Source organism: Hypanus sabinus, chromosome 13 (assembly GCF_030144855.1).
Source record: "Hypanus sabinus isolate sHypSab1 chromosome 13, sHypSab1.hap1, whole genome shotgun sequence".
NCBI lineage: Eukaryota > Metazoa > Chordata > Chondrichthyes > Myliobatiformes > Dasyatidae > Hypanus > Hypanus sabinus.
In genome coordinates, this window is record NC_082718.1 from 76509123 (window position 1) to 76797480 (window position 288358).

Consider the following 288358-nt stretch of genomic DNA (forward strand, 5'->3'; position numbering starts at 1 on the left):
GTCAGTAATCCCTCATGCATGTGTGGCGCCCGGTATGGGAGTGTCGTGAGGAGTCTGTGTAGGGCTTGGCGTGCACAGTGTCTCATAGGTATATACATCAGTGGGTACGGGGTTCATAGTCACCGTGGAGTGTTTGGGGTAGGGGTCTGGTGCTCCTGCGGGCACCAGGTCGCAGACGGAGACCGTGTCCTCCTGCCCATCAGGTAACACCATGTAGGCATACTGGGGGTTCACATGAAGTAGGTGAATCCTCTCGACCATCGGGGAGTATTTATTGCTCCTCGCATGTTTCCGGAGCAGCACTGGCCCTGGGGACATCAGCCAAGCCAGTAGGGTGGTCCCAGTGACAGACTTCCTGGGAAAAGAAAAGAGGTGCTCATGAGGGGTGGCATTGGTGGACGTGCATAACAGGAGTTGAGTGCCTCGGGGAGGACCTCCTGCCAGCGAGAGATCGGCAATCCCTTTGACCTAAGGGCTAAGAGTGTGGCCTTCCACACTGTGGCATTCTCCCTCTCCACCTGTCCATTCCCCCAGGGATTAGAGCTCGTGGTCCTACTAGTTGCAATACCCCTAGCCAGCAGGTATTGGCGCAGCTCGTCACTCATAAACAAGGACCCTATATCACTGTGATATAGCAGGGATATCCAAACAGAGTGAAGAGCTGGCGCAGGGCTTTTATGATAGATGTGGCAGTGGTATCGGGGCAGGGGATGGCAAAGGGAAACCGCAAGTACTCATTGATTATGTTAAGAAAGTACACATTGCGGTCGGTGGAGGGAAGGGGGCCCTTAAAGTCGACACTCAGTCGCTCAAAGAGGCGGGTGGCCTTGATAAGTTGTGCCTGTTCAGGACGGTAGAAGTGCGGTTTGCACTCAGCGCAGACTTGGCAGTCCCTGGTCATCGTCCTGATGTCCTCAGGGGAGTAAGGCAGGTTCTGAGCTTTCACGAAATGGTAAAGCCGGGTGACGCCCGGGTGGCAAAGATCTGCATGGAGGGTGTATAGCTGGTCGAGCTGCACACTGGCACATGCTCCCCGGGATAGGGCATCAGGGGGCTCATTGAGCCTTCCAGGCCGGTACAGGATGTCATAGTTGTAGGTGGAGAGTTCGATTCACCACCTCAAAATTTTATCATTTTTGATTTTGCCCCGCTGTTGGTTGCTAAACATGAACGCAACTGAGCGCTGGTCGGTCAGCAAGGTGAACCTTTTGCCGGCGAGATAGTGCCTCCAGTGCCTAATAGCTTCCACTGTGGCCTGGGCTTCTTTCTCCACCGCGGAGTGTCGAATTTCAGGGCCTTGAAGGGTACGAGAGAAGAATGCTACTGGCCTTCCTGCCTGATTGAGTGTAGCAGCCAGCGCAAAGTCGGAGGCATCACTCTCTACTTGGAAGGGAATGGTCTCGTCCGCTGCATGCATCACTGCTTTGGCAATGTCCCCTTTAATGCGGCTGTAGGCCGCGCGGGCCTCGGCTGAGAGGGGAAATGCGGTGGACTTGACCAGGGGGCGGGCCTTGTCTGCGTAGTGAGGGACTCATTGGGCGTAATAGGAAAAGAAGCCCAGGCACCGTTTGAGGGCTCTGAGTGTGTTGGAAGAGGGAGTTCTAACGGTCGGGGTCAGGGCCAATGACTCCGTTCTCCATGACATACCCAAGGATAGTGAGTCGGGTGGTTCCGAACACACACTTGTCCCTGTTATAGGTGAGGTTAAGAGTTTTGGCCGCTTGGAAAAATTGTTGGAGGTTGGTGTTGTGATCCTGCCAGTCGTGACCGCAGATGGTGATGTTATCCAGATACGGGAATGTGGCCTTCAGTTGGCACTGGTCCACCATCCAGTCCATTTCCCTCTGGAAGACAGAGACACCATTCGTGACACTGAAGGGGACGCGCAGGAAGTGATAGAGCCTGCTGCCTGCCTCAAAGGCGGTGTAGGGGCAGTCCTCCGAGCTGATGGGGAGCTGATGGTAAGCGGATTTTAAGTCTATGGTTGAGTACGCCTTGTACTGAGCTATCTGATTGACCATATCCGCGATGCGGGGTAGGGGGTATGCGTCAAGCTGCGTGAACCTATTGATGGTCTGGCTATAGTCCACGACCATCCTATTTTTCTGCCTGGTCCGAACAACGATCACCTGGGCCCTCCAAGGACTTGTGCTTGGCTCAATGATTCCCTCCCTGAGCAGCCGCTGCACCTCTGACTTAATGAAGGCCCTGTCCCCCACGCTGTACCGCCTGCTTTTAGTTGCCACAGGTTTACAGTCGGGGGTCAGGTTGGCAAACAGCGGTGGGGGAGGGATCTTGAGGGTGGAGAGGCTGCAAGTGGTGTCCGTAGCGCAGCTGTTGGCATGGTGTTGGATGGGATGTGCGGGTCGGGGTGTGTGTGTGTGGTCAGTAGCGGGGTATATGGCGAAGTCCCACAGAACTGAGGATTTCTGAGTGATTGGTGGGAGGGGCCCGTCATACTCCATTGTCACAGTTTTCAGGTGGCTCTGGAAGTCGAACCCCAATAGCACAGGGGCACACAGTTGAGGCATGACCAGTAAGACAAAGTCCCGATACTCTGTGCCCTGCACCAATGTCACTACACAACCCCCCCCCACACCCCCGGATGTCTGTGAAATGCAACCCAGAAGCCATGGTGACCCTCTGGCTTACCGGCCTTCTCACAAGTCTGCAGCGTTGCACTGTGTCTGGGTGAATAAAACTCAGTGCTGCCCATGTCAAACAGGCAGCTAGTCCTGCGCCCCTCCACCAGGATGTCCATCATTGACCTTGCGAGCTGGTGTGGAACGCTTTGGTTGAGGGTCACTGAGGCCAGAGTTGAATCGCCGTCTTGGTCCGGCGCAGAGGGGTGCCCGATAAGCAACCATGGGTCGGAGGGGCGAGGTGGTGCTGACAAAGATGGCCAGCCCCATGCCTCGCACGTGGTGGGCAGGCAAGATGGTGGTGACCAAGATAACCGCCTCATGCCTTGCACGCAGCAGGGAGGCAAGATGGTGACCCCCATGCCTCACACGCGGCGCTGCTCAACCCCGCTCGTGGTTTGGACCTACAAGCCTTGGTGAAGTGGCCTTTCTTCCTGCAGCTGGAGCAGGTAGCTTCTCAGTGTTTTCGGGGGTGCTTTTCGAGTCTGCAGAAGTAACACTGTGCGGACTTGCGACTGGCAGCAGCCGTGGTTGATAGGTCGATACGCTGGCGGGTTGCAGGGTCTGCAGTGTCCATGAGGCCGTTGGGAGATCACGCGCCTGAACAGTGTCAGTGTTGTGCAGAGCAGCCTCCAGTGTGTCGGCCAGCTCAATCGCCAAATGTAAGGTAAGATCAATGTGTTCCAGTAGCCGCTGGCGCACATACACTGACCTGATCCCTGTAACGAAGGCATCTCTTACTAGAAGCTCCGCATGCTGTTCTGCCGTCAGCCCCCTGCAATTGCAAGCCTGCACGAGTGTCTGTAGGGTCCGGACAAACTCAGCACTCGACTCTCCGGCCCGCTGCCGCCATTTCACTAAGCGATGTCTTGCGTAGATGGTGTTCATCGGCCAAAGGTATTGTCTTTTGAGGGCATCCATCGCACCCCGGTAGTCCATTCGGTCCCTGATCGTGGAGTAGACCTTTGGACTGACCCTGGAGAGGAGAACTCTGTGCAACGTGGCAGGCTTGGTCACCAGGTACGATTCAAAGCATGCTGGCCAGAGTTCAAAGGCGTCGCCGGCTTCCTGGGATTGAGGGTCGAGATCCAATCTGTCGGGTCGTAAAACGCTCTCCATGTTTTAAAATTGCTGTTAATAAAATTGATGCACCATCAATAACTCTCGGAGACTGGAAGTGAACGATAGGCTTTTATTAACAGCAAAAGGGAGCACAACATCTCGGAGACTGAGGGAGGAGCAGTGCCCCAATTGCCTTTATACAGGGGTTTGTGGGAGGAGCCACAGGAGCAGTCAGCAGAGGGGCATGTCCAGACAGGTATACATGGTTTACCACACCAATGCCTTGTACAATTTTAACATTGCATCCCAACTCCTATACTCAATGCTCTGATTTATAAAGGCCAACATACCAAAAGCTTTCTTCACCACCCTATCCACATGAGATTCCACCTTCAGGGAACTATGCACCATTATTCCTAGATCACTCTGTTCTACTGCATTCTTCAGTGCCCTACCATTTACCATGTATGTCCTATTTGGATTAGTCGTACCAAAATGTAGCACCTCACACTTATCAGCATTAAACTCCATCTGCCATCTTTCAGCCCACTCTTCTAACTGGCCTAAATCTCTCTGCAAGCTTTGAAAACCTACTTCATTATCCACAACACCACCTATCTTAGTATCATCTGCATACTTACTAATCCAATTTACCACCCCATCATCCAGATCATTGACGTATATGACAAACAACATTGGACCCAGTACAGATCCTCAAGGCACACCACCAGTCACCAGCCTCCAACCTGACAAACAGTTATCCACCACTACTCTCTGGCATTTCCCATCCACGCACTGTTGAATCCATTTTACTACTTCAATATTAATAGCTAACAATTGAACTTTCCTAACTAACCTTCTGTGTGGAACCTTGTCAGAGGCCTTACAGAAGTCCTTATAGACAACATCCATGGCTTTACCTTTGTCAACTTTCCTTGTAACCTCTTCAAAAAATTCAATAAGATTTGTCAAACATGACCTTCCACACACAAATCCATGTTGACTGTTCCTAATCAGACCCTGGCTATCCAGATAATTATATATACTATCTCTAAGAATACTTTACATTTATTTACCCACCACTGCCGTCAGACTTACAGGCCTATAATTGCGAGGTTTACTCTTGGAACCCTTTTTAAACAATGGAACCACATGAGCAATACGCCAATCCTCCAGCACCATCCCCGTTTCTAATGACACTTGAAATATTTCTGTCAGAGCCCCTGCTATTTCTGTACTAACTTCCCTCAAGGTCTGAGGGAACATCCTGTCAGGACCTGAAGATGTATCCACTTTTATATTCCTTAAAATTACCTGTACTTCCTCCTCTTTAATCATCATAGTTCCATAACTTCCCTACTTGTTTACACAATTTAATATCCTTCTCCTTAGTGAATACCAAAGAAAAGAAATTGTTCAAAATCTTCTCCATCTATTTTGGCTCCACATATAGTTGTCCACTCTGATACTCTAAGGGACCAATTTTATCCCTCGCTATCCTTTTGCTGTTAATATAACTGTAGAAACCCTTTGGATTTATTTTCACCTTACTCGTCAAAGCAACCTCGTATCTTCTTTTAGCTTTTCTAATTTCTTTAAGATTCTTTTTACATTCTTTATATTCCTCGAGCACCTCACTTACTCCATGCTGCTTATATTTATTGTAGATCTCTCTCTTTTTCCGAACCAATTTTCCAATATCCCTTGAAAACCATGGCTCTCTCAAACTTTTAACCTTTCCTTTCAACCTAACAGGAACATAAAGAATCTGTACCCTCAAAATCTCACCTTTAAATGACCTCCATTTCTCTATTACATACGTCCCATAAAACAAATTGTCCCAATCCACTCTTTCTAAATCCTTTCACATCTCCTCAAAGTTAGCCTTTCTCCAATCAAAAGTTTCAACCCTGGGTCCGGTCCTATCCTTCTCCATAATTATATCGAAACTAATGGCGTTGTGATCACTGGACCCGAAGTGCTCCCGAACACATACCTTCATCACACAACCTATCTCATTCCCTAACAGGAGATCCAACACTGCCCCTTCTCTAGTTGGTACCTCTATGTATTGCTGCAAAAAACTATCCTGCACACATTTTACAAACTCCAAACCATCCAGCCCTTTTACAGTATGGGCTTCCCAGTCTATGTGTGGAAATCATCACAATCACAACCCTGTGCTTACTACAAATATCTGCTATCTCCTTACAAATCTGCTCCTCCAATTCTCGCTCCCCATTAAGTGGTCTATAATACACCCCTATAAGTGTTACTACACCTTTCCCATTCCTCAATTCCACTCAAATAGCCCCCCTAGACAACCCTTCTAATCTATCCTGCCAAAGCACCGCTGGAATATTTTCTCTGACAAGCTATGCAACACCTTCCCCTCTTGTTTCTCCGATTCTATCACACCTGAAGCAACAAAATCCAGGAATATTTAGTTGCCAATCACACCCTCCTGCAACCATGTTTCACTAATAGCTACACCATTATATTTCCAGGTATCAATCCCATACTCTAAGCTCATCCACCTTTCTTACAATGCTCCTAGCATTAAAATAAATGCATTTAAGAAATTCTCCACATCTTACTCTGTTTATCTCTAACGGTGCAAACAACTTTACTATCTTCTTTTACTTCCTTCTCCCATACATCTGTTCCTACACTCTGGTTCCCCTCCCCCCTTCTATCTAGTTTAAATCCACTGGAGCCTCTCTAGCAAACCTACCTGCAAGAATATTTGATGAAAGTCATTGGCATAGGCATGGAATAAAATCTTTTCAGCACTAGTTAAAAAATATTTATTAACAATGAGCACCATGGTATCTAGTGGTTAACATTACACTATTACAGCTCGGAGCATCAAGAGTTCAGAGTTCAATTCTGGCATCTTCTTTAAAGATTTGGTACATCCTCCCTGTGGATGCTCCAGTTTCCACCCACAGTCCAAAGATGTACTGGGTAGGTTAATTGGTCATTGTAAATTGTCCCATGATTAGGCTGTGGTTAAATCGGTGTTGTCGGTGGTTGCTGGGGTGGTGCAGCTTGAAAGGCCTATAGGGCCTACTCCACATTGTGTCGCTGAAATAAATAACATGAAATAATTAGAATTTGCTGTATTCAATCTTTGGAAATTACCGTGTGCTACACCTGTAATTTACAAATCTGTGATAAGGTTTTTTTTGCCCATCACCCAAGTAATAATCTGGCAGGTGAGCTTCCTGCTTTGTGGAAATTATTATTAATCAAATTTGAAGGAAGAATACAGCATTAATGGCAGTATTCTTAGCTGTGTAGAGGAACAGAGAATCTTGACTTTACATTCACAGAGTTGCCTGTTGAAAGGGTGGTAAAGGTGATGTATGGTGCATTGGTCTTCATTAGTCGGGGGATTGCGTTCAAGAGCCATAAAATAATGTTGCAGCTCTATAAGCCTCCGGTTAGACCACACTTGGGGTAGTGTGTCAGTTCTGGTCACCTCATTATAGGAAGGACGTGGAAGCTTTAGAGAGGATGCAGAGGACATATACCAGGATGCTGGCTGGCTGAAACAGGTAATATGGGACAGGTTGAACAAGCTAGGGCTTATACATCCTTCTCAAGCTTCCAGCTGCATAAAAAGGGCCTGAAGGATCATTGGGCACCCAAGTCACCCCATCCATAAACTGTTCCAGCTGCTATCATCCGGAAAACAGTACTGCAGCGTTAAAGCCGGGACCAACAGGCTCCAGGACAACTTCTTCCACCAGGCCATCAGACTGATTAATTCATGCTGATACAATTGTATTTCCTATCTATGTTGACTGTCTAGTCTTACTGTAATACTATTTATTACAAATTACTATAATTTGCACATTCAGACCAAGACATAACAAAGACTTTTATTCCTAGTATGTGAAGGATGTAAGAAATAAAGTCATTCAATTCCAGTATTGATTATAACTAATGTTTTGCTGACAAAATCTGCCATCTTCATCAGAAATGATGCCTGAGCATGTATAAATGGTGCAAGTCTGGTGGTACTTATACCACCATAGTCCACCCCACAGTCCTCATCCAATCAGGTTTACGCTCTCCCAGCTTGTTTACAATCGAATTCCAGTTCTTAGAATGAGACCTTCATCTTTGTTAAAATTATTTTCTTCTAGTTTTATTTCAATGGCTTCCTTAAGCAGGTGGGCCCAAAAACTATTAGCATGGCACAATATCTTTTTTTCCTGACGAAGGGTCTTGGCCCGAAACGTTGACAGTGCTTCTCCCTATAGATGCTGCCTGGCCTGCTGTGTTCCACCAGCATTTTGTGTGTGTAGCATGGCACAGTAGTTTTGGCCATTGAGAATGCAATGTTCTGCCACCGCTGATTTCTCTGGGTAACCCAAATGGATATACCTCCTACGCTCCTTGATGCGGGTTTCCACTGTGCATTTCATCTGGCCGATATAACCCAGATGGTAGAAACCAAGCAACCAACTGGTGGGTGTATTCAAAAGACATTTTCAACCTATCACTGCTATGGTCAGAAGTTCCCACCTGTTTCAAAAGATGAACAATTATATCAATGCCCAAGAAGAGTAGTGTGAGCTGCTTTAATGACTATTGCCCAGTAGCACTCACCTCTACTGTGATGAAACGCTTTGAAATGTTAGTCATGGCTAGAATCAACTCCTACCTCTGCAAGGACCTGGACCACTGCAATTTGCCTATCGCCACAAAAGGTCTATGCAAGAAGCAATCTCAATGGTTTTTAATGCGGCCTTAGATCACCTGGACAATATGAACACCTATGTCAAGATGTGTTCATAGACTATAGCTCAGCATTTAATACCATCATTCCTACAAGACTGATAGAAAAGCTATAGAATCTGGGTCTATGTACTTCCTCTACAATTGGATCCTCTAACTGGAAAAGCTCAATCTGTGCCAATTGGTAATAACATCTCCTTCTCCTCAATGATGATTAACACTGGTGCACTTCAGGAGTGTGTACTTAGCCTACTGCTCTAATCTCTCTATACCCATGATTGTGTGGTTAGACATAGCTCAAAAACCATCTATAAATTTAGTAATGATACAACCATTGTTGGCAAAATCTTAGATGGCGACAAGAGGGCATACAGGAGTGAGATATACTGGCTAGTTGAATGGCGTGGCAGCAACAACCTTACACTCAACATTCACAAGACCAAAGAGCTGATTGTGGAGTTCGGAAAGAATAAGGTGAGAAAACACACACCAGTCCTCAGAGAGATCAGAAGTGGAGAGTGTGAGCAATTTCAAGTTCCTGGGCATCAATATCTCTGAGGACCTAACCTGGTCCCAACATATCAATGCAGTTATAAAAAAGGCAAGACAGTGATATATTTCATTAGGAGTTTAAAGAGATTTGGTTTGTCACCTAAAGTACTCAAAAAAACTTTACAGAAATACCATGGAGAGCATTCTGACAGGCTGCATCACCGTCAAGTATGGGCGGGGGTGGGGGGGGGGGGTTGCTTCTGCAAAGGATCAAAAGAAGCTACAGAAAATCGTAAAATTAGTGAGCTCTGTCATGGGTACTAGCCTCTGTAGTATCCAAGACATCTTCAAGGAGCGGTACCTCAGAAAGGTGACATCCACTCATCACCCAGGACGTTTGCTCTTCTCATTGTTACCATCAGGAAGGAGGCACAGATGTCTGACAGCACACACACAGGGATTCAGGAACAGCTTCTTCCCCTCTGCCATCTGATTTCTAAATGGGCATTGAACCCATGAACACTACCTCATTTTTTTTTCTGTTTATGCACTGTTTTTAATGTAACTATTTCATATACATACATACTTACTGTAATTGATTTATTTTTTTTCTATATTATCATGCATTGCATTGTACTGCTCGTGCAAAAACAACAAATTTCATGACATCTGCAGGTGATAATAAACCTGATTCTGATTCTGAAATGTACTTTAAATGAAAACCTACCCAAGGATGTCCCTTGATTTGCTAAAATTGCAGATAATCTGCTTTTATTAATGAAGTAAAGGAAACTGAGGAGATTCCAGAGGGCTACAAAGAACTAAAGTTTAGTCAAACAATATACAGTATGTTAAAGTTCCTGTTCTCCCATTGTGGACTCCTCTACATCAGTGAGACCCAATTCAGACTGGGGACTGGTTTGTCAGGTACCTTTGTTCTGTCTACTGCAAAAGGCAGGATCTCCTGGTGGCCACTCATTTCAAACCAACTTCCCGTTCCCATACCAACTTGACTGTCCATGGCTTCTGCTACTGCCATAATGAGGCCAAACTCAGGCTGGAGGAGGAACCCTCATATTCAGTCTGCGTAGCCACCATTATGATGGTATGAACATCGATCTCTCTAACTTTCAGTAATTTCTCCCCCCTCCCTCCTTATCTCTTTTTACATTGCCCGTTCTGATTACCTCTCCCCTTCTCTTCTCTACCCATCACTCCCCTCCCTCCTTTCCTCCATTGTCCACTCTCCTCTCCTATCAAATTCCTTCTTCTTCAGCCCCTTATCTCTTCCATGTCAATTTTCTTAATTAATCACCCCCTTCCCAACCACCTAACTTCTCCTTCACCTGGTCTCACCTCTCACCTGCCAGCTTGTACTTCTCCCCCTCCCCCACCTTCTTATTCTGGCTTCTGTCCTATTCCTTTCCAGTCCTGATGAAGGGTCTCTGCTCAAACTATTGACTGTTAATTCCTCTCCATGGATGCTTCCTGACTTGCTGAATAGAATCATCAGCAAATCATTGAAATAGAATTCTCTCCAAATTTACTACATAGTTTAAAGAGTTCAACTGAAGGAGTTAATCAATATCCCAAAACTGGCGACAGATTGCAGCATCTGCAGATTCTCTTGTGTTTTACATTGAAGTTTACCTTTACCAGTTAGACTGTTAATTTCCAAATTATCTTTCAGATATATTAGCAGGCCAGAAAGGATTGTGCTGCTGAAAGATGAAAGCAGCACATCTATGATTACAATCGGCATCCCACCAATGCTATGTGGAAGCAAAGATCCTCTTGGTGCTTGACAACATTATACATTGGCATGTGGTGACAGCAAGCCTCCAAGATTAAACTAGTGAAACATAACCCAAGGTCAAGGGATAAAAATACAAATAAGTATAATTTGTAAAGCATTCTGTCAAATCATCCTGCCTGTGAGTTCCTAATTATTAAAACATTTCAATTGTTTATTCTGCTAATTAAATCATCACGCATTCTGCTGTCTCAGGTCACAGATTCATGGATACAAACCCTCTAGCCAATGAGGCTGATTGAGACACACCCAGCCAATCCCAATTTCCTGCATTTGGGCCTTATCCCTCCAAGACCTGGCTCTCTCAGTCCTACCCTTCTAAGTTTAGGGAAGAAGCATTTGTCACCTATTTGTGAATATTAATCAACTCTTTCAGTTGAATTTAAACTATGCACTAAACTTGAAGGAAATTTTATTTCAATGATTTGCTGAAGATTATACAACTAAACACATAATGTAAAGATTTTTACTCCTCACTTATGTGAAGGTTGTAAAAAAATTAAGTCAATTCAATTCAATTTCTACCAAAGCAGTTTTTTTTTAAACATACACACAAAATACTGGAGGAACTCATCTGGTCAGGTAGCATCTGGGGGCATGAATATTTCAGGCCGAGACTTAGTCCTGAAGTAGAGTCTTGGCCCAAAATGTCAACTGTTTATTCATTTCCATAGATACTGCCTGACCTGCTGAGTTTCTCCAGCATTTTGTGTGTTCATGTTGCTTTGGATTTCCAGCATCGTGTTTACTTATTTTTTTTAAGACTCATTTCTCATTGCTTCTTGAAATGAGATGTTTTCTTCATTAATTTTAGAGGCACTATAATTACTTTACAGCAAGTCCTCACTATCTAAAAGTGATAGTTTCATAGACTTCCTGTGGATAGCGAGAAAGCGATACTACTAAGGCTTCTGGTAAGGACACGAGAATCAATCCCTCTATAGATACAACAATTTCTCAGTACGTTTCAGTTTGTCAAAATAAGCACAGGTTTTGCTTTATTTTAGCCTTACATAGCAGAGATTGATTAACTTCGGACCTTCCTCATCATCCATGGCAGCCACTGAAGCAGCTAATAGCAGGATTATTGGCACAACTACATTCGTAAACCTGACTCCAGCTGTTAACCGCCAGAGAACCCAAGTCTCGTCTGAAGATAATGGATGGTGTCTCCATGGACTTTCATAAAACATTTGTCAAGGTTCCTCGCCGTAGGCTTTTTCAGAAGGTTAAGTCACATGGGATCCACGGTGAATTAGACAATTGGATGTAAACAACACAGACAAAATGCTGGTGGAACACAACAGGCCAGGCAGCATCTATAGGGAGAAGCGCTGTCAACGTTTCGAGCCGAGACCCTTCTCCAGAACTAACTGAAAGGAAAGATACTGTGCCATGCTAATAGTTTTTGGTAACACCTGCTTAAGGAAGCCTTTGAAATAAAACTAGAAGAAAATAACTTTAACAAAGATGAAGGTCTCATTCTAAGAATTGGAATTCGATTGTAAACATGCTGGGAGAGCGTAAACCTGATTGGATGACTCCCTTGTTCATTCGTTCCCCCCCCCATCCCTTCCCACCGACCTCCCTCCTGGCACTTATCCTTGTAAACGGAACAAGTGCTACACCTGCCCTTACACTTCCTCCCTCACCACCATTCAGGGCCCCAGACAGTCCTTCCAGGTGAGGCGACACATCGCCTGTGAGTCGGCTGGTGTGGTATACTGTGTCCGGTGTTCCCGGTGTGGCCTTTTATATATTGGTGAGACCCGATGCAAACTGGGAGACCGTTTCGCTGAACACCTATGCTCTGTCCACCAGAGAAAGCAGGATCTCCCAGTGGCCACACATTTTATTTCCACGTCCCATTCCCATTCTGATATGTCTATCCATGGCCTCCTCTACTGTCAAGATGAATCCACACTCAGGTTGGAGGAACAACACCTTATATACCAGCTGGGTAGCCTCCAACCTGATGGCATGAACATTGACTTCTCTAACTTCCGTTAATGCCCCTCCTCCCCCCCCATCCCTGATATATTTAGTTCCCCCCCCCCCTTTTTTCCCCTCTCTTTCTGCCCATCACTCTGCCTGCTCTCCATCTCCCTCTGGTGCTCCCCTCCCCCTTTCTTTCTCCCTAGGCCTCCCGTCCCATGATCCTTTCCCTTCTCTAGCTCTAACGAAGGGTTTTGGCCCGAAACATCAACAGTGCTTCTCCCTATATTTGCTGCCTGGCCTGCTGTGTTCCACCAGCATTTTGTGTGTGTTGTTCGAATTTCCAGCATCTGCAAATTTCCTTGTGTTTACTCTTTAATTGGATGTAAAATTGGCTTGGTCACAGAAGATAGAGGGTAATGGTGAAGCGGTGTTTTTCTAATTGGAAAATGATGGTATTCCATAGGGTCAGTGCTGGAATTGCATTTATTTATTTATTAAGTATCAATTCACATGTAGGCGAGGGGTGGTTTGCAAGATTAGCAAATTGTCAGATTAGCAAGTTTGCAGATAATTCTCTGAAAATCAAAACTTCCTGGAATTCTGAAAATTGGGGAGAGGGTATTCTCATTGAAAGCTATCGAATGTTGAAAGGCATCTTTCAAGTGGATGTAAAGATTATGTTTCTATTGCTGGGATAATCTAGGACCATAAGGCATAGACTCAGAATAGAGGGACGTCTATTTAGAAAGGAGATGAGGAGGAATTTCTTTAGCCAGAGAATGGTGAATCTGTGGAATTCGTTGCCACAAACAGCTGCAGAGGCCAAGTCATTGGGCGTATTTAAGGCAGAAGTTGATAGATTCTTGATTGAAGTTGATAGAAATTGACAGCTTTTGCTCATATCATTGTTCGTGTTATAAAATCATTGGATGTTTGACTTCCAAGTATTAATATTTGCTGTCCCAACCTGGAAAGGGTGAACAGGAGGTGATTAATCCAGGCCATTCTGAAATTGTCCACACAACTACACATGTTCCTAACCCTAAATCCAGCTGTAAACCACCAGGGAGCCTGAGCCCCAAATGAAGATAATGGATGACTCAGAGAGCAGAGCAAAAATACAATATCCCAGTCTAACAGATGGGTTATCTAATGAGAAATTGGACAGGCTTGGTTTGTAAGACCATAAGGTATAGGAGCAGAATTAGGCCATTTGATCCATTGACTCTGCTCCACCGTTTCATCATGGCTGATCCATTTCCCTCTCAGTCCCAATTTCTTGTCTTCTCCCTGGAACCCGCGTGCCCTGATTAATCAAGAATCTATCAACTTGCACCTTAAATACACCCAATGACCTGGCCTCCACAGATTCACTACTCTCTGGCTAAAGAAATTCCTCCTCATCTCCAGTCTAAGTGGACGTATCTCTAACCTGTGGCTGTGCCCTTTGGCCTTAGAGTGCCTGGTCACAAGAAACATCCTCTCCATGTCCAATCTGTCAAGGCCTTTCAACATTCGACAGGTTTTATAAGATCAGAATGGAGAAGGGGTTGTAGAGATGTTCTTGTGTAATGTAATGTTGTGAGCTGTTCAAACAAAAACGTAGTGGGAGGGATTGGTTCAACCTCCTGCATCCTGGTGCCCAGACAGTCACAGAAAAAAGAGAACATGAGTAATGTGTAACTTTGTTACAGGACACTATTACCTTAACTAACCAACCCTCATAAATCTGACCTTAATTATTACAATTACATTACTTTCGTGCTTTACATTCATGTTGATGGTAGTTTCCACTTGTGAAATTTAGCATATTCCTCTCCTTTTTGGTCAAACTGACAAAAAAAAATTTCAGCTGAACAGCTAAAGCAGGATAAATCTAATGCTCAAATTCACTTGCAATTGGAAGACAGACAAACATTTAAAGAAAATCTATTTGTTACAGAAGGAAATAGAGAGTAATTTCCAAACCAGCTCTGCTACTGTACACAAACTTGTACTGTTTTAGGAAAGGCAGTCTATGAGCCTAGTAAATCCTGGTACAAACTTTCCAAGTTAAACTAGTCTAGCAAATTTGCCAACTGTAGCACATGATGTATAAAAAATGTGATTTTTTTATGCTGATGTCAACATTACCCAGCACCTCACCAGTTCAGTATGTTTTGGTCCTTTTCCCAACTGTGCTGTACTTTTTAAACAGCTGATACCATGGAGACAGAGCAAAATAATCAAATTATATTGCCGCTGTAGATTGTTAACCCATGGGATACTCTTGGCAACGAGGAATAAGAGAGAATTTCAGTTCCGATAAATTTAGACCAAATCGACCTTGTATAGCAGCCTGTGTCATCAGAGAGCAATGAAACCTCTGATCTTCTGCCAAGCAGGCAAAGATCTGGAACCAGCTACTAATTTACACAGTGCTTGGTGCCTTACGGTTACACAGTCTGTGGAAGGAGACTTTTACAGAAAGAAACCTAGTTGGTATTTGAGGTACAGGGTGACTTGCAGCTAGCATCTATGTAAAATTAAAAATAAAAATTGGAAGTTTACTTGTGATATATAAGCATGAGGAAGTCTGCAGATACTGGAAATCCAGAGCAGCACACGCAAGATGCTGGAGGAACTCAGCAGGTCAGACAGCAACTACAGAAAGGAATAAACTGTTGGCATATTGGGCTGAGGCCCTTCTACATGACCGAGAAGGAAGGGGGAAGATGCTAGAATAGAAAGACAGGGAGAGGGGAAGGAGACTAGCTGGAAGGTGATAGGTGCAGCTAGGTGGGTGGGAAAAGTCACAGGCTGGAGAGGAAGGAATCTGATAGGAGAGGTGAGTGGACCACAGGAGAAAGGGGAGGAGAGGACCCAGGGGTAACTAATAGCTAGGTGAGAAGAGGTAAAATGTCAGAGTGGTGAATAGAGGAAGAGGGGAAGGGTGGGGGAGGTGTTGTGATGGAAAATAACTGAGTCTCAACAGTAGAGGCCTGGACACACACAGTTTTAATAATAAGGAATTTATTTACAAGGGGAAGTCGGGTCAACACAAGCAACTACAATACACAGGAAGCGGTGTGGGGACAGGGTACGGTTACACAAACAAAGAACAAGGGAAAAGCACTTCGACAGCTATCCCCCTTGACCTTGGATAGCTGCAGCTCCCTTACCAGGACAAACGATAGACCTTCCCAAACATAAATCAATGCACTTACCTTCAATGAGGTGGTCTGTAAGAGAGACCGAGCCAGGCACAAGTCTCACCTTTTATAGCATGGGGCTGGGTGAGATAATCCAATTAAGGTGACCAATAATTTAGGTGTGCATTGATTAGTTGGGAGGAACCAAATGTTGATTGGCATGTGGTGTGTCCTCCGACCAGCCAGGTGGCAGTGCATCTGTCACGTGGCCGGTATCTCTGGATACAGGAAGTAAGATGTTTTACTAGAAGAAATTGATATTCATGCCATCAGGTTGGTTACCCAGACAGAATATAAGGGCTCAGGGTGGAGGAGCAACATCTTACTTGTGAGTTTTCAGTTAAAATGGAAGAGGATGAAGTATCTTGGAATCCTGAGAATTTGAGTAAGCTCCACCATTTGTAACATGTGACTCCTGTAAGAGGGATCTGAATTGGTGTAGAGCTGCCTTAATTATTTATATGCAGATGGCAGATTCAAACAAGCTGGCAATGTATTCAGACCATCTGGCCAGTATACACACTTTTTCCATGAGTATTGATCCATCTTTTTCCTTCAAGCACCCAGTAGATGCACAAGAATTAGCACCCATGAGTGTCCTCACCTTCTCTGCATATTGCCAGAAAGTTCCAGTTTCTCTACCTCTTCACATTCTCCATTTATCATGCTCTTGTTGCAGTCCTATGAATTACATCAAGGGATGGACAGGCAAAAGTTTTGAAGAGCTTATCAAAATGTCTCAGATGAAAGACAGATGGAAGACCATGATTGCCCACGTCATATGACACGGCACATAATGATGATGATGATGACAGATACAAAAATTAAAGTAGAAATGCAGATTTCCATGCTTAGAAAAGTCTGATAGCTCATCTTATAGAGTCATAACATCATACAGCAATACAGTGCCAAGCAACTGCTGTAAGTGAAGGAAGTGTTCAAATCATTATCCCACTTCCTTAACAGTCTAACGCCTTATCTTCTCTTGTCCATGCCTTGTTACTTCTGGACTTGACTATTCCTCTGACCATCTTCCCATTCAAACTCCAAATTAAACTTTATAATCAAAGTACATATATGTCACCATATACAATCCTGAGATTCATTTTCCTCTGGGCATACTCAGTGTATCTATAGAATAGTAACTATAACAGAATCAATGAAAGATCAACCAGAGTACAGAAGAGACAAACTGTGCAAAAGTAAATATAAATAAACAGCAATAAATAATGAGAACATGAGATAATGAGATAAAGAGTCCTTAAAGTGAGATCATTGGTTGTGGGAACATCTCAATAGAATCTGTAGACACTTAAAATTATAATCATCTCCCAAATTGTTCATCGTTATATTATCACTGCCTGTGTAATTTTTGGTTGGTGGGTTCCATGTCTGAATTACTAAGTGATCATGTCAGTACTTTTGCAAACACTAGAATTCACTAGTAAGGCATGACTGCTGTACACAGACATTAAGTGACCGATATTTATGTTGGAACAGAAACTGCAATACTAGTCTTGAGATGCAATATCTTGGCTGGCTTACAAATGAACAAAAGGAGCAAAGTACCACTTCAGCTTCAGATTCAGATTTATTTTTCACATGTACATTGAAACATACAGTGAATTGCTTTGTTTGCATTAACAACCTAAGGATGTGCTGGGGATAGCTGGCAAGTGTCGTCATAAACTCTGACGCCATCTCAGCATGTTCACAATGTTCAGCAGAACAACACAAGCAGCAACAACAACAAAGATCAAAACAAGACAACAACCAAGCCTAGAACACCACACTGCCAAACCGTGCGCGTGCACGCACGCACACACACACACCCCTGCAACACCAGGGCAGGACACCTTCAGTCACTGGCCCTAGACTCCAACCTCCTGTCCCTGGCATAGACTCACAGACTCAACTTTTGGGCCTCTACCTCTGGACCCACTGACTTCAGTCTTCTACATTTTCCACTTCCTACTTTGGAAAGTTTGAACTTCAAGTTCTATGCACATACAACAAGCTGGAGGAACGCAGCAGGTCGGGCCGCATCCGTGGAAATGAGCAGTCAATGTTTCGGGCTGAGACCTTTTGTCAGTTCTATGCAATTTGACGCTACATCTAGGTTCTCAGCTCAGACCTCTGAAGCATCCAGGAATGAAATTAGTGTTTCCCTTTGTCAAGTACCTTTTTGCTACATCTTGTAACAAACAATTAACTCATGGTGGATCAATCCTAAGTGTGCTTCGACCAGCACCACACAAGAGCCAAAGATGGCTTTGAAAAAAAAGTCACATAGTCACTCCTTTATACTCATGTACAACTACTGCACATCAGTTCTAGGATGGGAGCATTCTGTTCATCTGCTTAATTAGTGCATATGGCATTCTTCCATCTGTAGGTCTACAATTTGTCAAGGACTCAAGTCCATCAGCATAATGTGGCTCAAACACTATTAGCAAAATACTCTGGTACAATACAGGTTCCATTTTGTTACTACTAGTAAAATACATTTCCACACCCTGCCTACTTGAGCTTATACTGGGAGGCATTCAGATTAAAATGTAGTGTTTGGCCACAGTAATGACAAATGCAAATACTTCCTCTTCCTTCTCTGAAAGTGCTTTACAAAGGAAGAGCAAAACACTGTTCTTCCCACAAATCTGTATTCTTTGCATTTTACAGCTAAAAACTGTCTGGTCAATAGTATTCCTTACCAGAGTTGATGAAGAGATATTATAAAGGAGTTTAGTTGAGTTTTTTCCCCTGATATAGTTTTATCTTTCTGACAGGCTGCTTTATCAAAAATTCCCATTGAACCTTGTATGATTCTGCTTTGTATGTTCTGTCATGCAAATATTAGCATATTTACCAACCGAGGCATCAGTTTCTAAATGTGAAAATCTATTCTTCACAAATTGGTCTCACCGTGAAAGTAAGTGAGAGCAGAAGTTTGTTTATATGCAAGCTAAATTCAAGTCTTTCTGGGACTGAAAGCAAATACACTGTATCAGTCAACTATATTACAACATTCAACACATTTTATTCAGGAGCCATTGTAAAATCCTATCTGTTCGAAGAACACAAATACTGTTTTAACCAATGAACAGACGCAGAGCTTACGATGCAAATTATTTTCCATGTTGCTATGTGAGCCAAAGGTCAGTGATCAAGGTAAGAGATCATCAGTTTGCCTGAGCTTTCACCTTGGCTACTGTTAGTGTGTGGTCTCTGAAAACCTGTTACCGGATCACCGATAAAAACAACTGGTAAGATTCTACGGGGCAGAAATACTAAACAAACTGAGTTGAGAACATGAAAAACGTGTGAGGGGATTTTCTTGCCTGTTTGTCTTTACTGCAGCAGATTTTCTTTGCACAAGTCATTCTGTGTTACCCAATTAAACTCAGCCAATCAGCTGCCTCTTGTTTAATCCTGTCCACAGCATCACCCTAGTAGGAAAGGGATGAGCACTATGGCTAGGCATCCAACTACGTAGCTTTAAAAGGACAGTGTCTGCTGTATATTCATTGGGGCTTGGTTGATCTTAAACAAGCTCTAATTTTGTTGAGTTGAAGGTTTCTATTTTTTGCTTTTAAATCCCTGTGTGTTTCTTTTTCTTTATCAAGTGTTTGAAATGGAACAAGCAGAAAAATTTCATGACATCGAAGATAGCTGGCAAAGTACGGATGACAGCCTCTCCCAAGCAAGAAGTTCTGACACCAGTGTGGAGCCTGCCCCATTCTGCAGCAGTGATACAGAAACAGCATTCCTTCAGCAATATGTGAATCAGCATGAACAGGCAGCAAAGGAACTACCACAGAATGAAAAAGTCAATGAAGGCAGCTCTGTGCAGAAATTAGACTCTTGTGTCGTGAAAAGTGAGAAGGATATTGAATATGCTAACTCCAAAAAGAAGGCTGTCTGGATTTGTGGCATGGAAGCAGAAATTAAAGGTAATGTCTGGGTTACTTCAGCAGGCCAGAGTGTTGTTGTAAATACATCTGCTGGGCAGCAACGGGAAGATAAATATCAAACAGCCTCTCCATTACCCACAGAGCAAAAAGAAAAGGTTTTAAAAACTGTGAGCAGCAGTGACATGAAGAAAGCCGAAGAAGGCAGCAGTGCATTTCTTGAGTCCAATGGACAACCATTGAGAGAGAAGTGGTTTGTGAATGACACTGAATGCCAAACAGCAGGCTGCAAGACAGAGCTGTCACAAGGCCAGATTGTTTCAAGTTGTGTTGCAAGTGAGCCAAAAAAGACTGGAGAGACCAGAAGTGTGAGGGATGGATCTGCACCTGTGCTGGCTGAGGACCAGGTTGTGCCTGTGGAAAAATACAATCAGAAAGAAGAAAAACCAAATACTGAAGGAGAAGGAGTTAAAAATACAACAACAGATTCATGGAAGAATACCTTGGTTAAAAATCAAGAGGATGATCAGGATGCTGATGAGGAGGTAAAGATTTGTGGGCATGAGCTAAAGCGTTTTCTCTCTCAGACTGAACTCTATCTTGCCAAACCTGATCAACAAGCAAATCAGATTAATGAAACAAGTCTCTCATCAGATCTGAATGCAATTCCTTGTGGAGATGTTGGTGTATACAGCCCGATCCCACAAAGTGACCAATATACTCTATTCGACAACACAGAAACTGAACCTTTGGTGGAGGTGGCCACGTCTGCTGATGAGAATGGATCTGTTGTAGAAGACCAAAGTCCTGATGGACAGCCCAATTCATCAGTCTCTGGGGTGGAGTCACAAATAGATAATAACAAGTCCAGTTGTGCCACCATCTCTGCACAGGTCAGCCAGTTAAACCAAGCTTCAAGTGCTAAGGAAAGCAGGCCTGGCAGCAGTGAATTGGTTGAAAGCATATTAGACAAAGAGATAGACAAGGTTAATCCTAAAGAACAGGCTGACACATCTTGCCTCATTGACTGGGTTTCAAGTAGTCATCTGGCAGACACTGTGTACTGTGAAAATTCCAGCTGGTTTGATCAGAATGGAGAAGGTGCTTCAGGTCATCAAGTTCTGAAACATGTGTATGGGTCTAAACTGGACCATGCTGCACCAGTTATGCAGCCTTCAAGCACAAATGCAACTCTCTGCAGTGACAAGGCCACTTACGAACAGCTCAGTCTGCAAATTCACACTGACAACAGTGAACAGAACAATTTGTTGCAGCAGGCAGACCAGATGACCAAGTCTGATCAAACAATGCAAAGTGTACAGAGCAAGATGCTCAACATGAAATACATGTGCTCTTATGGTTCTGAAGAGAGCCAGCTTGATCACAAGGACTGTGTTGTACAAGATCAGCAGCCCAGCAAAGTTGATCAGACTCCACAGAAAGGATATGTTAAAGAAGAGAGTGAATTGTGCAAAATTACACCCAGCATTGGTGCTGATGGACATCACCAAGCTGATTTTGGTGGGCCACCTTCACAAAATGCTAGCATAGAGGTTGGCCGTGGTGAAGACCTGAAGGGTGAGCTGAGTGACGAATCTGAGAAAGGCAACAGTCCGATTGACCTCACTGACGTGATGAGTGGACAGGGAAAAGAACAAAACCACCAGCCACCTGATACAAGCTCAACCATAGAGATTAAACCAGCCATTACCGCAGCAGCGTTGAACAGGCCTCTGGAGCCCCCCGTGGAATCATCAAAGGTGATGCCTGACAAGGCAGACAACTTGAGTGAGAGAAAGCCTGATTCCGAAGAGATGGTTAATATTTCCGATATTAAAAAAGTGTTTGAGAAAAAAGACCAGAAAAAGCTGGTGCCAGTTGCTAAGAAGAAAACAGGTAATTTTCTTAAATAAGTTTAATGTCTTGCAATGTTCCAAGGGGAAAGAATAAGGAGATGTTCTTCCATTATGTTGCTAATTGCTTTCAGTATCAGGAGTGGGAAAGGGTTAAGCAATGATTCCCAACCTGGGGTCCATAGACCCCTTGCTTAATTGTGTTGGTCCATGGCATATAAAAAGGTTGTGAGTCCCTGGTTTGGAGTAATGTTATATTGGACAGGTGGGAGCTTACCTGGCTAATCTTTCCACTACAGCCATTGAACAGCATGATGCGAAGAATGAAGGAAGAAAGGGCATTTACAAATATAATAAAGTAGGTCAGACCAGAAGATAAGTGTCCAGATTCCCTGGGTGGGTGGCAACAGGACATGAAATGCAACCTTCAAATGTTCACTTAAATTGAACGAGCTGATGGGGGGGGGGGGGGGGAGGGGTGAACACAGCACATAATGATGATGGCGGTGGGGTAGATGCATCAAAGCCAAATCCAGTTCTGCGGTTGGTGAGGGGATAGAGTGATTGAGCATTAGGGAAATAGGCAAATAAGGAATAAAATATTTTTAAGATAAAGAAGGTTAATTTTGTAGACAGGTTTGAGTTAAATAATGGTGTAGAGCAAAGGTGACTGATAAAATACTTTATGTTGATGAGAATAAGGACTTCATGCAGACTAAACAGAACCCATATCTCTCAAAATCTGAGCAACAAGTTGCATCAGGGTGCTGCCTATTCCCATAAATGGGGAAAGGAACATATGACTGCCAATGTACTGAATTTTACACTGAAACATTTCTCTTCTGGCTTCTGTAGTCTTTCTGACTTTCATGATGTTCCACTTTATTACTGTTATTAATTTATGGAATTGGCTGATGTGACTTCTATACATTCGGTCACTTTGTCAAGAAACAACAGATAGGATTACTACCAGCGGAAAAGGTAACAAACTACAGAACTAATGTGTTCCAAAGGAATGGTAAACACACACAAAATTTTATAATGTCAGATTATAAAGCAAATAAGGGTTATAATAGACTGAAAACTGAAAAGTTGCAGACACCGGAAATTTGAAATTAAAAATAGAAATGCTAGAATCACTCAGCAGATCAGGCAGCCTCTGGGAAAACAATATGCTGATCCTCCCAGCAGCCCTAGCCTCGCCCTATTAGAGATTTCTATTGGTCCTATTTATCACCCCTCCCCCACTCTCTCCAAAATATAAAACTGACTTGTTTCCTGTTTCCCAGTACTGATGAAGGCTCCGTGACCTGAAACATTGATTCTTTCTTGGGATGTGACCTGACCTGATAAACATTTGAAGCTTTTCTGCTATGAACATGATAAGCCTGTATTGGTTTGATTGGCTCGAAGAGAGGTGTCAAAATTCTTAAAGGCAAAGTCACAATTCCCAAGTTTCATTGCTTGGGATGGAAGCCTATAAAATAGGAGGGCTCTGGCAGGACATTCTTGTCCTGTTTAAACAACACACCATGTTGTTGAGGCCTTGATGTGCCCAGATGTCTGCTGAACACAAGCAGAAATCTCATGACAAGTGCTTATGATGCCATTAATGTGTGAGTACTGGTCAGAAGCTCTTGACCAATCTCTTGTGTTTTTGACCAATTAGATGTAGCACAGAAACACAGAAAACCTATAGCACAATACAGGCCCTTCGGCCCACAAAGTTGTGCCAAACATGTCCCTACCATAGAAATTACTAGACTTCCCCATAGCCCTCTATTTTCCTAAACTCTATGTACCTATCCAAAAGTCTCTTAAAAGACCCTATTGTATCCACCTCCACCACCGTTGCCGGCAGCCCATTCCACACACTCACCACTCTCTGAGTAAAAAAACTTACCCTTCACATCTCCTCTGTATTTACTCCCCAGCACCTTAAACCTGTGTCCTCTTGTGGCAACTATTTCAGCCCTGGGAAAAAGCCTCTGACTATCCACACGATCAATGCCTCTCATCATCTTAAACACATCAATCAGGTCACCTCTCATCCTCCGTTGCTCCAAGGAGAAAAGGCCAAGTTCACTCAACCTGCTTTCATAAAGCATGCTCCCCAATCCAGGCAACATCCTTGTAAATCTCCTCTGTACCCTTTCTATGGCTTCCACATCCTTCCTGACCAGAACTGAGCACGGTACTCCAAGTGGAGTCTGACCGGAGTCCTATATAGCTGCAACATTACCTCTCGGCTCCTAAATTAAATTCCATGATTAATGAAGGCCAACATACTGTATCCCTTCTTAACCACAGAGTCAACCTGCGCAGCTGCTTTGAGCGTCATAGAACAGCATACAGAAGCTGTTAAAAACCATGTGCAAGACAATGAAATGAGTCACTCAGAGATTGAAGCTGGTTCACATGAATCAGTAAGGTCTCACTGAACTCACAGTTATGTTAAGATTGTTAGGAACAAAGATAACAGCAAGTGATTTAATATAATATCAACAACTACAACGGTATTGTTTACCTCAACATTTTGAGGCTGCCAAGTGGCTCTGCCGATTTACATATTTACTATGCAAGGTAGTTTTAACCAACAAGACTCCTTTCAATCTGCAAACACAAAGTAATTCACATAGATAGTGCAAATGCTTCTAAAGACAGAAACAAGACATTCAAAATTGTGGGGCTAAGTGTGTACACAAATATCCCAATAATTAAAGAACAGAGTAAATCTGCTTACGGCCATGTTTGATGTGCGGGGTGGAAGTTCCCTTGATCTCAATCGCAATGATGCAAAGTTCAGCTGAAGGTTTTTGATGCTTGGTTTGATGGAGGCGAGTTGGCCGACCTTGGCTAATGTCTCAGGATCGTGTTGGTCTGAGTAGCCTGCAAACTACTAAGAAGTAGTTTGCAGATTGTTTATGAAGCTAACTTAATTTAATTTCAAACTGATTAATGCGTGCAATTTATACAAGAACTGAGAATTTGTGAGACGGAGGTTGTGAGGCCTCCGTCTGTCAGGGTCGGCAATGGATGTTGCATCCTAGCTGTGTGATATGGAGAGCAAGCTCAAACAAGAGAAAATTTGCAGATGCTGGAAATCCAAGCAACACGCACCAAAATGCCAGAGGAACTCAGCAGGCCAGGCAGCGTCAATGGAAAAGAGTACAGTCCCTGTTTCAGGCTGAAACACCTTCTGCAGTACTTGGAGGAAAAAAAGAATCAAAAGATGGGAGGGGAAGGGGGGAGAGAACACAAGGTGATTGGTGAAACCAGGAGAGGGGAGGGGTGAAGTAAAGAGCTGGGAAGTTGATTGTTGAAAGAGATACAGGGCTGGAGAAGGGGACATCTGACAGGAGAAGACAGAAGCCCATGGAAGAAAGAACATGGGGGAGGAGCACCTGAGGGAGGTGATAAGGTGAGAGAGGGAAAAGGGGATGGGGAATGGTGAAGGGGGGAGCATTACTGAAGTTTGAGAAACTGATGTTCATGCCATCAGGTTGGAAGCTACCCGGGGTGAATATAAAGTGTTGTTCCTCCAACCTGTGTGGCCTCATCATGACAGTGGAGGAGGCAATGGATAGACATACTGGAATGGGAATGGGAGGTGGAATTACAATGGGTGGCCAACGGGGACCCTTCTTTTTCTGGCGGATGGAGCATGGGTGCTTGGCGAAGCAGACACAGTATATGGCCCCAACAGACACATGTGTGAAGTGTCACCTCACTGGGAAGGACTGTTTGGGGCCCTGAATGCACTGGACACAGTATACGATCCCAACAGGCTCACAGGTGAAATTCACCTCACCTGGAAGGGAGATTCCCCCACCAGGGAAACAAAAACTGGATTTTTTCAATGATTTCAAGTTCCCTGGCCCCCATCATCTATTTTTACTATGGATATCCAGTCCCTTTACACCTCCAACCCCCACCAGGAAAAAAATGTCTCCAGACCGCGATCTCTACTTCCAACTTCAATCCAGAGCAGATTCAAAACCCAGACTCCACCCCCATCAACGCGGGTTCCAGCGACCTCGGACACCTCCAAAGTGCTGATTGTGCAACCTCCAACTCTGACTCCAGTCTTGACTTCCAGGCTGAGTCTTCACATGCTGCCGTTGGTACCCTGTCTCCTCTTCCTCCCATCTGCAATCCTGCCTCTTGGGTCCTCAGAGACTCCATATTCCTCTGACCCCACCAACCTTAAATACCCCAAACCTTCCTTCCTCTCAGACACTACCAACCCCCTTCCACCCTCCAATCCAGCTTTCATCCATGCTGGGTCTTCACTATTCCATCGGACCTTCCCCCCTCTGAGGCAAAATGTTCTGCCCTCAGTAAGGGCCTCACCTTTGTCCCCCTGCACCCACCATGACACTGATCTTTTCTTCCACTGTCTCCATCTCCATGTCCACTTCTTTAGCAAGGACTTCACCCTACACTGATGACCCCTTCTCTCGTCTTCGACCCTCCTCCTCTTCCTGGACACCCTGCCCTGGTCTTTTGCCGACTCTGGACCTTTTCTTTGCCAATTGCCGATGGGACATCAACTCTCAACTTCAACACTCCTCTCTCCAATTCCAGCCTCACTCCTTCTGAATGCTCTGCTCTCCACTTCCTCTGCACCAATCCTAATCTCACCATTAAACCTGCAGATAAGGGGGGTGCTGTAGTAGTCTAGCATACTGAGCTCTACCTTGCTGAGGTCCAGTGACAACTCTCAGATACCTCCTCTTACTTACCCCGGAACAAGACCCCACTAAGGGGCACCAGGCCATTGTCTCCCATACCATCACCAACCTTATTAACTCTGGGGATCTCCCATCCACTGCCATTAACTCATGGTTCGTACCCCGCACTTCCCGTTTCTACCTCCTACCCAAGATCCACAAACCCACTTGTCCAGGTTGACCCATTGTTTCAGCTTGGCCCTACCCCACTGAACTTGTATCTGCATACATCAACTCTGTTTTATCTCCCCTAGTGTAGTGTCTTCCTACCTACATCCATGATGCTTTACATGCCTTGGATCTTTTCCATAATTTCAAGTTCCCTGGCTCCTATCATCCAACCCCTATACACCTCCATCCCCCACCAGGAAGGACTCAAAACTGTCTGGTTCTTTCTGGATATCAGACCCAACACCAGTTCCCCTCCACCACCACTCTTCCCCATCTAGCAGAACTTGTACACACTCTTAATAATTTCTCCCTGGGCTCTTCCCATTTCTTTTAAACAAAAGGGGTAGCCATGGGCACTTGCATGGGTCCCAGCTATGCTTGTTAAGTTTGTTGGCTACATTGAACAGCCTATGTACCAAGCCTACAGTACTGGCTGTCCCACACTTTCCCTATGACTGCATTGGTGCTGCTTCCTACACCCATGTGGAACTCGTTGACTTCATCCACTTTGCCTCCAGCTTCCACCCTACCCTCTAATTTATCTGGTCCATTTCTGACACCTCCCTCATCTTTCCTGATCTCTCTGTCTCTGGAGACAAGCTATCTACTGGTGTCCATTACAAACCCATAGACTCTCACAGCTACCTGGACTATATGTCCCAGCCTGTTACTTGTAAAAACGCCATCCCCTTCTCTCAATTGCTCCGTCTCTGCCGCATCTGCTCTCAGGAAGAGGCTTTTCTTTCTAAAACGAAGGAGGTGCCCTTCTTTTTCAAAGAAAAGGTCTTTCCTTCCTCCACCATCAACACTGCTCTCAACTGCATCTCTTCCATTTCACGCACATCTGCTCTCACCCCATCCTCCCACCACTCTACCAGGGATAGGGTCACTCTTGCCCTCACTTACCACCCCATCAGCCTCCGTGTCCATCACGTAATTCTCCCCAATTTCTGCCATTTCCAACAGGATTCCACCAAAGGCACATCTTCTCCCCCCCCACTTTCTCCTTTCCACAGGGACCACTCCCTACCTGAAACTAATGTCCATTCCCACTGATCTCCCTCCTGCCACTTATCCTGCAAGTGGAGCAAGTGCTACACCTGCCCCTATACCTACTCCCTCACTACCATTCAGGGCCCCAAACAGTCCTCCAGGTATGGCAACACTTCACCTGCGAGTCTGTTGGGGTCATATACTGTGTCCGGTGTGGCCTCCTGTATACTGGTGAGACCCAACGTAGCTTGGGATACTGCTTTGCTGTCTGCCACAAGAAGCCAGATCTCCCAGTGTCCACCCATGTTAATTCCACTTCCCATTCCCATTCCAATATGCATCCATGACCTCCTCCACTGTCGTGATGAGGCCACACTCAGGTTGGAGGAACAACATCTTATATTGCCTCCAACCTGATATTGAACATCAAGTTCTCAAGCTTCCGGTAATGGCCCCCACCCCTACCTTCATCATTCCCCATTCCCTTTTTCACCTTATCTCCTTGCCCATCCACTGCCTCCCTCCGGTGCTCCTCCCCCTTTTCTTTCTTCCATGGCCTTCTGTCTTCTCCTATCAGACTTCCCCTTCTTCAGACCTGTATCTTTTTCACCAATCAACTTCCCATCTGTTTATTTCATCCCTCCCTCTCCTGGTTTCACCTGTCAACTTGTGTTTCTCTCTCCCCTCCCCCCACCTTTTAACCCTAGCCTTCATCTTCTTTCCCTCCAGTCCTGCTGAAAGTTCTTGGCCCAAACAGTCGACTATACTCGTTTCCATAGATACTGTCTGGCCTTCTGAGTTCCTCCAGCATTTTGTGTGTGTTGCATGGAGCGCAAGCTGGTGCCTTGTATCAGGCTCCCTCTCTCCATGCATCTGATGAATCCAAAGGAGCAGCAGAGACTAACAAGCAAACACGAGGAAATCTGCAGATGCTGGAAATTCAAGCAACACACACAAAATGCTGGTGGAATGCAGCCGGCCAGGCAGCATCTATAGGGAGAAGCACTGTCGACGTTTTGGGCCGAGACCCTTCGTCAGGACTAACTGAAAGGAAAGATACTAAGAGATTTGAAAGTAGTGGGGTGAGGGGGAAATGCAAAATGACAGGAGAAGACCAGAGAGGGTGGGGTGAAGTTGAGAGCAGAAAGGTGACTGGCAAAAGGGATACAGAGCTAGAGAAGGGAAAGGGTCATGGGACGGGAGGCCTAGGGAGAAAGAAAGGGGGAGGGGAGCACCAGAGGGAGATGGAGAACAGGCAGAGTGATAGGCAGAGAGAGAAAAAAAAAGAGGAGGGGGAAAAAAACTGAATATTTCAGGGATGGGGTAAGAAGGGGAGGAGGGGCATTAACAGAAGCTAGTGAAGTCAATGTTCATGCCATTCAATTAGTCCTGACGAAGGGTCTCGGCCTGAAACATCGACAGTGCTTCTTCCTATAGATGCTGCCTGGCCTGCTGTGTTCCACCAGCATTTTGTGTGTGTAACGGAGACTAACAGTTTGGCACCAGCAGTGTGTGGGAGTTGTCAGTCAGTGTTGAACTCCCTTAGGGACTCCAGCTCCGGATATTTACTTCAGGGTCTTCCCGTGAGTGGGTGTAGCCGCGAAGCAGTGAAGGTTTGAGATCAGAGATTTCCTCCTCCTAGGTGAGCTGCCGACCACGGCTGATGAGCCCCATTTGCCTGAGGTCCGGTCATTGTTTGAATTAATGCCTGCTATATTCACATAGTTCCACAAGTCCTACATCGGTAACAGTAAGCAAAAAGGAAAAATTCCTCTGTCTAAGGAGCCTGTAGATCTTAGACCGCTCAACAATAACAATAACTACCCTTTTCTGAGAAATCATTGGCAATTGCTTCTCTGTAGAATGTAATTTACAATGTAAACCTCTCCTCCTGCTCTATTTAATACCCCTCCTGCCCCAACACCATCCCATTACTCCGGGCAGCAATCACTGTGAAGAAGATGACCAGTCTCTAGGCTTGCACCTGTTTTTATCAGAATCTCCAGCATTGCTAAATTAATTTATACACTTCCTAGATCAGAATCAGAATCAGGTTTAATATCGCCAGCATATGTTTTGAAATCTGTTGTCTTTGCGACAGCAGTAAGATGAAATACATAATAATAGAAAAAAATCTGAATTACAGTAAATATATAAAATATTTAAATTAAATAAGTAATCCAAAAATAGAAATAAAAAGTAGTGAGGTACTTGGTTCAACATGGGTTCAACGTTCATTCAGAAATCGGATGGCAGAGGGGAAGAAGCTGTTCCTGAATTATTGAGTTGTGCTTTCAGGCTCCTGTGCCTCCTCCTCGATGTGAACAAGGCATGACCTAGGCCAGGGGTCAGCAACCTTTACCACTGAAAGAGCCACTTGGACCCGTTTCCCACAGAAAAGAAAACACTGGGAGCCGCAAAACCCGTTTGACATTTAAAATGAAATAACACTGCATACAACGTTTTGTTTTGCCTTTATGCTATGTATAAACAAACTATAATGTGTTGCATTTATGAAATTGATGAACTCCTGCAGAGAAAACGAAATTACATTTCTGCATGCCACAAAAACATTTTGAACTCCGAAAAAAAGACGTTGGGTTGAAGGTTACTTTTAAGTAAAATACTCAACGTCTATTTGAGTCCTTCTTGTATTTATGAAAAACGCCAAACTTAAATTTGCCGCCAGCAGCAAACCAAAAATAACGTCAGCCAGCTGTCAACCTGAAAAATAAAAGGACTATTTCACTGAACAATGAAAACATATGAATATACATAAAATAATAGGCAATTAAAATATTTATCATACTTGGTCAGGTTGACTCACACCTGACAATGCAGTCGTATTCAGTAGGGATGGATCGATGCTTAGGGGAGTGACCGGGAAGGATAATGTGTTTTTTTCCTCTCTGAACTCACAGAAGCGTTTCCCAAACGATGTTTGCATTGCGATGATTGCAGAATGTAAATACTCCGAATTTATCATGTCGTGACCTTGTTTGAACTCTCTCAAATTGTGGAAGTGAGACAATGTGCCTTTCTGTAAATCTCTGGCAAGCAATGTCAACTTGCGCTCGAATGCCAAAACATCCTCCAACATGTGCAGGGCTGTACGTCCTTACCCCTGAAGAGCTGTGTCCAGCGTGTTCAGGTGCGCTGTCATGTCTACCATGAAGTGTAGCTTTTCCAGCCACTCTGGCTGTTCCAGCTCAGGAAAGGTGAGCCCTTTGCTGCCCAGGAAAGTTTTCACTTCTTCCAGACACGCAACAAAGCGTTTCAGCACCTCCCCTCTGGATAGCCAGCGATAAGAACACGTTGTAGCGGTGCGCTACACACAGTCAGTAAACTGCAGTCAAAGATAGCTTTATTCGAACTAAACAGCCTTGCTTTTAAGCCTCCCTCATCCCGCCACCCATGGGCGCAGATGCTGCAAAAGACACGTACTCACAAACCCCCGTAGGCTATCTCCCTTAGCCTGAACGCTGGCTAATTGTGAGCCGGTTCGGATGTGTCAGGAAATGGGTCGCCACAATGTCTTATTTAGATTGTACAAGATCACCATAATCTTCAAATTTAGAATTACATTTCAAAAACTAACAAACTAACATAAAATACATTTTAATTAAATACTGACCAATTATTTCCCAAAGCAACAGGGAGCCGCAGCACAGACGTAAAAGAGCCACATGTGGCTCCGGAGCCGCGGGTTGCCGACCCCCGACCTAGGCAATGGGGTCCTTAATAATAGGTCAGTTCGGTTCTGATCCGCAACCCACCTATGGGTCATTAAGACACCTTGCCTCGAGGGAAGTCTCATCTACAAGGAAAAACTCCTCGAAGATGAGACTTTCAGCCTCAAATGTGAAATCGTGGCAACAATTTGAACAGAGTTAAATAACATTCCACCTTTAAGTATAGAGACATGATTTATATCAGCACAGGGCCTCTGGAATTTCTGGTCTCAACCAGTGAGCTGCCCATCAGTGCTGGAATTCAACAGCTGTGGATTAAAGACCGATATATAATTTGGATTGTGTGTGGACACTGAACACCATTACTATTTATATACCCACAGTAATTCTTGTTGTTTTTGATTTATAAATCTATAACAATCATATTGTCTGCTCTTTCTCGGGACAACATTCTGTAAAACGTTCATCTGGCAACTGCACATGTCGGCCACAAGATGGAACTGGAAAACACATTATCAGTCGTGTTCACTTGCTCTACCAAAATTATTCAATCTCTGTAAATAACAGGGCACACAACCATTCACTATGAGCAGCAGGAACATGGGCTGAAGCTGGAAGTTAAAGCACAGATGGAAAGTAGGGGAGGTGTGCAGTTGAATGTGTATGTTACTGGAAGTGGCCAGGTGTGCAACCAGGTGCAAAGCCAAGAGTGGCCAAAGCACAGCCAGGAACATGTGCCTATGTTGCAGCCTAGCTGAGTGGTTCTGCAGTCTAGAGAAGGAGTTGTTGTGTAGCCAAACATATGGGCACATGTGTGACTGGGAGCTGGCCAGGCGTGTGAGCTGAATGTAGCAGGGACCAGGAATGGAGGGAGGGAATGTGGTTGGGAGTGAGGAGGGATATGCACAGATGCCCCATGGGTATCTTGTGACTGTCTTATGACCATGATGTAATTGAGTATCTTGTGAGCATGATGTAATTGTCTTGTGATGGTGGGGTGATATAATTTTCCCGCTGGTGTGAGGCCATGTGATGGCATGTTCCAATAGGTATATAAGGGGAAACCTCTGTTGTCATGCGGTTAGTTTGTTAGTTAGTTTTGCTGTGTATTCATTTCATGACGCAGTTTGTTTTAAAGTGGAGTTTTTACTTTCTATTGTAAGGTGCAAAAACCGTTGTGCCAGCAGTTTCGCCAGAAAGTTCTTGTTAGGAGCACTTTTGTTTTACCTCCACAGTCTAGTATTGGAGAGTGAAAACTTTACCCAAAGTACCGAAACCTGAAGTATTGAGTATAGTTGGTGTTGCTCAGTGGTTTTGTAAAGGATCAGCCTTATTGAATCTTTGTTCAAGAATAGTGGCCTGCATCTGAGATAACCCCTGCAAGATCAGGAAGGTTTGTGCAGTGTTCACCCTCCAGCATAAAGGTCAGTTCCTTTAAGCCGTCTTATTTCCTTCATTGTGAATCCTTTGGACAAGACATCTCTTGGCTGGAATCAGCAGTAATGTCACGTCTTCGAAGAAATCAGTTTTCAGGGAAGTCTCTCCTTACTGACTGTATAAATCACTTGGACTTTGGAATTTACCACTTTAAGAACTACTCCAGAGTTTGGCTGTTTGTTAAATTACCATATAGCAGATAACTTCCCGTTAAATTAGTCATTTGTTTACTTTTCACTTTTGTTGTTCAGAGTTAATAAATGTTTATGTTTGTTTATAAAACCTGATTTAGTTCTATATTCATTGTTGCCGACACATAACAGTAGAAAGGCTGTGTAGTGGTAGAAGCAATCTGAAAATGGATGGAGAATCAATGAACGATAGGGTACAAAGTGGGAGGATGATAAGGGTGAAGGGTCAAGATTATTTAATTTCATTTCCTATACACAAGTGTAAAGGAGAACAAAATAATTGTTACTCCAGATCCGATGCTACACACAAACAAAAATCAAAAGATAAAGAGTACAACAATAATAATAAAAAACAATAAATAAGTACATAAGATAGCTTCTATACATCGATTGGTTGTATGTTAATAAAATTACGCTAGGCTGTGCATAAGGTGACTGACAGGACATAATAAAGCAGTGCTGGAGTTGGTGGGTGGGGGTGTTGATCAGCCTGACTGCTTGGGGAAAGTCACAAACACGAGAAAATATGCGCATGCTGGAAATTCAGAGCAACACACACAAAATGCTGGAGGAACTCAGCGGGTCAGGCAGCATCAATGGAAATGAATAAACAGTCAACATTTCGAGCTGAGACCCTTCATCAGGACTGAAATGTCGACTGTTTCTTCATTTCCAAAGATGCTGCATGACCTGCTGAGTTCCTACAGCATTTTGTGTGTGTTAGTTTGGGGAAAGTAACTGTTTTTGTGCCTGGTGGTCCTGGTATTGATGCTGCATAGCCTCCTCCCTGATGGGAGTCGGCAAACAGTCCATGGGCAGGGCAAGTGGGATCCTTCATTATGTTACTTTTCCAGCACATTTATTTATTTATTGAGATACAAAGTGGAATAGGCCCTTCAAGTCACGCCACCCAGCGATCCCGAGCCTAATCACGGACAATTTATAATGACCAGTTAACCTACCAACTGGTGTATCTTTGGAATGAGGGAGGAAACCAGAGCACCCAGAGGAAACCCACGTGGTCACAGAGAAAACGTACAAGCTCCTTACAGACAGTGGTGAGAATTGAACCTGGGTCGTTGGTATTGTAAAACATTGTGCTAACCACTACACTACCATGCTGCCCTTTCTGTTGATAGTGGATAGGCTGGTGCCAGTGATGCACTGGGCAATTTTGACTACCTGTAGTAGAGCCTTCCTCTCCGCTGCAGGGCAGTTTCTGTACTGAGCAGTATGCAGCTTGTTTGGATGCTCTCTACTGTACATCTGTAAAATGATATGAGTAAGGATGTACACTGTTCAACTCTCTTCAGCCTCCTCAGAAAGTAAAGGTGTTGGTGAGCTTTCCTGACCATGTAGGACGTATTCTGGGACTATAAGAGGTTGTGAGTCTTGTGCACTCCCAGGAGTTTGAAACTGCTTTCAGTTTCCAGTACTATGCTGCCAGAGTAAAGGGTGGTGTGTGTTCTCCTGAAGTTGATAACCATCTCCCTTATCTTGCTGACATTAAGGAAAAGGTTATTCACCTGGCACCAGGCCTTGAGCTCTTCCACTTTCTCCCCATGGGTCATCTCATCATCACTGTTGGCAATAAGCCCCACTGCTGCTTTGTCATCGGTGAACTTGGCAATGTGATTACTCGGGTGTTTGGCTGTGCAGTCATGTGTGAGCAGAGTGTACAGCAATGGGCACAGCACACAGCCCTGGGGGGCACCAGTGTTGAGGATGATGAGAGGGAGGAACGGTTGTGCATTCTAACTATCTGAGGTCTGTTGGTTAGGAAGTCCAACACCAGTTACACAGTGGTATATTTAAACCAAGAAGTAGGAGGTTGTTCGCCAAGGTCTGTGGGATAATCAGAATGCCAAACAGAAATTCTGAAACAACATTCTGACACGTGTTCATGTTTTCTAGGCATGTCAGGGCCAGGTGCATGATAGATGCTATGGCATCTGTCTTAAAGCGGTTCTGTCAGTAAGTATATTATTGAGTGTCCAATGTGGTAGGAATTGAGTTTTTGATTTGTGTAATTATCAGCTGGTCTAAGCACTTCATGATGATTAGCATCAGTACCAGAGACTGTCATTTAACTCTGAAGTACATAGGTGATGGTAGCTGATTTGAAATGCGTGGGAACAGCAGTGATGTGAAGTGTTGAAGATGTCTGTGAAGACGTCAGTGAATTGGTATTCACGCTCCCTGAGTACCCAGCCTGGGATGTTGACTGGCTTGGCCGCATCTCTGAAGAGTCCTTTTCACATCTACTGTTGTTACAGACAGTAGTTTCTCAGCTGGGAGGGTGGGAGTAGTTTTCGTGGTTGGTGTTGTGTTGCATGCCTCGAAGCAGGCATAGAAGTTGTCTCAAGTGTCAGGGTGGGAGGTGTCAATGGTACAGTCGACATGGAGGATGATGGTGAGGGGAATGGGTATAGAGGAGGCAATGGGGCAAAGTCACCACACACATACACACAAGGCTGGACCTTTCTAATGAGAGAAACCTATATGTACATCCAGTAATATGTGAGCATAATATCCATTTGGCAGAGACAGTTTTCCAGTCATCTTGGTCACACTGCCACAGAGCTCTCTCTCTCAGTCCCTAGTGGGAGTAGACATGCAACATGTTAAATTACACATAAGCATCTTACATTCAACGGGACTATCATTAGTATCACAATGTGGTCCAGACTTTGTGAGAGACACAGTGGTATCTTTCCTCATTCTAATTTTAGTTCTTATAGAATCACAGAGCAATATAGCCCAGGTCTTTCCATTTACTCAGCTCACATTGACCATCAACCACCCTTTTCAGTTAACTTTGAACAGTTACCATTTGCATTCAGTTGATTGTTTGCAATATTCTCCATTATAGCATTCCTCAACCAGCATCTCAGTTTGGACAATTCAACAAATCGTTGTTAAACAACAATGTTAGAATGCGACATTCTTCCCCTTATATCCTCACTGGTGGTAAGACACCATTCACCTTATTTAACACATCTCTACATCCACTCAAATTCTAGAGACCTTCTCAATGTTCAACCAAAACAAAAATCCAATCTGCAAATCCCAGCAGCCCAACCACAATGCTACCATACAACTGTGCCACAGAATGCTGAATTAGAAGGTGGTGGTTCAAGTTATGCACCCCTTTCGGCTGATACTCCAGTGCATTGTCAAAGATGCTGCTCCAGAAAACCCTTTACACTCTTTCAATGGCTTTAAAACATAATGCAGAATCATCCAAAGACTACTCATGAAAGCCCCATAAAAAATGGTAACTTTAAATGTGAGGTTCACAGAATAGCATTGTTGGGATTCCCAATGTCAGTGTTAAGCCACAAACAAGTTCTCACAGCTGCAGGCAGACAGTGTCCAGGGACATATCACAATTCAAGCAGCACTCTTCCTCCTGTAGCAAGTGCTCCAAAAGGACTACCTGGATAGTTTCTTAAAAATAGTGCTCACTAGAAGCCTATCTTTTGTGTAAAACATCCTCCAGAGCTATCATTATGTAAGTGGTTGTCAAGGGAGTGTCTATAAGGAATAAAATGACAGGAGTGCAATCTATGAATGCCTGCAGGGCAGGAAATCCCTGTGTACCTTCTACCCGCTCCCTTGGGTTACAGCAAGGTACATGAATCTTCTCTCCTTTAGTTCAGGTGGTTCCCCAAAGCAGCAGTGAAAAGCAAATTGAGAGTTGTATTACCAGGGGTTTCCAATTTGGGGTCCATGGATATTGATTCATGGCATTAAAAAGGTAGGGAACTGCTGGCCTAGAGTGATTCTAATTCTTTGGAGCTGAGAGTGAAGCTCCTCATTAAGAAAATACGCTCAGTGGGCACTTCTGCTACTGTAGCTCAACCACTTCAAGGTCGATGTGTTGTGCACTCAGAGCTGTTCTTCTGCATTCCACTGCTGTAACACGTGGTTATCTGAGTTACTGTCACCTTCCTGCCAGCTTGAACCAGCCTGGCCGTTCTCCTCTGACCTCTCTGATTAACAAGGCATTTTGACCCACAGAACTGGTGATCACTGAATGTTCTTTGTTTTTTTTTTACTTCATGCTCTGTAAACTCTAGAGACGGATGTGCATGCAATCCCAGGAGATCAGTTATATACAAGCCACTTCATCTGGCACCAACCATAATTCCATGGTCAAAGTCACTTAGAACAAAGAGCTGATTATTGACTTCAGGAGAGGGAAACTAGAGGTCTATGAACCAGTCCTCCTTAGAGGGTCAGAGGTGGAGAGAGTCAGCAACTTCAAATTCCTCGTGTTTATCATTTCAGAGGACCTGTCCTGGGCCCATCATGGAAGCATAATTACGAGGAAAGCATGGCAGTGCCTCTAATTTATTAGGAGTTTGTGAAAATTCAGCATGACATCCAAAACTTTAACAAACGTCTATAGATGTGTAGTCGAGAGTATATTGATTGACCGTTTCACAGCCTGGTATGGAAACACCAATGCCTTTGAATGGAAAATCCTATGAAAAGTAGTGGATACAGCCCAGTCCATCACGAGTAAAGCCCTCCCAACCATTCTACAACGTCTACATGAAATGTTATCACAGAAAAATATTGATTGACATCTCCCTAGAGCAAGGGGTTTAGATGGGATGGAGTTGTTAGGTGTGTTCAGGAAGGTTTCTTGACACAGTATGTAGATAAGCCTACAAGAGGACAGGCTGTACATGATCTGGTATTGGGAAATGGACCTGCTCAGGTGTCAGGTCTCTCAGTGGGAGAGCATTTTGGAGTTAGTGATCATAATTCTATCTCCTTTACAATAGCATTGGGGAGAGGTAGGAACAGACAAGTTAGGAAAGCACTTAATTGGAGTAAGGGGAATTATGAGGCCATCAGGGAGGAAATTGGAGGCTTAAATTGGAAACAGATATTCTCAGGGAAAAGTACAGAAGAAATGTGGCAAATATTCAGGGGATATTTGTGTAGAGTTCTGTATAGGTACGTTCCAATGAGACAGGGAAGTTATGGTACGGTACAGGAGTCGTGGTGTACAAAGGCTGTAATAAATATAGTCAAGAAGAAAAGAAAAGCTTACAAAAGGTTCAGAGAGCTAGGTAATGTTAGAGATCTGGAAGATTATAAGGCTACTAGGAAGTTGTTTAAGAAGGAAATTAGGAGAGCCAGAAGGGGCTATGAGAAGGCCTTGGCAGGCAGAATTAAGGAAAACCCCAAGGCATTCTACAAGTATGTGAAGAGCAAGAGGATAAGACATGAAAGAATAGGACTTATCAAGTGTGACAGTGGGAAAGTGTTTATGGAACCGGAGGAAATAGCAGAGGTACTTAGTGAATACTTCAGTATTCACTATGGAAAATGATATTAGTGATTGTAGTGTTGACTTGCAGCAGACTGAAAAGCTTGAGCATGTAGGTATTAAGAAAGAGGATGTGCTGGAACTTTTGGAAAGCATCAAGTTGGACAAGTCGCTGGGACCAGACGAAATGTACCCAAGGCTACTGTGGGAGGTGAGGGTAGAGATTGCTGAGCCTCTTCTGATGATCTTTGCATCATCAATGAGGATGGGAGAGGTTCCAGAGGATTGGAGGGTTGCGGATGTTGTTCCTTTATTCAAGAAATGGAGTAGAGATAGCCCAGGAAATTATAGACCAGTGAGTCTTACCTCAGTGGTTGGTAAGTTGATGGAGAAGACCCTGAGAGGCAGGATTTATGAACATTTGGAGAGGTACAATATGATTAGCAATAGTCAGCATGGCTATGTAAAGGGCAGGTTGTGCCTTATGAGCCTGATTGAATTTTTTGAGGATGTTTCAAAATACATTGATGAAGGAAGAGTAGTAGATGTAGTGTATATGGATTTCAGCAAGGCATTTGATAAGGTACCCCATGCAAGGCTTATTGAGAAAGTAAGGAGGCATGGGATCCAAGGGGACATTGCTTTGTGGATCCAGAAATGGCTTGCCCACAGAAGGCAAACAGTAGTTGTATACAGGTCATATTCTGCATGGAGGTCGGTGACCAGTGGAGTGCCTCAGGGAGCTGTTCTGGGACCCTTACTCTTCGTGATTTTTATAAGTGACCTGGATGAGGAAGTGGAGGGATGGGATAGTAAGTTTGCTGATGACACAAAGGTTGGAGGTGTTGTGATTAGTGTGGAGGGTTGTCAGAGGTTACAGCGGGACATTGATAGGATGAAAAACTGGGCTGAGAAGTGGCAGATGGAGTTCAACCCAGATAAGTGTGAAGTGGTTCATCTTGGTAGGTCAAATATGATGGCAGAATATAGTATTAGTGGTAAGACTCTTGGCAGTGTGGAGGATCAGCGGGATCTTGGGAGTCCAAGTCCACAGCACACTCAAAGCAGCTGTGCAGCTTGACTCTGTAGTTAAGAAGGCATACGGTGTATTGGCCTTCATCAATCATGGAATTGAATTTAGGAGCCGAGAGGTAATGTTGCAGCTATATAGGACCCTGGTCAGACCCCACTTGGAGTACTGTGCTCAGTTCTGGTTGCCTCACTACAGGAAGGATGTGGAAGCCATAGAAAGGGTACAGAGGAGATTTACAAGGATGTTGCCTGGATTGGGGAGCATGCTTTATGAGAATAGGTTGAGTGAACTTGGCCTTTTCTCCTTGGAGAGAAGGAAGATGAGAGGTGACCTGATAGAGGTGTACAAGATGATGAGAGGCATTGATCATGTGGACAGTCAGAGGCTTTTTCCCAGGGCTGAAATGGTTGAGGACACAGGTTTAAGGTGCTGGGGAGTATGTGCAGAGGAGATGTCAGGGGTAAGTTTTTTACCCAGAGAGTGGTGAGTGCATGGAATGGCCTGCCAGCAACTGTGGTGGAGGCAGAAATGATAGGGTCTTTTAAGAGACTTATAGATAGGTACATGGAGCTTAGTAAATTAGAGGGCTATAGATAAGCCTAGTAATTTCTGAGGTAGGGACATGTTCGGCACAACTTTGTGGGCCGAAGGGCCTGTATTGTGCCGTAGGTTTTCTATGTTTTAGAAGCAACTATCTTCATGGACCCCCTCCCCCACCCCGCTACCCAGGACATGTTCTCTTCTCACTGCTGCCATCAGGAAGAAAGGAGAGGAACCTCAGGACTCAGACCACCAGCTCCAAGAATAATTATTACCCCTCAACCAAGAAACTCTTTGGCTGTTCAGTGGTGTAGTGGCATCAGCACTGGACTTTGAGGCAAATTGTCCAGAGTTCGAATCCGGCCAGCTCCTTGTATGCTTTCTATCCATGCTGGCTTAAGCGTCGAGCTAACAACTCAGCCTCATAAAAAAAGTCAAATGCTATGGAACTGGCATACATGCTGCCCAATGCACCACAAGGCATGGAAAGGAACACCAACAGACGCTTGAACCAAAGGGGATAACTTTACTCAAATTCACTTGCACCTTCATTGAAATGTTCTCTCAACCTATGGACTCACTTTCAAGGACTTGTCACCTCACGTTCTCGATACTTACTTGTGTTTCCTCAGCTTGTTGTCTTTTCCACACTGGCTGAATGCCCAAGTTGTTGTGGTCTTTCATTGATTCTACTATAGCTATCAGATTTGTTGAGTATGCCCACAAAAAAAAAGAATCTGTGGGTTATATACTGTGACACATATGTACTTAGATAATAAATTTACTTTGAACTTTTGGGCTAGGGTGATTAACTATCCACAACCACCTCTAACTTTATGTGAATTGTTAGTATTTTCCCCTTCGTGCCTATTGACTTCAGTTTTTAATTAGAACTTCTTGAAGTTCAATAAAATGGTACTTTGAAATCATGGTTAGTCACACTCACCTCAGAAATTCAGCTCTTTTTGTTCATGAATGGACTAAGCCTGTTGAAGTATGAAGGAGGGTAGACTTGATTGAAACTAAAGTGGGCAGATCGAGCAGCCTATTCATAAGTAAGTGCCACTTGATAGGTCCATTAATGTTATCTTTCACTACTTCATGGTAGTAGACTGTCCTGCCAAAGACCCGAAATGTCAACTATACTCATTTTCCATAGATGCTGCCTGGCCTGCTGAGTCCCTCCAGCATTTTGTATGTGTTGCTTGGGCAGATACTGGATTGGGTTTGTCTCAATTGTTTTTGTAAATATTCCACATCATCAGGTAGATGGCAGTGTTGTAATTACATTGGAACAATTTGGAATAAAGGTGTGGCCAGTTCTGAATTGCCTCGCAATGACAAGGAGCTGAAGACCTGGCTAGTGAGAGCAAATCTACAGATGGTAGGGTGATTGTCAGGATTGTGTATGAAGCTAGAGTTCAAGATGCAAACAATCTTACAATGTTGTAGGATAGAAGAAATTATAGAGGTAGGGAGGAGTGAAGCTGTTGAGGGATTTGTAAACAAGTAACCTAGAGAAGGGCCAAGTGGTCAAGGCAACATGGAACATAGAACATTATAGCACAATATTTTAATCCATTGACTTAAAAGAACCTTAAGTGTCTCTAACATATCTGCCTCCTTCTCCACCAGCCCTGGCAGTGCGTTCCATGTACTTATCACTCTATGTAAAAAAAACCTACTCTGACAACCCCCCATACCACCATACACCTTATTAACCACCCTATCAACTTGCATAGCAAGTTTGAGGGATTTATGGACCTGTATCCCAAGATCCCTCTGTTCCTCTAGACTGTTAAGAACCTTGTTATTAAGCTTGTATTCAGTCTTCAAGTCGACCTTTCAAAATGTATTACTTCACACTTTTCTGGACTGAACTCCACCTGCAACTTCTCAACCCAGCTCTGCATCCATTGTAACCCACAATAACCTTCTACACTACCCACAACATCACCAGCCTTCATGCCTTCAGCAAAATTACTAACCCACCCTTCCATTCCCTCACCCAAGCCATTCATTAAAAAATCACAAAATGCAGGAGTCAAAAGTTCAAAGGTTCATTTATTATCAAAGCATGTACCCACATACAACTCTGAAATTTGTATTTCTCCAGATTGCCATAAAACAAAGAAAGAACATGGAAGTTTCAGAGAGAAACAACAAATCCACCCCCTTCCCCATACAAAAGAAAAGTATGGCATCCTGATCATCAATCCCCAAAACCCCCTCCTCTGCACAAACAGAAGAGAAACATTCACCCCAGAAAATAACCCCTCCCCTGCATAAAAAAACTAACAGAACATCAACCGCAAAAATCCCCTCCCTCGCACAACAAAACGGAAAAGGAACGGGTGACAAAAAACAGAGTATAAAAACCATAAGTCTGAAAAAGTCCACAGCACATAAATGCAATAGTCCAATCCATAAAAGCAGAACCACAATACTATTCTCCAATATTATCCTCCTCCTCCTCCTCCTCCTCATCAGTCCCTGAACGGATCCCTGCAGAACACCCTTAGTCACAGACCTTCAGGCAGAATACATTCTAATTACTACCACCCCACACCTTCTGTGGGCAAGTTAGTTCTGAATCGTGCAGCCATGTTCCCCAGATACAATGCCTCCTGACTTTCTGAAAAACCCTACAATGGGGAACCTAGACAAACACTTCACTGAAATCCATATGCAGCACATCCACCATTCTATCTTCATCACTTTGTCTGATCATTTCCTTGAAAAAGTTAATCAGGCTTGTGAGGCATGGCCTGCCCCTCACAAAGCCATGCTGACTATCCCTAATCAGACAATGCTGCTCCACATGCTTGTAAATCCTGTCTCTGCGAATGCTCTCCAACAGTTTGCCCACTACTAATGTGTCCAACCATAGCCTATGAACACTATCTCAGCAGTGCATTAACATTGGAAAATGAAATAACAGTGATTATAAAGATTGCACACCTGCTTTAATGTTTTATGCACATTCTCTGTCCAGCAGGGATTTCTATCTAGTCTGTAACATGTATTGGATGTTTCAGCTGGTTGCAGAATTTCTCCCATTAACATTTGACATGCATTCATCTGCTGTAATAGTTGTTGGTAAGCTGTATACCAACTTGCTGTTCTGCAAAAATGTCTTTTTTCCCCAAACGGTTGGGCTCAAGGACAATAACCTGATGCATAATTGACAATGTTTATGGATTTGCACTTGATTTCTTCCAGATTTGCAGTTTGATTGGGTTGAGCATTTTCACCTTGAGCAATTGTTCTCATGAAAAGCATTTGATCACTTGTATCAAGATGCAAAAAATATAGTGGAAATTATTATTCCATCTTTCAAAGTAAAAGTGTTAGCCTCAGTTCAAGGAGAAAAACTATGTTGTCAAGCTCAGAAATGCTGTCTTCCAAATTAGATACAAATGGTGTGCACTGTGCTATTTCATTTATTTATTTAGAGAGATATAGCACAAAACAGGCCCTTTCAGCACAGCAAGCTTTACCACCCAGCAACACACCTATTTATCCCTAGCCAAATCACAGGACAATTTGTAATGACAATCTAGTACATCTTAGGTGGAATCTAGTACATCTTAGACAATCTAGTACAGCTTAGGCGGAAGAGGGCACAGTAGGCTTATCTTTTAGTTCTTGTATTTTCAGTTATTTGGGAGGTATGAGTGTGAGGGCATCTTGTTGTTCTCGGTGTCGGATGTGGGAGATCCTGGAGTCTCCGAGCCTCCCGGACGTCCACATCCGCTCCAGGTGCGCCGAACTGCAGCTCCTGAGGGACCGAGTTAGGGAACTGGAGCTGCAGCTCGATGACCTTCGCCTGGTCAGGGAGAGTGAGGAGGTGATAGAGAGGAGTGACCTGTTCAAGAAGGACGGGTTACACTTGAATCGTGGGGGGACCAATATCCTAGCGGGGAGGTTTGCTAGGCTACAGGGCAGACTTTAAACTAGTAAGATGGGGGGGCGGGAGACTATTTGAGGAGACTATTGGAGAGGAGGTTAGTTCACCAGTGGAGCAAGTAAATAGACAGTGTGTGAGGGAGGAAAGGCAGGTGATGGAGAAGGGATGCGCTCAGCCCGAAGATGTAGGGGAGAAGAAAGAAAAGGATAATAAATTTGAATGCATTGTTAGGGATGGAAAGAGAGGAGGAGATGGAGAGTATCTTAAATGTATCTATTTTAATGCTAGGAGCATTGTAAGAAAGGTGGATGAGCTTAAAGCGTGGATTGATACCTGGAATTATGATGTTGTAGCTATTAGTGAAACATGGTTGCAGGAAGGGTGTGATTGGCAACTAAATATTCCTGGATTTAGTTGCTTCAGGTGTGATAGAGTAGGAGGGGCCAGAGGAGGAGGTGTTGCATTGCTTGTCCGAGAAAATCTTATGGCGGTGCTTTGGAAGGATAGATTAGAGAGCTCTAGGGAGGCCATTTGGGTGGAATTGAAGAATGGGAAAGGTGCAGTAACACTGATAGGAGTGTATTATAGGCCACCTAATGGGGTGTGTGAGTTGGAAGAGCAAATGTGTAAGGAGATAGCAGATATTTGTAGTAAACACAAGGTGGTGATTGTGGGAGATTTTAATTTTCCACACGTAGACTGGGAAGCTCATTCTGTAAAAGGGCTGGATGGTTTAGAGTTTGTGAAATGTGTGCAGGATAGTTTTTTGCAACAATACATAGAAGTACCGACTGGAGATGGGGCAGTGTTGGATCTCCTGTTAGGGAATGCGATAGGTCAGCTGACAGATGTATGTGTTGGGGAGCACTTCGGGTCCAGTGATCACAATAGCATTAGCTTCAATATAATTATGGAGAAGGACAGGACTGGACCTAGAGTTGAGATTTTTGATTGGAGAAAGGCTAACTTTGAGGGGATGCGAAGGGATTTAGAGAGAGTGGATTGGGTCAAGTTGTTTTATGGGAAGGATGTAATAGAGAAATGGAGGTCATTTAAGAGTGAAATTATGAGGGTACAGAATCTTTATGTTCCTGTTAGGGTGAAAGGAAAGGTTAAAGTTGTTTTATGGGAAGGATGTAATAGAGAAATGGAGGTCATTTAAGGGTGAAATTATGAGGGTACAGAATCTTTATGTTCCTGTTAGGGTGAGAGGAAAGGTTAAAGGTTTTCAAGGGATATTAGAAATTTGGTTCAGAAAAAGAGGGATGTCTACAATAGATATAGGCAGCATGGAGTAAAGGAATTGCTCGAGGAATATAAAGAATGTAAAAGGAATCTTAAGAAAGAGATTAGAAAAGCTAAAAGAAGATACGAGGTTGGTTTGGCAAATAAGGTGAAAGTAAATCCGAAAGGTTTCTACAGTTATATTAAAAGCAAGAGGATAGTGAGGGATAAAATTGGCCCCTTAGAGAATCAGAGTGGTCAGCTATGTGTGGAACCGAAGAAGATGGGAGAGATTTTGAATGATTTCTTCTCTTCGGTATTCACTAAGGAGAAGGATATTGAATTGTCTAAGGTGTGGGAAACAAGTAAGGAAGTTATGGAACCTATGACAATTAAAGAGGTGGAGGTACTGGCACTTTTAAGAAATTTAAAAGTGGATAAATCTCCGGGTCCTGACAGGATATTCCCCAGGACCTTGAGGGAAGTTTGTGTAGAAATAGCAGGAGCTCTGACGGAGATCTTTAATATGTCATTAGAAACGGGGATTGTGCCGGAGGATTGGTGTATTGCTCATGTGGTTCCATTGTTTAAAAAGGGTTCTAGAAGGAAGCCTAGCAATTATAGATCTGTCAGTTTGACATCAGTGGTGGGTAAATTAATGGAAAGTGTTCTTAGAGATAGTATTTATAATTATCTGGATAGACGGGATCTGATTAGAAGTAGCCAGCATGGATTTGTGCGTGGAAGGTCATGTTTGACAAACCTTATTGAATTTTTTGAAGAAGTTACGAGGAATGTTGACGAGGGTAAGGCAATGGATGTAGTCTATATGGACTTCAGCAAAGCCTTTGACAAAGTTCCACATGGAAGGTTAGTTAAGAAGGTTCAGTCGTTAGGTATTAATGCTGGAGTAATAAAATGGATTCAACAGTGGCTAGATGGGAGATGCCAGAGAGTAGTGGTGGATAATTGTTTATCGGGATGGAGGCCGGTGACTAGCGGGGTGCCTCAGGGATCTGTTTTGGGCCCAGTGTTGTTTGTAATATACATAAGTGATCTGGATGATGGGGTGGTAAATTGGATTAGTAAGTATGCCGATGATACTAAGGTAGGAGGTGTTGTGGATAATGAGGTGGATTTTCAAAGCTTGCAGGGAGATTTATGCCGGTTAGAAGAATGGGCTGAACGTTGGCAGATGGAGTTTAATGCTGAGAAGTGTGAGGTTCTACATTTTGGCAGGAATAATCCAAATAGAACATACAGAGTAAATGGTAGGGCATTGAGGAATACAGAGGAACAGAGAGATCTAGGAATAACTGTGCATAGTTCCCTGAAAGTGGAGTCTCATGTAGATAGGGTGGTGAAGAGGGCTTTTGGAACGCTGGCCTTTATAAATCAAAGCATTGAGTACAGAAGTTGGGATGTAATGCTAAAGTTGTACAAGGCATTGGTAAGGCCAAATTTGGAATATTGTGTGCAGTTCTGGTCACCGAATTATAGGAAAGATATCAATAAATTAGAGAGAGTGCAGAGACGATTTACTAGGATGTTACCTGGGTTTCAGCAATTAAGTTACAGAGAAAGGTTGAACAAGTTAGGTCTCTATTCATTGGAGCGTAGAAGGTTGAGGGGGGATTTGATCGAGGTATTTAAAATTTTGAGAGGGATAGATAGAGTTGACGTGAACAGGCTGTTTCCATTGAGAGTAGGGGAGATTCAAACTAGAGGACATGATTTGAGAGTTAGGGGGTAGAAGTTTAAGGGAAACACGAGGGGGTATTTCTTTACTCAAAGAGTGATAGCTGTGTGGAATGAGCTTCCTGTAGAAGTAGTAGAGGCCAGTTCAGTTGTGTCATTTAAGGTAAAATTGGATAGGTATATGGACAGGAAAGGAGTGGAGGGTTATGGGCTGAGTGCGGGTAGGTGGGACTAGGTGAGATTAAGGGTTCGGCACAGACTAGGAGGGCCAAGATGGCCTGTTTCTGTGCTGTGATTGTTATATGGTTATATGGTTATATCTTTGGAATGTGGGAGGAAACTGGAACACACAGAGGAAACCCACGCGTTCACAGGGAGGATGTACAAACTCCTTACAGATGATGTCAGAATTGAACTCTGGCGTCCTGAGGTGTAATAGCATCGCGCCAACCGCTACACTACTGCAGCATCCCATATAGTCATAGAGCACTACAGCACAGAAACACAGGGACTTCAGCCCATCTAAACCATGCCAGACTTTTATTTTACCTAGTCCCATTGACCTGCACCTAGACTATAGTCCTCCATACCATTCCCATCCATGTACTGGTTATATTAGGTATATGGACAGGAAAGGAATGGAGGGTTATGGGCTGAGTGCGGGTCAGTGGGACTAGGTGAGAGTAAGCGTTCGGCACGGACTAGAAGGGCCAAGATGGCCTGTTTCCGTGCAGTAATTGTTATATCGTTATATGGTTACTTATCCAAACTGCTCTTAAATGTTGCAACCGATTAGCAGCTCATTCCATCCTGTGGGAAAAGAAGATCCCCTTCTGGTTCCACTTAAATATTTGACCTTTCACCCTTAATGTATGACTTGCAATTCTTGTCTCACCCACCCTCAATTGAAAAAGCCTGTTTCCTTTTACTCTATCTATACCCCTCTTACTTGGTATGTCTCTATCAAATTTCCCCTCGCTCTCCTATTCTCCAGGGAATAAAGTCCTAACCCTATCCAACCTTTCCCTATACCTCAGGTCCTCAAGTCCTGGGAACATCTTCAAGTAAGGTTGAGTAAGTACTGACCATAGATAGGTATAAACATGAGTCTAAGAGCTTGAGACTTTGACACAGGAAGTTAATGAACCTTTACAAGGGTGAATGTGACATGTACATAATACATGTCAGTTATTAACCTTGCTTCAGCGGCGGAACTGTTAGCCAAATCAGAGGGTTGTAGGTTCAGTTACAATCTATAAACAAGGGCACATAATTCAGGGGGGCTTGTAAATGCATTACTAAGAATAGAGAGGTATCATTGTCACTTCTCAAGTGAACTTCATGGCATATTTATTAAAAGAGTTGGACAGTTCCCACTGTGGTCTGGCCAGATTCACCAAATCAGATCTTCTGGCCATTCATCTCATATTTTGTTCACTGTTAGCAATTTGGGATTCATTGAATTTGTAAAACATGTTATATAAAGGCATAAACACAAAAGATTCTGCAGATGCTTAAACTCTTGAGCAATACAAAATGCTGGGGGAACTCAGCAGGTCAGGTAGTATCTTATTTCCTTCCATAGATGCACCCTAACTTTTCTACCTGTGTGTGTTATATAAATGTATATAACTATATACATTATAAATATAACTAAATATATATAACATATATAAATGTATACCCTTTTATTATTTTGATAGCTATGTTACCTAATTCTCTCCCTTCCTATTGCCCAGAAACATCCCCACTGATGATGGATTCTTAGTACTGAATTTTGGATTTATAGTTTGAGTCAGGTATTCAGAGTTGAGTTTAAACACTAAAGCTTGTGGCTTCAGTTTATATCATAAGATATTGGAGCAGGATTAGACCATTCATCCCATCGAATATACTCCACAATCAATTTATTGATGTATTATTTATTATGAATTATTATTCCCCTCAACCGCATCCTTCTGCCTTCTCCCCATAACCCTTGACTTCCTTTCTAAGAAAGAACCTACCAACCCTCCATTTTAAATATACCCAAAGACCTGGCTTCCACAGTCATCTGTGACAATCCACAAATTCACCAACCTCTGGCTAAAGAAATTTCTCATTTCTGTTCTAAAGGAACATCTTTTTTTTCAGAGGATGCGCACTCTATTGCCATTCATAGTTTATTAACAATTCATTATCACCGGTAAAGTACTCCCAACCACTGAGCACATCTACATGAACCACTGTTTCAGAAAAGCAGTATCCATCACCAAGGACCCTCCTCACCTAGGGTATGCTATCTATTCACTGCTGCCATTCGGAAGAAGGTACAGGAGTGTCAGGACTCACACCACCAGGTTCAGGAACAGTTATTACCCGTCAACAATTAGGCTCTTGAATCAGAGGGGCTAACTTCACTCATCCCATCATTGAAGTGTCCCTACAACCACTTTCAAGGACTCTTCATCGAATGTTCTCTATATTTATTACTGATTTATTTATTATTATTATTATTATTATTATTTCTTCATTTTCTATTTGCACAGTTTGTTGTCTTCTGTGCTCTGGATGAATGTCCCAGTGTTTCATTGATTCTGTTATGGTTATTATTTTATAGATTTATTGAGTATGCCTGCAAGAAAATGAATCTCAGGGTTGTATTTTGTGACATATATGTACTCTGATAATAAATTTACGTTGTTCTTTATTGATTTTATATAAAAACATCATTGCCAGGGTATTACTTAGGTGCAGAGAAGAACTAAACATGAATCAGTGGCGATTTCTGCCTATTACTGCAGTGTTTAGCAATGAGAGGCAGGAAAGCTAGAATTTATCATTTTATGACATTAACCAAGGGCTTGTCCTTTTGGCTTGATTAAAACCCTGAAAAATGTGCTTTGTAGCTGGTAGTTCTACCAATAAATCAGAATTTTAAATGTGGGAGAGAAGAGCAAGTCCAAGCCAATAGCTGCATTGCAGTGGATTGTGTGATGCAGCAACTTCTGTATGTGACGAGAGGCCTTCAAAGTGTTATGTAAGTTACACAGGTGCAAAATATTACAAAATGCATAACCTGTGCTCCAAAGGGCACTGTCAGGATGCAAGATCACACGCGTCATTAACAGGATGACTTTATGAAAACAAGTTGGGTAAATATAGTTGAATAGATTAAAGGCACTATAAACTTTTCTAATTTCTACTTATTTATCCTAAAAGGCACTGAGTCATACTAGGTGAATTCCTTGCACCTGCATTGCTGACCGCCCCAACCCAACCCCCATGGTTCATCCAGATGAACTTCTTTTGTTTTTATCACTTTCAGGATTTGGGTGTCATCATCAAGCCCAGTATTTATTGCCCTCGAAAAGATTGTGATGAGCTGTCTCAGTCACAGGCTGATGCAGTGTGGAAACAGGCCCTTTGAGGCCACGCAGACCAGCAGGCACCCGAGTACACTAATTGGGGTTTATTCTCTTCACATTATCATAACCATCTCCAGATTCTAACACTCATCCACACACTAAAAACAATTTACTGTGACTAATTAACCACCCGAACTGTACACCTTTGGAATGTTTGAAGAGGACATTAAGAGTGCCTGGAAAAAACTCCACAAGCAAGGGATGTTAAGGTTGAACCTGGATATCTGGTGTTGTGAGGCAGCATCTCCATCATCTGAGCCATTGCACGCCTCCTTGAAATGTTGCAGTTCTTCTGCTAAAGGCACTCCCACTGTGCTGCTGTGCAGAGTGTTTCAGAATTTAGACCCAGCAAACAACCAACAGCATACTTGTCAAGTTGGCATTGTCTTGGAAGGGAACTTGCAGGCAGTGGTGTTACCATGTACCTGGCAGATTCAGTTATATATCACGTGTACATTGAAACATAGTGAAATGTTTCATTTGCTTTAACAACCAACACATCCAAGGATGCATTAGGGGTAGTCCGCAAGCATTGCCACACATTCCAGCACTCACGGAACATGCCCACAATGTTCAGCAGAACAACATAAACTGAAACAATTAACAACACCCGCAGAATGAAACAGGAAAACTGCAGCAAAACAAGCCCCTTTCCTGCCCTCCCATCTAGTCACTCACACAGATAGTTCTCCAGTCTCAGGATAGGCCTCCAGTCCTTGGCCCCAGACTTTCAGACATTGGGCTTTCAATCCCCAGGCCCTGGCATGGACTAGCAGACGTGACCTTTGGGCCTCGACCTGCTGCCATTGGTGATAGAGACAATGGATCTGGTAGGTGGTGTTAGAGTAATCCAGGTGAGTAACTGCAGTGTACTCTGGAGACTGGATGCACTGTGAACCAATAAATGTTTCAGTAGGTTACCAGTTAGGCTTCTTTGTGCTGGGAGGAATCACATTTCTTGAAAGTTGTTGGCATTGTGCTCTTCCAGGAAGAGAAGAATGTTCCATTCTTACCTTTCTTGTTGGAAGTAGTCATTGCTTGGCACTAATTTAGCATGAAATGACTTGCCACTTAACATCCTATGTCAAATGTTGTCTGAATCTTTCTGTGTACAGAGTTTACCTGCTGCTTTTACTGATAAGTTGTGGATGGAATTAAATTTCTTAATCACCAGTGAAAATTCCCACTTCGGATACAAGAAAGAAAGATGGTTGGCCCTGGGATACTGCCTTGAGAAACTGTCGCAGTGATATCCTGGGGCTGGGATCATGGATCCCCGACAACCACAACCATCTTCCACTGTGTAAGATTCCAGCCTTTGGAAAGTTCTCCTTCTGGTGTTTACTACCGTACTTCAGTTTTAACAGGGTCCCTTAATGGCACACTGCTTTGCTTTGAGTTCAAGGGCAGTCACTGTTACCTTTAACTCAGGAATTTGCTCTTCTGTCCAATTTGGATTGAGATTGTGATGAACTTTTGAGTCGAATGGTGCAGTCACAGCTCAAACTGGCTACTAATAAGTATGTTATTGATGAGTAAGTGCCGTGCCATTGGTTAACATTATTAACCGTGATTTCCATCGCTTTGTTGATGACTGAAAAAAGACAGATTTAGCAATAATCAGTTGCTTTTTGTGAATGGGACATAGTGTACTGGAACAGCTTGGCTGGAAGTGCAGCTCATTCTGGACAACAGATCTTCAGTTGGGGTGTTGTTGCGTTTTATAGCTTTAATGCTCACAGCTATTTCTCAGTATCATTTCAAGTGACCAATGATGAACACCATTAGTGTAATTCAGCACTACAGCCCAGCCTGGTGCAGACAAGGATTTACATTCAAGCATAAGAGGGTTTAATATGAGATTTCCTCAATCAAATTCTACATTGTCTGACTGACATATGGAGTTGCATATCTACCTTTCTCAACAGAATTCAAGATTAAAACTATAATGCAAACTCACTGACTGAAATGGTTTCGGTTCGATAGTTTGTCAGCAATTATTACTTCTGGAAACAAAACTGTCAACAACTTTCTGGCTAAAATGCTTACTCACTGATGCATCTATGGAAATGTTTACATTTTACTGGCAGAATGCGGCTACATTTCTAAAACCCTAACAATATTGATTCACTAATTGCTCCTTATTAAGATACATCAATAACTGTGGCCTGCAGCTTCAATTCTGCAATGATCCCAACTCTGATCCTGTGGAATTCTTTGGTAAGTACTCTGTCCTATTTTCAATATGTCTGTTTTATGTTTGGAAGTTAATTTGCTGTTCTGTTAAAATTTAATATTCAGTACTTAACACTGCTTTGTCAGGTTACGTGCAGGAATTCATTTTACACCTACAATGTTTCCCAAGAACTGACAGTAAAATTTGCTTATTTACTTTGGAGGGCTTAACAACCCTACATGAGTGATAAACTGTGCAGAGTGGTAGAATGACTGTTTGGAACACTTCCAACAAGTGTGCTTTGTCACTAAGTATGGAGGAAGTAGATTCTTCTGCTAAGGGAAGGCTATTTAGATGCTGTTTTTGACAAGAGGAATAAAATTAAATAGTGCATATCTAACCTTGAACAATCACAGGCAGTTTTAATATCACTGACGTGAAATCTGTTGTTTTGAGACAACACATAAAATACTATCAATCACAGTAAGAAACATACAAGTTGAGGTGGTGGAGTAGGGCTATGTCTCTAGCGAAGGAGGTGTAAGGCACTCCTTCCTTCCGCTCACCAGTAGGTCACCCTTGGGCAAGGGGTAGCACCTGCACAGCCGCCAATTGAGGTCACATGAAGCCATGGGAGCAGGTGGTGCATAACAGGTCCTGGTTATGCGACCACTGATGCCAGACAGACTATCTCTTAAGAATATTGATAATGGCTGGGGTCACTCATCTTGTAAAGATACTGCCCAGAAGGCAGCAATGGAAAACCACTTCTGTAGAAAAAATTGTCAAGAACAATCATGGTCATGGAAAGATCATGTGTGTGCATGTCATACGACACAGCACATAATGAACAATGAACGAGAGTAAAAATAGTGAGATGGCGTTCATGGGTTGGTTCATTGTCTGTTGAGAAATCTGATGGTGGACGGGAAGAAGCTGTAACTAAAATGTTGAGAGGGTGTGTCTTCAGACTCCTGTACTTCCTCCCTGATGGTAGTAATAAGAAGAGAGCATATCCTGGCTGATGGGAGTCCTTAATGATGGAATCTGCCCTTTGAAGATGTCCTTGGTGCTGGAGAGGCAAGTGCCCAACCATGACTCCTGGACAAATTTTCCACATTCATGGAAACTCTGATCCTTTACTGCATCTCCCTGGCATATATTCTGCAATGTTCTCATAAAAAGGATGCCAAGTTCTAATCCAAATTACTTATTGTGCACAAGCACCAAGACCTCTGCCAACCTACCCCACCCCATTCACATTTTTGCAGGCTCCCAGTCTGCCAGCACTTTCAAGTGAATGTCTGTGTCCACATTTAAAAACACTTCCAGGGATTTGCCTGATTTTACATGTCTTTTTCATCCAACCTTGCAAGCCAGACTATTACCCCACTGCACATTTTCTGCTGTTCCATAGTTGGCAAAACTTTCAAACACTGTGCCCTCAAACTCTAGGCACCTCTTTGTAAATCACTTTGGTCTTCCCTCCCTTCATATCTTAAGGGACTTCTCAAAAAGAACCTCTTCCACAAATACATAATCTATATTTCAGGAACATCGCTATATTAACTTGCTCAGTGCTTTTGGTGTCACTGCTATCCAATGACCTTTATGAGCAATAATATCAAAGTGAGTTTTTAATTGCCTGTTACAATCTAACTGAATCTTCAGAATGTGTTTTATTGCTATGCAGATGTAATCTGATATTAGGGAGAAAAATAGAAATCCACCGAATCATTTGGCAATGGTTTAAAATTCAAAAAAGTTCTTCAAGTTCCATGTAATAAGCTTACTAAAACTTGGTAAAAAGATCATATGATATTGCTTCAAGAGATGCACTAAATCCTGGACTTCTTAACAGAAAGGCCTCAGGTCAATATGTGAGGGCAGCCACATCTCTAGTCCCATTACGCTGAGCACTGGCACTCCCCAAGGCTGTGTGCTCAGCCCACTGTTGTTCACACTGCTGATAAGACTGTGTCGCAGGATTCAGCTCAAATTGTGTTATTAAGTTTGTGGATGACAGTACAGTGGTTGGCCTCAACAACGATGATGACTCAGAGTACAGAGAGGAAGTGAAGCGGCTGGTAGACTGGTGTGAGAACAACAACCCACGTCTGAACATGGCAAAGACCAAGGAAATGATGGTGGACTTCAGGAAAGTGCAGATGAACCATCCCCTTTTGTGCATCAATTGCTCCTCTGTAGAGAGAGTTGAGTGCACCAAGTTTCTGGGAGTTCACATCACGGATGAATTCACCTGGTCCCTCAATACAACCTCCATGAATAAGAAAGCACAGCAGTGCTTCCACTTCTTAAGTTGATTGCGGCAAGTGAGACTCTTCCTCTATCCCCCCATCTTAACTGAATTTTACAAGAGCACCATTAAGAGCGTCCTGACAAGTTGCATCTCCATCTGGTATGGAAGCAGTCGTGCATCGGACCGAAAATCCCTATAAAGGACTATGAAAACAGCCAAGAAGATCATAGGGGACAATAATACCATCCCGGTGGGCACTTATCAGGAGCCCTTAGTAGGATCAAGGATCCCACCCATCCATCCAGCATCCTCTGACATTCTACTGTCAGGCAAGGGACTCTGATGCTTAAAGACAAGAATGGTCACACAGTAATGGGAAACAGCCCTCAAGCCATTAGGCTTCTGAACTTCCTGCCACATCGCATTTGAAGTGTCACCAGTTAATTTGTCTACCCTACAATATTTAATTTAGGCACTTTATTTTGCCTATTTATGCATAACTCATTTGTAGATTTAATTCTTACTTTCCTAAGTTATCTTGCATTATGTATCCTGCAGTGCTTTACATTCTGGTCCGAAGAAACATTGTCTCATTTGACGATATACATTTACTGTATATAGTTAAACAACAATAAACTTGACTTGGTCATCTAAAGTTCCTTTTGTCTGTTACCTGCAAGTCATCGCTGTGCTTCACCAGTGCCATCTTAAATGAGAAGTTTCAGCATTTTTGCTCTTCTTATTTTCTTACAAACATTAACAACATTGAATTATTTTTACACTGCTATGTTAAAGAACTTGTCATGTACAAATTAGTGGCTGTTTTTCAAGATTGACCAACTTTTATCAAAATATGTTTTGAATAAGTTACTCTTACTCCTACCAAGGGACTGGAATACAATTCCAAGATTCCTGAATTTTCCTTTTCTTTGTTCAGCAAGTTTTTATGCAATACTGACATGGGCATGGCTTGCTGTTCACAAATGTGCATTTTCCAGTGGTATTGCATTTAGATCTTGGAATCCATTCTGCTCTCATCCTTTGTACTGAAGCCAGTTGTAATGTCTGTGTCCTGAGAAGGATCTTAAAAATGAGAACCCAAGTGTTCTGTTGAATGTTAGGAGTGTGGGAGCCTTCAAAGTCAGAAGAAAAAGAAAGATGAAATCTAGTAGGTTTTAGAATGAATTGAAGCATTAGTCATGGAATGTCCGTTTCAAATGAAGATGTTAATATAAAATGTTTAATTTTCATGCAATGTTCCAACAGCCATTCAGTTTGACATTCAATCGACCATGATTTTCTGTACATTACAATAGATGTTCCTTTGATTTACTGGATAAACAGAAATTCTGAGGAACTTTTTAATAGCTTCCTTTTACTTCTAACTTACAGGTGCTCAGTCATGTATATGGCTTCCATGACTTCAATAATCCTCTTCAGTGCAAATTATTCACTCATTGCTCTTCTTATCCACATGGACACCTGAACATTTCCAGCGTTTCTAACCTTTATTTCATGTTTCCAAAAGCTGCAGCAATTTTCCTTGAGATTGGATGAAATACCTGTCCGTCAAGAGCCACACCCGCCTAAGCCTACACACTCACCCCCCAAATACTTAAAACAGTAAACCGCAGCTCAACACGCTTCCCACCGAGCGGAGGAACCTTCCAGATAACCGTCAGTGCCGATGCTGAGCACTTTTGAATAAACAATGGTCGCCGGCCACACCCTCACCGCTTCAGCCGACGTTCAGCGCCACCAGCCGAAACCACTTCCATATAAGGACTGCCGGACGTTTTGGGAGCGAAGGCTCCCATTGGTCAGTCGTGCCGGCTACCCGGCAAAGGCGTGGCCACTCAGGGGAGCGGGGGGCGCGCAGGCGCACTGATATTCGGGCGTTGCTTCCGGTCGGTGTGAGTGAGGAGCCAAGTGTTGGGAGGTGTCGACAGCGCGACAGGGAGAGGGGAAAAAAAGGGTCAAAACTTCAAGTAAGTGGCACTGGCAGCTCGGGTTCCAGAAGCTAGATACACTCCAACGCTGCAGTTGGTCATCTGCAGCGATTTTACTTTTGATTTCTGTACACCTGGCACTAGCGCCTTCTAGTTGGCAGAGTTGCTGTAGGCACCATGAGAGCGACGTAGAGGCACTGATGGGAATGAATGAGCCACATCCAGTGCTCTTCGCCTCTGGAGCCCTGCTATTAACCCTCAGGGTTCAGCTCGGGGTCCCTTTCCGTGGCTTTTATTCATTTTGTGCTTTGGCAACTTAATGGTTAACAGGTTTCAGACTTCCCAGTTGTCATTGGTACGAGCAATAGTGAGAAGAGTTTTTGTTAGGACTTCGGTGCGCAGAAATTCAAATGAAAACCTCAGAGTGTATTGAGCTGAGAGCCTTTACCTATTGTGTTTGATGTCAACTTTCGATGAACTGATGGTGTAAACATCTACAACGGTCTATCACCGATCACACCCCGATGCTCTTGTCAAAGACTCATATCAAAATCGATAATACCTTGTGCCATCTAAATTCTGCGTCGTTGCGTAACACATTTGAATCACGCTGTGTAAAAACAGGTGATTTTTTACTTAAGAACAAATTTCAAGCAAATCTCTTATTATAACTCGAAATTGACGCTTTTGCTCGTTATTTGCGTTTACATTTTTGATTCATTGGTTTTGAAGTTGTTCAGGTCATTTTTTGTGCTATACTTTTATTGAGGCTTATTAATAACTTGCATCTGATGTACATGATTGACGGGAAGAAAGACAAACCTGGAGAGTGGGGAAGAGACAGAAAATATTTAAATGTTGAAAGTTTGAATACTTTAACTACCTGGCATAGGTTTTGTTGAAATGACAAGTGTGTGAAATATGCAGTTGTCCTTCAATAGAGTGGCATGGTAGTGGAGTGGTATGTAGAATGCTTTACAGTACCAATGACTCGGATTTATACGTTCTCCTTGTGATCATGTCGGTTTCCTCCCACAGTCCAGAGACTTGCTGGTTGGTAGATTAATTGGTCATTGTAAATTGTCCTGTGATCAAGCTAGGGTCAGATCAGTGAGTTAATGGGCGGTGCGGCTTCAAGGTCCCAACCTGGTATCTTTGCTAGCAAGTTAAATTCTTCAGGCTCTCATCTACTGTTTAGAAGTAGGCTCTGCATATCTACTTGTGAATTACCTGTTAGTTTACTATCCTTTGACACTAAACCCCTCTGGGGAGGAGAGAAACTTGGGGGTTAACTTCCCTTAGTAACATGCACCAAATACTGGAGGAAGTCAACAGGTTAGGCAGCATCTATGGAGAGGAATGTGGAGTAGGCATTTTGGGCCAAGACTCTTCACCAGGGCAGCATAAAATGTTGACATTCTTTTCTATAGATGCTGCCTGACCTGCTGAGTTCCTCCAGCATTTTGTGTGTGTTAATTCTGGATTTTCAGCATCTGCAGAACCTCTGGTATTTATGTCTTGCCTTAATACTCTGTTTTCCCAGCTTTATTCTGTTTGCTTATCTCTGCAATGCTCTTGTAATATCACATTGAGTTTTATATTTAAGATGTAAGCTCAAATTATATTGTCTGCAAGGTGAGATGAATGTCTGTTGATTTATTGACATCTTGCCATGCGCTGTGCGTGTTTTACATCTTAAATATAAAACTCAATGCGATATTACAAGAGCATTGCGGAGATAAGCAAGCAGGAGAAAGCTGTGAAAAGAGAATATTAAGGCAAGACATAAATACCAGAGATTCTGCAGATGCTGGAGAACAATTCAGAGGAAGAACTCTGGTTGTTTTTTCCGATTGAGTGGCTTGAGGTTTTGAAATTCTGATTTACTGCTGTGTAGTTCATTCTTTGGCTGTTTAGTTTCAAAGCCACCTGTTGTCGCCATAGTACAAACTCCAACTGTCTGAGTGTTTCATGGCAAAGTAAAGTAAATGCCACATACTTCCACATCCTTCCCTGTCTAAAATCAGCTAATTCAACACAAACTGGCGCCAAATATTGGCTTGCAAAACTGTTGTATGTTAAACAGTGTTCTTACTAATTAAGACGTCAGAAGTGCCACCAATTTGATTTCACTGCTAAATCAAATTTCTGTGTTAATACAAGTCTATTACATTGAATTTAAAGCTGACCAAAACTTTTAACGAAGAGTGAATTGATCAACAGAGTGTTAGAAATTTTAAAATTTCATTTGTTTTCAATTATTAATGCTGGATTTGGGTTTCTTTGCACAATGTGTCCAGTTTTTAGTGGCTGAGAATGCCCTGTGTTTCCACTGGATATCCCCCTTTATTAAAAGGAAGCTCTGGATCCACAGAGCCAAAAAGCCCGAAGCACTGTGCAATCACAATGACATAAACTGTTTCATATTAGCATGAGAATTGCTTCTATTGTCATCCATTTTAAAAAGTGGCTTAATTTACTGGTTAAGTGTGATTGAGTCATGGGATGCAAGAATAACCTTCATTGTTGGTATAATGTCCAGAAATGACAAAATATCTTAATTAAACAAAATGCTCTGTGTATCCTATTCATTGTGAGAAAGATTTATAACTCGCGATTGCTGAACTTTTCCTTGAGTGTTTTTTTTTGCCACAGTCTGTGCTTCATGATTAATACATTGGACCCTTTGACAAAATCTAGTTTTAAAACAGTAACATTGTGCTGGTATTTCAAGACCAAGTTATCACTGTTTTATCAGGATAATCCAATTCAAAAGTTTGAATATCAATACTTGCCCTCGGTGTTTTATTTTTGCTGTTTCAGTATGCTGCAGCTGAAGATTACAGTATGGACCAAATTAATGGGGTGTTCAAAAATGGAAATGCACTGCTATCTGTGGAGACACAGACCCACCAAGAAAAGCTTTTCCTTTGGCCATTGACAATGCAATTGGTCCTGTTGCAGAAAGACTTCTTGAGAGCAACTCAACAAACTTGGTTTTTAATCAAGCCATTATGAAAGATAACTTGGTGAAGTGAGAAACACATTGTGCTGCAAATTAAAGTCTTGAATGTTAACAGTGCAGATTTTTTTATTTTGTAAAGGAACAGTTAAGTATATCAATTGAAGTTCGTGAGGAAGGTCAGTCAGCTTATTTTGATCACAGCTAATGAGCATTTCTGAAATGTAGGCACTACTGTAATAATATAAGAGATACAGCAGTTAATTTATTCAAATCTCAAATGGGAATGATGTAGCAACCAGGTCATCTGTTTTAGTTGATTAAAGAATACTGACAGTGTGCTTATGCTCCCTGTGCTTCTCTGGATAGACATTGGGTCATTCACTGCAGAGAACAAAAATAATTCTTGATTAATTACTTTTTATAAACTGGGGATTTTGTTGTGATCAGATATGATTTTAAGAAATCTGAGAGAGGACAAAAGAAATTGAAGTTCTTCATCTTTGCAGTTAATGGCATAGGAATATTGTTATCTGTACATATTTTGAAATACTGTTGAAAAGAGGCAGTCAATTCTGTTGGATCTTGATAATTTTGTGATCCAAATGTTCATCGGAAATTAAGAATGAGACATGCAACTTGCTGCTTACGATTGTTTTATTAAAGAACAAAGGAAATGAGGAGAGAAGTGTGGTGAGAGGAAAAGGGGGAAAAAAGCAGAGACAGTGAGTCGAAAGGAAAGACTGATTCTTGTGTCAGACCACTGATTCCATTGACAGGCCAACAGATAAAAGATAACCAGTTAAATTGCCAGATTCAAGTAATGTGACACCCACCACTTTATGACTTTATGAAGAAGTTTCCAGAAAAGTAGAGACAGCTGTAACCTCTGAAAAGCTCATTGAACAATTACATTTACACAGGTGATTATATTAAACCACAAACAAACATATAGTCCAATCCAACCATTCTAAATAAAGTTAATGACTTCTTGTAGATTCAAAAGTGGAATAAGTTTACAGGTTTTTAAAATCTGGAATATGAATTTTTTTCATGTAAGCAGATTGCTGGAAATATCCAGCAGGTTTAGGCACCCTCAACAGAAAGAAATACAAAATTAACATTTCTGGTTGACGACCCATTATCAGCACTATAAGTTAAGAGATTTAGCATTTTATAAGTGGAACAGTGTAGGAGTCAGGACAAAGTAAGACAAAGAATTGGCAAGCAACCAGAAGAAACTCAGGGTCATGATTAAAAATGTTCAAGAAGCAATCAGCTATGGTCTTTATAGGTCACCCAAGTAACGTTCTGTTTCTGTAGATTGTGAATACTGCCAGTATCCTGCCCTTGGCTGGTTGGGGAATGAAGAACTGAAGCATTTTGTTTTCAATGAATATACAGCGCACTGCCAGAGTGAGCGATTAAAGATTGTTGGCATTGATCCTTTCTCTTGATTCTTCAAAGAAGTGTAAGAGAATTGGATGTCCGGTATGATTAGTATTCCATTTTCAGCTGAATGAATGATTTGTCTTGCCTGCAGTAAGTGAAGATTGCCTTGGAATTCAATATTTCGGGTAGTGACAAGAATAGGGCCTCAGTACTGAGTTTGACTGTAATGTGTTCGGCATTCTAATAGTATTTACGTCATTGTATTGTCAAAAGCAGCAGTGTCTCTGTTACAGAATCATAACATTGACACTGCTGCCTGTAGAAGCATAGATATGATAAACTACACCTGATTTCATAAAGTAGTTTATCGTTAATCTTCCAGGGGACAGTTCATGATCTGAAATGAGGTCAGTGAAACAGGACTGAAATGCATCTTTCAATATTTCTGCAGTTGATTTAACTTCCATGGAAAGTGATTGTTTAATACAGATGTATTGGTGTAATTACTACTTTTAGGACACCAGGCAGGGTCTATGTTACCCAACACAAGCGACATCCTGTGTCTCTGGTTGCTGAGCAGCCCAGTGAGAAGGCTGCCCATTTTTTTTTAAGTTCTCTTTATGTATTCATGGATTTCCATGATTTTCATGCCAAAGTGCATTCAAACCTTTTTTTTTATGTGTAAAAACTAATGGGTTGTTCAATTTAACTGAATGTTAAAAGAAGGAAAAGGGAGAAAATTCTAATTGTTGAGGCTGTCGCCTCCCCCTTCTTTCTCATATCAGATTCCTTCCTCTCCAGCCCTTTACCTTTCCCACCCACCTGGTTTCAACCATCACCTTCCAGCTAGAGTCATTCCACCCCTCCCCAACTTTTTATTCTGCTATCTTCCCCCTTCCCTCTCAGTCCTGAGGAAGGAACCTGGCCTGAAACGTTTATTTCCATTGATGCTGTCTGACCTGCTGAGTTCCTCCTGTATTTTGTGTATGTACACAAGGAAATCAAATGTTGGCCAAATAGTTTAAAGAAGATTGTAGGGTAGTGATGGAGAAACAACAGTAATCCAGAGTCAGAGGCGCCGTAGACATGGAGATATAGAGCACTACAGCACAGAACTTGGCCTTTTGGCCCATCTAGTCCATGCTAAACTGTTACTCTGCCTAGTCACATCAAGCTGCAGGCGAACCATAGCCTTACTGCTCCCATCCTTTTACTTGTCCAAGTTTCTCTTAGATGTTGTAATTGAATCTGCATCCATCAGTTCCACTGGTAGCTGGTTCATTACTCACGCCACTCTAAACACAACACAAGTAACCTTGCATCTGTGCTTTAAACTAGGCTACCAGAAGCCATATTAGGGTGCACACGATCATATTGATCGTGGGATGTCAGCCTTGACTCAGTGGTGGCATCCCGAACTGCTGGTTCAAAGCCCATTCCTTGATTTGAGGATCTAATGCAGGCTGAGAGCCTGGTTTGTCTCATGGCCCAAATGAAAAGTTATTACCTGTTTTTCTCCCTCTGTCAATGCTGCTTGACTTGCTGAGCACTTCCAGCATTCTTTTTTTCTATTCCCTGGGTTACTTACTAATTTGCTTTTGACTTGTCTTCTTGCACTGCTTGTTCCTTTCTTGAGTATGTTAACTGTAAACAAACTGATGAGTTTAATATGGAATAGTGATTAGAAATTTGTAATTTGCTCCATAGATGAGGGCTGATGCAAAATTCTTCCATGTGACTAGTTGTGCTTTTGTACACGTGGCCTGGCAGCTCTGCAAGTATTTTTCATAGTCCCACCCAAATGAAGTCATAACCACGAAGCCTGTGAGTCAATTTCACGAGTAGGTAATTGCTTACTGAGGGAGTGTTTGGATGCAATTGCAATAGGTCCATGAATACTTCTGGAAATGAGTCCTGATGCTAGGTTTTTGCTCATTTCATCCAACTGGTTCTTGAGATCCTGAGGCAGTGGTGTTCAGCACAATATTTACTTTTCTTTTTTTCTATTCCGAAATTCTGAAGCAAAAACAAATCTGAATTCCCTTCTGGTTTCATTACTGCACCCTGACGTAGGAGCTAGACTTTGAGCACGATTTCACTCCTTGCTGAGGTTGAAGTCAGACAGGAAGAAAGGAATTTGTCATGTCAGAAATTATTCACCTGTTTCTGACCACACCTATGATATAAATGGTGCAAGATGCGAGATGTTTCCTAATAAGGAGCTCTTGTGATATGGTGTGTGTTACTACGTGGTTGTGATCTAGAATGACTAAATTTATTTCAAATATCTTATACAATTTATGGTGAAAATATTGTCTACTTGGTGCGAGTGAACTCTCACCAACTGTTGAGGCTGTCTGTTTTGGTTGTGAGATTTAATCTAGTAACTCTCAGGAGATTGGTAGTCGGTGGTTGTATTTTCATTCTTTACCTCCATCACAACAAACAGTCTGCACCCTCATCCTCTGTCTCTAAGGAATTCATTGTGAGTGTCGGAGTTTTTGCCACACTAATGGAAACTATCCTGTTCATTCTGTCAGAAAGTTGTTATCTTGAGTACTTTCTCTGTCATTTTGTCATGTCCCCCAGTACACGTTAACACTACAGTGGTTGAACATCATCAAATTAAAACTGCCTGCATTCCCTCAGTGATTGAAGCAATCCACATTTGCTCAAGTTATCACTGGGCTGCCTACAAAATCCACTGCAGCCTCTCACCTAGGCTGCTCTAGCGATGCCTTTCAAACCCATGACATCTGCCGTCAAGAAGGGCAATGGCAGTAGACACATAGGACCACCCGCAGGTTCCCCTCTGAATTGCCCACGATTACATGAAGATGATTTAATCCTGGAAGTCTGCAGTCAGTACAATTGTTGGCAACACACACAAAATGCTGGAGGAACTCAGCAGGCAAGGCAGCATCTATGGAAAAGAGTAAACAGTCAACATTTTGGGCTGAAACTCTTTGTCAGTACAGTTGTTGGGCTTTTTTCACCAGAAGGTCTGTAGCAGTTCTGCACATCCTCAAGGAGAATCAGTGATAGAAAATAAATATTGGCCTTTCCAGCAATCTCTATATCTTGGGGTGGGGGGGGGGGGAAGAGATCTGCTCTTTTCTGAACATATTGGTGTTGGTACATTGCGTGAAACCTGAACTAGTTCCTGATGGGCTAATGTATTACCTCAACTTGCATGGGATACCTGCTTACCTTTTCTGGGGGCCAGGTGATTTATTGACACTATTTGCGTTGTATTGACGGCTTGTCACTGAGCAGAGCAAGGCAAGTCAGCCACACAGCACCTTTCACCTCCCAGAGAGGAAGGTGGTAAGCGTACAGAACCTCATTTAGGGGATGTGACTTGAAATTTCACTGAAGGGAGGTTTTTAAAGTGGAGCTATTTGCAAGTGAGGAGAAAGTCAGGCAAGATATTGAAGTTGGAAGTTCCTGAATTCAGCCCTGAGCAGGTAGGCAATGATATGAAATTGGATGCTTTTATTGGTTAGGAGGTGTTACACTTGCACTCTGAGACCGAACATTGATTCTGTGAACTGAAGAGTAGAAATGATGTGGGCTTCTAGTGTACTGAGCTTGTAGTGAAGTTTGAATGTGACAGCGTGGGAAGTTTTATTAGTTTCTGTTTACTATGTCTTAACCATAGAGTTGAGCTAGTTGACAGCAAAGTATACTTAACACTATTTTGTGATTTGAACCCAGGCCAAGCAAATCTTGGATTAGGTTTCCAATAGTAAAGAATCCTCAGAATTGTAACCCCCATGAAAGCATTTAGCGCCCATCGTAATCTCATTAAAACATAATACTGGGTGGCGGGATCAGTACGTCTACTCAGTATTGAGTTTGCGACCACCATGTACAAAAGATTAAATCGAATGCGATATGTTGCTGGCTTCAAGCTGCAGGTTGTTGATTTTACTGAAGGAACGAATAATTCTGCAGCTGCTAAGAAGTTTAGTGCAAACGAGGAACAAGTGAGAGAATGGCGAAAGGCAGAGGACACCCTGAGGGAAATGCGAAAGACAAAATGTGCAAACTGCAGGAAAACATGCCAGTGGCCAGAACTGGAAGAAAAAGTTTGAGAGTGGGTGAATCACCAGCGATCGTCCGGGTACATTGTTACCAGAGAAATGATTCGAGTTCAAGTGTTGGAATGGGCCGAAAAACACCGTGAAGTCAGCGAAAATTTCAAAGCTACGCGAAGTTGGTGCACCCCATTTATGAATAGACGTGATTCTTGTGTTGAGATGAAAAACAAAGATTGCTCAGAAAATTCCTGCGGGGTGTTGTTTACATTCAAGAATGTTGCTGGATGGACAAAGCAGGTTGCTTGAAGTGGGTTAAAGAGGTGTGGCGTTGATGTCCCAAAGGTTTTGGGAAAGAAAAGTCACTACTTGTCTGGGACGTCTTCAAAGTGTACTTGTCAGGTGAGACAAAAGCAGCATTGAAAGCTGAAAATACGGGTTCCGGTGACGTCATTGTCAAGAATGGCAGTTTAAGTCACTGGCTCCTCCGGAAAAACACGTATTAAGCCCCGTTATCCCATCAAATATAATATTTTTTGAAAAATATTTGAACTGAAAAGAGGGGCAAGAATGGGGAGAAGAAATGGAAATTAAAGAAGTGACACTGTGGAGCCTGCATCCGAGAGGAGTGCAGCAAGTGGCTCTCCGACCCGACCGCATGCTAGCGAGGCGGCCGCTGGGCCTCGTTCAGGCGAAGTGGCGAATATCTTCAAAATCCTGAAAGAAATAGTGGAGGTCCAGAAAGATATAAAGCAGCAGCTCCGTGATATTAAGGCAGAGCTCGCCAGTGTTAATCAAAAAATAGCAGTGGCAGAGACTTGCATTGAGAAGGTGGAAGATCGCGTTCAAAATATGGAACGGATACTGAGCAAGACAATAAAAATAGTACATCACCAAGAAGATAAACTGCTTGACCTGGAGGGAAGATTACGGCGGAAAAATATCAGATTCTACAACATTCCCGAAGGAGCGGAGGGCTCGTCTATGACGGATTTTGTCGGAAAGTTACTGCGGGACGCGCTGGAGCTTCCCTCGGTTTTGGAGCTGGAAGTCGAAAGAGCTCACCGCACGTTCATTCCGAAACCCACCCAGGATAGAAAGCCACTCTCAATAATAATTAAGTTCCTTCGGTACAGGTGGAGATTCTACGAAGGGCCTGGGGTAAGAAGAGAGTGTTTTACGACAATAAATTAATATATTTCGACCAAGATTACCGCCCCCCCCCCCCCCCCGCGGTCCTCCAGAAACACAACGAATACTCTGAAGTAAAGCAAGTACTAAAGCAAAACAAGATTAGATTTCAAACTCTGTACCCTGCTAAACTTTGAGTGTTTTATGACAACGGGACGTGGTTGTACCAAACGGTGGAAGAGGCGACTACAGACATGAAGGCCAGAGGGTTGCCCTTTAGCGTCACCAAAACGAGGGAAAGCCTGACTGAGGAATTATCCCGCTCCACTTGGGAAATAGTGCAAGAATCGAGAAGGCAGGAGACAGGAGGAGGCTGAGAGAAATATATCCGGATGGGACCGGGAGTTTCCCAAAGACAGTCCTCAGCTCCTTCAGAAGAGCCACAAGGTTTGGCTAACTTTAAAAATGTTGAGAAGCTAAACAGAAGCAAAAGTACACAGTGATATACCTATCTCGAGAAATACTTATAATGTGGATTTTATATTACTTAGTTGTTATTCTTTATTCTCTCACTCCTTTTTCCCCACCAAAATGAGAATATATATATGTGTATGTATGTATGTATGTGTATCTATATATAGGAGTACACAGGAAAATCTTTTCTGTGTAATGGATTTGTTCACTGACTTTTATGAACACTGCAGTGGGGGCCCTCAGCCCTCAACCCTCAACTCACAAGTAGGAGGGGTTATCCCCCACAGCTAGACATTTCCTCTAGCTCAACACAGGGACATCTACTAGAGACCTCAGCCTTGGAATCACACGTTCGTTGCCATTTTTGTTGTTATTTGCGTTTCTTGGTTCTTATTTGTTCAGGGAGTAGATCGATTAAGTTTTATTCTAATTTCAATGGTACATTGACAGATAAATACAGATGGCTAAGGACAAGGTAAAATTCATTTCTTTTAATGTCAATGGGCTGTTAAATCCAGTCCAATTTGGAACAATTTGATTCATACTGGGAAAAATGGTTTAACTACATAATGCCTCATAGACCTGATTTTATTCTCACAAATCAATGAATCTGTTGTTAAAAAAAAAGATCTCTCCCTACTTGTACATAGTTCTTTCCTTTTGCTTGGCTTTTCTTTCCACTCTTTTCTATAAGTGTATACCTCAGATAAATAATTTGTGGAGATTTGTGATATATATGATTATATGATATATATGTACAATGTCTGAAATACATCTTATGGAAATATTTGTTTGATGATGAACTTCAATAAAAAAATAAATTACAAAAAAAAAGAAAGCTGAAAATACGGACATTGCAGTCATCCCCGGTGGTTTGATCTCTGTGCTCCAGCCACTAGATGTGAGTTTAAGCAAATTATTCAGAGAATTCATGCGACGACAGTGGAAGGAATTTGAGTCAAAAACAGCCAATAAATACGAACAACACACACAAAATGCTGGTGGAACACAGCAGGCCAGGCAGCATCTATAGGGAGAAGTGCTGCTGACATTTCGGGCCGAGACCCTTCGTCAGGACGATCTGTCTTCCGTGTATTCGTTTTTTCCAGAGTTAGCACCCTGTGTATAAGCCAACCCGCTAATTTTAGGACCAAAATTTAGGGCCAAATTCTCGGCTTATACACCGGAATTTACGGTAGTTTTAATCCTTCCTGTGCAAAGTTGAACAAATGTCAAAAGAGTCTTTGGTAGATTCCAAAATGTTATCTCCAGCCTGCTCGGTGTTTCAGTAAAAGTTCAAGGTTATTGTCATCTGACTGCACTTGCATCCAACCAAATGAAACAACATTCCTCTGGATCTCTGTGCATCCACAAAGCATATATCGCACAACACATAAAACAAAATATTACCTCAAATACGTTAATCAAATATAATTCAAAATACATGGAGTGTATAGCACAGGTAAACAGTAAACAATTCACTGTCCCAGTGTCAGGGTATTCATTAGTCTGTCAGTCTGAGGGAAGAAGCTGTCAGTCCTAATCCTAATTCAAGATTGTTTAATGTCATTTCTAGTACACAAATGTAAGGGAAAACAAAGTACAGTAGGCCCTCCTTATCCAGGAGGGATTGGTTCCAGGACTCACCGTGGATACCAAAAAATGTGGATGCTCAAGTCCCTTATTTAACCTGTCACAATGTGGTGGATCTTGGGACCCAGCGGAACCCCAGACCTTATTTAACCTGTCTCAGTGCGGTGGTCTTTAGGACCCGGCGGCAGAGATCTGAATCCGCAGTGTTTGTGTTCAGAAAAATAATCATGATCGTGATTGAAAATAAAGTGGAAGCAATAAAGCGATTGGAAAGAGGTGAATTGCCATTGGTTATTGGAAGAGCATTAGGCTACAGTTGGTTAACGATCAGAACAATTTTAATGGATAATGTGAAAGGCCCTGCCCCGATGAAAGCTACAATTATTACTAAGCAACACAGTGGTTTGATTATTGAAATACATACATTTCTTAAGTGTTTTATATGCATAGAAAGGTAAAATATATACTATATACTAAGACAAACATTTGACTAACTGACGCTAAATAATACCAGATGTACCTGTTCCGACTTCAAATCCATTTTAAAGGCGGACTCAGGAACGGAACTCCTTCATAACCCGGGGACTGCCTGTACTTTTAAATTATCTCAGGATTACTTATAATACCTAATACAATGTAAATGCTATGTAAATAGTTGGTATACTGTATTGTTTAGGGAATAATTACAAGAAAAAATAGTCTGTACATGCTCAAACAATGAGTGTGGAGAGAGAACTTACAGGTTTTCCCGATCTGCAGTTTGTTGAATTTGCACATGCGGAACCCGCAGATAAGGAGGGCCGATTGTAATTGTTACCCTGAATCTGATGCAGCATAAAAAAACCCAATGAGGTAAAGAACACAAAAAATACAGGTATATAATATAGCTTATGTACATAGATTATATGTCCATGAAGTGATGCTGGATACAGGAGCGCTTGTAGATGAGATGACTGACAGGAAATGATAAAGTAATGGTGGTTTGGGGTAGGTTAGTGGTTGGAGCTGTTGATTAACTTTACTGGGTGGAGAAAGTAACTGTTTTGAGTCTGGTGGCCCTGGCGTGGATGCTTTGTAGCTTCCTCCCTTATGGGAGTGGGGCAAACAGTCCATGAGCAGAATGGGTAGGATCCTTTATGATGATCCTGTACCTACTTCCTGATAGTAGGGGGTCAGTGACATTGTGAGATGGATGATGGGGATCCTCAACAGTGCTGCACTCTTTTCATTAGAACATTCCTGGTAAATGTCACAAATAGAGGTGAGGGAGACCCTGGTGGTCCTCTCAACAACTTTTACTATCCTCTATAGTGTCTTGTGGTCTGAATCTTTGCAGCTTCCGTACCATACAAAGATGCAGCCAGACAGGAGTGATGCTCCCTGGCCTGCTGAGCTCCTCCAGCATTTTGTGTGTTGTATCATAACCCCCATCTTTTTTTTTAATCTCTCATGAATATGAATCAATGAATGCATAACTCGAAGACTTTTTAAAATATATTATCAGATTTATTACCCTTTTGCACCAAGGTTTTTCAGGTCTAGAGTTTTGTGAAGGGTGGAAGACAAACAGGGCAAGAGGCACGGAGAATGTTGGAAAAGGAAAAACGCAAGTTTGAAAGTGCTGATGTCGCAACATCGTGGGGAGCGTGTGTGTGTGTTTGTGTGTAAGTGTGTGAAAGCTGCTGGCAGTGGAAGGTGACAAAAACCTAATATTCCTGGGTGTCAGATATTCAGGAAGGGAGAGAAAGGGAGCAAAAAAATGTTTTTTTGATTAAGGAAATATTCGTGCAAGAGCAAAAGCCTTTGAGGATTCAGAGGAGTGGCATGGTAATGTAGCGGTTAGCATAATGCCTTTACAGTGCCAGTAATGCAGGTTCAATTCCGCAATTGTCAGAAAGGCGTTTGTACGTTCTCACTATGGCCAGTTGGGTTTCCTCCCACGGTTCCAAGCATATGTGGGTAGTAGTTCACATGGTTGTAATTGGGCAGCATGGGCTTGTTAGGCCAGAATGGCCTGTTACTGTGCTGTTCACTAAATTTTAAAAAAAAGGAGGTAAACAATGGAGCGATTACGTCTGTGTTTAATAAATCACCAAACTTGTAAAGAATTAGAATGATGAAATCTGTCGAGTATTAGTGAAAGACATTAACCTCCAATTGTATTGGGGAAGAAATTTTTGCTGTATTTTCTCATTACCAAAGAGGGCATTACACAATGTTTTGGGTATGGGAAGGGATGGTTGACCATGAAAATGACTTAATGGGTGCAGAGAGGATAAAGAGTGCTTCATTCATCTGATTATCTTCTGACTTTGTAGCATGTTTTGGTGGCTGTATCCACCTATAAACTGCATATTTAGGAAGCCTAGAGAAAATGGAGTGGGGAAGAACAAGAGGAGTGAGGAGAAGGTGCAACATGGACCCAGATTGGAAGAAGGAACAGAGTTGGGGTTGAAGGTTGTAGAGAAATGTACAGCATTATGTCCACTATTGTTTTTGACATGGGTCAAATCTGAAAAAACTGCAGATGAAGTGTAGACTATAGGAAGAAGATGGCAACAGAACATATATCGTTGCATTCATTGCCTCTGTGCCAGATGTTTTGAAAACCATTTCTTCAGTGTTGCATTGTTTTAGATTCATTGTGAATTGGAACAGTCTTTAATTTCTGCTCAGCTCTCCAGCTGGAATATTTTGATCATTGTGTTGCAGGAAGTCCATGTGTACTGACTTGAGTCATCACTTGAGATTGATTTTAAATCTATATTGGCCTACTTGTGTATTTCAGCAGTTCCAGAAGATATTCCATTACAGATATTGTGTCAGACAGGTGACACAACGTATCTGATACAAACTCTGATCATCATTCCCTCTCTGTATTTAGTGTCTGGGATGGCATGTGATATCTCATTGCAAATGGACGTCTATTTGGAAATGTTCAAAATGTTTTTGTTAATTCTGCAAGGTTTAATGGTGGGCACAAATTGTGACCTGGGGAGAAGGAGTTAAACATGAAAATGAATTGCTGGGTGGGGAGAAAATTAAAATGTCTGTTTAGCTCCTGAATGTGCAGTGTGTTATTAATTTTATTTACTGAGATATAGTTTTGAACAGGCCCTTTCATCCTTTTGAGTTGCAGTGCCCAGCAATTCTGAACCCACCAATTTAATCCTAGCCTAATCATGGGACAACTTGCAATGACAAATTTAACCTACCAATCAATACGTCTTTGAACTGTGGGAGGAAATCAGAGTATCCAGAGGAAACCCACATGGTTACAGGGAGACAAGACAAACTGTTTACAGGCAGTGGCGATGTTCTGGCAGTGATCTAGCTATTCACTGTTTGTTTAGGCTTTGGCTGGGCTCAGCTGCCTTTTTTAGAATTAATTTTATGTTGTTACTGTTCATTTGCAGATTTTAAAGCTCTGCTCTTGCTCTCCTGTAGTGCTTGCACATCAGCTGATTTATTATCTATACAAGCTCATGAAACAGGCATTACTAGTAGCATGTCTGCATTATTTTGACTTTATTTTAAAAGCTGTTTTTTTTTGGCTTGTTTTGTGATCGGGGGGGGGGACATTTCATAGAAAATGAGCAACTTACTCATATGGGGAAAGCTTTCGGAATAATGACTGCAGAGGTTCCTTTTTCTTTGTGGATCTGTCTGAATACTTGCCTGTATTATTTCCCCTCTGAAAAGGGCTGGTCAGCTGATAATTGTGCCTTTTCTCTCGGTCTTTTCATTTTGTGTTTTGGAAGAATGTTCATTTGTATTTGAAGATTCCGGTTTGTGCGCCCAGCAAAAAAACCCCACAACTTTAGGAAAGGCCGAAGTAGCAGCAAATTATTATAAAGGATCTCTTAATTCAACAATGGGAAGTGCAGTCAAGATTTCTCCTGTGAGGAAGGTTCTGCCTTTGGGGCAGCATTGAATAACTTAAACAAAAAGCACATGTGTCAACCTTTGGCGTTCCACTCCCTCTGGAGGGCTGATGTTTCTGTTATCCAACATTGATATGGTTATCTCAACACCGCTCTCTACCAATGTTCCTGTTAAATAAGGTGGTGTAGCGGTATAAATTGAAGTGTTTGCCCTGATTGAGGACCCTAGTGAAAAATGGTACATAAATACTCTTTATAGTGAAGTCAATTTAAATCAGCATCGGGTTTAATATCACCGGCATATGTTAAAGGATTCAAAGTGCATTTATTATCCAAGAGTATATATAAATTATACAACCTTGAGATTTGTCTGCTTACAGGCAGCCACAAAGCAAGAACCAGTTTAAAAAAGAAAGAAAGACCAATGCCAATGTACAGAGAAAGAGAAAAACACAAATGATGCAAACAATAGAAGCAAGCAGCAGCAGCATTCCGAGCCAAGTTCAGTCCTTGTATCCGAATCCCCGGAGCAGCCAGAATCGGCCCAAAGCTTTGGTCTCAGTTCATCATGTTAGTGGGACAAATTGCTGCGAAGCTTGCAAACACGAAGCATAGCGACCGGAGCAGTCTCACAGCCTCAGCGCCGTGAAGAGAGGAGTGAACATTGAGCAAGATCGGCCTGACCCTTTCCTCTGGCCCGACACCCTGCCTTTCCAGTCTATGTGCGCTGGTTCTTAAATTGTCCAGACACCGGATCCTGCCTCACATTAGGAGTGCAGCAATACACTCTGGGCCTAGACCTCGCCCCCCAGCCTGAAGCCATTCTCGACCTCTCCAAATAGGCTCAGCACTTAGAGTGCTTAGAAATTTGTTGTTTTTGCTGCAGCACCACAATGCAGTATGTAATACAGAAAAAAACACGAGTTACAGCAAGAATACATATTATTTAGTTAAATTAACAGTTGCAGTGGCTGCATCACTGCCTGGTACTTCCCTCAATCGCAGGACTCTGCAGAGAGTGATGCGGACAGCCCAGCACATCTGTAGATGTGAACTTCCCAGTATTCAGGACATTTACAAAGACAGGGGTGTAAAAAGGGCCCGAAGGATCACTGGGGACCCAAGTCACCCCAACCACAATCTATTCCAGCTGCTACCATCTGGGAAACAGTACCGCAGCATAAAAGTCAGGACCAACAGGCTCCGGGACAGCTTCTTCCACTAGGCCATCAGACTGATTAATTCAGGCTGATACATTTGTATTTTTTATGTTATATTGACTGTCCTGTTGTGCATACTATTTATTATAAATTACTGTAAATGGCACATTTAGATGGAGACATAAAATAAAAGATTTTTACTCATGTATATGAAGGATGTAAGAAATAAAGTCAATTCAATTCAAGTAAGTAGTTCAAAACTGGCAACTGCATTCTATTTATTTTATAGTTTGTCTTAAGCAGCAGTTGTTGCTGTAAAACATCCCTGATGGAACTTCCACCAATCAGCTGATATTTATGACCATATACACAAAATTAATACCAGCTGTTGGAAAACTTTATGTAGACAGACATGTAAAATATTTTCAACTGTGGTAATTGACTCAGTGTATATGAGGTAAACTGTTATGTAAAAACTGGAAATCCTGTTTGGGTTTTATGGTGAGTGGCTGTGACCTCATTTACCACAAGTCTAACCAGTAATCGGTGTGTTGAAATTGACTAATGTAGAAATACACTTTTTAAAAAATAACAAACATCCTTTAGGCTTTCTTTTCTACTATCTGACCGTTTAGTTATGCAGCATTACACAATGTAGAGCAGAAGCAGGCCGTATGTGTACTAGTTCTGCTTCCACCTTCAGCGAACCTTATCAACAGATCCTTCCATTAGCTTTACCTCCTGCATTTATGCTGTTTGTCTCAAACCAACAACCTCAAGACTGACACCACCAGGTTTCCCTCAACCATCAGGCTCTTGAGCTGGAGGAGATAACTTCACTCATCCTATCCTTGAAATGTTCCCACAACCTATGGCCTCACTTTCAAGGACTCTTTATCTCATGTTCTTGATATTTATTGCTATTTATTTATTAAAATTATTATTTTTCTCTCTTATATTTGCACAGTTCGTTGACTTTCCACTTTGATTGTTAGTCCTGTTGGTGTGGTTTTCACTGAGTTACTGAGTATGCTTGCAAGAAATTGAATCTCATGGTTGTATATGATGACATATATGTATTTTGATAATAAATTTCCTTTTGAACTGGTGGATGACAGGTGCTCCATTTTTTAATGGAGTTTCCACTGAGGGCCTCTATCTGGATATTTTAATGACTGTATTTGTGGCATGCTGATTGTTTCCTCTAAGTGGAAGCACATTTGCTTTATTTATGCTTCAAAAGACCTAACTTTGAAAGTTTTTGTTGGGTCACCAACTCTGCCTTGTTCTCCAGTGGAAAGATTCCAAATCTAATGCTGTTTCCAGATGCAAATACCTTCCGTTTTGGCATCTTGCTAGTGAATCCTTTTTATTCCAACTCCTTTAAGATTGAAAACTAAAAATAATTCAATATTTGTGTGGAATTTCAGTTATTTCGCATAGAGCGCCATAGTAGTGTAGCGGTTAGCATGACACTGTTACAGCTCAGGACCTTCCAGGGTTGGGAGTTCAATTCCGGCACCACCTGTATGGAGTCTCTACATCCTCTTCATGGATTGCTTGGGTTTTCCCAAGTGCTGCGGTTTTCTCCCACAGTTCAAAGATGTACCAGTTAGGTTCTTTGGTCATTCTAAATTGTCCTGTGATTAGGTTGAGGTAATCAGGTTTGTCAGGGGCAGTGTGGCTCAAAGGGCTGGAAGGGCCTGACACTAAATAAATTTTAAACAAGCTTGACAGTTCTTCCAAATTGGGTTACTTTATCACAGTAATCATTATACTGTCAGCCCCTCCTTATCTGCAAGGGATTGGTTCCGGGACCCCCCATGGATACCAAAAAATATGGGCGCTCAAGTCCCTTATTTAACCTGGCTCAGTACGGTGGACTTTAGGACCCAGTGGATTCCTGGACCTTATTTAACCTGTCTCAGTGCGGTGGTCTTTAGGACCCAGTGGATTCCTGGACCTTATTTAACCTGTCTCAGTGCGGTGGTCTTCAGAACCTGGCAGAGCTCTGAATCCGCAGTGTTTCTGTTCCGTTGACGGAAAACGATCATGATTGAAAATAAAGTGGAAATAATAAAGTGATCGGAAAGAGGTGAAACACCATCGGTCATTGGAAAAGCGTTGGGCTACAGTCGGTCAACAATTGGAACAATTTTAAAGGATAAATGAGAAAGGTCCTGCCCCAATGAAAGCTACAATCATTACTAAGCAATGCAGTGGTTTAATTTTTGAAATATATACATTCCTTAAGTGTTTTATACACATAGAAAGGTAAAATATATACTATATACTAAGACAAATGTTTGACTAACTGACGCTAAATAATACCGGATGTACCTGTTCCGACTTAATTAGTAAGAGAACTTCCAGTTTTTTTCGATCCCGATCCACGATAACCTATGCACATCCTCCCATATACTTTAAATCATTTCTAGATTACTTATAATACCTAATACAATGTAAATGCTTTGTTCTACTGCATTGTTTAGGGAATAATGACAAGAAAAAAAGTCTGTACATGCTCGAACAACAATTGCTGGAAGAGCACTTCCGGGTTTTCTCGATTCACAGTTGGTTGAATTCGCGTACGGGGAACTCATGGATAAGGAGGGCTGATTGTGTTCAATTTTACAATAATTATTATTGGCAAAAATTTATTACAGAGTTGGTGGAAATGCAATTTGATTCTTTGCTCATTAGCACCATTGTGTTGTTTTATTATCTTGATGGGTATGGAAGAATTCATTTTTTGAATGTGGTAATCAAAATTTGCCTACATTTATTGCTACCTGTGAAGACGATCTTGATGAACCAAGACAAAGCCTGAGTACTGAACCAAGTGCTTATACTTTCCGCTAGAACTGAGATTGGGTTAAGCAGTGATAATCAGAAGCACTTGCCTCTCTATTCTGCCTCCTCCTTGCATCACATCAAGAAGAGTTTTTGACTGATATACAAGGCAAGCCAGAGTAAAATAGCAAGGCAATGTTCAGAAGTTTGTTACCACAAGATGCAGCGACAGAATTAGGCCATTCAGCCCATTGAGTTTGCTCTGCCATTCCACCATGGCTGATCCCCAGATTCCACTCAACCCCATATACCTGCCTTCTCACCATGCCCTTTGATCTGCTGACCACTCAGAACATGATCACTTCTGCTTTAAATATACCCATGGGTTTGGCCTCCACTACTGTCCATGGCAGAGTATTCCACAGATTCACTATTCTCTCGCTTAGAAAAAAATCCTCTCTGCCTCTGTTCTAAAAGGTCACCCCTCAATTTTGAGGCTGTGCCCTCTAGTTCTGGATACTCCACCATAGGAAACATCCTCTCTACATCCACCCTTCCCAGTCCTTTCAACATTCGGTAAGTTTCAATGAGATCCCCCTGTATGCTTCTAAATTCCAGTGAGTACAGGCCCAAAGGTGCCAAACACTCATATGTTAACCCCTTTGTTCCCAAAATCATCCTCGTGAACCTCTCCTGGACTCTCTCTAATGACAACTTATCCTTTCTGAGATGTAAGGCCCAAAACTGTTGGCAATACTCTGTGTGGTCTGATTAGTATCTTATTACGCCTCAGCATTATCTCCTTGCTTTTATATTCTATTTCTCTTCAAATAAATGTCAACATTGTGTTTACCACCTTTGCCACAGACTCGATCTGTAAATTAACTTACTGGGAGTCTTGCACGAGGACTCCCAAGTCCCTTTGCACCTTCTCTCCATTTAGATAATAATCCGTACTACTGTTCCTTTTAACGCACTCTGGTATCATACGTTTCCCAACACTATTCAATCTACCATTTTTTAACCCATTCTTCCAACTTGTCTGCAATTGCATTGCTTCCTCAGCACTACCTACCCCTCCACCTATCTTTGTATCATCCGCAAATGTTGCCACAAAGCCATCAATTCCATTATCCAAATCACTGACAAACAATGTGAAAAGTAGTGATCTCAATACTGACCCTTTAGGAACTAGCCCTGGCAGCCAACCAGAAAATGACCCTTTTATTCCCACTCGCTGTCTCCTGTCTGTCAGCCATTCCTCTATCCATGCCAGTATCTTTCCTGTAATGCTATGGGATTTTATCTTGTTAAGCAGCCTCAAGATTGGCACCTTATCAAATGCCTTTTGAAAATCCAAGTAAATGACATCTGCTGCCTTACAGTTGTCTACCCTGCTTGTTACTTCTCCAAAGAACTTAACAGATTGTCATGCAAGATTTCCCTTTACAGAAACCATGCTGACTTTGACTTATTTTATCGTTAGTCTCCGAGTACCTGGAAACCTCGTTCTAATAGACTCCCAACACTTTCCCAGCCACTGAGATTAGGCTAACTGGCCTATAATTTCTTTTGGCTTCCTCTTTCCTTAAAGAATGGACTGGCATTTGTAATCTTCTAGTCTTCACCAGATTCTTGAAAGATCATGACCAATGCATCTGTTATCTCTTCAGCTACCTCTCTTGGGACTCTGGAATGTAGTTTATCTGGTCCAGGTGACTGATCCAACTTAAGGACATTGATTTTGCCAGGCACATTTTCCTTTGTAATAACAATGGCACACACCTCTGCTCCCGTTCACTCACTGACCTCTGGCACACTGCATCTGTCTTCACTGTGGAAGACATTAGCAAAGTACCAATGAAGTTCATCTGCCATCTCTTTGTCCCATTACTACCTCACCAACATCATTTTCCAGTGGTTCAACATCAATTCTAACCTCCCTTTTACTCTTTATATAACTTATAAAGACTTATCATTTATATTATTGGCTAATCTTGTCCTTATATTTCATCTTTTCCATACTTGCCCTTTTTTTGAATTTTAAAAGCTTACCAATCATCCAACTCCCCACTCTAGCTTATGTGCCCTTTCCTTGGCTTTTATGCAGTCCTTAACTTCCCTTGTCATCCATGGTTGCCTAGCCCTGCCATTTGTGAACAACTTCTTATGTGGGACATATCTATCCTGCGCCTTGTGAACTATTCCCAGAAACTTCAGCCAGCTCTGTTCTGCCATTATCCCCACCAGTATCCTCCTCCAATTCACTTGGGCAAGCTCCTCTCTCATGCCCCTGTAATTCTCTTTATTCCATTGCGTTCCTAATACATGTGAGTTGTGCTTTTCTCTCTCTAATTGCAGTATGAATTCAATCATATTATGATCACTGTCTCTTCAGGGTTCCTATACACCCTGCTTTCTAACAAGATCTGGGTTATTACCCACATCTAATTTAAGATAGCCTTCAAACACAAGCTGCTCTAAAAAGCCTTCTCATAGGCATTCAACAAGCTCACTCTCTTGCAATCTGACACCAACCTGATTTTTCCCATTCTCTTGCATTACAAGTTCCCCATTACAAATGTGTCACTACCTTTGTTACTTGCCTTTTCCAGCTCCCTTTGCAATCTCAACCCCACATCTCAGCTATTATTGAGAGGCCTGTACAGTCAGCCCTCCTTATCTTTGGGGGATTGGTTCCGGGACCCCCTGCAGGTACCAGAAAATGCAGAGGCTCAAGTCCTTTATTTAATCTGTCTCAGTGTGGATGAACTTTAGGACCTGGGGGAGTTCTGGACCTGCCGCCCGAGGCTGCTGCTGAATCCGCAGTGTTTCTGTTGCATTGACGGAAAACGATCATGATTGAAAATAAAGTGGAAATAATAAAATGATCGGAAAGAGGTGAAATGTCATCGGTCATTGGAAAGCATTAGGCTACAGTCGGTCAACGATCGGAACAATTTTAAAGGATAAAGTGAGAATAATGGAGCATGTGAAAGGCCCTGCCCTGATGAAAGCTACAATTTTACTAAGCAACTCAGTAGCTTAATTATTGAAATACATACATTTCTTAAGTGCTTTATATGCATAGAAAGGTAAAATATATGCTATATACTAAGACAAACGTTTGACTGACACTAAATAATACCGGATGTACCTGTTCTGACTTTCGTACAAATCTGACTTAAAGACTGCCTGTGCTTTAAATCATCTCTAGATTATTTATGGTACCTAATACAATGTAAATGCTATGTAAATAGTTCTTATACTGTATTGTTTAGGGAATAATGACAAGAAAAAAAAAGTCTGTACATGCTCAAACAACGAGTGCTGGAGAGAGAACTTCCGGGTTTTCCCGCTCCACGGTTGGTTGAATCCGCACATGCGGAACCCGCGGATAAGGAGGGTCGACTGTATTTGAATCCCATAATGTTTTTTTCTACCTCTGCAGTTCCTTGACTCCACCCACAAAGATTCAACATTCTCTAACTAAGTCACCTCTTTCTAAAGATGTAATTCCATTTGTTACCATCAGAGTCACACTACCTTCTTGCTTGTCCTTCCAATACAAAGTATATCCTTTGATGTTAAGCCCCCAACTATGGCCTTCTTTCAGCCATGACTCTGTGATGCCCAGTGTCTTTTCAACCAACCTCTAGTTTCATCATGAATTCGTCCACCTTAATCCGAAGGCTTCATGCATTTAAGTACAGCACCTTCAGTGCTGGTTTCTTCGCTCTTTTGAATTTTGCCTTTGTGGTACAGTTTAACTCTTTACTCTGTCATGTGGGAGATCATTGGCTTGTCCTTCCTTACACTTGTGCTACATCCACCATCTACTTGTAAACCTGCTGGCTCTTCCTCAGCTCTATCACACTGGTTCCCATCCCCCTGCTGTATTAGTTTAACCACACCCAAACATCTCTAGTAAACCTGCCCCTTGGATTCAAGTGAAACCAGTCCCTTTTGTACAGGTTCCACCTGCCCCAGAAGAGGTTCCACTAATCCAGAAGCCTGAATCTAATTCTTCAGCCATGCATTTATCTGCCACTTCATTATATTCCTAGCCCCAGTCGCATGTCACAGGCAGTAATCCAAGATTACTACCCTTGAGGTCCTGCTTCTCAGCTTCCTTCCTAACTCCATGTATGCTTTTTTTCAGGATCTCCTCCCTTTTTCTACCCATGCTGTTGGTATCAATATGTACCATGACTTCTGGCTGCTCACCCTCTTTTCAGAATATTGTGGACGTGTCCAGAAACATCACGGACCCTGGCACCTGGGAGGCAAACATTTTCCTTTTCACATCCTCAGAATTGTTTATCTGGCCCCCTGTCTATAGAGTCCCCTTCCTTCTCAGTTGCATGCCCTCCTGAAGCCACAGGGCCAGACTCGGTCTACCCCCCCCCCCCCCCCCCAGGTAGGTTACAGTTGAAAAAGAAGAGGGAAAAGCAATATTGCATTGTGGAGTGCCTGGATAATTGGCTGTATACACAGAAAAAGGGGTAGTCCAGAATTGGGGAATAAATAAGTGATTGAATGGTGGAGGGTGGGGGGGGGAATCTTATTGAAACCTATCAAATAGTGAAAGACCTCAATAGTGGATGTGGAGAGAATATTTCCTCTGGTGGGGGAGTCTTAAGACCAGAGGACACAGCCTCAGAAAAGAGTGGCATCCATTTGGAACTGAGATGAGGCATTTCTTCATATAGAGAGTGGTGAAATTGTGGAATTTGTTGCCCCAGGTGGTTGCGGAAGCCAAGTCTTTATGTATATTTAAGGCAGAAGTTGGCCGTTGTCGCCCGCCCTGCAAGTTCATGGGAAACGCCAGGGCCAGCCGCCGTTGATGGCTACAGCGGCTGGCCATCGGGATAGCCTCCTGTATGTGTGGGACAGAAGGTCGGGACGCTGGTTTTTGGTCAACACTGGTGCCGAGATCAGCGTTTTACCTCCGACGAGTTACGACACCCGCAGCAGGGCACCGGGGCCCCCCCCCGAGGGCCGTGAACGGCAGCACTGTAAGGACCTATGGCACCCGTCAGGTGCAGCTACAGTTCAGCTCCAGCCAGTTCACGTGGGACTTCACACTGGCCGCCGTAGCCCAACTGCTTCTGGGTGCGGATTTTTTGCGGGCTCACAGCCTACTGGTCGACCTGCCCAGGAAGAGACTGGTACACGCCGAGACCTTTCAGACGTTCTTCCTGGATGCAGCCCAGTTGCCAGCCCCTCACTTCGGCTCCATCATGCTGTCCGACAATGACTTCACCAGGGTCCTGGCGGATTTCCCATCAGTTCTGGCACCGCAGTTCACAGCGGCCATGCCCCGACACGGCGTACAGCACCACATCCCGACCCAGGGACCACACCTCCACGCCCGTGCTCGGTGGCTTCCCCCGGACAAGCTCCGACTGGCGAAGGAGGAGTTCCAGAGGATGGAGGAATTGGGGATCATCCGGCGGTCCGACAGCCCATGGGCCTCCCCCCTGCACATGGTGCCCAAAGCGACTGGAGGCTGGAGACCGTGCGGCGACTACCGCAGGTTGAACGAGGCTACCACACCGGACCGCTACCCTGTGCCGCACATTCAGGACTTTGCAGCAAACCTGCACGGCGCACGGATCTTCTCCAAGGTAGACCTCATCCGAGGGTACCATCAAATCCCGATGCATCCTGACGACGTCCCCAAAATGGCTCTCATCACCCCGTTTGGCCTTTTCGAGTTCCTCCGTATGCCGTTCGGTCTGAAGAATGCCGCACAGACGTTCCAGCGGTTAATGAATGCGGTGGGACGGGACCTGGACTTCGCGTTCATCTATTTGGATGACATCCTCATAGCCAGCAGCAGTCGTCAGGAGCATCTGTCCCACCTCCGTCAACTCTGCGCCCGACTGAGTGAGTACGGTCTTACAATCAACCCCACCAAATGCCAGTTCAGACTCGATACCATTGACTTCCTGGGCCACAGGATTACTAAAGACGGGGCAACCCCTCTGCCCGCTAAGGTAGATGCGGTCCGCCACTTCCCCCGACCCACCACGATCAAAGGCCTTCAGGAATTCATCGGTATGGTCAATTTCTACCACCGCTTCCTCCCTTCAGCTGCCCGGATCATGCGCCCCCTGTTCGCCCTGATGTCGGGTCCGAGCAAGGACATTACCTGGGACGAGGAGTCCGCCGCCGCTTTCGTTCAAACGAAGGAAGCTTTGGCGAACGCCGCAATGCTAGTACATCCCAGAATGGACGCCCCTACCACCCTCACAGTGGACGCATCTAACACGGCAGTCGGTGGGGTGATGGAGCAACTCATCGCAGGTCGCTGGCAACCCCTGGCGTTTTTCAGCAAACACCTGCGGCCACCCAAGCTCAAGTACAGTGCTTTCGACCGGGAACTGTTGGCGCTCTACCTGGCAATCCGGCATTTCAGGTACTTCCTAGAAGGTTGGCCCTTCACCGCGTTCACGGACCACAAACCGCTTACCTTTGCGTTTACGAAAGCATCCGACCCCGGTCGTCCCGCCAGCAACGCCACCTGTCCTACATCTCTGAATACACGACGGATGTCCGGCACGTCTCGGGTGAGGACAATGTCGTGGCGGATGCGCTCTCTCGCCCTACCGTTCATGCCCTTTCCCAAGGGGTAGACTTTGAGGCACTGGCAGAGGCACAGCAGGCAGATGAGGAGATTCCGAGTTACAGAACCGCAGTCTCCGGTTTGCAGCTCCAGGACCTCCTTGTAGGCCCGGGTGAGAGGACCCTACTCTGTGACGTCGCCACCGGCCAGCCCTGTCCCGTCGTCCCGACAGCCTGGCGGCGCCATGTTTTCAACTCCATTCATAACTTGGCGCATCCCTCCATCCGGACAACTGTCCGGATGGTTTCCAGCAGGTTCGTTTGGCACGGACTCCGCAAACAGGTCAGTGAATGGGCCAAAACGTGCATGCACTGCCAGACGGCCAAGGTGCAGCGGCACACCAAGCCCCACCGCAGCAGTTCCATCCCGCCCACCGGCGTTTCGACCACATTCATGTGGATATCGTGGGTCCCCTGCCAGTGTCGCGCGGAGCGCGGCACCTCCTGACTATCGTGGACTGGTTCACAAGATGGCCAGATGCGGTCCCGCTCACCGACACCACCTCCGAATCTTGCGCCCGAGCCCTGATCACCACCTGGATATCTCGCTTTGGTGTACCGGCCCACATTACCTCCGACAGAGGCGCCCAGTTCACCTCCAGCCTGTGGTCAGCTATGGCCAGCCTTTTGGGGACTCAGCTGCACCACACAACTGCCTACCACCCACAGTCGTACGGGCTAGTGGAGCGTTTCCACCGTCACCTGAAGTCGGCCCTCATGGCCCGCCTGCAAGGAGCCAACTGGGCGGACGAGCTTCCCTGGGTCCTACTCGGCATCCGTACAGCGCCCAAGGACGACCTGCACGCCTCGTCGGCTGAGTTGGTATACGGCGCGCCCCTGGTCGTCCCCGGGGAGTTCCTACCAGCCCCACGGGGGCAAGAGGAAGATCCAGCAGCAGTCCTGGGCAGACTACGCGAGAAGCTTGGTAACCTGGCCCCCATACCCACTTCACAGCACGGGTGGAACCCGACCTGCGTACCCAAAGACCTGCAGAACTGTAAGTTTGTGTTTGTACGAAGGGGCGGGCATCGGCCACCGCTGCAGCGGCCATACGAGGGGCCGTTTATGGTGCTCCGGAACAACGGGTCCACGTTCGTACTGGACGTTGGGGGTAAAGAGGAGGTTTTCACGGTGGACCGCCTCAAACCGGCCCATGTGGACCTGGCGCAACCGTCCGAGTTTCTGGCACCTCGGCGCAGAGGCTGACCTCCCAAGCAGGTTCCAGCCCAGACTGTGGACATTGGGGGGTGTATCGCCGGTTCTGGGGTGGGGGGGGTTATGTGGCGACCCATTTCCTGGCACATCCGAACCGGCTCACAATTAGACAGCCTACGGGGGTTTGCGAGCACAGAGCTTTGGAGCCTCTGCGCCACGGGGCAGGTTGAGGGAGGCTTAAAAGTGAGTCTGAGGATTTCGAATAAAGTTTTTCCTTCGACCGCAGTTACCGACTCCATGTCGTAATTTTAGCGCTGCATGTAGCACACCGCTACAGATTTATTACTTAAGAGAAATTTGGATAGGTACATGTATAGGATCTAGAGGGCTACGGTCCATGTGCAGGTGAAGGGACAAGGCAGAATAACAGTTGGACATGGACTAGAATGGCCAAGGGGCCTATTTCTGTGCTGTAATGTTTTATGACTCTATTCTAATAAAGATTCAGTCAATCCCAAAAGGTACTGATATCCAGCAAGATGCTTGAAATGCAGCTCAGTGATGTGTTTTTGTTTCGCGGCCCAAAAATGTGATGCAATGCCATATGTCAAGGCAGTATCTCATGGTTTGGCAATTGGAGAGAGCCTTGATAGTTTCAAATTCCAGAGGATATTTCCACCCTTTGATTTTTTTTTTCCTTTTTGTATTCTGGGCGCACCACTGAATTTTATTTAGGTGCTTGCTAGTGCTTTGGAAGATATTTGAAAGTATGACAAATGAACTGAACTCTTAATAGATGAAATTCAATGCAGATAAATGTCCATTTCAGCAAACGAGATTTCATAGTTAATCAATAACAAAACTCTGATAATCTATTATCCTGTTGATTGGAAACCATGGTAGTTTGTCATCTAGCTGATCTCCGTTTCCTGTTGTACCTCTAAATAGTCAGTTCAATCTCTTAGAAGATATTACTACAGGCAATATTATGGGGGACTATATTCCTAGGAAGTGTTCTGTTCACCGCTATTTTCTATAACATCAAACAGAATCATTAAGAAATGCAAATTGAAATAACTTGTGTCTATTTACATTTTATTCCTTCACAAATTCCATGAGAATAGATTTTATTCTATACCTCAGATCTTTGGGTACTGAATTTTGTAAGGGTGGGTTTCAGTAACCTGAACAGCCATTAACATGGGGATTGTTTGAACTGTATAAAATCTTTAAAGTGAACGAAAAAAGAATTGGTGTATTAATATGAGCAATATTCAGTGGTCTGAAAATTCTGCTAGTCTCATACTACCAAAGTCCCCATATGCAAAGATGAAATGGAAAAATCGGAATTGGGTTTAATATTCTCTGCATGTTTCATGAAATTTGTTATGTGGCAGCAGTACATTGCAAAAAATAATTAAAAATGGAAAATTGCAGTAAGAAGTATATATTAAAAAGTTAAATAAGTAGGGCAAAACAGAAATTAAGAACAAAGTTCAGTGTCCAGTTGGAAATGGGATGGTGGAGGAGAAGCTGTTCCTGAATCATTGAGTGTGTGCCTTGATGGTAGCAATGAAAAGTGGGCAGGTCCTGAGCAATGGGGGCCCTTGATAGATGCTGCCTTTTTGAGGCATGGCTCCTTGAAGATGTACTGGATTCTGGGGAGGCTAGTGTCCATGATTGAGCTGACTGAGTTTACACCTTTCTGCAGCCTGTTTCGAACCTGTGCAGAGCCCCCCCTCCCCAATACCAGACTGTAATGCAGCCAGTTAGAATGCTCTCCACGGAACATTTGAGTCTTTGGTGACATACCAAATCTTCTCAAGCTCCTAATGAAATACAGCCACAGTCGTGCCTTCTTTGTAGCTGCATTGATATGTTGGGTCCAGGATAGATCCTCAGAGATGTTGACACCCAGGAACATGAAATTGCTCACCTTTTCCACTTGGATCTCTTGATGAGGACTGGTGTGTAATCCTTGTTTTACCCTTTCTGAAGTCTACAATCATTTCTTTGGTCTTACTGAAAAAGATCAGGAGTGGATATCATGAAGAGCAATTTCTTGGTTTCATTATAATACAAGTGCTGCCATTTATTACTGCAGCACCGTCTGGTGCCAAGAAATGTTCAGTTCATGGCATTGGACAGTGATGCTGTAATGATTATTAGTTACCACTTTATTATGCTGTTGACTTACTTTAAAATTCCACTTCAGAACAAATGGGAAGACTTCCTAAATCATTTGTGACTATCATGAGCGGATGGTGTTCATTTTGTGGCATTAGTGTAGCAAGAGATGGTGATCTTAATCAGCCATCAGTACCATAACAAAACTGAGAAACTGTCGCACATATCATTGCTGCAGTGATTGGAAGTGATCAGTATTTATACTTTCTGCTTCAAATGTGCTCTCTATCCCTGTCAACTATTAAATATTTATACAGTCTTTAATCATTTTAGTTGATGTCTTGCAGTTCCTACAGCAACCAGGTACCTGACTTGTGGGATGCTGGTTGTCTAACTAGCTGTAACAGCACTTAAAACGATTTGCTGTGGATGGGTAATTTTCACAATAATTAAAAAAAAATAGGAGTGGGATAAGGTCTCAGGTTCTTCAAGCATGTTCATGCTATTTAACAGCATAGCTGATTAATACTGACCTCAATTCCAGTTCTATACCATTTCTCTATACCTCTCTTTTCCCCTCTGTGAAATGTTTATCACTTCCACTTTAACTAAGTAATAATCCAGCATCCACCACTGGATTAACCCTGGTGGTGGAGCCTGGGTACACTCGCACCATTGGAGTTCCCTGGGAAGGCACGATGCTTGTTCTCCCTCCAGTTTGCCATACCATCTTTGGGAGCCCAGCCCAGTGGTGCGGGGGAGGCATATTACTCCATCCCTCGACTTATTCCCCACATTTTAAGGCGTTCCATCCAATGCTGTAGTTATTCAATCTTGCCGTCAATTTCTAATCTCACTCCTGACACCAATGAGGCAAGCATTTAGTCCATGAGAAAAGGCAGAGGTTCACCACCTTCTTTGAGAAATTGAGAAATTTGAGAAATCAAACCCCCCCACCCCCCCCAAGGATCATATACATTTATACATTTGTCCTCATCCTTCACAGAGTACAAGCCCAAATTGTATCGTTTCTGTGGATGAGACAGTAATTTCATCCCAGGAATCAGCTTGGTACCTTTTTTTTAGGTAGAGGCACTAAAACAGTTCACAGTACTCAATGTGTGGTCTCGCCAATACCCTGTATAATTGCAACAATATCCCTTTTGCAGTGAAGGCCGAAATGCTATTTGCCTCCTTAACTATTTGATGGATCTGCCTGCTAGCTTTTTGTTATTTTTGCACCAGAGCACCCAGGTCCCTCTGAACTTTATTCATTTGGAGCACCACTCCACTTATGCCAACCTGCTAAAACAGAACAGTATCACATAAAGTTTGTGCCTGCAACTATTCTGAACATTGCTTTGAAATTAAAATCGGAAAGATTCATGATAAAATACCACACACCACTGGTGCATTTGTCCAGTTCTCTTCATCATCCAGTGTATATTCATTGAAGTATGTTTGAGTAAATTAGTGTTAATTAAAATTTGGCCCAGTTTGAGGCTTGTCCATTAAGGACAGTGTGTTACTGCCTCCCTGATATTCCTACAGTGCTGCCACCTGTCCTCTATTTGCTCCAAAGCTACCGTCCAAAGTGGGGATTCCCAGCCTTCGTTATACCGGTGAGCCTTGCCATTAACTGCAGGCTCCGTAGACCCCAGTTTGGGAACCTCTGCTTTAAAAAAAGAAGCCTCTGAGACTGGGAATCATTGCACAACTAAGATAAATCTTTGAGCAGTGGTGTAGAACCAAGAGTTCTGCTTTGCAGATCAGCTGTGATATAACTGAGGTGTAGAATGTGCTTCAGATGATGAATCTCCTACTTTTTATTATAATGACCATTTTCATTTATATAATTTTTCTTTGGGTGGCTAAACTAGAAATTTTAAAACTTGGATTGGCCAACAAGTAATTTACCATGCAACTTCCTCTAGATGAATTTGGGGCTCCTTTCCTCAGTTATGTTTGGAAATATAATCTTTAATGCCTCAACACATGATTTTGATCAGATCTTTGAGCATTTTTTCTGTTTGCTTATCACATCATTTTCTTACCTGGCAGAAGTAACGAAAGTGGCAGTGGTCACGAGCTTGTGTTCACAGTGGTGCGGTTCACCATTCTGAATTGTCTTTATTGTGCAATTATTCTATCAGTGCCCTTATGGTACAATAAAACAAATATTACTGAACCTGATTTGAAGCTGAGGTGTATTTTTAACTGCAAGCAAACTAATACAACTCCAGATTTTTAAAAATCTGAATAGTGATGGACCAAGTAGTGTCAAACTATTTTTGATTGTTATTATTCTCCCTAATCTGTGTGTAAAAGTGTTTTATGTATGAAACTCCTTAATTCTTGCAGTAAAAACCTAAAGGGCTTTAAGAACCCATTCTTCAAGGCTGAATCTTGATAATCCCAAATACGCTGGCCTGGCTGTCAAGCTTGGTTTAATCATAGAACATAGAACAATACAGCACAGTACAGGCCCTTTGGCCCACAATGTTGTGCTAACCCTTAAACCCTGCCTCCCATATAACCCTCCACCTTAAATTCCTCCATATACCTGTCTGGTAGGTTCTTAAATTTCACTAGTGTATCTACCTCCACCACTGACTCAGGCAGTGCATTCCACGCACCAACCACTCTCTGAGTAAAAAACCTTCCTCTAATATCCCCCTTGAACTTTCCTCCCCGTACCTTAAAGCCATGTCCTCTTGTACTGAGCAGTGGTGCCCTGGGGAAGAGGCACTGGCTGTCCATTCTATCCATTCCTCTTAATATCTTGTATACCTCTATCATGTCTCCACTCATCCTCCTTCTCTCCAAAGAGTAAAGCCCTAGCTCCCTTAATCTCTGATCATAATGCATACTCTCTAAACCAGGCAGCATCCTGGTAAATCTCCTCTGTACCCTTTCCAATGCTTCCACATCTTTCCTATAGTGAGGCCACTAGAACTGGACACAGTACTCCAAGTGTGGCCTAACTAGAGTTTTATAGAGCTGCATCATTACCCCGTGACTCTTAAACTTTATCCCTCGACTTATGAAAGCTAACACTCCATAAGCTTTCTTAACTCGGGCTCTGAAATTAACTGACTTTTTTTTGTGGTGTTATGTCTTCAACGCCTGAAAGATGTGCTGTTAGGTGGGCTCAAAGCATTTCTCAACTTTTCGTGAATAGGGAATTGCACCTGCAGTTTTTATCTTTTGTATGGTTGTTCAAGGAACTGCATCCAATTTTCTGAATCTGTTTAAAATAGAAGTACTTACTGCAAAGCTTGTAGCAAAATTATTTTGTTTTCCCCATGTTGAATGCACTGGGAGAGAGCATGATAGAGCAGAGTAATAAAGAAAAAAATCCAGATCTTATTTCTCAAATATAGTTCTATTGGAACAGCTTTGCTTCCTTCCTTTTAGAGCAGGAATTCCCAACCTGGGGTCCATCAACCTCTTGGTGAATGGTAGAGGTCCATGGCTTGTGAATCCCTGCTTTAGAGCTTAATCCCCAAACCCCACCCCCACACACAATGACATTTATTGTTTTAAAAAATCTTTCACTTGTTTATGGGATGGCACAGTAGTGTAAAGCTGTAACAGTGTCAGCAACCTGGGTTAGGTTCCAGCCACTGTCTGTAAGGAGTTCGTACGTTCTCCCCATGACTGCATGGGTTTCCTCCCACAGTCCAAAGACATACAGCTCTATAGGTTAGTAGGTTATATGGCTGTAATTGGGTGGTACAGACTTGTTGGGCAGGAAGGGCCTGTTACTGTGCTGTATCTCTAAATACAAGTAAAATCCCTGAAACGTGATTTGCTTCCCCCCTTCCCGACTTACCTGTGTTCCTCTGTCAGGCCTTTGTATGCAGTTGCTCATGTTTTGGTTGTTGCTTGGTTGAGTTTCAAAGTTCCGGGTTTAGGTCCCACACCCCAGGTCTCAATTAAAAAAAACTTCTAGGCTGACGTTCCAATGTAGTTTTGAAGGAGTGAGCAATGTTGGAGGTGCCGTCTTGAGGATGAGGAGCAAAATCAAACCTTTCTTTTCCATGTGAGACTCCTTGGGTGGACATAAAAGTTACTATGGAAGATTTTCAGTGATGACCAGAAGCATTATACTGACATTTCAAAGTGTAAAGTAAAAGGTGTTATCTAAATACCTATAGGTCGTCATACTAATCAGAATCAGGTTTAATATCACCGGCACATGTCGTGAAATTTGTTGTTATGCAGCAGCAGTACAGTGCAATACATAATAAAAAGTAAATTACAGTGAGAAGTGTTTGTTTTATAGCTAGTTTAATAAGTAGTGTAAAATGAGGGGAGAAGCTAGTAGTGACGTAGTGTTCGCTGTTCAATGTCCATTCAGAAATCTGATGGAGGGGGATGAAGCTGTTCCCGAATCACTGAGTATGTGCCTTCAGATTCCTGTACCTGATGGAGCCCCTTAATGATGGATGCTGCCTTGTTCAGGCATGGCTCCTTGGTCTACTGGATATTGGGGAGGCTACTGCCCATGATCGAGCTGACTGAGTTTACACCTTTCTGCAGCTTGTTTCGATCCTGTGCAGAGAACCCCCTCCCCCACCCCACCCCATACCAGACAGTAAAGCAGCTGGTTAGAATGCTCTTCATAGAACATCTATACAAATTGGAGTGCCTTTGGTGACATACCAAATCTTCTTAAACTCCTAATGAAACACAACTGCTGTTGTGCTTTCTTCGTAGCTGTGTCTTCAGGTTCCCGCATCCCGCCCTGATGGTAGCAATGAGGAGAGGGCATATCGTGGGTGACGGGGAGGCTACCCATGATAGAGCTGACTTTGAATTTACAACTTCCTGCAGCTTACTTTGATCCTGTGCAGTGCCCTCCCCCCACTACCTTGAGATCCTTCAATCTGAAAATCAAATAATCTTTTTGGAAATGCATCGCTGGGGGAGGGTATTCAAACAGACCGCTGTTGCCTGTGCTACATCAGTGTATGCATCTTTATTTATTAATAAAAAACAACATTCACATTCTTACCAATGTCAGAATTGAAGCAATATGGTAATGAGGTTGTAGCTTGCATTTGTATTGTATACGTGGACATTTAATGCAAAATATCCCCATTCTACAGAGAGCACAAACATTAGTCACCATCTATGACAGCATACAAGTAGAGAATGCAGATAAAATTGATCTGCAGGTGCTGAGTTTACAAAAGTTTCAGGTCTTAACCTTTCAATAAAACCTGTGTAAGTGGGGGAAATACGCTCAGTGGCCATGTTATTAGGTACACCTGTTCGTTAATGCAAAACAGCCAAACAGATACAGCAACTCGATACATAAAAGCATGCAGGCATGATCAAAAGGTTCTGTTGTTCAGACCAAACATCCAAACAGGGAAGAAATATGGTCTATGTGACTTTGATGTGCAATTATTGTTGGTGCCAGATGGGGTAGCTTGAGTATCCCAGAAACTTCTGATCCCTTGGGATTTTCACACACTACAGTCACTAGAGTTTACAGAGAGTGTTGCGAGAAACAAAAAACAATCTAGTTACTGGCAGTTCTGTGGTGGCGTAAATGTCTTGTTAAGGAAAGAGGTCATAGGAGAATGGCCAGACTGATTTAAGCTGACAGGAAGGCGGTAGCAACTCAACTAACCATGTGTTACAACACTGGTGTAAAGAAGAGCATCTCTGACTGCATATGTCAAACCTTGAAGGATGGGCAGAAGACCAAATGGGGTTCCGCTCCTGTACCTAATAAAGTGGCCACTGAGTGTATGTTTTGAGTTGCAGGAGCAGAGTGGAGAGAATGAAAGGAACGTTGTGATAGGAATTATAGCAAGAGAACTGAGATGCTGCTGTGGCGGAAAAAACGAGGATGATGAATGATAGTTACTGCACAGAGATAAATGAGGGTGAAGAGGAAGGATACACCAAGGTTTGAACAGTGGGTCACAACACTTACTGGAAATCAGAAAGGAGACAGGAAATAATTGAAAGACAAGTAGGCAAAACTTAATAGTAAGTTTCTGCTCCCATTTGTGTCCAGAATTGGAAGACAAGTTTATGCAGATGTTGGATGAGGCTCGGATTGATCAAGGGATTTCAGCCAACGCTTGGAGTTTCACCAACCCTATTTTAATGTCCAGGAATTGTTTTTAAACTTTCTTGTCTCGTAGCTTTTGAATTGAATTTAGGAAAGCAATGTGGTTGGATAGAGATATGTTGAGCATTCCTCTGGTTATCTCTGATCGCACAAAAGCCATGTGCTCTGAGCCTTTCTGGTGTGGTCTGCCTGGGCAAGCCCTGCTTTCATTCAGTAATGCAAATATTTGAGCTTGAAAGCTGGACTGCATTTACTGGAGATTTGAGAGGAAACTAGCAGTTGTGGTTAGTGCTTTGCTTGTTCAAACCCATTCTGTTGGGAAATAAATGGCATGCAGGATTTTTCTTCTAAATCTGCCTGTGTGACTAAAAGGAGAAGGCCTTTCCTGTGAAGAGTGTAGAGTGAATTGCTAACCTATTTGGGTAATTCTTCTTAAATAGCTCACCTACATGTTACAGTAAATCCTTGGATTGTCATCAGGAAAGGTCATTTATCACAAGCTAAGCATTATGATTCCATAGGAGAGAGAAAACCACAGAACTGATGGCACTTTAGTATAGATATTTTGTTTTATCTGGTAATAATTGACAGCTGAATTGAAGATTGAATAGCTGCAGCTGTGTTCAGAGAAAATGTAGTACTGGGGGTAAATGTCTCCTAAAATTTATGATTTCATTTGGAAGGCTGCAGGTAGAAATGTTTCCACTTGGGGACAGAATCAGAGCCTGGAGCCATAATAAAAATAATCATTGTTCAATGCAGTAGAGAAGTTGAAAAGAACTTTACCCAAAGCCTTAAAATGTGATATATTTGTTACAATACAGGGGCAATACCATAAAGGAACAACAAAATTTAAGGAGAAACTAGATGTGTACATGTGAAAATGAAGAGATGATTCTATTAATTGGGTTATTAAATGGAAGTTTGCAAGAGGTATAGCTGTCATCCAGGGTTGTTCCTGTCCTACAATTGACTTGCAATATTTAGTTTCATTTGGCTGCTAGTTACATTGGCACACTTGACACTTTAAAATCAAGGCACTTGAGAAACCTATGGATGCTTTGGCTCTCTGGTGTGAATCAGCTTTAATATCACTGGCATATGTTGTGAAATTTGTCAGCTTTGCAGCAGCAGTACAATATAATAGTATAGAAAAAATGAATTACAATTAGTTTGTGTGTATATGTTAAAAAAGTAGTGCATATAAAAGTAAGTGTTGCGGTAATGTTCAGGGGTTCAGTGTCCGTTCAGAAATCGGATGACAGCGAGGAAGAAGCTGTTCCTGAATTGCTGAGTGTGTTCCTTCAGGATTCTGTACTTCCTTCCTGATGGTAACAATGAGAACATGGCATGTCCTGACTGGTGGGGGTCCCTAATGATGGACGCCTCCTTTTTGAGGCACAGATCCTTGAAGATGTCCTGGATGCTATGGAGGCTAGTGCTCATGATGGAGCTGACTAATTTTACAACTCTCTGCAGCTTCATTCGATCCTGTGCATTAGGCCTACCATACCAGACAGCAATGTGGCCAGTTAAAATGCTCTCATGAACTTCTTGATATTTGGAATTTTGGGTGTTAATAATACTGTGTATTATTGGTTTCTAAGCTACATGGGCTTTGATTTAAGACAAACTTTGGGTCTCTCCTACATGCATTCTTTCAGATGAATTCATTTTTTTAATTCCGGCACCGAGGAAAGAAAAATGCAACCAAATCAGTGTTAAAGTAACCAGCTTTGGCATGGTTTCAGGGACTTTAGATTAATAAGAGCAATACCTATTTAAAAACAGCTTTGAATGTATTCTGTTCCATATGCTAACTGTTGGCTTTAATTAGTTTTCAAACTAATTCTTTCTTGTCAATTTCTACTGCCAACTCGTGTCCAACCTGCTGTGCAGTGCCAGCTACTTGTTGGAATATTGTTCACTGGCCATGGTTGTAAACTGGTTGATGAAGCAGTGTTAGTAGTGAGCACTGCCTCTTTCATTGTACAGAATTTCAAGGGAGTCTACTGTAATCCTCCCCATTGTATTGTCTGATAGAGACTGCAGCCATATACCACCATACCCTCTTCCCACAATAACATGTATACACTCTTTTATCAACCCTCAAAATGGTCAGCATTATGACAGCATTAAAAAAGGAAGCTTTGCTCTGAATGTCCTTCAGTGTTGTTACTAATGCATTAGATTTTATATTGTGCTTTTAATGTAAAATGTTCAAAAAAAGTTTGTGTTGTCAAACACAAGCAGATTTGTAATAGCACTCCCTTTGAATGGTTTTGGCCTGAAATGTTGACTGTTTATTCCTTGCTTGATGGCTGAGCTCCTCCAGCATTTTGTATGTGTTGCTGTAGATTTCCAGTATCTGCAGAATCTTTTGTGTTCAGATTACAAGAAGTTTGTTTAGGTAGTTTTAAAGGTGTGTTTGAGAGAGTTCCAGAGCTTAGTATGTAGACCACAACCATTGGGAATGGTACTGAAAAATGGAGATGTACAGGGTGTCTTAAAGCATGAGATGCTAGTGATGGTTTAAGAATGCCACTACAGTGTTTTATAACTTACTTGTGTAATGCCAGCTTAGATTGTTAGCCAGCATGGCATTTCTGAACAATTTAAAAAAAAATTCCAATGTGAATTGGACAAATTCTGAAAACCAATGCACTTAACGTCAGTTATAGGGCAGCATGGTAGCGTAGTGGTTAGCATGACACTTTACAGTACTGGTGAACCACTGTTGTCTGTAAGGAGTTTGTACGTTCTCCCTCTGACCGTGTGGGTATCCTCCAGGTGCTCTGGTTTCCTCCCACAGTCCAAAGACATACTGGTTAGTAGATTAATTGATCATTGTAAATTGTCCCATGATTAGTTTAGGATTAAATTGGGGGATTGCTGGGCAGCAGGGTTTGAAAGGCCAGAATACCTATTCTGTGCTATTTCTCAATAAATAAGTACAATGGGCAAATTACTTCTATTGGAGGCAATAAAAACGAGACATAGACTTTTTATTGTTTTACTTTCATCTAATTCTCATGATTGCTACTTACCTCAGCATGCTTTTCACAGTAGAATATATCTGGTATTTAATTGTAAAGAATAGCAAAACTGGTGGTCAGTAGAGCTACTGAGGCTCTATTGTGCTTTTTATAGTTTGATCTGAAGAGAACACTTTGTCTTGTTCACTTCTGCCTCTATTATTTCACATTAGACGATTGGGCTGCAGTATTATCCATTATTAAATATTGCAGATGAACAGCTTTGCATGGATCACAAATTTGTCAGTGGTAAATGTGTTTTTATTGAACAGCATTAAGGACTCGATCTGGCTTTTGTACGCTGTGTATTAATATATTTAATAAAATATCCTTAATGAACCTTTTAGCCAACCAAATAAACATCACTCAGGATGAACTATTGAAGACATTAGTCATAGTCATGTTGTGCCTTGTGATGTGCGATGTGTTATTGAAAGGACAGGGAGAGCAGATTCCATCAGCTTTTACCACATTTAGCACTAAAGATGGATTCCCAGGAACAAGTGCTGATGGAATCTTCGGTAAGAGAAATTTAGATAGGGGTATAGAGAGCTAAGACCTGATGCAGGCTGATGGGAGTAATTAGCTTAAATGGCTCGGCATGGACTAGAAGGGTCGAAGGGCCTGTTTCTCTGTTGTACTTTTTTCTATAAAATGGGTCACATTTCCCACTATGTAGGAAGCCGTTGAGTTCATATAATGTGCCATCTCCCATCAGACCTCTTTAACCCTTTTTGCCTGTAATATACTTTCAATGTTCAAAGTAAGTTTATTATCAAACTACAGATGTGTTATCATATAGACTCCCTGAGATTCATTTTCTTACGGTAGAACAAAGAAATACTATAGAATTAATGCAAGACCACTAGCCAGCTGGTGGTGTAGTGGCACCTGCACTGGACTCTGAGGTGACTGGTCCCCGGTTCAAATCTGCCAAGCTCTTTGCAAGCTTCCCATAACTCTGACTTGTTTTTTTTTAAAAAAACAGACAAATGCTAAAGGAACAGCAAGGTTTCTGTTGATGCCTCACAAGGCATGGAGAGGAACAATGCAAAGCTACACTCAAGAACTGACCAATATACAAAAGAAGACAAACTGCAAATACAAAATAAATCAAATAATAAATGAACAATACTGAGGCCATGGAGTTATTGAGTCCACAGCAATTCTCATAGTATTTCTCTATACCAATCAATTTCACGATTCTCCTGTGACCGACCTACACGAGACAGTTTTCAGTAACCAAGTAACTAATATGTATGTGTGAGGAAAAGCACCTACAGTCACAAAGCCAATGTACAAACTCCATCCAGTCAGCCACCGTGGTCAGGATACAAACTTTCTTTGGAGCTGTGCAGTGCTATGTCTCATAGTGTGACTTTGATGTGCTGCCAAGCACACTGATGTACTGGGTATCTAACATAATGCTCCATGTGTTGTATGGGAACCTAAAGAAGTCTGAGGTTTTCCTACAATAATTAATTTCTTGCTTTTGGAAGTGAAAGGGTTGCCTATGAGGTCTGGTTTTGGTATTTCCGGGCAAATAGAAACACTGGGGCTGCACCATGCAGACCTGCTCGTTAAGTTGATGGATTGTCCAGATCCTCTGATCACTCATTGCCTCCTTGATGGCATGAAAACTACTGTTTTCCTTCTCTTGGGTGTCTAGCTCTCCAAGTCCAGAGACTTCTCAGAATGACAGGCTCAATTGTTCGCAGAATGTTTTGACCGTGGCAGCCACAGTAAAGTTTATTACTATAGAAAATCTGTGGGCAGGAAAGAGAATAATTTCCATCACATCCATGAGGAAATTAATAGGGTGAAGTTGTACTTGATGTATGGTAACTGAGTGTTCTCGTGCAGGGTGTAGAAACTCTGAACTAAACACCAAGTTAAACCGAAGTCAACGAGGACAGGATCGCAGTAAGACTAACCGTTTACTGTTCACTCTTCCACATTAACGTATGGTGAAAACTGTTAATAAAATAATACAAAATATATACAGACTACACACACAAAATGCTGGTGGAACACAGCAGGCCAGGCAGCATCTATAGGAAGAAGCACTGTCGACGTTTCTGGCTGAGACCCTTCGACAGGCCTTCGTCCTGACGAAGGGTCTCGGTCCAAAACGTCAACAGCGCTTCTCCCTATCGATGCTGCCTGGCCTGCTGTGTTCCACCAGCATTTTGTGTGTGTTTGAATTTCCAGCATCTGCAGATTTCCTCATGTTTGATCACAAAATATATACAGTATTTGTTTCCTTCTTGGCATCACATTTACATCATAAATACTTGTAAAAGTAAAACTACAACAATCTATATTACATTAAAGTCTCACTTTCAGTACAACACAGTCAGGATCTACCTATGCCATCAACAACTTTAAATACACTTCAACACAAACTTTCCAGCAACGCTTTCAATAGCACAAGAAAATAAACTTTATCAACTGTCATTTCTTTTAACAGAAACAGCGTTAACATTTTTACTTCAACATTATCAACTGTCATATGAACTTACAGCGTTGCTTCTACGATGTTTCTTAGTGCGTAGAAATGGAACTTTTCTCGCGCTGATCCTGCACACACAAGCCCCCTCCTTCCCATTTCTCCAAACCGGTATTTACCCACAAGATGTGGCAAAACCAGGTGTGACATCATCACATGCTGCGATACATCACAGATAATAAATTTACCTTCAACAAACTGCAACGTAGTTATCAACCTTAACTTTAACTATAAAATAATTACAAACAAATTAACTAAAGCAAAAATGTAATAAAGCTAAATAAATGCCTTAAAGGCAACACAGTAACTACCTGGCAGAAGTTCGTTTGCCTGTAACAGAATCCCGGGATTTTGTGTTTTGCTGCATTACCTTCTTCCTTTCTCCATTGCTCTAGTCCCACCATCTCTCATAGACGTAAAATTGTTGAGCCGGAGAGAATGCCTAGGAGGCTTAGCAAGATGCTTTGGTAATGAGGAGATATTGGGTAGGCCAGGCTTGTTTCCCCTGAAATGCAGAGGGAAGTGACCTGATAGAGAATTATACGATTGAGGTAAAGATGGGGCAGTAACAAAAATGAGGATGTAGATTTGAGGTGATAGGAATGAATTTTAAAAGGGATCTGAGCGGTAAGATGCAGTAGTTGGAATGTTGAAATGTTGAAATAATAGTTGTGGTAGATTGAGGCACCGTCATGGAGTAACTACGTAAGACCTAGAAGGATGCGGATCTAATATTGGCAAGTGGAAATAGTGAACATGGGCAAAAGTGTAGGCATGGACTTGATGGGCTGAAAAGTCTTTCTGTGCTTTGTAGCTCTATCCAGGGTCCACAGACCCCTCAGTTAATGGTAGGGATCCATGGCATAAAATACGTTAGGAGCCCTTGCTCTCTACAGAGCAAACACAGACCATTCAATTTGTCGTATTTCTGTCAATTATTTTGGAAAGAACCATTCAATTTAACATGCATTCCTATCAGCATTTTAAAAATTAGCCCTTGTGCCTTAGACTCTGTTTCTGGATCATAGATAAGTATTTTAATTCAGTTAAAGTTTGTTTTTCTCATAGGTTATCCTGGGAATTAAGATTGTTGTGCTTTGCAGAAAGTTGTATTGAAATCATCATTAGGAAAATTTACTGTGAAATGCTTTGGTTCTGAAATGGAGTATTTGTGTGCTCTAGAGTCTCACAGCAACTGGTAGAGTCATGGAGCCATATAACACAAACATAGGCTCTTCAGTGCACCTTGTCTATATTGTCCATTGTACATATGACTAATCCCAAGACTCAAGTACTTGATTAGATCAGGGATTCCCAGCCTGGGCTCCAGGGACCCCTTTTGTTAATGTTAGGGGTCCATGGCATAAAAAAGATTGGGAGCCTTTGGTCTAGATGCTGCTTTAATGTCATGAGTGTCTGCTGTCACTATCTCCTCAGGCATTGCATTCCAGATTCTTACCAGTTTATGTAAAATTTCCCTCAGATCCCCTAAACTACCTTTAATCCTATTGTGAGTTCTGTAGGGACAGATTTCCACAACCCAGACAACATAACATGGTTGGTCCCCTTTGCAAAGAATCAGGAACCAAGTACAGAGTTGTATTGGAAGTTCATTAGTAACAGCTTTCCATTTGTATAACTGACCACGAGTCATTGCTCTTTGTTTCCTGTCACTACCAATTTCCCTTGTTGAATCCCATGGCTTTTGACAAAAATCTGCCACGTGATACATTTTAAAACCCTTTCAAAAATGCATTTATTCACATCAAGTACATTGCTGTCATCAACCCTTCACATTACCACCTCACAAAGAACAAATTAGTCTGATGCGATCCTCCCTTAACAAATATGTGCAGGCTCTCTTGATTAATTTGCCTTTCTAAACGAAGATTCGTTAGACATGATTACAATAAATACGTGCCTCTGAATTTAAGATATCTGGCCAATTTTCATTTATCTTTTTTAAACAACAATGCAACATTAACAGTCTTCTGGTGCTGCTCTTGTTCCCAGGGAAGATTAGAAAATGATCATCAGAACTGCTGGAAATATTTCCCTTTTGTCGTATTTAAACAGTAGGGTGTTTGAAAATTTATTCACTTTCAAAGATGTTTATATTTTCTCTCTTCATAGTTATCTCTGCTCTATCCTGTTTCTGTACTTGCTGATGCATGAGAAGATTTCCTACTTTTTGAGATGTTGCTTAATTTTTAAGATTTAAATTCTGCCTGCTGGCATGATTTCAATATATTACAGAATGGGTACATATGTGATGGAGTGGGGGTGCGATGTGTAGTGGTCTGTGTTGGTGGGATTCGAAGTGGGGGGTGAATGGGGGTGGTGTACATGAGGTCAAAAAGGAACTTGCACTGTGTAGTTTACTAGGATCTATTTTGTACCTGGTTGTGTAAGAGAGTCCTCAGTCTGAGTTAAATTAACAAGGAACATTTTGCCCTATTTTCAGTGCCCTAATTTTATAGATCCAGTCAGTATTTGTTTTAGACCTAGTTATAACTATATTAGGTTTGGTTTAGAGCTGGTTTAGACCTCGTTTGAACTATGTCTTTGGTACTAATAAAGACGTGTTTGGACTATGGGCTGTGTGGATCACTGTGTCCTGGTAGACTAAACTGAATGTTAGATGTGAGGACTTGACTTTCCTCATATGGCCAAAGGCTGCACTGACACAGTTGAGCTGCAAGCAAATTTTTCAATAATGATCTCTCTTCACTGAGAAGTAGCTTCGGAGTTAAGGGCAAAAAACAATTCAGATTGAGGTTAGAGACAGAATCAGATGTATTTCAGCTCTGCCAGGGTTTGCAGGCCATTACTCCCTACAAAGAGAAACTTAAAAACATGAATGGCTGTTATGCTTCACTCCCAGATGAGTTGAACCACCTCATGCAGACTTTGAAAGGGAGAATAAAATGACACCTGTGCAAATCCCTGCAGCATCTAGTGATGCTGTGATCTCTGTCTTGGACATCAGAACATCTTTAAAGAGGGTGAATCCTCGCAAGGTGTCAAGACCTGATGGTATAATTGGTGAGGCTCTGACTGGCGGGAGTGTTCACGGACATCTTCAATCTCTCACTGCTGCATTTAGAGGTTCCCACCTGCTTCGAAAGGGCGACAATAATACCAGTGTCAGGGTGAGCTGCCTCAATGACTGTTGCCCAGTGGCACTCACTTCTGCTGTGAAGTGCTTTGAGAAACAACTCCTGTCTCAGGATGAAACTGGACCTGCCGCAATTTGCCTATCTCCACAATAGGTCTGCAGTGCAAGCAACCTCACTGGTTCTCTTCTCGACCTTGGACCACCTGGATAATAGCAGAACCTACATCTGGCTGCTGATTATTCATTACAGCACAGTGTTCAATGCAATCATATCCTCAGTTCTAATCCACAAGCTCCATCACCTGGGCCTCTGTATCTCCTTCTGCAACTGGATTCTTAACTTCCTCACCGGGAGACCACAGTCAGTGAGGAACAGCATGATTTTAATATATTACAGAATAGGTACATGCGTGATGGGGTGGGGGTGCATCTCCTCCTCACTGACGATCAATACTGGTGCACAGCAAGCATGCATGCTTAGCCCACTGCTCTCCTCTCTCTACAATTGTGTGACCAGGCACAGCTGAAACACCATCTATAAATTTGCCAATGCCAACTATAGTTGAGTGTCAGGATTTCATGAAGTGGAAGCGTACAGGAACAAGATAAATCAGCTGGTTGAGTGGTGTCACAACAACCTTAAACTCAACATCAGTAAGACCAAAGAACTGATTGTTGATTTCAGGAAGGGGAAGCCAAGGGAAAATGCATAGTAGTCCTCATTGTGAAACTGCTCACCCTTTCCACTTCAAACAGAAAATCTGCAGATGCTGGAAATCTGAGCAACACACACAAAATGCTGGACTGCCGAAGGGTTTGGCCCAAAATGTCGACTATACTTTTTTCCATAAATTGCTGCCTGACCTGCGGAGTTCCTCCAGCAGTTTGAGGGTGAGCAGTTTGAAGTTCCTCGGTGTCAACATCTCTGAGGATCTATTGGCGGCCCAACATATTGATTATAGATTACCACTTTGGTCGGTCTGGCATTTTACATAATAAGTAGCTACTTATCTGAGATGGTCTCAGATTTAGTTGGTCATTACCTGAAGTTCCTTGTGTCCACATTCCTTTGCTCTGATTAGATTATCCCAGAGCAAGAATCAATTCAGAATTCACAGAATGGGGTGTTGGGGGGAGAGCAAAGGCAACTAGTTTGTCTGCTTCCAGTGTCCTTGATTTGTCAAATCCACTAATTGTAGACTGTGGTTTCTTCTGGCCAACAACCTTTAACATTTTTAAATTTTTGTTTAGAAATACAGCACAGTAACAGGTCATTTTGATGAGTAAACACAAAGTACACTGCAGATGCTGTGTTCAAATCAAGACGTACAAAAAAGCTGGAGGAACTCAGCAGGTCGGGCAGCATCCGTTAAAAGAAGCAGTCAGCATTTTGGGTCGAGACCCGTCGTCAGGACTAAAGGAGGGGGCAGGGGCCCTATAAAGAAGGTGGGGGGAAGGGTGGAAAACCAATCAGAGGAAAGATCAAGGGGTGGGGGAGGGGAAGCAGGGAGGGGATAGGCAGGAGAGGTGAGGGAATCTAAGGGGAAAGCACTATGAGGAGACAGAGTGAAGGTGGTATTGGGGAAGGGGCAGGGAGGGAATTACCGGAAGTTGGAGAATTTGATGTTCATACCAAGGGGCTGGAGACTACCCAGACAGTATATGAGATGTTGTTCCTCCAGCCGAAGTTTGGCCTCATCATGGCAGTAGAGGAGGCCATGTATGGACATATCCAAATAGGAATGTGAAGGAGAGTTGAGGTGAGTGGCAACCAGGAGATCCTGTCTGTTGTGGCGGATCCAATCTGCTCCCGGTGCGGCCTCCTCTACATCGGCGAGATTCAGGGCCCCAAACAGTCCTTCCAGGTGAGGCAACACTTCACTTGTGAGTCTGTTGGGGTAATCTATTGCATCCGGTGCTCCCGGTGCAGCCTCCTCTACATCGGCGAGACCCGACGCAGATTGGGGGACCACTTCGTCAAGCGCCTACGCTCCATCCACAACAACAGACAGGATCTCCCGGTTGCCACTCACTTCAACTCTCCTTCACATTCCCATTCGGATATGTCCATACATGGCCTCCTCTACTGCTATGATGAGGCCAAACTTCGATTGGAGGAACAAAATCTCATATACCATCTGGGTAGTCTCCAGCCCCTTGGTATGGACATCGAATTCTCCAACTTCCGGTAATTCCCTCCCTGCCCCTTCCCCAATACCACCTTCACTCTGTCTCCTCATAGTGCTTTCCCCTTAGATTCCTTCACCTCTCCTGCCTATCCCCTCCCTGCTTCCCCTCCCCCACCCCTTGATCTTTCCTCTGATTGGTTTTCCACCCTTCCCCCCACCTTCTTTATAGGGCCCCTGCCCCCTCCTTTAGTCCTGACGAAGGGTCTCGACCCGAAACGTTGACTGCTTTTTTCAACAGATGCTGCCCGACCTGCTGAGTTCATCCAGCTTTTTTGTACGTCTCATTTTGATGAGCCTGTGCTGCCCAATTGCACCCATGTCACCATTAACATTCTAATCTTTGGAATGTGGGAAGAATCTGGAGGAAACCTGAATGTTTATATAGACTCCTTCCAGGAATTAAACCAGGTTACTTGTGTATGTCTGCTGCAAGGCTACTTCTCCCATATATTCCAGTGAGTGGGCCAGCAAAGACTTGAAGCTTGGCCTCAAAGCGTGTGTAGGCAGACGTTTGCATTCCCAGCCTGAAGTGACAGCTCTTTGTTCATTTCCATGGATGTTGCCTGACCTGTTGTGTTTCTCCAGCATTTTTGTGTGTTGTTTGTATTCTTCAGTTCTATGACCTGAGAGTTGACTGCGTTGCAGGTGACTGAAAGTTGAACTTTTTCAGAACTAAGTTTCTAGATGAGCAGGGCAGTTATATTCCTTTCCTTCCCACCCCACCCCCTCCTCATCTTTGTGGTGAAACCAGTAGCATCACCAATTTCTGCCATTGGGGATTTGCCAGGTAGTATCTAAATCTTCCATTGTGGCTGATTTCTCCTTTTTAACAAGTAGTTCCTAAATTACGGCATGGTTCTGTTCCCTGAACTCTGTTAACCTGAACAGTTCTTAAGTCAGAATTGAGCAAAAGGTGGGGGGGGGGGGGGTGTGTGCGCATGTGTGTGATAGTGAGCAGGTGTGGGAAGAGTCATAGTAGCTCAGTCCTCCCTACTCTGCTCGGCTCAACCTAGCCCCCAGTAGTTGTGGTTCAGAGATAGAGTTGTGGAGATGGATGTTGGGAAGCAAAGACACACAGAATTACCCCATTCTTACCTGGCAGAAGATGCCTGCTGCCCATAGCAGCTGGCAAAACCACCCTGCCAGTCTCTCAGGCACTCATCTGTGTGTATAGGTTTCCCATAAATTGGGGAAGGGAGAAATCTATTTTGCACTTAAGCAAAATTTCAGCATCTTTTTTTTCTCAGAAGATCACTAACAGAAGTCTAAGTTTCACAGATTTTTTTTTTAAATAAAAAAGGGGTTCGACAGATGGTCAGCAAAAAAAATTGCTATGACCAGGCATTCTTCCCAGAGGAAGTATCTTGCTGTATAAAAAGATGAGTTCCACAACTGCATGCTGCTGGGGTTGAATACAATAGTTGGATACTTCCTGCATTGTAATCCCAGGCAGGATGCATTTCCTTTTGAAGTGAGTGAATGCTCCACTCTTGCCTCAGTGGGACAGCAGTTGGATTTAAAATAATTCCGAGGGAGGGCGAGGATGTGGGAAGGAAATTTAACCAGAGCAGAGTAGAATTTGATCAGAGTAGTTGGAGGTTAGGGTTCTTTTGTACACTGTCAAATGCATTTGGGGTTACATTATCCATTTGCAGCTGTTTCTACCATTTGTCATTGGGTCAGATGGTGCTTATGCTTGAGTAAGTTAAATTTTTACAAAGTTATCTGGATTTTTGAGCAGTTTTCTGCTGTCCTATTCAATATCTATCTCTCAACTAACACTTTTGCAATATTTACTTTTTTAAATTAATTTCTCGTAGCTGTTTTAGGGAATTTGCATAGTGTAAATTGGCTGTGATTTCTAATGCTGTAGCAGTGACAACCCCAACTTGTACATTAAGACCCTGGAGGCAAAGCTTTAAAATGTTGAAGATCTAAGTGTTGTGTATGCATGGAGCTGTAGGATTAAACGTTTTTTACCGAGTCAGGTTAGTCATGGTACACACAAGACAACTCGCAGGGCAGGAGTGATGAACCTGGCCCACCAATACAAAAAAGCATTCACACTCGAAGGCCCGCACAAAGAGAGAGGCTCAGTCGAATCAGTCGGCTGCATGCACACTTGACACACCAATCTCTGCATTCAATCTGATGTGGTTCAGTAAGAAGAAGCTATTTTACCTAATCTGAAATCTATCGCTTGTGGAAGTGCCGGCAATAATCAGTTAGTGCTTTGAAAAGCATATCGGATAGGTATTTGTAAAATAATTTGTCTGAATCTATGAAAAGAGTAAAACTGATAGGATTGCTTTGGTATTTGCAGTTTCCTTAACTTAACATTATGATAATCAGCCAGCATCCATGATACTGGTTCTCACTCCAGATCTATCATCTCAAAGTCATGTAGAAATCTATTCATTTGAGTCTCCTGAAATAATGTCGGTTTGACCTACACATATATTTCTGGCCATATTCTCCTCTAAAATGTGTCTTTCTGTCTTTGGAACACTGTATTGTTTCCATCCCTGCTGCAGATTGTCTGGGGGAGGCGGTTGTGTGGAACAATTGCCTTTGCCATCCAGACAAACTGATCCTTACTCTGATCCCTCTTTGTATTGGCACATATTCCTACTGTGCTCCAATTCCACCAATGCTCTTCCTTGTCGGGTGCCCTGTGATTTGAAATCTGGTGTGTTGTGTCTTTCTGCTTACACTGTTTTGTTTCAGTTCCTTTGGCCCCGAGCTCTGTACTCTCTCCTTTGATTTCTCCACCTTGCCATGAACAGTAGAAGCTGAACTAGATCCTGTGGCCCTTTTCGAGCTTGCTGTTCAAATAGATCATGCCTGATTGAACTTTGTACCTGATTGTGCCTTGTTGGCTTCTTGCCTGCCTCCCCCACCAGTCTCCACCATGAAAGCATGGTCCAAATATCAAGGTTTCTTTCCTTGAATTAGGCATGTTACATCTGCGAGTCCGGACTAGAAACTGGGTGCTAGAGGCCCAATGTCTGGGAATCGTGGGCCAAGGACTGGATGGAGGGGGGGCATCGGTGGTGAAAAGACACCCTGTCCTAGCGTTGAAGATGTATTTATGGGGGGAGGGAGAGGAAGGGGCTTGTCTTGCTTTTGTTGTTCTGTTACTTATGTACTTCTGCTGAACATTATGTGGGACACTTGTAGGCTGCCCCCAGCATATCCTTGGGTTGTGTTGGTTGTTCATGCAAATGATATGTTTCACTGTATATTTCAAAGTGTACAAGTGATAAATAGGTGAATCTAAATTTCTGCCTGTTTGACCAAGCTTCTGTACTATCATCTTCGCTGGCACGATGGCAGAGTTTGTTAATTGCTTGTGAATATTTATTGTATATTTCATAAATGTAGCTTGTTCACAGTAGGAAATCTAGCCAGAGTCCCGTTACAGTTGTGCAAAAATATTTAATAATGGTTTAAGGAACTCCTGAGAGAATCAAATTTCTCAGGTCCATTAATTGAACTATAATGCACGTGAAGTGCTGGCACTAATGTTCTGTGGTTGGGTGGGTTTCCACAGATGCTTAGTGAAGGAAGCCAACTTAGATTAAAAGAATGGTGCTTAGAAAGGGAATATGGAAAAAAGGAAAGGGTTAAGAGCAGAGTACAATTAATACAACATTATTTCACCAATTTTGACAATGAAGCTGACGCTTAATAAGAGAATTGCAGATCAAAATGGCAAATGTATTTTGTTGTTGAGCCCATCAGTCCTGGGCCATCGGCTGCTGACAGCTGCTCACCAAAGTTCTCTGTCCTGGGCCAATTTTTCAAGTTGTCCCCAGGTGGAGCCCATTTTCTTGGTAACCTTCCTCTCCCAGGGATGAGATCTTTGGAGATTCCAGTGGCATTTCTATAGCACTGGGCTTTGTATGGAATGGTTTGTTGGCCCCGAGCTCACCCTCCAGGCTTGGGACAGAGTTCTTGGAGTTTTCATGGAAACAAATACTTCAGATATCATGGATTGAATTCGTAGTTATGCTTGAGATAATTAGGGCTAAAAGTTGATGGTGTTTGGGGCGCCGTAGTGGTTAGTGCAACATGATTACAGCTTGGGGTGCTGGAGTTCAGAGTTCAATTCCAGTGCCATCTGTAAGAGCTGTATACGTAGTGCCCGTGTACACCTGGGTTTTCTCCAGTTTGCTCCTACAGCCCGAAGATGTACTGGCAAGTGGGTTAATTGTTCATTTGTAGCAGTGTGCTACACGCAGCGCTAAAGTAACGACACGGAGTCGGTAAACTGCAGTCAAAGATAATTTTATTCGAACTTCACAGCCTTCTTTAAAGCCTCCCTCATCATCCCGCTCTCTCTCTCTCTCCCCCCCCCCCCCCCTTGTTGCGGACCTGGCCTTTGTGCCCGCACGCTGGCTAATTGTGAGCCGGTTCAAATGTGCAAGGAAGTGGGTCGCCACACATTGTAAGTTGTCCTGTGATTAGGCTAGTGGGTTGCTGGCAGCGTGACTCAAAGTGTTGGCAGTGCCTATTCTGTGCTGCAGCTCCAAATAAAATAAAACAGAAGTCAGAATAATGAATGTGATATCTACCTGTTGGGCAGATCCCTTTAACTAAAATGCTACTTATCTGTGTATTTTTTTTAAACAAAAAAGAAAATGTTGCCAGTACACATTTCAGCACAGATAATACTATGCTGAGCTGGCCTCTGGTATAGTGGCATCCACACCGGACTTCGAGGCGAGTAGTCGATGTGGCCGGCTCCTTGCACGCTTTCCATTCGTGTTTGGTTGAGCATCAAGCTAGCAACTCAACCTTATTTAAAAAAAACAGACAAAAATGCTAAAGAAACGGCAAGGTTGCCACCTGATGTGCCACATAGCACGGAAAGGAACAACAACAACATTATGCTGAGCATCATGTCTTTTGAGGAGGTTAGATGATTGAAAATGAAGTGGCTTTGCTGGGCATATTATTTGCAAAGCTTTGACTAGATACTAAATGGGAGATTGGTTAGTGTGAATAAATTCAAGGACTGTTTTCCAGGTAGAAGCTATTTTTGTTCTCTAGATTTATGGTCTAGAATAAATGTCATGAATATTTGTAGCTGGCTCCTTGGCTCTCAAAAAGATGTGAAGTTAAGAATATGAAGCAGCCAGACTTTGAAAGAGTGAAGTCTACATTTGCATTGTTGGTTGGTACACTGAAATGAGCCCAGTATGGCTTTTCACATGCCCATTACAATTTCCTGGATCCTAGAGGCAGAAAAAGGAAGAAGTCACATTTAAAATGGTTACTGTCTGTTCTACACTGGGAGTTTGCATTGACTGCAAAGTAACTAATCATTTTTAAAATCCTTGCAGAGATGTTTCGGGGGGTTGTACGACGGAGCAAATTTCGCCACGTCTTTGGACAAGCTGTGAAAAATGACCAATGCTATGATGACATCAGAGTTTCCAGAGTTACCTGGGACAGTTCGTTCTGTGCTGTAAATCCCAAGTTTGTGGCAATCATCGTCGAAGCTAGTGGCGGTGGAGCGTTCATGGTACTTCCTCTGCAGAAGGTATGTATAGAAATAGTTCTGTTTTACACTCTAGTGATCTTCAGGTTTAATTGGTATAACCAGTAACCTGTGAAATTTTCTACCAAGAAAATTCAGCATTAATATTGTTCTTGCTGTACTTTGTGATGTTTAATTACCTTTGAGTGCAGAAACAAAGGTAGGAGCCCACTTTATATGCAATCAGACAAGGATGTTTCTAGAAGCACTGTTTCATGTAAGCATCTGTAAATTGGGGGACCAAGTCGTCAAGCACCTCTGCACCATCTGCCATAAGTGCGACTTCCCGGTGGCCAATATTTTGTACTCCCATTCTCATTCCTGATCCAAAGTGTCGATCCATGGCCTCCTCTTGTGCCAAGGCGAGGCCACCCTCAGTGGAGGATCAGCACCTCATATGCTGGTTAGGTACCCTCTAATAGGATGGCATGAATATTGATTTATCCTTCCAGTGAACAAAGTTATGTAATCAACCAATCATGTGGTAGCAACCCAGTGCCTAAAGGCATGCAGACATAGGAGGTTTATTTGTTGTGGAGACCAAACATCTGAAAAAATGTGATCTAAGTGACTTTGACCATGGGATGATTATTGGTGCCAGACGGTGCTTGAGTATCTCATAAACTGTTGGTTTCCTGGGTGTTCATGCACAACAGACTCTAGAGCAGGGGTTTCCAACCTGGAATCCACGGATTCCTTGCTTAACGGTATTAATCCATGGCATAAAAGAGGTTGGGAACCTGTGCTCTAGAGATTACAGAGAAAGGTGCGATAAATAAAAGAAGAATCCAGTGAGCAGCTGTTCTGTGAGTGGGAACTCATTGTTAACAAGAGAGGTCAGAGGAGAATGACAAGACTGGTTCAAGCTGACAGGAAGGCAACAGTAACTGAAATAACTGTACATTACAACAGTGGTGTGTAGAAGAGCTTCTCTGAATGCACAGCACATCAAACCTTGAAGTGGGTGGGCTACAGCAGCAGAAGACCACAAGCATACACCCAGGAGGTACCTAGTAAAGTAGCCACTGTGTGTATATTGGAAATGGGTAATTGTTAAGTGACTCACAGGCATGCACTAAAAGGGATGCTGTAAGGAGACAAACCAGCGTGGCAGCACTAGAGTCGGCTGCAGTATGATTCAGATGGCCTGAGGTTTATAAACATAGGTGTCGATTCCCCAGGTCAAAGTACCTGCTCCATTTCCAGACATTGGCTCCTGTGCTATGGATTCTTAAAGTTTTTGCTTTCCTCACTACTTTGCCACTCAATTCAACATAATAAAGATTTGGGTAATCATCAAGTGTACTTATTCATTCTTATCAGTTTGCATTGAAGATATCATAATCAGATTTATTATCACTGACTTGGGTGGCATGAAATTTGTTTGATTTTATTTATTGTGATGCAGCGCAGAATATGCCCTTTGAGCCGTACTGCCTAGCAATGCCCTGATTGAAGCCTGGCCTAGTTATGGGACAAATTACAATGAACCTACCAACTGGTATGTCTTTGGACTGTAGGAGGAAACCAGAGCGCCCGGAGTAAGCCCACGCAGCCATGGAAAGAGCATGCAAATTCCTTACAGGCGGCAACAGGAATTGTGCCCTTGTCACTGGTACTATAAAGCATTGTGCTAACCACTATGCTACTGTGTCACCTTAAATTTCTGTCAATTTGAAGTGTAATACAATTGCAGTTCAGCTCTTGTACGTGGGCAGGATTTTTCCTACATAGTTAACTGTAGCTTTTATAGATTTAACTATCTTAGTCACTTAACATGATTCAAGCAGATTCTAAAACTATTAAAATTTTTAACTTAATTGCTTGCTGTCCTATGATTATTTAAGCTTGTAATATTTTTCTTTTTTTTTAAGCTGTAGGTTCAAGTAAGATTATGGGAACTTTTTTTGAAGAATTGGTTTTATATAACCAAATTGAAACTTTGCAGTGTTAAGAGATGAGGAATGTTAGGTGCTGGTAACTCATGGTATGGTGCTCTATTAGGGAGAGTGCATTAGATTCAAATGAAAACTTTCCAACAATCTGTGAGGCAAAGGAAGTGGAGATTTAGCCTGTGGTAACTTGACTTGGAAGAGCAGGACAATTGATGCATTACTGTATGGTACTGTGATTCTACCTCTCTGCTGGTAAGTATTTTTGGAGTATTTGGGTAATTAAGTATTAAATTGTGCCAAAAATCCATATGCTGGAGACAAAAAGTTTTTTAAAAAATGTAAAAAAATCCATGCCTCTTTCCTCATTTTGCCATGGATTCAAATTTTCAAAGATTAACTTGGAAGTAAACACCCCCAGCAATATTCTGTCTAGGGTCTAGTTTTGTTTCATTTCCTTGATACAGACAGTTGTATATGATGCCCAAATGCCATGGTAGGTTATTTGCAGATAGTCACTGCAAATGCCATTTACTGAGGAAATGGTTCAAAGAGTTCTGCTCTGGATAACGTGGAGCAGGAGTGTTGCACGCTAGGGTTTTAATTGTTATTTAAAATTAAAAATTAAACTGCAAACTTAAATACTTTCAAAAGTTGTTGAGAGACTTGAGTGTACCGTGTCCCTTTTCATTTTCATCTATTTTTATATCATCTTCATTGAAATGGATTCTGTAGGGAAATTATAACTCATTTATGTTTAATACTTCCATGTCATCCACCACCATCTCACCCTACTTTCCTCATCAGAATTCTTCTTCTGTATTAAATCATACTTTTATTTTCAAAAAAAAAATAATTTTCTGCTTTTCATTCAACTGCTCTTTTATTGGAAAGAATTTGAAGTATTGGTGCAGTAAAGGCGGTTGCAGTGGGTAGACTGTAAGGTTAAAACTTCACTTTCCACCCCGCTGTGATGGCCTCAACATTAGGGATTTACCTGTAAGAATACAGAGGAGCTGCCCGTCACATTAAGATCCATCATGTCTAGAAGTTGATCAATTTCTGATCTTTTAAGTTCTTAGAAAAGAAAGCAATCTAGGTTTATGTTCACATTATGACAAGAATGTCGAAACCACGGCGTTTGTGCCTCGGTCTAGGGCAGGGGTTCCCAATCTTTTTTTTATGCTATGAACCCATGGACCCCAGACTGGCAACTCCTGTTCTGGGGTCTAAGTCTTGATATAATGTGATGGAGTTTCTTGCCCTCTCACTATAACCTAGGTAACAATGGGTGGAATCTTTGGAAAAAGAGTGGATGAACATCTTTCAAAAAAAGCCTCCCAAGTGGTTGAGATAAATAGATGAAATTAACATGCTGGGTTTAGTAGTGAGAAGGGCATGGAAATATTTTTTTACTCGAGGATTGGAAGTTACTTCTGTTATTGGGGAGACTCGTTTCTGGCTAGATTACAGATATTCTTGGGTTGCAGTGTATAAAGTTTAGGCAGTATTCTAGATTTTTTATCGTGGGCAAAAGCTGTCTTTCCTTTCTATTAAACATAGCTACTGAACACATTTTTCAGAGACTGGTGGTAAACAGTCATTGTGGGAGTGGCTGTGTGTGGAACTAGTTTGGATCACTGAATGTGATGCAAAACTAAATGTTCTACCATATATTGCAGGGTTCCCAACATTTTTTATGCCCTGGACCCCTACCATTAACTAGGGGGTTTGTTGACCCCAGATTGGGGACGCTTGCTTCAGACCGCATTCTGTTGTCAGTTGGTGGGTAGAATTTAAAGTGCATGATCCTGGTATAATCTGCTGAAAATTGATTGATAGACAGGAAATGGAGAGCAGGGTCCTTTCCAGAGTGGCAGGAGATGATTACTGCAGAACCAGAGCTTTGGTCCCAGCTGCTCATAATGCATATATGCATACCAGTGATGTGGATGAGAGAACAGAAATGCAGTATTTGTTTCCAACGACATTTCAATGGGGTGAAATTATGAACTGTGGCAGATGACGCAGAGAGGGACTTGGGATGAATAAGTGGGCGGAAACAGCAACTATGTGTAACATGGATAAATGTGTAGTTATTCAAATCACTAGAAAAAACAATGACATGGTATAGGAATCATTGACGTACAAGAGACTTGGATGTTCCTGAGTCATTGATTCAGCAAGCAGTTACTAGGCAAATAGTGAGTGAGTGAGTGAGCATTCATAGCAAAAGCATTTAGGTATATGAGCAAAGATGTCTTGCCACACATAGATTATTATGTACAGTTATGGTCTCCTTTACTGCAAAAGGAGTACAGTGCACAGATGTTCATCAGACTGATTCTTGGATGGGTCAGTAGTTCAGAGAATGTATACTGTATACAACCTGAAATCCTTACTCCTCATAGATATTCACAAAACAGAAGCAAAATCCCAAAGAATGAATGACAGAAAATCCCAAAGCCCCCCCCCCCCCCCGCCACCCAGGATGCAAGCAGTAGCAAAGCCCCCAGAGACCGTGACCTAGAGTCCATCAAAACCTGTCGGCATCACAGATGGGCCTTTCCTCTCTCTCTAGCGAGTGAGAGAGTGTTATCCTTCCTGCAACAACTGGCTGTTTCAATGCTAGAATCTGCAGCATCGCTTCTTCGAGTTCTCTCGAGGGCCTTCTTTCGGCAGCAGTGTACATCTTTAAATTGAACTTCCAGTATGGTTTATTTTCACATGTACCAAGATACAGTGAAGAGATTGCCTTACATACTGTTTATGCAGATTAATCATTATGCAGTGCATTGAGCTAGAATAAGGTAAAATAAAAGCCATGTAGAATCAGGTGCGGAAAGAGTGCGTTGCAGGTAAAACAGTAAAGTGCCAGATCATCATGAGGTAGATTGTGAGGCCAGGGTTCATCTTGTCATGCAAGAAGTCTATTCAAGAGCCTGATAACAGAAGCTGTCATTGAGCTTTCTGATGGAGTTGCTGTACTGAGAAGGTACTAGTTCAGCTGGGCTTGAATTCATTAGAGATGAGAGGAGATTTAAGTTGAAAGTTTTATATTTCTGATGAGGCTAGACAGACTAGATACAAGGGAGAATTTTCCTTTTGCTGGGGTTCTAGAATGCAAGGTGACCATAGCAGGTTACAGGACATAAAAATGAAGATGGGGATGGTGAACAGCTGGAATTAGATTGCACAGAATACTACAGGACACTGAGTATATTTAAACAACTGATTTGATTTCTAGATGTGAAAGGTATCAGAGACTGTAAAGGAAATGGGATTGGTATCAAAGAGCAGATGCTGAGATCCAAAACAAACAAATGCCGGAACAGCTTAGCCAGTCAAGTAGCTTCTGTCAAAAGAGAAATCAATTGATGTTCTGTGTCAGGGATTCTCCCACAGAATGGGGTTGCAAATCAGTTTTCAAAGTGCAACTAATGAGAAGTATGAGATGCAAGGTGAGACTGATATATATGTTAATACAGATCAGATAATGGGGAGTGTGGGCATTAACCGTCAATAAGGCACTATAAAGAAATGGACTCAGCTGTAATAGACATAAATAAATAGCTAGTCTGTTCTGCTGTGGAGGAATTCTGTACGTTTCAGCATTTTCTTGTAAACTCAAGCATGCTTAGGCCTGTTTAATCCCTTTTCCTTGCGACAGACTTGCTGTTCTAGGAATTTGTATGGAAAGGCCATTCCCCCCCCCACACCGCCAAGGGGGGGGGTTTATGCAAAAAACTAAATTGCTTTGTTAAATTTGATCTATCTGGCTCAAGTTGAGCTGTACTGAGGCTGAAGTGAGTCCATTACAGATTCCAGTGAGTTTGGATTGGCAAAAATATCTCCTCCACAATCTCCATCAGCACAGGAGCACTGCAGGGATGTGTACCTAGATCCCTGTTCTACTCACTTTACATCTGTGACTGTGTGGCTAAGTACAGCTCCAACACCATATTCAAGTTTGCTGATGATACCACTGCTGTGGGCTGTATCAAAGGTGGTGATGAATCAGCGTACAGGAGGGAGATTGAAAACCTGGCTGAGTGGTTTAATAACAACAACTCTCACTCAATGTCAGTAAGACCAAGGAACTGAATGTAGACTTCAGGAGAGGGAACCCAGCGATCCATGAGCCAGTAATCGTTGAAGAGGGTCAGTAACTTTAAATTCCTGTGTGTCACTATTTCAGAGGACCTGTCCTAGACCCATCATATAAATATTATTGTGAAGAAAGCACAACAGTGCTTCTACTTAGGAGTCTGTTGAGTCTTTGGCATGTTATCGAAAACCTAGGCAAATTTCTGTAGATGTCTGGTGGAAAGTGTGCTGACCGGTTGCATTACAGTCTGGTATGGGAGCACCAATGCCTTTGAGCAGAAAATCCTACAAAAGGTAGTGGATTCAGCCCAATACATCACTGGTAACACCCTCCCAACTGTTGAGCACAGACATGCCTTTACTTCCTTAGAAGTTTGTGAATATTTGGCATGACATCTAAAACTTTGACAAACTTCTGTAGACTTATTGTGGAGAGTATATTGATTGGCTGCATACCAGTGGATATGGCCCAGTCCAGCATGGATAAAGCCCTGTCCACCATTGAGCACATTTACACAAAACATTGTCGCAGGAAAACAGCATCCATCATCAGAGACCCCACCAACCAGGACTTGCACTGTTTTTGCTGCTGCATCAGGAAGGTGATACAGGAGCCTCAGCATCCACACCACCAGGTTAAGGAACAGTTACTGCCCCTCAGTCATCAGACTCTTGAACCAGGGGAAATAACTTCACTTGCCCCATCACAGAGCTGTTCCCACAACCTATGGCCTCGCTCTCAAAGACTCTTCATCTCATTGTATAGGCCCACTAGGAAGCAAATCTCAGGGCTGTATATGGTGGCATATGTGTACTTTGATTATAAATTTACTTAGAACTTAGAACTTTGGATTTGAGATTCTCAATAACACCCTGAATAAAGTTTCAATACTGAGTGGTCATGAACAAAAGATTCCCATGAGTAAAAGGCTTTGAGCATATCTTTTAAATCATTTCTTTTCGCATGACAGTCTCTTCCCAAGGCAGAGCCTGGATTAGAGTTAAAGGAAATAGTTGCTCTCTAAAAGTTCTAAGTTTAAGTATGATCATTTCTCATTTTTGTGAGGTCAAGCATGCATAGGCATGTTTAATCTCCTCCAAGGAATAAGCATGCTTAAACAAGGAAGCATTACCAGAGGTCTCAATGCTGAAAACTGGGATTATGAAAATTATGGATCGGTCTGTATGTTAAGTAAAATTTAAGTCTAAACTTAACTGATTAAATTTAATTTAGATCTAAATATGGTGCTATTAAGGAGTGATTAGTAGTGTGCAGCCCCAATTAGGAATCATCATATTTTCCTGTTCGGGACGACTGCAGTTGAAATTCAGTCACAGCCATGATACTTCAGCAAGCAACATTGTTCTAGGATGCTTAAAAAATAATCTGTTGATATTCAAAACTGATGAATCCCGGACTGCAGATTCAGCTCGCAAGTGCAGTTTCCCTTTAAGGATAAAGGAAGCAAGGAAAGCATGCTACAAGTAAGATTGAAATGCAGAGGCTTTAGACCCTGACTATCCTACTGGTGAATGTAGTCTTTGGAAAATAAAATTGAAGACCTCAGAGCAAGATTGTTGTACCAGAGGGACATCAGGGTCTGCTGTGTACTTTGCTTCATGGAGACATGGCTATCCCCCACTATACTAGATGCAGCGCTGCTGTTTGATGGCTTCACCATTAAAGGCAGGACTGCTCTGTCTTGTAGAGGAGATGGAATATGCTTTATAATTAACTCATCATGGTGCATAGATGTGGCATTTCTGTTGCTGTCCTGCTCACCCAGTCTTGAGCATCCAGCTGTCTAATGTCATCCTTTTATCTTCTGAGATCTGTGGCATTCAAGACCAGTGATACAGAAATATACAAGAAACCCAGGTATGACCTGTAGAAGGCTATTTTGAGAGCGAGAAAACAATTCTGATTGAGGTTAGAGACAGAATCGGGTACATGTCAGCTCTGGTAGGGTTTGCAGGCCATTACTTCCTACAAAGCAAAACCTAAAATTGTGAATGGCAGTGATGCTTCACTCCCAGATGAGCTCAATGCCTTTTATGCAGACTTTAACAGGGAGAATAAAACTCCATCTATGCGGGTCTCTGCCTCATGCAATGACCCTGTGATCTCTGTCTCGGAGGCCAGCGTCAGAACATCTTTCAAGGGAGTGAACTCTCGCAAGGCATCAAGCCCTGATTGTGTACCTAGTATTGTTCTGAAAACCTCCGCCAACTGACTGGCACAAGGACATCTTCAATCTCTCGCTGCTGTAGTCTGAGGTTCCTATCTGCCAATCATACAGGTGCTCAAGATGAGCAGGATAAGCCCAGTGGCACACTCATCTGCTGTGATGAAATACTTTGAGCTATTGGTTATGGCTAGAACTAACTGCTGCCTAAGCAAGGACCTAGACCCGCTATAATTTGCCTAGTTCAACAGTAAGTGCAATGACACTGGCTGTCCACTTGGCCCTCGATCACCTGGAATAGTAATACTTGTGTCAGCCTGCTGTTTATTGACTCCAGATGAGCATTCAACACAATCATGCCCTCAATTCTAATCAAAAAGCTCCAAAACCCAGGCCTCTGTACCTCTCTTTGCAACTGAATTCTTGACTTCCTCACCAGAAGACCACAGTCTGTGAGGATCGAAAATAACATCTCCTGACAGTCAACACTGATCACCTCAAAGATGCATGCTTAGCCTACTTCTTTACTCTCTCTACACTCACAACTATGTGGCTAGGCACAGTTCAAATGCCATCTGTAAATTTGCCAGTGATGCGGTTATTGTTGGCAGAATTTCAGCTTGTGATGACAAGGCATACAGGATAAATCAGCTGGTTGGGTGGTGGTGCAGCAACAACTTTGCTCTCAATACCAGTGACACCAAGGAATTGATTGTGGACTTCAGGGAGGGGAAGTTGAGGGAACACACACCAGTCCTCATAGAGGTCTCAGAAGTGGATAGTTTCAAGTTCTTGGATGTCAACATCCCTATGGATCTATCCTGGGCCTAACGTTAGTGCATTTCTAAAGAAAGCATGACACTGGCTATATTTCATTCAGAGTTTGGCAAATTTCTACAGATTACTCTGGAGAGCAGTCTAACTGGTTGCTTCACTGTGTGGTACTGAAGGGCCACTGCATAGGATTGGAAAAAGCTGCAGAAAGTTGTAAACTTAGCCAGCTCCATCATGGGCACTAGCCTCCCCAGCATTCAGGAAACCTTCAAAAGGCTGCCTCAAATAGGCAGCCCCCATCATTAAGGGTCCTCATCACCCAGGGCATGCTGTCTTCTCATTGCTACTGGTAGGGAGGAGCTGCAGGAGCCTGAAGACACACACTCAATATTTTAGTAACAGCTTCTTGCCCTTGGTCATCAGATTTCTGCATTGACATTGAACCCATGAACCTCAGCTTTCTTTTTGTGCTAATTTTTAAAATATTTACTTACTGTAATTTACAGTTTTTATTATGTATTGCTGCCGCAAAAAAAAAATGTCATGACATGCCGGTGATATTAAACCTGGTTCTGATTTTGAAAGTTTGAGATATTCTGTAGCCTAAATAGGCTGATCATCATTTACGTGATGCATAAAACAATTCTTTGATTTGCCATTAGCCAAGATAAATGATGATATTTAAATAGCTGATGAGAATTTGTGGTATATTCACTGTAGTCGTAAAAAAATTAAGTAGAAAAATTCAAGATTAGGTCAAACCACTTGGAAATTAGGCAGTTCGGTCATCAGAATCTTAATTGCATAATTATTGCAAGTAGTAAAGGTGGTAGCAGTTTCTGCTTTTCATTTTAGCTGCAAGTTAATGCTGCATCATTTACAATTAAACAGGAAGGGGGCATGAACACTTGGTCAGGAAAGTTGCTTGTGTTGCACAATACATTGCTCCTAATGTGTCTTTTTGTTCAAATCTGGGTATGTTTTGTGCAGTTGCTGTGCTAGTTTTGGTCTTCCAAAATAATAAAGGCAATTTATTCAGAATTTTCGCAAGTAACATACCAATCCAATAGGTTATGGAAGGCTACAGTTTAAATCAGAAATGATAAATCAAATTGGTACATTGTAAGGACTTGATCCCAACAAGTTTACTGTCTTAGAAGAACTGCAAAGCTGAGAGTATGTGATATGCCATTGCTTTTTATTGTGAGAAAGGGTCTCCGCTCGTCAGGGTTGACCATGGATATGATATGGAAGCATAGGCAGTACAACATGGAGAGCAAGCTGCTGCCTGTGGAGCAGGTTCCTCCTCACCATGCATCTAATGAATCCAAAGGAACGGCAGAGACAGATATTGTTTGGTACCAGTGGCATTGCAGGAGTTACATGTTAGTGTTGAACTCAATGTTGAACTGCCTTGGGGACATCAGCTCCAGATTTTCCCTCTGGGTGTACTCCCGAAGCCTTCCCCATGAGTGGGTATAGCCACAAGACAGCCAAAGGTTGAGATCAGAGTTTTTCTTCTCTTAGATGAGCCCCAACTGTCTGAAGTATTTAGTTTTAAAGGCACCAGTGACCTGCTGGTTCTGCCAGGCTTAGTGGCTAAGCCATATGTGAAGGCCAGGAGCTCTGACAACTCAGTTGTTGGAGGCTATTTGAGACACATACCATTGCGAGCATGTAAGAGGTAGTAAGAAGTTATCCTGAGTACCACTCCTGCCTATAACAGTTTTAAGGAACCACCTTCTATTAAGTGAGAGAATTATTGGCAGGATGTTTATTCATCCACAACTCAGAAGTTGCTAACATTATTTTGGTTGGTCAACTCAACAGAGAATAATTTTGAAATTCCTCAGCTGTAAAAGATTTCCCATTTTGAGCTTCATCCAGCTGCAAGGGCAGCTGTCAGATTTTCTCAGTGCTCTATGTTGCCTGTTTTAAAATACCCTGTTCAAATGCAGGATGTCTGATCACTGTTTTATGGCTGAAAGTCACCATTCTTTCTGCTGTCTTATGGAAAGAGCAGCGTTAGATCATGTTACCAGTTTTGTGGGAACGAAAATGAAGAAAGCGGAATAGCAAATCCTCCTTGGTCATCTTGAGTTGTGGTATTTCAGAATCCCAGCAGAGAAGGGAAAGGACAAAAATTATTTTGGGAAGTTAAACAGTGCCCTATGCTTGTGATTGCACTGTTTAGTAATTTGATTACACAGTGTGGAACTTGATTGCAGGTGATTGTGCATTTTACTAAAACAGTGCACGTTCAAGAGGAATATGTGAGAGAAACAATGCTGTTAATTCAGAATCAAGTTTATTATTGATCTGTAGGGTGCTCTGGTTTCCTCCACACTCCAAAGATGCACTGGTTAGTAGTTAATTGGTCATTGTAAATTGTCTCGTGATTAGGCTAGAAGTTAAATAGTTGGGTTCTAAGGGGGAAACGGCTCACTGGGCTGGAATGGGCTGCACTGTATCTCCAAATAAATAAATATCTAAAGTTGTACATTGAATTAATAAAATATCAGAATGTTTAGTAGTTACTGGTCTGCTGCCAGTTGGCAAACTGCAACAACTATTCATGAGTTAAGGGAACAAAACAAGCTATATATACACTTGTAAATCAGACTAACATCTAGAGTTGTTGGAGGAAACATCATAACCTACAGCAACACAAAGCAGTGGAGGCTCAGTGGGTCAGGCAGCCTATGTGTGGATGGGCAATGGATAGTGGACATTTTGGGTTGAGGCCCATCAGCTGGACTGGAACAAAAGAGGTGAGCTGGTCAGTATTAAAAGGAGGAGCAAAAACTGGCAGGTAGTAGGTGGAACATACACAAAATGCTGGAGGTACTCAGAAGGTCAGGCAGCATCTATGGAAGCGAATAAGTAGTCGATGTTTTGGGTCAAGGCCAGAACTGAGAAAGAAGGGGGAAGATGCCAGAATAAAAAGGTGGGGAGAGACTAGCTAGAAGGTGATAGGTGAAGCCAGGTGGGTGGGAAAGGTCAAGGGCTGGAGAAGAAAGAATTTGATAGGATAGGAGAGTAGACCACAGAAGAAAGGAAAGGGGGGGGGGGGGAAGATCCAGAGGAAGTGATGGACAGGTGAGGAGAAGTAAAAGGTCAGAGAGTGGGTGTGTGTGTGTGTGTGTGTGCGCGTGTGCGCGTGCGTGTGAGTGAGATTAGGAATGGCAATTTGAGCACTGGGAATTCCGGCATGTGGCGAATAGATGACCCCAGCAGATTCACCGATGAAATGTTGCCTCACCTGAAAGGACTGCTTGGGGTAACAGGTGGATCTGGGTGAGGGGTTGAATAGACAGATGAGGGTAGGACACTTGCATCTCTAACAAATCTGTTCAACCTTGGTTACTGTTGTCATTTGCTTGTAAGTGGAGGAATTAGCATGGTAAACACAAGGGATTCTACAGTTGCTGGAAATCCAGAATAACACACAAAATACTGTTGAAGGGTCAAGGCCTGAATTGTCAGTTGTTTGTTCTTCTGCATTGATGCTGCCTGATCTGCTGAGTTCCTCAGCCAGCATTTAGTGTGAATCTGTCAATTTGTAGGAAATAAGAGTGTGGCAGGGGCTGCAGACTCTCGAGATGTGATAGTGTGCTTGTGCAGGATGTAGAGTACTGATGTTTTTCACCATTAGTATTCTTACCTGAAGATTGGTTCCAATTCCTCTGACATTGAGTCCTTTGAGCATTTTTTTTTAAAAAGGTCCATAATTTAAGTTACTGAAAAACATCCACGTAAAACTCCATTCCCAGTCATGCTCAGGATCTGAATGTCAAATTGGCTGTTTCTCTGGTCTGTTGAACGTTATTTCATTTAATACTCCACAGTTTGGAAACTTAGAACATAACAACACAGTACAGGCCAACCTTTTAACCTTCCCAAGATCAATCTAACCCCCCCCCCCCCCCCACCACCACATAGCCCTCCATTTTCCTATCATCCACATGCCTATCTGAGAGTCCCTTAAATGCCCTTAATATATCTATCTCTAGCACCATCTCTGATTGTCCGTTCCTCACACTCACTGCTCTGCATAAAGTGACTACTTCATTTAGGAATTACTCTAAGAACTTTTCCACTGAGCGTGGTGATTGCAAAGGAAGTGCAGGAGAGAAAACCTGGTGACATTCAAGGGAGCATGGAAACCTGGATCCTTATCCACTAAGGGCAACATGGGAGTCGGTGTCCAGTGAGCCAAGTACTCAGTAGTGTCAGATATATGGGAAAGCAGGTTCAATTTTACTGCACATGAGTGATTGCTGTCAGTTATATGACTGCAATGATGTGTCACTTTCAGTTCTTTGGTATTTAAGCTGTTTTCTTTTTTTCTCAAACGCGATAACTTGTGCTAATAGATGGCTTAGAGTGTGCAATCCTTCTATTCCCACTCAGTCAATTTTGCATCTGCTGACCAAAGGAGAAACAGCTGTCACAGTAAGCTATTTGCCACATCCTCTGGAAATGCTGGATAGATCAAGTCTGCAGTTATACCATTTCTGAAGTCTCAGTGGGGAAGCTGCTTTATTCCTGATGGCTATCTTTGGTGTTTGGCTGCCTCAGGAAATGTGTAGAACCCTGAAATGCAAACCACCCACATTTTATGATGTGCCGCGGTTTCTGCCTGTTCCCCAGTCGGGCAGGGTCAGGGCCAGGCCTGGCAAAGTGGAATGCACTTGAACAAGGTCCAACCTTTGTTTGTAGCTCATGGAAAAGGTTTCTATGAAATAAAATAAAATTCAACACTGGGAAAAATTCAGTGGGTCATTTGAGGCAGCGGTGGAGAGAAATTTGATAATGTTACATATGGATGAGAGGTTATTGAAGTGAAATGTTGGCTGTTTCTCTTGGCACAAGAGCGGCTTTACTGAGCATTTTCAGCATTTTCTGTTTCTATTTCAGGTCTCTAACAGCTCTGTGCTTTGCTTTTGGACTAATGTACAGAGCCTCTTCTCCTAATCAAATTAAACAAAATGTACTTGTACTTAAATGTCATGTACTTAAAATGTATCAAGAGACAATTGGATAGGAATATGGGTAGGAAAGGTTCCCAATCTGGGATCCATGGACCCCTTGCTTAGTAGTATTGGTCCATGGCTTAAAAAAGGTTGGGTACCCCTGGTAGAGGGATATGGTCTAAATGTTGGCAGCTAGAATTATCTCAGATAGGAAGCTTGGTTGGCAGGGACATGTGTAGCCAATCGGCCTGTTTCTGTGTTGTATCGCTCTGGCTGTAAAGACATTGAGTGACTTGAAATTTATCTGCTGAGTATCCTAGATATAAAGATAAAGAGCTGCATTGCAGACATCTGGTTACTTTGAGTTTGGCTGGAATGCAGACAGTAGACAGTTTTAATTCTATAATGAGCAGTTTTAATTCTATATTTTTGTGACTCTTGACACTTAAATTGTAGCAGATGTATTTCTCCATTATTGCAATCTTGGACTTAAATGCAAAGCCACCAGCACTTTGTGGCCTCTCAAATGGAACTGCCTAGTTGTTAATTTGGTCCAAATGCTGTTTCCACACTCCTGTATTTTTGGTACTTGTTCTGAGATCGCATAAGTTCAAGATACATGAATGCTTATTGTCATCCTTCAATACATGAGTGTAAAGGAGAACAAAATGATTGTTACTCTAGATCTGATGTAGCATAAATAAATGCAATAAGAATAAAGAACACAATTTTAAAAACAAAAATGTAAAGGCAGTCTTATAAAACACCATGTACATGTAACTGTTATATACAGAGAATGGTTGTATGTACATTATATGTATACAGTGTGGCATAGGCCCTTTGAGCCGTGCCAACCAGCAACCCCCCCCCCACCCAATTTTAACCCCTAGCCTAATCACAGGACAATTTACAATGACCAATTAACCGACCAACCAGTACATCTTTGAACCGTGGGAGAAAACTGGAGTACCTGGAGGAAAGCCGACAGTCTTGGGGAGAATGTACAAACTCCTTACAGGCATTGGAGGGAATTGAACCTGGGTCACCTGTACTGTAAAATGTTTGTTAACCACTACACTGCCAAACTGCGTAAAGTGTCACTAGGTGATGTGTATGTAGTGGAGGTGTTGATCAGCCTGATGGCTTGGGAGAAATAGCTGTTTTTTTGAGTCCAGTGGTGTGAATGTTGTGGAAGGAGAGTATTCTCTACCTTGTTTGATGTTTTTTCCTTTAGTATTTACAAGGATTATACGAGACAGTGGAAATGATGTTTAATTTTGTTTAGATCACTATTCATGAAAAAAAACATTTTGTATTTGGCATTTAATTAGAGCACACAATACTGGAGGAAATTGGTCCATTCTGCCCTTCAAAACTGCTCTGCCTTTTTTCCCTCTAGTCCCATCCTTGTGATTTCACCTTGTAACCCTAAACCCCAATACCAGTCAAGAATCAAGTAATCTCTGCCAAAAGTACACCCAATAACTTGATACCCACAACCCTCTGTCCTTTTATTTTGAGACTGTGTCTGAGTATCCTACATTGGGATTGGCTAATGGAGATAAACAGGCAAATTTCAGATTTGGTATTCAGTAATAGGTGCTGGGGTGGAGATGTGTCTCTACCAAAGGAGGTGTAGGGTGCTCCTTTCCTCTGCTGGTCTGCAGGTCACCCTTGGGCAAGGTGAAGTACCTGCTTAGCCCCAGCTGATCATGGTCACGTAAAGCCATGGGAGCATGGGAGCCATGGGTGCATATCACAAGTCTGATTATGTGACAACTGACATCGGGCAGCTAATCTCTGAGGAGTATTGATAATGTCTGGGGTCACCCGTCTTGTAAAGACACTGCCCCGAAGAAGGCAATGGCAGACCACTTCTGTAGAAAACTTTGCCAAGAGCAATCATGATTGCCTATGTCATATGACGTGGCATGTAATGAATGAATTCAGTAACTAATTTGCCCTTGGGGAGCAGAGCTGGGGAGTCAGCTATTTAAATCTTCAGTCATGAGAGAAAAACTGGCTAAATTTGTTGACAACACAAGGATTAAATGAGGAGATCATAAAGAGCCTTCAGCAGGATAGTGGTGGACTAACTGAATATTCAGATGAAATAATGTGAGATTTGGGAAGGAAGAATGGAGAAGCAATGTTTGACAGTAATGTGGTTACACAGGTCTGGGGGCTAGGTGCATGAAACACAAAAGGTTGGAATGTCATGTAATCAGGAAGGCTATGGGAATGCTGCCTTTTATTGCAAAACTGCAAAATGCAGCTTTGCAGGCTGTTAGGGAGACTAAGCAGGTATTTATGTCTGTTTAGATATATACATACTAAACGAGAGATTCCCAACCTTTTTCATGCTGTGGACCAATACCATTAAGGAGAGGAAACATGGATCTCTATACCAACCTGATGGCATGAACATTGATTTCTCTAACTTTCGTTAATGCCCCCCTCCCCTTCTTACCCCATCCCTAATTTTTAATTAACTTTTTTCTCTCTTTCCCTCTCACAATAACTCGTCTGTTCTCCATCTTCCTCTGGTGCCCCCCTCCCCCTTTCTTCCAAGGCCTTCCATCCTATGATATTCCCCTTTCTCTAGCCTTGTATCCCTTTAGCCAATCAACTTCCCAGCTCCTAGCTCATCCCTTCCCGTCCTGTCTTCTCCTATCATTTCGGATCTCCCCCTCCCACTTTCAAATCTCCTACTATTTCTTTATTCCGTTAGTCCTGACGAAGGGTCTCGACCTGAAATGTCAACTGTACTCCTTCCAATAGATGCTGCCTGGCCTGTGTTCCACCAGCATTTTGTGTGCATTGCTTGAATTTCCAGCATCTGCAGATTTCCTCGCATTGACCTCTAAATTTTATGTGTATGTATCTTGGGTGTAGTTTCCGTATTTTAAGGAAAAATATATACATTTGAGGGATTGTAGTGAAGATATACATTTGAGGGATTGTAGTGAAGGTGGACTGAAGGGAGAAAGGGAGTGATGTATAAAAAGAGGCTGAACTGCGGTTCCAATACTTTTAGAAAAATAAGAAATGATCATCTTGAAACAAGATTCTGAGGTAGGTAATGCTAAGGATATTTTCTCTATTTGGGGTGTTGAGAAATAGAGGGATACATAGTTTAAGATTAACAGATTGCTCATTCATTCAAGATGGGAATGAAAAGGAATTTATTAAGGATTGGGGCTTGCAGGAATTGTGTACTTTGGACCTATGGTCATTGAGTGTAATTGAGGAGGATGAACATTTGAGAGAGCTATATATAGTACAGTTGAGGGGTATTAGATCAAGATTGGATCACCCATGATATAAGAACATAAGACATAGGAGCAGAATTAGGCCATTCAGCCCATTGAGTCTGCTCCGCCATTCCATCATGGCTGATCCTGGATCCCACTTAATTTCATATACCTGCCTTCTCAACATATCCTTTGATGCCCTGACCAATCAGGAAACTTTCATTGTACATATACCCACGCACTTGGCCTCCACTGCAGTCTGTGGCAGAGCATTCTATCGATTCACTACTCTGACTTAAAAAAAATCCCTCCTTAACTCTGTTCTAAAAGGTCTTCCCTCAGTTTTGAGGTTGTGCCCTCTGGTTCTGGATACCCCCCACCATAGGAAACATCTTCTGCACTTCCACCTTATCTAGTCCATTTGGTAGGTTTCAACGCGATTCCCCCTGCATTCTTCTAAATTCCGGTAAGTACAGGCCCAAAGCTGCCAAACGCTCCTCATATGTTAACCCCTTCATTCCTGGAATCATTCTCATGAAACTCCTCTGGACTCTCTCCAATGACAACACATCTTTTCTGAGATACGGGGCCCAAAACTGTTGACGGTACTCCAACTGTGGCCTGACTAGTGTTTTATAAAGGCTCAGCATTGTCTCCTTGCTTTTATATTCTATTCCCCTTGAAATAAATGTCAACATTGCATTTGCCTTCTTTACCACAGACTGAACCTGTAAATTAATCTTCTGGGGGTCTTGCATGAGGACTCCTAAGTTGCTCTGCACCTCTGATGTTTGAACCTTTTCCCATTCAAATAATAGTCCTCACTATTGATCTGTTTACCAAAATGCATTTTCATACATTTCCCAACACTGTATTTCATCTGCCATTTTTTTGCCCATTCTTCCAATTTGTCGAAGTCCTTCTGCAGTCTCATTGTTTCCTCAGCACTATCTACCCCTCCACCTATCTTCCTACCATCTGCAAACTTAGCCACAAAGCCACCAATTCCATTATCCAGATCATTGACAAACAGTGTAAAAAGTAGCGGTCCCAATACTGACTCCTGAGAAACACTAGCAGCCAACCAGAAAAGACCTCCTTTATTCCTACTCACTGCCTCCTCTACCCAATGCCAGTTTCTTTGCTGTAATGCCATGGGATTTTATCTTGCTAAGCAGCCTCGTGTGGCACCTTATCGAGTGCCATCTGAAAATCCAATTAAATGGCATTCAATGACTCTCCTTTGTCCACCCTGCTTATAATGATACTGAATACTGGACTTGGTCAAAGGGCTAATAGCTTCAAGACTTATTTATTGTCCACTTAGCCATAAAGATTCCCCTCCAGGCTGATGTTACTTCATTGTCTCACTAGAACAGTACAATTATAAATATTCCTCCAGAACCAAATTTAACAAAACACAATTGTTGATCCTGCAAGAATTAGCACACTTGCTGAAATCAAATGTTAACATCACAAATAAGGGCATTTGTGTGAAGATTGTATAGTGAGCAACAGATGAACAGATAAATGGTTGGTTTAATTTTGTGCATTTATTCAGAAGCAGTCTACTAAACATTCCCACCCATACACTCTGGCAGCTGGTTGGTGCTAACTTCTGATAGCAGAAGAATGAAGAATTACTGTCACTGCAGTTATCATGAAAATAGTCTAACTGAAGATTTATGTACACTTTTTTATGGCCTGTTCCACCGCTAGTTTCGCCGTATCAAAGGCAGCCTGTTCCGCTGGCCCCCAGGGAAATGTGGATTTTTTCCTGGAGATCCTATAGAGCGGCCGGAGAAGCATGGTCAAGTGGGGAATATGCTGCCGCCAATAGCCCAGGAGCCCCACGAATCTCTGTGTGTCAGTTTTATTCGAGGGGACGGCAAAATTTAAAATGTTATTTTTGGCGGCATCGGGTATGCTTCTGTGCCCGGAGTTCCATTGTACTTCGAGGAAAATGACACCCTGGCTGGGGCCCTGTATCTTTTCCATATTAATGGCCCATCCCCGTCCCTTGAGGGATTCGATTAGCATGTGAAGGGCCTTTGACACAATGGTCTTAGAAGGGCCTTGGAGAAGAATATCGTCTATATAATGTGCAATGGAAATCTCCGGCGGGAATTCGATGTTGTGTAAATCGCGGGAGACAAGGCCACGGCAGATCATGGGGCTGTGAATGTAGCCTTGGGGCAGGCGACAAAATGTGTATTGTCTGCTAGCCCAAGTAAAGGCAAACTGGTTTTTGCTATCTGAGTGCAGGGGAATCGAGAAAAATGCATTTGCTAAATCGACGACAGCGTACCAGGGTTTATGGGGACGGCCTGCGATGTCTTCAATAAGGATGACAATGTCAGGTACAGCGGCGGCGAGGGGGGTGCAGCCTTGTTCAATTGCCTATAATCAACGGTCATCCGCCAGGAGCCGTTCCTCTTACGGACGGGCCAAATGGGGCTATTGAAAGGCGAGGCAGCGGTTCTAATAATTCCCTCCCGTAACAGGACTTGAATGGAGTCTGCGATTTCTTGCCCCCCCCCCCCCGGCACTCTGTACTGACTGTTACAGATGATCTTGCAGGGGGGGAATAACAATTGGCTCCCACTTAGCCGCCCCGACGACAACAGTGGCTCGCGCGATGCCGAAGGTGAATTTGCCCCTGTTTGTTTCAAGTGATTGTCCCTTTAAAACATTGATCCCGAGGATACATTCCGGGGAGGCAATAAGAACCAGTATACGTCTGGGGGAATGGTCGCCTATGGCTAGGCGAAGGGTGACCTCCCTAGCAGGTAAAAGGGAGCTCCCCAATTCCTCTATCTGCATGTCCGTACCCCTCCATAAGGCAGGATTGCCTGGGATAACTGGGCGCCTGTGTCAACAAGCACCATCCACCTCTGTGTGCTTCCCTTTCCCCAGTGTGCTGTGACGGGTATATGTGGCCTCAGGTACCCCTCTGTGTGTTTCCCTTTCCCCAGTGCGCTGTGACGGGTATATGTGGCCTCAGGTCCCCCTCTGTGTGCTTCCCTTTCCCCAGTGTGCTGTGACGGGTATATGTGGCCTCAGGTCCCCCTCTGTGTGCTTCCCTTTCCCCAGTGTGCTATGACGGGTATATGTGGCCTCAGGTCCACCTCTGTGTGCTTCCCTTTCCCCAGTGTGCTGTGACGGGTATATGTGGCCTCAGGTCCACCTCTGTGTGTTTCCCTTTCCCCAGTGTACTGTGACGGGTATATGTGGCCTCAGGTCCCCCTCTGTGTGTTTCCCTTTCCCCAGTGTACTGTGACGGGTACATGTGGCCTCAGGTCCACCTCTGTGTGTTTCCCTTTCCCCAGTGTGCTGTGACGGGTACATGTGGCCTCAGGTCCCCCTCTGTGTGTTTCCCTTTCCCCAGTGTGCTGTGACGGGTACATGTGGCCTCAGGTCCACCTCTGTGTGTTTCCCTTTCCCCAGTGTACTGTGACGGGTACATGTGGCCTCAGGTCCACCTCTGTGTGTTTCCCTTTCCCCAGTGTGCTGTGACGGGTATATGTGGCCTCAGGTCCCCCTCTGTGTGCTTCCCTTTCCCCAGTGTGCTGTGACGGGTATATGTGGCCTCAGGTCCACCTCTGTGTGCTTCCCTTTCCCCAGTGTACTGTGACGGGTATATGTGGCCTCAGGTCCCCCTCTGTGTGCTTCCCTTTCCCCAGTGTGCTGTGACGGGTATATGTGGCCTCAGGTCCCCCGGGCGGGAAAGGGTGAGAGAGCAAATGCACCGGGGGCCCTGGCCATCCTATGGGAGGGGGGAAGAGGGCTGCCACACTGGGGGTGAGGCATTTTGCTGGTGGAGGTGGGACACTTCCTGCCCGGTAAGCTGTCTGAGTTCTGCTTCGAGGGCCTTCCAGACAGTTTCAGGCGGGGAATGCGCGGAGGGTGGCTCGGTGTGGGCATGGTCTGGCCTGGCGGTCTTTTTGTAACTGGTCTTCCCCCTGCAATGCTCCTTCCACAGGGCATATAGGTTGGGGGTGGGGATGCCATCTATCTGGTTACGATCCACCCCTGCACGCAGCAGGTCCCTGTACAGCTGCCTGCGTGTACATCTGAGAGGGATAGTGTCTAGGGCTCTCGTCTCGGTCTTCCGGACCTGCGTAGGTGCCCCCTCTGCATATATTCTAATCCCTCCAGGAGGGTGATGGCATCCCATACGGTCCTACCGCTGGCTGGTGCCATGAGGGGCAGGATTACCGACTTCAGATCGGGGCGCGCGGTAGTGACTAAGTATCCTGCTAGGGCACTGGTCACTCGTGTGTTTTCAAGGAAGTTACGGTCACAGCCACCTTGATAGATGCCGTTGACCAGTGCCCATTCCCTGATAACCCGGGTGCCCTCACTGACTGTACCCCATTGCAGGCGCCCGTGTAGATCCCACTCCAGAAGTGTGGGATAGCGAGCTCGTACCGCGGTCACTACCCGATCCCACAGGGTAGTGCCGTCGCGGATTTCTGCTTGTGGCGCCCGCGGCGCATTGTTTATGCTCTGCTGGTCAGAGAGGTTTCCCAGGGCGCTTGCCTCCTGATGGGAGAGGCTGAGGTTGGGCCCCCCTCGTCCCACAGCCGGAGCAGCCAGGCCACGAGGTGCTCGCCTGGTCGTTGGCGGTACCGATCCGCCAGTTGGGTCAGCTCCTCGGGGGAGAAGTCCTGGGTCTCCGTGGTCTCGGAGTGACTAGGGGAAGATCCGAGCGTCTCCCCCTCGTTCCCTTCCGCCCTGCGGTGAACCTGAGACCGTGTGGTGACGGGTCGGGCATGTTGGAACTCGGGTGAGAAGGGGGAAGGGTGGTTGTGGGACCTTGGCTCCTCGGGCATCCCCTCGTCGTCACTACCAATCAGATGTCCCCATCCCCCAGCCATGCGTCCAGCTTGTCACCACACTGGACTAAGGCTCGAATCTTTAATGGGTCCGGCTGCCAGCCAGACCGACGGGCTGCCCAGGCCTGCTGAAGTTTTGAGGCAACAGGCAAGTTCAGTTCCCCTAACTTCCAGGTCTTCGGCTCGGGCCTGGGCAGCCTGTGCTGCTTCCTTCAGTGTGCAACAACGCTGACTGAGGTCTTCAATTTCCCTGTCCTTCTGACCACACAAGTGCTGCAGGTGATCATTAGTTCTAACCTGGCGTCTCAGCAGGAACGCAAACAACCAGAAGGCACCCCTTTGACTCCCCTTGGCTTTGGGGAACCCTGATTCCTTCAGGAGGGAGACAACATGGTGGCCCAGCTTCTCTCCACGGGGCTCTAACTGCTCAGACCAGTCCGCTGGTTTTCCCTGGTCTGCCAGCACGCTGGCCAGGCTCTCAAATCCCTCCCTTTCATCAGCCCACCCGGAGATCTTATCCTGGGTGCCTGCACTGGCTTTCTTCCCCTTATTCCAGAACATTATCCCCTGTGCTTGTGTCCAGCCAAAACCTATGAGACCCTGCTCGCAGCACCAAATGTTGTGATGGAAATAACTGGTTCTTCGTGTCTCAACAGTAGAGGCCTGGACACACACAGTTTTAATAATAAGGAATTTATTTACAAGGGGAAGTTGGGTCAAGCATCTACGATACACAGGAAGCGGTGTGGGGACAGGGTACGGTTACACAAACAAAGAACAAGGGAAAAGCACTACGACAGCTATCCCCCTTGACCTTGGATAGCTGCAGCTCCCTTACCAGGACAAACGATAGACCTTCCCAAACATAAATCAATGCACTTACCTTCAATGAGGTGGTCTGTAAGAGAGACCAAGCCAGGCACATATCTCACCTTTTATAGCATGGGGCTGGGTGCGATAATCCATTTAAGGTGACCAATAATTTAGGTGTGCATTGATTAGTTGGGAGGGACCAAATGTTGATTGGCATGTGGTGTGTCCTCCGTCCAGCCAGGTGGCAGTGCATCTGTCACGTGGCCGGTATCTCTGGATACACCTCTGAGTCCCCTCAGCAGATTGTTCTGATTAAGCAGGAAACTGATTCTGAAGTGAACTAAAGCAGGGAATAAGCAGTTCAACATTCCTGTCTCCTTAAATCTGCCCTGCCATTAAGTTCATAGTTGTTCTGCCATAAGTCCGCTTTCACTTCTAACCCACATTTCTCATGGCTTCTTTAATGACCCCACGATATTGAACACTAGAGCAACACATAAAATGCTGCAGGAACTCAGCAGGCCAGGCAGTATCTATGGAGGGGAATAAACTGTCAACATATTTTTGGGCCAAGTCCCTCTGAGACCATTTTAAAAAGTAATAGCAGCCATTTCAGAAACTGAGAGCCCAATGCCCTGGGTTTTGATGTTTTGGATGTGATTTTAAAAAAGGGACATAAAGAGCTGCAGGAGAGATAGTTCTATTACTAAATCAGAGTGTTAGAACTGTACTCTCAGAAGATGTACTGGAGGGCTGATCTACATAGACAGCATGAGTAGAGCTCAGACATAAGAAAGGTGCTGTTGCTCTGATGGGATTATTCTGTAAGCCTCCCAATAGCCAGTGGGAGATTGAGGAACACTTGTAGGCAGATTATGGAAAAGATGTAAGAACAACAGAGTTGTTATAAGCAGTTTCCCTTTCATTTTTTGACATTGACATGGACTTCAGTAGTGCAAGTGGCTTAAATGGGAGAGTTTAATTGTTGCATCCAAAAGGGTTTCTTGAAATAATGTGTTTCAACCAGGGAAGGGGCATCTGCAAGATTTTATTTTTAATGTGGGGAGGCTGTTTCATGGGCGGTCCTTGACAGATTAGGATCATGGTCTGGTGGCATGGAATGTAAGATGACTGCCATTCATCATCTTCCACCAGCTCTGCTTGGTTGGATCACTCTTTGTCTGGACCCTCCCCTAGACCTTCCGCATTGGGTGATCCCACCAGGAACCAAGCTCCAGACAATACCACTCTCAAGATTTCAGGAACTCACGAGCTTCTCCACCATGATGAGGTGGCAGTCCTTGGAGAGGGGAGGCAGTAGTAATTGCAGAATCTGCAAGTTGACTATTTAAAATGAAATATCCTGTCATAAGTGTGGCAAGAACTTTGGACTAGGTTGGATGGTATGCAGTGCTTTTCAAAAAGGCAGCAATAAAACAAACTTGTTGTCCTTCTCCAAAGTTAGTGTTGATGGTTGGATAATTCAAATGTTTGTTAAATCACTCTGTTAGCGTATGATAAGCCAGAAATCTGCTTCTCGTGTTCATGCTGACCACTCCCAATCCTGAACTTGCTTGACTTTCAAAATCCCATGATTAGAGGGCATCTCTTAAGAGGAAAGTTGAGCAAATCAGGCTTTTCCTTTTAGAGCAAATGACGATGTGAAGTGATTTGGCAGAAGTGTAAAAGATAATAAGATGCATAGAGAGTGGACGACCAGTAGCTCTTTTCCCAAGGAGACAGTATGTACAGGATTTCAAGTTTGGAATGAGTAACCCTTGCTTCATCATCATCCTTATGTGCCATGTCATATGACATCATCATTGTGTCGTGTCGTATGATGTGGGCGATCATGGTCTTTCCATGACAACGATTGTTCTTGGCAATTTTTTCTACAGAAGTGGCTTGCCATTGCCTCCTTCTGGGCCGTGTCTTTACAAGACGGGTGACCCCGGCCATTATCAACACTCTTCAGAGATTGCCTGGCATCAGTGCTCACATAACCAGGACTTGTGATATGCACCAGCTGCTGATATAACCATTCATCACCTGCTCCCATGGCTTCACATGACCCTGATCAGAGGGGTGGGTAGCTAAGCAGGTGCTACACCTTACCCAGGGGTGACCTGCAGGCTTTCAGAGGGAAGGTGTACCTTGCACCTCCTTTGGTACAGACATATTCCACCCTGTCATCCCAATTTTTTTTTGGTATGAGAAACCCTTGGTTACGCATTCTTAAAAAAAAGTGCAGCCTCTATGTAATTAATTATTCTGTCTTATCATGTGCTTTGTTCTAAGCTCTATATTCAGTACACCACAAAAATCTCAGCTGTGTACCATAAAATACTTCTGCCTTTACCACAGTTAATGGGCCCAGTGCTGTGTCTTCTGTCTGGAATAGTTGGTGTCACTCCTGTCTTTGGAGGGGTATGGACCAACTAGCAATGATAATCAAATGTACCATGAAGCATATTTATTTCACAAAGTCTTCAATCACTTTTGCCAACTCTTAGAGCGTATGGCATTTATCAAATGGTTTAATGTGACAAAATGTACCGATTCGTTAAAGTGGCTGGTTGGTTCTTTGTTTGGTTATGTATTGATTTGTTGAGATACAGCATGGATTTGGCCCTTCCAGCCCTTTGAGCTGCACAACTCGGTAATTCCTGATTTACCCCTAGCCTGATTGTGGGACATTTTATAATGGCCAGTTAACCTACCAACCGGTTCGTCTTTGGACTGTGGGAGGAAACTGGAGCACCCGGAGGAAACCCACTTGGTCACAGGGAGAACGTAACCAAAACTCCTTACAGTCAGTGGGGGGAACTGAACGCAGGTCGCCAGCATTGTGAACCACAATGCTACCGTGCTGCTCCATTATGAGCATTGGTTAGCTCTTAAACTGGAGAACCAATTACAGGGGAGATTATTTTTCAAGCAAATTTTATGTTCTGTCCAAAGTTTTAACATTACAATTTCTGAATCTGCCTGGCTCATTGTTTATTAGGAGGTGGTATACATCAGTTGGATTAGTCCAGGTTTTAATGGAAGGCAGTTGGCCAAGCTGTGTCTGTTTTTTTAATGCTTGTGCATAACTTTTTAAGAATTGTGTTGTTGACTGTCTGCGCTCCTGTTTTAACTAATCTCCACACTCCCTACTGAATCTTGGATATCCTTCCTTTAAATTTTTAACTTGCTGCTTAAAATTTGACACGGCTAAGGCTGTAAACTTCTCTATCAGAAGCACCTATGTGCCTGTACCAAATTGTTTGATCACTATGTTGTGTCTTAGCATATTTTTTACGTTGAAATTGTACTTGTGTGCAATTAATTGTGCTCAAAGGTATTAACTGATTTATTATGTGCTGAAGAGTATTTTGCAGGGCTAGAAATGAAATGCTTAAATAATTAACTTGTTAAACCAAATTTTTTAGAATTCTTGGAGCACAGAGTGCTTTAAAATGCCTTGCTCCAAATGTCAGATTCTGGTTGAATGTTAGCCTTGGTAAACAGCAGTATTCCTATCATCCTGTCTTATGCTGACATTCTTTCTTTGGGTGGAGACGAATAAGCAATTAAGAAAAGACACTGCCGACCCCACGGGCAAAGCCTCTGACTCCGTCTGCACACAGATGGAGGTTTTTCCTTTGAGACATGCTGTGTAGTCCATTGTCTTTCCATTTTTTCTCCTCTCTTCCTGTTCCCTGAGTCTTGCCTCTTCCTGTGTCTAACTGATATGAAAAGCTGCAGCCTCCACTCAAACTGCTGGCAGTGAGTTTTACCATATATGGTCATCCAGCTCTCTGTCCGTGAAGCGTCCAGAATAATGTCTTGCATTTCCCTCTCATTGGACAGTCGGGATGAGGGCTGAAGCAGTTTCGTGGCACGGGTGCACTGAAATGGAAAGAAAATCACCAGTAAACAATGTTAACTCTGCTAGTGCAGCACAGAATTTTGCATCTGCTCCTTGTCTTTCATCTGTTAAAATGCCACAATTTCACATTTTCCAGTTGGCTCCTGTTTGTTCATTAACCCCTTCCAAATAAATATTGAATTTATTTAAAGAAAACTTAAACCCTTTATTGAATTATGTGAAAAAGACGCTTTCTAAATGGTCCCCTCTTTCTTTATCCCTAATTGGCTGAATTAATTTGATTAAAATGAAGATTCTTCCTAAATTTTTATATCTTTTTCAGGCCTTACCTATTTTTATTCCTAAGACCTACCTTGATTCTTTAGATTCAATTTTAACATCTTATATTTGGAATAATAAACAAGCTCATTTAAGTAAAGTTTACCTACAAAGAAATAAAGAGATGGGTAGACTAGCCCTACCCAATTTTAGGTTTTACTATTGGGCTGCCAATATAAGGAATATTACTTTCTGGTCCTATTATATTTATCGTAAAGATTGCCCATCATGGGTCTCCTTAAAAGTTAATTCTGTAAAAAAAAATTCCTCTATTGTCTCTCTTCTTGGATCATACTCTTCTTTTTCAGCAAATAAAATAACAGATAACATAATTGTTAAGCAAACTTTAAGGATTTGGGCTCAATTTAGGAATTTTTTTGGTTTAGTGAATTTTTCATTATCATCTCCCATTCTCAATTTTTTTAATCCCTTCCATGACTGTAAGTCTTTAAAGATTGGGATGAACTAGGTATTAATTGTTTTTGGGACCTGTTTATCTCAGGATCTCTTGCTTAATTTGACCACTTGTCAAATAAATTTGCACTCCCAAAAACACATTTTTACAGATACCTTCAAATTAGAGATTTTCTACGTTTCCATTTAACTACTTTTCCTATAGCTCCTGATAAAAATTTGCTGGACAATCTTTTAAATTTAAAACCTTTTGTTAATGGTTCTATTACTGATATCTATAACTTGTTGATTGATTCTAGACAAGACTTTTTAGATAAAATAAAAAAAGTTTGGGAGGATGACCTAAATTGTCAGATTTCTGATGATAGATGGAATAAAATTCTTAAACGGGTTAATAAATCATCTTTCTGTGCTCGTTATTCTCTTCTACAATTTAAAGTGGTTCATAGAGCTTACATTTCTAAACAGAAGCTGTCCAGTTTTTACCTGAATGTTTCTCCACTTTGTAATAAATGCAACTCTGCTTATGCCTCTTTAATTCATATGTTTTGGTTTTGCTCTAAAATTGAAAAGTTTTGGCATAAAGTATTTCATACCTTCTCACAACTTTTTAGGGTCCAATTTGACCCAAATCCCCTTACTGCCTTGTTTGGTATTATTGCAAATGAAGATATTGTAGCAGTGTGCTACACGCAGCGCTAAAATTACGACACGGAGTCGGTAACTGCAGTCGAAGGAAAAAACTTTATTCAAAATCTTCAGCCTCACTTTTAAGCCTCCCTCAACCTGCCCCCCATGGCGCAGAGGCTCCAAAGCTCTGTGCTTGCAAACCCCCATAGGCTATCTAATTGTGAGTCGGTTCGGATGTGCCAGGAAATGGGTCGCCACATAACCCCCCCCCCCCCCAGAACCGGTGATACACCCCCCAATGTCCACAGTCTGGGCCAGAACCTGCTTGGGAGGTCGGCCTCTGCGCCGAGGTGCCGGAAACTCGGCCGGTTGCGCCAGGTCCACATGGGCCAGTTTGAGGCGGTCCACCGTGAAAACCTCCTCTTTCCCCCCAACGTCCAGCACGAACGTGGACCCGTTGTTCTGGAGCACCATAAACGGCCCCTCGTATGGCCGCTGCAGCGGTGGCCGATGCCCGCCCCTTCGTACAAACACAAACTTACAGTTCTGTAGGTCTTTGCGTACGCAGGTTGGGTGCCGCCCGTGCTGTGAAGTGGGTATGGGGGCCAGGTTACCGAGCTTCTCGCGTAGTCTGCCCAGGACTGCTGCGGGATCTTCCTCTTGCCCCCTTGGGGCTGGTAGGAACTCCCCGGGGACGACCAGGGGCGCGCAGTATACCAACTCGGCCGACAAGGTGTGCAGGTTGTCCTTGGGCGCTGTGCGGATGCCGAGTAGGACCCAGGGAAGCTCGTCCGCCCAGTTGGCTCCTCGCAGGCGGGCCATGAGGGCCGACTTCAGGTGACGGTGGAAACACTCCACTAGCCCGTTCGACTGTGGGTGGTAGGCAGTGGTGTGGTGCAGCTGAGTCCCCAAAAGGCTGGCCATAGCTGACCACAGGCTGGAGGTGAACTGGGCGCCTCTGTCGGAGGTAATGTGGGCCGGTACACCAAAGCGAGATAACCAGGTGGCGATCAGGGCTTGGGCGCAAGATTCAGAGGTGGTGTCAGTGAGCCGGACCGCCTCTGGCCATCTTGTGAACCGGTCCACGATAGTCAGGAGGTGCCGCGCTCCGCGTGACACTGGCAGGGGGCCCACGATATCCACATGAATGTGGTCGAAACGCCGGTGGGCGGGATGGAACTGCTGCGGTGGGGCTTTGGTGTGCCGCTGCACCTTGGCCGTCTGGCAGTGCACGCACGTTTTGGCCCATTCACTGACCTGTTTGCGGAGTCCGTGCCAAACAAACCTGCTGGAAACCATCCGGACAGTTGACTGGATGGAGGGATGCGCCAAGTTATGAATGGAGTTGAAAACGCGGCGCCGCCAGGCTGTCGGGATGACGGGGCGGGGCTGGCCGGTGGCGACGTCACAGAGGAGGGTCCTCTCACCCGGGCCCACGGGGAGGTCCTGGAGCTGCAAACCGGAGACTGCGGTTCTGTAACTCGGAATCTCCTCATCCGCCTGCTGCGCCTCTGCCAGTGCCTCAAAGTCTACCCCTTGGGAAAGGGCATGAACGGTAGGGCGAGAGAGCGCATCCGCCACGACATTGTCCTTACCCGAGACGTGCCAGACATCCGTCGTGTATTCAGGGATGTAGGACAGGTGGCGTTGCTGGCGGGACGACCGGGGTCGGACGCTTTCGTAAACGCAAAAGGTAAGCGGTTTGTGGTCCGTGAACGCGGTGAAGGGCCAACCTTCTAGGAAGTACCTGAAATGCCGGATTGCCAGGTAGAGCGCCAACAGTTCCCGGTCGAAAGCACTGTACTTGAGCTTGGGTGGCCGCAGGTGTTTGCTGAAAAACGCCAGGGGTTGCCAGCGACCTGCGATGAGTTGCTCCAGCACCCCACCGACTGCCGTGTTTGATGCGTCCACTGTGAGGGCGGTAGGGGCGTCCATTCTGGGATGTACTAGCATTGCGGCGTCCGCCAAAGCTTCCTTTGTTTGAACGAAAGCGGCGGCGGACTCCTCGTCCCAGGTAATGTCCTTGCTCGGACCCGACATCAGGGCGAACGGGGCGCATGATCCGGGCAGCTGAAGGGAGGAAGCGGCGGTAGAAATTGACCATACCGACGAATTCCTGAAGGCCTTTGATCATGGTGGGTCGGGGAAAGAGGCGGACCGCATCTACCTTAGCGGGCAGAGGGGTTGCCCTGTCTTTAGTAATCCTGTGGCCCAGGAAGTCAATGGTATCGAGTCCGAACTGGCATTTGGCGGGGTTGATTGTAAGACCGTACTCACTCAGTTGGGCGCAGAGTTGACGGAGGTGGGACAGATGCTCCTGACGACTGCTGCTGGCTATGAGGATGTCGTCCAAATAGATGAACGCCAAGTCCAGGTCCCGTCCCACCGCGTCCATTAACCACTGGAACGTCTGTGCGGCATTCTTCAGGCCGAACTCAGGAGGAACTCAGGAGGAACTCGAAAAGGCCAAACGGGGTGATGAGAGCCGTTTTGGGGACGTCGTCAGGATGCATCGGGATTTGATGGTACCCTCGGACGAGGTCTACCTTGGAGAAGATCCGTGCGCCGTGCAGGTTTGCCGCAAAGTCCTGAATGTGCGGCACAGGGTAGCGGTCCGGTGTGGTAGCCTCGTTCAGCCTGCAGTAGTCGTCACACGGTCTCCAGCCCCCCGTCGCCTTGGGCACCATGTGCAGGGGGTAGGCCCATGGGCTGTCGGACTGCCGTATGATCCCCAATTCCTCCATCCTCTGGAACTCCTCTTTCGCCAGTTGGAGCTTGTCCAGGGGAAGCCGACGAGCGCGGGCGTGGAGGGGTGGTCCCTGGGTTGGGATGTGGTGCTGTACGCCGTGCCTGGGCATGGCCGCTGTGAACTGCGGTGCCAGAACCGATGGGAAATCCGCCAGGACCCTGGTGAAGTCGTTGTCGGACAGCGTGATGGAGCCGAGGTGAGGGGCTGGCAACTGGGCTGCACCCAGGGAGAACGTTTGAAAGGTCTCGGCGTGTACCAGTCTCTTCCTGGGCAGGTCGACCAGTAGGCTGTGAGCCCGCAAAAAATCCGCACCCAGAAGCGGTTGGGCTACGGCGGCCAGTGTGAAGTCCCACGTGAACTGGCTGGAGCCGAACTGTAGCTGCACCTGACGGGTGCCATAGGTCCTTACTGTGCTGCCATTCACGGCCCTTGGGGGGGACCTGGTGCCCTGCTGCGGGTGTCGTAACTCGTCGGAGGTAAAACGCTGATCTCAGCCCCAGTATCGACCAAAAACCGGCGTCCCGACCTTCTATCTCACACATACAGGAGGCTATCCCGATGGCCAGCCGCCGTAGCCATCAGCGGCGGCTGGCCCTGGCGTTTCCCGGGAACTTGCAGGGCGGGTGACAACGGCGGGCTTCTGCGCCCCACCGCTGGTGGTAGAAGCACCAGTGTTCATTGGGCCGGGGGTTGGCGGGTTCTGCGGCTGGGCCTGGACTGGTTTGCTGCCAGGAGCGTGGCTGGGAGATCTGTGCGATGGACGCCCCGCTCACCTTTTTGGCGTTCCACAGCAAGTCCACCTGGGCTGCCACCTTCCGGGGGTCACTGAAATCCGCGTCGGACAGCAGCAGGCATATGTCCTCGGGCAGCTGCTCCAGGAATGCCTGCTCAAACATGAGGCAGGGTGTGTGTCTGTCGGCCAGAGACAACATCTCATTCGTTAAAGCTGATGGAGGTCTGTCTCCCAAGCCATCCAGGTGCAGTAAACGGGCAGCCCGCTCGCGCCGTGAGAGTCCGAAAGTCCTGAGGAGCAGGGCTTTGAATTCTGTGTACTTGCCGTCTGCCGGGGGCGACTGTACGAACTCCGCGACCTTGGCCACTGTGTCCTGGTCGAGGGAGCTCACCACGCAGTAGTAGCGGGTGTCTTCTGAGGTGATCTGGCGAACGTGGAATTGGGCTTCGGCTTGCTGGAACCATAGGTTCGGGCGCTGTGTCCAGAAACCCGGCAGTTTCAACGAAACCGCATGAACAGAGGCGGCGTCGGTCATTTCTGGTCCAAAAATCGTTTGGACCGTCGGGGTCACCAATTGTAGCGGTGTGCTACACGCAGCGCTAAAGTTACGACACGGAGTCGGTAACTGCAGTCGAAGGAAAAAACTTTATTCGAAATCTTCAGCCTCACTTTTAAGCCTCCCTCAACCTGCCCCCCATGGCGCAGAGGCTCCAAAGCTCTGTGCTCGCAAACCCCCGTAGGCTATCTAATTGTGAGTCAGTTCGGATGTGCCAGGAAATGGGTCGCCACAATATAACTTTAAATACTCCTAACCTACAGATTTTAGTTTTTACCTCTCTTTTAGCAAGAAGAGCAATCTTGCTTAAATGGAAGGAGTCTGCCCCTCCTATAGATCTTCAATGGCTCCGTGATATTATGTTGGATTTAAATTTAGAAAAGATCTGCTGCTTGGTCTTAAATTCGAAACAATCTTTTTATGATACCTGGGGACCTTTCCTAAATTACTTTTCCAATTTATAAAGTTTAACAGTGCACAGACTTTTATGTATATTGTTATCTCTTCTTAAGCGTTTTTTTTTCTAATTATCCATTATCATCCATCAGCTTTTTTTCTTTGGTAGTTGGTAGGGAATTGACTTTTTTTATATAAAAAATTTCTTTTATGATGTATGACTTATCTTTAAATTTTTGATTACAAAGTGGTATACCTTTATGTGTTATGCTATAACATTTTGATCAATTTTACAATATATGAATGTACACAAGTTATGTTGAGATGAATCTATGTGTTGCAGTCTGTACACCTTGTTTTTTTTCCTTCTGAATAAAAATATTGTAAAAAGAAAGAACCCCTTCCTATTCTAAATAATTGGCACACTTAATCCGTGGTCTAATTACTGAGATATTTAACGTTAAACAGATGACCCAAAGCTTCACAAGAGAGCACTAGGAGAAAATAGATCAAGGTTTATATCTCCAAAAATGCTGGCTAATTTATTGTGGTATTTCAGTCCACAATTCCAAAATTAGAAGTTTCAGAAATGTTGTGGCGACCCACTTTCTGTGCAGGTGAACCGGCTCACAAATAGACAAATAGCAGGGAGAGACTTTGGTAATGCACCTCTGACATCATTTCCGCCCGGAGAGGGCGGGCGCTAGGGATTAAATGCAGCGCCGCAAAGTTTGAATAAACTAGTCACGAAATGGCTTACCGAATGCATGTCATCTTTAGCTCTGTATGTAGTACATCGCTACATTGGTGACCCCGACGGTTCAAACGGGATTTGGACCAAAGATGACCGACTCTGCATCTGTTCACGCAGTTTCACTAAAACTGCCAGACTTTCTGGACGCTGCGGCCTCGCGTGTAATTTAGCCAAGCAGAAGCCCAGTTCCAGATTCAGCAGATATTCTCTGATTCCACGCGTTACTACCACGTGGTGAGCGCCCTTGACCAGGAAACGGCCACCCAGGTTGAGGATTTCATACAGTCGTCCCCGGAAGAAGGCAAATATGAAGCATTCAAAGCGCTGCTCATTGGGACCTTTGGCCTCTCACGGCGTGAGCGGGGTGCCCGCCTGCTTCACCTGGACGGATTGGGAGACAGGCTGCCATCAGCATTGATGAACGAGATGCTGGCCCTGGCTGACAGACACAAGCCCCCTGCCTCATGTTTGAGCAAGCGTTCCTAGAGCAACTGCCCGAGGACATACATCTGCCGCTGGCCGACGCAGATTTCAGCGACCCCTGGAAGGTGGCGGCCCAGGCAGATGTGCTGTGGAAAGCCAAGAGGAAGAGCATGGCGTCCATCGGTCAGATTACCAGGCCACGAGCCCAACAGCGGACCAGACCAGGCCCGGCAGGAGTGAGGAGGACAGTGAACAGGGGGTACCACCAGCGGTGGGGCACAGAAGCCCGCCGTTGTCGCCCGCCCTGCAAGGGCCAGGGCCAGCTGCCGCTAATGACTATGGCGGCTGGCCGACAGGACAGCCTCTTGTACATCTGGGACAAACTGTCAGGATGCCGCTTCTTGGTCGACACCGGAGCAGAAATCAGCGTCTTGTCCCCGACGGGGTATGACACCCACAACAGGAAGCCAGGACCCACCCTGAGGGCTGCAAACAGCAGCACTATAGGGACCTATGGCACCCGCACAGTGCAGCTGCAGTTCAGCGCCAGCCGGTTGACGTGGGACTTCATACTGGCCACAGTGGCCCAACCACTCCTGGGGGCGGACTTCTTGCGAGCTCACAGCCTGCTGGTCGACTTGCAAGGGAAAAAACTGGTACATGCCGAGACTTTCCAGACATTCTCCCTGGGTGAAGCCAAGTTGCCGGCCCCACACCTGGACTCCATCACGCTGTCGGACAAAGAATTCACCAGAATCCTAGTGGACTTTCCATCGATTCTGGCACCGCAGTTCACGGCAGCCATACCCATACGGGGTACAACACCATATCCCGACCCAGGGACCACCCCTTCACACCCGCGCACAAAGGCTCCCTCCGGAAAAGCTCTGCCTGGCGAAGGAGGAGTTCAAGAGGATGGAGGAATTGGGGATCGTACGGAGGTCCGACAGCCCAATGGCCTCCCCCCGCACATGGTGCCCAAAGCAGCTGGGGGTTGGAGACCATGCGGCGACTACCGCAGACTCAACGAGGCTACAACTCCAGACCGCTACCCTGTGCCGCACATACAGGACTTTGCTGCAAACCTGCACGGGGCAAGAATCTTTTCGAAAATAGACCTCAACTCGTCCAGGGATGCCATCAAATCCTGGTGCACCCTGAAGACATCCCCAAAACAGCACTCATCACCCCGTTCAGCCTGTTCGAGTTGCTCCGAATGCCGTTCGGCCTGAAGAATGCTGCACAGACGTTCCAGCGGCTACTGGATGCGGTGGGACGCGCCTGGACTTTGCGTTTATCTATTTGGACGACGTCCTTATAGCCAGCAGTAGTCGCCAGGAGCATCTGTCCCACCTCCGCCAGCTCTACTCCCGCCTGTGTGATTTCGGCCTCACAATCAACCCGGCCAAATGCCAGTTCAGTCTCGATACCATCGACTTTCTGGGCCACAGGATTACCAAAGATGGGGCAACACCTCTGCCCACCAAGGTAGATGCGATCTGCCACTTTGCCCGGCCCAAAACGGTCAAAGGCCTGCAGAAGTTCATTGGTATGGTGAAATTCTATCACCGTTTCCTCCCCTCCGCAGCCCGTATCATACACCCTTTTGTATACCCTGATGTCGGGTAAAGGCAAGGACATTACTTGGGACGAGGAGGCCGCGGCCACTTTCGTTAAAGCCAGGAAGCCTTGGCAGATGCCGCGATGCTGGTGCACCCCAGAACGGACGTTCCAACCGCCCTCACGGTGAACGCATCTGACACAACAGTCAGTGGGGTGCTGGAGCAGCTCATCGAGGTGCGCTGGCAACCCCTGGCGTTCTTCAGCAAGCACCTACGACCACCCGAACTCAAGTACAGTGATTTTGATTGGGAGCTATTTGCACTGTATCTGGCAATCCGGCATTTCAGGTACTTCTTAGAAGTTCACTGCGTTCACAGACCACAAATCGTTGACCTTCGTGTTCACGAAGGTGTCTGATCCCTGGTCGGCTCAACAGCAGCGACAGCTGTCCTACATCTCCGAGTACACGACGGACATCCAGCATGTCTCAGGAAAGGACAACGTCCTGGGGGTGGACTATGCAGCACTGGCAGAGGCACAGCAGGCAGACGACGAGATGCCCAGCTACAGGACCGCAGTCTCGGGTTTGCAGCTGCAGGACTTTCTTGTAGGCCCAGATGAGAGGACCCTCCTGTGCGACGTGGCTACCGGCCAACCTCACCCCATCGTCCCGGCAGCCTGGAGGCAGTGAGTTTTTGACTCCATACACGGTTTGGCGCACCCATCTATCAGGACAACCGTCAGGCTGGTCTCCAGCAAGTTCGTGTGGCACGGACTTTGCAAGCAGGTCAGTGAATGGGCCAGAACATGCGCGCAGTGCCAAACAGCCAAGATGCAGCGGCACACTAAGCCCCGCCGCAGCAGTTCGAACCCACCCACCGGAGGTTCGACCACATTCATGTAGATATCGTGGGCCCCCTACCAGTGTCCCGAGGAGCTCGGTACCTCCCAACTAGGTTAGACCGGATCACGAGGTGGCCAGAGGCGGTCCCGCTCACCGACACATCTGCTGATTCCTGCTCCTGAGCACTGATCGCAACCTGGGTAGCACGTTTCGGGGTCCCGGCCCACATTACCTCCGACAGAGGCACCCAGTTCACCTCCAGCCTGTGGCCAGCCTGTTGGGAACACAGCTACAACACACTACTGCCTACCACCCACAATCGAACAGACTAGTGGAGCGTTTCCACCGTCACTTGAAGTCGGCTCTCATGTCCCGCCTGAGAGGACCTAACTGGGTGGACAAGCTTCCCTGGGTCCTGCTTGGAATTCGCACAGCGCCCAAAGAGGATCTGCATGCCTCATCGGCTGAATTGGTGTACGGTGCACCCCTGGCCATCCCGGGAGAGTTCATACCAGCCCCAGGGGGGCAAGAGGAAGAACCTGCAGCAGTCCTGGACAGACTATGCGAAAGGCTCAGCAACCTGGCCCCAGTACCGACTTCACGGCATGGACAGACCTCGACCCATGTACCCAAAGACCTGCAGAACTGTAAGTTTGTGTTTGTACAAAGGGGTGGACACTGGGCACCGCTACAGCGGCCGTACGAGGGGCCGTTCAAGGTGATCAACAACAATGGGTCCGCTTACATTCTCAACATTGGGGGGGGAAGAGGAGGTTTTTACAGTGGACCGACTCAAACCAACCCAGGTGGACTTGTTGCAGCCGGTCGAGGTTTAGGCACCGTGGCGCAGAGGCAGACCTCCCAAACAGAGGCTGATCCAGACTGTGGACATTGGGGGGTGTATCGCCAGTTCTGGGGGGGGTTATGTGGTGACCCACTTTCTGTGCAGGTGAACCGGCTCACAAATAGCCAGCACGTGGGGAGAGACTTTGGTAATGCACCCCTGATGTCATTTCCGCCCGGAGAGGGCAGGCGGTAGGGATTAAATGCCAGCGCCGCGAAGTTTGAATAAATTAGTCTCGAAACGACTTAGCGACTGCGTGTCGTCTCTAGCTCTGTATGTAGTAGTACATCGCTACAATATAACATTTTAATGATTCAGTCTGTTCCCTACACTTACATTTCCTGCACTCACTGGGTGTTTTGACCAAAATTAGGTGATTGTATCCTGGGTTAATTCAGTAGTCCCTCATAATTTGGCTGCTGGAATGTGCCTGGGAACTGCTCTATTTTGGGCTTCCTGTGTGTCTCTTTATAGGGTGCGAGGGAGCAATTTCCTCACCTGAATACTGTATCTCTAATAAGGAATTTGGTCAGAACAGTTGTAGCTACAAATACCTTTGCATTTTAGAAGCAAAATCACTGGAAAATAAAACATTAATCCAAGTTGAGGTGAGTATTGTGCAATTCCAGCAGCCCATATTTGATCTCTTAGATCTCATCTGGCAGATTGCTGATGCTAGCAGGGACCACAGTACAAATACTGCATGTATTTAGCTTGGCAATTTGTGCAAGTATTGGCTGAGAGGCTGAGTAGTGGGTCTCCATTGTGATGACTTTTCGTATGAAGAGCATGAATTGTTCAGTTAATCAGGAAATGTTTGGGGGGTGTGTGGTCTGATCTTGCAGAACAGGTATCCTTTTAAGAAGTTGCCACAACCTGGTTGTTTATAATTCGACTAATGAAGGATTCAGTAAAAAGCACTTTAAAATGAATCATGAGAGGTGATCAGAGACCTGCTGGAAGTATGAAAGAATGAGAAAGTTTGGCTGGAGAATGGGAGTAGTAGCATTGACTTGTTGATCTTTGCTGGCTGTTGTAGCTCGTCATTGTACAGAAAGCTGCCAAGTGGATGTTAAACTCCCTCAGTCAACAGTCAGGCACAAACTTGTTAGGTGAGGAGGGATTTCTTTAGCCAGAGAGTGGTGAATCTGTCGAATTCATTGTCACAGGCCAAGTAGTTATGCATATTTAAGGCAGAGGTTAATAGATCTTGATTGGTCAAGGCATGAAGGGATATGGGGGGGTGGGGGAGGAGGGGTTAAGGCAGGAGATTGAGGTTGAGTGAAATAGATCAGCCATGATGAAATGGTGGAGTAGACTTGATGGGCCAAATGATCTAATTCTGCTCCTATATCTTACGGTCATGTGGTCTTTTTACCCTGCAACCATCGAGCTCCTGAACAGGCACGGATAACTTCATTCACCGCTACTCTGAACTGATTTTATGACCTACTTATTCACTTTCAAGGGTTCTATAACTCCTGTTCTCAGTATTATTTTGTTCTTTATTTGCAGTTTGTCTTCCTTTGCTCAGTCTTTGTCTGCTAATTTATAGTTTTTCATAAAGTCTATTTCCTTCCCTGTGAATGTCTGCAAGAAAATTAATCTCAAGGTAATATATGGTAACATGTACATACTACGATAAGACAAACCCCATTTCCATAAAATTCCAAAATGCAATAAAAACAAAAATCTTTGATATGTTAATTCATGTGAACCTTTATTTAACTGACAAAAGTACAAAGAAAAGATTTTCAATAGTTTTACTGACCAACTTAATTGTATTTTGTAAATATACACAAATTTCAAATTTGATGGCTGCAACACACTCAACAAAAGTTGGGACAGAGGCATGTTTACCATTGTGTTACATCACTATTCCTTTTAATAACACTTTTTAATCGTTTTGGAACTGAGGATACTAATTGTAGTAGATTTGCAATTGGAAATTTTGTCCATTCTTGCTTGATATAAGACTTCAGCTGCTCAACAGTCCGTGGTTGCCGTTGTCTGATTCTCCTCTTCATGATGCGCCATACATTTTCAATAGGAGATAGATCTGGACTGGCAGCAGGCCAGTCAAGCACACGCACTCTGTGTCTACAAAGCCACGCTATTGTAGCCCGTGCAGAATGTGGTCTGGCATTGTCCTGCTGAAATAAGCATGGACGTCCCGGGAAGAGACGTCGCCTTGTTGGCAACATATGTCTCTCTAAAATCCTAATATACGCCTCAGAGTCAATGGTACCTTCACATACATGCAACTCACCCATGCCGTGGGCACTGATGCACCCCCATACCATCACAGATGCTAGCTTTTGCACCTTTTGCTGATAACAATCAGGATGGTCGTTTTCATCTTTGGCACGGAGAACTCGATGCCCGTTTTTTCCGAAAACTAGCTGAAATGTGGACTCATCTGACCACAGCACACGGTTCCACAGTCTTTCGGTCCATCTGAGATGAGCTCGGGCCCAGAGAACTCGCTGGCGTTTCTGCATAGAGTTGATGTATGGCTTCCTCCTTGCGTAATACAGTTTCAAGTTGCATTTCTGGATGCAGTGACGGACTGTGTTAAGTGACAATGGTTTTCCGAAGTACTCCCAAGCCCAGGTGGCTATAATTGTCACGGTAGCATGATAGTTTCTTAGGCAGTGCCACCTGAGGGCTCGAAGATCACGCACATTCAACAGTGGTTTCTCACCTTGCCCTTTTCGCACTGAGATGTCTCTGAATTCTCTGAATCTTTTCACAATATTATGTACTTGTAGATGTTGAAAGGCCTAAATTCTCTGCAATCTTGCGTTGGAAATGTTCCTTTTGAACTGACTAACAATTCTCTCACGAATTTTGGCACAAAGGGGTGAGCCACGACCCATCCTTGCTTGCAAAGACTGAGCCTTGATGGACGCTACTGTTATACCCAGTCATGATACCTCACCTGCTACCAATTAGTCTGCTTAATGTGGAGTCTTCCAAACCAGTGTTACTTGAATATTCTGTGCACTGTTCAATCTTATTTTAACTCTGTCCCAACTTCTGTTGAGTGTGTTGCAGCCATCAAATTCTAAATTTGTGTATATTTACAAAATACAATTAAGTTGGTCAGTAAAACTATTGAAAATCCTTTCTTTGTACTTTTGTCAGTTAAATAAAGGTTCACATGAATTAACATATCACAGATTTTTGTTTCTATTGCATTTTGGAAAATATCCCAACTTTTCTGGAAATGGGGTTTGTATATTTACTTTGAAATGATTTTGAAATCCATTGTCTTATTGGTATCTCTGACCAACCTGCCCTGAAGTTGAAATGAAAGGTATCACATGTTTTATCCAGTTTAGTGCTTCCTGTGGGTTTGCTTGCAGGAGTCTGGGTGCTAATTGAAAATTGGATACTTGCAGGTGACCACCAGGGAGACAAACATTTTTTTTCTTTAGAGAACAGCCTCTTGGAATTAAGCCATTTGTGATTGCTGCCTTCTCGCTGTTACTAGAGAGCAGTTTTGCTCTATTCCTAGAGTGTGGACAGAGAAGCTAAAGCCAAAGGACTGATATGGGTAATAGTTTTTTGTCATTATAACAAGCATTATATTTCTCCAATCAACACATACAAACAAGCTGGAGGAACTCAGCAGGTCGGGCAGCGTCTGTGGAAAGGAGCCGTCAACGTTTAGGGCCAAAACATTGACTGTACCTTTCCACGGATGCTTCCCGACCTGCTGAGTTCCTCCACCTTGTTTGTATGTGTTGATTTGACCACAGCATCTGCAGTGTACTTTGCGTTTACATTACTCCAGTCATCTGCTGTTGCAGCTATGTGAGATGGTGGTTTGGAGTGCTGACTATAGGAGCCATGTATCTGGTCTCCATTTGCTTTGTTGTGATGCACATTTATTATGGTAACGAATCATGTGAGTGGGGGCAAGGAGAAAGCAAAGGGAATAAGTTGCAGATTGCTTATTTAGTGGTGTGCGGCTGGCAGAGGTCATGTTTTTGCTGAACACTTAATATCACTTCAAATTGTATATTTGCTAATTGCTAATAAAGGAATAAAATGAAGAATTTGACCCTGTAGAACAATCTTTTCATTTGAGTTGAGGGTGCATCATGCAAGTATAACAACCCTGTGGCAGATGCAGGTTAGCAGCAATTGTTGTGATTTTGGATTAGGTTTTGCCATTAAACTGATGATATTAGAGGTTAGAGAATGGAACAGGGTAAGATGGGTTTATGGTTCTGTCTGTAGATCGCTTTTCTGACCTATTGTTCACATATCCTGAAATGTCTGAGGTAATTGTCTCTTTACAAACCTGAAGGTTAAATTGGAGTGTTTTCCTAAACCTTATCTGAGACTCAAACAAAGGGACCTGCTCTTCCTTGCGGCTAGGGTACTCTGTTAAGTGCCATTCCGGAAAGCTTGCTAGTAAATGACCGTCTACATCAACTGACAGCAGGATGGAGCGATGGCAGCCGGTGGTGACCAGTGCCGGGACGGAGTGATGGTGACCAGTGCCAGGACGGAGCGACGGCAGCCAGTGGTGACCAGTGCCGGGACGGAGCGATGGTGACCAGTGCCAGGACGGAGCGACAGCAGCCAGTGGTGACCAGTGCCGGGACGGAGCGATGGTGACCAGTGCCAGGACGGAGCGACGGCAGCCGGTGGTGACCAGTGCCGGGGCAGAGTGACGGCAGCCGGTGGTGACCAGTGCCGGGACGGAGCGATGGTGACCAGTGCCAGGACGGAGCGACGGCAGCCAGTGGTGACCAGTGCCGGGACGGAGCGATGGTGACCAGTGCCAGGATGGAGCGACGGCAGCCGGTGGTGACCAGTGCCGGGGCAGAGTGACGGCAGCCGGTGGTGACCAGTGCCGGGACGGAGCGATGGTGACCAGTGCCAGGACGGAGCGACGGCAGCCAGTGGTGACCAGTGCCGGGACGGAGCGATGGTGACCAGTGCCAGGACGGAGCGACGGCAGCCGGTGGTGACCAGTGCCGGGGCAGAGCGACAGCAGCCGGTGGTGACCAGTGCCGGGGCAGAGTGACGGCAGCCAGTGGTGACCAGTGCCGGGACGGAGCGATGGTGACCAGTGCCAGGACGGAGCGACGGCAGCCAGTGGTGACCAGTGCCGGGACGGAGCGATGGTGACCAGTGCCCGGGCAGATCAACGGCAGCCGGTGGTGACCAGTGCCGGGGCAGAGTGACGGCAGCCGGTGGTGACCAGTGCTGGGGCGGCGCGATGGTGACCAGTGCCGGGGCAGAGCGACGGTGACCAGTGCCAGGATGGAGCGATGGTGACCAGTGCCAGGATGGAGCGATGGTGACCAGTGCCAGGACGGAGTGATGGCAGCTGGTGATGACCAGTGTCGAGACCGAGCAAGGGCTGCCGATGGTGACTAATAGTTGAATGGAAGCCAGACTTTGTTTAACCTCAGTAATTCTTATATATTCTGTTGTGGTTTAAAGAGAAGGGATTCTTGGTGGTTAAATAAGACTGTATATACTTTGTTCAAGTGGTGGGGTAGTTATGCGTCTCTACCCTCCACTAGCCTGCAGGTCACCCCCGGGCAAGGTGTTGAACTTCCTTAGCCCCCTGATCAGAGTCAAGTGAAGCCATGGGAACAGTTGGTACATGGTCTTATCGACAGCCGGTGCATATCACAAGTCCTGATTACGTGATTGTTGATGCCAGGCAGACAGTCTCTGAAGAGTATTGATAATGGCCGGGGTCACCCGTCTTGTAAAGACATGGCCCAGAAGGAGGCAATGGCAAGCCACTTCTGTAGAAAAATTTACTAAGAACAATCATGGTCCTGGAAAATCCACAATTGCTCACATCATATGACATGGCACATAACAAACGATATCCTTTGTCAGGTAGTCCCCGAGTTACAAACGTACGACTTACGGACAACTCGTACTTACGAACCGAGGAAGGAGCACGCTGTCCACCATTTTAAGTCGGATTGTGACGCCGTCCACCATTTTAAGTCGTTGCCGTGACACTGTGTTGAGTGTTTAACTTTGTATTTGGCTTAATTTTTTCTTGGTAAGATTCACCCTGATTTCACCCCCCCCCCCCCCCCCCCCCCCCGTTCTGGTCGGCTGGTGGCGCAGTGAGCTCAGTGCCGGGCTGGAGAACAGAGGTTTCTGAGTTCGATCCAGTGACAGACCATTCCTATGCCGGGCTGATGTCGATCCAGTGACTCCCGTACCATCCGTGCTGGGTTGATGTCGAGCTCGCAACTCGACCTCATTTTAAAAAAAACCACTGCCACCTCCAGTTTAAATTCTCACGCGGAATATTGTGGAGGATCAAGTACCCAAACCCAGCACAGCCCCCACTTGTCCCATTTAGCCTGTCTCGGTGAGGTCCTTAGGACCCAGCAGACCTCGGGAGCCGGCGGAGCTCGGGACCCGCCACCCGCAGTGTTTCTGTTCCATTGACGGGAAGCGATCGCAATTGAAAATAAAGTGGAAATAATAAAGTGTTTGGAAAGAGGTGAAATGCCATAGGTCATTGGAAAAGCGTTAGGCTGCAGTCCAGGTCAACGATCGGAATGATTTTAAAGGATAACTGATAAAGTGAGAATAATGGAGCATGTGAAAGGCCCTGCCCTGATGAAAGCTACAATTATTACTAAGCAACACAGTGGTTTAATTATTGGAATACATACCTTTAAGTGTTTTATATGCATAGAAAAGTAAAATATATACTGTATACTAAGACAAACGTTTGACTAACTGACGCTAAATAATACTGGATGTACCTGTTCCGACTTACGTACAAATCCGACTTAAAGACAGACTCAGGAACGGAACTCGTATGTAACCTGGGGACTGCCTGTACTTATCACAGCAGATGTAGACTAGAGCTTCCTCTGCTATACTGCAACAGTGTTGCTTACACTGCCTTCTGTATTATCTGGACCCATTCCCATACGCTTACCAGAGTGTGTAGAATATTCATTTTGTTCTGCAAGCTCATGGAAACTTTCTGGATGTGTATTGTCCCAATGCCAGTCAACTTTTGAGGTGAATGGCTCAGAGAGGCAATTCTATACTCTCGTTCTAGTCCCGTGATTGCTTTGTTGCACAAAGCAAATATGTTCTGCAAGTCTGCCATGGGGACATCAATTATAAATTAATGACCATCATTTGGAAAATGTGATTTGTCCACTTATGAATCTATTGAAACCCTTAGTAAAAGGATTATGAATCTATAAAATACTTTAGACCTTGAGTGTGGAATCTATAGATTTGATGGACAATTGAATTCCATTAGAGCTTACTGAAATTGCTTGTAACAGTGTCCCAGAGATTAATTCATCTTTTTTTTTCAGGTTTTTTTTAAAGAACTATGAAATAGGAGCAGGAGTAGGCCATCTGGCCCATCAGGTCTCTTCTGCCATTCAATAAGATGGTGGCTGATCTGGCTGTGAACTCAACTCCACCTACCTGCCATTTCCCTATAATCCTTTTCTCCTGCCATGCAAAAATCTATGTAACCGTGTCTTTAAAAACTTTAATGAGGCAGCGTCTACTGCTTCCCTGGGTAGAGAATTCCACAGATTCACTACTCTCGGTGGGGGTGGGGGGGGGAACAATTTATTTTCATCTCCATCCTATATCAATTTTCCCAATTCTTGAGGCTATGATCTATTCTCACTTACCAATGGAAACAACTTTCCTGCCACTGCCTTATCAATTCCTTTCATAATTGTATGTTTTTATAAGATGCCCTCTCATTCTTCTGAATTCCAGCGAGTATAGTTCCAGGGAACTCGTTCTCTTTTTACAGGTTAACCCCCTCATCTCAGGAATTAACCTGGTGAGCCTCCTCTATACTGCCTCCAAAGTCTGTACGTCCTTTCTCTAGTAAGAAAACTAGATCTACATACAGTACTCCAGATGCAGCCCCACCAGTACCCTGTACAATTGCAGCATAACCCCCCTGCTCTTAAACTCAATCCTTCTAGCAATGAAGACAGACATTTCAGAGCTATCAATCTGGTATTGTTGATGAGAAGGTTTGGAGAATGGGAAAACAACCATGAAGTTCACACAATGATTGTTGAAGATAGGACTGGAAAGGGGTTGAAGATGATTTCTCCGACTGGAATCATGCTGATGATTCCTCTTCCTGTGCGCTGTGGTCTTGCTTCTGCCAGTAAATGGGAGGACTTTGTATTGTCTTTTTCATTGTTCTGAACCATCTGCTCAACAAATAGAGGCTTCATCAGCCACCCACAGCTTTTCTCAAAGTGTATACACCTTAGTCTGCTAAGTGTACATATCTCAGTCCGCTTATCAGCCATCCACGACTTTCCTAAAGTGTATACAGTCGGCCCTCCTTATCCGCGGATTCAACTAACTGCGGATCAGGAAAACTCAGAAGTTTTCTCTCCAGCACTTGTTGTTTGAGCACGTACAGACTATTTTTTTCTTGTCATTATTCCCTAAACATTACAGTATAACAATTATTTACATAGCATTTACATTGTATTAGGTACTGTAAGTAATCTAGAGATGATTTAAAAGTACAGGCAGTCCCTGGGTTATGAACGAGTTCCGTTCCTGAGTCTGTCTTTAAGTCAGATTTGAAGTCAGAACAGATACATCCGGTATTACTTAGCATCACTAGTCAACTGTTTTTCTTAGTATATAGTATATATTTTACCTTTCTATGCATATAAAACACTTAAGAAACATACGTATTTCAATAATTAAACCACTGCGTTGCTTAGTAATAATTGTAGCTTTCATCAGGGCAGGGCCTTTCTCATGCTCCATTAAAATTGTTCTGATCGTTGAACGACTGTAGCCTAACGCTATTCCAATGACCGATGGTGTTTCACCTCTTTCCGATCGCTTTATTACTTCCACCTTATTTTCAATTGTGATCGTGATTATTTTCATGAACAGAAACACTGCACCGCCAGGTCCTAATGTCCACTGCACTAGAACATGTTAAATAAAGTCCAGCATTCTGCTGGGTCCTAAAGACCACCACATTGAGACAGGTTAAATAAGGGACTTGAGCATCCATATTTTTTGGTATCCGCGGGGGCGGGGGGGGGGGGGTTCTCGGAACCAATCCCTCTCGCGGATAAGGAGGACAGACTGTACACCTCAAACTGCTTATCAGCCCATCGAGTCTGCATCATCATTCAATTATGGGCTGATCCAATCCTTTCGGTCATCCCCACTGCCCTGCTTTCTCCCCATACCCTTTGATGCCCTGGCTAATCAAGAACCTATCTATCTCTGCCTTAAATGCACCCACTGACTTGGCCTCCACAGCTGCTCATGGCAACGAATTGTACAGATTTACCGCACTCTCAGTAAAGTAATTTCTCCGCATCTCAGTTCTAAAATGACGTCCTTCAATTCTGAAGTCATGCCCGCTTGTCCTAGACTCCCCTGTCATGGGAAATAACTTTGCCATATCTAATCTGTTCAGGCCGTTTAACATTCGGAATGTTTTATGAGATCCTCCCTCATTCTCCTGAACTCCAGGGAATACAGCCCAAGAGTTGCCTCATACGGTAAATGGTCCTAATACGGTAACCCTTTCATTCCTGGAATCATTCTTGTGAATCTTCTCTGAACCCTCTCCAATGTCAGAATATCTTTTCTAAAATAAGGAGCCCAGAACTGCTCACAATATTCCAAGTGTGCTCTCACAAGTCCCTTATAGACCCTCAATATCACATCCCTGCTGTCATATTCTAAACCTCTAGAAATGAATGCCAACATTGCATTCGCCTTCTTCACTACTGACTCAACCTGGTGGGTATCTTGCACAAGGACTCCCTAGTCCCTTTGCATCTCTGCATTTTGAATTCTCTCCCCATCTAAGTAATAGTCTTCTCATTTATTTCTTCAACCAAAGAGCATGACCATACACTTTCTAACATTGTATTTCATTTGCCACTTCTTTGCCCATTCCCCTAAACTATCTAAGTCTCTGCAGGCTCACTATTTCCTCAACACTACCTGCTCCTCCACCTATCTTTGTATTATCGGCAAATTTAGCCACAAATACATTAATATCATAGTTCAAATCATGGACTTAAATCGTAAAAAGCAGCAGTCCCAACACCTACTCCTGTGGAACTCCACTGGTAACCGACTGCCAGCCAGAATAGGATCCCTTTATTCCCACTCTGTTTTCTGCCGACCAGCCAATGTTCTACCCATGCTAGTAACTTCCTTGTAATTCCATGGGCTCTTATCTTGCTAAACAGTCTCATGTGCGGCACCTTGTCAAAGGCCTTCTAAAAATCCAAGTGCACCACGTCCACTGCATCTCCTTTGTCTACCTTGCTTATAATTTCCTCAAAGAATTGCATTAGGTTTGTCAGGCAGGATTTTCCTTTCAGGAAACCATGCTGGCTTTGGCCTATCTTGTCATGTGCCTCCGGATACAGCGTAATCACATCCCTAACAATTGATTCCAACAACTTCCCAACCACTGATGTCAGGCTAACAGGTCTATCGTTTCCTTTCTGCTGCCTCCCACCCTTCTTAAATAGCAGAGTACCATTTGCAATTTTCCAGTCATCTGGTACAATGCCAGAATCTATCGATTCTTGGAAAATATATCTCAGTCTGCTTTATCAGCCACCCACAACTTTCCCCAAAGTGTATATATCACAGTCTACCCCTTGTGCATGTTTCAAATGTGTTTTTTTAAAATTAAAATTCAGTTCCCACATTGCCCCATTGGTTTCCCATCCCAGCCTCATTGATGCCTGATATTGTAAATGGACTCCCTTCCTCTGATGTATTTCACCTCTCTCAGAAATACATCACCCATGTTGTTCTTGCATTGACTGCCCTTTGTCTTCAATGGGTGGATGTCATAGTTGTTTTTGCAGGTTCCAAACCTTCTGATCAACAAAACCTGTTTAAATAGTTAAGGAATGTTGGTATTCATTGCTAGAGGGATTGAATTTAAGAGCAGGGAGGTTATGCTGCAACATGGTGTTCTGATTTAAGTTTTTAAAATTCCCAAACATATTTTGCACTTGCTACATCTTCAAAACAGACCTCCCCTTGTTCAGAAATTTCATCTTTGCAGTATTTTCCTTCACTCTTCTCCCAGCCCTCAAATGATTACATGTCTTAATGTCTACAGACCAGTAGCACTCACTTTCCTGTTTGCCAGGTGCTTGGAAAGATTGCACATCCCACTTCAAGGACGTAATCCTGACTACCTTGCACCAGTACCAGTTTACCTGCAAGGTGAATAGGTCAACTGAAAGCGCCATTTTTCTCACCCTTCATACTGTGTTGGAACACCTGGAGCACAAAGGCACCTGCGTTAGGATGCTTTTTATTCATTACAGCTCGGCCTTAAACACCGCACTACCAAACAGACTAACTGTCAAGCTCCGCAATCTGGGTCTTGGCCCATCAACCTGTAATTGGATCTTGGATTTCTGCACTAATCGTACCCAGTTGGTGCTGCTAGGCAGGTGCACACCGTGAAAACTGGTCAGAACTCTGTCCTGAGCCCACTTACCTGCTCTCTTTTCACCTGTGACTGCACTCCTGCTCATGCTACAAACTTGCAAACAACACAACCGTGATTGGCCTGATCGCCAATCATATAGAGAGGTGGTGCTGAATCTGTCCAGGAACCATCACTCAACATCAGGAAAACAAAAAAAAACAATAATTGACTTCAGGAATGAAAGAGGTCCCAAACAAGCCCCACTATTCATAAATGGTGAGGTAATAGAAAGAATCTCCATTTTCAAGTTTTTGGGGATGAACGTCACCAAGCTCTCTTGGTCTCTCAACACAGCCTCAATTGTAGGGAAGGCACAACAGTGACTGTACTATCTGAATACCCAAGGAGAGTTAATCTGCCCCAAAAATTGCTGGCCAACTTTTATCCATGTGCAATAGACTGCCCTATGGAATGACAGTGTGGTACTCTAGTTGCAGCAAGACAGATCATAAGCACTCCCAACAGGTGATTAGTACAGCCCAGAACATCACTGGGACTCAATTTTCAGATCTTGGGACAATTACAACTCTCAATGCTTAACACATGCTTGTAGCATTATTTATTGACCCATCCAATCTCAGACACTGTCTGTTCAATCTCTTGCCATCTGGTAGGAGATACAGAGACATCTTACCCAAGTAAGACTGAACAACTACTTCTTCCTGAGGGCTGTTGTGCAGCTGAATAATGCTATACCCTAGCTTGGCAATAGCCTTTGACTGTTATGGACTATCAAAGTCATTTGTTTCATGTGAACATAGGAATTTAAAAAAAATTAAACCCCACCACATATATTGTAAATATCTGTTTTGTCACAGATTAGAGACACACTGCAATCTCATTGCCCTGAACAATGACAATAAAGTTCTGTTCTATTCTAATGTATTCTCTGGCCCACGTTCTCTGCTTCCTAGACCCTTTTGCAGTCACCACAAGATTTTTGTTCTCTTGCCAAGTCAGTAAACCATCTGCAGTTCTCTCACCTTTCCAGTTACAAGCAGTAGTTTTTTTTTACAAGCTGTTCGCTTATGATCCCCCATCTAGGATCAACCTAATAGTTAAATAATTGTTGGCTAGAATAGTCTCTGCTTTCAGATGGAGGGCAGATGAGGCCTGAGCTTGGTCACAGTCGGAAGATGGCATCTTTTCTGAATTACATACCTCCGGCAACTTTGAACTTGGACCTCGTGTTCTTTTAAGACACTGTGATATTCTCATAGCCTGCCTGTACTTAATTTTAATATTACTGAGGTTTCTGTTCATAATTTGAGAGAGTCTTTTCTGATGACTTCCTACTGCTGTATGTTTGACTGCATCATAATTGTGGACGAGGGTGATGATCTCTTCCTGTTACTATCATTCCAGAGGAGGTACAGGAGCCTGAAGATTCTCACCCAATGATTCAGTAATAGCTTCTGTTCCTCCGCCATCAGGTTTAGATTCATAGGAAAGTACAGTACAGAAACAGGCCCAATGGCCTATCTAGTCTATGCTGAACCATTTAAATAGCTACTCCCTTTGACCTACAGCCCTCCATACCTCTACTATCCATGTATCTATCTATGCACCCTCCTCTTAAACGTTGAAATCGAGCTTACATGCACCACTTGTGCTGGCAGCTTGTGCCACCTTCCCCACATTCCCATGACCCTCTGAGTGAAGAAGTTTCCCTCCCTGTTCCCCTTAAACTTTTCACCTTTCACCCTTAACCCATGACCTCTAGTTGCTGTCCCACCCAACCTCAGTAGAAAAAGCCTGCTTGCATTTACTGTATCTATGTCCCTCATCATTTTGTATACTATCAGATCTCTTCTCAATCTTCTACATTCCAAGGAATAAAGTCTTAACCTTTCCTTGTAACTCCTGTCCTCCAGTTCCAGCAATGTTCTTGTAAGTTTTCTCTGTACTCTTTCAACCTTATTTATATCTGTCCTGTAGGTAGGTTAGCAAAACTGCACACAATACTCCAAATTAGGCTTCATGAACGTGATATACAACTTCAACATAAGTATTCAATACTTTGACTTATGAAGGCCAATGTACCAAAAGCTTTCTTTACGACCCTATATACCTGTGACACCACTTTCAATGAATTATGGACCAATATTTGAATTTATTTAAATCTTACATCCGTCCCACAATGTGAGATTGTTCTACGAGATTCCTTTGTTCTACAACAATCCTCAGCACCTTACCCTTCTGGATAGTCCATAAAACTAAACAATACTACCTCATTATTCCTTTCTTCGCATTATTTATTTTTTTAGATTATAATGACTATATATCTGTGCACTGTTGCCACAAGACAACAAGTTTCACAACATGCAAGTCAGAGATAATAAATCTGATTCTGATAAGAAGATGTTGCTTTTAGTACCTTCTAGATGAGAGACTTTATTTATAAAAGCTTGTGCGGTTTTAAGTAAAAATAAATCCTTTTTAGGGCTACGTATCTTTGTGGCAACAACTATAGATGTAGTGAATCCTGAACATTAAGTTCAGGTTGCAAGAGTTTAAACCTGATTTTTAGTGCACAAGATTTTGCAGAGCATTGTAACTGGACTTGAAATGGTCAAAACATGTAATTTAATCTCGAGATTAAGTGGAAAATAAATTGAGTTTTGCTTTGTGGTTATGACATCAGTGTTTCCTGCAATTGGATTACTGACTCAGTATTTCAGTTACCAGGTAATATTGAGAATGTGGAAAGGGTAAGGGGTACGTGTAGAGGGGGTGGGCGAGGGGTAAGTGTAGCAAAATATGTAGACAGGACAAGAGAGAGGTACGTCATTGGGGAAGTAAGGAGAGGTAGCTAAAATAAGGTGCCAGGCCAGACGTGGGGACCACTAGGAAAAGGGAACCTACAACCACAAGACAATGTGCTTGGCAAAATATTTTAAGGATACTTATTTCAAGTGTCCTGAAGTACGTCAGTATTAATTCTAGGTATTACACTTTAACCTTTATTAAATTCTGAGTATTTTGCATGCTTAGCTATGCAATAGCCAATCAATTAATGAATTCGAATTGGTAACCATATTTGTGAATGTAATACCCTGCTTTTGGGTATAAGTATGACCTTCGTAAACCGACAAATTGGACATTGGCTACCTTATGCCCGAAGTGCGTGGGGCTGCGAACTCCTCTCTGAATAAAAACTGTTTCAGAGGTAATTTCGTGTCTCTGGTGTTTTTCCTCAACTGAGCAGGTAACAGTTACAGGTTGACAATATGATCCTTTCAATAATGACATGTCAACCCCGAGGTTAAATTACTGCCTCAATCTTATCCCACCTAGCAGACAGCTCAAGTGTTCCTTTGTTATCTGTATTTCTATCTGTAGTTCTGTGATAAACTGGGCAGTATTATGAAGTGTTAAGTATTGTCTATGGTATCTGCATTTGCAGGTTAATCCAAGTCATCCTAGTCAGAGTTGTTTGAATTGGGGTGCGGTTTAAGAGAAGTTTAGATAGAACTGGGGTTCCTTACCTTTTTTATGCCATGGGCCAATACCATTAAGCAAGGGGTTTGTGGACCCCAGGTTGGGAGCCCCTAATATAGAGCCAGCATCTTGGAGAGAAGAGTTGGGTGCTTCTATCTTGGCCAAATGGCAACAAATTGGAATATTCAGCAGCTTATATGATGTGCAGTGGCACCAAAATCCCACCACAGAGACTTGAGCAAAAAACATCTATGCCGATTCTCCAATGCAGGTTTTATTTTACTTGAGTGCTGTATGGTCAAAGGTGTGGTCTTTCAGATGAGATGCTGATCAAAGACTTTGTGGATTTGTGTGGATGTCTAACATCACATTGCAATATTTCAGATGGGGCTGAGCTGAATATCCCCAGTGCTCTTCCCAATGCTGATCACACACTCAACCTTACTAAAGATTGCTTAGATCCAAATCGCTTGTCACGATATAAAAGTGATTACACTTCAGACATGTCTTCCTTGTATTGAAAGACCATCAACATTGTTACTTTTAAATCCATTAAGGCCATAAGAGATAGGAGCGGAATTAGGCTATTCAGCCACAAATCTCTCGACTAGTGCATGTTAGGTTGCAAGAGGCTTGAATGCAGTTATTATACCGTGACCATTTTGATTTATTTAACTCCCAGATCAGTATAATAATTGAACATCTGTAAATCTTATTGTATGGGAGTCATAAGCTTCCTTATTAATAATTGGCAGAGCTCTGTAGACCAGCGTTACTCAGGAAAATGAAACATTTATTACTGACAATTAACTTGCACTGAGATGCCAACACCAGTGATAAACAGAATCCCTGAATTGAGTTTATGATTACTGTTTTTTTCTGTTCTGGAAGAGATTCACTTCACCGTGTTGTCCTTTCATCAGCAATTTCTGAATTGCTAAACTGCTGGATCAATCTTAATGCACAAGTCAATTCTAATTAATTTAAATACACAGCATGGTATTGTAGCAGATAGCAGAATGCTTTGCAGTGCCAGAGATTGAGGTTCAATTCCTACCAGTGTCTGTGAGGAGTTTGTACCTTTTCCCTGTGACCAAGTGTACTTCCTCCCACATTCTAAATGGGTCAGGGTTAGGGAGTTACGGGCACGCTGTGTTGTTGCTAGAAGTGTGGCAACACTTGAGGGCTTCCCCCAGTACAGCCTCAGACTGTTGGTCATTGATGGTACAGTGCTTTATGCAGAGGCCAGTCTAGGTGCACCTGTACACCTGCTCGTTCATTCAACATCTAATCAGCCAATCATGTCAACAGCTCAATGCATGGTTTAAAGGTTCACTTGTTTTTCAGACCAAACATTAGAATGGGGAAGAAATGTTATCGAAGTGACTTCAACAGTGCAATGATTGTTGGTTCCAGATGCGGTTGTTTGATTATCTCAGACACTGCTGATCTCCTGGGATTTTCAAGCTAAAATGCATTAGGTATAGGGTTAGGGCAGTGGTTCCCAACCTCCTTTAGCCCAATGCCCCCAAAGCACCTTTGTTCTTGCCAATGCCTCTTAGGCATAATGTATTTTCTGGTGCCTCCATAGTGTAAAAACATGTGTAACATATGCTAACATGAGAAAAAATGATTCTGCTTTAAATTTTTATTTGTCTTCAAACCTACCTTACACAGTACCTGTGTGCTGTACAGCAGCTTCGATATCAATGTGATCCTTGAGGTTGATGGTTTTTAGCACGAGTTGAAATATCTGGTTCAAGTTGTGACAGCAAAAGCGTCAAGTCTCGGTGTCCAAGCAGTTTCTGATTTTTTGAGTTTGTGGTTCGCTGCACTGAAGCTTCTTTCAACAAAGTAGGTGGACGGAAATGCAAAGAAGAACAGTTTGACTCCTCTCCACAAAAGCCAGCATTTTTGAAAAGCACTTCTGCTTTTTCATCATTCTGAATTTGAATAATTTCTTTTTGCAAGCTCTTGTCCTTCCACCTTGCAAAGAAATGGCTTAATTACCCAGTCCAGAATATCCTGATTGTTTGAATCCTTGATTCAGTTCTGAAAATCCTTCTTCAGTGACTGCAGATGTATGAAGTACTCTTGCAAATCACCATCTGTGAAAGAGAGTGCCATACTTTCCATGCAGAGAAACTGTGAAAACATTCTTCTCCCAATGTTTTGCTTACATATTTCCAATTTTCTGATGAAAGCAGACACTGCACTCTTTGGATTAAGTTGAAGTTCTCACTCTGCAGTTTCATATTTAGGTTTTGGCTATGAGATGTTGAAGATGAATTACGCAGTGAATTGCAAACTGACTTGGAATTTTTTCTGTTCTAAATGCCATTAAACCATCATGGTGATCTGCCATATATGGTGCTCCATCTGTTGTGCAAGGAATCATGTTCCTAGTCGGAATACTTTTATCCTCAATATACATTTTGAGCTCGTCATAGATTGAATCTCTATTGATATTTGTTTTTAACTTTTTATAAAAGAAAATCTCTTCAATAAGCTTTTCCAGTTTTGATAAACCATACATATGCCATTAGCAATGCCTCGTTGTCTCACACAGTTGATTCATCCAGTTTTCCCAAATTCTGTTTGTTTTTTATAGCTCTGTGCATTGTTGATGCTCAGTGACTTCACTCAATTCATCCATGTGATGAGCTCCAGAGTTATTACTCAGGAATTGATTTTAAAATACTGGCATCCATTTTGAGAACAGTGGTGAGCATTTCTGATACAGCAGACATTATTAATCTTTCACCAACTGTGTGGGATTTTCTAAAACTTTGCAATTATTTTGGAAATGTTATAAGAAGCAATGAGACCACTATCAAGGTATTTTTTTTTAAGCTTTCTTGGCAAATGACTCGAGTGTACAGTGCTTTTCAAATGGCTTCTTTCATCTTCTGGAACTGAGTAATACCATAAGTAGCCTTTTCAGGATGTCTTTTATGGAAGTGTTCCTGCAAACTTGATGGTATCATAGCTTCATTAGACAGTACAGCATTACAAATAAGACACATGGGAGTGGAATAAAATCATACTCCAGGTATGTAAAATTGAATTGATGCACTTTCTGTAGTTTCTGTTTGTCAACAGGATTAGAATTCAAGGCTTCACTGCCTTCGGACTCTGAGAGATCGCGCCAAACATATTTATCCATCATTAATGGGCTGAATTAAGATTAAAAATTAACACAAACTGAGAATACCTATCGGATGTTGACAATGGTAGTGCGGTACACAAAGGAACAGCGAGATGAAGATGAAGACATAACAAAGAAAATCATGTTGACAAGGATTCTGATTGGAATCTGAACGTTAGTCGGGATAGAGCTGGTGTTTGGCAAGCTATGTTTATACTGTTCCAGTTAGTGTGGTTGACCAATCCCATAAGGTCTCATAATCCACAAAGATGGTTCTTGACTGCACATATGAAGCTGAGGTCACTTTGAACACCTTAAGAGGAATCCTCAGGGTTGGCAGGTTCACTGATTGGCTCTATTCACCGTTTGGTTTTGTCCAGCACTCTGTTGTTGCGTGACCTGCTTTCCATAGATCCGTAGAGAAAGTTGAGAGGGTGTACTTGACTTATACTGTTAAATTGCATGAACTCATTCTGTGCTACGAGTCAAGGGGAACTGTTGGCCACCCTGGTTGCTAATTTATGCATCCTCTATAATGTCTGTTTGGTCGGTTAGGTCGGATGACATTGCTGAGTTTCAGACCCGTTGTGACGATGAGTGCTCACCACCTGCAGAGCTACAGTTCTTCCTGTGTTCCAGTGCCTCATCCTTTTTATTATTAGAAGTGCATGTTCGACTATTTTATTATGTATTGCAATGTAGTGCTGCTGCAAAACAACGAATTCACGACACATGCCAGGGATATTAAACCTGAGTTTGATCCTATTGGAAGATTTGGGCTGGTTGATGGTACTTGGAGAGGAGGAGCAGAATCAGAATCATAAGTTGATGTGCCTCGTGTCTGGTAGTTTAGCATCCCACGTAGGACATTAGCATGTCTGGCGCCAAGCAGAACAAGGCAGTTTGAGGGAAAGGACTAGAATGAAATCTCATTGCAGCTAGCTCATGTTTCCAAAATGTTTCCAAAAATCTAAGTGAACAGCTTGAGAACCTGTGCAGTTTCCTGTTTCTCAGGCGTTCTCAAGTGGATCATTTGTCAGGCACACTTCTCAGTTAGAAATACAGATGCTGGCATTTCCCAAGCTGCTAGCTAATGTCCATACAAGCATGGTTATTAATTCTGTGTGACAAACACCAAATATAAAATGTATGGGTCTGTTTTATTTTTGACTGCCTGTTATGCCACTGGCTTTTAGAGCGGCAATGAAGGTTCTCAGTCTCTGTGCAGTGATGTTCAGGGCTTCCTTCATCAAGTCAATAGCTTCCTTTCGATTTTCACGACTGTCATCCATGCAGGTCCCGGATGCAGAGTCGGGAATAAAAGGGTTCTTCATTTTTTAAAAAAAGTTTAACACTTTTGTTTGACCAGTCTGGGTTGTTAACCCTCAGCTGAAGCCCCTGAACCTGGAGGACCAGTGGGTCACTCTTGGTCTGTCTACCCTTTGACCTGTTTGGCATGGGTGACCTTACCCACGAGCCAAAGCATAAAGCTCTGACTCCAGCTAGCATAGCTCTCTGGGTCATTGAGACACACAAGCCTCTGAACATTATGACAAGGATGTGGACCTCTTGGAGGAAAATTTTATTCATAAATAGCAATTTACTTATTTTTTAAAAAGGGGACTCGGTATTGTCAATTTCTTCAGAGTTTGACATTGGTAACTATTTGTTTACATCTCATTGACAAGTTATTCCTAGAGTACACCAGTTTTTTTTTTATATATTAAACAGCCATTTACAAAATGAAGTGTAAGAGTTACAGAGTCATACCTCTTGTGCTGACATTAAAATTGCTCATTACTAAATTAATTCAGTGTTAAACTTTACACATTTCTCAGAAGAATAAATGAGCTGTATTAACCACTGAATGTTAAGGAGATTGGGGCAGGAATTCAGCTTTTGTTGTTTAGATGGGATTTGTACCCAGAATGCTGATGCATCAAGGATTTCAAACTTTTGAAAATTGTTAATATTGGCTTTTTAAACAATAATTTGATGTGTATTATTTTCTGTTCACAGACGGGCCGAATTGATAAGTCATATCCAACAGTTTGTGGGCACACGGGACCAGTGCTGGACATCGAATGGTGTCCACACGACGACCATCTCATTGCCAGTGGATCAGAGGATTGCACAATTATGGTAAGTTTTTTTTAAAAAAAATGATCACTGTAGACAAATATGCAGTGACTTGATTCTAAATTCAATTCTCCTGCAGATATTGGGTTACACTTAATGTGCTTAAAAGATGATAATCACATTTTAAAGTAAGATAAGACTTCCTACTATATTTTTCTGATCCAAACATCGTTGAACAAAGGTTTTAGCGGAAGTTTTTTATTCTTCCAATGTATAACTTACCATTGAGCTCAGCAGTAATGTGCTCCATCTATGACTAATGGAAAACATGAAGATTAAAGGAAGATGTTTGTATTATTAACCAAAATAGTACTATGTAACAATTATAGCATTGGGCGAAAAGTCGAGTGGAAGGTTCCAAGTAAGTATCAAAGTGTCTTGTAGAAATAATGCCTCAATAGCCAAGCATCCACAGCCACCATAGTAATGATTTCCAAAAGTTCATAACTTCTTCAGTAAAGATCTAGTTTCTATCTTGGCTTTTTGTTTAGTGACCTTATCTAAGTTCTTTAAGCAAGGTCAATTTCCATTCAGCATTGTTCCTCTGACTTGAGAAAATCGCCTTTTTATGGGTTTTATTTTTGTGTTTCACTTTTAATAGTGTTATTAATAATAACATAAAGGATGGTAGTGTAGTGGTTAGCACAATGTATTACAGTACCAGCAACCCGGGTTCATTTCCTGCCGTTGCCTGTGAGGAGTTTGTATGTTCTCCCTGTGACCACGTGGGTTTCCTCTGGGTGCTCCGGTTTCCTCCCACAGTCCAAAGACATACTGTCTGGTATGTTAATTGGTTATTGTAAATTGTCCAGTAATTTGGGCCAGGATTAAATTAGGGATTGCTGCACAGCGTGGCTCAAAGGGTGGGAATGGCCTATTCCATGCTGTGGCTCAAAAAAAATACAAAAAAGCCTTTAACGATAATCATCCGATTCTACCCAAAGAAGTGAATTGTGAATATACACTCCCTCCATGACAAGAATGAGCCAGGATGTACAATGCGTGTAAACTGCAGTGGCATTGAGACGTTCTCTAATGCAGTAAAATTTAATACATTGTATGCTATTTATTTTCCTAATTGCCTGCTGCATCTGCACATTAATGTGGAGATTACGTGATAGCCAGTTTCTTTTGAAAATCAGCAATTTCCACTTCCTTGCTCAACCTAGTCATTTAAAACCAAATACTCTTTTGATTTAATTTAGCAGTAGATGTAAAGTATATGTATTTCAGTAAGGCATTTGATAAGGTTTCCCATGCAAGGCTCATTCAGAAAGTAATAAAGCACGGGATCCAAGGAGACCTTGCTTTGTGGATCCAGAATTGGCTTACCCACAGAAGGCAAAGGGTGGTTGTAGCTGGTTTGTATTCTGCATGGGGGGTGGTGAGCAGTGGTGTTCTTCAGGGTTCTGTTCTAGGACCCCTCCTCTTTGTGATTTTTATAAATGACCTGGATGAGGAAGTAGAAAGGTGGGTTTTGCTGATGACACAAAAATTGGGGGTGTTGTGGAGGGTTGCCAGAGGTTACAACAGGACGTCGATAGGATGCAGAACTGGGCTGAGAAGTGTCAGGTGGATTTCAACTCGGATAAGTGTGAAGTGGTTCATTTCGGTAGGTCAAATTTGAAGACAATATAATATTGATAGTAAGACTCTTGGCAGTGTGGAGGATCAGCGAGATCTTGAGGTCTGTGTTCATAGGACTCTCAAAGCTGCTGCACAGGTTGACAGGCATATGGTGTTTTGGCATTCATCAACTGTGGGATTGAGTTTAAGAGCCTTAAGGTAATGGTAAAGCTATGTAAGACCTTAGTTAGACCCCACTTGAAGTACTGTGTTCAGTTTTGGTCACGTCACTGCTGGATTCTATACAACAACGTGTCTGGATTGGGGAGCATGCCTTATAAGAACAGGTTGCGTGAACTCGGCCTTTTCTCTTTGGAACAACAGAGGATGAGAGGTGACCTGATAGAGATGTACAAGATGATGAGAGACATCGATTGTGTGAATAGCCAGCGGCATTTTCCCAGGGCTAAAATGGCTAACACGATGGGGCATAGTTTTAAGGTACTTGGAAGTGGTACAGAAAGGATGTCAGGGGTAAGTTTTTCACACAGAGAGTGGTGGGTGCATGGAATGCACTGCCAGCGGTGGTAGAGGTGGATACAATAGGGTCTTTTAAAAGACTCCTAGATAAGTACATGGAACTTAGGAAAATAGAGGGCTATGCAGTAGGGAAATTCTAGGCAGTTTCTAGAATAGGTTACATGGTCGGCGCAACATTGTGGGCCTAAGAGCCTGTAATGTGCTGTAGATTTCTATGTTTCTATGTTCTATATTAGTTACATTTTCTTCCCAAATATTCTTGAATTACTGATACTTACTGAATTTCTGTATTTGGCTCAAACTATATTTTTAAAATTGAAGTGAAGGTGGGATGAAAGTAACTATGCCATTAAGGATAATTATTCCATATTTCATATTAAGTGCTGTGTAAGCAAACTGTGAAGTTTGCTGCTTATCTTATCCAGAGCAACACACACAGAATGTTGGAGGAACTCAGCAGGTCAGGCAGCATCTATGGAAATGAATAAACAGTTGACGTTTTGGGCTGAGACCCTTCTTCAGGACTGAGAAGGAAGGCAGAAGATGCCAAAATAAAAAGGGCTGGTGGGGGGGGAGTGGGCCTGGGTGAGCACATGGTCGGAGAGCAGCAGAGATCACAGACAGGGGGCAAGTGAGAGAGGGTTTCACTGAACTCCCATCGAAGAGAAGATTTAAACTTCTTCAGGGTAGGCATCCCTTGAAGATACTTTTCAGTGGAGTATCAAATCATAAACACAAGGAAGTCTGCTGATGCTGGAGATCCAAAGCAACACACACAAAATGATGGAGGAACTCGGCAGGTCAGGCAGCATCCATGGAAATAGATAGTCAACGTCTTGGGCTGAGACTCTTGTCCTGTTGGTTTTCATGTAAAGATGCTATCTCCATCCAGAATCTGTTGAACAGTATTTTACAATGCAAATTTGTGCAGCTAGTGATAATTGATTGTAGAGGGATTTGCCCTTTGTCCTCAGTGTTTCCCTGCTTGGAGATGTAGGTTTGAAAAGGTTGGTAGCTGAGACAGTTAAATTTATGCAGTCATAATTTACATTCCTTTTAAGGTAAAGGTATTTGCATTTCACTATCTCCCTCAGGCATGGGACAATATCTGAAGGTACTTCGCAGAGCTGTATTTAAACAGAACTATCATACATTGAAGGAAGTAGTATTGAGGAAAGTGACCAAATTCTTACGTCAAATATTCCTACATATGGCTATTGAGAAATTGTATATTTCACTCCTGAAATGCCAGTAGTATCAAACACTTCAGGTAAACACTAGAAATTCTCAGCAGGGTACCCAACACCCAGATGAGGAGGAATTCTTTTTGCCACAGACTGTTGAGTTTGTGTAATTTAGTGGTCGCCAACCCGTTGATCGTGATCGACTAGTCGATCTTCGAGACTTCCCCAGTAGATCCCGAAAGGAAAAAAAAAGAAAAAATAATAAATACACAAATACTGTTGAGATTGTATCCAGGTTGCAGGGTTTTACTTCCGTTCTTTCTGCACAGTGCGCATGTATGTAGTTCCCCTGCCACGCACTACTCAGTGTACTTCAGTGGTCTCCAACCACCAGGCCGCGGACCAATTCCAGGCCGTGAGGAAATGATATCAGTCAGTTGCACCTTTCCTCAGTCCCTGTCACGCCCACAGTTGAACTTGAATGCACGCGAGGTCATCAGTTGTCTAAACGCAGTGATACCCTCGCGCCAGGGTTCACTGGTTGGTCTCAGGCGGCTGGCAGCAAGTGCCGATACTACTGGCCTGGAGCACGGACAGATGGGCGCTGCCTCTAAACCTCATTGAGTGAATGTTCATGGGGATCCTAGTGCTAAAATATTCGCAGACGTCCTAATTCAGCCTCAGGATTTTGTAAGTAGCAGAGCAGCTACCTCGCTGCGATCTACTGAAACAAACTTATGTCGGCCGATAGATCCTACAAAGGGAGCAGGCAGGCACCCTGTTGCACTCCTCGCTCAGTCGGTCACCCTCTCTGGGCTGCGACCACCAAAACCCAGCACGGGGAACTCTGGCCCTGACCTTGTCCTCTCACCCCGCCCATGACCAGCCGCACCTGGCCAAGGCGTCGAGCAGGAGGCTGGGGTTTGGGCCTGGAGGCTGGCTAATGAGGCAATGAAGCCCTCAAAACTGCTTCGGTACCTTGAGTCCAAGCACCCTACAGTTAAAGACAAACCCGTTGAGTTTTTTGAGCGGAAAAAAACGTGAGCAAGTGGGACAGAAGCAAGTGTTGATAGCCATGTAAACTAAATTGCGGAATAGACTGGACATAAGGAACCTCCTTCGAGTATCGAGTATCGCTGTTATCCGGTAGTGATGAACACCTCCCCCCCCCCCCCCCCCCCCCCATCGGCCGGTCCGCAAGAATATTGTCAATATTAAACTGGTCCACAGTGCAAAAAAGTGTGGTGACCCCTGGTTACATACCTTACTTCTACTTCTGGGCTGCAGGGTTTTACTTCCGGTCTTTTCTGCCCGGTGCGAATGTGTGTGACTAATCGATTTAGTAGATCGATCTTGCCTTTCACTAAGGCTGAGGTAGGGGTTCTTGGGCTTAAAAAGGTTGGTGACCACTAGTGTAATCCAATTCCACAGGTAGCTGTGGAGGCCAAGTCATTGAGTATTTTAAGGCAGTGATTGATTGATTTTTGATTAGTCATGGCATGAAGGGTTATGGGAAGAAGGCAGGAGAATGGGACCGAGAGGGAAATGGCGGAGCAGACTCAATGGGCCAAATAGCCTAATTTTTCTCCTGCACAGTATCCTGTGCTCTTGCAGCAACCTGTAGAGCAAGAAACAGTTAACATTTCCCTCTCTACAGATGTTACTTAATCTGCTGAAGATCTAAAGTGTTCTGTTTCTATTTCCTCTTCATGTCCTGCGAAGGGTTTTGACCCCAGATGCCAACTGTGCTCCTTTTCGTGGATGCTGCCTGGCCTGCTGAGTTCCTCCAGCATTTTGTGTGTGTTGTTTGGATTTCCAGCATCCGAAGATTTTCTCTTGTCTGCTTTTATTTCAGGTTTCTAACATTTACATTTTTGCCATGAAGGATGGTCTCTTTTAACTTCCTGAGACCAATTTTGTGCAAAAGTTGTATTCTGCCCAGCCTTTGTTACCCTTGACCAGCTTTGTAGTTTCCCTCTTCTGTTTTACATTGTTCCATTTATTTTCTCATTGCTTAGGAAGGCATCTTTTTTAAAATGCAGACTCTTGCTGTCATGGGTTTTAATCAAAACTGAACTGTTTGCAGAACTTGTTGCAAAGGGGTAATTGTGGCCTTCAAATAGTCCCCTGCTCTAAATTTGAAAGATGACGTATAACTGATTAAAGAAAAGTAGGAAATGCTGGAAACATGGGATATCTCGCTGTTTCTTTTGCTCTTTCCACAGATACTGCCTGGTCTTGAGTTTTCTAGCATTTTCTATTTTTATTTCAGGTTATCAGCATCGTTAATTTTTTAATTTTCGTGTATACAAACTTTTTGGGTCCATTTTGTGTCAGTAAATAAAGGGGCAATTTATAGTTTCTTGTACCCATTAACTTGACTATCTCTCGCTGCTGATGGTGAGATCTGATGTAATCTTTATCCACCACTGAAATTACATACACTTTCAGATCCATAAATTACGGAGTTTTATGCTATAGGCTTATAAAATGCAACCAAGTTAATGCAAGTAGGTAAAAACAAAAAGCACACGAGCCTGTGTTGCCTCATTTTCATGGTTAAGATCTTTAAATCAATGTGTAAGCGTTTTGATATGAAAAATCTGGACTTCATCCGTAATTGCTTCATCATGAAACGGAAAATCCATTGTGCTTTTAGACAGCGTCTCTTGAGAGGATTTGCTAAACATTTTTCTGTTCCAGTAACAAGTACATTAGTGACCTTAGGCACTCAGAGTCATTAGGATTACAATTGAAAATTAAATGTAAGAGATTTAAACATGCCCATCCTTTTACATTTTTTGCATATGGACATTTACAAATATTTTTACAACCGATTTTCAAATTTGAATCTCCTAGCAGAAGTGTGATTAGCTGATGAATTCTATTTGTGTCTTTTGCTCCAAAGCAATGGCTGAGACATTTAAAGTCAGAGATGGTTTTAAAAAAGTTTGTTCGGTACTGGACAATAAAACCAGAAACCACCAGTACAGAACAGGCATCAAGAAATTAAATGGGGAATTCAGAAGGAATTTAATAAATCCAAGCTTCTGCGTATGCTAGGAATCCTTTATTTATTGAGATACACCGTGGACTGGGTCTTCTGACCCTTCAAGAAGAACAAAGTTGGCTGCCTTAATGGCTATCGCCTGGTAGCACTCACATGAACAGTGATGAAATCCTTTGAGAGGTTGGTCATGACTAGAATGAACTCCTGCCTCAGCAAGGACCTGGACCCAATGCAATTTGCCTATCACCATAATAGGTCAACGGCAGATGCAATCTCAATGGCTCTCCACTCGGCTTTAGTCCACCCGGACAACACAAACACCTACATCAGGATGCTGTTCATTGACTATAGCTCAGTATTTAATACTATCATTCCCACAATCCTGATTGAGTAATTGCAGAACCTGGGCCTCAGCACCTCCCTTTGCAATTGGGTCCTCGATTTCCTAACCGGAAGACCACAATCTGTGTGGATTGGTGATAACACCTCTCCCTCGCTGACGATCAACACTGGTGTACCTCAGGGATGTGTGCTTAGCCCACTGCTCTACTCTCTATATACACATGACTCTGTGGCTAGGCAAAGCTCAAATACCATCTATAAATTTGCTGACGTACAGCCATTGTTGGTAGATTCTCAGGTGGAGACGAGAGGGCGTACAGGAGTGAGATATGCCAACTAGTGGAGTGGTGTCACAGCAACAACCTGGCACTCAACGTCAGTAAGATGAAAGAGCTGACTGTGGATTTCAGGAAGGGTAAGACGAAGGGACACATTACAATCCTCATAGAGGGATCAGAAGTGGAGAGAGTGAGCAGCTTCAAGTTCCTAGGTGTCAAGATCTCTGAGGATCTAACCTGGCCCCAACACATCGATATAGTTATAAAGAAGGCAAAGCAGCGACTATACTTCATTAGGAGTTTAAAGAGATTTGGCATGTCAACAAATACACTCAAAAACTTTCTACCTCCTACCCAAGATCCACAAACCTGCCTGTCCAGGTAGACCTATTGTCTCAGCTTGCTCCTGCCCCACTGAACTCATTTCTGCATACCTTGACACCGTCTTATCCCCCCTTGTTCAATCTCTTCCCACCTATGTTCGTGACACTTCTCATGCTTTGAATTTTTTCAATGATTTTAAGTTCCCTGACTCCCACCTTCTTATTTTCACCATGGACGTCCAGTCACTATATACCTCCGTCCCCCACCGAGATGGTCTCGAAGCTCTTCGCTTTTTTTTGGATTCCAGACCTAACCAATTCCCCTCTACCAGCACTCTCCTCCGTCTAGCGGAATTAGTTCTTACTCTCAATAATTTCTCCTTTGGCTCCTCCCACTTCCTCCAAACCAAGGGTGTAGCCATGGGCACCCGTATGGGTCCCAGTTATGCCTGCCTTTTCGTTGGCTTTGTGGAACAGTCCATGTTCGAAGTCTATCCCTCTCTTTTCCTTCGCTACATCGACAACTGCATTGGCGCTGCCTCCTGCACGCATGCTGAGCTCGTTGACTTCATTAACTTTGCCTCCAATTTTCACCCTGCCCTCAAATTTACCTGATCCATTTCCGACACCTCCCTCCCCTTTCTTGATCTTTCTGTCTCCATCTCTGGAGACGGCCTATCTACTGATATCTACTATAAGCCTACAGACTCTCACAGCTACCTGGACTATTCCTCTTCCCACCCTGTTTCTTGCAAAAATGCTATCCCCTTCTCACAATTCCTCCATCTCCGCCGCATCTGCTCTCAGGATGAGGCTTTTCATTCCAGGACAAAGGAGATGTCTCCCTTTTTTAAACAAAGGAGCTTCCCTTCGTCCACCATCAACTCTGCTCTCAAACGCATCTCTCGCATTTCCCGCACATCTGCCCTCACCCTATCCACCCGCCACCCCACTTGGAAGGGTTCCCCTTGTCCTCACCTACCACCCCACCAGGTTCCCCTTGTCCTTACCTACCACCCCACTAGGTTCCCCTTGTCCTTACCTACCACCCCACCAGGTTTCCCTTGTCCTTACCTACCACCCCACCAGGTTCCCCTTGTCCTTACCTACCACCCCACCAGGTTCCCCTTGTCCTTACCTACCACCCCACCAGGTTCCCCTTGTCCTTACCTACCACCCCACCAGGTTCCCCTTGTCCTTACCTACCACCCCACCAGGTTCCCCTTGTCCTTACCTACCACCCCACCAGGTTCCCCTTGTCCTTACCTACCACCCCACCAGCCTCCAGGTCCAATGTATAATTCTCCGTAACTTCCGCCACCTCCAACGGGATCCCTCTACCAAACACATTTTTCCCTCCCCCCCTCTTTCTGCTTTTCGCAGGGATCACTCCCTACGCGACTCCCTTGTCCACTCGTTCCCCCCCCCCCCAATCCCTTCCCACCGACCTCCCTCCTGGCACTTAACCTTGTAAGCGGAACAAGTGCTACACCTGCCCTTACACTTCCTCCCTCACCACCATTCAGGGCCCCAGACAGTCCTTCCAGGTGAGGCGACACTTCACCTGTGAGTCGGCTGGTGTGGTATACTGTGTTCGGTGCTCCCGGTGTGGCCTTTTATATATTGGTGAGACCCGACGCAGACTGGGAGACCATTTCACTGAACACCTACGCTCGGTCCACCAGAAAAAGCAGGATCTCCCAGTGGCCACACATTTTAATTCTACGTCCCATTCCCATTCTGATATGTCTATCCATGGCCTCCTCTATTGTCAAAATGAATCCAAACTCAGGTTGGAGGAACAACACCTTGTATACCGGCTGGGTAGCCTCCAACCTGATGGCATGAACATTGACTTCTCTAACTTCCGTTAGTGCCCCTCCTCCCCTTCTTACCCCATCCCTGACGTATTTAGTTGTTTGCCTGTTCTCCATCTCCCTCTGGTGCTTCCCCCCCCCCCCACCCCTTTCTTTCTCCCGAGGCCTCCTGTCCCATGATCCTTTCCCTTCTCCAGCTCTGTATCACTTTCGCCAATCATCTTTCCAGCTCTTAGCTTCATCCCACCCCTTCCGGTCTTCTCCTATCATTTATCATTGTTATATGGTTATATCAGGAAAGGAGTGGAGGGTTATGGGCTGAGTGCGGGTAGGTGGGACTAGGTGAGATTTAAGAGTTCGGCACGGACTAGGAGGGCCGAGATGGCCTGTTTCCGTGCTGTGATTGTTATATGTTATATGGTTATTTCGCATTTCCCCCTCCCCCCCACTACTTTCAAATCTCTTACTATCTTTCCTTTCAGTTAGTCCTGACAAAGGGTCTCGGCCCGAAACGTCGACAGTGCTTCTCCCTATAGATGCTGCCTGGCCTGCTGTGTTCCACCAGCATTTTGTGTGTGTTGTTTGAATTTCCAGCATCTGCAGATTTCCTCGTGTTCACTCAAAAACTTATACAGTTGTACCATGGAGAGTATTCTGACAGGCTGCATCACTGTCTGGTATGGAGGGGCTACTGTGCAGGACCAAAAGAAGCTGCAGAAGGTTGTAAATCTAGTCAGCTCCATCTTGGGTTCTAGCCTACAAAGTACCAGTATATCTTTAGAGAGTGGTGTCTCAGAAAGGCAGTGTCCATTATTAAGGATATCCAGCACCCAGGACATGTCCTTTTCTCACTGTTACCATCAGGCAGGAGATACAGAAGCCTGAAGGCACACACTCAGTGATTCAGGAACAGCTTCTTCCCCTCTGCCACCCAATTCCTAAATGGACATTGAATCTTTGGACACTACCTCATTTTTTTTAATATACAGTATTTCTGACTTTTGCACATTTTTTAATCTATTCAATATATGTAATTGATTTACTTGTTTATTATTATTTTTTATTTTATTTATTTTTTTCCTCTGCTAGATTATGTATTGCATTGAACTGCTGCATACATGCCAGTGATAATAAACCTGATTCTGATTCTGAGCCACGCTGCCCAGCAGTCCTCAGTTTAACCCTAGCCTAATCACAGGACAATTTACAATGAGCAATTAACCTACCAACCTGTACATCTTTGGACTGTGGGAGGAAACCCACATGGTCAAGGGAGAGTGTACAAACTCCTGTCAGGCAGTGGTGGAATCTTGAACAATGCCCACAAAGTGCTGAAGGGACACGGCAGGTCATGCAGAATCTATGGAGAGGAATAAACAGTCGACATTTCAGCTGAGACCTTTCAGTAGGACTCGGCGGGTCACACCGAATCTATGGAGAGGAATAAACAGTCAACTTTTCAGTTCAGTCCTTACAAGGTTTTTACGTTTGTTGGGAATGTGGAACTCCCTGTCACAAACATTGCTTGGGATAAATAGATTTCATGCATTTAAGGGTAGGCTGAATAACCATTTGAGCAAGGCGAGCATTAATGCAGCTCAGTTACGATGGGAGGATGCTCCGCTCGAGCATGAATGTCAGTATGAATGAGTAGGGTCGGCCAACTGGGCTGCTTTCGATTTGGATGTGTGAAACAATTTTATGTAACTGAATATTATGGTAAAAGGTTAAATGTTTAGAGGAAAAAAGTGGGCAAATATGTTAGGAATCATTCTTGTGTGGAGAGTAAATGGTTGTTTTTGTACTGCTCTCTTGTATGTTATTGTCTTTTGCAAGAATGTCTTTTCAATATTTTCAAATAGTCCCATCACCTTAATAGTAATTCTTGCAAAATGTGTCTTGGATAATAACCCATTTTAAAGAAGGAAAATTATCGTTTTATAATGTGTTTTAATTTCTATGCAAAAAAATTTATCCAGATATCATTCCACTTCACTGACATCTGTCTGAATCGGAAGTGTTATGCTTCACTGAGTGCATCTGTTGTCTGTTGCAACTGTATTCTGTTGTTAATTAGATTCCTCTTTTCTCGAGCTTAAATATTCCTTCCATATGCCATTGTTTTGTTTTTCAGTATTTATGCAAATGTTGCAGTTATCTGTCCTTAGTGTTATTCGTGCTGTGCTCACACACAAGTTACTTGATTTGTGTTTTCAGTGACCCAATCATACACTGGTTTGGTTCACTATACTGTTCAAAGGTATCAATGTTATCCTATTTTTTTCTTGCCTCCAGTCTTCACAAGCAGCGTTTTATAATCCTGCCGTACTCCTGGTTCCCATTGCAAAAACATTAACTGTATGATCTTATCTGCCTAATGCTCTGTCTGTTAAACAGCCCTTTCCCATAAAATTTGAGTCCCATTTCTGCCTCCATTATTCAATACCTATCACTGACCAATCTATTATAATATCTCAATATGGAACTCTATAAAATGTTGTTAATGCTCTTCTGAAGTGCCTTGGAATATTTCACAATGTTAAAAGCTGCTCATCAAACATAAGTTGTACTGAAGTTCATCTGAAGGACCAAGCTGATGTTTTTAATGTGCAGTTGGACACTCTGTGTTGAGGTTGTACACAGCTGTAGTTAAGAGCAGAGTCATGGTATCTCACTTATTTACAGAGGTCATCCCCAAAATCGGCACGAATATCGATCTCTCCTTCCAGTTTAAAAAAAATGCCCCCCTTCTCTTCTTCTATTACCCACTCTGGCCTCTGACCTCTTGTCACCTGCCTATCACTTCCTGCAGGTCCCCTCCTCCTCCCCTTTCTCCTATGGTCCACTCTCTTCTTCCATCATCTCCAGTTCTTTATTTTTCCCACATAGGCTTCACCTATCCTTTTCTAGCTATCCTCCTTCCCCTCATCCACCCCCCACCTTTTAATTCTGGCACTTTACCCCCCTCTCCTTTCCAATCCAGTGAAGGGTCTCAACTCAAACATCGACAGTTTATTCATTTCCGTAAATGCTGCCTGACCTGCTGAGTTCCTCCAGCACTTTGTATGTGTTGTTGAAAATGTGCTGCTGGTCATTCAGCAGCATCTATTGGATCTGAAGACTGCTGTGCATAGGAAGTCTTAATTAAAACAAGGTGGATAACCTTAATGCCACCCATAGAAACCAGAACCATCGCTGTCTGTCAAGGAACTGCACAGAAGACTTGAACAGAATGGAACAAAATAATTAAATGAAATTTTTTAAATCATCTGACGTTGAACCTGAGCCTGATGAGTGGAAAGAGCATTGTGAAGTATGGTTTATACGGACTGAATCATTGAAACATAGAAATATCCAAAGCAACACACACAAACTACTGGAGGAACTCAGCAGGCCAGGCAGCAGCGTCTGTGGAAATGAATAAATAGTTGACGTTTCAGGCTTCATCAGAACTCAAAAGGAAGGTGAAAGATGCCAGAAGTAAAAAGATGGGGGGGGGGGGGGGAGAAGGAGGATATCTGGAAGGTGACAGGGGAAGTTGGGTGCATAGGAAAGATAAAGGGCTGGAGAGGAAGGAGTCTAACAGGAAAGGAGAGTGGACCATAGGAGAAAGGGAAGGAGGGGAGAACTGGGGGGGGGGGGGAGGGAGTTAGGGATAGGGAGGTGAGAAGAGGGAAGAGGCCAGAGTGGTGAATAGAAGAAGAGCAGAGGGAGAAGGAAACATTTTTTTACAGGAATGACAAATTGAAATTTATACCATCAGGTGGAAGGGTACGACACAGAAATGGATCCTTCAATACAATTTATTGACACGTAATGTGATCCCTATCTATGCTAATTCCATTTGTCTTCATTAGGCCCCTCTCCCTTGAGGGAACTGTCTGGTCATGCACTTTAGTAGAAGGAGTAAAGGTGTAGACTATTTTCTAAACAGTGTGCAGATTCAGAAACTGGAGGTGCAAAGGGACTTTGGAGTTGTTGTGCAGGATTCCCTAAAGGTTAACCTGCAGGTTGAGCCGTTGGTGAAGAACGTAAATGCATTGTTAGCATTCATTTTGAGAGGACTGGAATATATTGCTGGAATGCAAGGATTTAAAGCTGAGGCTTTATAAGGCATTGGTCAGACCACACTTGGAATATGTGAGCAGATTTGGGCCCCTTATCTAAGAAAAGATGTATTGGTATTGGAGAGGGTCCAGAGGAGTTTTACAAGAATGATCCCAGGAATGAAAGGGTTAACATAGGAGCCTTTGATGGCGCTGGGCCTGTACTTGGAGTTTGGAAGGCTGAGAGTGGGTGTCTCATTGAAATGTACTGAATATTGAAAGGCCCAGATAGAGTGGACAGGGACAGGATGTTTCCTACAGTGGGGGAGTCTAGGACCAGAGGGCACAGCATCAGAATTGAAGGATATTCCTTTAGAACAATGAGAAATTGCTTTAGACAGAGGTTGGTGTATCAGTGTAATTCCTTGCCACTGAAGGTTGTGCAGGCCAGTTCATATTTAATCTGGAGGTTGATAGATTCTTGATTAGTAAGGGTATGAAAGGTTACGGGGTGGGGGGAAGGCAGAGAATGGGGCTGAGAGGGAGAATAAATCAGCCATGATGGAATGGTGGAATCGATAGGCCATCTGGCGTAATACTGCTTCTCAGTCTTATGGTCTCAAATTTTCAATTGAAGCACCAGTCCAAATGTCTTTTTATCTGTTTACAATTATATCTGCCTGCACCATCACCTCTGGCAGCTTGTTCCAAGTATTCACTACCCCTCTGTGGAAAAATTTTCCCTTTCACCTTAAACCCATGTCTTACAGATGCAGACTCCACTGCCCTATCTGTATAACCTCTGTAAAGTCATCCCTCTTGTTGCAGCCTACCCAGTCTCTCCTTGTAATAATGCCCCTCCATTCCAGACAGTGTAATGATGAATCTCTATTGCATTTTCAGGATTCTGCCACATCCTCCTCCTAGTGTGGCAATCCGAACTGTAGATAAATAGTCTCAGTCTAATTTGTGTTTGTACAACTGCAATGTGACTTACAACCTGTTTACTCACTGGCCCCGCCTATGAAGGGAAACATACGAATGATTTTTCTCACTACCCTCTCCTCCTACATCCCCGCTTCCTGGAGTGGTGTACTTGTACGCAAAGGACTCTACACGTCAGTGGTCCCTGTGCAGCAGCACTGAGGTCTTACTTGCTATAGTGATAATTTAGTGTTTGCAGAATTGTTAAAACACACAGTGCTGCTGAATGAAGGTCAAATGGATCCCTACAGCAATCAAAATCAACTGGTCGATGAAACTGAGAGCACCAGCCAAATGGCTTCAAGTCAACTTGTGACATTTGTGTAACTTTGCATTCTTCCTTCTGGGCTAAGTTTGACTTACTGGTTATGTTCAAACGGAGGAAACAATGACAAAGATTCTAATTTGTTAGTTTTGCCCTGGATCTTGGAGGGCTGCCAGTGGTCTCTTAGCAGTGATTTTAATGCTGTAACTAAGGTTGACTACATTGTAACACACAGTCAGTCTCCCAGTATATGGGAGCCAGCATTCTCGATGCAGGCTGTAGGGTTTTGTGCTGCTGTGGCCAAGGCAGGCTGTTTTGCTAGTATGAGGGTTTCCAACCTTTTAATGCCATGGGCCAATGCCATTAAGCAAGGGGTCCGTACCTTTGAGTGAATGTTTTCATTGGTAAGATCATAATGTTATCTATCAAAAAGTTCTGCTGCAAAACTTCCTCTGCACCTTTCCCAATCTATTCTTTGCTCCAAAAGTTCAAAGAATTATTAATATTAAGCTTTAAAAAATTTAACTCAGATTCTGCAAATGCTGGAAGTCTAGAGCGGCATGCACACAGAATACTGGAGTAAGGCAGCATCTGTAGAGGGGTTACCCTCTCAACCCTTCTCCACACCTGCTCATCACATCCCTCTGGATCCCTTCCGTCTTCCTGTTCTTCCATGTTCCATAGGCAAGTAGCGTAGTGGTTAGCACAAAGCTTTACAGTGCAGGCAACCAGGGTTCAATTCACACCACTGCCCGTAAGGAGTTTGTGGGTTTCCTCAGGGTGCTCTGGTTTCGGCCCACAGTTCAAAGATCCACTGGTTGGTAGGTTAATTGGTCATTGTAATTTGTCCTATGATTAAGTTAGGATTAAATTGTTGGATTGGTAGGTGATGCGGTCAGCAGGGCCCATTCCACTGTATCTCAATAAATTAATTCATCCCCTTCTCATGATCTCGCCTCTCTCCTGCCAACTTGTTCTCTCACCTTATTCTGGTTTCTGCCCCATAGGCGCTGCCTGACTGATGGGTTCCTCCAGCATTTTAGGAATGTTCTTTTAAGAATTTGATGTGCTTTTTAGATCTATAGTTACAGAATTCAAAATGTTCTATTTGAAGTTTGAAGCTCTGCTAGGAGTGTCTGCAGATGAATACTGGAGTAGTGGGTGGTTTGTGTGCCCAACATGCACTATACTGTTTGATATTAGGAAGTTCAGTGTGCAGACTTCAGTGACTGAGCCATGTAGACAAGACCACTATCAATCACTTGGTCTTGTTTATCGTCCCGAGTTGTATTCCATTTATCACCATTTAATCCCTGGTGAATATCTGGATTATTTATTCACCAAATGTTCACAGATTCTTTTCATACTTCAATGAACTGTTCTCCCTCTCTCTCTCACACTTGGTGAGAAAATAATTTGATTATAGATATTTATGCCTCTAACTTTTGAGTTTTCAACTGTCTGTCCCCCCCCCCCCCCATATCTGTGAACACAATTAAATGTTAATTGAGTTTTCATCTCGTATGTTCCCTGCTTTCTCTCCAGTTAACTTTGTTGCCTGTTTTTACAGACATTTGACATTATTCTAAATTGTCTAGCCTTGTTAAAGCAGTGGATTTTTGGACTTTCAACTGAGGAGTTTATGAAAGACAAACTAAGTATTTCTCTAATTAAAATCACAATGTTCTCCCTGAAGAATGTTTCACAATCATGGCACTCACTAAGTTCAAAGTAGATTTTATTATTAGAGTGCACATTTAGAACCATAGAACACTACAACAAAGAAACAGGCCCTTTTTTTCTACCTAGTCCCACTGACCTGCTCCCTCCATACACCTCTCATCCATGTACCTGTCCAAGTTTTTCTTAAATGTTAAAAGTGAGCCCACATTTCCCAATGTATCTGGCAGCTCATTCCACACTCCCACCACTCTCTGTGTGAAGAAGCCCCCCCCCCCCCCCATGTTCCCTTTAAACTTCTCCCTGTTCACCCTTAACCCATGTCCTCTGGTTTTTTTCTCCCCTGGCCTCAGTGGAAAAAGCCTGCTTGCATTCACTCTATCTATACCCATCATAATTTTATATACCTCTATCAAATCTCCCCTCATTCTTCGAATGCTCCAGGGAATAAAGTCCTAACCTATTCAACCTTTCCCTGTAACTCAGTTTCTCAAGTCCCGGCAACATCCTTGTAAACCTTCACTTTCAACCTTATTAATATCCTTCCTGTAATTTGGTGACCAAAACTGCACGCAATACTCCAATTTCGGCCTCACTAATGCCTTATACAACCTCACCATAACATTCCAACTCTTATACTCAATACTTTGATTTATAAAGGCCAATGTACCAAAAACTCTCTTTACTACCCTATCTACCTGTGACGCCACTTTTAGGCAATTATGTATCTGTATTCCCAGATCCCTCTGTTCTTCTGCACTCCTCAGTGCCCTACCATTTACCTTGTATGTTCTACCTTGGTTTGTCCTTCCAAAGTGCAATACCTCACACTTGTCTGTATTAAACTCCATCTGCAATTTTTCAGCCCATTTTTCCAGCTGATCCAAATCCCTCTGCAGGCTTTGAAAACCTTCCTCACTGTCCACTACACCTCCAATCTTTGTATCATCAGCAAATTTGCTGATTGAATTTATCACATTATCATCCAGACCATTGATAGGTGACAAATAACATTGGATCCAGCACTGATCCCTGTAGCACACCACTAGTCACAGGCCTCCACTCAGAGAAGCAATCCTCCACTCTACCACTCTCTGGCTTCTTCCATTGAGCCAGTGTCTAATACAATTTACTACCTCTCCATGTATACCTAACAACTGAATCTTCCTAACTAACCTCCCATGCGGGACCTTGTCAAAGGCTTTACAACATCCACTTCATCCACTTTCCTCCTTGAAAAACTCTAATAATTTGTTAAACATGACCTACCATGCACAAAGCTGTGTTGACTCTCCCTAATAAGTCTGTCTATCCAAATACTTGTAGATCCTATGTCTTAGTATTCCTTCCAATAACTTACCGACTACCGATGACAAACTTACCGGCCTATAATTTCCCTGATTACTTTTAGAGCCTTGTATTTGTCACCATATGATTTATAATCACCCTGTGATTAATTTTCTTGCAGGCATTCACAGTAAATACAAAGAAACATAATAGGAAAACCTCGCGCAAAGACATATAAACACCCAAAGTGCAAGAGACAACATTGTGTAAATACAAGAAAAAAAACAATAATAAGGAATGAATATTGTAGCTACTTGTAGAGTCCTTGAAAGTGATTGTGTCAATGATGGGGCAAGTGAAGTTGAGTAAAGTTATCCTCTCTGATTCAGGAGCCTGGTGGTTGAAGGGCAGTAACTGGTCCTGAACTTGATAGTATGGCTACCTTCTTCCCGACGGCAGTAACGAGACTGGGGTGGTGGGTGTCCTTGATGATGGATGCTGCTTTCCTGTGACAGCACTCTGTGCTCAGAGGTGGGGAGGGCTTTACTTGTGATGGACTGGGCAGGGTCCTCTGTTCAAGGGCATTGGTGTTTTCATACCAGGCTATGATGTAACTGGTCAGTATACTCTCCACCGTGCATCTGTTGAAGTTTGTCAGAGTATTGGGTGACATGCTGAATCTTCTCAAAATTATGAAAGTAGAGATGCTGCCATGCCACTTGCATCCTGGGTGCAGGGCAGATGATAACACTGAGGAATTTAAATGTCCTGTGGCCTGAGCAGGAGCTGGCGCAACCCTACACGGTGTGGGTTTCTGAAAGTTCAGCTTCAGCACTCGTCTTCCTCACTAGATTCTGGATGAAATTGAGATTGAGCATGGCCAAAACTTCACAGCCATTTCAGTTATCCCCTCACACACGCTTTTACCCACTTTGTTAATATTCTCATTCAGCAATTCATAAACACGAGTTTCTGCAGATGCTGGAAATCCAGAGTAGCCAACATAATGCTGGAGGACCTCAGCAGATCAGGCAGATCTATGGAGAGGAATATGCAGACAACCTGCTACATTTCTCCAGTATTTTGTCTGTGTTGTTCTGTCAGCAATTTCTTTAATGTTCTGACTCGTGTCACCTTCTCTTTCAATGATCACGTAATGGAGCAGAGTGGCTGCTCTGTCAGATCCCTAGACTCTGATCTAGAATCTGTTTCATATCATGTGAGTAGCTGTTTTCATCACTGTTTAGGAATTCCAGTGTTTTAAATGATGGCTTTGATGTGTTCATTACACAGTCTTTTCTATTTGAGTTTCTTTTTTAACTTCAGCCCTAGAATTTTGATGGTTTCTGATCCAAATTCAAAAGAAGGATTGTCTGGAACTTTATCTACTATAAAATATGTTTAAAAGTACTGTGCTTTTCCTTTAAAATAACAAATGCTGATTTGATCCCGTTAGATTTCAGCCTCCCTGACTCTGAGGTTCAATACAGGTGCCACTAGCTAAAAATTATGGAGCTAATTTTTGATATTTTTGATTAACATCCTCAGATTTGGTGTCTCAAAGGATCGTGTTCTAGGATATGAGTCATGACAGTTTTGTTCTTCATCCCTGTGATTGGAGAATCAAAATGAAACTTTATTAAATCTTCATAAAGTTAGACTGATTTTCCCCAATCTGTAACCACTGGTTAGTACCAACATTCAGCTGGGTTGGAAGGATTTCCTGCCTTTTCAAATTGTGCTTTATATACTACTCTTGCCTCTGCATTTTGTGACTGAGCAACAAAGTCTCTGCTCTTGGTAAATATCCTTCAAAGGAGTGAGTATTCTTTTGGGTAGATCTCTCATTGAAAATGGCCTATAATTAAAATCTGGTTTTAAATGAATGTAGGAAATTGGAATGAAGTCTGTGTAAGTAGCTTAAATGTTCTTTACTTGTGATCGCAACATTACCCTTTGAGTTCATGGTGACTCACATCTTGCCCTTTAGCTGAAAAAAGACTGAAAAATAATGGATGAAATTCAGTCAGCATGTTTCATCATCTCTGTATAATGGACCTGCACGTCTTGATGGTGATTCATGTGATAGTTAAAAATCTCCTTTCTCAAAGGACTTTGACCCTAATGCTAGTCAGAGATAGTATCACAGCGGCAGAAAGAGAGGATATTGTGGAGAGAACTCTATTTCAGTCAGTGTGGGTGGAAGTCAGAAACAGGAAGGGAGCAATTAGTAATAATCTCTAGGCCCCCCATTAGCAACATCAACACTGAGGAGATACCTTTGAAAAGGTGCAAAAATAAAAAGGTTGTTGTCATGGGTTACTTCAAATTCCCTAATATTGATTGGCATCTCCTTAGTGCTAGGGGTTTAGGTGGATAAAATGTGCTTGTGGTGCCCAAGAAGGATTTCTGACTCAATAGGTTGACAGGCTGTCTAGAGAAGACACCATACTGGATCTAGTACTCGGCAATGAACCTGGTCAGGTGAGCATGTTGGAGGCAGGCCTACTGACCCGGATAGGGATAGGAGCAGATGATATGAGAAAGTATTTTAATAGGGAAGTGCTAATTATGATATTAGGCAAGAACGTTTGAGCATAAATTGGGAACAGGTGTTCTACCGATGTACAACGGAAATGTGAAGGGTGTTTAGGGAGCGCTTGCATGGGATTTTGGATAGGTTTGTATCTTTGAGACTATGAAAGGATGGTGGGGTGAAGGAACCATGAGGTTGACAAGAGGTGGAGCATATAGTTGAGAGGAAGAAGGAACTATACTTAAGATTTAGAAAGCAAAAATCAGGGCTCTATAATTATAAGGTAGCCAGGAAAAGAGCTCAAGAATGGATTTAGGAGAGAGCAAGAAGGGGACAAAGGTAGGATTTGGGAAATCCCCAAGAGTTTCATGAAAAACATGAGGCAGAGGAAACTTTTTGAGTCAGAGGAGATGGGGTTGTGGAAGGAGGGGGGGTGGGTGGTCCTTAATGAATACTTTAACTCAGTATTTACCCGTGAGTGTGACCTTGACGAATGTGAGTTCAGTGTAGAATAGGCTAATGTGCTGGAACACAATCCCTGGGTTCGGAAAGGACATGCCCTAAATGACCTGGGGAAATGAGGGAAGAAATTACTGCACCATGGGCGATGATCCTTGCATCCTTGTTGGCCACAGGACCAGATGATTGGAAGCTGGCAAATTTTATTCCTTTGTTCAGGAAAGGTAATAATCCTGGGGATTATAGACCTGTGAGTCTTATATCAGTGGTGAGGAAATGACTGGAGAGGGTTCTCAGAGAAAGGATTTGGGAGCATTTGAAGAAGCATAGACTGATTAGGGATAGTCAGCGTGGCTTTATAAAGATTGGTCAAAGGTGAGGTTATTGTCATTTTGCACAGGTGCAATGAAAAACATGCTTTCAGCAGCATTGCAGGTACATGGCATCGTATAAGCAGCATTCACATGAAAAACGTACATTAAGCAATTTTTACAAGAAAGAACCCAATTAGAACAGCATTGCAAAGTGATCAGTGTGTTTGTAGTGTTACCAAACCACAATGACTTGGATTGTGCTCTTAATTGTTGAAGTAATGTACAATTCAGTCCAGCTGTTGATAGAAGCTTGACTGTTGGTCACTGCTAGACTTCTGTGTTGAATAAGAATTCCCCAGATACCTTGGTACCATTTATTGGGATGCAGACCCAGTGTTATTCTTTGTGAATCCATTGTTTTCTGCTTGAATGTCCGCCCAACTTTTATCTGAATATTCACTTACTAAAGTGTCTTACTGCTCTTTATACAGATGCTTGTGCAGATGCTTACTCAGAGATCACTTTGGCCACCTAGAAAAATGAGTGGAATATAACTTTTAAACTGATGTGGTGTTTGTCACTGGAAATAAGTATTTGGCCAGGTAACAGTCTACTTCATGAGCCAGAGTGACCTTTGCACTTATTTGGAGCATTTAGTTCCCTTAGAATCCACATTGTTATGTATGTAAATTGGTACCAACATAGATTGATGTCTGGGGGCAATTACCATTGTATGGTAATTGAATATCATGTGATATTGCATGACTGCCACCTGCTGTTGAAAGTCATTATTACATGTAGATAACAACACTAAATATTTTTCCAGCTATTGTTACTTTTCACCTTCCGCAAGAACAGTGCTCTTATTTGCATGTGCTCGGCATGTTCTCACATACAATTATTGCCCTTTCATCTACTTGCCCATCAAATTAATCAAAAGTGACTGGCATAATCTCCATTTCAGTTATCAACGGAAATGGCAGCATACTGTACTAATACACTCCATAGCCTCTCCACCCATGTTAAAAATAAAAATATCATCTTTCTGCCTTAAGCTGATTATTTTTGATCATGCCTGTCCTGAACAGCGTTGACCAATCTGCAGTACCATTCAGACCATCAAAACATCCTAAAATGCCAAATACTGTTGAATTGTAGTTGGGATTATTGTGTAATAAACAATCTAGTCCATTGTCACAAAACAAACTCTCACACTGAGCAACACTATAATGACCAGGCTTCAGTGCATGAGGCATACTGAGGGAGAAGTGCTCTGTTTCGGATCAGGAATTAACCTGAACATTTTCAAGAGGCGGAGGAATTATTTTGAGTGAATAATGCAATTAGGATGTATGCTGTTAATCTTTGCTGCTTCTGTGGTCTTTTTTTTAAAACTTTATTTTCTTTATTTTGTTAAACAGACACATAGCTACAAACAAGCATTGGCTATCGGTCCACAATTCATTGTACCTAAATTAACAATACCAGGGGTGAAAGAGAGTAGGAGCAAGAGAAAGAAGAAATAAAAGGCACGTACCTACAATTACATTGATACACATGGTCTACATACTTTACATCACACCTCATTGTAGATTTACATCAATTTTAAATAAAATCACAGTCTTCCGTCAATCAACTCAAGTCCCACATTTTGCCCAGCCTCTACGTGGGCCTTTCACTGTACACTACAACAGAGTTCCATCTTTCCAAGTGGGAGTCCATTTTCAGCTGTAGACTTGCAGTATATTCTCCATACAGTTCATTTCTTTCAGTCTCTGTATCCATTGTTCCAAAGTGGGTGAGTGAGATTTAAGCCAATTAACAGTTACCATTTTATGGGCAATCAAAATCAAAACTCTTAACATATATAGTTTATTCTTCTCTATTGCAGATTGCGGGAGGTTGCCTAAAATTAAATGACTAGTTTCAAAGGGTATACTTATGTCTAAAATCCTTCTTATTTCCTCAGTGACCTTATACAAAAATTCCCTTAATTTGGGACAGTCCCAGAATATATGTGCAAATTCTGTGGTCTTATTTTTTTTACAAAAAGTGCATGCTTTTTTGAAGAAATATGTCCAATATCCTTCATTAGATTGCACGTTCTTGTGAGTCATCTGGTCCGTAAACTGGGTGACCAGGTGGAGATGCGTCTCTACCGAAGATGTATGGTGCTGCTTCCCTCCACTAGTCTGCAGGTCACCCTTGGGCAAGGTGTAGCTCCGAATTAGAACCCTGCTGCCCGATCAGGGACATGTGAAGCCATGGGAGAATGGTGCATATCACAAGTCCTGGTTATGCCACCACTGCCATCAGGCAAACAGTCTCTGAAGCGTATGGATAATGGTTGGGGGGGAGGGGGGGGTCACCTGTCGTGTAAAGTCACTGCCCAGAAGAAGGCAATGGCAAGCCATTTCTGTAGAAAAATTTGCCAAGAACAGTCATGGTTATGAGAGCATGATCACCTACGTCATACAACACGGCACATAATGATGATGATTCCATAAATGGTTGCAGAATGGTGTTATAATGAAGGAGCCCACTTAGTTTGTACTTCTTAATCCACTCAGTCTGACTCCTTCTCCACTCGCCTTGCAAATTCTCGTTTCTGCTACCTCTCCAGTGTTTCCCCATGACGGTATTCAGTCTATCAGGTCCATGGCAATTCTTGGCGCAAGTCCATCCCCCGTTACCCAACTTAATTCACTGTTTATCTTCTCTCACATGGCAGTCGACTCCGCCCTCACTCTCTTGCTACTCACTGCCGTTGGTAAGCTGCAGTAACCTCCTAGCTCAGTGTGTTCTTGAGATGGAGAAACCCGGAGCACATGGGGAAGAGCCCATCCGGGGTACAGAGTGAACATATCACCTCAATGTATAGCAGTGGCAGTCAGGATAGAACCCGTGTCACATTGGCTGTGAGATAGCAGCAATGTCATTTCTCTGCTCATCGCACCAGCCTGTTCATATCTTGTTGGCTGTTACAGTTGTATTGGTACCGGTTTCCTCTCGTGTTCCAGAGGTGTATGGTTATGGTTAATGAATTGTGGACAGTCTCTGTTGGCACCAGACGCATAGCAACACTTGCAGTCTCACTGATTTGATCTGATGCAAAATGATGCATTTCACTGTATGCTTCAATGTACCTGTGACAAATAAAGACAATCCCTGTCTCTTTAGACCTTTGGCAGTGTTTTTCAGATACTAGCCACAAAATGAGACAGAAGATTTGCTCTTAGTTCTTTTGCTAGTCACTTGTAATCTTTATTTCATACTTCAATTCCTGTCCATACAAACACTTTTGAATGCATTGTGGGCATCCTTACTACCTTCTCTGTTCCCAGGAGGACACCACCAGTGTTAACTACTAGTCCTTCATCCATGAAATTATTTTGGTAATTCACTTTTGTATTTGCTCTATATATAGCACCTGCATCTTTCCTAAAGCCTGACTCACAGTTGGGTTCTTAACGGTTCCCGACTTTCTTGCTTTTGTACTCCTTATCTCTGTTTATAAAGCCTGCAGTGCCATGTGCTTTTATTAAACTTTTCAATCTGACATGCCATTTCCACTTGCACTCGACTGTCCCTCTATCTGTCGTCGTTCCTGCAATTATATTGCCTTGCTACCTTCCTTCCAATGTTTAACACTTCTCAGCATTAAATTTCATTTGCGATATGCTCATTCCATTATCTAGTCTACATTCATTAAAGTCTAATACCATTCACAATAGCTCCTAGTTTTGTATTGCTGATAGATTTGGAAATTGTCCAGTACACCCTAGTCTAGTCAAAGCAGTTGCTAATTCTGCTGATGACAAAAAAGGGTCGTAAGTTACGAGGAGGGCAAAGAGGCCACAGAGGGGTATAGATAAGTTAAACGAGCGGGGTAAAGGAACAATAAGAAAAACATCAGCTGATGGGCTGCAAAGGTCTTGGTGTTCTTAAGCATATCAATATAGGGTCACATTCATATAGCGTCCATAATTTGCTGAAGAGCAGTATGCTGATGTTATAAATAGGAAAGCTACTGTTTGTTGAGGTGAGCTGAATACAGAAATAGAATTGATATACTTCAGTTGTATTAGACACTGGTGAGACCACTTCTGTTCTATATGCAGGATTGTTGTTACAGTCCTGAAGAAGGGTCTTGACCCAAAGTTTCGACTGTTAACTCACTTCCATTCGCACTGCCTGACCTGCGAAGTTAACATAGAACATAGAATAGTACAGCACATTACAGGCCCTTCGGCCCACAATGTTGTGCCGACCCTCAAATCCTGCCTCCCATATAACCCCCCACCTTAAATTTTTCCATATACCTGTCTAGTCATCTCTTAAATTTCACTAGTGTATCTGCCTCCACCACTGACTCGGGCAGTGCATTCCACGCACCAACCACTCTCTGAGTGGAAAAACCTTCCTCTAATATCCCCCTTGAACTTTCCTCCCCTTACCTTAAAGCCATGTCCTCTTGTATTGAGCAGAGGTGCCCTGGGGAAGAGGCACTGGCTGTCCACTCTGTCTATTCCTCTTAATATCTTGTACACCTCTACCATGTCTCCTTTCATTCTCCTTCTCTCCAAAGAGTAAAGCCCTAGCTCCCTTAATCTCTGATCATAATGCATACTCTCTAAACCAGGCAGCATCCTGGTAAATCTCCTCTGTACCTTTTCCAATGCTTCCACATCCTTCCTATAGTGAGGCAACCAGAACTGGACACAGTACTCCAAGTGTGGCTAACCAGAGTTTTATAGAGCTGCGTCATTACATCACGACTCTTAAACTCTATGCCTCGACTTACAAAAGCTAGCACCCCATAAGCGTTCTTAACTACCCTATCTACCTGTGAGGCAACTTTCAGGGATCTGTGGACATGTACCCCCAGATCTCTCTGTTCCTCCACACTACCAAGTATCCTGCCATTTACTTTGTACTCTGCCTTGGAGTTTGTCCTTCCAGACTGTACCACCTCACACTTCTCCAGGTTGAACTCCATCTGCCACTGCTCAGCCCACTTCTGGATCCTATCAATGTCTCTCTGCAATCATCAACAATCCCCTACACTATCTACAACACCACCAACCTTTGTGTCATCTGCAAACTTGCCAACCCTTCTACCCCCACGTCCAGGTCGTTAATAAAAATCACGAAAAGTAGAGGTCCCAGAACAGATCCTTGTGGGATACTACTTGTCACAACCCTCCAATCTGAATGTACTCCCTCCACCACGAACCTCTGCCTTCTGCAGGCAAGCCAATTCTGAATTCTGGCCAAACTTCCCTGGATCCCATGCGTTCTGATTTTCTGAATAAGCCTACCGTGTGGAACCTTGTCAAATGCCTTACTAAAATCCATGTAGATCACATCCACTGCACTACCCTCATCTATATGCCTGTTCACCTCCTCAAAGAACTCTATCAGGCTTGTTAGGCACGATCTGCCCTTCACAGAGCTGTGCTGACTGTCCCTGATCAGACCATGATTCTCTAAATGCCCATAGATTCTATCTCTAAGAATCTTTTCCACCAGCTTTCCCACCACAGACGTAAAGCTCACTGGTCTATAATTACCTGGACTATCCCTACTACCTTTTTTGAACAAGGGGACAGCATTCGCCTCCCTCCAATCCTCCAGTACCATTCCTGTGGACAATGAGGACATAAAGATCCTAGCCAGAGACTCAGCAATCTCTTCCCTCGCCTCATGGAGCAGCCTGGGGAATATTCCATCAGGGCCCGGGGAATATTCCGTCAGGCCCTGGGGACTATCCGTCCTAATGTATTTTAACAACTCCAACACCTCCTCTTCCTTAATATCAACATGCTTCAGAACATCAACCTCACTCATATTGTCCTCACCGTCATCAAGTTCCTTTGCATTGGTGAATATTGAAGAGAAGTATTCATTGAGAACCTCGCTCACTTCCACAGCCTCCAGGCACATCTTCCCACTTTTATCTCTAATCGGTCCTACCTTCACTCCTGTCATCCATTTGTTCTTCACATAATTGAAGAATGCCTTGGGGTTTTCCTTTACTTGCCAAGGTCTTCTCATGCCCCCTTCTTGCTCTTCTCAGCCCCTTCTTAAGCTCCTTTCTTGCTACCCAATATTCCTCAATAGACCCATCTGATCCTTGCTTCCTAAACCTCATGTATGCTGCCTTCTTCCACCTGACTAGATTTTCCACCTCACTTGTCACCCATGATTCCTTCATCTTTTATCTTCCTCACCGGGACAAATTTATCCCTAACAACCTGCAAGAGATCCTTAAACATCGACCACATGTCCATTGTATATTTCCCTGCAAAAACATCTTCCTAATTCACACCTGCAAGTTCTAGCCTTATAGCCTCATAATTTACTCTTCCCCAATTAAAAATTTTCCTGTCCTCTCTGATTCTGTCCTTTTCAATGATAATGCTAAAGTCCAGGGAGCAGTGATCACTGTCCCCCAGATGCTCACCAACTGACAGATCTGTGACCTGACCCGGTTCGTTACATAATACTAGATCTAGTATGGCATTCCCCCTAGTCGGCCTGTCAACATACTGTGACAGGAATCTGTCCTGGACACACTTAACAAACTCTGCCCCATCTAAACCCTTGGAACTAATCAAGTGCCAGTGGAGTTCCTCCAGTATTTTGTGTGTTGTTGCTGTTAATGTAGATGATAATACATTGGAAATGGTCCAGGAAAGGTTTGCAAAACTGATACCTGCTCTGCATGAGTTATCTTGGTGGGGGGGGGGGGGTGGAAAGTTGGAAAGTTAGCAAGTTTAAATTTGCATCTGCTGCGGTAGGGAATTTGACCGAAAGATCATGAAGGGTGTCAACAAGATGGAGGCAGAAGGGACAATTGCTCTTATGAAAACCTTGAGGGAGGAATCATTTTTTAAAATATTGGCTATTTTATGATGTTTTAAAGTACTGAGTCTTGGGGATTTCAAAGTTTGTGGAAGCAGAAACTGATGGAGGGAGTGTGGGGAATGTACAGTTCAAGTTACAATCAGATCAAAAAATTATCTTAATAGTAAAAAAAGTTTTGAAGGGTCCAGAAGGTCTTCCTAATATGTATGTCTGGCAACCTTCTCTTCTCAGCTAGTTTTCTCTCTGTACTGCAGCCTGTGATATACATTGTCAATGTCTGCATGCATCAGGACTGGGATAATAGGCTAGATCTAATGTTTACTTTGTCATTATCTGGCAAATGAAAATGTCTCCATGAAGAGAGAACCTACCCACCTTAGTTTAGGATTCACTGTCATCACGTCCAAAGCCTGTCGCTGACCCGAAGCTGAAGTGGAGAGCCACGAGAGAGCGGTCCTGTTGGAACTGGTCCACAGTGAATGGCTCATCTTGTGTCTCCCAAACCCTCCACAGGGCACAAATCTGGAGTTTACTGAATGCTCTTTGTTTGCATAACTTCAGTTTAACTCATTATCAAGAGGCATCATTCCAGGCAAAGCAGTGCACTTGATGACTATTTAACCCACTGACCTAGGCCTGTGCATGTAATACGTCAGCATGGCTAGGGCACCTTTTCTGCTTCTTGCATTTACTCTAAAGCACCTTCAGAATTTGGAAAATCTTGTAGCCTTTACTGGAAAACTGGGTCTAACCTGTTCAGTTATATTTTTTCTTATCTCTAACATTACTTTTGCTGCAGTTTTTTTTTCTTGTACTTTCTGCAGTAATTTAAATTTCTGCACAGATGTATTTAACTCAATCTGATCAGATTTGCACGTTTTATTTGTGTCAATGTAGGTCTAGCATTTAGATAATTTAACAAATTATCTAACATTCCTTGCATAATTTGGTGACAGCAGGGGAAAATGTAGGAAACCTGTTTTGCAATACCTGATCTTCATGCTTACACTTGCTGGTGGCGCCTCTAAGTGGCAGAAAGAGAAGATGCAACTCAATAAATTTTCCCTGGTTGGTAAGCTTGCTCAGAATTAATGAATGTGAGTGGTATAGCATAAAGATGTACTAAGCCTTATTTTTTGGTAAACCAATTTAATACTATAATTTGTTTCTTGTGGATAGATTTGGCAGATCCCAGAGAATGGATTGACAGCCTCCATCACTGAACCTGCTGTAACTTTGGAAGGACACTCCAAGAGAGTCGGTATTGTATCTTGGCATCCAACAGCACGCAATGTTCTCCTTAGTGCAGGTGAGATTGCAGTTTGCTCTGGGATTCTAACATGGGGTTAGAGGTAGTAATTGTGCTGGTGAAATGCATGCAGGGTACTGGGCTTTGCCTTGTTTTCAGAATCTTAGTAGAAATATCTATTCCAGCCTTCTTAACCACCCTATTCCCACCACTAAACTACTTGGTGAATTATAACTGTAAGTGAGGTTGTTTTAATGATTCTGTGGATTCCAGTTAATTGGGCCATTGGTGAATCAGGGCAGCCGTTTATTTGGGTCAACTCTTAAAGAAAAAGATAACTAATCAAAAAATAGCCAGGATTCCCCTCACTTATTTGGGACACTATGCTGCTTAATCTGGACAGGAGATTGTGCCGAACAGTTTCAAACTGCCATCAGTTGTGTGTGCTTTTGTTCAAAAAGCAGTGGTTTTTGTCACTGATAGTTGGCAAGAAATTAGTAGTAAGACAGTTCCGAACTATTTTGCTCACTGTGGTTTCAAGCATTCAGGCTTGCCGATGCCACAAACGGCCAGGAGTGAAAATGAAACTATGCCACTGCTTCAAAAAGTTAGGAACTTTGAAGAATTTGAAAGTATGGACAATTCTCTTGAATGTTACAATGTAAGTGAAGATTTGGAGGATACAGTTATCAAAAGTATTGTATGAAGGCAGTCCACTAGCTGTTCTAGGGGTCTGCAGTGACTTTGTTAACTTCTTTTTCTTCTTCTTCTTCTTCTTCTTGTGCTCTTAACTCCTACATAGAACAATACAGTACAGGCCATTTGGCCCACAATGTTGTGCCGACCTTTAAATCCTGCCTCCCATATAACCCTCCACCTTAAATTCCTCCATATACCTGTCTAGTAGTCTGTTAAATTTCACTAGTGTATCTGCCTCCACCACTGACTCAGGCAGTGCATTCCACGCACCAACCACTCTCTGAGTAAAAAACCTTCCTCTAATATCCCCCTTGAACTTTCCTCCCCTTACCTTAAAGCCATGTCCTCTTGTACTGAGCAGTGGGGCCCTGGGGAAGAGGCACTGGCTGTCCACTCTGTCTATTCCTCTTAATATCTTGTACACCTCTGTCATGTCTCCTCTCATCCTCCTTCTCTCCAAAGAGTAAAGCCCTAGCTCCCTTAATCTCTAATCATAATGCATACTCTCTAAACCAGGCAGCATCCTGGTAAATCTCCTCTGTACCCTTTCCAATGCTTCCACATCCTTCCTATAGTGAATGACCAGAACTGGACACAGTACTCCAAGTGTGGCCTAACCAGAGTTTTATAGAGCTGCGTCGTTACCCCACGACTCTTAAACTCTATCCCTCAACTTATGAAAGCTAACATTCCATAAGCTTTCTTAACTACCCTATCTACCTGTGAGGCAACTTTCAAGGATCTGTGGACATGTACCCACAGATTCCTCTGCTCCTCCACACTCCCAAGTATCCTGCCATTTACTTTGTACTCCGCCTTGGAGTTTGTCCTGGTGGAGTTAAGGGTGCCACACTTTTTTTCATTTACTGTCAATCAAAAGAACACAACAGCATACACTGAATTCCACTGATAATTATTAGGAACGAATATACAATTATTGTACTGTAGTAGTGTTGGTCATATTACGATTAGTTCTGTACTTCATTTAAATATATAATTAGTTACTTAGTTATACGGTAGTTTGCACTTTTTATACTTTTTTTAACTTTTCCCATAAAACTTAGGTCAATTGAGACAACCATTTAATTGGGCTAAAATATTGTACTGGTCCCAATGTGTCCCAGTTAACCAGAATCAACACAAAATGTTGGAATAACTCAGCAGGCCAGGCAGCATCTATGGAAAAGAGTACAGTCTTTTCCCAGTCCAAAACCCTTTGGCAGGACTGGAGAAAAATGCTTGAATTTCGAGCATCTGCAGATTTTCTCTTGCTTCTAACTGGAATCCACTGTATTTTGCTTAATGTCAGCTAATTCTAGTGCTGTAGAGTTTTTTATTTCTGTAAACATTAAAATTGCAGGGTATACAGGTTTGTAGTTAACACAAACTATGTTGAAAGGCATATTACAATTTGGATGGTTGTATGAGCAGTTGATGTATTTCACAAGTCCTGGTTATGCGACCACTACCGCCAGGCAGACAATCTCTGAAGAGTATTGATTATGGTTGGAGTCACCCATCTTGTGAAGACACCTCCCAGAAGAAGGCATTGGGAAATCACTTCTGTAGAAAATTTTGCCAAAAACAAGCATGGTCAAAGAGCATGACCACCCATGTCTTAAGACAAGTCACATAATGATGATGTCTCAGAAAAGGTGGACAGAAGTTTTTTTGAAAAAAAATCATTGCAATTTTCTGTTGACATGTGAAAGCTGTGGCTCTAAACAACAACTTAATCTCTTATCCCGCTTCTCCGTAAATGCTGCATTTTTTTGCCATCTGAGTCAGACCAGATTAGGCCCATGGTCTGTACTGGTGAGGTGATCTGATCATGGCTGATCTGTGTGATACACTCAAGGTCATTGCCCTCTGTTGGGGGTGAATGTGACTCAGCCTCTGAACAAAGGTTACTGGACAAATGAACACAATGGCACAGAACTGCTGTGCCAAACACAAGTAACTTCTCTTGTCTCCATGCAGGCAACCACTAAAACATAAAATTCACCATTTTCCTTCAACACACCTGCACAGCCGTTAGCCAATGACGGAAAAAATGTGTCTGAATATCAAGATCTCAAAATTCAAAGTAAATATGTCACCATATACTACCCTGAGATTCATTTTCCTGTGGAAATTTTCAATAAACCTATAGGATAATAATCATAACAGTGTCTCAGACTGCAGAAAGTATATGGTGCACTGAGACTAGTAACCTCTGACCTGTATGCTTTTGAGACATAGACTCCCTGCATTAGGCACTTGAAAGATGCCATCAGTGTTGTCTTCACATAATCCTCCAAATCCATTGGAAGCTAAAGCAAGCCAGCACTGGTCATCTCAGTGGTCCTCACTCAGGCCATCTTCCCAGGACTAGATTACGCTGGATCACTTCCTTCAGGAAGGCTCTGTCATTTTCATGTATATGCCTCACACCCAGACTGACTCTGACGCAGGAAGAAGGTGACAGAGGAGGTGATGTAAGGATGTGCTAAATATCTGTAATATCCACTTCGATTGTGCGTTAAAAGAGCTACCTTTTAATCAGGTCCATGTTCAAAATTTAAAAAGCAGAGGTTCCCAGTTTCCACAGCAGGGGTGTATGAGTAGAGCTTTTTCATCAGGACAGCCATCAATATTTTGAAGGCAGAATTTCGCGGCAGCCTTTCTTGAGTTGAAGGATTCATTAGATAGGGCCAAAATGAATAATTGAAGAGCAAATTGAAGGCCATTCTTTGAGCGGCTGTTCTTTTGTGTGGCTTCGGCTCATCAGGCTTGGGTGAGGTAGATTGTCTCTCTCACTGTCCTTATTTGTTCGTTCCTCATCTATTAGTGCGTAGTATAGTCAGAATGGCCTTATGAGGCAGTGTCTTACGAGAATAGGTTGAGTGAACTTGGCCTTTTCCATACTCCATATCCTCATCTTAGCAATTGACTCATTTCCCCAACCACCATGATCAGGCTAATTGGTCTATAATTTCCTTTTTGTTGCCTCTCTCCTTCCTGAAGGAGTGGAGTGACATTTTGTACCTTTCCAGTCCTCTGGAACTATGCCAGAGTGTAATAATTCTTGAAAGATCATTAGTCATGCCTTCACAACCTCTACCATTGCCTCTTTCATTTGGTCCGGGGTGACTTACATACCTTTAGGTCTTTCAGCTTTTTGAGCACCTTCTCCCTTGTAATAGTAACTGCACTCACTTCTCTTCCCTCACACCCTTCAACATCTGGCACACTGCTGGTGTTTTCCACAGTGAAGACTGATGCAAAATACTCATTTAGTTCATCTACCATTTCCTTGTCTTCCCCTCCCCCCCCCCAATTATTATTTCTCCGGTCTCATTTTCTACCAGTCCTATATCCACTCCCAACTCCCTTTTATTTATATACTTGAAGCTTTTTTCTATCGTCCTTGATATTGTTTGCCCGCTTGCCTTCATGTTTTATCTTTTCCCTCCTAATGATTCTTTCAGTTGCTTTCTGTAGGTTTTTAAAAGCTATCTTCCTGCTAATTTTTGCTTTGTTGTATGCCTTCTCTTTTGCTTTTACATTAGCTTTGTCAGCCATGGTTGTATCATTTGAGTATTTCTTTGCTTTTGGAATATATCTATCCTGAACCACCTTCATTTCCCCCCCAGAAACTCACGGCATTGCTGCTCTGCTGTCATTCCTGCCAGCATTTCCTTCCAATTTAATTTGGTCGTCTGCTCTTTCATACAACCGTAACTCTACAAGAGGGCGCAGCCTCAGGATAGAGGGGTGTACATTTAAAATAAAGGTGTGGAGAAATTTCTTTAGCCAGAGGGTGATGAATTTGTGGAATTTATTACCACATGCAGCTGTGGAGGCCAGGTCTTTGGGTGTATTTAAAGCAGAGCTCGATAGGTTCTTGATTGGACATGGCATGAAAGGTTATGGAGAGAAGGCCAGGGAGTGGGGCTAAGGCGGGGAGAAAAGAATGAGCCATGTTTGAATGGTGGAGCAGACTTGATGGGCCAAATGGCCTAATTCTGCTCCTGTGTATTATGATCTTATGAAAATTCTGGTGTATCAGACTTTACTTTCTCCCGATCAAATATCAAGTTGAACTTGATCATATTGTGATCTCTTTTGACTGAAGGTTCCTTTACCTTAAACTCCCTAATTGTGTTCAGTTCATTACATAGCACCCAATCCAATATAGCTGATCCCCTAGTAAGCTCAACAACAAACTGCTCTAAAAAGCCATCTCGTAGACATTCAACAAAACCACTGTCTTGAGATCTATTACCAACCTGATTTTCCCAATCTGCCTCCATGTTAAAATCTCCCATGATTATCATAACGTTACCCTTTTGTCAAACACTTTCTAATTCCTGTTGTAATTTGTAGTGCACATCCCAGCTACTATTCAGAGGCCTGTATATAACTGACATTGAGGTCTTTTTACCCTTGCAGTTTCTTAACTTAAGCCACAAGGATTCAACATCTTCCAATCCTCTGACACATCTTTCTACTGATTTGATGCCATTCTTTACCAGCAGAGCCACACTACCCCTCTGCCTACCTACCCCCACCCCCCAACAAAATGCGCAACCTTGAACCAGCTCCCAACTATAACCATCCTTCAGCCAATTTAGGTTATGAGTTGCATGGTTTGAGTCTATGTGCTGTCCCTTTGAGATATTATCAGTGCCATAAGTTAGTTATGAAGCAGCTGTGTTGTAAGGGTAGTAAGTGGTGTGGTGGAGAACATGATGATAATTGTGAGAAGGCATGAGGCCAAAATGTAGCAATTGTGGAGCTTATGCAGGTGTCCTATATATAAGAAGAACTGCAGTGTGTTCGGGTGGAAATAGGCATATCATGTGCAGAGTCTTATCAGAGAGTGTCAGTGGGTCTATTCATATTCAAAACAGATTAAAGTCAGTGTGTAAAGTTCATGATCTTATAACAAAGGAGTCATTGATTGTTGATAAACTGAAATGTGTTTCTTTCATAGCAGGTGTGATAAATTGTACAGCACAAATTAAAAGGAGGACAGAAAAAAATAATTAAAAGCAGCAGAACATCTAGAGTTAAAAGAAGTAACTCTGGAGGTTCTAATGATGCTTTACATGGAGGTCAAATAATATTCAGACTTCAGAGCAGGGTTGTGAATGTGTTTTTAATCTTGCAGTGGAATGCTACAAGTTTGTTAGCTAATGGACAAGAATTTAAGAAATTTGTGGAAGAGTTACCAAATAAATCTGATGTTGTATGTGTACAGGAAACCTGATTGAAATCTTGATTAAGTTTTAAAATACAAGGTTATGTTGATATAAGATGTGATCGAAAATGGGCAGTGAAGGAGGAGCAGTTGTCTTTCTTTTAAAAATGGGATAGCTCATAGAGTTTTAAAAGTTGGAGCTGTTTATGGGTCAATCGTGGTTGAAATTTGGGGGGCACCAGTACAGGTAATATCTATTTATTTGTATGTTGAGATGCGGCTCTTTGAGCCACGCCAGCCAGCAACCCTCGGTTTAACCCTAGCCTAATCATGGGGCCATTTACAATTACCTATTATCTAGTACATCTTTGCACTGTGGGAGGAAACCGGACACCCGGAGGAAACTCATACATTCCATGGGGTGGACATACAGACTTGTTACAGATGACGTCGGAATTGAACTCTGAACTCTGATGCCCCATGCTGTAATAGTGTCGCACTAACCGCTAGACTACCGTGCACCCCCGAAGTGTTTATAACCATGATGAAAGGTTAATGATTGGTGAAAGGTTCATTGTTTGAACGATTTGTTTTCTCCTCTCTGTTACGTATCCCGTAACTGGATAACTTACCAGCAAAGATAGAGAGGTCCGTTGGAAGTCTGATGGCATTATTTTCAAACGTTTTTATTTATAAAGGGGCACAAAAGTAAGGTTAATACAAACATTCAGATAATGCACGTCGTCAATATTTAATCTAAAGTGCGGGTATAGTAATAAGCATCCTTAAGAAATAATCTCGACTGTTGTCTAGGGGATAATATATTGTCCGTTGGAGATATAAAATCACTCAGAAGTCTGCAGGCTTCAGCCTTTTGGGGAATCGCTGGGTTTCACGTGTTTTAGAGAGATTGGTGAGGAAAGGAAAAAACTTGCCCAGGTCTTTATGAAGCAACTCCGTTGAATCAGGGGAACATTGGTTCCCCGTTGTTAGTTCGAAGTCCTTTTCGGTGTTATCAGCCACCCGCTCCCCAGGCAAAAGGAGATGCGGAACGCACGTGGCTTTGTATGGCTTCCCGCTAGCACGGGAATGCTGAGCAATGGTGTCCTTCTGGTGTGTCGCTGGGGTACCGCCTCCTGCAGTCCCCTTTTATCTTGACTTGCAGAGTTGTAGATGTCCATCAACATAGGGTGATGCAATCCCCACCCCCACATTGCCCGAGGGTGTCCATATCCATGGTAGCTGTCACGTAGCAGGGACATGCACTTCACACAGGTGTCTCTAAGAGCAATGGCCAAAACCGTTGCATTGTCTCTCATTTCCTGGGTCCGAGACCCGAATTAATAGTGATCTTGCGATTCTCCGGAAGGAGGGGGCTGCTCCTGCCCCTTCGGCCCCTCAGAGCTGTGGTACATTCATACCACTCTCTGTGCATTGGGTGTTTGTTGGTCTTTTCTTTTAAAGGCTCTTTTTGGTTTTCTTGTTTTGTGGCTGCCTGTGAGGAGATGAACTTTAAGGTTGAAAGACGCATACATACTTTGGTAATAAGAAGACCACAAACATACACTCAGTGCGTACTTTGCTACATCATATACCTAATAAAGTGGCCATCGGAGTGTAGAACAAAACTGAATTTACTTCATATGGTACTAAACTAAGAAAAGAGTATTTGCGATCTGATAATGCCAGCATTTGGGAAGGAGCTATGAAGCAAGTATGGTATAAAATGCCCACACCTTGGGGGTTTTCACGCTCCTTTAACCAGTTAAGACCACATGATATAGGAGGAGAAATAGACCATTTGGCCTATTAAGTCTGTTCCACCATTTCATCATGGCTGATCCAATTTTCCTCTCAGCCCCAATCTCCTATGTTGAAGAGCTGTTATCAATCTAGTGCACAGGTTACAGTGATAGGCAGCTGGCAGCCTAGATACCTAACGCTTGCTTGCGTATTTAATTTGATGTAAATGTACGTTGGAATATCCTGAAGGTGAATACCTCATGTTAATTTTTTCATATGTAGGATTGGACAATGTCATACTCATCTGGAATGTGGGAACAGCTGAACCTATGATAACACTTGATATGCACCCGGATATGATCTACAGCACATCATGGAACCGTAACGGCAGCCTCATCTGCACTGCATGCAAAGACAAGAGTGTAAGGGTGATTGATCCCCGGAAAGAGGAAGTTATTACTGTGAGTGCTTTAATATTCCCTTTAGGAAAAGACCATTTCTATAGATCCTTAGTTAAGGTTCCACATTGTAGGCTGCGATGAAAAGTTAGATTGCATAGGATCCAGGGAGAGCTGGCTAAGTAGATACACAGTTGGCTTGATGGGAGGAAGCAGATGGTGATGGATGGTTATTTTCTGGACTAGAGGCTTGCAATTTTTGGTGATACCCGTGGCTCAGAGCCAAGTCCATTGTTGTTTATCATCAGTGATATGAATGAGAATAACAAATCTTTAGCATTGATTAAGTCTGACCCTTGAAAGAGGCTTAATTTTAATACGCTGAGGCTGAAAAGAGAATGTAAGGTAGTGTGTTTGGAAATTACTAAATTCATGAACAGTAGTAAAGTAAATGATCCACTGTGTCCATGCCTGCTGTCAAGTATCTATCTTTGCTGATCTCATATTCTGAGTTGTGCATTTTCAATTTTCCAACTAAACAAATAGTGCCTAATCACTCGGGTGGGCGTTCTAGATTCTAACCACCCTCTGGGTGAGAAAATATTCTTTAAGTCACCTCTATTCCTTTCCAGTTTTTTCAAAGCAAAGGGTTTCTCACTGTCTACCCGAAATAATTTTGTGGTCTCCCTTTTTGGGAGGGTGATTTTAGATGCATATCATATTTATATTGAGTTAAATACTTATGTAATTAGTTTTGCTACAATAAGTGCATGGGACACTGGAAAAATGTTGAATTTCCCCTTGGGGATGAATAAAGTATCTATCTATCTAATATCAGAATCAGGTTTATCATCATTCACGTATGTCATGAAATTTGTTTTTTTGTGTGTGTGTATATAAAAATTAACTTTTGCACGCTAGTCACTAGTATAACAAATAGCATGGATTCAAGACTATCTCAGGCCATAGGTATATAATTATGCCAGTTTTGGATCTAATATGCTCAATTGCCCTAGGTCCCAATGTTTATGCAGACCATCTCAAACGTGCACATGGTGTGCTGATGTTGATAGGGAATCCTGTTGTGGCCACAGAAGTAAATGAAAGAATTGATGTGGACTAAAATGTGTATCCTGTGACAAGGAGTTCTTTGTTTTTATTTTCTGCTGAAGTGAAGGATTTTGTGTTTGTAAATTCTTCTTTCTCCGAACACTCTAGGAGTTCAAAGCCCATGAAGGAGCACGGCCAATGAGAGCAGTGTTTTTGGCGAATGGGAAGATCTTCACCACTGGTTTCACTCGTATGAGTGAGCGGCAGCTTGCACTGTGGAATGTAGTGAGTATAGACATTCAGTGTTTAACTGTTCGTCATGCATTGCTTGAGTGAAGTCTTTTGTTTTTAGAATAAAATAATATACAGATGCGTATTTCTGCTTGTCAGTTATCAATACTGTGAAATTCGCTTTATTTAAAGGCTCTTTAACAGGATTCTCTAGAAGACCATATGTTAGGAGCAGAATGAGACCATTTGGCCCATCGAGTTAGTTCTACCATGCCATCATGGCTGATTTATTATGCCTCTCAACTGCATTCGTCTGACTTCTCTCTGATGGATGGATACTCTTACTAATCAAGAACCTATCAACCTCCGCTTTAAGTACATCCAATGACTTGTCCTCCGCAGTCATTTGTGGCAATGAAATCCACAGATTCACCATCTTCTGACTAAAGAAGTGCATCCTCATCTCTGTTCTAAAGCGATGTCCTACTATTGTGAGGCTGTGCCCTCTGGTCCTAGACCAGGGGTGGGCAAACTTTTTGACTTGAGGGCCACAAAGGGTTCTAAAATTTGATAGCGGGGCCGGACCAGGAGCAGATGGACGGAGTGTTTTGGTAATACACCTCATAAGAGAAAATAAAATATCATGGGATATGTAGAAAACATGTGCTTTAATTTCAATTGAAAATGAACAACTGCATTACAACAAAATATCTGTCTTTGAAGTCCCATGGTATTTAACTATTTATTGAAATGACTTTTAAAGCACTGAAAATTAAATGAATAAAATACAGCTTTTTTTAATAGTAACAGTTATTATTTTAAAGCACTGAAAATTCTGTTATCCTTCAAGATATTATCATCATCACTCTCCTCCCGACTGTCTTTATTTCAAAACGGTAGGAGATGCAGGTCTACTTGTCCTGCTCCTTCTTATTCAATTGTCCCCTGTGCCAAAACTCAATAACGACCAGCACAAAGACAGAACAGTCATGCGGAGCGCGTTATTTGATCTGGAGCGCATTTTTTATTTTGAGAACGTACGTGCACCTGCGCACTACTCATGTCCATCACTTAACAGAAATGACATGTAACATGTAAGGCTTATTGAAAAAAATACTTTAAAATGCATTTTTTACATAACACAACGAAGAAACTTATTTTTAATTTCAGTGGGAACAGTGTTGTTGGTCTCCCTTTTTAGCCAGCACATCAAAGTCTGGATTTAGTTTTGTTGTGGCGATTCTCAGGATGGATCTGAGGTGTTGGTCAGTTAACTTGGATCTGTGGCTGGCTTTGTTGATGTTCATGACGCTGAATGCCTGTTCACACAAATAGGTCGAGCCGAACAATGCCAGCATCTTCTGTGCCATCCTCCGGAGGTTTGGAAACACCTCTTTACCAAGTGAAGCATAAAAGTCATTCAGTTTAAGAGAGTTGAACTTCTCTTTTAAGACGGGGTCAGACTGAAGGTCGATCAGTTCCAGCTGTAGCTCCTCTGGTGCTGTTTCAGGATCTTGTGACAGGGGACAGGCCACCAACTGAAGTGACTTGTCAATTTTTTCAAAATCAGAAAAGCGACAGCAGAATTCTCTGTGCAGCGCATCCAGTGACTCGCTGTGCGCCGGCCTCTTCCAGCGTGGCTAGTGTGGGAAAATTAGTGAATAACTTATTCGAAATTTGCCTGGAGAAAAAAGCCAGCTTGGATTTAAAGGCTTTCACGTTTGTGTACATGTCATGCACAAACTGATCCTTCCCCTGTAGCTTCACGTTCAGTTCATTCATGTGTGAAAATATATCCACAGCAAACACAAAGTCACAAAGCCAGCTCTTGTTGCTCAGCTCAGGAAATTCACCGGCCTTCCTCAGTAACTCCAAAAATGCACCGATCTCCTCTTTGAGCGCCCATACTCGTTGAAACACTTTGCCCAAACTTAACCAGCGGACACGGGAGTGATAAAGTAGGTCCTGGTGATCCGCATCAGTTTCCTCCAGGAACGTGATGAACTGACGGTGCTGAAGTCCCCTTGCACGTATAAAGTTGACAAGTTTTACGACAGGATTCACAACATGATTCAGCTTTAATACCGATTTACATAGAGATTCCTGGTGATTGATGCAGTGAAGGAAAATAACATCCTGGTCAGGATTTTCATCTTTCACTTTATTCTGTATTCTCCTCAGCAGGCCGACATTTTTCCCCGTCAAGTTAAGAGATCCATCTGTGGTGACGTTGATAAGTTTACTCCAAGGGAGCTTCATATTTTCAATGACAGCAGACACCCGGTCATACAAGTCCTCTCCCCGTGTTTTTCCTTTCAGAGACTCCATTGTCAAAAACTCCTCCGTTATTTCAAAAGTATTGTTAATTCCTCAGATAAAAATGAGGAGCTGAGCAGTGTCTTTTACATCGTTGCTTTCATCCAGTGCTAATGAATATAACGTGAACGACTCTGCCTTTTTATTTAAGTCGAGTCACTGTCCTGCGTGATAAACTGATTTTTTCAAATTTGTCTTTGCTCTCCGGACACAATACACCTGCTGGCTCCACCATACATTCTTTTAAAAACTCGCCTTCAGACAGAGGCTTGCTGGCCTTTGCTAATTTGAATGACAGCATAAAACTCGCCTTGATACTTGAGTCATGAATGGCAGTTTGACGGTGAAAAAAAAATTTGTTGAGCCTGTAAATTAGCTGCCAACCTCTGAGCATTAGCTTCCCGTTCTTTCGTTGACTGGTCGCTAGCATAGTTGGCATGTTTTGTGGCATAGTTACGGCTGATATTATATTCTTTAAAAACCGCCACAGTCTCTTGGCATATCAGGCATACAGCAGTTGATCTGTGTTCGGTAAAAAGATATTTAGTTGTCCACTCCTTATTAAACACCCGACATTCTCTATCCACTTTTCTTTTCTTTTCTTAGCTCCACTCATCTTTACAGAAGGGGTGAGAGGTTGTAGCGGTGTGCTACACGCAGCGCTAAAATTACGACACCGAGTCGGTAACTGCAGTCGAAGGAAAAAAACTTTATTCGAAATCCCCAGCCTCACTTTTAAGCATCCCTCAAACTGCCCCCCGTGACGCAGAGGCTCCAAAGCTCTGTGCTCGCAAATCCCCGCAGGCTATTTCCCTTAGCCGGAATGCTGGCTAATTGTGAGCCGGTTCGGATGTGCCAGGAAATGGGTCGCCACAAGGTCACAAAGTAAAGCGCAAATGTGGAGTAATACGCTGCACCTCAACAAAGGTCAATGTCTATAGAGTGCGTCATCTATTGGGAAAATGCCAGAATTGCGGGGAAAAAACGTTAACAAGGTTTATTAATATAATTTCATCAAGTTCTGCGGGCCGGATTAAAAAGCTTAACGAGCCGCATATGGCCCGCGGGCCGTAGTTTGCCCATGCCTGTCCTAGACTCTCCCACTGTGGGGAACATGCTCTCCACATCAACTCTATATAGGTCTTTCAGTATTCGATATGCTTCAATGAGATCTCTTTCCACAGCACTGCCCCCCCCCCCCCCCGCCTTTCTTCTAAACTCCACTAAGTACAGGCCCAGAGCCATCAAACATTTCTCATATTAACCCTAATACACAACTGGAGTTGTGAATCAGATATTAGTGAAGTGTGATCTGTTAATGATTGTGCTCTGATTCCTGCAACAAAACACTGTTGGGACCTCTAGTGGCCAGAGTTACATTTTCTGTCTCCTCCAATAGTCCCTCAAGTGTCAAAGTAAATGGTCTCCATTCCAGTTCTGATGTGGCCAGTGTGGGGCTTGGAAGCTGTCCACAAGTGAAGGCAGGAGTTGTATGAAGAGACAGGTGTTGTTTGGGAAGTGATGCACCCTTCCTGTTTATGCTGGGCTTCTGTGCTGCTGCTGAGTGGACTTGAGGCGCTTGCTGCCATCCTGGTCCAAAGCTGCTTTAAGAACATTGTCTATCTTTTGCCAGCCCAACCTTGGAGTAGAATGTCTCTTTTGGGAACCTGGTGAAAGGCTTGTGAATAATGAGTCCCCTGTTAGAGATCATGTATGGTTAGGCAACATTGCTGGCAATATGAGCCAAGGAGAGGATGTTGATGTTTGCTTATCTGTAAGGGAATTTTGTGGATTTTACATTGTGGAATGTTAGCATCTCTCATTACTGATAACTGTCCAGTGCTTTTAGGTGTCTTGTGCAGATAGTCTATGTCTCACTGATAGCTTGAGCTCTGTGTTTTGAGGATCTCATCTTAAAGCATTTGTTTGCTCAGATAGTTAACAAAACTGACATCCCAAAAGTAATGGTGAAATTTGCTGTTAGGATTCGTCTTCCTTGAGAAGTGGTGCCTGAGCTATGGAAAACAGCTGGCCTTTTTCCAGGATCTCATGGGGTGAAGGAGGCTGGCAGAACATGATCAAGCTGAACCGAGGCCATTGTTTTGCAGATATAAAGTTCCTTCTTTTATGTGCTTCAGTGAGCAAATTGACAGACTTGTAACTCAATCTCTTTAGCCACGATAAGGCCACCCTGAGGTTGTAGATACAACATCTCCTGTTCCATCTGGGTAACCTCCAACTTGGTGGCATGAACATCGATATCCCTAACTTCCAACAATGATTAACCACTTCTCTTTTTTCCACTCTCTATTCTGGTTCCCCTCTCACCCCTTCTCCTCACTTGCCCATCACCTTCACCTGGTACCCCTCCTTCCCTCCCCATTCTTCCATGATCCACTGTCAGTGATTGAGAGATCAGGATTCAATTCCCAAAGCTGCCTGAAATGAAACATAGAAAACCTACAGCACAATACAGGCCCTTCGGCCCACAAAGTTGTGCGGAACATGTCCCTACCTTAGAAATTACTAGGGTTACCTACAGTCCTCTATTTTACTAAGCTCCATGTACCTATCTAAAAGTCTCCTAAAAGACCCTATCATATCCGCCTCCACCACCATTGCCGGCGAATATCGCTGTGCAAATATGAATTAAATATTGCTGTGATGATTGTACGCTCTAGTATCAATTGTTTGGTGACAATAAAGTAAAGCATCCCATTCCACGCACTCACCACTCTCTGAGTAAAAAAAGAAGTACCCCTGACATCTCCTCTGTACCTACTCCCCGGTACCTTAAACCTGTGTCCTCTTGTGGCAACCATTTCAGCCCTAGGAAAAAGCCTCTGACTATCCACATGATCAGTGCCTCTCATCATCCTGTACACCTCTATCAGGTCACCTCTCAGAGGTTGAATGTTCTCCCCATGACCTCGTGGGTTTCTTCCTGGTGCTCTGGATTCCTCCCTCTTTTTCCAAAGGCATGCATGTTGTGGTTAGTAAAGTGTGGCTGTGCCGTACTGGCACTGGAAGCATGGTGATACTTGGGGATTGTCCCCACTCCCTGGACTTGTGTTGGACATTGACACAAGTGATGCATTTCACTGTATGTTTCAACTTGCATGTGACAATTAAAGCTAATCTTTCAATCTTTATCTGTCTTTTGGAGATGCTTCTGGTTTACTTGGTAAATGTACAGTGATAAATTGGTTGAGTATTCTCACTTTCTGAGGTACAGTGGAAAATTTCTCTTGCACACTGTCTATACAGATCCTTCCACCTCAACAGACCAATGAGGTCGGTACAAAACAATAATATTGTAGACTAAAGTGATGCAGTTGGAGAGAGTGCAGTGCAAGATACAATAAAGTGCAAGGTCATAACAAGGTCAAGAGTCCATCTTTACCAGGGTATGATTGAAAAGTTTTTATAGCAGCAGGACAGAAGCCATGCTTGAGCCTGCCGGTACATACTTTCAAACTTTTGATTCTTCCACGTGATGGTGAGGGGTGGGGGGAAGGAGAGAATTTCTGGTGTGGGTGAGGTCTCCGATTATTTTGACTGGACTTTTATACAAGAAGAATATAAAATGTTCTTCTCTCATCAACCTATTAAAGTAAAATCAAAGTTAATTGCAACATTTGAGCCATTTATAGAACTACATGGATAAGAAAGGTTTAGAGCAGGGGTTCCCAGCATGGGGTCGATTAATAATAGGGCTCCATGACATACAAAGGGCTAGGATCCCCTGGTGTAGAGGTTTATGAGCCAGACATAGGCATGGATATGAAACTTGTTCAGCACAGATAAGTTGGGCCAAAGGGCCTGTTATGCTGTATATCTCTGACAAAGCTTTTATAACAGCACTTCTCCTTAAACCACTGCTGACTATATTTCCTAACTAATGTTTTATTCCAGATTTTGCCCATTAATTTTCCCACCACCCATATTAGCTGATGATTTGGCTTGTAATTGATCTCTCAATCAAGTTAGAAAGAGTAATACTGCATTAGTCATCTGGCACCACGCCTGTGGTTATAGAGGATTGGAAAATGATGGTCAGAGCCTCTATTTCTTGCCGTGTGATAAACAGAAGTGCTGATGCATTGGTTTGTGAATTGAGCTAAATTGCCATTATTAGTGTCAGGGTTGCCTTAGAAAATTTTATTTTGAATATATTTTGCACCATGGAAACAAACTGCATTGGATGTTGCCACATTCTCCACAGATGGGATGACCTAAGCACCCTTACCCAGCCTGTTTTTCCATAATCCATTTCAACCACCAGTCAGACTAATTTTGGCCATTGCCGTAAGTCTGCTTCTGTGGCTCATTCTAGGATTGAATTCCGTTCCACAGGACTCTGTAATCTTCCCCATTCTAATGTGCAAGATTTTTTAAAGTGTCCTGTACACGTGTACTGTTACATTTTGTCTGTCCACCATGTTGCACTAATCTGCCTAAAATATTTATTGAGTTGCAGGTTTTATGTGGGTCTATAAAGCCGTTAACTCGGGTTCCTGACCTTTTAATGTCACTGAGCCTTATCATTAGCCAAGGGGTCTGTGGACCCCAGGTCAGGAACCCCTCCTGCTTTAATTACTGATTCTCTCCAAATGATTTTTATAAACTTATACGCTACATAACTTCTAAATTGACTACTGTAGTGTTTCATACAATGGCTTCAAGGAGTGGGTCCTTTTCATTCAGTATAAGTCAGTCATATTTTCTGTTACCTCTGTTTCAGTATATAATTTTATTCTGTCTGAAATGTTTTTTATAATGAACTGTGACACCTACATGCTTTTTTTTTGGCAGCCATCAGCACTTTTATCTATTGTTTCCTCACTTCAATTTTTTACCCCCCACTACTTAATGGCTTGTGCATCATTTCAGAAGGCATTTGAAAGATACCCTTGCTGCTTCTGCTCTGGAGTCATGTGGGAGGGGCAACTGAACCAACAGGTTCTTGTGGCAATCCTGCTAGTTTCCTGGTTTGGTTTGTTATTCCACACTCAACCAACTAAATTTAAAGCTTTTACTTGCCATGGTGAGATTTAAACTTGTACGTCTGGAAGATTAATCAGGCACCAGATTATTAATGCCACACACAATTTATTTTACTGTATCTTCTAATGGAGGGGGGTCCCAACCTGGGGTCCATGAGCCCCTCAGTTAATGGTAAGCTTCCACAGCATAAAAAAGGCTCAGAACCATTGTCATAGAGCTATTTTGATACTAGGAAGCATTTCTTAAAGCACATAAATTTGGAAATTGTTCTTTCTTTGGAATGAATAAAGACGTTCAAAAGATACTATAGATTGGCTTTTTTGTTCGGTGCTACCATGAGGCCAGTTCATAACTTTCTAAAATTCTGAGTTTAGAAACTCTGCTTTGGTTTGCAGCCCTGGAGCACATCTCTGGCTGCTTTGGTAACCTGGAGATTTGAAACACGTTCACTTGTTGCTTGAAGTTTTTGAGGTGGAAGGAGATAAATTTTTAGCAATTTTTTCCACTTCTTTCCACAGCTTTTACTGATTCTGAACGTTTCTTCCAGGAAAATGCTGAAAACATCGCCCAGCATGAAATGGACTCTAGCAATGGTGTGCTTCTACCTTTCTATGATGCAGATACAAACCTTGTTTACTTGTGTGGAAAGGTAAGATATTCCAAACATCCTGAAGCAAAATTAACATTGAAATGTAATATTCAAACATATTCCCAAGCATCTGTCTCACTGCTCAGATAAAACGCTCAATTGCCTCTATGAGCAGTTAAACCATTGAGAAAAGATCTTCTACTCGAGGTTGGGTGACGCAGCTATTGAGTTTTAATAAATTAGGCATGATTTTTCATTTTCAAGTTTTCAGATGTGATGATTAATGGAACATGATGAAATCTGAAAGATCCCACTTGGTAACAGGGATTCCCTGACTAAAGACGTTGGGAATGGAGAGTAAGAACAGCATTAGTTCCTGGATCAGTATTAACTTGTTCACTTGCAAACCCGCCATTTTAACTAGGGGAAAAGTTCCACAAAATGGGTACGTTGAGTGGTTTGAATACTTAGTATTAAATTATATACACAGGTCTTCACTGCAGTTTGCGCACAGTGGTGCTGAAGTTAGTAGAGCCAAAGAGACTTTGCCACGGCTGGTATTTGGCGACCAATAAGAAACATAAGGTGGTGTCCCATAAGAGAGCGCTTCTGAAAAGCCTTTTGTTAGAGCCAAAGGCTTTGAGCCTTGTGCCTCTTGCCTTACACTGGACCTGAGGAAAGGATTTGTATATCTTCCTCTTCCCTTTTCAAAGGAATTTTGAGAAGCAGAACTTCATTTGAGCCTTGGATGAATTTTAATGATTGTATTCTTGCCATGAGCATCATTTTTCCCACTGACTGGATTTCACGTCATTGCTCAGCAGAAGCACTCAATAAATGCCCTTTTGATGTGTAATGCCACTAAAGTCCAGCTGGTGACACTGTTGAACTGTTTTGTCAGTGGCTGGCATTAGGTTTGTGCAAGTGCATGCTTTGACATATTGGTCTGCACACTTGATTGAGGCTGCCAAAATGCACGGGTTAACTAGAAAATGGATACTTGAGTTAAGATTTCTGTGAATTGCACTTAAAATAGACAGTGATCTGGTGTGAATCATACTTTATTTTAGACAAAAGTGTATTAGAAAGGGGGTTTGATATTGTAGAGATTAACTATACTTGCTATTCAAGTTACAAGTGCACACTGGCCTTTTGCTCCTTGCCTATCAGTTCTGCATTTATAAACTTTACTGCATATTGATTAGGTTTCTGCAGAAATTTTTATCTGAGGCTAAATGCATTAGATTATCTAGCTTGATTGCTGCTCCCTTCACAGTTCATATGTGCTAGTTCACAAGTCAGCAACTATTTTTAAATAATGTAACTTGCGCTACTGTGATTCAGTAATTCTTCTAGGTCATTCGGCCCATTGAGTCTGGTCTGCTATTCCATCATGGCCAATTCATTTCCCTCTCAGCCTCAGTCTCCCTTCATGCCATAATTAATCAAGAATCTATCAACCTATGCCTTAAATGTACCAAATGACCTGGCCTCCACAGCCTCCTGTGACAACAAATACCACAGATTCTCCACTCCCTAGCTAACGAAATTCCTCCTAATCGCCATTCTAAATGGTTGTCCCTCTATTCTGAGGCTGCGCCCTTTGGTCCTAGGCTTCAGTTAAGTTTCAACGAGGTCCACCTTCATCCTTCTGAATTCCAGTGAGTACAGCCCAGAGCCATCAAACACTCCTCACATCCCGGAACCATTTTCATGAGCCTCCTTTGAACCCTCTCCGATGTCAGCGCATCCTTTTTTAAATAAGGGCCCAAAACTGTTCATGATACTCCAGGTGAGGCCTGAGCAGTGCCTTATAAAGCCGCAACTTTACACCCTTGCTTTTATATTCTGCTTCCTCTGGAAATGAATGCAAACATCACATTTGCCTTCCTCTCCACTGACTCAACCTGCAAGTTAACCTTTAGGGAATCCTGCATAAGAACTTCCAAGTTCCTTTGCACCTCAGATTTTTGAATTTTCTCTCCATTTAGAAAACAGTCTATGCTTTTATTTCTTCTACCAAAGTGCATGGCCATACACTTCCCAGCATTGTATTCCATCTGCCATGCCTTTGCCCATTCTCCAAATCTGTTTAAGTCTTTCTGTAGCCTCTCTGTTTCTTACTTGCCCCTCTACCTACCTTCATATTGTCTGCAAACTTGGCCACAAATCCACCGATTCCAGTGGTGTCATCAGCAAACTTGAATATGGCATCTGAGAGGTGCAGAGTCATAAGTGTAAAATGTGTAGAGCATGGTGTGCCTTTTGTGTGTATTAGGCTAAACAATGCAGCAAATTTGTATTTTAAACGTTATTCATGGCACTTACTTCAGTATTTAATTATTTCTGTGCCTTCAATGTTTACGACAGCCTTTACATTCATTAGCAGCCTTGAACTGGAGGGGTATGGAGGGCTATGGTCCAGGTGCAGGTCAATGGGAGTAGGAAGTTCAAATGGTTCAGCATGGACTGGATGGGCCAAAGGGTCTGTTTCTGTGCTGTAATTTTATATGATTTTACTGTGCCAATGCCACTGAGAAACAGTAACCCAGCAATGTTATAAAAACACAAGGTTCTGCAGATGCTGAAAATCCTGAGCAACACATACGTAATGCTGGAGGAACTCAGCAAGTCAGGCAGCAACTTCAGAGGGGAATAAATAGATGACATTTCAAGCCAAGGGTCTTGACCTGAAACATCAGCTGTTTATTCCCCTCCATAGATGCTGTCTGACTTACTGAGTTCCTCTAGCATTTAGTGTGTATTGTCCAACACTGTTTTCTCCTTCTTGGCAGATACAGTGTTTAAATCTTTGCTCTCACTTGCCAAACGAATCTATTCCTAGCGTTTTAACCCCTCCCTACTCACCGATAAGAAATTTATTTAAAAAATCACCACTAGATTAAAAGATTTTATGGAAATTAACGATAATGGCGAGGCGTCAGATTCCACACTCTGCGAGACATTAAAAGTTGTAATTCGTGGGTATATAATTTCATATGAATCCGCTGCTAAGAGGGAGAGAGAAGGGCGATTATTGAAGATTGAGAATACTCTTCCAACCCTTGAAGTGACATACCAGGCTTTGAAATCTTCTGAAGATTATAATAAAATAACAAAGCTTAAATGAGTACAATTGTACCTTGGGTAGTCAAATAAATAACCTCCTCTTAAAATTAAGACAGAAGCATTTTGAAATAGTGGACAAGCCTGGGGGGGCTCCTGGTGCGGCAGCTTAGTTAGCTAATTAATTAATTAATTAATTAACTTGATTCATTGTATTAGATCGAGGGCGGGCACCCTGTTAACTAACCCCAAGAAGATAAATGACTGTTTTAAAGAATTTTACAGTGAACTCTACACTTCTAAATGCAATGCCACTCAATCTGATTTGAATGATTCTCTTGTAACGCCAAAACTTAGTGACACTGCTAGGGAGGACCTAAATTCTGACTTCACATTGGAAGAAATAACTTCTGCCATTAAGTCATTTCCGTCCAGCAAGGCAGCTGGGCCAGATGGATTTGGCTGTGAATTTTATAAGAAATTTTGTGATATCCTTGCCGCACTTCTCAGAATGTTATCTTGCTCTAAGAGAGATAAACTCTTGCCTACAACATTGTACGAGGCTAATTTTTCCCTCATTTTAAAGAAAGGTAAAGAGGAAACAGACCCAGCCAGTTATAGGCCCATTGCACTCCAGTATTTCGATAGAAAGGTAATTATTAAAATGCTGGCTAATCGAATATATAAGCATTTGTCATCTATCTTCCATCCTGATCAGACAGAATTTATCCCGGGTAGGTTCTCTTTTTCCAATGTTAGATGCCTCCTTAATACTATCTATGGTGATCATGGGAAAGCTAGTGGGGCAGCAATTTTATCTTTTGATGCTCAGAAGGCTTTTGACCAGATTGAGTGGCCTTACATGTTGGAGTCACTGTACAGGTTTGGGTTTGGCAAGTCATTTAAATCCTGGGTAAAACTGATATACGCCAGCCCAATGTGTTCTATTATAACCAATGGTGACAATTCAACTATGTTTCCCCTACACCGTTCAGTTCAGCAGGGTTGCCCTCTCACCCGCCCTTTTTACTGTCACGGTAGAGCCCCTCGCCCTAAAAATAAGAAGTCACCCAAATATTCTGGGTTTGAAAGTGGGAGGTATTGAAACACTTACTAGTTTATATGCCGACAATGTGATACTCACAAAACTCAGAAAAGTCAGTCCCTCTTTTAGATTTAATCACCTCTTTTGGCAGACTATCAGGATATTCAATTAATTGGACAAGAAGTGACTTTGTGCCCCTCGCCAATGTTTACACGCAGGGTTTTTTGGTAAGTGTCCCATTCAAAGTAGTTAAAGATCACTTTACTTATCTTGGCTTGGCAATCCCCAAAGATCCTAAATTAATATTTAAATTAAACTTTGTGGAGTTTATCTCAAAACTTAAACAGAATATAGAAAGTTGGAAAACCCTACCTCTGTCCATGATTGGTCATATAAATTCAATTAAAGTGATTTCCCTTACTAGGTTTCTTTATCTTTGTCAAAATCTCCCCATTTTTCTTACATCAGCCTTCTTTAAAGAATTGGACTCCATAATTTTGTCTTGTATCTGGAATGATAAGAATCACTGGATTTGGAAAATTCATTTACAAAAGCCCAAGTCTGAAGGAGGGCTGGGATTACCTGTATTTAGACACTGTTACTGGGGGCTCCGGATAACTCAGTTCCTGGGGCTCCCGTGACTGTTGTAAATTCCTCCCTGCCAGCCATGCTGTTCTCGAAGCTAGAAAAGCCTGGGACTTCAAACAGTTTGAGTTTTGTTTTGAAAAATTCTGTCAGAATTCTAACTCAGATAAGGGATGTTCTAAATTTACCAGAGACCTCTTTACAAACACCAGTCTGTTTCAGTCACTCCTTTCTACCCTCATGGTCAGATAAAATCTACCATGCTTGGAGGGAGAAGGGTCTAGTTTCTATTGAAGACCTGTGCATAGAGGGACGGTTTGCAACATTTAGTTTGCTGAAAGAGAAATTCGAGCTGCCTTATTCGCATTTTTTCGTTACTTACAAATTAGACGTTACGTTCAATCGAAGATTTGTAAATTTTGAGATCCTTCCAGGGAAGCATATATTTTGTGATATTTTAAAGAGCCCTCCTGACTGCAAGCATCTGGTTTCGAAGTTTGTACGTTTGATGATCGCACTGTAGCACCTACTGTGAAGATTAGAGACGCCTGGAGAGAGGAGTTGGGCATTGAATTTTCTGAAGCTGCCTGGGACAAGAGTTTGTCTACGATACAGGCTTGCTCTGTTAACAGCAGGCACCAACTGATCCAGTTTAAAGTTGTTCACCGTCTCCACTACTCTAAACTTAGATTGCACAGGATTTACCCTTCTGTCTCGCCAGTGTGTGATAGATGCCAAGGGACAGAGGCTACGTTGTCACACACCTTTTGGTTTTGCCCATTACTGACTGGATTTTGGTCCAAAATATTCAACTGGTGCTCAAAGGCCTATAAAAGATTCTTCCCCTTGGAAGCTGGTCTTGCCATCTTTGGCTGCTTGCAATCTACAACTTATTTCTCTACAGCCATACAACAGTCTCTGAATCTGGGGATGATTGTTGCCAAAAGACTTATCTTGAGGGAATGGAAATCACCCTCTCCCCCTTCCTGTCGGAGATGGATGGCTGATATGATCTTAGTCATACAGATGGAGAAACTTAGGTTCCTGAGAACCAATTCAATTAAAAGATTTTCGGCTATCTGGGATCCGTTTCTTGCCTACCTGGACAAGACCGGAGATGGACAAACAATTTCCCCCCAGCTGATTTCTCACGGATCTCATTTGCAATTTAATGTTTAGTCTTTTTGAGCACTTTGTACAATAGGCATCCCTCTAATGTTCTTCTGTTTTTTGCTTATTTCATTTTTACATGTGTTTGAGCTGGTATGTTCTTGTTGATTTCATTGTATTTTTTGAAAATAGAGTATTTTAAAAAAATAAGTTACTATTTTTGTACATTATTGGACTCTGATTCCAAAATTTTAAAAAGCCAGGATTACATTTTGTTTGGATGCACTGCCATAGTTTTTTTGTTCTTGATGAAAGGCTGGTTCCAAATGTAAACCTGTCAGGTTTCTTTCCAAAACTTGGGCATGGGTAGTATTATTTTAACCTGTTGCAGCACAGGCATGATTGACTTAGTGTTGTCATGGTGTGCAATCTCTGGTTTAAAAAAAAAATAAATTGAAGAATAAGCTGTTCAACTGCTTCACATGTGCTGGTGCTTCCTCTGAACTAGGATTATCGATTCCAATCGTAGTTTACGGTTCTATCTTTTTTTTTACCTTCACATAATTGTACAGCACAGGACTTAGCTCAGATGTATGATTCTAGAAAAGATAATCCCTTCTCCTGCCAATTCTCATTTGCCTTAAGGAATTTTCTGCAGCATATTTATCCCAGCTCCATTAGATGAGACAGTGAATTATAACAATTATAACATTATAACATTATAACAAAATTATCTTTTAAATCAGATTCCTCTGGTAGGCTCTTTGACCAATTGCTTCTCATTTTCCCTTATTAGAACCTTTCATAGTTTTAAATGTCTCTTCTTTTTGTGTGAGTGAACTCTTTCGCGCGATGTCTAGATATGGATAACAAGAATTTAAAATGTTCAGCTAAATTTCTTTTGTGCTCTTTAGTTCTAAGGATTGCCACATTTTAAAAAAAATACCTCCAGTTGTCTTGCCGTTAGCATGTTTCTAATTCCCCCGCTAGAGATCATGACTTTGTGACTGAGACATCTATATCAAAAATAGAAGTAGTTTTAATACAGTCTCCTTGGGATCCCACTGCATAGTCTAAATAAAAGCTGTTGGTCACCACTGTCTTAGATCATCTGTTAACCATGTGATCACTGACTGTTTTACTCACAGAGGCTTAAGTTCTGCCAACCGAATCCTTTTTAAAAAAAACAAACAACATCAAAGAACTCCAGGCTGGGGGAACATAACTTCCTTTTAACAGATCTTTCCATTTTCAATTAATTAATTAAATTTAGCGATTGAATTTACTGTCTGTTACACCACTGGCATTTAGAGCAGTAATGGTGGCCGTGGTCAGAGCTTCCTTCATCATGTCAGTAGCTTCATCTCGGTTTTCACTACTGTCAATCATGCAAGTCCTGGATGGAGACTGGAGATTACCATCTCTCACAAATGTAGAGGGATTCTTCTTTATTGTTTCCATAAAAACTTTATTTTAACAGTCAGGGGTTGTTAGCCTGGGACTGAACCCCTGAACCTGGAGGACCAGTGAATCACTTAGTTTGGCCTCTACCCTTTGACCTGTTTGGCATGGCTGAGCCTGCCAAGAACCACAGCTTGAAGCCAAGACTCCAGCCAACACAGCTCTCCGGGTCATTGAGGCCTGCAGGCCTCCAAACCGTGGCAAGCTTGTGGTCCTCTTGGAAGTAATTGATTAGATTTCCAATCAATTATTAAACAAAGGAATCAATTAAATGATTAAATAAGATTATCTAACTGCAGTTTTCTTTCTCTTCTTTAATTCTGTACTGTTAGTCCAAAAGTAAAATTGCCACTCCCAAGATGTGTGTATCTATTATTTTTTTGCAAATTTTACAATCAACTGAAATGTTATTCCATCCCTTGATTACTGGAGGATGTATTTCATCATATGTTATCCATTGAATTAGCAAATGTGCAGCTAATGTCTCTGTCACGTAGTTGGAGAGACTGTAGTTGTGTTGATGTGGAAGTGTATGCTGCAGCGGACAGTTCAGGTGCTGCTTATTTTGTGATGTTTGTGGTTATTCTGCACATACTGAAGTTGCCTGCTCAGGTTGAGAGTGCAGCGCCACAATTAGTAGCGGGCTATTTCCTGGCTATGTTCCTCATTCACTTGAACTTCTGTTTTTTATGTGATTATTCAAAATGTTTCTGAACAAAATTATTATTGTTTTAAAGGGAAACCTTCCCCCCCCCTTTAAAAATCCCCCACAGTAGCTTTCTTTTGTAAAACTTCCTGTTCCTGTGGTTCAAGTGTACTGATATGGAGGAGAAGCAGCAGATAGGATCTGAGTTGGTTGTCCTGCAGATCGCAGGTAGAATCTGCAGAAGGGAATGGTGCAGGTAGATGTGGGGGTTTTCGCGGAGAGCTAGAACCTCCATCATCTCAGTTAGAATAGAATAGTATAGAAGTTTATTGCCTTTGCTCAAGACAATGAGATTGTGGTGCTACTCCAGTCTGAGCAAAACATATTTACAATGCATATCCTTCATGATTGCATCAATATGTTGGGCCCAGGACAGATCTTCTGAAATGTTGACAGCCAGGAACTTGGAGCTGTGACTGCATGGATTCATTCTCATCTCACAAAGGCATTCAGGTTGTTAGTTTAATTGATTACTGTAAATAGTCCCTAGTGTAGGTGCTTGGTGGATAAATCAGAGTACAGTTGATAGGCATGTGAGAGAAAATTGGCGGAATGCTACCGATGAGCCAGCATTTTCTGAGTAAGAAGCAGATAAAATGTAAAAGTTCTGAACGATGGCTGGCTTTAATTCTCCTCTGCCTACTCTTTCTGCTACTTACCCTGTACTCTGTAATAAAGGCTTTGTGGGTTTTGATTTCTGCTTTGAAAGAGTACACATGATGCACTGAATTCTTTAATGCATCCATCTTAACAGGGTGACTGCGGTATTCGTTACTTTGAGATCACCGATGAAGCTCCGTATGTCCATTATCTGAACACTTTCAGCACCAAGGAGCCACAGCGAGGGATGGGATTCATGCCAAAAAGGGGCCTTGATGTTTCCAAATGTGAAATTTCCAGGTAACAGATGCAGTTCAGTAGGTCAAATGAACAGTGTTCTATTCAATGATGCTATTCCTCAGTGAGCTGTACCTCTAACAGGTGTAAAAGATTGTGGAATGCTTAGTTTCATTTCAGCCATTATACCAGCATTGGGAATGTCTACTTTACATTGCTTGTGGGTCTAAAAGAAACCTAGTTAAACTGAATCATTTGCATTTTAGTTTGCTAAGGCTTCATCTAGAGTAGGAGTTCCCACCTGGGTCCAGTCGACCCCTCAGTTAATGGTAGGGGTCCATGGCATATATAAGTTCGGAACTCCTGGTCAAGAGTACCGCAGTATAATCTGAAAAGCTTTTAAAAGAAGAATTTGTTTTTTTTTGTTTCGCTATTATAGGCAGATGCTATGTTAACGCTCCATATGGAGTAATCTATGTTTAGCCATGGTTTTGGATTTATGAATTGAACATTGTTTTTAATGCAAATTTGTTTTCTTAATTGTTTTAAAACATTACCCTGGTCTGGTCGCCTCACTACAGGAAGGACCTGAGAATGAAAGAAAGAGTGCAGAGGAGATGTACAAGGATGTTGCCTGGATTGGGGAACATGCCTAATGAGAATAGGTTGAGTGAACTCGGCCTTTTCTCCTTGGATGAGAGGTGACCTGATAGAGGTGTATAAGATAATGAGAGGCATTGATCATGTGGATAGTCAGAGGCTTTTCCCCAGAGCTGAAATGGCTAGCACGAGAGGGCACGGTTTTAAGGTGCTTGGAAGTAGGTACAGAGGAGATGTCAGGGGTAAGTTCTTTATGCAGAGTGGTGAGTGCGTGGAATGGGCTGCCTGCCGGTGGTGGTGGTGGAAACAGAAATGATAGGGTCTTTTAAGAGACTCCTGGATAGGATAGATAGATACTTTATTCATCCCCAAGGGGAAATACAACATTTTTCCAGTGTCCCATACACTTATTGTAGCAAAACTAATTACATAAGTATTTAACTCAATATAAATATGATGTGCATCTAAAATCACCCTCCCAAAAAGCTTTAATAAATAGCTTTTAAAAAGTTCTTAAATAGTTACTAAAGTGCATTGAGGTACATGGAGCTTAGAAAAATAGAGGGCTACGGGTAAGCCTAAGTAGTTCTAAGGTAAGGACATGTTCGGCATGGCTTTGTGGGTCGAAGGGCCTGTATTGCGCTGTAAGTTTTCTATGTTTCTGTTGTGGATTATTAACAGAATGTTGGTGCTTCCCAGCTGCAGGGACATAGGTTCAATTCTGACCTCTGGTGCAAAGTTTGTACATTCCCTTTGTGAATTTTATGGATTTGCTGCTGGTGCTCTGATTTCACTTCGAGTTCCCAAAGCTGGATTGGAAATTAATCGAACTGTTCCATAGTGTATTGCATAAAGGATCCAATGCGAGGGCATGCATGCAGGAGAACAGTTTGAAGCGGTGCAGGGAATAGGGCCAATGGCATTTCTTCCTGGATGAACCTAATGGGCTGCACCTTTCATGTTGTTATAAGTAGAAGATGGTTACAGGGCAGGTTTTGAATTTTATAATTTGGTATGTGTATGGGTGGCGGGGTGGAGATGCGTCTCTGCCAAAGGAGGTGCAAGGTGCTCTTTCCCTTCGCTAGCCTGCAAGTCACCCTTGGGCAAGGTGTAGCACCTGTTCAGCCCTCCGAACAAGGTCATGTGTACCCAGGATTATTATACAAGGTTAAATTTACAGTTCCCTTTCAACATCAATTCAACAGCTGAAGTGTCTCACTTGCTGCACACTGTAATTGCGTAGATTTGCCGTGATTAGCGATTTTCCTCTTTACTGGAAAAGTATGTGACAAGTTACTATATCATTTTGAATTTGGTCTGAAATCAGTTTTGAATCTGCACGCTCTATATGTAACAATATGTTTCTCTTCTCTGTTCAGAGACTTCAAAACTCTGTTCCTGGATTTGAACTGTTAGATCTCAAAATTTTAAAGATTTTTTTAAACTTCCAGTTTCAACCCATAACCTTCATATTCCTACATCTCCACATCTTTTGCAATGTTAAAAGCATCATTCGTGCATAATTTCACTAAATGTAACCCTCTTTTCCCAGTATAATCACCAGGATTTAGACATGAATGGCACCTTTTAATGAGCCCTGTATCTATCAGCTGCAGCATGCAATACACTATTTTCTGCTTGCAGGTTTTATAAACTTCATGAAAGGAAGTGTGAACCAATCATCATGACTGTGCCAAGGAAGGTGAGTAACACTTTCAGTGTCCATGCTTCTGCATTTTGAGGCAGAAGTGTAGAACCATTAGCAATTAATGTTAATTTCAGTAGCAACCGAACAACCTGAAGCCCTTGTGGGAACACAATCCGATCCGAGGGCTGCTGGGTTGTGCAGAAAGTGGAGCAGGTCCAGCAGCTTGTCTGGTGACCATTAACTGCGACAGATGTGTACGGTATCAAAACCTGTAACCCTGGGCCTCAGAGCATCCCTCATTCAACCGTTACTGACAAGCCAAGGGATCATCTCTGCTGGAAACAGCACCAGTCATATAAAAAAAAGATTGAGGGGATTAATCTGAGTGACATGCAATACAATGCAACTTGCTGCTGAATCACGTGCGGTAGACTAAGCTAAGTATTCCAATCACAAGTTGAGAATGATGATGAGCACTTAAACAGCTAATGGAAGGAGGCCCCCATATACCAATCCTCAAGGGCAGGGCTGCTAAAGACCTGTCTGCAATGAATTCCTCCATTTGCTGAGCTTTCTGAGATCCCTGTCATCGAAAAGGATGGTCTCCAGCATAACCTCTGTTCCACGTGGTGTTAAGGAACCACAGGGATCACTGGATGCACCAAAGACTATGGAACGTCACAGCTGTTACACTAAGACCTGCCCTCCAGACTAGGATGCGGCTCTGGCAGAGCTGTTTCAGTATAGTTGAAGTATGTCCTAGGCGGGGGGTGGGGGGTGGAGATGGGTCTCTACCACAGGGGGTGTAAGACGCTCCTTCCCTCAACTAGCCTACAGGTCACCCTTGGGCAAGGTGTAGCACCTGCTTCCCCCCCCCCACCCCTCCGATCAGCTGGTGCATTTCATAAGTCCCGGTTAGTGGGTCACCTGCCTTGTAAAGACACTGCCCGGAAGAAAGACAATAGCAAACCATTTCCCACATCGTATGATGCGACACATAAGGAATGAAGAGGTATATCCTATTCCCAAAGACAAGACAAATTTGGGCAGTGTTGTAGCATAGCAGTTAGCATATTGCTATTACAGAGCCAGTGAGCCAGGTTCAATTCTTGCCACTGTCTATAGGGAGTTTGTACATTCATTCTGTGCCTGCACGGGTTTCCGCCTCGTGCTTCTGTTTCTGTACGACCATAAGATATAGAGGCAGAAATAGACCATTCGGCCCATCAAGTTCACCCCAGCATTCAGTTACGGGCTGATCCAATTCTTCCAGTCATTCCTACTCCCCTGCCTTCTCCCCATACCCTTTGATGCTGTGGCTAATCAATAACCTATCTATCTCTGCCTTAAATGCACGCAATGATTTGGCCTCCACAGCAACAAATTCCACAGATTTACCACCCTCTGACGAAAGTAGTTTACCTGCATCTCTGTTCTAAATGGGCATCTTCCAGTGCTGAAGTTGTGCCTTCTTGTCCTAGACTCCCCTACCATGGGGAATATCTTTACCATATCTAATCTTTTCAGGCCTTTTAAAATCAGAAATGCTTTTATGAAATCTCCCCTCATTCTCCTGAACTGCAGGGAATACAGCCCAAGAGCTGCTAGGCGTTCCTCATATGGTAATCCTTTCATTCCTAGAATCACTCTCATGAATCTTCTCTGAACCCAATATATCCCTTCTAAAATAAGGAACCCAAATCTGCACACAATACTCCAAGTGTGGTCTCACAAAGGCCTTACAGAGCCTCAACATCACATCCCTACTCTTACATACTATACCTCTAGAAATGAGTGGCAACATTGTATTTGCCTTCTTCGCCACCAACTCAACCTGGAGGTTAATCTGTAGGGTATCCTGCACAAAGACTCCTAAGTCCCTTTCCATCTCTGCATTTTGAATTCTCTCCTCATCTAAATAATAGTCTGCCTGTTTATTTCTCCCACCAAAGTGCATGATCATACACTTTCCAACATTGTATTTCATTTGCCACTTCTTTGCCCATTCCGCTAAACTATCTAAGTCTCTCTGCAGCCTCTCTTTTTCCATAACACTACCTGCTCCTCCACCTATCTTTGTATCATTGGCAAATTTAGCCACAAATCCATTAATCCCATAGTCCAAATCATTGATGTACATCTTAAAAAGCAGCAGTCCCAACACCGACTGTCCCAATGTGGAAGCTAATCCATGCTTCCACATAGCAAGATGTAGACAGCATTTAGAAATGGGCTGATAAAGTAGTAAGTATGGGTGCCAGCCAATGACTGTATCCAACAAGAGGGAATTTGACCAGCTCTGGGCATTCTGTGGCTTTGCCATTGCCAAGTTTCCCATTGATTTTCTGATCAGAAGCCTAATTGAACCTATTACATAAACAGCATTTCAGATAGACAGTCCTGCCGAAGGGTTTCGCCCCAAATTGTCAACTGTACTTTTTTCCATAGGGGGGTGTTAAACATGACAGGAATACAGCAATACTCAAAGCAGATTCTTTATGTCCAGTTTTCACGGCTGTCAGCACTTAGCTGCTGTCCCACGCTGCTCACGTTTTTCTAATGGGAAAAAAACTCAGCAGGTTCGTCTTTAAATACAGGGTGCTTGGACTCGGGGTACCGAAGCAGTTTTGAAGGCTTCATTACCTCGTTAGACAGCCTCCCAGCCTGAACTCCAGCCTCTGCCCGCCTGCCGCCAGACGCCCTGGCCAGGGGCGGCTGGTCGCAGGTGGCGTGAGAGGACAAGGTCAGGGCTGCGGCGGTCGCAGTCTGGAGGGAGCGACTGACCGAGCGAGGAGTGTGACAGGGCCTTCCCGCCCCTCCTGTAGGATCTGTCGGCCGACAGAAGTTTGTTTTAGTAGATCGCAGCGTGGTAGCTGCTCTGCTACTTACAAAACCCTGAGCCCGAATTAGCTCGTTTGCGAATATTTTAGCACCGGGTTCCCCACAAACATTCAGTGTCGTAAGCAGGTTCAGAGGCGGCACCCATCTGTCCGTGCTCCGGGCCAGCAGCATCGGCACTTACCGCCGGCTGCACGAGGCGACTACTAGCACGCAGGTATCACTGCGTTTAGGCGGCTGATGATCTCGCATGTGTTCAAGGTCAACAGTGAGCATGACAGAATGAGGGAAGGTGCAGCTGACTCATATTGTTTCCTCGCGGCCTAGTGGTTGGGGACCACTGAAGTACACTGTGTAGTGCAGGGGAGCTATGCGCATGCGCACTAGGTAGAAAGAACAGAACTAAAACCGCACAACCCAGAAACAATCTCTCAACAGTATTTATGCATTTATTTTTCTTTTTTTTTTTGGGATCTACTGGGAAAGCCTCAAAGATCGACCGGTCAATCGCGATCGACAGGTTGGTGACCACTACTTTAGCAGAATAAACACAAGAGATTCTGTAGGTGCTGGAAATCCAAAGCAACACACACACACAAAATGCTGGAGGAGCTCAGCAGGTCAGGCAGCATCTATGGAACTGAATAAACAGTTGATGTTTTGGGCCGAGGCCCTTCATCAGGACTGGAATAATAGACAATAGGTGCAAAAGTAGACCATTCGGCCCTTCGAGCCTGCACCACCATTCTCGAGATCATGCCTGATCAACTACTATCAATACCCGGTTCCTGCCTTGTCCCCATATCCCTTGATTCCCCTATCCATAAGATACCTATCTAATATTAACATTCTGGTAATATACTAATATCACATGGCAGTATGGTCTGGCCTTGTCTGCAGTGCCAAGATTCCAAAAGTGAATCTTGAGTTTGTGGATCAAGAGAGCCATTTCCCTTACTGCCTCTGTTCTTGTGCTCTGGGAGTTGCCCTCAATTCGGTGTCTTTTTTTGAAAAGTAAAATTGCATGTAGCTGAGTTGTGCCATTCGGTTGTTCTATTGACTTCCTGTGGTGTATTACTTCCTATTTTATATCGTATTATTGTTACACATTGTGGTTATTGAGATTCTACACCTTCATGATTTACTTTAAGAATAACCATCTCCCATATCAGAGTAGAATAGGAGCTCGGTGCTTATCATATCTCACATTTAATATTTACGTAGCAGCAACTCAAATAAACTCACTGTAGAGGCCATGTATCTATTTTCTGTCTTATTTTGTACAATGTATTTGTATTATGGGTTACAGTACTTTGTCACGTGGGTTGGGCACGGTAGAAGTAAATTAGTATAGGCATGTATGCACCCTTTGTCTTAGTTCAGTTAGAGGTAGACTGAACAGGGTTTGGATGTTTTTCGTTGACTGCTAACTTTGCTTATTCCGCTATGTCACTTATTTCACTTCTTCTGATAACACTAATTTTGATGGCTCGTCTATGCTGGTTTCATAATAAAGAATCAAAACTACTTTTCTGGACTTGGAAGCACATCATGCAGTGTTGAATCTCTCACTCAGTCCCTTGGTGGGTTTGGTTTGTTTTACAAGTAGCTGCTACACTCACCACCTCCACCTGGCCAATGGTATTCAACAAGTCCTGGCAATACCAACAATACTAGTAACCGGAGAATTAATTTAAAAATACATATCATGGCACTAACTATAGTTCATCTAGCATTTTGTTTTCAACAAATGGATACTTTTTTTTTGCTTTGCTTTCTTCCAAATTAACTTATCTTTCATAATTTATCCAGTCGGACCTTTACCAGGACGATTTGTATCCGGATACAGCTGGACCAGAACCAGCAATGGAAGCGGACGAATGGTTTGAAGGGAAAAACAAAGACCCCATTCTCATCTCTCTGAAGGATGGCTATGTCCCTGTCAAAAACCGAGAGTTTAAACCTCAAAGAACCGTTTTAGACAGACCAAAGAGAAACGAAACTGGCAATACTGCCCTGAAGGGAACTTCTCCCAATGCAGTAAGTATATCATCAACCCTTCAATATTTTCTGTTCCCATTTCTTCCAAGCCCCAAATGCAGATCCTTTAAATCTGGTCCTTGCATTGTAATGAAATATATAGTAGTTTTGTTTTCTAATCCATAGCAAAAGTATCACCAGAAATGCAAAATTTTGTCCAGTCATCCTTCCTTCAACTGTGGCTGGGCTTGTACAGTGTAACTCCAATTCATCTACTTTTCTCAAAGTTCTTTTGGTTCATGCTTCATGGCCCCTTTACCTTCTGGCTTTGTTGATGAAAATTTAGTCATTTATGCACTAGAAACATTTATGGGACTCTTAGACTGGCTTATGGAGGACTAAGGGGGGGGAGGGCTAGATAGCTCTTGGTGCAGATTAAACAGTTGGCACAGCATTGCGGGCCTAGGGGCCTGCATTGTGCTGTAATATTCTTCCTGTTTTTCCAAGTGCACTGGAGGCAATAAAGATGGACTTGGAGAATTGTGTATGTGTGGGTGAGAGGGAGGGACGGGGCTTGTTTTGCTGCTGTTGCCTTGTGGTTTGCTGTGTTTTGTGTTGTACTGCCAACCATTGTAGGCACGCTGTGTTGGCACCAGAGCACGTGGTGGCACATGCAATTCGCCCTCGGTGCGAGTTAACACAGATGACACATCTCACTGTATTTTTTTAATGTACTCGTGATAAGTAAACTTGAATCTTGATCTTGAATCTTTATTCTCCCATAGAGCACAGGGCCTTTAGGTTTAGGTTCCCATTTTGAGAGAGAAAGGATGAGTTGAAAGCAATTTTTTTCTCAAAATGGACCCTTGGCTTAATAGTGGCGAGAAGTAGGAAAATTACGGCAGACTGTAATTCAGCATAGTATGAGTCTCAGCTAGAATGCTGTCTGTTCTGGGCATTAAACATAGTTTAAAATCTGGAACTCAAAACTACAGATGTACTTTCATTCTGGGTCCTCTTCGAGCTGTATATTTGAAATGAATGCTCCCAGTTCAAACAATGTCTCGTTTCACTTCAGTGAGCAGACAGTTCTCTTAAAACTACACGTTTCTCTTCTGAGAATCTATTGCCCTGCTTCACTGGTGGCCAGTTTCAGGAAGATCCAGTAGTGCTTGGTCCCATTAACAGTTACACATCCCTGCCTTCAGTACAGCTTTGCTTCATCTTTAAAGTTGCTGCCTTCTTAATCTGTGATTGGTTGGTTGTCCATACAATGACGATTAGATTTGTGCAGTTTTGTTGTAGGTGGCCGCTGAGTCCGTGTTGTGAGCGACATAGAGACATTCAAAGTAAGGAGATGAAAACTCTGCTGGATCTGGCAGTGGAGCCACTGCTATTGCTTTCCTTCCTTGTCAGGCAGAGATTAGTACTGCTCCGCATTTTAATCTGTATGACATTCCAAAATAATGTTCACTCGGCTGCTCCAAAAGTGTTCATTTCATTGGGCAGTGAATATGCATGGGTAAATTTGGCAGCTGATTTGAAAGACCGAATCCGCAGAAGTTCAACAATTTGCTTAGGTTTAATTTGTTAATGCAGATAGATCTTATTAAGGAAGAAGTATCTTGTTTTGCAGTCAAAGCCACATTGCAATCATCAAGAGTCAGTTTGAAAATGTTGACCCAGAATCCATTAAATGCCTTGTGCTTGTGAGGCAGGCAGCTGATGCAGATTCAATTACACAGGGTGCAACTAAGTCAAATTTTGACCAATTAAGGAAAACAAAGTAATAAAAACAAGTGAATCCTGCACATGGCACTAGTAGAAATATAAAATAGAACTTTGTTGTCATTGCACAAGGCATCAAGGTTACAATGCTACTGCAGTCTGAGCAAAAGTGATATTTACAATACCTGCAGTATGACTTAATTTTTAAAAAATTCCCGTACTTACATGCAACAAGTGACTTCGATGGTCAAAGGCTGTTGGCAAACATTATTCAGCTGCACAACAGCCCTCAGGAAGAAGCTGTTTTTCAGTCTTACTGTCTTGGCTAAGATGTCTCTGTATCTCCTACCAGATGGCAGGAGACTGAACAGACAGTGTCTGGGATGGGATGAATCCTTAATAATGTTACGAGTGTGCCGTAGGCATCGAGAGTTGTGGATTATCTCCAGGTCCGGTAGTTGAATCTCAGTGATGTGTTGAGGCACTCTAATTACCTGTTGGAGTGCTTTGTGATCTGTCTTGCTGCAGCTAGAGTACCACAGTCATTCCGTATGTCAATATATTCTCTTTCACACATCAATAATGTTGGTCAACAATTTTTGAGGCAGATTAGCTCTCAAACCCCTTTGGTGGTACAATCCAGAAGACATGAAAGGCAGGAGAACTTAAAAATTATTTAAAGACCCATGCATCAACCAATTTGCTCTGGTAAATTTGCAGATATGGGATAAACTTCAAGGTGATATGATTAGATGTGGGTTGAGTTCTCATTGTTAGCCAGGGTCCAATGGAATTGCACCCACAGCTCTTTACTCTGCCATGAGACCTTTTATATCCAGCTGAGTGTCACGCAATCACCCTACATTGTGAAAATAAATACTACATAACGATAAACTACACCCAGTATAGGTCTCTGGTCAATATTACATCCCTCCACCGCCACCCCCCCCCCCCCCCCCACTAGTCAAAACAATTTCTTGCCCTATTCAGTTAACTGAAACATTTCATCAATGTGTACACCCTCAGTGTCTTCCACAAGTCCTTTAGAGGCCATTATTTTCTCCTTTGCCAGTTGGCTAATACCACCCATACATTATATTTTGTTTGCATTAGCCACTGGGTTTGTGTCCTGCAACATTGGGATCACAGTTCTCATTAGTTTTAGCAGTTTTTGAAACTGAGTTTGCTGACAAGTGTTGGCAATTCTGTTATAAATGTCCTGCATTTCCCCCCATTGCTGGGGAAACCACTAGCTGAACCTGCCTCACATTTGGCCCTGTACTTGGAGCAATGAGCCCATTTGTTTGAATAGAGAGGGGTGGCTTTGACTTACAAAGGGTAAGTAAAGATCTTCTTTAGGGGTAAGCTCTTGTGTCTCACCAATAGTAGCAATGTTTGGTACAAGGTACTTGCCAAAGCTTTGAGCTTTGATACTCTATACAAGATACCTTTCAAATTCCATTTTTGCACTTCATTCCTGTACTAATTTTAATTTTACTACCTATTTCCAGTACTGCATTTCCTGGTTCTTCGCTGAAATGTGCAGCAGTTTGTTAACAATGGCTCAAGTGTTCACTTATGTTGCTTATCTTTTTTGCTCATTGAGCTGATTCCAACAGTGTGCAAGATGGATGAAACGTGTTCCTCTTCTGTTTTTTTTAGAATTCCGAATCCAAGTTGGAAGAGTTGGTGCGGGAGATTAAAACTCTGAAGGCCACTGTAGCCAGCCAAGATGAACGCATTGCCAACCTTGAGAATCAGATGGCCAAGATAGCTGTTTGAAGCTTGTATTATGCTTAATTATGGGGGTACAATTGTCTGGTGTGTATTATCAGATTCTCCAAAACCAAACTCTAACCCTCGTTCCCCTGCCATTGGTCGAAGCACCTTCAGCTTTTCAGTATCAAATTACCCTTTTTCTTTTTTTCCTTTCTCAGTGGACTAACTTTGGTTAAAATTTGAAAAACAATACACCTTTCTTTTTAAATAGAATTTATTTTCTGGATTTTTAATGCCACGAGGAAACTACTCTTCTCTACATTCTCCACATCAAAAAGAGTATTAATTTTTTTTATTCCTAACTCGAGTCCTATGCATATTATCAAAGGTGTGCTTTACTCTAATACTAGAGTGATTTCCAGGTTAAATGGGCTTGTCTGTCTTCTATCTGTCAGGTACCTGTTTTTAAGTGACTACACATTCCATGTACAAGTGTACAGCACCATTGAAGAACGCTTAATGGGTTCAGCTCTTATAGAGCAAAAGAAATGGTGATCTGTCATTAAGTATACTTGCAATTACAAAGATAAAATGTTGTTTATAAAATTACTCTGGTGTTTTGTGTTTTTTTTTATTCCAGCTTTTTAGCAATATGAATCAAGGGGCTCTCTTTCAGAAATATTTACTGCCTGTTACACCACTAGTGATTAGGGCAGCAATGAAAGTCCTCCATTTCTGGTGGTGTCCTGGGCTTCTTTTATCATGTTAGTAGCTTCCTCTCGGTTTTCACTTCTGTCAGTCATGCAAGTCCCGGCTGGAGACTCAGGAATACTGTTGCACTCAGGTGTAGAAGGATTCTTCATTGCTGCTTCCATAACAATTTTGTTTCACCAGTGAACACTTGAACCTGAAAGACAGGTGGACCACTCTTAGTCTGGTCTTTACCCTTTGACCTGTTGGGCTTGGGTGACCTACCAAGAGCCAAAGCGTAAAGCCCTGACTCCAGCTGACATAGCTCTCTGGGTCATTGAGGCACGCAAGCCTCCAAACCACGACAAGGTTGTGGTCCTCTTGGAGATCTTTAGGAAATGCTCCAATTTAAAAAAAACCTCAGTAGATGCTAAAAAGACTTGTGTGTGGACAGAGCAGGAGAGTGGACATCAGCGAGTTAGACCAGTGGGAAGAATTTAAAAGGAGAGCATTTTTTCTTCAGCGGTTTGACAGAGACAGAGTTGCGCAGTTGCGTGGACAGAATTTTAAAAGAAGACAGCTTTATAGAGCAGGCTTTGGAGTAGAGGGAATCAGAGTAGGAGGGCTTTGGTGATAACCGGTCGAGGCGAGGTAAGTTACTTGTGAAGAATAGGAAGTATGTCTGTGAGGCCAGTGTTCTGTACTGGGTGTCGGATGTGGGATACCTGTAGACTCCCAGCCTCCCGGACGGCCACATCTGCACCAGGTTCGTTGAGCTGCAGCTCCTTAAGAACCAGGTTAGGGAATGGGAGATGCAGCTCGATGACCTTCATCTGGTCAGGGAGGATGAGGAGGTGTAGATAGGAGATATAGGCAGGTAGTGACACCGGGGCCTTGGGAGACAGGTAAGTGGGTTACAGAAGAGGGAAGGGCTGGAGTCAGGTACTAGATAGTACCCTTGTGGCTGTTCCCCTTGACAATAAGTACTCCTGTTTGAGTACTGTTGGGGGGAGGGGGTTGCGGTGGACAGCCTACCTGGGGGAAGCAACAGTGGCTGCGCCTCTGGCACAGAATCTGGCCCTGTGGCTCAGAAGGGTAGGGAAAGGAAGAGGATGTCAGTAGTGATAGGGGACTCTATAGTTAGGGGGTCAGACTATAGATGCAGGAAAGAAACTCGGATGGTAGTTTGCCTGCCAGGTGCCAGGGTCTGGGATGTTTCTTATCACGTCCATGATATCCTGAAGTGGGAAAGTGAACAGCCAGAGGTCATGGTACATATTGATACCAACAACATAAGTAGGAAAATTGAGAAAGTCCTGAAAACACACTACAGGGAGTTGGGAAAGAAGCTGAGAAGAAGAACCACATGGGTCATAATCTCTGGATTACTGCCAGTGCTACGCGACAGTGAGTGAGGTGGAAGATAAATGTGTGGCTGAGGGATTGGAGCAGAAGCAAGGATTCAGATTTCTGGATCATTGAGACCTCTTTTGGGGCAGATGTGACCTGTACAATAGGATGGGTTGCACTGGGGGACCAATATCCAGGCAGAGAAGTTTGCTAAGGCTACTGGGGAGAGTTTAAAACTAGAATTGCTGGGGGGTGGGAACCGAACTGAAGAGACAGAGGAAGGGCAGTTGGCTCACAAATAGAGAAAGGTTGTAGGTAGTGTTAGGGAAAGGATAGGCAGGTGATTGAGAAGGCTTGTGCTCAGATCGATGGTTTGAGATGTGTTATTTTAATGCAAGGAGTATCATGAACAAAGCGGATGAGCTTAGAGCGTGGATCAGCACTTGGAGTTATGATGTTCTGACCATTACAAAGACTTGGATGGTGCAGGGGCAGGAATGGCTACTTAAGGTCCTAGGCTTTAGATGTTTCAGAGAGGATGGGGAGGCGGGGTTGGAAAAGGTGGGGACATGACATTGCTGATCAGAGTTAGTGTCACAGCTGCAGAAAAGGAGGAAGTCATGGAGTGACTGTCTACAGAGTCTCTGTGGCTGGAAGTTAGGAACAGGAAGGGGTCAATAATTCTACTGGGTGTTTTTTTTAATAATAGACCACCCAATAGAAACAGGGACATCAATAGGGAGATGGATTCTGGAACAGTGCAATAATAACAGGGTTGTCACAATGGGAGATTTTGATTTCCCTGATATTGATTGGCATCTCCCTAGAGCAGGGAGTTTGTTAGGTGCTTTCAGGAAGGTTTCCTGACACAATATGTAGATAAGCCTCCAAGAGGAGAGGCTGTACTTGATCTGGAATTGGGAATTGAACCTGGTCAGGTGTCAGGTCTCTCAGTGGGAGAGCATCTTGGAGATATTGATCACAATTCTATCTCCTTTAACATAGCATAGGAGAGAGATAGAGCTTTCGGAAAGCAAGTGGGATAAGTCACCAAGACCGAACGAGATATACCCCAGGCTACTGTGGGAGGCGAGGGAGGAGATTGCTGATCCTCTGGCGATGATGTTTGCATCATCAATGGGGACAGCAGAGGTTCCAGAGGATTGGAGGGTTGCAGATGTTGTTCCCTTATTCAAGAAAGGGAGTAGAGGTAGCCCTGGAAATTATAGACCAGTGAGTCTTACCTCAGTGGTTGGTAAGTTGATGGAGAAGATACTGGGAGGCAGGATTTATGAACATCTGGAGAGGTATAATATGATTAGGAATAGTCAGCATGGCTTTGTCAAAGGCAGGTCGTGCCTTATGAGCCTGATTGAATTTTTTGAGGATGTGACTAAACATATTGATGAAGGTAGAGCAGTAGTGTATATGGATTTCAGCAAGGCATTTGATAAGGTACCCCATGCAAGGCTTATTGAGAAAGTAAGGAGGCATGGGATTCGGGGAGGCCTTGCTTTGTGAATCCACAATTGGCTTTCCCACAGAAGACAAAGAGTGGTTGTAGATGGGTCATATTCTGTGTGGAGTTCAGTGACCAGCGGTATGATCAGTTCTGAGGCCCCTTCTCTTCGTGATTTTTATAAATGACCTGGATGAGGAAGTGGAGTGATGGGCTAGTAAATTTGATGATGACACAAAGGTTGGGGGTTTGTGGATAGTGTGGAGGGCTGTAAGATTTTACAATAGGACATTGATAGGATGCAAAACTGGGTTGAGAAGTGGCAGATGGAGTTCAACCCAGATAAGTGTGAGTTGATTCATTTAGATAGGTCAAATATGGCAAAATATAGTATTAATGGTAAGACTCTTGGCAGTGTGGAGGATCAGAGGAATTTTGGGGTCTGAGTTCATAGGACACAAAGCAGCTGTGCAGATTGATTGGTTAAGAAGGCATATGGTGTATTGGCCTACATCAACGATGTGATTGAGTTCAAGAGCTGAGGTAATGTTACAGCTATATAGGACCTTGGTCAGACCCCACTTGGAGTATTGTGTTCAGTTCTGGTCACCTCACTACAGGAAGGATGTGGAAACTATAAAAAGAGTGCAGAGGAGATTTACAAGGATGCTGCCTGGTTTGGGGAGTATGCCTTATGGAAACAGGTTGAGTGAACTCGGCCTTTTCTCCTTAGAGCAACAGAGGATGAGAGGCATTGATTGTTTTGATACTCAAAAGCTTTTCCCAGGGCTGAAATGGCTAACAAAGAGAGAGCACAGATTTAAGGTGCTTGGAAGTAGGTACAGAGGAGATGTCAGGTAAGTTTTTTATGCAGAGGGTGGTGAGTGCATGGAATGGGCTGCCGGCAACCGGATATAATAGGGTCTTTTAAGAGACTCTTGGATAGGTACATGTAGCTTAGAAAAATAGAGGGCTATGGGTAACCCTAGGTATTTTCTAAGTACATGTTCAGCACAGCATTGTGGGCCAAAGGACCTATATTGTGCTGTAGGTTTTCTATGTTTCTGTGTTACCATTTTGCATTTTCCAGCATTACAAGCAAGAAAACTCATTTTTCTGATACAGGCAGTCCCCAGGTTATGAAAGAGTTCCGTTCATGAGTCCGTCTTTAAGTCAGATTTGTATGTAAGTCGGAACAGGTACATCCGGTATTATTTAGTGTCAGTCTTAGTGTATAGTATATATTTTACCTTTCTATGCATATAAAACACTTAAGAACTGCATGTATTTCAATAATTAAGCCACTGCATTGCTTAGTAATAATTGTAGCTTTCATTGGGGCAGGGCCTTTCACATGCTCCATTATTCTCACTTTATCCTTTACCTGTATCCTTCAAAGTTGTTCAGATCGTTGACCGACTGTAGCCTAAAGCTTTTCCAGTGAGGGATGGCGTTTCACCACTTTCCAATTGCTTTATTCCATTTTATTTTCAATCGCGATCATTTTCTGTGAACTGAACAGAAAACTGGATTTTATGTTCTATCACTGAGCAGCAGTGAACCGTCTGATTGGCCTATCAGAGGTCTCTTTAGGAACTAGTTGATCAGCATTTCTGATCTGACTATTGTTCACAATCTCACTTAATAAAAAAAAATACAGCAGCAACTGCGGGCGGTGGGTCTTGTGCTGCTCCGGGTCCTAAAACCCACCTTCACTGAGAAAAGTTAAATGGGACAATGCGGGGGTCCAGGGTGAATCTTGCTAAGAAACATTTAAGCCAAATACAATGTTACACACTCAACACAGTGTCGACGGCAATGACTTAAAATGGTGGACGGTGTCGTGATCTGACTTAATATGGCGGACAGCGTTCTTCTCCCTCCATTCATAAGTGCGAGTTGTCCGTAAGTCAAGTGTTCATAACTCGGGGACTGCCTGTAGTGCTTTTGCTCACTGGTGTCAGCTCTACAAAGGCTACAAGTTATGGGCTCAAGGAAGGAGAATCTTTTCCTTGAGTTCAATCAGTAACATTGCAGTGTTGAGAAAGAAGGCATGTGTGTCCCTAGAGTTGGTAGTTTGGTAACAAATTGGACCGAGGGAGATCAATCCTACTTTTGTTTCTTTAAAACAGGGGTTCCCAACCTCTTTTATGCCCTGAACTAATAGTATTAAGCAAGGGGTCCGTGGATCCCAGGTTGGGAACCTCTGCTTTAAAAGGATCAGATTCAGATTATTTATTTGTTACATGTACATTGAAACATACAGCGCAGTTCATCATTTGCATTAACGACCAACACAACCTAAGTAGGTGCTGGGGGCAGCTTGCAAGTGTTGCTACATATTCTGTGCCCACAATGTTCTGAGAACGGCAGCAGCAAAGCAAGCCCTTTCCACCCACAGACAGTCCTCCATCCCCAGAGCAGGTTGTTGCTGAGCCTCCAGCCTCCATAGACATCAGATCCCCGACCTCCCCATTATACTGAGAAATTCTATCACTACCTTATTGAAAATGTTTTAAAATATCTGTGCTCTTTGGGAGTGTGCCAAATTATTATTGATCCATAGCACCCTTTTACTTAAGCAACACTGGGCCAAAATAACTTTGAATGGAGCATTTGGTTAGAAGAAATGTTATTGTTTTTGCTGAATGAGAGACCTTAGTCTTTTTTTGGTTATCAGTCTTCTGAGATTATCTATGGGAGTAGTTAATGTGAAGGTGAGGGAACTAAAACAAAGATTGTAATGCAATGGAGCCTTCATGGGCTGCCTTTGAAGGTGGGAAAGCAGATTGCTGGACAGAAGGGACTAAGAGTGGTGGATCAAGTTCAGGAAGAGAGGTGCCGTGTACATGAATGGGAGTCAGGGCAAAGAGAACAGGTTATTGTGGCTGGTAAAGGACATTGGGGAGGGCAAGTTGCTGGACACGGCTTACTAGCATTTAAAGAAGAAAACTGACAGATTGTGTGAAATGTTCATGTGGTGGATCTGAATGAGGTGGCTTTGTAGGGTTAGGATTAGTGGGACTTTGAAGGCTGACATTTAAGACGTGGAAGGGGCTAGGAGAGAACAATGACCAGCATACACGTGGAATGAGAGGAGCTGGGTCAGGTTTGTGTGAATGGTGTTTACATTTCAACAGTCAAGTTTATTATTCTTCAACAAGTGTAAATAATGTGCTTCCGTGGAAGCAGTGGGCTTCGGCGTAAGGGGACTTCGGTAAGCCTGTGTGATTGCTCGCTGAGGGGTAGAAGGTAAGGTCGCTAGGTGCTTTTTAGACATTCTATCAATCCAGTTCAGGTATGGGGGAGACAGTCAGAGCAGTGGTGTGCTCCGTATGCAGGATGTGGGAGTTGGAGCGGGAGCTGGATGAACTACGGATCATTCGGGAGGCAGAGGCAGAGATAGATAGGAGTTATCAGGAGGTAGTCACACCAAAAATCCAAGAAGTAGACAGATGGGTGATGGTCCAGAGAGGCAGGGGGAGCAGGCAGAGAGAGCAGAGCATCCCTGCACCATTCCCATTAACAATAAGTATACCGTACTGGATACTGTTGATGGGGATGACCTACCAGGAATGAGTTGTAGTGGTCCTGCCTCTGGCACAGAGGTTGAACCCTAAACTAGAAAGGGGAGGAGGGAAGAGAAGTGAGCGATAGTTTTAGGGGATTCTATAGTCGGGGCAGATAGGAGATTTTGTGGGGCAGATCGGGAGTCTCAGATGGTATGTTGCCTCCCTGGTGCCAGGGTCCGGGACATCTCAGATCGGGTGCAGGCTATTCTTGAGAACGAGGGCATGAACCCAGATGTAGTGGTCCATGTAGGGACCAACGATGTAGGTAAGGTGAGTGAAGGGGTCTTGCTTAGAGAGTTCAGGGAGTTAGGAGTGAAGCTGAAAGGCAGGACCTCCAGGGTGACAATCTCGGGATTGCTACCTGTGCCACGTGCGAGTGAGGCGAAGAATAGAATGATTATGCACATTAATACGAGGCTGAGAGCATGGTGCAGGGAGGAAGGGTTCAGGTTTTTGGATAATTGGTCTTTGTTCCAGGGACATGGGGATCTGTTTTGAAGGGACAGTCTATATCTGAACTGGAGGGGTACTAACATTCTTGCAAGAATGTTTGCCAGTGCTGCTCGGCGGGGGGGGGGGGGGGGGTGGTTTAAACTAGATGTGCAGGGGGCAGGGATCCAGATTACGAGAGAAGATGATATGATGAAGGATAAGGGACAGGTGGGGAATACAAGTTTCCCAAATATTAATTGTGTAAAGAAGAAAGGTGAGACAGAACATGTGTTGGAAAAGTTACATGTACAGAGGGTTGGTCAGAAGGAGCATGGAGTTAAATATGTAGAAGGTTTGGGTGATCTTGAGAAGGTCATCAAAATTCAAGGTGCAATTAGCCCAATGGAAGTTCAAGGAGCTGGGTTAGGTACAATAGACAGTGTTTTAAGCAAAGAGAGGAGGAACGGGCTAAGAATTCTATACTTGAATGTGCGTAGTGTCAGAAATAAGACAGATGAGCTTGAAGCTCAGATGAAAATGGGGAACTACGATATTGTTGGGATAACGGAGACATGGCTGCAAGGGGATCAGGCCTGGGAATTGAGTGTACCAGGGTATACGTGCTATCGTAGAGACAGAAATATGGGAAGAGGGGGTGGGGTGGCCCTGTTGGTGAGGAATGAGATTCAGTCCTTAGCAAGAGGTGACTTGGGAACAGGGGAAGTAGAGTCAGTGTGAATTGAGCTGAGGAACAGTAAGGGTAAAAAGACCCTAATGGGTGTTGTGTACAGGCCCCCAAACAGTAGCGTGGATATTGGGTACAAGTTGATTAGGGAGTTAACATTGGCATGTGCTAAAGGTAATGCAGTCGTTATGGGAGATTTCAACATGCAGGTGAACTGGGAGAATCAGGTAGGTGCTGGACCCCAGGATAGGGAGTTTGTGGAGTGTCTAAGGGATGTATTTTTGGAACAGCTTGTGCTTGAGCCAACCAGGAACGAGGCTATTTTGGACTTGGTGATGTGTAATAAACAGGAATTGATAAGTGATCTTGAAGTAAAGGAGCCATTAGGAAGTAGTGATCATAACATGATAAGTTCTTATCTACAATTTAAGAGGGATAAGGGCAGATCAGAGGTGTCAGTGTTGCAATTAAATAAAGGAGACTATGGAGCCATGAGGGAAGAGCTGGCCAAAGTTAAATGGGCGGATGCCCTGGCAGGAAAGACAATGGATCAGCAGTGGCAGATATTCTTGGGGATAATACAAAAGATGCAAAAGCAGTTCATTCTAATGAGAAGGAAGGATTCAAAGAGGGGGAAGGGGCCACAGGGGTAGACAAAGGAAGTCAGAGATTGTATAGCATTAAAGAAAAAGAAGTATGACAGGGCTAAGATGAGTGGGAATACAGATGATTGGGAAAGTTTTAAGGAACAGCAGATCTTAACTAAAAAAGCAATACGGAGAGAAAAAATCAGGTATGAGCTCAGTCTAACCAGGAATATAAAAGGGGATAGCAAAAGCTTTTTTAGCTATGTGAAGAGAAAGAAGATAGTTAAGAACAATGTTGGCCCCTTGAAGAATGAATTGGGAGAAATTGTTATAGGAAACAGGGAAATGGCAACAGAATCTAATGCGAATCTAATTAGATCTGTCTTCACCAGAGAGGACACAAGCAATCTCCCAGATGTATGGATGGGCCAGGGTCATAAGATATCAGAGGAATTGAGACAGATTGACATTAGGAAAGAAACTGTGATGAGTAGACTGGTAGGACTGAAGGCTAATAAATCCCCGGGTCCAGATGGTCTGCATCCGAGGGTTCTAAAAGAGGTGGCTCAGGAAATTGCAGATGCATTGGTAATCATTTTCCAATGTTCCTTAGATTCAGGATCAGTTCCTGAAGATTGGAGAGTGGCTAATGTTATCCCACTTTTCAAGAAGGGAGGGAAGGAGAAAACGGAGAACGTCAGTCATGGGGACGATGCTTGAGTCCATTATTAAGGACGAAATAGTGGCACATCTAGATGGCAGAAATAGGATTAGGCCGAGCCAGCATGGATTTACCAAGGGCAAATCATGCTTGACTAATCTGTTGGAGTTTTTTGAGGGTATAACAAGGATGTTAGACGAGGGTAAGCCAGTGGATGTTGTGTACCTAGATTTTCAGAAGGCATTCGATAAGGTGCCACATAGGAGATTGGTGAGTAAAATCAGAGCTCATGGCATTGGGGGCAGGGTTTCAACATGGATAGAAAACTGATTGGCAGATAGAAAGCAAAGGGTAGCAGTGAATGGGTGTTTCTCAGACTGGCTGGAGGTGACTAGTGGGGTACCACTGGGCTCTGTATTGGGACCACAGCTCTTTACGATTTATGTCAATGATTTAGATGAGGGCATTGAAAACTATACCAGCAAGTTTGCTGATGATACTAAACTGGGTGGCAGTGTGACATGCGAAGAGGACGTTAGGAGAATACAGGGGGACTTGGATAGGCTGGGTGAATGGGCAGATACTTGGCAGATGTCATTCAATGTGAATAAATGTGAAGTTATCCACTTTGGAAGCAGGAACAAGAGGGCAGAGTATTGTCTGAATGGTGTAGAGTTCGGTAAGGGAGAAATGCAAAGAGACCTAGCAGTCCTAGTTCACCAGTCAATGAAGGTGAATGAGCAAGTGCAACAGGCAGTCAAGAGGGCAAATGGAATGTTGGCCTTTATTACAAGGGGAATTGAGTACAAGAGCAAGGATGTCCTTTTGCATTTGTACAGGGCCCTGGTGAGACCACATCTGGAATATTGTGTACAGTTTTGGTCTCCAGGTTTAAGGAAGGACATTCTGGCAATTGAGGAAGTACAGCGTAGATTCACTAGGTTGATTCCTGGGATGGCAGGGCTGTCTTACGCAGAGAGATTGGAGAGATTGGGCTTGTACACACTGGAACTGAGGAGATTGAGAGGGGATCTGATTGAAACGTTTAAGATAATTAAAGGATTTGATAGGATTGAGGCAGGAAATATGTTCCAGATGTTGGGAGAGTCCAGTACCAGAGGGCATGGATTGAGAATAAGAGGTCAGTTATTTAAAACAGAGTTGAGGAAGAACTTCTTCTCCCAGAGAGTTGTGGAGGTGTGGAATGCACTGCCTCGGAAGACGGTGGAGGGCAATTCTCTGGATGCTTTCAAGAAGGAGCTAGATAGATATCTGATGGATAGGGGAATCAAGGGATATAGGGACAAGGCAGGGACTGGGTATTGATAGTGAATGATCAGCCATGATCTCAGAATGGCGGTGCAGACTCGAGGGGCCGAATGGTGTACTTCTGCACCTATTGTCTATTGTCTAATTGTTACTCCAAATCTGATGGAGCATAAGATAAGCACAATAGCATAAAGAACATAATACATATTAAAGCAATCCTGTAAAACACAGTATACAATAACTGTGCACATGAAGTGACGCCAGGTGGTGGGGATGTGGTGGGATGGGTTAATGGGTGGAGCTGATGATCAGCATGATGGTTTGGGGGCATTAACTGTTTAATGTCAAGCTGATAATTTTAAGGCTTTAGATGTGGGAGAAAGCTCCTCCTTAGTATATTTCACCCACAGCAATGGTACTCTTATAGCAACAGGTTGTTTTGTAAACTTAAGCTTCAGATATCGGATTTAAAGTATTTGGTTTGGTATTTAATATGCTGAGAATATAAATTTGAAGGCAAAGAATAAATGACTCAAACAATTTAGTGTTTAACCAATGGATCTGACATATCCTATAGAGAAAGTGAACTGTAGCTACAGATCCTGCTCAGCTACAGAACATTGTTGAGGAGGAAATCCAGTGCTTCACCGGAAGCCTGCACCAATGTGAGGCATTGAGTCATTAAATATTGTCTGGCCTCAGGTGGAAGTGACCAAAAGCCTCTTGCCAGGCTCTGAACCACGAAGCGATGCAGTACATATTGTGACTGCATTCGCTGGATTCTAGACTGGTTTTGTTTTAACTAATTCCTTACAATGTTGTTTCGATCCTGATCCCACAGCAGTTACTTTATTGTCCTTTCTGTAGTTACATCCACTCCATTAACATCTCCAGAGCCGTTTTGCGTTGGTCTCATGCACCAAGTGATGGAGAAAAGCTCAGATCTTTACGCAGTGCATTGAGCCAGAATAAGGCAAAACACTAACAATGCAGAATAAAGTGTCAAAGATACTGAAAAAAGTGCAAAGCAGGCAAACAATAAAATGCCAGATGATGATGTGCAGAAGATTCACTTTCAGATTTACTTATCGTGTATGCAGCTGAATCAGGTTTAGTATCACTGGGAAAATGGCATGAAATTCATTGACTTTGTAGCAGTAGTACAATGCAATACATAATATGAAAAAAACATGAATTATACTAAGTACATACACTGTATCAAATAGTTGAAAGTGCCAAAAAAAGGAAATAAAAAAGCAGTGCAGTAGTGTTCATGGGTTCAATGTCCATTCAGAAACCACATGGCAGAGGGGAAGAAGCTGTTCCTGAATCGTTAAGTGTGTGTCTTCAGGCTCCTGTACCTCCTCCCTGATGGTAGCAGTGAGAACAGGGCATGATGGGGGTCCTTAGTGATGGATGCTGTCTTTTTGAGGCATTGCTCCTTGAAGATGTCCTGGATACTACGGAGGAGCAGACCAAGTTTACTACTCTCTGCATCTTATTTTGATCCTGTGCAGTAGCTGAACTACCCCTCTCCCCCAGCCACCCACACCAGGTGGTGATACAGCCAGTTAGAATGCTCCCAATGGTATATCAGTAGAAACATGCGAGTGAAATGTGTCATTTACATCAACAGTGATGTTCTAGGGCAGCCCACAAGTGTCGCCACACATCCTACGCCAACGTGGCATACCCAACAGAACAGCTACTCGTATGGAGTAACCAAACTCATTAACAATTTGAAAAAGGCAAATTATATATAGTTTGCAGGAATTGGGTGTATGGCCCCTGAAAGCCTGTTGTTCATCTCATCTTGTCCTCATTTCCATTTTCCGATCTCATTCACACAAGGACATCTTCAAGAAGGTGCCTCAAAAAGGTGGCATCTATCATTAAAAATCCCCATTACCCAGGACATGCCTTGTTCTCATTGCTATTCTGAGATACAGCACAGTTACAGGCCCTTCTGGCCCAATGACCCCTCACTGTCCAATTACACCAATTAACCTACCAACCCATATGACTTTGGAATGTGGGAGCAGACTGGGCCATGTGAGGAAACCCACATGGTCGAGTGGGGTGGTGGGCGGATGGGGTGAGAGCAGATGTGCGTGAACCCCACTCAGGATAGGGTTCCCCTCGTCCTCACCTACCACCCCACCAGCCTCTGGGTCTAACGTATAATTCTCCGTAACTTCCTCCATCCTCAATGGGATCCCACTACCAAGCACATCTTTCCCTCCCCCCCTTTCTGCTTTCCGCAGGGATTGCTCCCTACGCGACTCCCTTGTCCGTTCGTTCCCCCCCCATCCCTTCCCACCGATCTCCCTCCTGGCACTTATCCTTGTAAGCGGAACAAGTGCTACACCTGCCCTTACACTTCCTCCCTCACCACCATTCAGGGCCCCAGACAGTCCTTCCAGGTGAGGCGACACTTCACCTGTGAGTCTATGATATACTACGTCCGGTGCTCCCAGTGCGGCCTTTTATATTGTTACGAACCCCATAACTGGGTCACTTACCAGCAAAGATAGAGAGGTCCGTTGAAGTCTGATGATACTATTTTTAACAGTATTTATTAGTAAAAATACACAAAAATAATATCAATGCAAATATACGTCGTCAATACTAATATCTAAAAGCGTGGGTATAATAATAATCAATAAGAAATAAGCTCTATTGTTGTCTAGGGGATAATGGATTGTCCAATGGAAATATACAGTTCACTGCAGTTCCACAAGCTGCCGTCTTTTGGTTGTCGCTGTGTTGCACTTTGTTGGAGAGAGAGAGAAATAGGAATAGAATGGGAACAGTTACCGCTACGGGTTTTCCAACCTTTATGATTTCAATCCGTCGGAGTCCCGTTGTCGTGGCCGTTCACTTGTGGCCTCTCCTTTAGCTGAAGCCGTTCTTCCGTGGTGAGCCCACCAATCCCAGGCAAGGGAAGGATGCACAAGAGACCCCACCGGCTGTCGCTATTAAACACTGTCACGGGATTTCTAGCGTTTCTCCTGGTGCCTCTAAAGGGGTTGTTCCCCAGACCCTCTTTTATCCTCACTCACGGGGTCTCAGATGTCAATCAGTTTGGGATGATGCAATCCCTCAACCAGCCCACTCTGGTCGTCCCCTGAGGGGCTTCAATGAATAATACAGTACTCAATACACAATTCCGTCTCCAAGAGACAATGGCCGTTATCAGTGGTTTTGTTTCGCTGAGGCCAGGACACATTCCAAACCTTGTGGATTCTGCGTGTCTCTCTCTCATTTCCTGGGTCTCCTGACCTGAATTAATAGCGATCTTGCGATTCTCAAAAAGGAGGGAGCGACTTTGTACCCTTCGGCCCCTCAGAGTTGCGGCACATTCGTAACAATATATTGGTGAGACCCGGTGCAGACTGGGAGACCATTTCGCTGAACACATACACTCGGTCTGCCAGAGAAAGCAGGATCTCCCAGTGGCCACACATTTTAATTCCACGTCCCATTCCCATTCTGATATGTCTATCCATGGCCTCCTCTACTGTCAAGATGAATCCACACTCAGGTTGGAGGAACAACACCTTATATACCGGCTGGGTAGCCTCCAACCTGATGGCACGAACATTGGTCTCTGTAACTTCCGTTAATGCCCCTCCTCCCCTTCTTATCCCATCCCTTATTTATTTATTTACTCCACCCTCCTTTTTCTTTCTCTGTCCCTCTCACAATCACTCTTTGCCTGTTCTCCATCTCCCTCTGGCACTCCCCCCATTTCTCCCGAGGCCTCCTGTCCCATGATCCTTTCCCTTCTCCGGCTCTGTATCCCTTTCGCCAATCACTTTTCCAACTCTTAGCTTCAATCCACCCCTTCCGGTCTTCTCCTATCATTTTGCATTTCCCCCTCCCCCCTACTTTCAAATCTCTTACTATCTTTCCTTTCAGTTAGTCCTGACGAAGGGTCTCGGCCCAAAACGTCGACAGTGCTTCTCCCTATAGATGCTGCCTGGCCTGCTGTGTTCCACCAGCATTTTGTGTGTGTTGCTTGAATTTCCAGCATCTGCAAATTTCCAGCATCTGCAAATTTCCTCGTGTTTGCAAGAATAAAATGAAGTAGCCTTTGGACTCTGTATAGGTTAGTTACATCTCCTACTCTCTCCTAACCACTCCTACCGAAAGCAAGGATAAGTTTTCTTGCCTCACCTACATCACTATTAGACCCCTCATTTCACAGATCATCCTCTATAATTTCTGCCCCTTCAAAGTGATGCCACCACTAGACGCGTCTTTCTCTATGCTCTCATTTCAGCATTCGGAAGTGATTGTGCATTCCATATCTCCCTGGTTACCTCTTTCATCTCCACTGGCATCTACTCTCTTACGCAACCTCAAGAGATGCAATACCTGTTCTATTCACCACCCCTTCCCCACTTGTATCCATCTTCAACCAACCGAGACTCTTTCAAATGAAGGACAAACCAGTTTTTCTATTGCATTTCATGTAATGCTCACCATGTACTTTACCTTGAGGTATGTGTGCACAAGGGACCCTTGTCTTTGCTTTTAAAATGTTGAGAGAAATGTAGGAAATGGAACTGGCCCATAAAAGCATCTTCATTTTTTCTGAGAAGCCCCACCCTGTCCGCAAATGGGTTACACTTTGCAAAATATTGCCACTCAGGCACAAAAGATAACCTCAAAGTTCAAAACAAATTTATTATCAAAGTATCTATCACCACTAACAACCCTGAGATTCATTTTCTTGCAGGCAATCACAGTAAATACTTGAAACAGAATAAAATTGATAAAGGACCACACGCAACAGGAAGGTCAAACAAACCAATGTGCAAAAAAACACAAACTGTGCAAATGCACAGAGGAAAATTCAAAATTATTATAATAAAAAATAACCAATAAATATTGAGAAAGTGAGATGAAGAGTCTGCAGGTTGTGGGAAAAGGAAACTGAAGGGGCAAGTGAAGTTATCCCCACTGGTTCAAGTGCCTGATGGTTAAGGGGTCAAAACTGCTCCTGGTGGTGTGGGGCCTGAGGACTCCTGTACCTTCTTCCTGATGGCAACATCGAGAAGAGAGCATGGCCTGGGTGGTGGGGCTCTGATGTTGGATGCCGCTTTCCTGCGATAACGCTCCGTGTAGATGTGCTCAGTGGTGGGGACTTTACCCGTGATGGATCAGCTACTTTTTGCAGGATTTTCTGTTCAAGGACATTGGTGTTTCTATACCAGGCTGAAATGCAACCAGTCAATCCACCGTGCATCTATAGAAGTTTGTCACAATTTTAGATGACATGCCAAACCTGTGCTTTCTTTACAATTGCACTTACAGGACAGATCCTCTGAAATGATAACACCGAGGAATTTAAGGTCGCTGACCCTCTGATCCCCCATAAAGGACTGGCTCATGGACCTCCAATTTCCCCCTCCTGAAGTCAATAATCATCACGTTTGTCTTGCTAACCTTGAGTGAGTGACTAGCGCCTGTCATTTAATAAGCCATCATATCCTACCTCTGTCTTTGACTTCTTAAGCTGATGCAACACAGAATGAAACAGTCCTACGGCCTTCTAGTCTGTGCTCTATAACAGGCAGTAAACCAAGTGTTTGTGTGGCATTGTGTCTATTGACTCATGAAACCTCAACTTCTCTTCCAGGCTCTTTCTGACACACTTCCTGCTCTTCTGTCGAGCAGGTTATTTTGAAAGTAAATGGCGCATGAAGTCTTGTGGTAGCTCTCCATGGGTTAAGCTGGACTTCAAGTGTATTCAACTGGAACGATTTATTTTCGATAACCTATAAGAAACAATATCAGCTGGCTGTCCCACAGACCAGAGACAGGATTGTACCCACTATCGATTGCTCTATTCCTATTGGGAAGCCGTTTTTTCATCGCCTGCACATCAGTACGGGTAAGTTCGTTCTTTTTCCTTGAATGAACCCTTCAATGTTTGAATTAAATTTGAACATTTTCTAACTAGTTTTCAAATGCTAAGTAGTTTGATTATTTAAACACCTTCACATCATTGCTGAACAAAGGTAAAAACTTCATCTCATTTGTGTCAAATGACCCAAAATTCTGCAGTTTGTTGGGGGAAAGAGACTTTGCATTTGTACATTGAACGCTCCCAGAAGGGATCTTAGAATTTCATCTCATGTTTTGACTCTGTCATGCATTTTACCGCTTCCCCTTCATTCTAACCTCAGTCAGAGCAATTGTAAATTAACTACCTAAATGCTGGAGTTAAAGAACTAACAGACGGTTGGAGGAAATCGTCCTGCTGTCTGGCAGTATGGGGTTTTGTTGATAAGCTTCTTCAAATCCAGTAACCTCCCGAAACACAAGCAATTCACTCATGTGGCCAACAGTCGTGAACTCTTCCTGTTTAAAAAGTGTTATTTTGTTCTCCTAGTGGGAGGAGGAGGGTGTAGTGAGTAAATAATGGGAGTCAGTGGGCAAATCCTTAAACTTTGTGAAAAAGAAATCTGCAAATTCTGTTGTACTAAGGAAGACCAAAGTCCTCTTACAGGCTCTGCAAGAGGCTCAACACATGATGCGAAACAATGATGTGCATCTTATCCACAGAAATAATTAAGTTTTATAAATAGTTGGAGGAATGTGACCTTCATGTTTCCTAAAATACGGTGACCGATAAACTTAAGACTCTCACCTCTAGAATCTGAATTCAAATCTATTCGTCAGAAGGTTACTCCTGGTTGCCAGGAATTCCGTTGCGAAGTCACGGCAGCAGGACCTGTCCTGAATTGGCCACTTAGTGTAAAGTGCACAACTATGCTGCACCTGGTTATTCAGGAAAACCCTTCTTCCTACTCCATATCATGGAAGTTTCTGGATGTAGCTGAATCTAAGGTGATTAAAAACAAGAGATTCTGCAGGCCCTATCACCTGTCAGCTTGTACACCTTCCCCTCCCTCTACCTTCTTCTTCTGGCTGCTTTGCCTTCCTTTCCAATCCTGTTGAAGTGTCGACCTCCCCTCGTACCCCTAACTCTTTTCCTCACCTGTCCATCACCTCCCTCTGGAGGTCCTCCTCCTCCTCCTTCCCTTTCTCTGATGGTCCACAGTCCTCTCCTATCAAACTCTTTCTTCGTCAGCCCTTTACCTTTTCCAGCTATCACTTCCCAGCTTCTTATTTCACCCCTCTTCCCCCACCTTCTGGTTCTGACCTCCCTCGCTCCTGCCTCCAATTGCCTCACCTTTGCCTCTGCTCACCTCTCCATTGCGAGCAAAGATCATTATTAATAAGGTACTGAGTAGTTTTGTATTTTGCCACTGATACATAATCATTGGGCATCACCGGCACCATCTTAAACCAGAGCTGCAACTTCAGTGTCTTAGCAACTGCTTCGCCATCAGCTTTCCGAACTGACAATGAACCAACCCGTGGTTCCTGGTTGCATAACACCAACTTGCTATTTTTGCTCTCTTTTTGCACTACCTATTGAACATTTTTAATATATATTTCTTATTATAATTTATGGTATATTTTTTGTAATGCTGCTGCAAAACAACAAATTTCATGATGTGTCAAGGAGCATCTCTGCAAGGGTGAAACCAAATGGGTTAATTCAGCAGTTATAAACAAACTCTGCACCTTTGTGTTACGTTTTGCTAACAGCAAATATGTTGGGTGTGCCCAGCTGCCGAATATGTACTAGCAGAGAGAATTACAGAGAAAAACTAGGGCAAAATGACAGACAGATCGTTGGCAGAAATGGGCAGTTCTCACACAGATGGGGAAAGTGTGTTCTTTAAAGTTTGGAGAACTTGATATTAAATCCTGAGAGCTGCAACATAACAGAGGTGGAGAGTGAGATGACTTGCATTGAACCTCATGGTGGCAGTGTAGGAGGCCACAGACAGAGAGGTCAGGGTGGGCATGAGATAAAAAATTGTAGTGGCAGGCAACGCATTCCTCCTGCAGGCTGAGAGTTAGTGTTCTGCAAAGTTTAAGCCAATATGCATTTGGCTTCTCCAGTGCAAGGAAGGCTGCATTGTGAACAGCAATTGCACAGAACCATAAGACATAGGAGCTGAATTAGGCCATTGAGTTTGCTCTGTCATTCATTCAAAGCTGATCTATTTTTTCCCTCTCAAATTCATTCTCCTTCTTTCTCATTGTATTCTTTGATACTCTTACTAATCGAGAACTCTGCTTTAAATGTACCCAATGACTTGGCCTCCATGGGCATCTGTGGCAATAAATTCCACAGATTCACCACCCTCTGGCTAAAATAAAATTCTCCTCTTCTGTGTTCTAAAGGGACATTCTTCTATTTGGAGGCTGTGCCCTCTGGTCCTAGACTTTCTCACTATTGGAAACATCCTCTCCATGTTTACTCCATCCAGGCCTTTCAATATTCAGTAGATTTCAATGAGATCCCCCCATTCTTCTAAGCTCCAGTGAGTACAGGCCTAGAGCCGTCGAAAGATCCTTGTACAGTATGTTAACTTTTTTCATTCCCAGTATCACTCTTGTGAACCTTCTCTGGGCCCTTTCCAATGTCAGCATGTCTTGCTTTTTTTTTTACAAACGTTTGTAGATAAGGGACCCAGAACTGCTCACAGTATTGCAAGTGTAGTCTGACCAAAGTCTTATAAACCCTTGGCATTACATTTTTGGTTTCATATTCTGGTCCTCTCAAAATGAATTGGATTTGCCTTCCTTACAATAGATTCAACCTGCAAGCTCTTTAGCTAGAGGGTGGTGAGTCTGTGGAATTCGTTGCCACGGGCGGCTGTGGAGGCCACGTCTTTGGGACGTTGATAGATTTTTGATTAGTCAGGGCATGAAGACGGGAGATTGAGGCTGAGAGGGAAATGGATCAGCCATGATGAAATGGTGGAGCAGACTCAATGGGCCAAATGGCCTAATTCTGCTCCTATGTCGTAACCTTTAAGGGATCCTGCATGAGGACTCCTAAGTTGAGTGCACTTGATGAAAGGAAGACTGGTTTACCTAGCAAGACTCATTGGGTTCATGGATGAAGAGAAGAGGTGAAGAAACAAGTTGTTGCACATGAACGTGTCAAAAGAAGGGTAGTGATTGGTGGGTAAAGAAGAGCAATGCAGAAGGGTTGGGGAAGAGAATCCGGTTGGAGCTGGCAAAGGATGTGCAGGGTGCTGGGGTGGAAGATGAGGATAAGGGCCATTCCATTCCTGTTCTCTCCAAGAGGAGAGAGGATGAGATCCTAGAAGTGAGAAATATTTGAGATGTAATCACAGGGGTAGCCTGCAGTTCAGGAAAGAAGGAAAACGTTTCAGAGGTGACAATATAACAAGTTCCATTGGTGGAACAAAAAAATGACAGAGATGGCAGAACTGGGAGAAGGGAATAGGGCACTTAGTATTTTCAGGGTGTGAGGACGTGTATTCAGAACATCCATGGGAGTCTGTGGGCTGTGATGGATGCCTACGCCTAGCATGGTGAGGGAGCGATCCAGAAAGGGAAGAAAGATTCAGAGACTGACCAAACGAGGGTAGGAGCAGGGCAGAGAAAGGCAGCAAAAATGACAAGCTTTCTGAGTTCTGTACACATGAAGGAAGCTGCACTAATGTAGCCATTGACGTACAGGTATCAGAGTTACGGGAGTGGGTCCAAATAGGACTGGGGCAAAAACCATTGCAAGTGTGTCATAATAAGTCAGGTGTTGCCTGGGCCTATGAGAGTGCCCAGAGAGACACTTCCTATCTGGAGAAAGTGAATTGGAATTGACAAAAGTACGGGGAAAATTTTGTCGTGTGTACAGTTCATACAGATCAGATCATTACACAATGCATTGAGGTAGAACAAGATAAGAGAATAACAATACAGAATAAAGTGAAACCACTGCAGAGAGTGTGCAGTGCAGGCTGACAAAATGTCATTGTACCATGAGTTATTACAACAGCAGTGTAGAAGCTTGGCTTGAGCCCAGTGGGACATGCTTTCAGGCTTTTGTGTCTTCTGTCCGATGGGATGTCTGGGAGTGGTGGGGTCACTGGCTGCTTAACTGAGGCAGCAAAAAGTAGAGGTTGTTTACTGTGAGGACAAGTTCCTCAACCTGGTAGGCAAACTCCAGTCCAGGTCCGTGAACAGAAGAGACGACAGTAAGAGGCCAATGCAGCAAAGCCCTCCCCAGCACTGATGCAGGACGGCAGCATCCCCCATCACCCAGGCCATGCTTACTTCTCACCACTGCCACTGGCAGGAGGTACAGAAGCCCTCGGCCCCTCACTGCAAGTTCAGGAATTGTTATTACCCGACAACCCACAGACTCCTGAACCGGCATGGATAATTTCACTCACCACTGAACTGATTCTACAAACTAAGTCTTTGATCTTTATTTAGTTGTTGATTGATCAATTCACTGAGATACACCGTGGAATAGGCCCTTCTGGCCCATTGAGCCCACACCAAACCAGAGCACCCACAGGGTCACGGGGAGAGCGTACAGGCAGTGGGTGCGAATCAAACCTGGGTTGCCTGTATAAAAAATGTTATGCTGACCACTGCACTTCTGTGCCTGACGTTAACTTTGAACTTTGAAGTTCAAGGTGAATCAGTGTGTTTCTGGAGGGCTCCAGACCTTCCCGATGTGGACTGAGGGAGCAGAGAGACAGTATGTGTCAGATGAAGAACTGATCGAGCAGGAAACTGGACACTGGAAGTAGCGGAGGTCATCAGCGATGTCAGGGATTGGCCAGATAGAGGCAAGTTCAGAAGAGTTAAGAGTTAGGCAGCGAGCCGAACAATGGGTCTGTCCAAACGGAACTGTTCATGAATTTTGCACAAAATGTAAAAACAGGGAACGCCACAAGGTTTGAAACAATGCAGGGGAAATCTTCTGGGAAAATGAGGTCTGTGACTGTTTCAGAGACAATGGCCTGGTGTTCAGTGGTGGGGTCATGATGAAAAGGGAAACATTAAGAATGATCTGAGGAAAGTAGCATAGTGGTTTGAACCATGTTTTACAGCACCAGCAACACAGGTTCAATTCCGGTTGCAGCCTGTGAGGAGTTTGTACTTTCTCATTGTGACCACGTGGGTTTCCACCCACAGTCCAAGGACATACCAGTTGGTAGGTTAATTGGTTATTGTAAATTATCCCACGATTAGGCTAGGATTAAATCGGGGGTTGCTGGGTGTCGTGACTCAAAGGGCCAGACATTTCACGCTGTATCCCAATAAATAAGTAAATAAACAAAGCGACATTTACTGTCGGTGAGGTAGGGGACCGTTAACCAGAACACAACAACAGCACCCTTGTTGACAGGTTCAACAATGATATCAGCGATGGTTCTTTGTGAGTAAAGTCCAGGAGGAGTGAGTGAGGAGAATGGAAAAGTCGAGGCAGTCGACGTGCCATTGGATAATGGCAAGAATCTAGAGGGGGTCAGAGATCAAAGGGAGGGGTCCTGGTGATTTGAAAAATCTGGAGACAGGAGAAAATGTCTGCAGACTGGAGTGAGGACACTTGGCCAAAGGATACAGACACACTGCTCAGGATCATGTCAGACTTGGAATCCAGTGAGATGGGCCAAAGCTGAGGGCTAAACTTGTGGTCAGCACATGCAAACGTACAAACTTTGTTCCACAAGGTAGTATTGGGTAGCTGATCACTAATCCAACAGAGCTCCCAGCTTCACTCTGGTAAAGGTATTTCTGCATTATGTTGTTTCCTGTCTCTTCAGAACCAAGGAAGATGTGACTTTCGTCTCTGATTGGGGAAAACTACTTCATGGATAATTTTGCTCCTTACCTCTTCCACCTATCACCTCCCAGGTTCGAACTTCATCCTCCTCCTCCCCACCCACCTACCTTTGCCCTCATCTGTGTTTCACCCATCACCGCCAGCTTGTGGAATCCAAGTCCTTGGGTATATTTAAAGTGGAGGGTGATAGATTCTTGATTAGTCAGGGCATCAAAGGTTACAAGGCAGACCATGAGATATAGGGGCAGAAACAGGCCATTTGGCCCATTGAGTCTGCTCCGCCATTTCATCATGGCTGATCCATTTCCCTCTCAGCCCTAATCTCCTGTATTCCCCTCGTATCCCTTCATGCCCTGACCAATCAAGAATCTATCAACTTCTACCTTAATGATACCCAGTGGCTTAACCTCTACAGCTGCCTGTGGCAACGAATTCCACAAATTCACCACCGTCTGGCTGAAGAAATGCCTCTTCATCTCCATTCTAAATGGACGTCCCTCTGAGGCTGTGCCCTCTGATTTTAGCCTCCCCCAACATAGGAAACATCCTCTCTAATGAGGCCTTCCACCATTTGATCCGTTTCAATGAGATCCCTCCCCATTCTTCTGAATTCCAGTATGAAGAGACCCAGAGCCATCAAACACTCATATGATAAGCTGGAAACATTTTCTTCAACCTCCTTTGAACCCCCTCCAATATCAGCACATCCTTTTTTTCAATAAGGGGCCAAAAACATAAAAACTGGAGAATGGGTATGAGAGGGATATAAATCAGCCATGATGGAACGGTGGAACTGACACAATGGGCTGAATGGTCTAATTTTGCTCCTATGTCTTATGAGCTGATGGTGGTTTCTGACAAAGCTAGATAAGGACAATGTTGACAGTGTACAGGAGCCAGGATCTGCCAAAGACAGTCTCCTGTCCTGTCAAAGGTCAGTGTCTGTGGAGTGAGGGACGGTCACCAGGTCGGTCAGTGTCTGTGGAGTGAGGGACAGTCTCCAGGTCAGTCAGTGTCTGTGGAGTGAGGGACAGTGACCAGGTCAGTCAGTGTCTGTGGAGTGAGGGACAGTCTTCAGGTCGGTCAGTGTCTGTGGAGTGAGGGACAGTCTCCAGGTCAGTCAGTGTCTGTGGAGTGAGGGAGTGAGGGACAGTCACCAGGTCGGTCAGTGTCTGTGGAGTGAGGGACAGTGACCAGGTCGGTCAGTGTCTGTGGAGTGAGGGACAGTCACCAGGTCGGTCAGTGTCTGTGGAGTGAGGGAGTGAGGGACAGTCACCAGGTCGGTCAGTGTCTGTGGAGTGAGGGACGGTGACCAGGTCGGTCAGTGTCTGTGGAGTGAGGGACAGTCACCAGGTCGGTCAGTGTCTGTGGAGTGAGGGACAGTCACCAGGTCGGTCAGTGTCTGTGGAGTGAGGGACAGTGACCAGGTCGGTCAGTGTCTGTGGAGTGAGGGACAGTCACCAGGTCGGTCAGTGTCTGTGGAGTGAGGGACAGTCACCAGGTCGGTCAGTGTCTGTGGAGTGAGGGAGTGAGGGACAGTCTCCAGGTCGGTCAGTGTCTGTGGAGTGAGGGAGTGAGGGACAGTCACCAGGTCGGTCAGTGTCTGTGGAGTGAGGGAGTGAGGGACAGTCACCAGGTCGGTCATTGTCTGTGGAGTGAGGGAGTGAGGGACAGTCACCAGGTCGGTCAGTGTCTGTGGAGTGAGGGACAGTCTTCAGGTCGGTCAGTGTCTGTGGAGTGAGGGACAGTCTCCAGGTCGGTCAGTGTCTGTGGAGTGAGGGACGGTCACCAGGTCGGTCAGTGTCTGTGGAGTGAGGGACAGTCACCAGGTCGGTCAGTGTCTGTGGAGTGAGGGACAGTGACCAGGTCAGTCAGTGTCTATGGAGTGAGGGACAGTGACCAGGTCGGTCAGTGTCTGTGGAGTGAGGGACAGTCTTCAGGTCGGTCAGTGTCTGTGGAGTGAGGGACAGTCTCCAGGTCAGTCAGTGTCTATGGAGTGAGGGACAGTGACCAGGTCGGTCAGTGTCTGTGGAGTGAGGGACAGTCTCCAGGTCGGTCAGTGTCTGTGGAGTGAGGGAGTGAGGGACAGTCACCAGGTCGGTCAGTGTCTGTGGAGTGAGGGACAGTCTCCAGGTCAGTCAGTGTCTGTGGAGTGAGGGACAGTGACCAGGTCAGTCAGTGTCTGTGGAGTGAGGGACAGTGACCAGGTCGGTCAGTGTCTGTGGAGTGAGGGAGTGAGGGACAGTCACCAGGTCGGTCAGTGTCTGTGGAGTGAGGGACAGTGACCAGGTCGGTCAGTGTCTGTGGAGTGAGGGACAGTCTCCAGGTCAGTCAGTGTCTGTGGAGTGAGGGACAGTGACCAGGTCGGTCAGTGTCTGTGGAGTGAGGGACAGTCTCCAGGTCAGTCAGTGTCTGTGGAGTGAGGGACAGTCTCCAGGTCAGTCAGTGTCTGTGGAGTGAGGGAGTGAGGGACAGTCACCAGGTCGGTCAGTGTCTGTGGAGTGAGGGACAGTGACCAGGTCGGTCAGTGTCTGTGGAGTGAGGGACAGTCTTCAGGTCGGTCAGTGTCTGTGGAGTGAGGGACAGTCTCCAGGTCGGTCAGTGTCTGTGGAGTGAGGGACAGTCTCCAGGTCGGTCAGTGTCTGTGGAGTGAGGGAGTGAGGGACAGTCACCAGGTCGGTCAGTGTCTGTGGAGTGAGGGACAGTCTCCAGGTCAGTCAGTGTCTGTGGAGTGAGGGACAGTGACCAGGTCGGTCAGTGTCTGTGGAGTGAGGGACAGTCACCAGGTCGGTCAGTGTCTGTGGAGTGAGGGACAGTGACCAGGTCGGTCAGTGTCTGTGGAGTGAGGGACAGTCACCAGGTCGGTCAGTGTCTATGGAGTGAGGGAGTGAGGGACAGTGACCAGGTCGGTCAGTGTCTGTGGAGTGAAGGAGTGAGGGACAGTCACCAGGTCGGTCAGTGTCTGTGGAGTGAGGGACGGTGACCAGGTCGGTCAGTGTCTGTGGAGTGAGGGACAGTTACCAGGTCGGTCATTGTCTGTGGAGTGAGGGACAGTCACCAGGTCAGTCAGTGTCTGTGGAGTGAGGGACAGTGACCAGGTCGGTCAGTGTCTGTGGAGTGAGGGACAGTCACCAGGTCGGTCAGTGTCTGTGGAGTGAGGGAGTGAGGGACAGTGACCAGGTCGGTCAGTGTCTGTGGAGTGAGGGAGTGAGGGACAGTCACCAGGTCGGTCAGTGTCTGTGGAGTGAGGGAGTGAGGGACAGTCACCAGGTCGGTCAGTGTCTGTGGAGTGAGGGAGTGAGGGACAGTCACCAGGTCGGTCAGTGTCTGTGGAGTGAGGGAGTGAGGGACAGTCTTCAGGTCGGTCAGTGTCTGTGGAGTGAGGGAGTGAGGGACAGTCCCCAGGTCGGTCAGTGTCTGTGGAGTGAGGGACGGTCACCAGGTCGGTCAGTGTCTGTGGAGTGAGGGAGTGAGGGACAGTCCCCAGGTCGGTCAGTGTCTGTGGAGTGAGGGACGGTCACCAGGTCAGTCAGTGTCTGTGGAGTGAGGGACAGTCACCAGGTCAGTCAGTGTCTGTGGAGTGAGGGACAGTCTCCAGGTCAGTCAGTGTCTATGGAGTGAGGGACAGTGACCAGGTCGGTCAGTGTCTGTGGAGTGAGGGACAGTCTTCAGGTCGGTCAGTGTCTGTGGAGTGAGGGACAGTCTCCAGGTCAGTCAGTGTCTATGGAGTGAGGGACAGTGACCAGGTCGGTCAGTGTCTGTGGAGTGAGGGACAGTCTTCAGGTCAGTCAGTGTCTGTGGAGTGAGGGAGTGAGGGACAGTCACCAGGTCGGTCAGTGTCTGTGGAGTGAGGGACAGTCACCAGGTCGGTCAGTGTCTGTGGAGTGAGGGAGTGAGGGACAGTCTCCAGGTCGGTCAGTGTCTGTGGAGTGAGGGAGTGAGGGACAGTCACCAGGTCGGTCAGTGTCTGTGGAGTGAGGGACAGTGACCAGGTCGGTCAGTGTCTGTGGAGTGAGGGACAGTCACCAGGTCGGTCAGTGTCTGTGGAGTGAGGGACAGTCTCCAGGTCGGTCAGTGTCTGTGGAGTGAGGGACAGTCTTCAGGTCGGTCAGTGTCTGTGGAGTGAGGGAGTGAGGGACAGTCTCCAGGTCGGTCAGTGTCTGTGGAGTGAGGGACAGTCTCCAGGTCGGTCAGTGTCTGTGGAGTGAGGGACAGTGACCAGGTCGGTCAGTGTCTATGGAGTGAGGGACAGTCACCGGGTCAGTCAGTGTCTGTGGAGTGAGGGACGGTCACCAGGTCGGTCAGTGTCTGTGGAGTGAGGGACAGTCTCCAGGTCGCTCAGTGTCCGTGGAGTGAGGGAGTGAGGGACAGTCACCAGGTCGGTCAGTGTCTGTGGAGTGAGGGACAGTCTTCAGGTCGGTCAGTGTCTTTGGAGTGAGGGACAGTCTCCAGGTCGGTCAGTGTCTGTGGAGTGAGGGACGGTCACCAGGTCGGTCAGTGTCTGTGGAGTGAGGGACGGTCTCCAGGTCGGTCAGTGTCTATGGAGTGAGGGATGGTCACCAGGTCAGTCAGTGTCTGTGGAGTGAGGGACAGTCACCAGGTCGGTCAGTGTCTGTGGAGTGAGGGACAGTCTTCAGGTCGGTCAGTGTCTATGGAGTGAGGGATGGTCACCAGGTCAGGCAGTGTCTGTGGAGTGAGGGAGTGAGGGACGGTCACCAGGTCGGTCAGTATCTGTGGAGTGAGGGACAGTGACCAGGTCGGTCAGTGTCTGTGGAGTGAGGGACAGTGACCAGGTCGGTCAGTGTCTGTGGAGTGAGGGACAGTCTTCAGGTCGGTCAGTGTCTGTGGAGTGAGGGAGTGAGGGACAGTCTCCAGGTCGGTCAGTGTCTGTGGAGTGAGGGACAGTCTCCAGGTCGGTCAGTGTCTGTGGAGTGAGGGACAGTGACCAGGTCGGTCAGTGTCTATGGAGTGAGGGAGTGAGGGACAGTCACCAGGTCGGTCAGTGTCTGTGGAGTGAGGGACAGTCTTCAGGTCGGTCAGTGTCTGTGGAGTGAGGGACAGTCTCCAGGTCGGTCAGTGTCTGTGGAGTGAGGGACAGTCACCAGGTCGGTCAGTGTCTGTGGAGTGAGGGACAGTCACCAGGTCGGTCAGTGTCTGTGGAGTGAGGGACAGTGACCAGGTCAGTCAGTGTCTGTGGAGTGAGGGACAGTGACCAGGTCGGTCAGTGTCTGTGGAGTGAGGGAGTGAGGGACAGTCTCCAGGTCAGTCAGTGTCTGTGGAGTGAGGGAGTGAGGGACAGTCACCAGGTCGGTCAGTGACTGTGGAGTGAGGGACGGTCACCAGGTCGGTTAGTGTCTGTGGAGTAAGGGACGGTCACCAGGTCGGTCAGTGTCCGTGGAGTGAGGGACGGTCACCAGGTCGGTCAGTGTCTGTGGAGTGTGGGGCAGTCTCCAGGTCGGTCAGTGTCTGTGGAGTGAGGGAGTGAGGGACAGTCACCAGGTCGGTCAGTGTCTGTGGAGTGAGGGACAGTCTTCAGGTCGGTCAGTGTCTGTGGAGTGAGGGACAGTCTCCAGGTCGGTCAGTGTCTGTGGAGTGAGGGACAGTGACCAGGTCGGTCAGTGTCTGTGGAGTGAGGGACAGTCACCAGGTCGGTCAGTGTCTGTGGAGTGAGGGACAGTCACCAGGTCGGTCAGTGTCTGTGGAGTGAGGGACAGTCACCAGGTCGGTCAGTGTCTGTGGAGTGAGGGACAGTCTCCAGGTCGGTCAGTGTCTGTGGAGTGAGGGAGTGAGGGACAGTCACCAGGTCGGTCAGTGTCTGTGGAGTGAGGGTCAGTGACCAGGTCGGTCAGTGTCTGTGGAGTGAGGGACAGTCTTCAGGTCGGTCAGTGTCTGTGGAGTGAGGGACAGTCTTCAGGTTGGTCAGTGTCTGTGGAGTGAGGGACGGTCACCAGGTCGGTCAGTGACTGTGGAGTGAGGGACAGTCTTCAGGTCGGTCAGTGTCTGTGGAGTGAGGGACAGTCACCAGGTCGGTCAGTGTCTATGTAGTGAGGGACAGTCACCAGGTCGGTCAGTGTCCGTGGAGTGAGGGACGGTCACCAGGTCGGTCAGTGTCTGTGGAGTGTGGGGCAGTCTCCAGGTCGGTCAGTGTCTGTGGAGTGAGGGAGTGAGGGACAGTCACCAGGTCGGTCAGTGTCTGTGGAGTGAGGGACAGTCTTCAGGTCGGTCAGTGTCTGTGGAGTGAGGGACAGTCTCCAGGTCGGTCAGTGTCTGTGGAGTGAGGGACAGTGACCAGGTCGGTCAGTGTCTGTGGAGTGAGGGACAGTCACCAGGTCGGTCAGTGTCTGTGGAGTGAGGGACAGTCACCAGGTCGGTCAGTGTCTGTGGAGTGAGGGACAGTCACCAGGTCGGTCAGTGTCTGTGGAGTGAGGGACAGTCTCCAGGTCGGTCAGTGTCTGTGGAGTGAGGGAGTGAGGGACAGTCACCAGGTCGGTCAGTGTCTGTGGAGTGAGGGTCAGTGACCAGGTCGGTCAGTGTCTGTGGAGTGAGGGACAGTCTTCAGGTCGGTCAGTGTCTGTGGAGTGAGGGACAGTCTTCAGGTTGGTCAGTGTCTGTGGAGTGAGGGACGGTCACCAGGTCGGTCAGTGACTGTGGAGTGAGGGACAGTCTTCAGGTCGGTCAGTGTCTGTGGAGTGAGGGACAGTCACCAGGTCGGTCAGTGTCTGTGGAGTGAGGGACGGTCACCAGGTCGGTCAGTGTCTGTGGAGTGAGGGACGGTCTCCAGGTCGGTCAGTGTCTATGGAGTGAGGGATGGTCACCAGGTCAGTCAGTGTCTGTGGAGTGAGGGACAGTCACCAGGTCGGTCAGTGTCTGTGGAGTGAGGGACAGTCTTCAGGTCGGTCAGTGTCTATGGAGTGAGGGATGGTCACCAGGTCAGGCAGTGTCTGTGGAGTGAGGGAGTGAGGGACGGTCACCAGGTCGGTCAGTATCTGTGGAGTGAGGGACAGTGACCAGGTCGGTCAGTGTCTGTGGAGTGAGGGACAGTGACCAGGTCGGTCAGTGTCTGTGGAGTGAGGGACAGTCTTCAGGTCGGTCAGTGTCTGTGGAGTGAGGGAGTGAGGGACAGTCTCCAGGTCGGTCAGTGTCTGTGGAGTGAGGGACAGTCTCCAGGTCGGTCAGTGTCTGTGGAGTGAGGGACAGTGACCAGGTCGGTCAGTGTCTATGGAGTGAGGGACAGTCACCAGGTCAGTCAGTGTCTGTGGAGTGAGGGACGGTCACCAGGTCGGTCAGTGTCTGTGGAGTGAGGGACAGTCTCCAGGTCGGTCAGTGTCCGTGGAGTGAGGGAGTGAGGGACAGTCACCAGGTCGGTCAGTGTCTGTGGAGTGAGGGACAGTCTTCAGGTCGGTCAGTGTCTTTGGAGTGAGGGACAGTCTCCAGGTCGGTCAGTGTCTGTGGAGTGAGGGACAGTCACCAGGTCGGTCAGTGTCTGTGGAGTGAGGGACAGTCACCAGGTCGGTCAGTGTCTGTGGAGTGAGGGACAGTCACCAGGTCGGTCAGTGTCTGTGGAGTGAGGGACAGTCTCCAGGTCGGTCAGTGTCTGTGGAGTGAGGGACAGTGACCAGGTCAGGCAGTGTCTGTGGAGTGAGGGACAGTGACCAGGTCAGGCAGTGTCTGTGGAGTGAGGGAGTGAGGGACAGTCACCAGGTCGGTCAGTGTCTGTGGAGTGAGGGACAGTGACCAGGTCGGTCAGTGTCTTTGGAGTGAGGGACAGTCTTCAGGTCGGTCAGTGTCTGTGGAGTGAGGGACAGTCTTCAGGTTGGTCAGTGTCTGTGGAGTGAGGGACGGTCACCAGGTCGGTCAGTGTCTGTGGAGTGAGGGACAGTCTTCAGGTCGGTCAGTGTCTGTGGAGTGAGGGACAGTCACCAGGTCGGTCAGTGTCTATGTAGTGAGGGACGGTCACCAGGTCAGTCAGTGTCTGTGGAGTGAGGGACAGTCTTCAGGTCGGTCAGTGTCTGTGGAGTGAGGGACAGTCTCCAGGTCGGTCAGTGTCTGTGGAGTGAGGGACAGTCTCCAGGTCGGTCAGTGTCTATGGAGTGAGGGATGGTCACCAGGTCAGGCAGTGTCTGTGGAGTGAGGGAGTGAGGGACGGTCACCAGGTCGGTCAGTATCTGTGGAGTGAGGGACAGTGACCAGGTCGGTCAGTGTCTGTGGAGTGAGGGACAGTGACCAGGTCGGTCAGTGTCTGTGGAGTGAGGGACAGTCTTCAGGTCGGTCAGTGTCTGTGGAGTGAGGGAGTGAGGGACAGTCTCCAGGTCGGTCAGTGTCTGTGGAGTGAGGGACAGTCTCCAGGTCGGTCAGTGTCTGTGGAGTGAGGGACAGTGACCAGGTCGGTCAGTGTCTATGGAGTGAGGGACAGTCACCAGGTCAGTCAGTGTCTGTGGAGTGAGGGACGGTCACCAGGTCAGTCAGTGTCTGTGGAGTGAGGGACAGTCTCCAGGTCGGTCAGTGTCCGTGGAGTGAGGGAGTGAGGGACAGTCACCAGGTCGGTCAGTGTCTGTGGAGTGAGGGACAGTCTTCAGGTCGGTCAGTGTCTTTGGAGTGAGGGACAGTCTCCAGGTCGGTCAGTGTCTGTGGAGTGAGGGACAGTCACCAGGTCAGTCAGTGTCTGTGGAGTGAGGGACAGTCACCAGGTCGGTCAGTGTCTGTGGAGTGAGGGACAGTCACCAGGTCGGTCAGTGTCTGTGGAGTGAGGGACAGTCTCCAGGTCGGTCAGTGTCTGTGGAGTGAGGGACAGTGACCAGGTCAGGCAGTGTCTGTGGAGTGAGGGAGTGAGGGACAGTCACCAGGTCGGTCAGTGTCTGTGGAGTGAGGGACAGTGACCAGGTCGGTCAGTGTCTGTGGAGTGAGGGACAGTCTCCAGGTCGGTCAGTGTCTGTGGAGTGAGGGACAGTGACCAGGTCGGTCAGTGTCTGTGGAGTGCGGGACAGTCTTCAGGTCGGTCAGTGTCTGTGGAGTGAGGGAGTGAGGGACAGTCTCCAGGTCGGTCAGTGTCTGTGGAGTGAGGGAGTGAGGGACAGTCACCAGGTCGGTCAGTGTCTGTGGAGTGAGGGACAGTCTCCAGGTCGGTCAGTGTCTGTGGAGTGAGGGACAGTGACCAGGTCGGTCAGTGTCTATGGAGTGAGGGACAGTCACCAGGTCAGTCAGTGTCTGTGGAGTGAGGGACGGTCACCAGGTCGGTCAGTGTCTGTGGAGTGAGGGACAGTCTCCAGGTCGGTCAGTGTCTGTGGAGTGAGGGAGTGAGGGACAGTCACCAGGTCGGTCAGTGTCTGTGGAGTGAGGGACAGTCTTCAGGTCGGTCAGTGTCTGTGGAGTGAGGGACAGTGTCCAGGTCGGTCAGTGTCTGTGGAGTGAGGGACAGTCACCAGGTCGGTCAGTGTCTGTGGAGTGAGGGACAGTCACCAGGTCGGTCAGTGTCTGTGGAGTGAGGGACAGTCACCAGGTCGGTCAGTGTCTGTGGAGTGAGGGACAGTCTCCAGGTCGGTCAGTGTCTGTGGAGTGAGGGAGTGAGGGACAGTCACCAGGTCGGTCAGTGTCTGTGGAGTGAGGGACAGTGACCAGGTCGGTCAGTGTCTGTGGAGTGAGGGACAGTCTTCAGGTCGGTCAGTGTCTGTGGAGTGAGGGACAGTCTTCAGGTTGGTCAGTGTCTGTGGAGTGAGGGACGGTCACCAGGTCGGTCAGTGTCTGTGGAGTGAGGGACAGTCTTCAGGTCGGTCAGTGTCTGTGGAGTGAGGGACAGTCACCAGGTCGGTCAGTGTCTATGTAGTGAGGGACGGTCACCAGGTCAGTCAGTGTCTGTGGAGTGAGGGACGGTCACCAGGTCGGTCAGTGTCTGTGGAGTGAGGGACGGTCTCCAGGTCGGTCAGTGTCTATGGAGTGAGGGATGGTCACCAGGTCAGTCAGTGTCTGTGGAGTGAGGGACAGTCACCAGGTCGGTCAGTGTCTGTGGAGTGAGGGACAGTCTTCAGGTCGGTCAGTGTCTATGGAGTGAGGGATGGTCACCAGGTCAGGCAGTGTCTGTGGAGTGAGGGAGTGAGGGACGGTCACCAGGTCGGTCAGTATCTGTGGAGTGAGGGACAGTGACCAGGTCGGTCAGTGTCTGTGGAGTGAGGGACAGTGACCAGGTCGGTCAGTGTCTGTGGAGTGAGGGACAGTCTTCAGGTCGGTCAGTGTCTGTGGAGTGAGGGAGTGAGGGACAGTCTCCAGGTCGGTCAGTGTCTGTGGAGTGAGGGACAGTCTCCAGGTCGGTCAGTGTCTGTGGAGTGAGGGACAGTGACCAGGTCGGTCAGTGTCTATGGAGTGAGGGACAGTCACCGGGTCAGTCAGTGTCTGTGGAGTGAGGGACGGTCACCAGGTCGGTCAGTGTCTGTGGAGTGAGGGACAGTCTCCAGGTCGGTCAGTGTCCGTGGAGTGAGGGAGTGAGGGACAGTCACCAGGTCGGTCAGTGTCTGTGGAGTGAGGGACAGTCTTCAGGTCGGTCAGTGTCTTTGGAGTGAGGGACAGTCTCCAGGTCGGTCAGTGTCTGTGGAGTGAGGGACAGTCACCAGGTCGGTCAGTGTCTGTGGAGTGAGGGACAGTCACCAGGTCGGTCAGTGTCTGTGGAGTGAGGGACAGTCACCAGGTCGGTCAGTGTCTGTGGAGTGAGGGACAGTCTCCAGGTCGGTCAGTGTCTGTGGAGTGAGGGACAGTGACCAGGTCAGGCAGTGTCTTTGGAGTGAGGGACAGTGACCAGGTCAGGCAGTGTCTGTGGAGTGAGGGAGTGAGGGACAGTCACCAGGTCGGTCAGTGTCTGTGGAGTGAGGGACAGTGACCAGGTCGGTCAGTGTCTGTGGAGTGAGGGACAGTCTTCAGGTCGGTCAGTGTCTGTGGAGTGAGGGACAGTCTTCAGGTTGGTCAGTGTCTGTGGAGTGAGGGACGGTCACCAGGTCGGTCAGTGTCTGTGGAGTGAGGGACAGTCTTCAGGTCGGTCAGTGTCTGTGGAGTGAGGGACAGTCACCAGGTCGGTCAGTGTCTATGTAGTGAGGGACGGTCACCAGGTCAGTCAGTGTCTGTGGAGTGAGGGACGGTCACCAGGTCGGTCAGTGTCTGTGGAGTGAGGGACGGTCTCCAGGTCGGTCAGTGTCTATGGAGTGAGGGACGGTCACCAGGTCAGTCAGTGTCTGTGGAGTGAGGGACAGTCACCAGGTCGGTCAGTGTCTGTGGAGTGAGGGACGGTCTCCAGGTCGGTCAGTGTCTATGGAGTGAGGGACGGTCACCAGGTCAGTCAGTGTCTGTGGAGTGAGGGACAGTCACCAGGTCGGTCAGTGTCTGTGGAGTGAGGGACAGTGACCAGGTCGGTCAGTGTCTGTGGAGTGAGGGACAGTCTCCAGGTCGGTCAGTGTCTGTGGAGTGAGGGACAGTGACCAGGTCAGGCAGTGTCTGTGGAGTGAGGGACAGTGACCAGGTCAGGCAGTGTCTGTGGAGTGAGGGAGTGAGGGACGGTCACCAGGTCGGTCAGTGTCTGTGGAGTGAGGGACAGTGACCAGGTCGGTCAGTGTCTGTGGAGTGAGGGACAGTGACCAGGTCGGTCAGTGTCTGTGGAGTGAGGGACAGTGACCAGGTCAGGCAGTGTCTGTGGAGTGAGGGACAGTCTCCAGGTCAGTCAGTGTCTGTGGAGTGAGGGACAGTGACCAGGTCGGTCAGTGTCTGTGGAGTGAGGGACAGTGACCAGGTCGGTCAGTGTCTGTGGAGTGAGGGACAGTGACCTGGTCGGTCAGTGTCTGTGGAGTGAGGGACAGTGACCAGGTCAGGCAGTGTCTGTGGAGTGAGGGACAGTCTCCAGTTCGGTCAGTGTCTGTGGAGTGAGGGACAGTGACCAGGTCAGGCAGTGTCTGTTTAAGGGAATAAACAGTCGGCGTTTCAGGCCGAGAGCCTTCCTCAGGACCGAAGTTGGTTTTACTGTCAATGGTTGTCTCCTGTGCAGCAGGAGAGAGGTGTGGCCGTCCTCTCCGTCTGGAACTTCTCCCTTGTAGTGCCAGTGGCCTGGATATTATCCATCAGATACACTCACTGTGAGCCATGAAGGCTGATGTAGCCTTAAAGAAAGCCTCAGCAATTTGCTAACAGTGACTTAGATCCACTATCGTTATCAGCTTCGTGAGATCTGCTGTTATCATGGGTGCAGTACATGTACAATCTGTTGCACAAGCAATGAAATGCAATGCAACGTTACAAAAATATTGCTGGCATATTAGTGGTGAGTAAAACTGTATTTGAACCAGCTGGTTCTGAACATCTTCCATTGATCTGAATAGAGTGCACAGAACAGCCATTCTGACAAATACAGCACAGTGAGTACATTTTGACTGTGGGGCTCAAACAGTCCTTCCGTGTGAGGCAACACTTCACCTGTGAAATCTGTCGGGGTCGCCTATGTGTCTGGCATTCACCATGTGGTTTCCTCTGCATTGGCGAGACCCGTTGGAAATTGGGCGACCACTTCATCGAGCACCTCCGCTCCATCCGCCAAAAGCGGAACTTCCCAGCGGACAAACATTTTAATTCCCATTCCCATTCACGTTCTACCATGACGGTCCATGGCCCCCTCTTGTGCTCCAGTGAGGCCACTTTCAGGGTGGAGGAGCAACACCTTATATTCAGTCTGGGTGACCTCAAACCTGACTGGCATGAATATTGATTTTCCATTCAGGGAAAAAAAAATACCCTCCCCCTCCCCTCTTCTTCTGTTCCCCATTTTGGCCTCTTACCTCTCCTCACCTGCTTATCACCTTCCCCCGGGTCCCTTCCTCCTTCCCTTTCTCCTATGGTCCACTCTCCTCTCCTATCAGATTCCTTCCTCTCCAGCCTTTTACCTTTCCCACTCACCTGGCTTCACCTGTCACCTTCAAGCTAGCCTCCTTCCCCCCCCCCACCCACCTTTTTATTCTGGTGTGTTCTCCCTTCCTTTCCAATCCTGATGAAGGGTCTTTGACCCAAATGCTGGCTGTTTATTTATGTCCATCGATGTGGTCTGACCTGTTGAGTTCCTCCACCATTTTGTGTGTGTTGCTTTCGACTAATGTAGAGGTCACAGGTCACTGAGTGATTGGACAGGTAATCTAGAGGCTGTGGCCAGTGATCTGGAAGCATGATTTGGAATCCTAGCACAGCAAAAGGGAGTTTTAAAATTCAGTTAACTAAATAATGTGGAGTAAGAAGCTAGTATTGGTAACTGTGTCTATGAAATTTTGGCTTATTCCTCATGGTTATATGTTAAAAGATGAAATCGGGAACATTTTTTCTGCCAATCTGCCTTGTCATTATGACCTTCGCACTTTACCTGCATTGCTCCTTGTCGGTAACTTTACTCCCTGAGTGGTTCTTCTACTGAAGACGAAACCAATCGAGGCTGGTACCCGAGTCCAGCAGCACATTGGATTTCTCTGGCTGCTTTCACGTGAGGAGCAAGAGATGGCCAGAGTAGATGGTTGTCAGGGCGACAGAACGGTAGTGGATACGACCCAGTCCGTCACAGATAAAGCCCTCCCCTCCACTGAGCACATCTACGTGAAATGCTGTCGCAGGAAAGCAGCATCCATCACCAGGAATCCCCACCAAGCAGGACAAGCTCTCTTCTCACTGCTGAGAACAAGGTACAGGAGCCTCAGGACTCAGACCATCAAGTCCAGGAACACTTATTTTATTTAGGATCTTCCAGCCCTTCCAGCCCAAATGCTGACCTCAATCACGGTACAATTTACAGTGATTGTAGGATTTTGGATTGTATGAGGAAACTGGAGCACGTGGAGGAAAGCCACATGATCACAAGGAGAGCATGCAAACTCCTTACAGGCAGTGGTGGGAATTGAATCCATACTGTAAATCATTGTGCTGACCACTACGCTACCATGCAACCCCTCTTGAACCAAGGGAGACAACTTCACTTGCCCCATCATTTAAATGTTCCCCCAATCCATGGACTCACTTTCAATGACTCTTCTTCTCGTGTTCTCAATATTTGTTGTTTCTTCTTTTTGATTTGCACAGTTGGTTGTCTTCTGCACTCTGGTTGGACACCCAAGTTGGGTGGTCTTCCGTTGATGCTGTTACGGTTATTATCCCAGAGATTTATTGAGTATGCCCTCAAGAAAGTGAACCTTGGGATTATATATGGTGACATATATGTACTTTGGTAGTAAATTTACTTTGAATTTTGAACTTTGACCATAGCCTGTGCTCTGTATTTACTACCTCAATATACTTACATAGGACATAATCTATCAGGGTCTGCAGGCAAAGACAAGCTTTTGACAATACTGTATCTCGGTAAATAATAAACCAATTTCAATACTAATACTCACCTGGGCCCTTGCTGGCCCAGAGAGAAAGGAGTCTGTAACCCTCACATACTGTGATAGAGTTTGGCATTGACTAGATGGGCTGAAGGGCCTGTTCCTGTGCTGTAGTCCCTGTGATTCCTAACTCGAGTTCTCCAAACCTTTTCCAGTGTAGTTGCCTGTCAGGAGGTTGGGGGATACAGTCCAGGAGCAATTTGAAACGTACCACAGAAGCAGTGAGACCCACAACCTGTGAAAGAGGAGGGGAACAGCAAACAAACGATGTTTGTGGGAGGACTCGAAGGTCAAATGTTAGTCATTAAAGCTTGCCCTGTGAGTGCTACTCTGGCTAGAGCCTTGAAATCAATCGATTATAGTGAAGCAAGACTGAGGAACAGAGCTTTGCTGGTCAACAGGCAAATTCTGCACCACTGATTCAGTTGACGTGGATTCAAATATTCCATTGTTTCTCAGAGAAGGAAATCTGTTCTTCACCAGGCCAGATTCATAACCAATGCCACAAAGTTAGTTAATAAATTTACTTGGAAGTTTGGTGAGCAGGCAGGTTTATGGTGTTGAGTGGAATCTGGGATTAGCCATGATGAAATGGCAGAGTGGACTCAATGGGCTGAATGGCCTAATTCTGCTCCTATGTCTTATGGTCTTATGATAAGCCTTCTCTGTTCAGGGAAGGCTTGAACATTCACTCTCTACAGATATTTCCTTACAACATTGGCCATTCGGTCATCAAATCTACTCTGACATTCAGAACTGATGCAATCCTCCTCTAATTTTCCCCACAATTCTGTTAGTTCCTCCACAAATCCTGCTTCTCACCCTCATACTGAGGCTGAGTTACATTGACTGATTCACGCGATCGCAGGGACAGCGTTGAAACACTGACAGCAGAGGTCAGGATTGACCCTCGCATTTGGAGTTGTGAAGCTGGAGTTGAACCTCCCTCGCTGTCGGGGTAGAGTTTGCATGCTCTGCCTGTGATTGCATCACAAGATCGTGCGAGTCGGTAGGTTAAGTGGTCAATGTGAGGATGAGAAGCAGAATCTGCGGAGGAGCTGACGGAGTTGTGTGGAGAGTTAGAGGAGGATTACAACTGTTGTGAATCAGAATAGACTTGGTGACCAGAAGGGTTTCCTTAATGTCATAAGCAAATATCTGCTGAGAGAAGGTTAACATTTCAAGTCCTGCCGAAGGGTCTCGGCCCGAAGCGTCGACAGTGCTTCTCCCTATAGATGCTGCCTGGCCTGCTGCGTTCCACCAGCATTTTGTGTGTGTTGTTGTTTGAATTTCCAGCATCTGCAGATTTCCTCGCATTTTAACATTTCAAGTTTTTGATTTCCAGAGCTTTCCATTTTCATTTCAGGTTTTGAGCACCTGGGCTTGTTTGGTTTTTGTTCCACTGAAATAACTTGGTTTTCAAAGCACAAACTGGCAATGAGCTGGTAAAATAATGTCTTGCAGTTCCAAGTTCTCAATGAGACAATTGAAAAAGTTATAAAATAATCTGAAATCATGGGTGTGACCTAAAAAAGACCAAATGTTGAATCACTCATAGGCGATTCACAAATTCCTCACTTGTTGATAACAATAAGGGAGGATGAGAGGTGACCTGATAGAGGTGTATAAGATGATGAGAGGCATTGATCGTGTGGATAGTCAGAGGCTTTTTCCCAGGGCTGAAATGGCTAGCACAGGAGGACACAGGTTTAAGGTGCTTGGAAGTAGGTACAGAGGAAATTTCAGGGATAAGGGTTTTGCTCAGAGAGTGGTGAGTGCGTGGAATGGGTTGCCAACAACAGTGGTGGAGGTGGATACGATAGGGTCTTTTAAGAGCCTCCTAGATAGGTATATGGAGCTTAGAAAAATAGAGGGCTATGGGTAACCCAAAGTAATTTTGGAAGTAAGTACATGTTTGGCACAGCATTGTGGGCTGAAGGGCCTGTCTTGTGCTGTAGGTTTTCTATGTTTCTAACAGATGTATACTCTGGCTCCAAATGCAGTCTTCTGATTCAGAGGAATGCATTTCTGACCAGGGCTAAACTTCTAGATACTAGTCTGTAAAAATAGGGCATCAGAACGATGGTAGTTAACGTGAATGGCAACAGCATTCTGGCACAAGATTTCAGGGTAAACTATCATACAGTTAATATCTGTATTTTGGTCAAATGATATCTGATTCACCCAGGCAGATTATCACAGCAAGCAGGGGAATGTGGCAGGCATATTCTCTGTTATGAATACAAACTCACTAACACTTCTCAAAAAAGCAATTGCAAATACTGAAGATTTGTTTGATTGTTCTGGGCATCACAGATAATTCCCCTGGGCAATTGGGTGATGGAGCGTACAACAGGATTAATTTGAAATCTTTCATGTCAGGGCAGTAAGGTAGCATAGTGGTTAGCACAACGTTTTACAGTACAGGTGAAAAGGGTTCATTTCCCACCGCTCTCTGGAAGGAGTTTGTACGTTTTCCTCGTGACTGTGTGGGTTTTCTCCGGGTGCTCCGGTTTCCTCCCACGTCCTAAGATGCACCGGCTGGTAGGTTAATTGGTCAGTGTAAATTGCCCTGTGATAAGGCTAGGGTGAAATCAGGGGATTGCAGGGCAGTGGGCCTCAAAGGGCCAGAAAGACCTATTCTGTGCTGTACCTCAGTAAATAAATGAATTCCCCGTGTCTGTAATCTCACCAGCCAAAGGGTCCCTCTACAACACTGATCTGCTTTCCTTGTATTGCAACAGCTTGCCCATAACCTTTCACACTCAGATCACTTTCTTGAATTTCCACCTTAAAGCCTTCATCTTTCCATTGTGTTTAACACCACTTCATCGACCACTTCCTAGTTACAACCTCCTCGGAGGGTATTTCTTTGAATCAGCTTGCGTCCTAATGAGGGCATTTTCAATCCATTACATTACCACATCAAAATCACCTTAAAAACTAACGAAGTCAACCAAGCTACTTGAAAGTTTTCAAAATGATTATTGCAGTTCTTTTGAGAAAATATGTGAAGGATGATGAAAGATGGTGAGCATTGTGCTATCTCTCGTGGTTTAGTTGACTAAACAGGAAATGTTGCATCAATGTTCTCTGCAAAAAAAAACATCTGCTGCAAGTTCATCTTTATAGAAAGCAGAGATTATTGTGATCCTCTGTGAATGGAGGAAGGGAAATTCAGGTCCTTGAGTGAACACATAGCTAATGGAAGGTCATCGATAAACATTAAAGTATAGATAAACTCTGCTTAAAATTAGGTCAGACAAGGGGATCTGAGTTTAATATAATGAAAGATATATTTTAACTGCTGGGTGGCAGGGTGGAGATATGTCTCTAGCGAAGGAGGTGTAAGGTGCTCCTTCCTTCCACTACTCTACAGGTCACCCTTGGGCAAGGTGTAGCACCTGCTTCACCCCGATCAAGGTCATGTGAAGCCATGGGAGCAGCTGGTGGATGGTCACATGAGCATATCACAAGTCCTGGTTACGTGAACACTGACGCCAGGCAGACAGTCTCTGAAGAGTGTTGATAACTGCTGGAGTCACCCATCTTGTGAAGACACTGCCCAGAAGGTGGCAATGGCAAACCACTTCTGGAGAAAAATTTGCCAAGGACATTTATGGTCAAAATGAATGAAGATGATATTTTAATTGAATGATCTAGCATTTGAGGTTAGAGCGAAAAGACCACCAGAGTAATTCTAACTGCATTTACCTCTGTTAGACATATAACTATAATTTAGAGAGCAGAATTAGGCCATTTGGCCCATCAAGTTTGTTCTGGCATTTGATCATGTCTGATTTATTTTCCTTCTCAACCCCATTCTTCTGCCCTTTCTAATCAAGAACCTATCAACCTCCACTTTAACTATACCCAATGATTTGGCCTCCGCAGCTCGCTGTGGCAATGAATTCTGCAGATGCACCACCCTCAGACTAAAGGAATTCCTCCTCAGCCATTGTTAGAGAAAGTGTTTTGTTGATTGAATGTTTTAATTTCTTATTTCTGACCATTAAGTATTTGAAAGAAGTGGAGTTTTTCTGAGGAACAGTCTCAAACAACCTTGTTTTCTTGCTTAGGCCTAAATATAGATGCCAGAAACACTAAGAAAAGACAGATCTACACCAGGGTGCTTGCTAGATCAACACCAACAAAATCTGGATCATAATTTAAACTTTATGGAATTATAGAGACTCCATGCTAAATAGAGGGAAAGAAAAGCAATTTACTTCATTTACAACAAAGGATAATTTGAAGATTCTTGGTGTAATTCTTCCAGTATTCAAAGTTGAGTTTTTTGTCATATGCGCAAGTACATGTACTCATGTACTTTATAAAATGGTCACTGAGTGTATGATAGTGATCTCCTGCTGGCATAGCCCATCCACTTCGAGGTTCTATGTGTTGTGTGGTCAGAGATGCTCCTCTGCACACCACTGTTGTAATGCGTGCGGTTATTTGAATAACTGCACCTTCCTGTCAGCTTTTTTTTGGAGGTTATCAATTTACTAAACCTACTGCAGACTAATATCAAGCAAGCCAGCATTTTGCTGATTTTTCATTAACTCCAATACATCAATCATACCTGCAGAAGGCAAAATTCAACTTTGCTCAAACAGGTTTAGATGACAGAAACAAGTTTTCGAGTCTGAACTTGGTCCCTTCCTCTCACCGAAACATGGCACAAGATTTGCAAAGCAGCGACTGCGCTGCACGTGCCTCTTTGTGCGGCCAGTCTCCTTTCTCCTTTCCTCCGCTTTGCTACCTTTGGCACTTGACCCTTCACTTTACCAGCACAAGTTAGGTTCCCATGAACTTGACCACCCAACAGTCGAGCAACCACTTCCCAAGTGGTTTTCTCACTGATACCACGTTGTCCACTAGCGGCATTATCGTCCAAGGGAGAGCAAAAGAAAAGACACATTCCAATAATTTAACCTGTGCCTGAAGTTTCCCAGTGGGTTCTTCCCCAGTCACATTACGTGTGTGGGTTGGAACAATCTGACCATTCTCCTTTTGCCCACAGAACCGGCATTCACAAGAAATTTTTTGTTTGTTCTTTCAGGGGGTTTTTTGTGCACCATTCTCTGTAAACTCTTGAGACTGTTGAATGTGAAAATCCCAGGAGGTCAGCAGTTCCTGAGAGACTCAAACCACCCCGTCTGACACCAACAATCATTCCACGGTCAAACTCACTCAGATCACATTTCTCCCCCATTCTGATGTTAAGTCTGAACAGCAACTGAACCTCTTGACCATGTCTGCATGCTTTTTTGCATGGAGTTGCTGCCAACTGACTGGCTGATTAGATATTTACATTAACGAGCAGGGGTACGGGTGTCCCTAATGAAGATGCCACCGAGTGTATGGACAGGTGGAGTGAAAACCTTCTTACAGCAGCATCATAGAAAGAGCATTCAGAATCAGGTTTAGTATCACCAGCATGTGTCATGAAATTTGTTAACTTAGCAGCAGCATTTCAATGTTATACATAACATAGAAGAAACTAGCAAATAAATAAATCAATTACAGTGTACGTATATTGAATAGATTAAACATGGTGCAAAAACAGAAATAATAAAATAGTGAGGTAATGTTCATGGGTTCAATTTTCATTTAGGAATCGGATGGCAGAGGGGAAGAAGCTGTCCCTGAATCGCTGAGTGTGTGCCTTCAGGCTCCTGTACCTCCTTCCTGATGGTAACAGTGAGAAAAAGGCATGCCCTGGGAGGCGGGGGTCCTTAATAATGGATGCTGCCTTTCTGAGACACAAGAACTTAAATTAAATGTAAATTATGCACGTTTTACAAGAAAGAACACAATTAGAAGACAAAAACTGAATTCCATTTTAGTGCAAAGTGATCACAGGGGAGAACTCCTTTCAGACTGCAGTGGGATTTGAACCTGGGGTTGACTAGTACTATAAAGCACTGTACTAACCACTGCACAATGTGCCACCTCTCTATGACAGACTTAAGGAACCAAATAAGCTACAGCATCTCATTAATGGTTATTAATCATTATAAACGAAGTGGGAAATAAGAGACACAAATTGAACTTGGGAATGTTGCCAATAGAAATCATAGAACACATCAAAGGGAAGGATGTGGCAGCAGTAAGTGTAAACATCAGCACGTGCAGATTCTTCAGTCCATCAAATCTATTCTAGCCCCATTTAATACCAGTTGGTCTTAAGATTTTGTCTAAATACTTCTAGATCTGCAAAAAGAAACATTACAGTGGCATGGCAAAGTGCGGGATGATGTTAACATCAGTCAGATGTTATCGCAGCAGTATGCTGCAAACAGTAATAAATACTGTAAATTACAACAAGAAGCGTAAATATATAAATAAATGTAAGTAGTGCAAAAGGAGATAAAAAGTAGTGAGGTAGTGTTCATGGGTTCACTGTCCATTCAGAAATCAGATGGCAGAGGGGAAGAAGCTGTTCCTGAATCACTGAGTGTGGGTCTTCAGGCTCCTGTACCTCCTCCCTGATGGTAGCAATGGGAAGAGGACATGTCCTGGGTGATGGGGGTCCTTAATGATGAGTGCCTGCTTTTTGAGACATCGCTCCTTGAAGATGTCCTGGATGCTGGGGAGGCTGGTGCCCATGATTGAGCTCACAACTTTCTGCAGCTTATTTCAATCCTGTGCAGTGTCCCCCCAGCCCCTATGTTTAACTTGTTAAGCTCAGTTGTCTGATTTAACATTTCAAATACTTCTATCGTTGATTTAACTATTCAAACACAATCTTAACCATTGGGCTGTAAGTCAAACTTTGAGGAGCAGAATCAAGGTCCACATACCAACCAAGTTTGGAATTTCTAGTTTGATACAGTTTCCTGTTCCATGGGGAAAAAGTTGTTGAATAATCACCACTTCTTTAATTTTCTGTCCCAATTTGTGAAACAGTTTTGATGTGTTTGACTGCAATTGAGACAGTTCTGTGGTATCATTTTTGAATAAGTATTCTGTTTTAGAATCCCAGCAATACTCACGAGGGTTAACCTGTAAAAAGAAGCTTGGAAATCTCCTTTCTACCAGTATGAGCTCACAGCTGAAAATGCCAGACAGTAAAGCACGAGGAATCCATTGCACACGCCACAAGTTGCAAACAATTAAAGCATACATGTGCACTAATCTTGTAGTCCTGCTGCATCAAGAGGTTTCTAACTATTTGTGGTTTCTTTTAGGAACAGCTTCTTGCAGACATGCAGGCGATGTGGTGCTGTCTTCCTGTGCTCCTTGCTGTTCTGTACAGCATGGCTGGAATGGGAGAAAGTACAAGTGCAAAACCAGATACAACTGAACCAACTTCTGTTGTAACAACTGCTGACGTACTGGGACGAAGCACAAGGCAAACGCTGGAGACATCTCGCTCAACCTCCATTGTAACACGTGTCAGTGCACTGCAGAGCACAAGGGCAACTTTGCAGACAACTGATTACACTGAACAAACTTCTGTTGTAACAAGTGCCAAAGTACAGGGACAAACCACAAGTGAAACTCTGGAGTCATCTCATCCAACAGAGCCAACTTCTGGAGTGACCCAAAACCCAACCAGTTTACCAGCTCCTTCAACTCCGTATCTAACCAGTGCACGTGCAGAAGATACAACTGAAAGTCCTGTCCAATTCACTTCCACAACAGATCCCCCAACCACAAGAACTTCCAGCTACTCCACAGAAGAGTATCTGATTCAAACAACCCAAGGTGTCAGTTCTTCTCAACAACCTACTACTGATGTGATGGAATTGTCTACCTCTCCTGGACTTAAAGAAGAGACCAGTGTCAGCCAGGAGCCCACCGTCACTAATAGATCTGAGCAATGGACAACAGCTGACCCTGCAAGTGTGTCTGAAGTCACATCGTTCTCTACTCCAGTCACCAATATTTCAGAGGCTGACGGGATTCTTGGTTCAGGTGTAAAAGGGAAAACACAATCTCCTCCAACCAGCACGATTACTTCTACAACAATGCACTCAACAACTACTGCTGCCACTCCCAGTAAAGCAAGTGGAAGCAAGATGACAACAGCAATTCCCATTGTCAATGACGTCACCAAAGTCACCGCCAAAAATTACAATAGACTTACAACCGCTCAAGCGGCAACCAAGAAAATTAGTCTCATCACTCAGTGCCTCATAGTGATTGCCATCCTGGCAGGCGTCTGTACCATCTTTGTCATCTGTACCATCGTCCTGTGCACCAAGCTCTCTACCCAAAGACACAACTACAGGGTTAACCAGATGAATGGCACCGAACTGATATGCATTTCTGCTCTACTGCCTGAAGAAGAAAGAAAGATGAGGAAAAAACTGCGCCCAAAACGGTTAAGAGATTTGAGGGAAACTATGACTGGGCAAGCCAGCGACACTGACGACGATGACCTTACCCTCCAGAGCTTTGTGACTGAACACTAGAGCTCCCCATTAACCTGTGGGCACAGAGACAGCCTCCTAGCCCTAAGGTAATTACACAGCAACTGGATGAACCAAATATCAAGCTTTGATTAACAATATGAAGTATCTCTGCAGACTGAGATCTGAAAGGTATCGAGGAGTGATGGTTTTCTCTATATTGTGTTCTTTTGGACTTCCTGATTTATACTGCTCTTGCAAGGCTTTTGTTATGAGCAAACCTGACTCAGCTGACATCTGACTCCAGAGATCAGGTTGCTACGCAGAACTTACATGCTCTCAACACATTTTTAAAACATCCTAGGTATAAATATTTTGTTTTAAGTGGACTTGCTTCATTGAGGACAATGATAATTGGAGGCAAAGTGTTGATTATAGATTAAGTCTCAAGCATTCCTGAGGTCTTTGTGAAGAAACTTAGCACACTGAAGAGTTTCCTCTGTGGCCTAGCCAGTCCCCTGACCCTAGGGACCAATTCTCTTAGAGATGGCATTGCGGCAAAGGGGTTAACTTAATAAACTTAAAAAGGTTTTTGATAAGGTGAAAGATAAAGATCTGCTTAATTCATTTATGAGTCAGAGCTGACAATACTGACTATTGACCACTGATCAGTTTAGTAGGTACATTTTTTTCACTGATGGGGAAATGAAGGCCTCTGGATGAGGCCTGGGGCAGATCAAACACGGCCATACTGAATGGCAAGGAAGACTTGAAGGGCCGAGTGGCCCACTCTGGCTCCTACTTTCTTGGCAGGAAGACCTGCTGAAGGAAGTAGTAACGTCTCCGCACTTTCTAAGATAGAGTGACACAGAACTTCAAAGCTGTGGGATTCGTTTCGGATTCAGTGCCACGGGTGACCTGCCTTTCTGGAGGTTTGAAAATGTGGTGGAATTGCCGAGCAACAACAGGAACAAAGTGTTATAAAAACAATCAACTCCTCTGCAATAAACTAATCATCTTTAAATAAATACCACTCAGTAATCCCACCAATTCTTGTCCTTCAGCACCGCTGTCTGCCATGCCACACTCGTACTGGGAAAGCAGCCGCAAGCATCACTGAGCCGGACAAAGGACACAAAAATCTAAAGAGTCCCCTCCTGTGCCAAAAGATACTGAGGCCTGAATAGATACATTGAAAGTCTGACCTGCTTGTGGATTCTGCAGAAGTTTGCATACTGCCTCATCTTGATCTAGAACAAGTCTTTTAGCACTTTTATCAGGGGGCTGGCTGAAGATCACCCCATTCTGAAAGGTGTAAGCAATGTGCAGTCTGGTCTCTGGATGGCCCTGTAGGGGAATCAGCATTTCAGCTGCTCTACAAAGTAGGACTGAATTGAAAAGATGAAATGTGCTTGTTGCAAATTATCAGTAAACTGTACAGCTCTGAAACAGCGGGCCTCACAAGCATCTCTTAATAAAATACGACAGCACCAGTCTCTCTCTGAGTTTCGTTTTGATGGAAGGGTTTTTTTGTCAGCCATTGTTATATGGGGCAAAATCCCCAAGCATTCTGAACTCTGGTTTTCAGACTAAACCTGAAATTGTGAACTGGGACCAGATTTGAGTTTCAGATAAACCTCTTATTTTAAGCTTCTCGAAAGGAAATGGGTGTTTCTGGAAAGGTACCCCCCTAGTTGCTTGAACCACCTTGGTGAGAAACAGGGGACCTTCCATTGAGGGTGCTTGGTGCTGGGAAGTGTGTCCCTGAATTTGGACCCAGTGATAAAAGATGCCGTGTGACAGTGTCATAACGGTTAGCTTGGCACTCTACAATGCCAGTGACCAGTGTTTGATTTGCACCGCTGTTTCTAAGGAGTTTGCACATTCTCCCCGTGACTGAATAGGTTGACACCAGCTGCTCTGGTTCTCTCCAACAATCCTAAGATGCATGGGTTAGGGTTAATAAGTTTGTGGACATGCTATGTTGGTGCTGGGAGACTGGAGATATTTGCGGGCTGCCCTCAGAACATCTCAGACTACGTTGGCTGTTAATGCAGAAACAGGGCATTTCCCTGTATATTTTGAAGCTTGAATGTATATGTGACAAAAAAAGCAAATGTCATCTAGAGGAAACCTGGACGATTCCTTGTTTCTGCTGCTTCAGAGTGGTCGGCTATGTATAGAACCAAAAGAAATGGAGGAGATCTTAAATGGATTTTTTGTGTCTGTATTTACTAAGGAAACTGGAATGGAGTCAATGGAAATAAGGCAAACAAGGAGTGAGGTCATGGAACCTATACAGATTTGCTATCTTGAGGCAAATCAGAGTAGGTAAATCCCCGGAACCTGACAGGGTATTCCCTCGGACCTTGAAGGAAACTAATGTTGAAATTGCAGGGGCCCTGGCAGATATATTTAAAATGTCGGTATCTACAGGTGAGGTGCTGGAGGATTGGAGGATATCTCATGTTGTTCCGTTGTTTAAAAAAGGCTCTAAAAGTAATCTGGGAAATAATAGGCTGGTAAGTTTGACGTCAGCAGTAGGTAAATTATTGGAAGAAGTACTAAGAGATAGGATCTACAAGTATTTAGATAGACAGGGACTCATTAGGGAGAGTCAACATGGCTTTGTGCATGATAGGTCATGTTTAACAAATCTATTGGAGTTTTTCGAGGAGGTTACCAGGAAAGTGGATGAAGGGAAGGCAGTGGATGTTGTCTACATGGACTTCAGTAAGGCCTTTGACGTGGTCCTGCATGGGAGGTTAGTTATGAAGATTCAGTCACTAGGTATACATGGTGAGGTAGTAAATTGGATTAGACTTTGGCTCAATGGGAGAAGTCAGAGAGTGGTAGTGGAGGATTGCTTCTCTGAATGGAGGTCTGTGACTAGTGGTATGCTACAGGGATCAGAGCTGGGTCCATTGTTATTTGTCATCTATATCAATGATCTGGATGATAATGTGGTAAATTGGATCAGCAAATTTGCTGATGATACAAAGATTGGAGGTGTAGTGGACAGTGAGGAAGGTTTTCAAAGCCTGCAGAGGGATCTGGACCAGCTGGAAAAATGGGCTGAAAAATGGCAGATGGAGTTTAATACAGACAAGTGTGAGGTATTGCACTTTGGAAGGACAAACCAAGGTAGAACATACAAGGTAAATGGTAGGACACTGAGGAGTGCAGTAGAACAGAGGGATCTGGGAATACAGATACAAAATTCCCTAAAAGTGGTGTCACAGGTTGATAGGGTAGTAAAGAGAGCTTTTGGTATATTGGCCTTTATAAATCAAAATATTGAGTATAAGAATTGGAATGTTATGGTGAGGTTGTATAAGGCATTGGTGAGGCCGAATTTGGAGTATTGTATGCAGTTTTGGTCACCAAATTACTGGAAGGATATTAATAAGGTTGAAAGAGTTCAGAGAAGGTTTACAAGGATGTTGCTAGGACTTGAGAAAATGAGTTACAGAGAAAGGTTGAATAGGTTAGGACTTTATTCCCTGGAGCGTAGAAGAATGAAGGGAGACTTGATAGAGGTATATAAAGTTATGATGGGTATAGATAGAGTGAATGCAAGCAGGCTTTTTCCACTGAGGCCAGGGGAGAAAAAAAACCAGAGGACATGGGTTAAGGGTGAAGGGGGATAAGTTTAAAGGGAACATTAGGGGGAGCTTCTTCACACAGAGAGTGGTGGGAGTCTGGAATGAGCTGCCAGATGAAGTGGTAAATGTGGGCTCTCTTTTAACATTTAAGAAAAACTTGGACAGGTACATGGATGCGAGGTGTATGGAAGGATATGGGCTAGGTGCAGGTCAGTGGGACTGGGCAGAAGAATAGTTCAGCACAGTCAAGAAGGGACAAAAGTCCTGTTTCTGTACTGTAATGTTCTATGGTTCTAACATAAGAAATAATGAGCAGGAGTAGGCCATCTGGCCCATCGAGCCTGCCCCACCATTCATTAAGATCATGGCTGATCTGTCTGTGTATTCAACTCATCTACCTGCCTTTTCCCCATAACCCTTAATTCCCTCACTATGTAAAAATCTATCTAACTATATCTTAAAAATACTTAGTGAAGAAGCCTCAACTGCTTCCCTGGGCAGAGAATTCCATAGATTCACCACTCTCTGGGAAAGAACAGTTTCTCCTCATCTCCGTCCTAAATCTTCTCCTCTGAATCCTGAGGCAATGTCCCCTAGTTCTAGTCTCCCCTACCAATGGAAACAACTTTCCTACTTTTACCTTATCTATCCCTTTCAAAATTTTATATGTAAATTTTGTCCTTTCAATTGATGCAGTCATGAGTTTGAGATGTTCTATTGCGGTAATAAAGGTGAGTAACAATGGTACACTTTGTTAAGGTCCTGCTGACAGAACATGGAAGCTGTACAAGGAGTGGGTGTGGCAGCCTTTCCATTCTTCATCTTCTGAACTTCTTATTGATACTGATTTGTGCAACATGATTTGTTCTCACTCCTTTAGTAGCAAAGCTCAAAAGCTCAAAGCAAATTCATTATCAAAGTATGTACAGTAAGTGTCACCATATACAACCCTAGATTAATTTTCTTGAAGGCATTCACATTAGAACAAAGAAAAATAACAGATTCAATGAAAAAACTACACACAAAGACTGACAGACAATCAATGTGTAAAAGAAGACAAACTGTGCAATTGCTAAAACAATCAATGCCAAGTAAATAAATAAAACTCTGACCATGGAAAAAGTTTGAAGTTCAAAGTTAATTTATTATCAAAGTACATATAAATCATCACATACAACCATGAATTCATTTTCCTGTGAGCATACTCAACAAATCTATAGAGGAGTAACTAGAACAGAATCAATGAAAGATCAACCAGAGTGCAGAAGATTAAAAAAAACTCTGCAAACGTAGCAATAAGTAATGAGATAAGGAGTCCTCAAAGTGAGATCATTGGTTGTAGGAACATCTCAATGGATGGACAAATGAGTGTAGGGGTTGACTAGATGGTGATTGAAGAGTAGTAATTGAGTCTCTGAGTCCCTGAAATGGGATCAGTTCAGTGTATCAGGAGATATTCAGTGTATCACTAGTTCAGGAGCCTGGTGGTTGAAAGGTGATAACTGTTCCTGAACCTGGTGGTATGAGACCTGAGGCTCTTGAACCTCCTTCCTGGTGGCAGCAGTTGAAGAGATGCAAATTTCTTCAATAGTGGGAGTGGGAGGTTCTTGATGACTGCCACGCCAACAAGGTAGCGTAAGCAAATCGGAGAGTGAGAGCAGTTATCACAATGTGGTTATTGTGGCACGAACGTACTTCCTGCCTCAACTGCTACCAGCGTGACTTGAAAGATTCAAAGGCAGAAAAAAAATCCATGATTGAGAAAAACAAAAATAGAGCGTTGTTTCTCAGCCTGGTGTCACAACACTGCCAGATATGGCTTTGGCGCACCGATGTTTAAAAGCAGCAGCACACGGTGTCACCGGGGTGTGAGAGGGTGTCAGAGAAACCTGCGGCAATGAAGGAGGTGAAGAAGCCAAAATCCACGGGACAAACATTCAGGGTCAGAGGGGGAGATGATAAGGGGGATGTGTGGTGCAGGTAGAAGGTGCCAGGGGTGGTGTTGGAAGCAGATACAGTAGTGGTATGTAAGAGACTCCTATGAAGGCATATGAACATGCAGAGAGTGAAGGGAGGGTGTGCAGGCAGAAGAGATTTAGTTTTGTTTGGCCGAAGGGCATGACTGAACCTATACATAAAGTGGGGCGTCACAGACAAGCTTTGGTGGATAATATGGATCATGAAGCGATGAGCACAGTGTTTGACGTCACTACTTCCTTTGCCTCACACTGCTTTGTCTGTTGCCATGTCTTCCTGATCTGTAGAAATGAGTTCAAGGGGTGGAGCACAGTAGCCAGGTTTGGCAGGAACCTGCTATAGTAATTGACAAATCCTGAAAAGGACCACAACTGTGACATGTCCTTTGGCCTTAGGGCATCCACCACTGCTTGAATTTCCTCAGCACACGTGTGTCAGTGGTGTGACTCTTCACCTCAGACGGTTGAAGAAGCTTGTGTGGGATCCCAGATCCTAAGAACTTTCTAGAGGGGCACAACTGAGAGCATCCTACTGGCTGCATCACTGCCTGGTATGGGAACTGTACTTCCCTCAATCACAGGACCCTGCAGAGAGTGGTGCGGACAGCCCAGCGCATCTGTCGATGTGACCTTCCCACTATTCAGGACATTTACAGAGACAGGTTTCACAAACTAAATGATTTTCCAGTGCATCATTAAACTTCTTACCAAACTGACAATGACTGGTCAATCTATTCAATTCAGCCACATAAACTGAAATGGACTCTCCCTCCTTACAATTCTGCTAGCGAAACCTAAAGTGTTCTGCAATCAACACTGGTTTTGGTTCTAAATGTTCCTGCATTACTTCAACAATATCAATATCAATAACAATATCACATTGGCTGGTTTAGTTGGAGCGGTCAAACTTATAAGCAAACAGTACGCTCCTCATCTAATTATACTCTGGAAATCTGGCACTAATTTCTCATTGGCTATTTCACTCACTTCAAAATATTGCTCAGTTTGTTCAGTATACAATATCCAATTATCTCTTGTGCAGTCAAACTCATCTATCTTTTTGATGCAGCCAACCATTTCTGTTTGGTTTTTATTATTTATTATTATCAGCCGGTGCTCACTGTTTACGAGTCTGTGAATTCCATCCATTTTCTGCCTTTTATTTTATCTTGACTGTCTTTCTTCCGTTGTGAAGAAGGAAAAATGTGCCATGCTTCAACAGGTAGGTAGTCATCTTGGGTTCATTTTAAAACCTGCTCATCACCACTGTTGTTTTGTAACTCTGAAACATAAAACTAATTGAAGGAAAAATACCAGAGACCAGGATATAAGTTCATAAGGTATAGGAGCAGAAATAGGCCATTTGGCCCATCAAGTTTTCTCTGCCACTTCATCATAGTTGATCCACTTCCCCCTCAGCCCCAATCTTCTACCTTCTCCCCATATCTCTTCATGCCTCGAATATCAACGTATACCCAATGACTTAGCCTCCACAGTCACCTGTGGAAACAAACTCCACAGATTCATCACTCTTCATCTCCGTTCTAAATGGACGTTCCTCTGTTCTGAGGCTGTGTCCTCTGGTAAGTGTCTTTGTTTCATTTTACTATAACAAGGCATGCAGGTGTGACGTGGTGGTGTAAAGACGTATGTCATTCATGTACTTCTTACATATAACCCAAAATGAATTATGTAAACAACGAAGAATGCTTAATCAAACAACATATTTACAAAATTACTGGAAGCTCTATCTGGGCAAGGAATTAACGTTCCCTGACTTCACTGCATCATCGTCCCTGAGGGATGACATGGTCACTCTGTCAGGAGCCTCGAAGCGGGTGGTCCTGGCAGAACTGACAGTGTTTTGGGAAGATTGGATTGAGGAGGTGTTTGAATGTAAGAAAGCTGGTCGAGCAGTGCCAGAGACAGGCTGGAGTGCATGATAGAGATGAAAAGCAAAGGTTTTGCTGGCTGCTCACTGTGCAGAGCCTACTCTCTCCCTGGCATTATGGGGACTGTGAAGGAAAGAGCCAACAGGACTGTCACAGAGGCTGCTGAGCTATGGATTAAGAGGTTTGACGCAAGCCAGGGCTTGACCTTCGCTGGCTGGGTCGCCAGGGTCAGCTGGGCAAGACTGTCTGATGTTAGAAGACCTGAAACACCTGATGACCCCAGGTTACATCACTGATGGTGTGTCCCAGCGCATCCTAGGATGTTTCTCAGCATTAAATATTCAATACACCACAGCCACTTGCAGAAAAGTGAGTACTTGTGCCACTAGGTCTCTCTGCTCTATGACACTTTCCATTTATTGTGTATGAACTGCGCTGGTTTCACTTCGCAAAATGCAACATTTCACACTTGTCCATGTTAAATTCCATCTGCCTTTCCTTGACCCACTGTTGGACTTTGTGCAACACACACAAAATGCTGGTGGAACGCAGAAGGCCAGGCAGCATCTATAGGAGAAGCGCTGTCGATGTTTCGGGCCAAGACCCTTCGTCAGGACTAACTGAAAGGAAAGATAGTAAGAGATTTGAAAGTAGGAGGGGAGGGGGAAATGCAAAATGATAGGAGGAGACCGGAGGGGATGGGGTGAAGCTGAGAGCCGGAAAGGTGATTGGCAAAAGGGATACAGAGCTAGAGAAGGGAAAGGATCATGGGACGGGAGGCCTAGGGAGAAAGAAAGGGAGAGGGGAGCACCAGAGGGAGGTGGAGAACAGGCAGATTGATGGGCAGAAAGAGAGAGAGAGAAAAAAAAGGAAGGGGGAGAAAAACTAAATATATCAGGGATGGGGTAAGAAGGGGAGGAGGGTCATTTACCTGATCCATTTCTGACACCTCCCTCCCCTTTCTTGATCTTTCTGTCTCCATCTCTGGAGACGGCCTATCCACTGATATCTACTATAAACCTACAGATGCTCACAGCTACCTGGACTATTCCTCTTCCCACCCTGTCTCTTGAAAAAAGCTATCCACTTCTCACAATTCCTCCGTCTCCACCGCATCTGCTCTCAGGATGAGGCTTTTCATTCCAGGACGAAGGAGATGTCTTCCTTCTTTAAACAAAGGTGCTTCCCTTCTTCCACCATCAACACTGCTCTCAAACGCATCTCTCCCATTTCCTGCACATCTGCCCTCATCCCATCCACCCACCACCCCACTCGGGATAGGATTCCCCTCGTCCTCACCTACCACCCCACCAGCCTCCAGGTCCAACGTATAATTCTCCGTAACTTCTGCCACCTCCAACGGGATCCCACTACCAAGCACATCTTTCCCTTTCCCCTCTTTCTGCTTTCCTCCGGGATCACTCCCTACGCGACTCCCTTGTCCATTCGTCCCTCCCATCCCTTCCCACCGATCTCCCTCCTGGCACTTATCCTTGTAAGCGGAACAAGTGCTACACCTGCCCTTACACTTCCTCCCTCACCACCATTCAGGGCCCCAGACAGTTCTTCCAGGTGAGGCGACACTTCACCTGTGAGTCGGCTGGTGTGGTATACTGCGTTCGGTGCTCCCGTTGTGCCCTTTTATATATTGGTGAGACCCAATGCAGACTGGGAGACTGTTTCGCTGAACACCTACACTCTGTCCACCAAAGAAAGCAGGATCTCCCAGTGGCCACACATTTTAATTCCACGTCCCATTCCCATTCTGATATGTCTATCCATGGCCTCCTCTACTGTCAAGATGAAGCCACACTCAGGTTGGAGGAACAACACGTTATATACCGGCTGGGTAGCCTCCAACCTGATGGCATGAACATTGACTTCTCTAACTTCCATTAATGCCCCTCCTACCCTTCTTACCCCATCCCTGACATATTTTTTTTCCTCCTCCCCTTTTTTCTCTCTCTCTGCCCATCACTCTGCCTGTTCACCATCTCCCTCTGGTGCTCCCCTCCCCCTTTCTTTCTCCTAGGCCTCCCGTCCCATGATCCTTTCCCTTTTCCAGCTCTGTATCACTTCTGCCCTTCACCTTTCCACCAGCATTTTGTGTGTGTTGCTTGAATTTCCAGCATCTGCAGATTTCCTCGTGTTTGCTGTTGGACTTTGTCCTAGTGTTTCAGAACAAGTGGCTAAAGAGATAACACGAGGAAATCTGCAAATGCTGGAAATTCAAACAACACATGCCTGATGGCATGAACATTGACTTCTCTAACTTCCGTTAATGCCCCTCCTCCCCTTCTTACCCCATCCCTGACATATTTATTTGTTTGCCTGTTCTCCATCTCCCTCTGGTGCTTCCCTCCCCTCCTTTCTTTCTCCCGAGGCCTCCTGTCCCATGATCCTTTCCCTTCTCCAGCTCTGTATCACTTTCGCCAATCACCTTTCCAGCTTTTAGCTTCATCACACCCCCTCCGGTCTTCTCCTATCATTTCGCATTTCCCTCTCCCCCCACTACTTTCAAATCTCTTACTATGTTTCCTTTCGGTTAGTCCTGACGAAGGATGTCGGCCCGAAACGTCGACAGTGCTTCTCCCTATAGATGCTGCCTAGCCTGCTGTGTTCCACCAGCATTTTGTGTGTGTGGCTAAAGAGATGGTTGATTACATTTTCAAAAATTCTATACATCTGCAGAAGACTCCATTAAGGTTGAAATTAGCAACATAATTTCACTATTGAAGAAGTATATTATCTATTGTAGGGAAATCATTATAAGCTGCTCGTTCATTATGTGCTGTGTCGTATGACGTAGGTGATCATGGTCTTTCCATGATTGTTCTTGGCAAATTTTTCCACAGAAATGGTTTGCTATTGCCTTCTCCTGCGCAGTGTCTTTACAAGGCAGGTGACCCCAGTCATTATCAATACTCTTCAGAGATTGTCTGTCTGGCGTCAATAGAACTTGTGGTAAGCACCAGCTGCTCATATGGTCATCCCACGGCTTCACATGACCCTGATTGGAGGGTAGGGGGCTAAACAGGTGCTACACCTTGCCCAAGGGCGACCTGCAGGCTAGCAGATAGAAGGAGCCCCTACACCTCCTTTGGTAGACGTGCGTCTCCATCTTGGTACCCAAGTTATAAGCTGGTACTCTGTTATTAAAGATATTATCATGGGGCATTTAAAATCAAAGTTACATAGTTTGGTGAAAGAGGATTTGCATTTGGAGTTTGTTAGAGTTTTTTTAGGACCTACATTTGTACACTGAGCATGGTGGATATAATAGAACTAGCTGCCAGTGGAATTGGAAATGCTGAGTACAACTACAATGTTTAAAATGCATTTGGACAGGCACATGGACAGATACGGTTTCGAGCAACATGGAAAAATAGAGGTAAATGGAACCAGGGCAGGTAGACAACCTGGACGAGTTAGGCCTGTTTCGGTGCTGTATAACACAATGACTGTAATGCTACAAATAAAAGGAGCCAGTAGATGTATGGTACTTAGGCAGGCATTTGATAAGGTACCACGTTAAACTTCGTTACAATTGGCACAAAAAGGTCTTTTTCTGGTTGACAAGACGTAAAGAAGGCCACAGAGATTAATGTTGGACCCTCAATCCTGTGAAGTTGGGATGAGCAGATGTATAGGCCAATGGTGTCAGTAACCCCAGCCTAGCGGGTAGGGGAACTGGTCCATGGAACGTGAATCCTCTGTCAGAGTGCCTTGTAAAGAGATAATAATCTGTCTTTGCACTTTGGGAAGGAGTGTGGATGCTTTTTACAGAATTCCAACCTGGATTGCTATCCTTCAGGAAGAGGAGATGCTGATTCCCTCTTAGCTTCCGTTTCCTGCTAAGCAATAAGGGAAATCTTGACAATGGCTACAGCCCCGGGAGAACTTCAAAGATCCGCAGAAACAAACGTCAGGATTTGAGGAATCCAATACCTAGCAGAGGTTAGGTTTATTCAGACGGATTCCCAATGAAGGTACGATAAGTTTGAAGAAGGCATGGTTCTCCTCTTTGGCATCAACCTGGCAGAGCTAAGATGGTGCTAGAGGGTGACTTTGAGTTCATCTGTGAAACAGCTTAAACTCCTCTCTCTAATGCCTTTTCAAGGTGGAAGGGGTTCTGTTGGAGTCTGTGATGCACTCAAACTGTGGTTCTTACGGTGGTGGGTTCCGGTTCCCCGAGCTTGCTTTTGATGTCTCCAGCAGCAGCTTGGAAGATGGACAGGGAAGATACTAACACAGTCCCGTGGGCTCAATTCCTCGCTGGCAACGGAGGTATTAACGCAGCGAGTGCGGCTGGCGGAAGCTTCTGTACTCAGGCGATCGTCTCTGTCTTGGTGGTGGGTGGGGGTAGAGTTTGCTGCGGAGTCTTGAGTTGGAGCAATTCAGAATAAAGAACGATACTGCCTACTGTAACGTTGAAGCGACAAGCTGTTTATTGGTCTCCCCCTTGCATTAGTGAGAGAGAGAGAGACTGCAGCATGCCAAATTGTTGTCTGAACAATGTTTTTTGTTGGAGTGCAGATCATAGTCTCTGGGGGCTTTTGGTGGGTGATGGGTGCCAGATCAAGAGGGGGGAGAGGGTGATGCTTTGCTACTGCTTGTGCATGGGAGGGGGGACAGGGGGATTTGGGGTTCTAACATTTTTTTCCCACCATTCATTCTTTGGGGTTTTCTTCGGTTAAGTGGATGTCCGTGGAGAGTAAAAATTTCAGGTTGTATACTATATACAACCTTTTTCTTGTTCTCATCGGAGTTAAGAGAGGCGGGACTGCACAGGCGTGTGACAGCGGGCTGTGAAGTGGGGAAGATTTAAAAAGGACACAGCCTTATACAGTGGGCAGCGTCATTTGCAGGCAGTGGAGTGAGCCGGGAGCAGAGTGAAGGCTAAAGGGCTTGGGCTCAACGGGCTTAGGTGGAAACGGGCGAGGCAAGGTAGGTTTAGGTTTCAGTTTTTCCTGTTATTTGAGGAAAGGGGAAGTATGAGTGTGAGGGCAGTTTGTTGTTCTCAGTGTCAGATGTGGGAGGTCCTAGAGTCTCCTAGCCTCCCGGACGTCCA

The 288358-nt window shown here is 44.0% G+C and overlaps 2 protein-coding genes across 4 annotated transcripts; both read left to right on the forward strand.

Moving 5' to 3' along the window:
* The first annotated feature begins 56271 nt into the window (after positions 1–56271).
* coro1cb (coronin, actin binding protein, 1Cb) lies at positions 56272–231267 on the forward strand. The gene is made up of 11 exons (XM_059987928.1): positions 56272–56388; positions 107984–108183; positions 165248–165370; positions 194048–194177; positions 202027–202205; positions 203361–203477; positions 211294–211395; positions 220063–220208; positions 222390–222447; positions 227044–227271; positions 230602–231267. Exons 2-11 carry the CDS (start codon positions 107986–107988, stop codon positions 230719–230721), a joined length of 1401 nt encoding a protein of 466 aa, XP_059843911.1. The 5' UTR covers positions 56272–56388; positions 107984–107985; the 3' UTR covers positions 230722–231267.
* Positions 231268–247054: 15787 nt separating this feature from the next.
* On the forward strand, positions 247055–280530 carry selplg (selectin P ligand). Of its 3 annotated transcripts, none has more exons than XM_059987931.1 (2): positions 247055–247265; positions 274648–280530. In XM_059987931.1, exon 2 carries the CDS (start codon positions 278235–278237, stop codon positions 279462–279464), a length of 1230 nt encoding a protein of 409 aa, XP_059843914.1. In that variant the 5' UTR covers positions 247055–247265; positions 274648–278234; the 3' UTR covers positions 279465–280530. The 3 variants fall into 2 exon arrangements, with proteins under 3 accessions (XP_059843914.1, XP_059843915.1, XP_059843913.1); XM_059987930.1 differs by lacking the exon at positions 247055–247265 and adding an exon at positions 248143–248224.
* The last annotated feature ends 7828 nt before the right edge of the window (positions 280531–288358 follow it).

What these genes read in the sequence shown, in the direction of transcription:
- selplg (XM_059987930.1), top strand. Translation starts at nt 248,147, where the DNA reads ATGCTGCACCTGGTTATTCAGGAAAACCCTTCTTCCTACTCCATATCA. An exon ending in TGGATGTAGCTGAATCTAAG is followed by an intron (nt 248,225 to 274,647) that starts GTGATTAAAAAC and finishes GGTTTCTTTTAG; the next exon opens with GAACAGCTTCTTGCAGACAT.
- coro1cb (XM_059987928.1), top strand. Translation starts at nt 107,986, where the DNA reads ATGTTTCGGGGGGTTGTACGACGGAGCAAATTTCGCCACGTCTTTGGA. An exon ending in TGGTACTTCCTCTGCAGAAG is followed by an intron (nt 108,184 to 165,247) that starts GTATGTATAGAA and finishes TTCTGTTCACAG; the next exon opens with ACGGGCCGAATTGATAAGTC. An exon ending in AGGGAACTTCTCCCAATGCA is followed by an intron (nt 227,272 to 230,601) that starts GTAAGTATATCA and finishes TGTTTTTTTTAG; the next exon opens with AATTCCGAATCCAAGTTGGA.